Genomic DNA, 288,358 nt, shown 5'->3' on the forward strand with positions numbered 1-288,358 from the left:
CAATATTGCATTAAAAAAAAAAATTATGGAGCTTTGGAGAGTTTGGCTATAATTTGAGCTTCCCAGAAGGGAGATATTATCAAGTGGCATCTGGATTGTTAACTACTCTGTCGAGATGGGAGTATTCAAAAGTTTCATCAATTGCTATTTTTGCAGCAACTCATGGAGTTTTATCCTGTATAACCTGTATTTCCTTTAAGACATATTTCTAAGTTACCTCTATGTAGAATTTTTTGTTTCCTCATCCTTGATTTTGGAAAATTAGGTCAAACTTGATTTTTAGGTCATACTAGTAAAGCACAAAAATCAGCAACTGCTTCATACTGTGCCTTATAACCACCCTTCATTTATCCATGATCCTGATCTTTCATCAAGAAGTCACAAGCTTTATACTCACTACTTATAAGAAAAGTAATACCATTTAAAATGACAAATAACACATCTTATCAACATAGGATAATCTGAAGACTTCAGTGATGAAACAAAAAACAAATTTTTGAGCTAAGTTCAAAAACTGAACATTTCAAAGCTAGAATAATTTTTGGATGAGAAATCTTTCAAGTAGTTTACAATCAGCTAACACTCCTATAAAATGCTATAGTATCATTGCAGTGTCTTCTGAACACCTTCTGAAAGAGTCCTTCGGGCACAATTTTGTAGTTGCACCCTGCAGAGGTGGGGCCCGCGAACCAACGGATGAAGTAAAGACGTCATTGCAAACCCCTTATTCTCTGAAATGCTCTGACATCTTGACTGGAGTTGATGGAAACCAGAAAATGAATCAGGTAAGCTCGTTTCAAGCTACAGTTAATAAATGACAGTGATGATGGAGATGCAAAGCAGAGACGGCTTATATACATTCAGTACCTTGCAGAACGCAGTTGACCGATGGCTCCTGGGTGCTGCCACTATACAAGTATTAATGCCAGAACCCGGGGGACGGAGTACAAAAAAAACAAACAAAAAAACCCCTCCCAAACCATAGTCCAAGCTTACTTCTATTTCACCTTGAAATAGGGTGTTAAAATGCCAAATTACAGGCACTTCAAACTGTCCTTTTAATTTCTCTGTTCACTTTATATATTTTCACTAGATTCTTGTGAAAGAGAAGAATGGCAAAGCAGAGCTTAACTGTGGCTGGAAGACTAGCAGAAGAGGGATGAGGAAAGCACAGTCCCTCTTTCTTTGTAGCACCTCTTTGCTATAGAAAGCCCTTACGGCTTCTTTTGCAATCTTGAGAGAGGTCAGAAGAGAAGAACAAATGTGACCCCTGGAAAATAATCTCTTTCATCTCCCTCGCTCCACCAAGGATACACTTCTTGTCTTGCAAATGGAGCCGTTCGACAATCATTGCTCTCGGTGCCTGGTTAAGCTTCATCTTTGGTGCTAACTAGTGCACTTTTGACCTCCCTATGCTGCCGTAGACATAGAGTGCCAAGAAAGGTCAAGGAACAACTTTTCCACAAAGATTATAGTCTGACAAACCTTTTCCTCTGGGCAACCCCAGAACTTGGATATTGGCCTTATTGGACTTGATTTTAAGATAATTCAAGGTTGCTCCAGTGAGAGCAAAAACAGTCGTTCTTCTGCAGCTGCTGCGGAGCCCTCCTGCTAGTCCCTCCTTTGAGGCACGCTGTTCTTTGTGCTTTCTCTTGTGTGTTTACATCCAGCTTTCTGTGCCTTTAAGAAGGGATGGGGTGGGACTTTTCCTGAAAAATTATGAGCTTTTCAAGCAAAGAGCCAATACTATTTGAAAAGGAAAGTAAGTGCACAGTTTTTGGAATCACTAAAATATGCAGCTGCTCAGCTGCATTAGAGATATACAAAAAAAAAGCTAAATATTAAAGCTTTTGTTTTCACACAGATAAAAGATAAGTCTTTTAACAGTCTTCTGTAAATACTCTTAATTCATAGACTGTGAAATAAATTAATAGTGCAATCAATATCAATTCCCCCTTTCTAATTAAGAAAAGAAATATTAAAAGCTTAGCCTCACAGAAGTGGCCAAACATTTGGGCACCATTCCATCCTCTAAGCTAGGAGCTGATCCGAGTGACACATTTAAAGATCTCTTCCTGCTAGTACTTTCTTTTCTCATGTTTATATTCCAGGACACATAGTACACCCATATCAGGTCAAATGCAGTATGCTTGGCCCATACAAAGACTGGAAAACTGGGCTTATCATAGGCAAGTTAGTTGATCTATTATTTAACTGGCATAATTTTGTTAGAATACAGACATATAACAAAAGCCTAAAAATCCAGTCGAACTTGTGGGTCTCCGTACTGGCAAAGTAAGTCAATAACCATTTCTTTAAAAATATTGTGTGGTTCAATATTCAAATTCCAAACAGCTATTATTTAATGTTTCCAAAGATACTCATAACATTAAAAAAAGTTTAGTTATGAAGTAAATTCAGTTTAAACTTTCTATTTATAATTGAGCTTTCATTTTATATCTAGAATGAAACTGAAAAAAGAGAAGTCTGTTACAAAACCAGTAAGCAGTATGTAGCCACCATAGTATGCTTATCATGTTTAAAATGCCAGATTGTTAAATAATCAAGAGTGTTGACATGATGAGGTACAGCATGGGAAAGCTGCTATAGCACCAAAAATAAACAAATAAATAAAAAAACCCAAACCCAATCAGTAGGCATATTTTAAAGAATATAGTACATAAACACATTTAAGAATTTGGGCTAAGTAGAGGTGCTGTGAATTTTTTTCAGCTGTTTGTCACACCTGATACAGGCACCGGCCCTGGGGTACTACAGGCCAGGTTCATCTCGCAATATCAGCACTCGACTGAGTTCAGTTTAGCTGATTCTAGTTTTAGTCTGTATAGTGGAAAAAAGTATTAGAAGAACACTGATTATTTATGGTAGTTCCTTGGTATTATAAGAATTCTGCCTTTTAAAGTGACAATTTTCTAATCATGTCATCCAGTTTCCTGTAGCTGTATGTTGTATCACCACTTGCTTGTTTACTTACAAGTTGTTTTGCACTAGTGACTACACAACCTCACTAGCTGTAGTTCCACTTTCCAGCTTGGCAAAGGGAGAAGTACTCAGGCATCTTTCCTCCCTTTCTGTATTGAAAATTGAATCTCCTGATAAGTAAAACAGCCAAAAAGAGTCTCTAGGCTGCTTTGTGCCACAGCATTGCTAGTAAAGGGAACAGCAAGAGCTCTCTTATCAGAGCCAGTATTTATGGATCATTACGCTGGAAAATACTTGGCTTTCACTCACTAACATTGTCACAATGAAATTACATTTAAGGACTTAAGACCTGGTTTAAAATGCAGATAAGCACAAATGGAATAACTGTACACTATGTAATTTTGCTTCTTCTAGATTTTGTAACTTGGCTGATGGGAAATATTTCAGGTGCTTATTTGGGAATAGGAATAGAGAGGAAGTGCTGATAGGTTTCTCCTTTCTTTTCTCTTTTTAAGAGCAAGCAGACACTTGTCCAAAACCCAGTCTCTTCTTTCTTTTGTAAAAGGCAAAAATAACATAATCATAAAAAAAAAAAAAAATGAGGAAAATAACTTGGAAATGGGGTATTTGCTTGAATATTTTGCTGTGCAGTCCCATTGGTAATAAAGCATAAGTCAATGACATTTTTATCCAAATTGATACTTTAGCAAATAACACTGTAATAACAATACACTTCTCAACCCACTACAGTTTAGATACAAGAATATAGCCCACACCTACCTTGGAAAAGGGTCCTCTTGGTGTGCTCAGAAGCCTCCACCAAAACCTCTCTGCTCATATACATCTCTTATCAGTTCTACTTCCTAGCACCTGAGCTGTCGTTTCATTCCTTCCTTTTAAAGATTGTCAGCTGTGGTTCACAGGAGTGGCTGGATAATTTATCCATGCTCTTAAGCCTTTGTTTTCTAGCTCAGCAAACATATTCAGTGCCGAAAGTCAAGCTTTTCCCCAGGGGTCTATTTTTCTACAGCACCAGATCTATATGTGTTTGTTGCAGATACTAAATAACTGCAGTTCTAGTACCTCTAAAAATGTCACATGTCAAACCTTCTTTTTAGGAGAGCTGGATGAAATCTCAGTCGCTTTTCACAGATGCTAGGGTTTAACTGCAGATCTTTTCTGATGAAACCTCAGCCCCTGCTCAGAGATGCCAGTGCGCCAGAGTCTGGATTTAAAACTGTTCATAGCAGGTAAGACAGCACAAGCTACGAACACTGTTCTGGTAGTGGCAAGAGCAATTGGGAGGATGTTTCTGAAACTACTTTCTTTTTTATCCTTCAACAGGCCTCCTCATGATAAAATGCATAGATTTCCACGATTAACACAGCCTTTCTTCACATCATCTTTTCAATTTGACTGAGCTTAAGAAATACATGCAGAGATATTTCATTAGCGTGTTACTCTGGTGATAGGGATCAGGAAAGATAAATACTATCAATCATCATTGAAAACCCATTAGAAAACCATTACAATGTATACTGTATTCTAAAAGGACCACCTGAATCTTTGGGTGAGGATATAGAAGTTGGGCTTGCAATGGTCTCTTCTAAGAAAATCTTAAAATTAAAGTTGTACGTAAATGTGGTTTGCATACACCCTTGTTTTAAAGACTCATAAAGGAAAGGTCCTGGCATAAAATTTTCTAGAGGAAAAAAAAAAAAAGAAAAAAGAACATATGATTGCACAAAACTTTCAAAGTACAATGGAAGTCTAAGAGAAATATAATTATTATTGTTGGTTTATCACCTCAAACATGTTGTTGTAAATGTCATTATATCAGATGAGTTTGGAAACAGCTTTTCCATTTTGCACTTTATTTGACAAGGTGATTCATTGTTTAGAGCAGTTTAAGATGTCAGTTCCTTGTGGAAAGAATTGAGTTGTGCTGATGTGCATATGAGCATTCTTCCATCAAAGTATATGATTAAAGAAGGGTTATTCTTCTGAAATATTGTTACCCAACTTGCCTGAAATGTGTTTTCTTTATTGAAATATAATTTATCACAGTTAGCTCTTCCTAGGTAACCATATATATACGTTACATATGGCATATGGAAAGCTGGTTACAATTATGCACAAAATCATATTTGAGATAATTTCTTATACTGCAGCACAATAGCTTGTCAAGTAATTGGAATAATTTGTTTCTGACAGGTCACATCTTTACTCTCAACAGGGAATGAAAAGGAGAAAAAAAGAAATCCAGGCATCTTGTAAGCACCTTGCGTCTGTCAGTGGCCCACTTTGAATTGCTGCAGAATGGCAGAAATCTTCCGTCTTGCTTTGGCCATTTCTGCATAGGATTGGGGAAATTTTCCCCATTCGTTCAATGGACAGCAGCTTTCATCATGAAGAATGAAGTTTGCTCTCCACTGTCATTAGTCTGAACTAACCTGCTATCTTAGCACAGCTGCCTCTTCTATATTTAGGCTCCTTTACAATCCCACTGAGCTATTTGACTCAGTAATTTCTTGCAGAAATGAAATTCCACAGATTAATTATATACCATGTAAAGAAGTACAGTATCTCCTGCCTGAAATCACTACCAATCCATTTCTGTGATTGACTCGGTATTATGCGGCTTGAAGAAGAAGACAGATTTGTCTTAATCAAACCATTCATTATTTTGAATACTATCATGTCCGTTGTGTTACAAAATGCTATCAAATAGTTATAGATATATACTCTATGCATAACTCAACCTTTTTTTCCTTTTTCTTCTTCTGTCCTTTCTTTCTTTTATTTCTCTCTCTCTCTCTCTCTCTGTCTGTCTCCACATATTACTTCTCCAGTTTTCTCATCTGGCAACTCCTACATTTCCATATGCTGCCCTGTATATGAAAATCCAGTATACAGGGCTGAGGAAAGCAAAGTCCTGACCTTTGTCTTCCCCCTTCAGTGTGCCCGTAAGAGTGGTGCGTGGCACAGAAATACGTGCACCCAGATTACAGATCGACTTTGCTCACGCTTGAGCATAATTATTAAGACCACATCCCTCTCTCCTCCAAAGAACCCACACATAGGTACCCCCCCTCCAAGAAGGAACCTCCTCTTCAACACCCTATATTTAATGCAATCAAACATTAATTAACTGACAATGGTACAACTGATTGATATGCTTGGCATACTGAACAGCAGATTCAGAAAAAATGAGTATTCATGAATAGCATCACTTTACAGTTTGCAATAACAAGTCTAGCAATAGAGATAAATCTGTTTCAACACAATGTATGCTCCTAGCACTCTACAAATATTTTTATCAGAGCCAGTTCCCACCAACCATCCTTGCAGCTCCTCCTCCTTCTCTGCTTGCCTCTTCTCTTTCAGTCACCAGCCAGCGTGACACTTGCAGATCCAAGTCCTCCCTCCAGCGTAGCTGGCGCAGCTGCAGGCGTTACACGTGTAGCAGCCACCTTCCCTCCGCTCCAGCCCGCCGTTGTTCCGCCTGCCACTTGCCCACCTTTCCAAAATGTTCCCCGGTAATCGCCTGCCGCTTTCGGAGCCTACCAGTCGCAAATGTGAGTTGCAAACCCCTTCCTGTGATCACTGAACTGTGCAAAGAGAAAAGGCGCAAGCAGAGAACTGTTCAGCCCAGAGGTGCAGCCAAAGTAAAAGATGCAGGAAAAAGTAAAACGAGCAGCAACAGGTTTGACAAGCGTTTCTATTCTAATTTATGGCAATGCTCCCTCTCCCTCCCCAAAGAAGGTAATTTCTGTATCAGAAATTACCATACCACTTCACTTTAGGGCATATTATTTCTAGCAGCATTTATGTCCCTGTCCCAGGAAAGGGATTGATGTGGGGTAGATGGTTGCTGCTCAATCTGATTTTAATCATTCCGTAAATGAGGGGCATGAAGAATGGTTTCTACTTTTCCACAACTGCTTGAAATCCTGTTAAATACATTTCCCTTTTCCTGCCTGTCCCACAATGCTCTTTTGGAAAATGCCATAACGATCCCTGGCAACATTCAAAACATCCTCGCACTAATTACAAGAAAGAAAAAAAAATCTTTAAAAAATTGAATGTGTTTTTTAAAAAATAATTTAACTTAAGTTCACAATCCTAAAATGCCATAGAGACATGAGCTCTGTTGAGGCAGAAGTAGTCATTTGCCTGTTCCACTGTTCTTTCCATACCATATCATTTCCTTTTAATGTAATTCTGTATTTCTTGTATTTTTAATTATTATTTTGGGAATAACTATAATATCCTAGTAATATTTATACACTTAAATTGCTGATTGAGACTCAATTCTAACTCCATTTTTAACTCCCCCACCTGCAGAAATAAAGTAATAATACTTACTACTGCCTAGGAAATTTCTTTTTTAAAGCACTGAAGCTCTTAGAACTCATCCAGCGCACAGTCCTGTGCAATGCCAAGTTCATTCATGGTCTAGTCCTTAAAAATTTGTTACAGCCAGGGAGGAGCATGCATATACTGAGCAAACAGTTAGTGGTCACGTGGAAAACGCACGCAGCTCAGGCTGACAGAGAAGGTATGTAAGAGAGGGTGAGCTTGAGAAGTGAGAGGCACAGCACTGAAGGCAATAGATCTGATGTCACTTCTTGGCCAAAGTCCCTCTCAAAGCGATGCTATTATTAGGAATAAGTTTGCAGAAACTTGTCAGTGGAGGAGATTGACTTGGCTAAGAATTTGACATCCCCTTTAATCCCCTCGGGCCAAGTTTGAGTACCGTCTGGTCTGAGCATCAATAACCCCCTTTCCGTGCACCGCAGCACAGAAGCCCTTACGACGTTACTCTTGATGTCTTCAACTCAAAAAGAATGCCCTTCTGCAGGATCCATTTTGGTCAAACTGCGTTGCTTTGCTCAACCCAGGGGGATTTTAGAAGGTGGGACAGAGGACAGAGGCTCCGTGCTGTGCCGTGCCTTCATCCCTCCGGAGGGGGAAGGGGGAAGATGCTCTCCAGCTGATGGCACCCGCTGGAGTTTATCGCGAAGCAAACAGCAGCAGCAATACCAGTGTCTTTGCTGGTGAGCGTGCGGTGTGTTTGTATGTTTAGGTACACGCGTGTGTAAGACAAAAAGCACAATTCACAATACAGACAGAGAGATGCCAGCTGAATTTCTCCTGCAAAGACGCGGAGTCCGTAAAAAACCCTTCGACTTACCTTGGGGAAAAAGCAGAGCACTAGGTGAGAAAGAGCCTGGCGACGTGGTTCACATGCCTATCCCTACATAAAACCACCGTGACTGCAAAACACCTTTTAAATCATAGTCCCAGGCATGTGCTTTACCGGCAGCGTTAGCGCGCATTCCCTTTGCTCGGAGCCCGAGAGGTCTGGCTCTCCGTGGAAGGAATGTGAAGCAGGCAGGAAAGGGAGATCCACGTGTCAGGGCCGTTGCTGTCAAATGGGCTCCTCACACATTGCAGATGTTGTTCAAGCGTAAGCCAGAGTGTGTGTGGAATAAAAAGCAGCCTATGGAGCGCTGGGTGGGGATAAATGCTGCAGAAAGCTTGTAGCATGCTTCTACACCACAGGAGAATTTCTCCAGAAGGGAACGGGGTCTGTAAAGGAATCTACGTACGGGCTGACCTTAGAGGTAATATTGGTACATCAACTTTATTTTTACACTATACCGATATTTTTCTTTAGGGAGTTAGCACTAGAACTTCTTGCAGGTGCTCAGCACAGTTTGGCCATAAGCGTATGACCTTACTAAGATGTGAACAAATCCTGTAGCAAATGTGTCAGAGATGTCTTTCAGAAATCCATTTTTATTGACATCGATATCCAACAGGTTCTAAGTGAGAATAAAAAAGGAAAAAGCTTATAAGCATGCCAGAAAAAGAATGGTTGATAATGTCGGGCCTTGCATCCCAGTCATAAAACTTATCACTTTATCTCCTGAGACCAAATAACATAGACCTGGGAATGCCACTTAAATTAAAATGTTCAGCATCTCAGAAAGGAACCCCTAGAGCCACAGAAATTTGAGTTGTGACCATACAATATTCCAGATATTGTATGATGAATATGTGGTTTATTGATTTGACAAGTACTGCTATTTTCCCTAGGAAAAAAAGTGGATTTGTGGCAAACAGCCTAATAGAACAGTACAAGTAATTGATGGAGTTCTGCACAGTCTGTTGGGTGAAGTGACAGATCTGAAAAGCCTCTGACTTATTAGCTTTCCTGTCATCATAGTGTAAGATATGACTATAGTCAAAGTAAGTTCAAAAAAATAAAACATAAACCAAAAAATGCAAGGGAGACAAAAGAAATGATTCAGAACTCAATTCCCATGTCAAAACCATTTTACAAACCATGCCTGAAATAACTGATAAAGTAACATAATTGGCACTATAAATATTTTACTAAAATTAGGGTTATATTCAGAATTACTTTTTGTATAATTTAAAAAAATAGTTGAAATATGTTACAGTGATCTTTAGCCAGATAGCTACACATTTTAGGTAGCTGTAAGTTTAGGCTAACAGATTTGTACATGACAGAAAGACATGCAAGAGCAGAAAACTCTACAGATCCAAAAGGCTCTCAAAAATTGATACATATTATCAACATTTTTCTTCAAGCTAAGAGTTGTTTCTGCTGCCCTACCCATGTTAAGCTCTGTTGCGGAAATCTAAATTGAGAGATAAATAATTCACTCATAGCAGTAATAGGAAGTGTTAACCATTTGAAAAACACAAGTTCTTTTTTTTTTTTTTTTTTTTTTTTTTTTAATATCTGTTCCTTCAATATTGTACAAATACATCAAGTGGTCAGTACAGTTCCTCTTCTGGGTACTAGCTAAGCTTATGAACCAGATGGTCCTTTTTTAAAGGAAGAAGAAGGCTGGAGCATTTTATAAAAATACATACGTACATGGAAAAAATAATGATAAGGAGCTGGTGTGGGAGAGCATTCCCTGCCATTTAACTTTCCTGACACCCCTTCACAATAGTGCTTTTAGGAGGTGAATGCCTTGTTTTCAGAGACAGCTTATAAAACTCTCTATCTGCCTTGTTTTAGACACTCAATATAATTTTAGCACAAGAAAAGAAAACCTTAAAACGTACAGTAGTTCAAGTCATTGAAACAGCCAACTGTAAAAGTTGTTATATAAAGATATATAAAGCTTATCTGATGTAGTTATGCAAATGAATGAATTTTTAAGAGTCAGAAAACGTCCTAAAACACAAGATCGAAGTATTAATGATAAAGAGATCAAGGTGCGATACAAAAGTGTATCCTCGCCCACTAATAACTGCCGCTGGCAGTGCGCTAGTTAATGCACCAAATATTTGTGTCTCCCTGTTTGACCTAAAAGACCTGCAGAGCGTTTAATGAAAAGGATCTTTACCTCTGAGTCAGGTAACACAAACCTTCACCTGGAATTCAATCCCAGGTCTCTAGGAAGTATTTGCAAACAAAACAGGGATCCTTCGGGACTTGGATGCAGTGCTCTCTTCTTGGAACGCAGGTAAAACAGATCACCAGTTCCGCTTTTTTTCCCCAATAAACTATGTTTATTATGCCAATTCTAATTACCATGCAATCTAATGATTTTAAGGCTTATATTTTCCACATCACTGGACATCACAAACATGAAAGCATTTTATACTGTCATTATACATCAATGTTTGCACTTGGTTATACATATATACAGAAATTATTCACACATCTTAACCTTGCTATTTCCTCCTTTCAAACCAACATAATTTTACTGTGAAAGCAGCTTTTTAATAAATGGTATAAGAAAAACAGCAAGGCACACATTTTTTAAAAATTTTTTCTCATTACCACCTCAAGAAGCATAAAAAACCAAAATGTTGTACTTAATTCAGTAGAATGTCAACAGTTCCTAGTATACAACACCATGTAGTTGTTTCTTGAAGTGTTGCATAGATTAAATTTTAAAATAAAATAAATAAAATGACATTTACTTTAATTGCTTAATTTTTAGATGTACTGAATCAGGAGAGCTAATGACTTCTTTTTGCTGCAATCCAACAAAATTGTCATTTTAAACATAAAATAGTTTCAGTAAACATATGCATTATACACATAAATTTAAATTTGATACAGAAAATAGAACAGTACTGACAGGTACAGTTCTGAAAAGATGAGCCAGACTGATCATGACTTCTGTGGAACTACAAAACTTTAAAGAATATAACCGGTGATAAGTAGTACAGGAGCATCCAATTTAGGAAGGGGAGGTCATTAGAGGTAGCTTGGGAGAGGAATCCATATGAAAGCAAATGGCTTTGCTACAATACAAAATGATCACTGAAACAGGACTAGCATATGCAGCCTGATGACAAAGCCAACATGGACAAATCACATTTGGAAAGAAAATTTATCTTGGGAGTCAGTATAATGAAAGGCAGTGATACAATGGAATTGGAGGTCATCCCAGGGCTTACAGGATGAACCTGCACCTGAATTGCAGCCAAGTTTCTAAAAGGAAACAAAAAAGTAATAGTAGGTTACAGAAAATGCAGTTTTATTTGCAAAACATAGCTCTTCCAGAACAATCACAGATAGTCATTAAATGATCACATGCCAAAGCCTTTAATGCAGAAGCATACAGTAGGCAAACAATGATTTTTAACAGCCTGAGGTACAAGTTAGTGTAAAAAAATTGTATTGATGTAGAAAACTCATTGATTTTTGTAAAGACTTTGTTTCTAACGAAACAAGGGAAGTCATCAAATCTGACCTTTTCCCTGGATCCTGTCCTCATCCTTACCTGCGAACTTACCTTCAGCGCACTCAGAGGTGCACCGATCAATGAAAATGTATGAATTTGCAAATGCCAAACAACACAACGGGCTACCCAGCACTTAGTTTAATACTTATGTAAACATATACAACGAGATTTCAACGTGGAGGAGGAAAGGGTTGTCGCAGAAGTGGTCCACGAATAGAACTGTCAATGTCATCGCTATATTTTAAACCGTAAATTGCTACTTAGACACTTCTGGTACCACCAATGAGTTAAATTTTCCTACTATAGAATTATCCAGCTTGGAGTTTAGGGTTGGACTCTTCATCAAAAAGCAGAGGCTTATGAGGAGGATTATGAAGAAATAACTGTCGGAATACAGCTCAAAGATTAGTGCAAAGTACATCTCGTAGGCATTTCCTCGGAGGCGCTCCAGACATGCATTATATGTCTTCCAAATTAAGCAGGACTATCTGCATCTAGCCAGTTACCTTCTCCTTTGATGTTATTTGCTGTAACTGACCCCCTCTATTTACGGAAGAAATATACTTACATGCAAATAGTAACGGTTTATAAATGAGTGCAGAATAGATGCAAATAAAAGGGAAGATGGAATCAAAATGTTTCTAAACCTCTGGCATGAGTTTCTTTATATCTATAGTAAGAAAAGTCTCACTGATGGACTATTTCGTTTTTTTTCCCCAAGGATTATATAATTCACAGACAACATAAGATTATCTGTTTATTCTATTTACATTTTTTGAAGTCAGCTGCTGTAATGAGCTAAAAGGTCAGGACTGTGTTTTAAGCTCAGTGAAGAAACATTACTGCATCCAGTTGCCTATAAAAACTCCAAGAAGAAAAAACAGCAAGGAAAGATTTAGACTACTTGTGTAGTTCCACTTCCTAAAAGTAAGTTATCACATACTAGCTATTGTGTAAACCTCCATTTTTGCCCTATAATGAATAATCAACTAACAGTATTTTGCATTTATGTATCGTATTTTATCTGTGGATCTCAAAAAACTTGAATCACGCTTCACAGGTCCCATCAATCATTACTCTTCACTATAGAGTCACTAAAGAAACTGAGGCAGGGAGGAAATAAGTCATACAAAATATCTACTGCTGAGCAGGAAATAACAGTCGGACCTTCTGAGCCGCAGTCCTGGGTAAGTGACAGGATAGTCTGGCTAACATTGCAGTGTCGTCAGACAAAACCAATCTATTCTTAAGCCCACGTAATGTATATATTTCCAAATTAAGTTAAAACTTCAGTTTAAGTTACACATTCCCTACAAAAGGAAGGAAATGGCTTTTGTGGCTTACTTGTAAGCACTAACAGATAACGCACAAAAGCCTAAGGTATTTTCTAGAAAAGGCTGTGGACACTTCCCATAAACATCCTTAATGTATCGGTCTCTGCACACACCGAACACGTGACTAAGGATTCCCATCCCGCTGGTGAGTCCCAGGTCACAGTGCCAGCAGAAGATTGCATGATCTAGTATCCAAAAGGATCGTTCCTGCAAGCTGTCCACTACTTGAGAAACAAAAGCAGCATAGCTTTATGAGCACCTCCGCTGAAGAACTCTACGTTGGCTCAAACAAGAGACTAATCAGTGCCGATAAGATATTTCTGAGCCCGCTTATAGAATCGCTATTACCTTCCCACTACAGTCATTTTCGTAGCACACTCCTAAATAACAAGATTGCCACTTACATACATTTGGCAGAAATATTTTCTTCACTATTGCTTTTATCCTCCTGTACAGCCAAGGCAAATAGTATAAAATCAGACTACATTTGAAACTATGCCTTTTTTTACCTTTGAATTCTGAGTACGCTTTTAAGGTACACATACACTATAGATTATTTTTCTCTAGGCATTGCAGCTACACATGGAATCACACATTTAAATGAGCTTACAGCACAGGTGCTTCAGGAAAAATAATGGTGTTTGCCATTTATCTTTCAAATTAAATAATGTGTTTTTAAATAGTAACTTTTTTCATAATACACTTATGGGAACAACATTTATCTGTCACATTTTAAAAGATGTATTAGTAATAAATGTAAATTACCTTTGGAAAATCAGTAATTAGCCTCATCAAAAAATAAACAATCTGCCACCAAAAAGATAATCTTTAGCATAGTTAAGTATAATAACTGTTATTTGAATAAGTTAACAAATTAGGATAGATTGCTTCTGTAATTCATTCCCCATAGCATGAGAGATGAAGTTAAAGCACCAAGCTTGAGAGTGGGGGAAGGGAACTCAGACTTTAGTGAAACCATATCTAGCAGCTCCTATTTTCAGTTTTTGATGTGCCTGAGATACACTATATGTATCCTAGGGCTTTGCAACTGGGAATAATACAGTACATATAATTTGCATGGAAACAATGATATATATCACTTAACAAACAATGAATTTCTCCTTAAAAGCAAAGACCGGGATGTAGTGTGATGGGCTTTGCTATCTTAAAAAGTTTTGCCAAGCCTAGGCAAAAATTAAAACGCTAATACAACTCTATCAAACTGTCATAGTCAGTCTTTGCATAACATTTCATTGCATTGCAGGGCATGTGCAAGTGTCTCCATCCTCTATGTCCAATCTTAGTCCTTGTGCCTTGTTAACTGCATATTGTCATATCCCAGGGTAATGAAAACACAGCTGGGCCACCATGTAAAGTAACTATGGAGTTCTGAAGAGTGAGGGGAAGTTTATACAGTATTTTGAGATCCTCAGATGAAAAGTACTAATGAAGTGCAAAGTTATGTTATTATTTTCATCAGTGAAAGAAAAAGAAGAATATCACACTCATGATAGTAACTATTCTTCCTCAAATTAGCATTAGAAAATGAGCAAAAAAATTTAAGAAACTAATAAAACATTGATTTAGGAAAACCTTATGCAGTATAATCACTTATCGACTGCAGACTCTTGTCATCATCTCAGTTTCCAGACAGAGACTTCCATATACACATTAACCTTTTAACGCAGTCCTAAACACATAGTATCATCTTTAGGTTTTGTAATTACCAGTTGATTTCTGTTGTTTCTCCAGTTATTTGGATGTGTTTAATTATTAACCTAAGTGGCAATCAACAGGTCATGAAAGCCCATTTCAAAGCCATTCAGGAAATATCCTTTCTCTTCTATCACTGTTCAAAGATAATGCATTATTCAAATAGATATGTGTCTGAAAGAGATAGTGGCAAGGTGTAGACTATTACTGTCATAACCCTAAAGACTCTACTAGACACATTCATACATATGTAAATGTGTGAACGGTCAGTGAGCCACCAATATGTGCAAAATAAAATCCAAAACATAAAAAAACCCATAACAAAGTAGGAAATGTAGAAGATAAATATCCAATAGCAGCAATCTGTTTTGTATAAATAGGACCAGGACCTCTGCTACAGCTACGCAGTTTGCAATAGAAGTGTACTAGTAGTTTTTACGGGCAGTGATAAATAACATCCTGTTCTCCTAGAAACATCATAGAATCGTAGAATAACTTTGGTTGGAAGGGACATCTGAAAGGGACATCCAGTCCAACCTCCTGCATAAAGCAAGGCTATCTTGCTTTAGTTAGATCAGGTTGTTCAGGGTGTTGTCCTCTTGAATATTGAAACTCTCCAAAGATGGAGATTCCACAGCCTCCCTGGGCAACCTGTTCCAGTGCTTAACTTCGTGTCTTATTGTGATTTCCCTTGCTACTGCTTGTGACAAGCAGCAGCTTTTGGAACTGGAGTGGCATTTGGAGTTGTCATGCTGGATCTGGTGTGCTGGAGGAGCATTTTCAGGCTAACGGTGATTCTCACATGCTGGCTCCTGGGCTGCTGAATAAATAATAAGAAACAAAGCAGCACAGTTACATGTCAGAATCTGGCCCAGAAGTTGCTTTGTAGATTTTTTGTTTTGTTGTTGTTAAATGTGCAACTTATTCTTAGACATGTATGTGAGGCCAGAAACTACAGATCTGAACCACTTTAAAACTTTGGCAGACATTGGAGCCACTTTTTCACCTTAGGTTCGAACCTTTCGTTTATATGTCAAAATGCATATCACAAAATAGAACAGAAGAATTCAGCACTGCTCTTGTGGCTACCAGTTTCCATCTGCTTTGGTGTTTGGGTCTGTACATTACTCTCATATTACACTCTTCATTGATGTTGCAAAGATTTCTTATTTTGGTAACCTCAACTTTTGGCCTGACATTGTGTCTTAGTAATTGTGTTCTTAATAACGTCTTAGTGAGCTTAAATCATGGTAAACTGACATCAAGAGATGACTTATTATCTTTCTATTTATTCTCCAGTCTGCTTAGCCATTCTTCATGGCTTGTCTGTAAATATTGTAGAGCTCCAACTCACTGGTCACCCGAAATCCTTGTAAAACCAGAAGTTCAGCTTCATTGAGTGCTTTTGAATACCTCATAAGGCCAGCAGATTGTGCAGAAGGGGATCAGTGAGTAGAGCTGGTTTCTCATAGATTCCACAGCTCAGTTGATAAGGGAAGAGGAGGCTGATATAGAAATACCACAAGTTCTGCAAGATAGTAGATATGAAGTATTCCAGAAGACAGCAGCTCCAGCCAGTGCAAAGCCAAAGGGCAAGAAACAGTTAGTGTTCACTAACCTCATTGACCAGTGGCATGTAAATTGGGATTATAGTGTCATCAAATCAAATGATATAGCACTTTCATAAAACAAAAACCCTGGATGGTGATTCATCACCTTTCACTGTACAAAAATGTTCAAAAAAAAAAAAAAAAAAAAAAAAAAAAAAAAAAAAAAGAAAGAAAAAAGTAATGTGCAACTTGTATATTGTATAGTACATACCTGTTCTTAGGATAATGTACGTGCCTGGAGAGGTTACATTCTATCTGTGCATATTTATGTGCCTTTCCTTACGAAGATTCAGGAGGTTTTCTTCACAAGTAAGAGTTTTAGTGTTTTGGTACAAAACCTCCTTATCTTGTGAATGGCCAGGCTTTAACTGAAAGTCTGCAGCTGAAGCCTCTTCAGAAGCAGCAGCACATCCTTTGGCCTCTTCAGTTCCAGGTGATTTTCCTGCACTACACTTTTCATGTCCAAAACCTTCACACAGGCTGTCTGAAATCAGAAAATCAGTAGCAGCATTTTTCAAATTGTTTAATGATTTCTTTTTGTTAGGACTGGCGACATCTATATCAACATTGTCATCATGTAAGAAAGATAAATCCCTGCCTTCTATTGAAGTTTTAACTTCTCCTAATGACTCTAAGTCTTTGCATGACTCCAGAGATACTTCAGCAGTACTGTTAGAAACAGCTTGCTGCTGCTCAACCCGTTCTTCCTCAGGACAAGCTTGAAAGAAGCATTCAATGCTCTCTCTCTCATCTGTGAAGTCCAGCGGTATGGGAGTGCTGCTCTTTTCCTCTATATATTTGGTTACCTCTCCACAGTCACTATCATGAGAAGAAAGTGAAAGGTAAGAATAGAAGTCACCTTTTCTTAGCTGGATGGGTCTGTGGGAATGTTCTAACACTTTTTCCTTGATCTGTGCTAATGAAGACGGAGCAGATGACTCACTTTCAGGTTGCGACTTACTCTTCAAAGCTGTTGATGCCATGTCAATTATCTCCATCACAAAGTTGTGTACAGAGCCATCTTCCACATTTCTTTTATCAAAAGCATCAGATTCACAGCATGAATCATGACCACTGGCTGAGAAATTATCTTCTGCTTCATTAGATTTCAGGGCAGCACAGCAATCAGAAGACTTTTCAGTAATGCTTGTTCTGAGTTGTTGACCATTAGGTAGGGATGCTAGTAAAGCAGTATCTTGTGCCTCCACACAACTCATTTCTGAGGCAGAATCAAGACAAGGCTTTTTGGCAGGAGAGTAAGCAGCACTATGACAGTCAGACCGAAGATGACTTTGACATTCTTTTGGAGGATTTCTGGATCCATCTGATGGCAGAACAGTCTCCTTGCTATCCATATGTGAATCATCCGAACTATCTGTAAGTCCTTCACAGACACAATATTCATTTTCAGCTTCCCTAGCATCAAGTGACCCATGAGTTCTGGGAGCTGCTGATGTTCTAACAAGCTCTTCCTTTTGACTGCAGAGAGTATTTTCAACATTGCCATTCTCCACATCATCCACAAGCTGATCCTTAGCAATCTGAGCGCTATCTTTCATCACGTGACCCCTTGTGCCCTTTTCATGATCACCTGATACATTCTTACTGTTGCCATTATTTTCTGATATTTTCTGAACTGAACCATTCAAAAGTGTTTCAATGCTGAATGTATCTGTGGCTTTTGATGTCTCATTACTAACTTTACTGCGCTGAATTTCATCACTGAGGTTACTTTTTCTCTTCTCCCTTGTCAAAGAAAATTTTGGTCTAATCCAAGTTTGGAGTTCATTTTTTATATAATCAAGCCCTGAAATTAAATTGCATTCTTCATAAATATCCTCATCAGTTGCTATACTGGAGTCATCATCTTCATCTTTGATACCCAGCTCTTCCTCAGTTAAGGTAAGGGTGGAACTTGAAAGCAAATCACTGTCATCTTCATCATCAGTACAAGCAGAAGTGCAGGAGACATTAACAATCATGCTGACATTGACATCGCTCTCATCAGCTACAGATCTATTAAGATGTTTTCTAAATGATGCATTTGAATCTGGTACTTTATTTCTGTGCAGTACAATGTCTTCAGAGCAGATAGAAAGATCCTCACTGCTGCTGAGTTCAGTGAGAGAAGCCACCGAGTCTTCATTGATTGAGGACGCAATATCTAAAGACGGCTGTCCAGTAAAAGACATTTTTTGAGAGCTACTTTGGAGTGTTATATCAGAGATGCTGCGCTTTATCTTTTGATCTAAAGGACTCTGGATATTCTCTAGACGATTCAGAAGATCTAGTGTCCTTTTGCTGAGCTCTCCAACAGAATCACTGCTTGCACTTATGTCTCCTGAGCCCTGATGACTAAAAAGATCTTCATTGCTTTTGTATGAAGTCAGCCAGCTCTCTAAAGAGGTGCTTCGCTGAAGACCGTCACCACTTTTAAAAATACTTGAGCTGAACAAATCACCCACTACAGAAAGCGATTCTAATGAAGAACTATGAGATAAAGTTGAAGGTTTTCTTGTATTCTGTGTATCAGTTAATTTTCTTACAGTTTCTGCAGATTTACAGGAACTAGGATCTGATTCTCCGGAGATATCTGTCAAAATATGGTCCTGAATAAACCCATCTGGTTGTGACTCTCCAGACTGATGTTCAGATTTACCAGGTATTTTATCAAAACAAAATCCATGAAGAAAAGTGCCCTCTGTATGTGTTTTTTCAGCTTGCGACTGTTTCATTATCACTGGTAATTTGAATTTGGAGCCTTGAAGATATGAGTAATCATAGAATGTAAACACGTCATGTTTTCCTTGCAATTCTTCTAGACAGGCAGAGTTACCCTTGGTAATACTGTTCAAATCTCCATCAGTTTCACTTGCACAACATACAGAAGGTGCCACCTGGAAATTCTCTGAGAGACTAAGGTGGTCATCTTCATCTTGTTTTATTTTTTGTTTTATTACGTCAACTATGTCATTCATTTGAATTTCTGCAGGCCCAATTTCAGGATTACTCTGAGTGCTTTCAATACTGTTTAGCAAAAAAATTTCTGAATTATTCGTAGTTTCTGTATCACATTCACTCACTATTCCACTTTCACTCTCAGAATGCCTGCTTGTGTTTCCACTGTGGTACATATAGCTATACGGTTTTGCCAGGGTGGTCGCCTCTATTAGGTCTGGCAGGGATTTGGTAGATGAAAATGAGGAGTCTTTACTAAGACTTTTATTTAAAATGTTAGACTCTGTGACACTGGGGAGTTTGGATGTTTTTTTCAAGAAAGCCATGTGTTTTTTTTCTGATAATTCAACGTTATGAAGACTATAGACTTGATAGATGTGAGGGTTTGGAGGGGAAGTAATGCTGGGACAATAAAGAGGACTTCCTTGATTACTGATACTTTCATCTTCATTCAAATCATTATCACCACAGTCTCCTGAAGTGGACTTCTGGCTTAGATCATCCTTCCTGAGCTCCTGATCAGGATCGTTCAACTCTTCGTGAATACTGATCAGCTTATTACTTATGTCCATTTCGTCCCATTCTAGCGCATCTTCACTTGGACCATTTAGGTCCATCAAACTGGGATCAATAACGTTCAGAGACGCCTGTAAAAAAATTCAGAGATTAAAAATATTTACAACTCTACTTTAGGGGTGCTTTCATTGAAATCGTATCAATAAATCAGTGGAGTAAAGTGCATCGTTGGAACAATGATCACTGAGAGGCTCTTAAATTTACTACATACTGTGTACCATTAAAATGGTCAACTAAAATGAGCCATTAGTTTTACCTGATTTCTTGGTTCTCTTATTTTTTCTTTTTATTCTATCAAAATATAATTCAGAAATTTGATTTTTCTTCAACAGAAAATTAAATTGGTTAGTCATTTTACTAAAATATGAGCTTTAGCCACAGAATCTCATAGAAATGTATTAGTAAATAAAAAACATGGTATTCGCATTTTATTACAATGGATATACGAAATTATCCGTCAGCCTGCTTAAGTTTAAAAGACTGAGATGTGAAGGATTTATTAAAGGATTTTTAAAATGTTTCTAACAGAAACTTTTGTGGTGTCAGTCTTAAAACAACTATTCTAAGGCAGTGGCAATCACAAGACTGGAATAAATTCACCATGATGAATTTCTGTTAGAATTTCTTTTTATTCTTTATTTGCTAATAAAGGCAGTACTAATGACCAGTTAGTAAGACTAATGAATGTTAAAATCTTCAGCTGTAAGAACAATCAATCAGTCTAATCAAATATTACATGAATTTCAAATATTGTCCATGCTGACACTATTCTCTGGGAAAGTGCTAATAAATAATTGAGCTAAGCTTAGTTTGTTTTTCTTTTTTCCCAAGACTTTTTTGTAACCTTCCAGTAATATTTGCTATTACGGGTTCAGAACACCTAATCTCAAAATTCGTTCCTTCTAGAAACACTTGTAGGAGAGAAAGAGCACCCTGGCAACTTCTCTCAGTCCTTCAATCTGGGTGATGTGCCAAACGGCCGCAGTAAAGGTTCACTTGACAATCCTCCAAACGGGACAGAAATGGTCCCTGATTTAGGGGCTGGCTCTCTGGGCACAAATTAATTTCACTTTCTGCTTATTCTCCATTTTAAGGAAGACTCAGCTCATACAGTAAATCTTGTAAAAGGACCCTTACCTAATGCAGAACTGTTTAGTTTAAATAATCTTAACAGAACAGTGATAACTATATCCGGAAAAGCAAACATTTTTCTTCCAAAAAAGCTTTCAATAAGATGTCTTTCTATGTCTAGAGCTTTCTTGGAGCATGGTTTGTTTTTCAAATACAGCATTGATCACAAGCCAAACAGTGTTCTAAACCACAAATAACTTACAAAGTTATTGAAGTACAAGCAGATATAACTTGGGTACTAACTTTGATTCGTAAAGACTCAACCAAGGCTGACTGTACAGAGGAAGGCACTAATCTCTCTGAGTGGGATTCTCACCTGTGAACTCCCTCTTTAAAGCGGAAACTAAGCCTGTTCAGCCCCTTCCTGAGAAATCATGAGATATTCTCCAACAGCCCAATAGTGCGGCCCCCATTTTGGGCGTGGGAGATTTTGTTAAACTGGGCTCAAGAGACATGAACCAGGTTCCCGATCTCTCAGAAGTCCTAGCTACAAGCTGTTCTGAAAAGAAGCCTGCAGATGCTGTTTCATTTTGCATAAAACAATTGCATATTAATTAAGTCATCGAGATATGAGAATTTTATCCTACAGTGCAGTGTTCGCATTTGACTGGCATGAGGGCTAGATAGGTCCAAATCCCTGCCCCAGTGTCTATTTAATTATGGATACAGGGTGGCACTGCTTCTGTGGGAGACACCAAGGGCATCCCATCCCAATACGTCCTGTAGACCAATGGCTAAGATGCACAACTGACATAAAGAATGATTTTCTCCAAACTAGGCAGAGTAGCTATCCACCACTCAGCAGAGTGATATGATGACTGGTACATTTGATAAATCAGACAGCTGCCATGTGAGATATATCTGTGTCCTCAGAGTCCCTTGGGCTTAGCTGTAACGCAAGCCTCTGAGCAGTGCAGCTATACTAAGATATTGCAAATAATCACAGAAGTTTGGGTGCCAAAGAATTTTGCATCCAGACACGTCAGGAGGCTTTGGGGGTTTTGACAATCCTTCGTATCTAATGTTGAAGGCAAGTGTCTCTTTGTGGACCCATCCTAAAACTTTTATGAAGTAAATTCATTACAGAGTTCTTTTCTTTTGTGAGACATTGGCAAATGGTAGCTTACATATTAAACTCCTGTGAAAACACCCATTTGCCAGACAACTAAGGCTATCAGGGAAGTTCTGTAGGTTGTGGAGTTTAGTACTCCATTTGGATTTGCCAGTTAAGTTTTCATAAAGGCTGGTTGGTACTTAGTTGGGCCCAGTTTCCCTCTTGTAGCTAAGGAGAGGCATATCAATTTATCAATCCTCGAGTAAAAACCATTGCAAGAGAATGACAAGATTTAAATTAAGTTCGTTTGAAAGGCTGCTAAATTAAACACAAAAATCAGCTAAATGTACTCATTTTCTTTGTGGCATGTTTTACTACTCTGTCACACTTTGCATTAGGAAGACATTGCTATGCAAAGCATCCAAAACTGCACAATTTATTGTTTTAAGCTTCTGCCAGCTGCTAAAAGAAATTCCTGAAGGCAGGAAATCAGCAGCAGGTTCCAAGGATTTTATGTTCCACAGAATCTGATTTTGTTTCTTCAAAACAAAACATTTGGTCCTTCTTGGTCAGGAAGATAACCTTCCCCCTGTAAATCAGCACTTGGCTGCCTTGTTTGTCCTGCAAGTCAGATGGACTAAAACAATAAAACATGTAGAATACTGACCTCAGCCCATTCATCTTCACCGAGTGCTCCCTACTTCAAAGCCTATTTTTTATCCTTCAAAGGCAGATGCTCTTCTGAGGCCTGGTATATACTTGGAAGTTTTACAGGCACAACTATGATGGTAAGGGATTTGATTTTCTTCCTGACTGTCCCAGCCATATTGCCAAAGGCTCTTGTGTATGCAGGCATGCTCCTTTTGCCAGCATAGCTTTCTCTGTCCAACAGACTGATTGAAACTGTATTGGCCAATTACTACTTTTCTTATAAGCATCATGTCCCCTAAGGAGATATTGCAATATAACTTCAGTGGTTACCAGCTACACTGGTGGTCCTTACCAAGTGCAGACCAAGTTTTAACTTTGCCTGAAACAAATCATCCAGCTTGAGTCACAAACATTTGGGAAGTCATTTGGCATTTTTAATGGTGGTATATAGTTTCCATTTCTTTAAACAAAATTCAGCAAGCTACTCATTCAAGAAAGAGAGTTTAGACAGTGCGGTAGTTGTTGGAGAGAGGAGCAACAGGTAAACTCTCCAGCAAAGCTCTGGCATGAAGAACAGAAGGTGGTGTCGCTCCAGCTCATGTTTGCACTGACAGCAGTAGCAAGATGAGAATGAGGACTCTCTGAGGATTAATTACTCTTACAGTGCCAGATGTCTCCTTATCAGGCTGCTCAGTGCTTAAGTAGGGTGCCATAGTACTTGAACTATTGTGATCTTAATAGCTCCGATCTTCTCATCAGAACATCTTGCAGACAGACGTGTTGATCTCCATGTGTAAGATAGACTACAATTAAAGAAAACTTTTGGGTGTGCTACAGAGCCTCAGATATCAGTGGTGTGAGATCTTACAATCATCATTAAGTCCTGGTCTTGTTGGAGACCATGACAGAACATGGAGACCAAATTCCACCAAAGCAAAATGAGCAAATGAACTGTCTTTGGATTGCATGAGTACTTAAATTTCCTGGAAGTTATAAACTTGTTTCATATATACGTGTGTCTGTGTGTGTGCACACACATACATTTATATGCATGTGTGTGTATGTATTTTTTATATATACATATATCTCAATCATCTAGCTCAGAGCTTCATACTGTTCATTACAAAGCCACCAAACACAACTAGTTTAGAGTAGATCCCAATGGCCATGTGGTACGCAGTAAGAAAAGGTAAATAATTTTGACCAAGCAAATAAAAAATAACAATATAATAACAATAAAAGAACGTAAATAGTATGCATATTCCTATTTTTAAAATACTACTGCTAGGCAAACAATACTTAGAAGGCTTTTACTCTCTCTTGAAAAGTTTTCAATACAGCTAAACTAGAAATCAATTAAATTACACTTTTGGAAGAGTTAAAGGTTGAAATACTTCTACTGCTATTTGAATGTGTTGCTTTAAGGAGTTTGGCTATTCTCAATTTGAACCCTGAACTCTGAACGACTTTACTCAGGAGACTAGTCCCATTTCAGCCGGATAACTCACGTGAGCAGAGTTAAGGGTGTACTTAAATGCTCTAAACCACTAATCTAGCAAAAATGTTAATGGGAAAAGCAAGATTTATAAAGCCACATAAAGTTGTTTCCTCAACCCTAGTGCTCTTAAAAAAAAAAAGACTGCATTTCTTTCTGTTTGTATCCTTTACTAAAACACAGATAGTTTTGCTTTTTCGCCAGCAAATTTTATTAAACAATGATTCTCTGTTTCAGCCTCATTTGCATGTGCTACTCCAGTACAGATACTTTGTGTTGGTGAAACAGGCCTGTAATGTAACCCCTACGTACCATTATATTTTTTTAAAGGAATTAACATGAAAAAAAGAGCTTTTACAATAATAAATACAAACTCTGTTCCTCCCTCCCCCTCCAACATATCCTTCAGTTGCTGTGGACAAATTATCCAAACTCAACTGCACTTAGAGGCCAGGGGAAAAAAAGAAAAAGAAAGAAAGAAAACCATCCCCCATCTCCAGGAATGCGTGCACATTCAAGGAAGACAAACATGATTTTGTCTTTTGAAAAATGCGAGCATGCCAAGTACTTCTGCCGAGGGAAACAGTCATGTGTACAGTACCCATTTCACCTCTGTTTCTCTTATGCTCACTTTCTAAATGGAGTTCCCTATATCACGGCCAGTAACAGAACTGCCCTCATTTCCCAACAGCAATATTTTAATAGGAACAAGCATACGCACAATATTGCATGTGCCTGCTACTGAAATGACCTAGGCATTACGATATGGTCTCAAAAGACACAGAAGCAGTACACTTCACCACCAGTCATCAGAGAACTCCATTCTGAACACACCTATTCGTTATAATTACAGTTAAAATAAGAAGGTGCGTGTTTATACCCTAAGAAAGTAGAAGTCCAAAACTGTGGTTCATATTCTCTCTTGCTTCATTTTACAAACATTATTTTGTCCCTTGGTGAGACAACGTGCTCAGCCCTGCACATGCAGAACTTCCTTACATTTTTCTGTTAAGCAATACGGATGCCTATAGGTATTGCCAGTGTCCCATATGGAAGATTGTACGTACCAATTCTTGTCCCACAGGGGACACTGACTTTGTCTGTGCTCTCTGCGGGCGCAGACGTCACCTACAAGGGTCTCAGCTGGGCCACATGGAACAACTGAGATTTGACTGTTGCTCTGTTTCCTCTCTTTAGGACAATGTTTGGAGTTCCTTTTAATGCTCAGAAACAGAAGCCTAGAGGGTATCATTGTCACAGCCAGGTTTTAAAAATGATAATTTTCTTTATCATGATAGTTGTTTTGTGGGCTCACCTTCTAAGTAACAGATGTAACAACTGCAGTGGCATTTTAACGGGATGCCAATGTGAAAAAACTCTCCCTGTGAGCAGTAGAAGCTCAAGAAGCCAGAGAAACCAGCCATTCCACCGCTCTTAAATGTTGCTTAAGCACGGTCAGCAATGCCTGCACACGAGAGCTGTGGGGTGCTATGGGGGTCCCCCAACTTTCCTGATAAGCTGCCTATGGTATCAGACGGCCAAAAGAAAAAGTGAGCTGTGTCAGAAGAAGGCCTGCGGGAACTTACTCGTAGCACAGACCAACATATTTCGTCTCCACACCGCGCCTGGAGCCGCGCTGCTAACACACCACCGCTGCCCAGGCTCTGCGGGAGCAGCGGGCTCCAGTTCCGCCACCGCATCCTCGCGCAGGTTCCTAACGTCCTGGCCTCTCATCTGCTGAAGGAGCCCTTTAAACGTTACTAGAGAGCAGAAAATCATCTATAGCATTTTTATGTCGAATCATATTGTCATCTGAATAGGTTTACAATCCCATACCTATATTCTGAGCTGTATATGTGGGTTTTCTTGGGTTTTTTTGTTTTTTGTTTTTTGGGGTTTTTTTTTGCTTTTTTATGATGAGAAAACTTGGCTACATGGCATATTTTACTGACTTGTTTTTGCTGCTTTGTAGTTTTCTTTTCATCTGTCAAGAGGTTACATGACAGAGTTTTTCGCCCTTGAATGTCATTTTGGTCTCACCTTCACTTCTGAGGAATATACGATTTTCTTTGTGCAAGAATTCAACACAAGCTTTTTATGAAACTCTTAGAGAGAACATTCCTAGCTTCATCCAAAATCAAAATATTGCCATGCACACCTAGTTCAGTAGAGAGAAAATCCTGGCACTTCACCTCAGATGCACTCTCATGCAAGTTGGTGGGAGTTCACCCACGTCAAGTCTCAGAATGTGGGCCAAATCACAAACCAAAGATCAGTCTTAATGGTCAAATAAAGAAACCAAACCCAGGAAATTTGCGGAACCGACCATGCTTAAACAGATTTAACTACTACTTGTCTACGCTGCAGAACTTCAACACAATTTTATACTGCTACACCCATATTGACAGCAAATCAGTTATATTCTGGAATCAAATGCTCCTTGAACAAAGTTACAGTGGCAAAATTACACAGAGGCATAGTAAAATCACTAATGTTTTGTTAGTCAACGGGCAGACCTTAAAGTGTCTTTTAAAATCACTTTAGTAAAACCAGAGTGATTTTACAGAGATCTTCATCCTAATTCAACAACATTTTCAATTTAGTATCATTTACATTGGAATTAGTACACCTTTAATGGTGTAATCGTGGTAATGGTGTAAACCGGAACAACTCCGGGGACACAATGATTAGACTCAGCAGACACAACAGCCATCCCCAGCCTACTAGAGGCACATCAGAACACCTGGAATCACAGGGCTTTTAAAAATACTGTTTCAGTAAAAATGTACGTTTGTACAAAGAAACACCAAAGATTGAGAATCACCATAGAAACAGATAGATATAAGGTACAAAAGGACAGGGCGTAAGCCTTGGGGAGCTTGACCTTAGAGAAACCTGGAGAGAAAGTTTTCTCACACAGCGCTGGGGGAGAGAGGCTTGAATTTCTAAATAAAAATTCTTCCCGTATACAGGAGAGGGAGAGTCTATATATTATTTATGAATAACAGGACTACATCAAGACTATCTTGCTCTATCATCAGCTTCTCCTCCTCATGAAGCAGCCTGGAGACTACCAAATTTAGCCTAACTGATCTCATCAGAAAAGATGAGAAAAGTGACTATTTTTTCCCTCCAGGATTTTTTGACAGAATTTCTTTGTCATCTCAGTCCAGACACTACCTGATGTCACTGATTCACCACCTATAAATCTGGGCATTGACAAGTAAGGTAGAGAGGAATCAATGACAACGTAGCATGAAGTTGGAGGCTAGAAGAATGCTGCACATTGTATTTTCACAGTCTGCCTACCTATGGATTTCCAAGCATTAAGTTAAACACCACTGCTGTCAATGCCAGCAGAGAGTTCTCCTGGCGATGAATCAAAATGTCAACGCTAAGCACCTCGAGGCTACAACAACACTACGGCTCCTTGCCATTACATAGCCTGTATCTAGGAAGGGCTGCTTTTCAAATGTCACAAAACAGAAAGACCAGCCCTGTCTCCAGGTGTAAGAGGTCCCTAGGAAGAACTTTTTCACTAAAATCATCTTAACCTCGAGCTTCCAGAATTTTATCCTTCTCTCCGTCACTTATAAAGCACTCACAGTTGCTGCTCATAGTTGTTACTGTACTTCACAGACACCAAGGTAGCCTGGAGCTGGCGGGAAAAAAAAAAAAGGATTGGAATCTTTAATCTAATCTAGATTAATCTCATCTCTGCACAATGTGTGAAGTATAGTTTTACATACACTTTTTGTCTGGACCAAACTGAGAAATGACTTAGTATAAGCATATTGCACAGAAATTCACTTAGAAGAAGACAAAGTAATGGACAACTGCGTTTGTCAGGTGAGAGGTTTCTATCCGCCTGTTGTAGTGGCTGAACGCAGAGTTGCAATGGGAGTACGTCAGCATTACAACAGCACTATTACCTTTTGCCGTTGCACAACTTTCTTCTATTACAGGCAGGTAATTATAGAGAGTATTAAAATACAGAGAGTAAAATAGAGAGAGTATTAATTGATGTTGTTAATATGCCCATTTAAAGCAGAGAGCTCGAAGGTTTTATCCGACTGTGGAGCAACTCGTGTTTGCGCTGAAACTGGGCGTTTGCTACGCACTTTTGAGTAATGCTTAGATGTTCTGCAGCCGTTTGTGCTACTTGGTTCCACACTGGAGCAATATCCCTCCCCCCCTTTTAAAAATAATAAAAAAAAAGCATTTTTAGACGAAAGAATCTTCTCGCATTGTTGAGTAAACCCACCGGATGAGCTGTGACTCCGTAAAGTTTCGGAGCTCATTTGTTATGTTGCTAGATCAGCCACTGCGTTTGCTCTCGCGGTGCCCCGCTGGAACCTCGCGGGGAGGCCCAGGCTTCCCCCCTCGCCCGGGAAGGTGAAGCGCAAGGAGATAATTAACCATGAAACAACGAGGAGGCTTGCTGGGCAAGCACTGGTGTGAAAACAGTTACTCCTCACAAAAGAGGGGAAATTAGCTGGCTGGAAAAAAAAAAAAGGAAGTGTCAGACTGGAAGACTGAAAGGACTGCCAGCGTAACTAGATAGCTCTATGCATCATTAATGTAATTTTTTTAACACTTAAACTTCACTGCTTTCTAAATTTACATGCATTTAAATGTTATGTGTTAGGGGAGATTAATATGCCGTTTTAAAATAATTTCTCTCAAACCTTCCCATTTTCACGTTTCACCAGTTTTAGTCACCCACATATAAAAAATCACCAGCCTCTTAGTATTGTAGCCTTGTTTACAAAGCCAGTGTAAACAGAGCGTTTGAAAAAGATTCAGCTTGCCCTTTGTACTTTACAAGCGCGTTATTTTACATTAATACAGATATTTTTATGAAGAAAAGTTTGTTTTGATTTTACTGTTTCACCGAGTAAAGACTTCGGATGTGCGTTTCCTTTCAGAACTTCCTTCTACTTGAACAGTGTTCCCTGAAGCAGCCGCGTTTTTGGCAGAAATTCAGTTATATGCTATGCCAAAAGAAATAGAATAAACAAACACTGCTTAATGCAGCTGGCTAGGTAATTTACATATTACTGCACACCAAACACGAAGAACTGAATATGGATTAGAGCTACAGTGATGACACAAATGTCTTACATGTAATGAGAAATAAAATTCAGATCATCACTGCTAATGATTTACATGTTATTACTTAATGTATATTATATTACCTCTGATATAGAAGTAATATAGTCTGTTCATATTTATATAGATGCATGTATTAAATTTTCTGTGAATTTCACAGAAAAATATATTAGAAATATATTTAAAAACTGACATGGGTACACTTTTAGAAGTTTTCCTCTAGTGAAAATTGCATACCTAAACAGCTATATTCCAGTCTTTGCAAATGGTGAAAAAAACCCAACAACAATGAAAACCCTCTAGGCATTCCTTCAAATTGTTTTGTTATAAGTAAAAAAATGTTCATAGGTAGGCCTCCAAACCTGCAAGCTCACATACTTGCAAAAAGCATCTACCATTTTGGGTCAGATCAACAGTCCAGTCAGCCGTGTCCCTCATCTCCTGTAGCAGTCAGTAGTGAATGCTTTCAGAAAAGTTAAAAAAAAAAAAAAAATCGAACTCTATAAAACAGTATGGAGCTTGCCACCCCGGATGTCAGAAGCCAGCCTTTCACAGTTGAAATTTAGTGCGTTTTAATTGACCTCTCCTCCATTATTTTGTCTAAGCACATAGTGAATCCATTTGTACTTGTTACAAACGTTGTGCTCTCCACAACATCCTGTAGCAACGAGTTCCGCAACTTAATTATGCACTGCGTGAAAACACAATTCCCTTTTGATTGTTTTAAATCTCCTCCCTGCAAATTTCACTGGGTACCTTCTACTTTTTATGTACAGAGAAAGAGTGAATAATTATACCCTATTCATTTTCATACTTTTAATTAATTTTTATTGTATCTCTCTCTTCTTACAGCTGATGCAGCTCCTAGAACATCCTAAAATACTGAAAAATGAAACTCTTACTATGCATATACTTACTGAAGATCCCGCCAAACATTTCCATAATGGTTGGAGGATTGCGTTCCTACCACCCAAAACTGAAGGCCCTCCTAGGGTGAGAATAACCGCTGTACAACCTGTTGGAAAATCAGACTTCTTCCCTTCTTTCTAAAAATTGTTTTGCTTTAGGACTCTTGAAACAATGTATCAGCAAATTAGCTTTAATCATACGCACACAGTGTTCCTTGCAGAACTGGGGCTATTACAGCTGCAGTGCAACAAGTCGTTAAATGCATTCAGTAGTCACTATTTTGTGATTTTCTCTTTTAACTCTCATTTTTCAAACATTGCTGGCCTGAGGCATGATCTTATGACTAGTGTATGTTAAGTATCTGCACAAAACACCAACTTCATCCTTAATCTGTACACAATGCACTGCAAGGGGAGTTGCCAACTGCTGAGCACTTTTGAATACCTGACCTATAGGTAAGTACCTAAACGGGAACTGAATTCTTCTGAAATATGTCCTCTGTCTTTGAAAACAAAAACCTAATCTTATTTTCTCTTTCATTTTTAATGAGCTATTTTTGACATTTAAAGAGTGACTGACACTTCTTTCAGTATCTACATACACTGGAAATGCCAGATATCCCATTTCTGAATTGTACATACTTTGCTATTAAAACACATAACTCCTGAGTATTCAACGGAAGATTTTACACATCCTGCAGTTCTAATGCCCAGGTTTCCAGCACAGGGAACGCGTTGTTCTCAAAGCTGTGGAAAGAGCTTCACCCACACGGCTTCAGCCATTATTTAATTTGTTGCTCAGAAAAAAAAAAAAGAAAGAAAGAAAAAAAGAACAGACTGACAGCTAGTTGGTGAAATCTATGCTACTATGCATTATAAAGACCTAAATCTGCTGCTGTGTTGCTGACTTTTTCCATCATAAAGTATAACACTCACATTTCTAAATTTTATAGGATTGAATACTGCTGTCCAAAACCTGATTTTTTTGTAGTTATTTGATGAAAAATTGCTTTTAAAATACTACAGTAAGTCAATTCACTAATACAGCAGTGATCTGAAAACACTCAGAAGCTCATAAAATTAGATACAGCACCAGTGAGGGTCAGATGCCACTACCCATGAGAGATAAGCTACAGTGTTTTCATGATCATATGCCAAATTAAAGGGCCATGTGATAAACTGGTGCTTTTGATGGCCCTACAAATCTTTGAGGGTCTGTAAAGACCAATCACTTAAAAAAAAAAATCAGATTGGTAGAGAAATATTTCCAGCTTTCTACCAGCTATGAAATTCCCTCACCCAACCCTGAAATGGCACCAGTCACAGAGTAGTCAACAGTCAGATGAGAAACAGGACAAGTATCTTCCAGCTCTGCAGGGGTGAACATAGAAGCTTTGTACACGCAGAAAAGAGAAGATTCCCAGCTTCTCACTGGGTATTGTGGTACCACTGCCTGGGCTTGAAAGTTCCTGAGACAGTTCAGTTTGAATTGCTTAAGCAACTTCAAAATATGTTAGTTTTCCCTCTTTCTGAATCGACGTATTGAACAAATTAAGATTGCCTTAACCAGAAAAGGAATAGAAAAGAAATCCAAAGAAGCAATTCCTTCTAAAAACATATATTTATATATATCATATAAATAGACTCCAAACTTTGTGGTAGTATGCCAGCAAGTTCACATAATACTTCCTCTAATATAATAGAGAAATATTTAGAAAAAATACAAAGCATCTATGATTTAAAGACAACTTTTGTCAGTCACTGAAGCAGATTGTTCACATAGTACTAGTAAAACCCACGAATACAGATGCACCATTTTATACCCACTTCAGACACACTACGATTTGAGCTAATTATAACAAAACACCATGAACCTAATCCTGTAATGCTGTGATCATGATATTTGCTGCCTTGAATACCTGAAGTCAGTTTTTCCCTGTAGTATGAGCTGTACATAGTAGTTGTACGAGATTAAGTAACCATGTGCTGTTTAAAAATAATACTGGGAATACTTTATTCATTTTGCATCTGTAGCCTTTTTGGTTTAAAATCGCAATCAGCCGTTATGAATCATTCCTAGTCTCGTAAGAAAACCTGTCTTCTGCTGCACCATAACTGGCTGTTCCCTGAGAAAATCATGAGAAATACAGGATTATTGCAAGAATATGGGGAATATCACCTATGTGCAATTAAAGTCCAAGAAAGATTTAAGCCCGAGTTCATCAGTTAAGCAGCCTTGTTTTAGATCCTACAGGTAATTTGTCCAGGTTTGAAATCAGGCGTGCAAGGCCACTTAGAAGCTGAAAAAGACACAGCACCCATCAGGATGGCCCAGCCTGGTGCTTCTCATCACCAGGGCAGCTGAGCCTTGTATCTTCTGTCCGAGAAGGGGACACGTTTCTTGGCCAGGTCTCTTTCAAGATGACGCAGAGCTTAGAGAGAGTGATATATATCGCAGGCTCTACAGTCATATACCCACCCACTTAAAGAATAATGTATTTGAAGCAAGCACCAAAGCCAGTAGTTTTCAGTGTTGAAATACAGTGATCAGACTAAGGTGAGTGTGACAGAAACAAATACAATATTGTACTGTCGCACGCTTTGCTACAAAGAGGCCCAATATCAACACAAAAGTGATTTGTGATAGATAATGAAAAAACAATTTGTAACAGATTAAATGTAAGTCAGTAAATAATTACTTGTGAGAGCTAGACCATGTAAGAGGTGTTCATCACTTTACAACGTTCAGTGTGCTCTCCTCAGCCAAGCAAGTGAATCTGTTCCAGGCACTTTGGTGTATCAGGCACTTTTGCTGAACTTCTAAACTCTTGTGCAAGGTTTCTAGCTAGATCCAGCCTGACAAAATAATGGCTCATGATAAAACTAGAATCATTCAGAAACTAAGTTTTTCTTTAGTGGAGCTTCCCAATGAAATAAGTGAACAATAATTAATACATTCGTCATCTCTGTAGGTGGCATTTTTTGGTTTTCATTTTTTTTAAGCTTAGATCAAATATCAGTTCATGGCTTGAAAAAAATATTGCACCAGTGAATTAAACAGAGAGAAGTTGGGGGGGAGGCTTCAGTTAGCATCATTCCCATCAATATTAAAAACAGTTCTCTTTTCCAGAAGGCATCATAGAAACAATTGAGTAGAGAAAAGGGAGAAAGAGACCAGAGGAGAAGCAATATAGCGTTTTTAAACAACTTGTTTTTCAAAGTGCATTATAAAGAAAGAAGCCAAGAGGAAGCTGGGAAAAATCCTAAACTCTGCTTTAAGTAGGTTCTTTCCCTTCTAAGAAACAAGCACCCAAGAAACAAGCCTGTGGTAAAGAGAGGTGCTTTTTCTTTTTTCTTTTTTTTTTTTTTTAAGTGAGCTGTCTCACCATTGCAGATTTTCCCAAGTCCTTACAACTCTAATTAAAATGTGGTAATTGGTTATGTTACCTCAATTACCATGATGCATGGACATTGATGCAAAGCGACACCAATTGAATCCCTTGGGTGTTATACCCCAAGGCCATCGCATTTATTGTGGCCTTATTATTTTCAATTATGTGGCTGGATGTACAGCATACTTTCAAGCCAATACACATGGGGGTTTTGCTGGACATACAGTGTAGTGTACACATAGGATGACTCAAGAGAAAAAGAAAAATGAGAAAAAATTTGCATGAAGTGAACTTAAAGGATCAAAGGCATGAATATTTCAGACATTTTCAGGACCATGCGAGAACTACAGCACCCTAACTCAGATTATCTTAGCTCGGAATACCCATTTTAAAAGCATTATTAATACTGTCCTTCCAATAATTAGCTCTCTCTGTTAAACAAGAAAAGAGATCAGCTGCTCCATAACACAGATCACCTTTCTCATTCAGTGCAGTCTGGAGAACAAGCAATTTCTCCAGTCAGCAGTGAGGTAGGAATACGGGATTGCAACCTGGGAAATAAAATCCCTTAGAAAACATTGCTTTGGCTCCCTGCCACCGACAGCAGTACAGTAGCTTTGTGTACCCCAATATTGCTAGAACAGCCCCAGTGACAAGAGCATTGGCTGGTGGGGGATTCTCCCACACTGAAAATCCCCTACTCAGTGCTCCCTATGTGGGACATACCCGGCATGGGCAGCGCATCCCCAGACTCTCAGCAGCTGCGGCTGCTGGAATAAGCCACTGAGGTTAAAGGCATAAATTAGATTGGGTATATCATTAGCTAAGCATAAGATTCAGAAAACCTACATAAAACAAATCACCCGTTCCCACTTCAAGTTCGCTGTGGTAAACTTGTGGACACAACCATGACTCAGTCTGTCCCAAATCTTTCTTTAGCTATCCAAAGTGCTCTAGATCCTCTAAAGGAAAGTGCCTCATCAGCTAAAGCTTCTCTAGCTGCTGCAGCTTCGGGTTCAGTTAACTGAAGATTGCTGCTCTTGCTGTTGCTTTTGCCACACAGACTTCTTTTTCTTTAAAGATGATTGCCAACAAGGTCTTGTTAGGCAAACTGTAAGGCATCTGTGCAATTCTGAAGCTAAAATTTAGGTGACAGATAACATTGTATCAGCCAACTATGGAATGATAAATTAGGGGTAAAGGATTTACCACAAAAAAAGCAGATGGGGGGAGATAAAAACCTCTTTTGCTAGAAGAGATTAAAACAACTTCCAGTAACATCTGTTACTTGAATAAGTAAGTGTCCTACATAAGACTGGAGATAAGTATCCTACAGTTTTTTAAATGTAATTCTTGTTTTTATCATTGTGAGAATATCACATTCTTTATAGCTAGATTGACTAACTGAATCTAGTTACATTTCATCCTTTTGAGGTGATTCTTGAGAATTTAAGCTTCTAAACATAACTTCTAGTTCATGGAAAAGCATCTTCTGCCAGACTTCGGGTGTTTGTAGTACATTTTAACCTCTTGTTATTTGTAAATTTATGGTGCCTGCTATTGCAAAGGTTGAAAAGAATTAAATACTCCTGAAAAACATCAAGAAAAAACAATTTGAAGGAAATGTAAAAGCTTTCTGTGGTCAGCTTTAGCACAACTTTGCAACGCTGTAAGTGTTCCAAATAAATGACTGAATGTAACAAGGGGGAGAAACGGGACAAAGGAAGAACCCGGCGCACAAACTAAGAAGAGAGCAGAGGTGCAAGTGACCCCTGTACTTCTCTAAGGCAATGTAATCATTTGGGCTATCTTCTTTACTGTCAGCAAGTCAGTTGCCATGATTGAGTCAGATGCCATCATGGTATTAAAACATCTCATTTGTTTTCATAAGTTACAGTATTTTGTGGGCAACCACACATAAAGACTTGTTACCAAGGGATACTGTTTGCGTGCCAAGACTGGCACACCATCAATTGTAGAGAGATAGGGAAGCAGAAGAAACAATCCTGGTACCTACCCAAGAAATGACTACACAGGAACTGAGTGAAAAGGCAGGCTAGGACCTGCCAGCCCAGCCCGGGAGGACAAAGAAATTCTCCCTGAATTCTGCAGTGGCTGGGGCATCTTTCAGATGCTGCGAATACAAATAGTTTCATCAACACGAGAAACTTGAAGATACCGACATACTTCAAAGAATCATGTTATTATAAAACAAGCCTAAAATGAGAGGTTCTGAAACAAAACAGCCCGCAATGAAAATTCAATGAGCACCATCATAGCTCTTAGTGGCTGCCATTTCTCAGCAGAGAAATGCCACCCTGTGAACGCCAGCTCCGGCCGGCAAATAACTCCAGGCTCCCCCAGGCAAAGTGGGAAGAAAGCCGGAGGCAGCTCGCGAAGCTCCGCGGCCTCCCGACGTCGCGCGACGCACCGCGCTCGTCCCCTCGCTCTGCCTCGACTCCCCATCCGCTGCGGTCCCAAAGCGGAGGCTCGCTCCACTCCGGCAGCCCGAGCAGCGCCGAGCTCCAACTAGCACGTTAAGAGTTTATTTAGAGCAGCTGCAGCTACGAACAGCAAACTGCTTCCGCGTGGCAGCTGCTCTCAGGCGAAAGGGGAGAACATGCTCTCACCGCGGTACCTCGGACTTCTGGGCTGTCTCACAGTTGCAACTGTTTCTCCTCCAGGCCTAGAAGAACAGCTGTACCACAGCAACCATAAGTTTTGTAGGTGAAAAAGGCAGCTCAGCTACTCTGTGGTACCTCCAGTAAAGGACAAATGTAGTAGAAACCCTATCCGATCTCGCTAGGGGAGTTCGAGACCCAGGAGAGACTCAACCTCTAGCAACCAAAAATCAGGATTCTGAGAAATGCTTTTTGGTATAGGCTGTTGCATAGTACTGCATACACCTCTTCTTGCAGCTCCAAAATTCAACTATTTTTTCTACTGCAGGTCACCTCAGTAAACCTTTTGAGTTCCAGAGCACTAACCAACAGTTTACTATTGATATAATATATTAGAAATATGAATAAAAATAGTCAGATAAAAAGATGGAACTATTACAAAAACATAACAAGTATTTCTCAAGAGGGTTAAAAAGATTTACTACGATATTTTCTCTTTAACTATCTTTTCTACTCCTCAGTCTTACCTTCAACTTCTAATCCATTCACGCCAGTCTCTTTCTCTGCTGACTTCCCTTGCTTCTGTTCCCATTTCTTGCTCTCCCAGATTCATTACCCAGAACGCAAGAATGTTGTCTCTCTGCCACTGGTGCGATGGTATTTGTCTTCTTTTATTTCTTCACCTTCTTCTCATTTAAATGTGTATATACTGTTTAAGCAGCAGTTTCTCTTCAGCTTCATTCTGGATCCTCCCTAACTCTGTTTCCTCCTTTCATTCATTCACAATTTCTTTTTTCTCATAACCTTAATTTTACCACTTTCGCTTTTATTTTTGACACTGCTTGATCATCTTCTCAACAAATTACTGCCTTGGACTTCTCTGCTCTCTGGTTCTGTGTTTGACCTCTTCTGGATCTTTTGCTAACACTTCCTCCTGCTCCTGAGAGGACTTTCCAACAAGCCTTTTTCCTTATCAGTTTCACTTTCTTCTTTTTAGATGATTATATATGTTCAGATTCCTGCAGCCATCTGTGAACTGATGGCTCCTGTGCATCTAACCCCACTCTTCTGCCTGTTAAGTATCTCCTTTCTCATGCCCATAAACTAATCACAGTCAAAATTGAATTCTTTCCTCCCCCTAAATCTCCTCTTTTCCTTAAGTACGGTCAACATCACCGCTATCCCTCTTACTCAGGCTGGCCATCTACATCAGCTGCGATACTTACACCTCTCTCTTACTAGCCCTATGAGAAGAATCTTCCTCTCAGCATTTCTATCTCTTGCCTAAAGCAAATAAGCACCTAAATCACCCAAACAGTTAACCGACCAGGCAGAGTAGGCAGAGTAGCGCTCTTGTTTTCTAATATTTGCTAAAGGTAGGCAGACAACAGATCATTATTACCCTCAACACCTCACTTCTCCACAGCATCCTCCTCATTAACTCACCATCGCTTGGTCTGTTTAGAGCGGTAGCATTTTCAGTCAGGGATTGCCAGTGTTTCTGAACAGTCTTGTATATCTTAATGCTACACACTAACATAAACAAACAACTCCAAGAGAAATACAGCTTCTGTTCTTTTTTACAGGAATCTTACCAAAAGAAGTAAAAAAGCAGTATTTCACTGTTAGTTGTATAGCTGTTGGGAAGCATGTGTGTCAAGTATTCTTTTCTTTTATTTGCAAGATATAAACCTAAAAATTATGTAAGCTAAATATATGTCACTTGTTCCCATATCTCATCAAGGCTCTTCTGTATATGCATTACATAGGGTTATCGTTGCTGCCAGCGTAGCTGCAGTATATACACACTTCAGCAGTATGATAGTGACACAAACCATGCTGAGCCAATTCATCCATTACAGTCAATGGTGTTACAGTAGGGATTATTTTTTCCCCCCTATGGTTTATTGTTTAAATGTAGATACTGAATTGTAATACGGTTTTATGCTGACGAAACCTGTCTAATTTATGCCACTTAGTGGATGGTTTAAGCAGAATGCTATTTTGCCTCCTAGGAATATTTTCCTTGAGATAAAAGCAAATTAATGCATTTTCTTTATATTCAAATAACACAGAACTGTATATTCATCACACACCCATGGTATTTTATGTGAAATACACACCTACTGCTGGGATGGTAATTAAAATCAGTCTTACTTATAAAGATTTCTTCAGAAACATATTTACAATTGATGAAAGACGACTCTGGCCCACTTCTGTTAGATGCTGAGCAACTTGGCTTACACTGATCTCAACAGGAGAAGATTGTTCTCATTACAGGATCAGATATGACAAAACTAAAAATCCAGCAACAGGACATGGATACTGTGAGTTTATCTTCTCAATCGGCTGTGTCCACAGGACACATTTCTTGGGAAGAATACAGCACTGAGAAAACGTTTCCCATGCGGAGAGTGAAATGACCTAAGATTTTTTTAAAGCAAGCATCACTTACCGAGTCTTTTTCCAGTCTCTTCTGTAGCCTTGTCTGCCACTGGACAGCTTGCATGACGATGGCTTCCCACCTTCTCTCAAGGTTTACGATTATCAGCTGCATGGACTGGTGATCCGCGTTGAGGTTGCAGGTCTCCTGGTCGTCCAGGAGGTGCTGGCACAATCGCAGCACAGAGGCTACCCCGCGACGTCTCTGTTTGATCTCACAGCAAAGGGACTGCCGGACAGACAGATGACAGATGTCAGTATGGAATACTTGGCAAATGAAAACATTAATTATTATTTTACATTTACTGATCTCTGTCTTTCAAAAGTTTTTTCCAGCTCTTCCATAAATTCCCATGCTAAGTGTCAAAGCTTAGTGTTTTATTTTCAGATAACCACAATCTTAATAGCGCAGAAGGAGCGGAGCTACTTTCAGTCTTCTTCAAACAGATGCCACACATAACCAACTGTCTCAATAATGTGGAAAGTTTTATGGTTTAGACTGGTTTATTCTTCCTTTTTCCATTCAAAAGGGACACATCTGAAATAAGTTACCCTGACAGTAATCAACTTCAGAAATTGTTCAGGAAAAATCAGAAAAAAAAATTCATATAGTCTGAATATATATATACATATGTATAGAAGAATCAATAGAAATTATGTTTCATATGCACCTTGTCAGAGGAGAAACCTTTAGGAATAAGAGTAGAGATATTGGTATAAAATTCTTTATAGATGTTCTTAATTATCATGAAATACCTCCAGGATAGTTCTATATCCAAGTGAAAGTTGTAGGAATACTATGATAAATGCATGCTTCTTAAAGATGTGCTATTCATTGCATTTATTTCATCACAGAGATTTGAGGGCCACAAAGATGCAGCTGACATGAACTCACGGGAGACAATGTGATGCCCTAACGTTGCTGAGTATTGGTGGGAGTCGGGACCTGCTATTCATACTCCAGAAACCTAAACGACTGCACTGAGAATCTCATTCAATAGCAATATAAATAATGCCACAACTAAAGAGAGATCTACCACCCAGAAGCAGTTACTGGCATGGAGCGCTCATGAGCATGGCTTTATCTACAAACACAATCACACACTACAGTCATTTTACACCAAATCAAGATTCTTATTAATTCATAACATCTTTTTTTACAATCATATCTATGAAGCTGGGTTACACCAGGTGAAAATGCTTATGATGATCACTGCTTCAGCTCGGCTTCTAAGAGTTGAAACTTCAGAGCATTGCAGGTTCACGTATGCAGCTACTATCCCGGGCCTGTGCTACCTCCAGCTTTAACCAGGACTGTGCTCCACACATGGGAGCTTTCCAGATAATTTAAATTGTAACTTGCCAACATCTGTTTCCCTCTGTGGGATGCTGCAGATGAAAGTGCATGACCCCGTGAGAAAATTTCTGTGATTATCTTTTTGAAGACAGGCTACTTGCCTTTTAACTTCCAGCTAATCACAACAGGCAAAAAAAAAAAAAAAAAAAAAGAGGCCACTCTCTCTCTCTCAAATCTGGTCACAAGTGTTAACTGATAAACAAACAGGACGTGCCCTCCTGAATTTGGTTAGCAAAAGAATAACATTTTATAAACAGTGAATTCAAGTTCTAGATTTTTACATTGGTTTTGCTTTAAAAATGGGAAGTTTTACTTAGAAGTGTTATATGTCAAAGCAGTATTTTGCTGCTGGAAGTATCTGCTTCATCAATAACCCTGAGCTGAAAGTGTAAAGGAAAACAGTGGTACACACATCTAAAAATATATATCTTTTCTTTGCCTACAGATAGAGTGCAAGTGATTTTTTTTAATTCAAAGTCTTCAAGAAAAATGACAATTAAACCCACAAACGTTGCTGAATTACTAATCTACTTTCACTGGCACAATTGGACCGTTCTAACAGTTAACAGATTGCTTATTAATCAACAAGGGTAAACAAGACAATGCAATCTCATTTAGAGCAGAAGTTTTAATGCCTAGAAGTATTTGTGTTCAAAATGTTAATCCCGATAAGGCTTCATTAGAAGGCGTCTTAAAATGATTAAGTGCATTTCATTGTAAAGTACACTGAGTAGTATATCAGCAGGTGGACATTTCATACAGATGTTCCCCTTATTGATATAATGCATTCTATAACTATTTAAATTACCCTAACTCTGTAATAGCTGGAATTCTATTATTTCTATAATGAGAGAACCCTGTACCTTTAATATTTCTGAATTTTAAATAAGGTGAATGACAAATTCCCAAACCACTATTTATGGCAAAATATGACCAGGAATTTTATTATTCAATTTATGGCAGAGCTGCATTTTCACTTATGTTTCCTGAACTTGCCCTTATTTATTTTCCGAGGGTTCATTACTAGTTTCCTACACAGTTCTTGATGGAACCACCATGTCTTGACACATTTCCTTTCTGATGCTGTTCATTAGGCTAACATCACATCAGAAGAAAAACCTACCTAAGGATAAAGTCAGGGTTCTTATTTAACCCCATACAGCAGTTAAGCAATTCAGTTTTTTGAAAGCCATGGTAAGTTATATGCTGGTGTCAATTAAATCTATGTAGATCTGCATTAACTTCATGGAAGTCAACAGAGCTCAAAATCTGGCCCCATAACATTAACTTATCTTCTCACCTCGATATGACTATGTCATCTCTTATAAATACTGTTCATTTTTGATACAACACCATAAATATGATGAGGTAAGGAGTATTTCATTCATAAGCCGTTACATGGGAGTTTAAGTGAGGCCTTTTCACTGTATTATCTGAAAGCAGAGCTACAGGACCCAAGTCATCTCTAATTTACATCAATTTTACACCAGCATAATAACACTAGCTTTACTGAAGCTATTCCTGATTTACATGGCCATGACAGTACAATTAGGCCTATGGCACTTTTGTTTCAATTTTATTACGTGATATTATGGTTAATATTAAACAGGGGAAGAATGAAGTGCTTGTACCTAACCGTGTGTTGAAAGGGTTGACTACAGCAATACTTTAAAAGTCAGAGAACTTAATCACCTAAAGACGTCTTTAAATCCTGTGTAGCAATACAGGCAACAGTGAATCTAAGCAGTACCACGGTCTCTTATACAGTCTCCTAAAGGGACGCAGTAATTGCCTGTACCCTACGACATGACATCTCACAGTGCTGTACGTCCATCCATGTTTTGCAGCAGTTAAAATGCCGTGCTTGGATAAAACCCTGTCAATATGCAGACTGTACATGCAAAGCAAGCTTGCGGGCCTACCGCAGTTATTTCTGCAAGGTGCATTCTACACCGGGAATTAACAGCTATAATTCATGATTAATTAAAAATGAAAGGGGATAAGAAAGCAAGGGAAGACAAGATTTTTCTGATAGAGGGTACAGCTGATGAATATCTCTGCTGAGGCCTGGGCCTGATATTCTACAGCTGCTACAGTAAGCTGCTGGGTACTTGACAGATGCGGAGACGAGGAGCTGGTCTAAGAGCAGACTGAGGAGCCTCACTTAGGCTCCTGTGTGTGAAAGTCTTGCTGAAGTATAAATTAAGAGATCAGACGCATTTGATCATGGCTCCTCACATTATCCTGTGTCAACTGAGCTGCCGTAACTGTAAATATGGTCCAAACCTTTGCAAATGTGGAAGAAACGCACTTAAATCGTTTGCAGTGAGACTTAAACTAACGTGTTTGACTTTGTTTGCTGCAGGCTAAGAGCATACACTGTAACTGCAGCTGCCATGTATGAACTTGACCTTGTGTCTGAATCCTTTGCTTTCTAACAGACACCCTGATAACACTGAGGTGTTATTCATTATAATGTTATTATGAGTCATGTTTTCCCATACTGTGGATTCCTGTCCATGCTGTCAGAATCTTGGAAGATTTTCCTTCCCTCTGCTTACTCCTATTTTCAGTGCTTTGAAGCTATCACCCACATAGCTAAAAAGGGCTAGCTGCAACTACTTTCACAGCGTGTTAATATCATGCCTTAAATCATCTGGAAAAGCTCCTGCTAAGTGGAATGACATCAAACACTCTTTGCAAGCCATGGGCTGATGGCACTATCTATGGGGATGGACGTAGCCGTGATCAGAACAGAAGGTCTTCTGCACAGCTGCGTGACATGGATGGCATATGACCAGAAACACGTGTGTGGCTTGAGGCGGTGCAGGGAGTGAGGGAGGCATAGGAAGGGGATATCAGAGCCCCTCGAGCCCCGGTCCTCCCCATGCCTCTGCCTTTGTGCAGCCTGAGGTCTGCAGCACTGCCTGCTCTGCGAGACTGAAGCACGACGAGGTGAAGCATGCTTTCTCCTACAACGTGCTAAATGAGTTGGCCACACTTACATCAAGGTTCTTGAGGAGGTGCTTAATATTAATCACTCAATATTACTAAGATTCTCAGTGAGTTCACACGACTACTTGCACTTAGCATTAGTTTAGAAATCACCTTAATTTAGCTTAAATCCACATAACCCACATGTAACCACTACATAAAATGTTTAGATACAATTTTTGTAGCACCATTTATGGCTTATAATTGTTTAATTCATTTGTATGAAGCCTAAGTTGTTTCAACCATTTCCATCTTTCTCGCTTTCACTTTACAATCAGGAATATTAAAGGTCCGTGTAGAGGTGTCCAGAGCTTTGAAAAGTGGTTGGAAGAAGACAAATGTTAACTTACACAGATGCATTTCCTTTGTGCTTACAGGTTCAGAAGAACCGCCAAGCTATTTTGAGGCAAATGCTACTTCCAGGCTTATGTTGTGTTTCTGTCTACGAGCAACACTAGACGCTTTTAGGAAAGCACAAGCATCTCCACTGCAGATAAATCTGGAATTTCAGGCTCTAAAAGGAAGTTCCTGCCTAAGCTTGTTCTGTTAAAAGTTTCGCTCTTTCTCCCTGATGCAAGATGCATGGAGGGAAGGGATTATGTCCTTCCTGTCGCACCAGCTGTCGCCCGCAGCCCACGATGGGCCTGCTGTTACTGAGTACAACCATACACAGACGTTCAGGCAAAATCTGAGAGTGGAAGTGGCGCTTCTCACGACAATGATCAAACCACAACTCTTTAAAAGACCTAATTTACCCTTTTACACAAGCTTTTTGGCTAGTGCACCACTTCAGTTTTCAACATAGCTGTTGCAAAAGCTGAAGAGCCATTGCTAATGTCTCTACTACAAGAGTAAGGGGAAAACAGGAAACAATATGTCTACAAAGTTTTGGTGAAACTTAGTTTTCAGCATCTTCTGTGAAATGGCAATGCACATTGGAACTCCTTTTGTCTGGGGTGATGCTTCCCTGTATTTCAAATTCCTTTCTTATGGGACATGTGGTGAAAACACCAATTTCTATTAGCGAGTAAAAAAGAAGATCAGTAATTCCTCAAAAATATTAGTAAGAAAGTAATTCCTCAAAATAAAAAAGCCAAATGACAAAGATAGGAAATGAATGATGACTTGTCATCTCTTAGAAAAATACTGGCAAACCCAGGTGCTTTTGTTGATTTCAAGGTTAAAAGAAAATGTCAGCTAATACAGGAACTCTACTCAGTTGCAAACTGTGGGACTTAATCTATACTGAAGCTAAATATTCTATAAGTATGCAGTGAAGTGCAAAATACAGCAATTGAAAAATGACATGATTAAATGGCACAACATGCAATCATTTGCTCTCAATTATATCAATGTATCTTCTTCATTTCAAGGAGTCAGGCAGAAATATTGTTTTTTAAATGCCTCTATTAAATTGGGCACCAATAATAAAATAGATGAGAGTCCTAATAAGCTCATTTACGTAACATACATCACACACCACAGAACTATTCTCTCCAAAAGGGTTTGCTCATAGATTTGTCTCCTGGTTGTCACCAGTCTTGGCTATATTAAAAGATTTTAAAAGCACAAGACTGTGTGGACCATTCAGTGGAAAACCTTTCTACAACTTTTCTGCTTAACCCTTGAGAGATCTTTAATGCTAATTATGGAAAAAGTACTGATATAATATCTTTGCTGTCACATTTTATTACAATGATGGTCACAACAGAATCTCAGACTGACATTTTAGAAATACCATCTAATTGCAAGTCAGAAACAGAGAATGACAGTTTAAAGTAGAATATGACTTCTTTCAAAACAGTGAACTGGTTCTCTTTATTTAAAAGCCCTACTTTTAATAGCATTAGAGCCATTAAATTGCTACACTGAGGATCTCTCCCTGTAGCTCACTGCATAGCAAAAAGTGTTGCAATATTTTTCTGACAAGTCTGAACACAGTGTACTACATTTCTTGGAAGAATATCCAGATTTCTAGTGATAAACTTCTCCTTTACATACACATTAAAAAAGGACAAAGAACTAATAGAAAAAAAAAACAAAAACAAAAACATTTTTTTCTTCCTGTAGCTTCAGGAGTTTATACAGAAGCTTATACTTTACATATCAAGTGCCTAACACCATTTGGTTAAACATTAATTCACTCAGCTCACTAGGTATAAAAAAGCAAGAAGAAATTTGTGTTTATTTTTTTTCAATCAATAATACAATTAAATTTATTAATTAGGTAAACATATTTATTTAAAATATTTATTTTAAATTTGTATTTTAATTGTACCTGTGTTCTTTCTCACTTTACCCCAGAAGCACAATATATGGATTAAGAAACAGTAACTATCCAGAATTGATGCTTCTGGGCTCGGTCCATGGAACCTCCTATTATGACTCTATGACATTTTTAATTTCTTCATTTCATTCCTTATGCTGGTTTAAGTATTTTAAATTATTTGTTTGTAAGAGCACAGTCCAGTGGTCTGATACTTAGTTCATATTCACATGTAACTACTCATATGTAACATACTTTTCTCCATAAATTAAAAACACTATTAAAATTCTAGACATATAAAACAATATGAAGATTAAGTTACTATAAAAGAAACTATAATAGCTTACAGATTGCTTGTATCATTACTAAAGTGCTAGTATCTATTACAGTGTCTCCCTGGAATAAAGAATGCACTTTTGGCAATAATCTGTTAAAAAGTGCCCATTACTGTTAAGATGCTCCTATCTTAACTCTAAGCTAGTATGCAATTACAGGAAGGTAACTTTCAAAAATAAGAGAAGAAACAGTGCAGGATGTAAATGCATCTTCCCTACTGAACTACAAAGTACCTTTTCTCAAGCATTTTTTTGGTGTTTCATTTAAGCATTAATTAAATTCATTTTCACCCTGCAAAGTTGGGGTTAACCTCCGGGGGATAAGCCAGGTCATTTGGATGGGGGGTAAAGGCGATGGAAGGAGGATCCATTTTTATGGTCTGGCTCTCTTTTCATTTCAAAATGCCTTGAGTTCACATCCTCTTTCCATTCAGTCTGAAAAGAATCTCTTTCCAGAGAAACGTAAGAAAAATACTGCAAGTTGCACAATTAGTTAGAGTCAGCTCCCCTATCTCTCCCTAAATGCTAAAAAAAAAGCAGAGAAAGCATCAGACAGGTATGACAAATATCAGTGCTGTGTTTCCCTTATAATGAATCCTGAAGCATGTTACCCCAAAATTTCATTTGTCTGTAGTGGACAAATTTGAAATTTTTGCCAGGATTAGTCATTAAATAAAAACATTATTTTCATTCTTTTGCTGTATCTTAATCATACGTACACCCCCCCACACACACACGCGCACACACCCCTTTTGATTTCAGCATAAGAAAAATCTAAAAGTCCTCAGCAAGGGCAGTTACTTGTAGCAGAATCAACCACAGCCTGGCAGCATTGCACTGAAGTAGATTCTCCCATATCCAAAGGAGAACAGGCAGTATCTTACTTGCATGGGTAAGTTTCATGCAAATGTTTGCACAAATATGTTAAGTTTTAAATTAGCATTATCTTGCTTCTTGTACAAATTAGGAAGACATGATTGGGACAGCCAAGGCCGGAATTAGAGGTGAGGACAGAAGCAGGTGACGTGGACAAGATGAACTGTGATTAGGAGTCAGAAAGTTACGGGTTGCCAAAACCCACAGGTCTGGATGAGATGGCCCTTAATGTATGACGCTCTTAAAGGCTCCTCAGTACTCAAATTATCGAACTTTCCACTGACCAGACAGATAGGTTGCTGTAAGGAGACCAGACAGGATGAAGGAGAAGAGGGCAAAAAATATGCTTTCTTTCCTTCAGTGAAGCTTAAAATAGAGAACACATTGAGGTTGCTTTTTTGTGCTCTGAACACGAAAATAAGCATCACTGACAAGCGGAAAGTTGGTACGCTACAAATGACAGCACATTGCCACCAGCTGATGAAAAGCACAAAAAACCTCCACCCGATTAGAGGCCAAGCCTTCAGTTTTAGTCTGAGATGAGGCAATGCAGCACTTCCCTCGCAGAGCAGTAAGGGAATCACTCTGCGAAGGAATCCACACACGTTTATTTTTTCCCACTGACTTTGTGTGGCAGGTGTAATCCACGCTGTTCTGCTGTCTCTAGTAACGTGTTGCTAGTCTGCAAATCCCATTGCTGACTGACATCTCACACTTGTGATACACAACATACCTGATCAGGACTGCAATAATGCTTCAAAACGTATACTGAAGGCCTGTTCTTTTTACTCTCCCTATTCCCACTCATTCTGAATTACATCGTGCCCTTCAAATAATTCTGCTGAAATCAGTGGGCTCCCTGGCAGTACGCAGTAATTTTTGGTGTGAATACCAGGGACTAATAGGGTCTATAATACTATTCCCTGTTGGGAAGATGATCTATTATCTTACATGTAAAGGTGGAACTTGGGAAACCTGTCCACTACCGAGGCCAAACTTAGGAAATGGCCAGCTATGTGGGTGATCCACTAATTAAAGAAAAAACTCCTTAGTAGGATTTAATGGCTCCATGGAACACTATTAAATCAAGAATCCACTAATACTAGAGAGATTAGCACCTGAGAATGCAATGCTATGGCCCCAGAGGGGCAGTTACAGACAATCAAATAAATTGTGTAATCACAGGCAGTAGTTACAAAGCAGACCTCTATGGAGATAGCACAGTGAATTTTTGTTAGCCATCTTGTACTTCCAGTCCAGGCTGTACATACTTTTCTATAGTCTATTCACTAACAAAGGAAAAAGTAAAGCTGAGAGACCAATGGTAGGACAATAAGCAGTAGCATTTCCTAGGAGTCATTTGGATGGGTCAAAAGAAAAACAATTACATCTTCAAAGATGTAGACAATAACAAGTGATGGAGCTAAGTTGTCTCAAAAGAAACCAGGTTATCTATTCTCTCTTCCACATATCTGACTCTTCAAGAGACCATGCCTGAGATGTGAAATACAGCTGAAAATCTGCAGATGTCCATGATAAGAAAGGCTAGAAAAGGAACTGTAAGCCATTTGCCATAGCAAAGTTACAGGTTTTATTTTGCAGTGGGCAGTTCTCTGTAAGCCAAGATGTCCTCTGTGTTACTCAGCATGAGTTGGACTTTGATTCTCATGCCCACTCATGTCATGAGAATTAAATGCAGACCATCCCTGTACAGCAAGGAAGACAGGGACGAGCGCGTCTCAGCCTCATTGCTTCCTTCGGACCAGCTGTAGCTAACAAGGCCAGTGGTCCAGACAAGCATCCTATTGCATTTTCAGGAGGGCTGAGAGGGAAACTGGGGCTCAACTCTTCTTGGAAAGAAATAAGCCTGTGGTTAGTGTGGGAGAACCTCACAATCTTTCTGAGTAGGGATTGCAGTTGTCTTGGCACCTTCCAGATGCTCAAGTCTTAAAGATGTTCCTGCCGACTCCTTGAGCGGGATCTAATGGAGAAGTCTGCATCCGAGCCGGTCATTTAGAAGCAGGCATTCTGAGATCCATATCCTTTATAGGCAGACGTCTAAAACAGCGGAGATAAATTGCATGCTAGAAATACTTATTTCATTCCAATTACTATAAAAGAAACTCAGAGAGAGATCTCAACACTGTAGGTGTCTAAAGTTTGCCTGTTTTATCCTGTCTCTACCATATGGCTATGCTGACTGCATGGCAATCACCTTGATAAATCAAGAAATAAGGGGATCGTTCATAAAAAAGGAGATAAGAAGGAAGTGAAATGTGAACTAGTAGTTTAAAAATAGCCACCAGGCCATTCTCCCTTATCAAAGGATTCAGTGCATTGCCATATCTGAGCTCAGCTGAATTCAGGCCTCAAAGCAAAAATAAAAACAAGATCTTACTACAACATAATAGTTTCTAACCTGCCCCACACACCAGTCTTTGTCCAGAAGCCTGCTGCCTCCACTGAATTCAAAGTGGATGCAGATGTTTTACGATATTTCTGTAAAAACCCCCAGCCTACCAGATCTAACCATCTCTTGTGGCTAGATCTTTTGTATCCCATCTTTCCTCCCAGAGACAGCCAGTAAAGGCAGCCCTAAGCCAGAAATGATTCGTGTGGAAAAGGGGGTTTTAGATAACCAGATAGGACTTATAATTAATTTTGAGATTGTCACTGCTTAAAAACTAAGTAGCAAGGAATAAAACTCAAAAATTCACAGTTCAGGGCTCAGTCAAAATAGGATGATGGAATGAAAGCTGCTATCTCAGATAGGATATTTAGTTCTAAATGGGAGTTATAATTCATATTATTGTTCCCTTGAATGGGGAGGTCTTATTGAATACTTCCTAGAAAGTAATGAGTATACTAAACTGAAATTTGAGATATAAGGCATTTCCACATCTTGGGGTTAGGGCCAAAATACCACATTTTTGACAAAAAATACATATGTACAGCAGCCTTATTGTAAAGAAGTATAGCACCAAAAGGTTGTATTCTCATGTAAGTGCTCTACAGAAGTGCTGCTTTGGGATGATGGACCCTGTAAATTCAGCGCACAGGTTCACTTCAATCCTTTGTAAATGGCACCAAGCTATATTTGACCTTGGAAACCTATTTTTTTTCATAAGGTATATTACTGTATGACTTCCAGTTTGTTAAACAGAATTTGGGTAAATGTTGCTTCATCTATGAAGATTAAGGGTTCTGAAGCCACAGTCTCTTTTTGAAAAATTCATTAAATTATTACAATAGGGTTTTTTAAATCATCTTAGGTGTATAAAGAAGATTAAATGCTGCTTCACTTATTTTGGACTTTCTGTTGGAAAATGTTTTGCATCTTTTGGTATACGTACATTGAATTTCTGTAATTCTTTGACTGCAGCTCTGCCAGCAGCACCATTCCAAATATTGCAATGGATCCAAAATGCAGTAGTGAAAGTGAGTCCTGGCACCTGCAGGAACTGTTAACACATTCGTCCAATCTCTAAATCTCTGAGTCTTCAAACCTTTAGTCAAAGTTAAAATTTGTCTTTGATATATGGCTATAATGTTATATGCGCTGAAGCTCTGCTTTATTACACAGAATTCTGTTTAACTGAACTGTTTTTAAGATGGGTAATGCTGACTATCATGCAAAGTTTTCAGTTACAAAGAAAAGCATCATACAAAGGTATTGATTGACCGACTCACTGTTAATTACCAATGCCATCTATATTTTTTCATCAGAAAGCTCAGTTGCTTTCGGCATCAGAAAAATAAGAGATGATTCTGAGAAATACTTTTTTTTTAAAACGACATTGCATCATCTGCTATGAGCAATCACAGATTTAGTGGAAAGCACACACATTTCTGAGTGAGTCTAGTCATTAGCAGTACACTTACAAGCATTTGCTATTTTATAGTATTTAGAAGGTAAACAGAAATGGCTACGAATGCTGCTAGCTATGGAATTCAATACACCATTGACTTTTAGAAATACTAAACGAGAAAATATTTCAAACATTTTTTGGTACAAATAAACAGTCTGGTTTCTGGAATGAATACACTGACAGAAGTCAATGGGAACCGCCGGCTTTCCGAACTGCTGAAAACTGGGTCACTCTTTTTTTAAAGGCTCAAATACTGATTTTGGGGACAGGTATGACAATATAGCAAGTCGCTTATTGGTTCATACAAAACCAGATCAGGGAACTACAAGAAATACATCATGGTTGCCAAAGAACACCACGCCAGAAAACCTCTGCTGATGTCCTGTTCTGATGCTTTAACCAAGGCTGGAGGGGAAAGAGAACAGAGTCTTTTACAAATTTAACTAGCAACAAGCAACAAAAGCTTTTCCACTTCCACACGTTTGAGAATGGATTTTGAGATGGACAGAGCCTTGCAAGTCTGAGCTTGTTCTTCAGTAGCTGGTCTGGGAGCCAAAGCCGTAACAACTACCTTTCCGATGGTGGTGGATCATTTCTCTGTATCGAACCCTTAGAGTTGTGAGTTTTTTGAGAAGTAACAACAGGAACGTATGACCAGCTATTTAGACTCCCTTGCTCTCTTTTGGAGGGTATTTTGTACAGAAAACAGCATGGTTTTTGAAGTCCCGGACACATAAAAACAAATGTGGCAGAACACTCTTACTTACAAGCCAACAAGCATACAAATTTCTGGCTAGATCTTACTCAAATAATGAGATTTACTAAAACTTTCATGAAAGAATGTGAATTTCTTTTTATTATTGCTCCTCATCTTTTCCTGCTCCAGGTCTCTCCTGACCCACAAAATTGCCACACATCATTAGGGTAGGAAATCAGCTTTGCCAATTATTAGTCTCGTGACATTTGGTCTTTCAGCTGCTAGAATTATGTGTTTACCTGAGAATCTTGTATTTCATTTAGAAAGTATGTTTCTCATTCTAGTCCTTGTAGTTTCAGTGAAAAGCTGACAAATATGAACTCTAAGGACTCAAAAGGCAGAAGAGAAATAAAAAAGATGAGTAAATAAAATAAATATATATGGTCGTAGTCACAGAGATATCTTGAATATTAAGTCAATCGCTTGATTTTCTTAGTGTTTTTCGTGTATTTTTCAAGTTGGAACAGAAGAAAACAGATCAGGAGAAAGAAATCCCTATTCCTTCCTTTACAGCAACAAACTTCCATGCCATACAACGTCTCTTCACTTTCCTTTTTTTTTTTGAAAAAAGAATAGCCTGGGTTAGGCATGGTTTGAAATCTCACTTAATGTTGCTGTGAAATGGCCAGCAAGTGTCACTACAGACTGAAGTAAAGCTCGTCCTTTTCCTCTGGAATCAAACGTGAAAATGTGTGCGGCAGCCAGTGGCAATGAAAGGTGGTGGAACACGAGATCAAATGGCTCTGTGGACCAGCTGCACACTGTGCTGATAGAGATCACGGGGCTGACCAAAGTGCACCACTGAGTTTCCATAAAACCCCAAAAAACCCACAAGTTAGGCAATGGCTACAATTAATAAAATTCTAATAATTCTAATATCTAACTACTCTAATAAGAAATATCTAACTACTCTAATAAGAATAGAAGAAACCAATCAAACATATCCAGCAGGAATTGAACTTTAAGTATAAACAAGCAACTGTGGTTAGCAAAAGGAAGCAGTCTGATTTTGTCACATATGGAAATGGAATATATTGAGAGGTAACCTAGAGGAAGGAAGGAAGGAAAGCTTGTGGTTAGAGCAGAAGATCAGGGTCACAGTATCTGGGCTCTACTGTAACACAGCCATTGACTTGCTGTAAAAGCCTGGAGAAGTCACTTAATCTCCTTGCATTTTATTTCCCTAATTTCTGAAAAGCGTATAATACCTACCTTAAAGGTTTTTTGAGACTTAATTCACTAATATTTGTACTGCATGTACAGGTCCTTCATCGGATGGTACTACAGAAATACTAAGCATTATTATTGCACAGCAATATCCCCCCAAAAAATTAATGCAGCAATACATTCTTTAATAAAAAGGACGTTCCAGTTAATATGACATGAATTTTTATAAAAGAAAACAAAGAAATCAAAATAACTACGTACTAGTAAATTTAACAACCTCTCCTTCCAAACACAGTTTCTCATCTAGGGTCCTAACCGCATATGAACTATACATTCAATTCCTCCTCCAATTGCAAAATGAAAGGAGAACACCCTGAAAAATGAAATAACTGTTTTTCCTAAGGCATAAGTGTAATTTGAAATATAATGTGATAGAATGAAAATCAACAGCATTGTTGAGTTTATTTTATTAAAAAATGTTTCTCTGTGTACAGTGGCTATGTGTATAATCAGGATGGTGCAGTACAATAAATTTCCATTAGGAAACAATGATTCACTTACCACAGTGAAAGCAGTAATAAGGTTAAACTCTTAAGTTAAGTGGAAAGTAAGTCAAACTAAACCCCAGCAGGTTTCCTACTAGTGGCATAGCTAATGTTTTTGAAAATGTTCTAAATGTTCTTTCTCAAATATATGTATTATACATCGCAGTATTGTTAATTATATCCATTTTCTCTTTTATACACTTCCCCAGGAGATCAGTGAAGAATGGAAAACTTACTTATAGTGGATTTCAGATTTAATGAGACAAAGATGGTTTTAATATATATGACAAAGTGATGTGCTCTTACCATATTTGATAGGTAATTATTTTTTATACTCGAATGGCTACCATTTTGAAAATAATTAATGTATTATTTATGTAATTAATAGATAATCAACCAAGTAATGAAATACTCTGGTTGCAACATGGTGGGTGGTACTATCCTGTTTAACACCTCTGGAGTTTTTGGCATGACATCATTTCTTATACATTTTAAAACACTTCATTTGAAAGATTTATGCACATTCCAAATATGTAAGAAACACTGCTACAGTATTTCTGTTCATGTATATATACCTGGCTAAGACTTTAAAAATATGGGGATTTTTTTCTGAAGTTAGACTGTTAAATCTACAGTTAGGTGCTTAAATAACTGCCATAATTTTCCACAGAAATAACAAGCATTCAGCACTTCCTACTGAAAATATGGATCTGTTGCTGTAGGATTCTGCAGATCTATCAACAGTCCTGCATTAGGATTTAAGTTAGCCTTCAAATCCACTCATAGAACAAACAGAATCAGCATGAATATTTGTTTTTTTCCCCTCATTAGCAGAAGACTGCCAACTAGAAAAACCAAACCAATAGGGATGTCACAGCCAAACTTAGACTTGCCTGCAGAGGGACATGGTCAGAAACTTGAAAAGAGAAAAACTTTATCTACTTTGACACAACCTTCTTACTAACCCTCATAAACAGAGGAAGACTTGGAGAATATCTAATTGGGAAGACCGTTGCTTTTCCCGCAGTTATTTTCTTGAACACCTGTGTAAAGATTGTTTGTTTAAAGTGTTTGCTACCTGCCTTCTGAGGCGAATACTCAATAAACTCTCCGTGCCCTGAAGAGCGCCGTTGCCCTAGACACCCTGATGTGCTAGTGGAAGAGAAAAACCTCTTTACCTCTCAACAAGCTCAACAATTACTCATGATTTCTTTCTTATTTCTTTGGTCAAAGATCACCTGCAGAGTAAAGTGACCTGTGATGATGACACAGGTGAGTGACTGTTTAAAAGTGATAGCTATGAACAGAAGAAAATCACATGGTTCAATCGGGTTTGTTTGCTGACTTAATAGCACTCTTTCCTAAATTGTCTCACTGCTTTGGGGGAATGGAACAAAAGACAGACCTCCACAAAGTCACGGGCAAACCTGAATCCTGGCCTTCAGCTGAAGGAGCTTATCGGTCAAAATATAGCATAATGACTACAATTCTTTTCCTTCTTTTCCGTAACTCTCCAGGCTTAGGCTCAAGAGGTGGCCTAGACTGCCGCAAATCTCACAGCGTACGTGTCTTCTTCCACATACCTGTTCATACCGAAGGCATGCTAAATTTACACCTCTGCAAATGTGATTTCAGATGGGCTATTCTCAATTCAGATGTGCAGAGAAATAGACTATTAAACTGAACATCACACAATACATTAATTAAAATATACTGGTGTGGGAAGTGAAATAAATAGTGAGGCTTTTCACGGCAAAACCCAAGTTCATAGTCGGGTAGAATGGAAGACCCACATCACTTTTCAAATTTTGGTGTTATTAGCCATCTAAATAGTCTGTGAAGCAGATGTCATTGTTAACAATCAATAAAATCCAAAATGAATCAACATATGGTACAAAAAAGTAGGTGAAAATATGAATGTATGATCACATATGTACATGCATTCAATTATTTTATGTATCAGACAAATATTTTATCCTACTGTAAAGAGAAGTCTCTCTATGAAAACTATGATTGTTTTTTATTACCTTAAAATATTGCAGTTGTTTCTCAGCGTTCATTGTTCCTTCATTTTCTTGCCTCAGACAGGAATTGAAGATGAAAAGCTCCGTATCTCTCAGCCACCCTTTCAGCTCTTTGATCCTGACCTCCAGCTGCCTCACCAGGCTGCCGCTTTCAGGCGAGAGCAGGTCACGTGGACCTAACCCACTGTGCCCTACCATTGTGTCTTGGATCTTCTCTCCTAGGGTTTTCTAATGCATCAGATAAAGAAAACACAGATTAGTCTTAAGAACCAAAACATATATATGCAAGTTAGTGCGAAACAACAAGCATCTGTAAGATGACTAGAGGTTTTTTTTTTTTTTAATTTCTACTAATATCAATGAATTTCATTCTATATATCCTTGTTTCAATCAGTTTCGTTCTTTGTACCCTTATGCCCCAGTGCTGCTCTCTCTGCAGGCAATGGACAAGCCCATTGACTTTGCTGGAAGCATGATAAATCCATGTTTACTAAGAACCACTATGGACAAAGAAGACAAAATGGTATGTAACTTTGCAGAGTAGTGACCCCACAAAATTTTTCGGTTGCCTTCTACATCTATGACCGTAAGACATACTGGTTCCTAGGCACTGAATTCGCCAAACTTTTATGCAAGGTACAGTCTACATTTTTAAGGAAACACTGAAATACTAAAATGTTTTTCTGAGCTATGAGCTGTCAGGTTATGGTTTCCAAACTTAGATCACAAAAAAGCTTGTTTGCTTTGAAAAGTGGACGAGCTCACTCGGACACCGATGGACTAGATCCTAGCAGACTGGAAGCTGCAGCGCCCCAGTGTTCCTGAACATCAAGCCTGTTATCTAGGCAACTACATTTGGATTTAAGTTCTCTGTGTTAAGCATCCACTTGAAAAATAACGGACCAGAATAAACATTCACGTCTGATCTAATGAAATTAGCTTCCTACAGCTTTTCAGGGTAGTATTTCTAACAAAAGAACCGCCGAACAACGCTTTGGCAGTGGACACTGTGAGCACGATGAATGTTCTGATGGGGCCAAGGATAGAAGTTACCTTCCTTTTCAGTATTTTGAAAGGCAATCCTTTAACATCACGAGGGAGATATACTGTCGCCTGCTTCTTCTATGCCAAGCCGTATTTCACCTGACCTATAAGCGGCTGTCAGTCTGACACTTATTATAAGCGCTAGATCTGTGTTGCTGATTGTCGAATATTGAATATACACTGACAATCACAGCCAATAACCTTTTAAACTGATAATTAGCAGCGGTTAATTGTCGCAACATGAAGATACGGTTTTAGTTGACCCAGTATGGCTGTCTGTTGAAAATACATGCTTTAGAAAGCCACTGGAATATAATTTATAATGATGAAATTAGCCTCCAAAAATAAGCTTTAAAACACAAATAAAATTAGATCAACAGACATTAATCTACTATGAAGCATTCTGTAAATAACATCTTTAGGAGATCATAACTGAAAAACATGCTTTCTTGGCAACACCCTTCTATTTTCGTGGTGCAAATATTGATAATTTGAAGACCCTCAGTGGAATCCAGCACTAGCTATTGTTTTTATGCTGTAACAAAAGTAGCAGCAGGAGGTGAAATCAATGCCCTTGGAGGGTAGGGTCACAAAAAAGAATTTATTGCCACTTTTTTGTTCTGGAACAGTTTGCAATCATAAATTCTTCATAAACAGAATACTTCAGAGAATGGTCCGTCTTCATAAATATACGACAGAGGACATCAATTTCATTTAATTCACAATTTGTGTCAGCACAGCAGATGCCAATGCCTGCCTTGATAGGGTTGTTTAATATGCAATTGAGACAGAGTAATATTCAGCACAGGGGACAAAATTTCACAGATTAAACTGTACGCACCACTGACATTTCATTCTAATGTATTTCCATTCCACACTGTTCACCTTAGATGAAAGTAATATTAAAAACCATATCCCTCTATTTTACCATTGTTAGAAGTTAAAATCCTTGTCTTTAATTTTTTTCATGCCAATTAAAACGTAATCATGCCAATTAAAACAGTATGCCTAGTGCTGTTAGTTTCTGCAGAGGTTTTTATTAAATTATACAAAACTCTATCAAACTCTGCTTATTATTCATGAAATTGCATTTAGCAGGAAAACAGAAATACTATTTATTTCTATTTTTCTGTAAATGCTGAAATTAATGGTAAAATTTAATCTAAAGGTATATTTTGATTTTAACACACTGAGAAATGATTTTTTTCAAGAAAGAGTATCTCTAGACTTTTAGAATTATTGATCGGTTACTTATCTCAAAGTTTTATAACCTATCAGCTATAATCAGTGCCACTGAAACAAACTGAATAAATACATCAAAAGTCATAAATGTAAGGCTCAGAATAAAAATGAAAAAAAAAGCTATCATGCTTCCATTTTAAAAAATGGGTTAGTAAGACCTGATTTTTATTAGTAGTAAATTTACTCATGTCCCAATACTGTGAAAATGTATCTGGTGATGCTACATATTACTTTTTACAAGTAATGAGCTAACTAAGTGTAAGACAACATTGCTCATTTTCTGAAAATGTCCACATTTAAAGAATCAAGTAATTAGAAACAGCCATGATCAATTAGAAAAAGCCCCACCCTCTGTAAAATGGATATTGCATTACCAAATAAGCTAAAGTGACACAAGTCAGTATTTAAAATGTTGGCAGGTTGTACACACAGCTTACTTGTAATATATTAGAAATGTTTTTCAAGCTAAGCTAATAGCATGCAAAATTATGCAATATAACCGTATTGCTAATATCACACATCTATAATTAATCATTCAAAGTAATTTATAAATTTATCTTACCCTTGATTTGAAGTGAAGGCAATTAGGGAGAGAAGTGGATGGAAAAATATATAGTTTGACCTCTCTCTCTCTCTCTCAGCTGTTTTACAACAACAGGACAATAGTGTCTCCTGCACGGTGCCATCACTGGTCTCTGGGTAACAGAATCACTATATTGCTTTTTTTGCCAGATTCTTGTATCTCACTCTTTGGCTGAGACCCAGCCCATCATAGCGTGAAATGAATTACATGAAACTTTTTTTGGCTTTTGTCAAAAGTGAGCTGAATACAGCAGCATGAAACACATCCCTGGCTGTATTCTTAGCTCCAGGTATTCAGATTTGTACTGAATTTGCATATTTGTTTTTGAGCCATCAGTGTGACCTGAAATACGCAGTGACAACCCCACTTTTCATCTTAAGGGTATAGTAAATAGTTAAACAGTAGATGTCTCTAACATGTACCTTCAGAATAAATTCTATTAACATTCACTCAAGCATGACAGTCAGTGTATATCAGATATACTGCATTATAGTTGACTTGGTGCATACCCATAATACACGGCATATTTTACTTACATTTTTTATGTATTAAAGAACTAAAATTATTAAAGTCAGACAGGAGACAAGCATGGAATAAAAAAAATCAACAGAAGAGGAAAATACTATGGAGTTTCTATAATAGCATAAGTAGCTTGTTTGAAACGTACGTGGCGAATTGAAAGAGAGAGATATTTGTGCCTCAAATTAGAAATCAGACAGACAGCGTACTTCACCACACAAAAATGTACACATAACCCACAAACAGTAATAAAAATGCAAATACCCCAAGCAGTTCCCATTTTTCATTAATTGAATCCACTTTTTCAAGGAGATCATTTGGTAGTAAAACACCACTTTTCTTCAGAGCTTCAACCTTACTAAGCAGTTCCATCTTTTTCGGGAGCCTGATTGACATTTCTACACTGTATCTCTAAAATGAAAAAAAGAAAGAAAAAGAAGAGAATATTAGCTATATTTCTCTATAAAAATTTACACATTAGTTCTATATGCCCAGTTATGATCATGCTCACAGTGCAGTCCTCCTCCTTTTCCTTTCTTTCTTTTAGCACAATTTTTCTGATGACACATCCGATGGGATTTAGGTGCCAAACAGGCTGTCTTCCGGGTGATGTGTATATGAAGGCAGTTGACTGCATATAGTAATGCTGGACAGATCTAACACTGCCTCATCTGAAGCTCGATCTGCCTTTGCCTCACTCAAATCAGCTGCTATCTTAACTGTGCTATTTCAGTGAGAAATACTGATGTTTGCCATTGGAAGAAAAAAAAAAGAAAATAATTTCATAATTAAACTTCCTGTATAGTTTATTTCTTCTCTCTCTCATTCTGGATTCTCGAAAACTAAGGCACATGAAAACAGGAGCACTTCACCTTCGAAACGCGATTAGACATAACTTCATTGCCACACAAGAGTAACTTGATTTTTATTGCATTGGCCAACAGGAACAGTGAAACGGCACAGAAACTAACAGCCACAGTGCTCACACAGCCCAATACTTTCCTCAACCTGCAACCCCCCTTTATTTCCTGCATGGCTATTTATCACCTAAAAAAGGGACAGAGGAAACAGAACTTAAAACAGAAGCCTTTTCCAAAATTACTTTAATACGGCACTCTAAATACTCAGCTGTTTATTACTTTCATACTTTAAAAAAATGCACTGTTGTACTCTTAAGAAACGAACTGTTTTCTGCATGATACATTGGCAAATGAATCTCTTTAAAACCCTTATTCTCTGAAAGCCTATATTGAGTATTATGTATGATAGTTCTATAGTGATTAATTATGTTTTAGTAGCTGGCAAATTAGAAAATAAAACTTAACTCACAGGCATATAGTCATATACATACACTACATACAGTTAAGCTAATTCCCTCTTGCTCGTGCACAAAGCATACTTATAGAAATAGGCCTGATATGGCCAAAACCGTACCTTTTACTCAAGGAAGAAAATCCAGCACCTCTCCTTACAAAGGTGTTTACAAGACATATGTAAATTATGCCTAGCTATTAGCAAACTGCATCCTAAACATTAAGCTTGCCTTGCTTTAAAGCCAACCAAGAAAAATGCTATAGTAGTTCATATTGAAAATATTAATAACAGGGCTAAGTATAAAAAATTAAAGTAGAATAAGGAATGTTTAAAACATGGGTGCCTTTTGCAGACTCAAGACCATGCTCTGCAGGAAAACAAAACAAAAATACAATTGGAGACAGCTTAAAGGAAATAAGAAAGGTGTGAAATCACTGTTTCAGCTAACAGGTCCTCAGCATTTCCATGCATATGTTTGCATATTGTTAGTTTCATATTTTAATCTTTCATTTACACAACACATGCACATCATTTGTATTATGTAAACTTCAGCAAATATTAGTCGCTTGTGGATCATAGAGCAAATGTTTTAAATGAGGTGATTTAAACCATTTCTCATTATTAATGAACACTGATCAGGTGCCTGTGTATCCAAAATTACATGAATATGCATAGTAAAAAACAAGGAATTGTTTACACAGAACTTGCCTTTTGATACACGGCATACTGAGGGTACGGTTTGAAAAAAGGACAATGTTAGGAACAATCAGATTTGGCACTAAGGAACTGGAGCAGCCAAGAGATAACACCGCTTTGTTGGACTGAAACGTTCAACAAGTGTTCTTCTTGGGCCTGTGTCTTGGCCTTTTCAGCCAGAATGCTTACTGGAGGAGATTACAATCTTCTTTATGTAATCTGATTTCTATTTAAAGATGATATAGCTGAAAAGGATTTGCATAATTATTTCCATAAGTGCATGTGATATCAAGGGGAATCCAGAGTCCAACTCGCTAGGCGCAGAAATCCAGTTCGTGCTACTCTCTTCCCTTCGTCAAGCGAATTAATAGACTGAGGGAGTCCTCTAGCTGCGCCACGCTGCTGCAGACCCGGCTAGTTAATACTGATCACCTGCTATCGCCCGGCGGCCGTGAACCGGGGTTCGTTACGCTCCCGGGCAGCGCCGGACTGGCAAAGAAACGAAATAATGTTGCACATGCTTCTTAACTGCAATGTTCTTGTTAACGTAAAATGTTTCATTTAATTTTGGACGAGATAAAACAATCCTGCAGCGCGGCGTAATGCAAACAGTGTGACAGATGTTATAAAAGGTTATTACATTAAAAAATAAATAAGCTAGATTTTATGTACGCTCCCTGTCTTTGTCACCGTGTACCCTACTGTACAAACAAGCACGATGAAAGCGCTGATTGACAGAAAATGCATTACACTGCAACAGTAAACGACGCGAAAATTCAGCTCCTTATTAGATGTATGGGTATGTGGCTAAGCGTCACTACTGTTTCACTTATGGAAATTAGCGTGCAGCATGTATTTTAATTTAAGGGAAGAGCTTAATGTACAGGAGGAACAGTTTAAGAACTGATAGCACTAGATGCTATGGCTTTTTTTTTTTTTTTTTAATCCATTAAACACCTACGCTCTAAGCAGTTGCATGACAAAATTAGCTACTGGCTCTATCAATGCTGCACAACCCCAGTCTAGTAGGACTACTTTATCCTGTGGTGAGAAGATAATTTAATCTTCAGATTCATTCTTTCCTCCGCTTTAAGTGAGCAAGGGCTGCTCTGTTGTGGCAGTCTGTGGATGCTACGATATAGATTACTCTTTAATAGCCAAAAACGAGATTAAGAAAGTTCAAGTCACAAGATTTCTCGCAGTGGTCGTAATAACAAATTAATGAGTCTATATTTAATTTCCCACAACACCTGTCGCACCAAAAACTGACAAAAACATACTGGAAAAACTGCAAAATATTTACAGCATGATTAGCTGTCTGCATGCATGGCTGATTTTGTGTTTCTGAAGCAAAACAAACCACTGATATCTAAGTTAAAGAATTCTGACTTTTTATTCCCCCTGACTCCACATGATCTATATTTCTCAGAAGAAAAATAGTGGAGTTCAAAAAAAAAAGGCAGTAACATTTATCCATGAATAAGTTTGGCAAGACTATTTAAACCACAAGAAGTTGAATTCCAAAACAAAGGAAGTTAAAACCTTATTTCCCCCGAAAAAAAGCATTCTGAGAAATCTTAGCAGGCTTGATTGAGACACATTTTTTTGACACTTTATACTAAAGCTATGCTTTTTTTTTTTCCTTTTGAGTTAAAAATTATAGAAAACATTTTTTGTGTGTGAAAAATCACACCCGAAAATTCTGCCCAAATGGGGACTGGAACAATGCCTTGTAACAGTGTTAATTGTCACCATGGAAACCAGAAGAATAAGCCATTTTGAAACTGGTATAGAAGGCACACATTGAGCAACTCAAGCATTTTTCAGCCTCCCTCAGTGTTAAGGAACAAGATGCCTAGTCACTGAGAGGTCACAGAAAGAAATCATCACGAAAGGGTCGTAGATGTGCACTGTCTGGTAAATAATAATAATAATAATAATTATTATTATTATTATAAACCCCTCGGTACACAGTTAACAACTCTGCAAGGCTCCGCGCTGCAGCTTTCAGAGAGAGAAACCTCACAAAAAGCTGGTCGGGGCTGGGGTAGACATTCCACCCCTCGAGCAAAACTTTCGGGCAATATTATGCGGCCTTTGCCCCTAAAGCTCCCTGGGAATTCTGCTGTTGTAATAAAACTTCAGAAAACGACAGGGAAAAAAAAAAAAAAAAAAAAAAAAAAAAAAGCCTGCATGATGGAATTCAAAATAATGCTCTAAAAGCACACAGAGAGATTAAGACATCCATTGTAAGACTTTTGTATGGTGCTTCTGTTGGTTATAGTGAAAGGAGACTAGACACACTGAACACACAGTGGAGCTATGGCTACGAGGTACAGAAGAATTAAGCCGGTGAACTTGCTCCATTATTGCAGGAAGGGTGTGCTGCTTGTGGATGTTCTGCTTTCTACCGTTCACCTACCAAAAATGCATCTTCAATCAAATGACACTGTGTAATACACAGCTCTCGTCAGGACTGCAACTTTATTTTTCCCTGGATTACGTCTTTACATTTTCAAAAACGTGCCTGTTTTAGAACGGTTCAACTGCTGCAGGCAGAAGCACACACACACGTGTGCAGCGTATACATGTGCACATACAGTCACTGCTGGCACACGTTCACAAAATACGCACAACCGGCATAAATTTGAGTAATAAATACTTCACAAGCATACTCACCTGAAATATAAATACATATAAACATACAGCAATGCATATGTAACAATATTTGTCCATCATCTCCTCACGCACATTCCCACTTTGCTTTCTGGATAATGTTTGCACTCTTCATGCTAGGCTTCGTGGTGGCCCCTTAGGAAGCCCATGCCTAATGCCATTCAGTGACGAACAAAGAGTCTTTTTATTCCAAAGTCCAGGGTCCAAAGCTCAGCTGTATACAAGCAAAGTGAAGGAATCTGCTAGAGGCCAGCCTCCCCTTCACAATAGCTCCTAAAGCTTCCACCTTTTTGGTACTATCAGTGTGAAACATTTTAGAAACCGTCCAGAAGCCTGGTTATATTTCTTAGGCTGTCAATACCGCTAGAACCTCTGGACAACATTCAAGATCTCCGTCGAGTGATCTGTCTAGATAAATAGCAGTTGCTGTTTCTTGCAAACTTCATGTATTTCACTACTAGCGATTTATGGCAAATAATTGCACAGGGAAATTATAAAGACTCCTACAATTGTCCTTGTAAATTAATAATAGGCTTTCTTGATTGGGATAAATTTGCTGCTGAGCCTTCGGAAAAATTAAAAAGTGCAATGTCATTTAAAATTGCCAGAACTCACACAGTAAATTACATCTGAGGTTAAGAATCAGTTTTTCCTCTTCTAGCTTATTCCATTTGCATGATCTGGAAATCATATTACATTGGCTATGTATTGTTAATTGGACATAGATTGCATTATCTTTAATATAAATCAAACTACAAATATTAAAATGAATTGCAAATTCTCTAATAGAAGATCATAAAACAATCTTTTTTTAAGTATCTCCCATTAATAATTTAATTCCAATTATATCACTCAGAAAGCTCAAGAAGGAGAGCGCTAACTTATTTCCATTTGCTTCCCCCCCCCCCCCCCCACAAATAGGCACAGTAGTAAAATACGTGTTTATGTGGGTGTGCATGGGTGTTTGTGTGCACGTGCAGGTAAAAGAAAACAAATCTTAGCACTTTTGTCATAAGCCCCCACAGACACCTTGCTTTTTCATTTCAGAAAGTAGCAAACGTGGATTATTCTTCTGCTACAGATTCCTTTCTCCAGCAGCCAGTGAAATAAATACATTGAAAGAAAGATTAAGTAACTTCATGAACTAAATTTTGCCTACATTAAAAAATTATGCAGTCGGTGCCCGTTGTTCTGCCTTTTTTTAAAGAAGGTGATCCCAACTCTTTGAATTTTACTATAAATGTAATATCTTTTTTGAAGACTTTGTATGCCCTTTAATGAATTTATATTAAATATTTAATACTGTTTAGGGCATATCCACTACTACCAAAAACAGTTATATTCCCAGCAGTCCCACTGTTTCAGGCAGAGGGCTTGATTGATCCTCCTAGCCTGAATTGAGTAGAATGAAAAGAAGCAGTTGGAAAATAGCTGCAATCATTTAATGCAGATGACCTCTGACAGGCTCACAGCTCTTCTATCTGAACAGAAATTTGCATGGGGTCTCTGTGCAGAGGAACAATGTAACCTAAATGGTAGACAATCTTTATTCTAATGAAGTGGGTGTCAAGGTCAATGTAAAACTGCAATGATAAATGGTGCACCACTAGGCAAGAGAAGTTGCATAGGCATTGTAGTGCTTTCACATTAATTGAAGGCTGAAATGCAGCGAGTGAAAGCACAAGACTCTCTTTTCACCATAATGTGTTAATGCACAAATGTTTAAATGTTTTATTCAAGCCTCTAGCCTGTTGGTACAAATCTTATTGCAAACAAAAATACAATAGTTGGCCAATAACCAGAAAAACAGAACTTTTTATTAGCTTGCCTTATTTCTCGAATCCCTAACAACTTCCACAATCTACTCAGAGTACCAAAAGAATAACAAGTCTCCAGACACCTAATGTAATTCCCATGATCCTTTTTCTATTTAGGATATCTGTCTTTAATTAGTTCCAAACAAGCAACCCTTTAGACAACTCTTCATTAGATACCATTCCCAATGAACTAAATGCAAGAAGAAAAGTCATGCTTCAATATTATTATTTCCTAGATTTCAAGTTTTCTTTTAGCATATAGTTAACATCTCCAGGTGCCTTTTGTTCTCGGCAAGAATTAGACCAGTAAAACTGGGTTTTGTAATGCAAAGAGTTGTGTGCCTGGAGTGGGGACTAAACTACAATCTGTTATTGTGGCTTTGTCAAAACTGCAATACAACTATAATTATAGTACTTCATCAGTCGATCAAGCAATTTGGAGAAGGCAGTACATTTTGTCTTATAAAAATGAGGAGGACAGTAAGCTGCTTTTTAAAATCCTGAGCTGCTTAAGCTTGTTAAGGGTATATTGTTTGCTAATACACTCATTAGCAGCCAAGCATTTTAACTTCATCAATTAAACGGGAAATGGTGTTGCACCATTAGTTTCACAAAATGCTAAAATGCAGATAGCATTTCACAGCGAAGAATTTCAGAAAATCTATTTTCACCTGCAAGCTGCAATAGACACTCCAAACTGTTTTCCGCGCGCTGACATATACATGGAGGGGGGAGTGTTTGTGCATGCACGTAGGTGGTGAAAGCCTCATATATAGTTGTGAAGCTAATTATATATGTACACATACACACCCACTCAGAATTTCTCAAGTCCCATAAGGATTGCTGTTGAAGCCCAGACTCATTTCTTGACACCGATGAACACTTACTCATCGGAGTAGTCCCAAAGATGACAGAAAGTTTGTTCCTGTGAGTAGCTAACAGCTCTCCTGTACAGCTAACGCGTTCCCAGTATGGATGATAAATTCTGCATATTTATCAGCCTTTATAGTTTTAGGCTCTTCTGTGCAAATAGCTGTTAACAATACAGTTACAGTTATTAGCCGAGGCGCTGCGGTGTTACTCATTAGGAGTATCTGCAGCGCTTTCGGTTTCTGGAAGACTCTGAGCGGCACGTACTGTACAGCGCCGCTTCTCGTTTACAACTCGGCTGCGAAAGGGAATTTTCCATACGGAAACCGGTCTTCAGGATATTGCGATTCAGAGAATAAACTCCGGTGGAAAAAAAAAAAAAAAAAGTATAGTGTAAAGAAAAAAAAAAAACCGTTACTGATGAAACTGTTTAAAAAACTGTACAGCTTCATCTGTGTGTGATTTGTCAGGTCTGAAGCTTTGACGTGCCCAAGGGGCAGACCCCAGCGGGGAGTAGGCTGCAGAGCTAAATAGCTGTGAAAGAAGTCTTAATGTAGGATGGAATTCAAACTAACCTTGACATGACCTCAGGAAAAATATGCAAAAAGTAAAATGAATGCACTCTGCAAGATACATCCTAATTTTGTGGCCAAGCTGGTTAGTTTCACAAACATAACTGGGACTTTAAAAGCAAAATAAAATACAAGGAAAAGGGGAAACTTAGGAATTCAGAGTAAAAACTTGAGCAGGCATGGTGTGTTACTTTGGAGGGATATGAACCATTTGGAAACAATCCAAATAAAAACCAACACTGAACAATATTGTTGTCAGCCTGTCTATTCAGGAAAATTGTTTTTTTAGGTTGAATATAAATGACACAAAGCCAAGATTACATCACTGCATTACAAAGTCTGTTGTGGCTTTTAGCCGAACAAGCCCCATGGATCTACTGGCTGATGGCCGTAATTCAGTAAGAAGTTTTAAGGGCTTCTCTCTCTCTCTCTCTTTTTTTTTTTTTTAACTTCATTACTATAAATACAGAGGAACTTCATTTAAATACTGATTATTTTAATTTTTTCCAACCACATCCCACATCCCGAGTTTGTTCTGCAAGCTTACTACTTGATGCCAACAATAAAAATTAGAGTGGGTATATTAAGTCTTGATTTGGCTTTATTATGCACTTTGCCTGTCTTGCTCAGTGTTCAGTTAAGCAGGGAGACATCCACCCTAATATAGCAGCCAAGAACTGGCTAATTCACTAGATATATGGAAATTTTAATTGAGTGTCAACTTGTGTTGAAATTCAATCCTATTATCTTCAGAATGCAATTTTGTAGCAATACCATTTATTTACTACACTATTAACCAGATTTTAAATATAATTAAATTGCTAAGAACATATAGCCAAAAATATAGCAGTTTGAATTCCTATAGCAAGGGTAATCAAATATCAGGTGCATAAGATTCCACTAGATGTATAACCGGCGGCCCATCTGCAAGCGAAGAGAAACCCTGGCAGATGGTATTCGACCACCGTCCCACAATACAGGTTATCATGAAGTTCAGGGAAGACTACACAGTTGGTCTACTTCAGGCTATAACAGCATCTGATCTGGTAGACTGTGTATTAACCGGGATCTTTGGCCGATGGTGTGCTAAGGAATTTCTGAGATTCATCCTGCATTGCTTGCAACAATGCTGTTACAGCTCTGATTATTATGTTTATTTTTTTCCACACCTTGCGCCAGAGGTTTCAAGCTGTACTAACACTGATGCAATCTAAAGACATGCTTAAACACCAAATCTAGATTTAGCTTAATTTACATTTATTTAGTTGCCTGGAAAAGTATTGATGTAAGATAAAAATAGTGTTCTTCAGGACTTAATATCTACTGTATTTTGGGATCATTGCACATGTATATTTACATCAGAAAAAACACAGAGTAAGGAGGATTCTAAAATATTGGTGCAGACAGTAGTCTATTACTGACTACTATCTATTACTGACTAGAAAATACACTTGATGAAACTACTTGGTCTGAAAAAAAAAAAAAAAAAGAAAAAAAAAAGAAAAGAAAAGGTGAAGGTGAAGTTGCACATCCCCCTGGTATAATATTCTGAAATGTTGACCCTACATGTACCAAAACCAATAGAGCTACATTTTTACAAAATAAAATATATTACAATATTATGGAGATTTTTAAGAAAGTAACCAAAGAAACTAATTTATAACGTGAAGATTTCAACTCATCTTCCCTTCTGCTAAGCTGTGCCTAGTTTTGCAGTATGCATGAAGCAAAATGGGAACTGAGTATTACAGGCATCATTTTATTTTGAAATGGATGCTCCTTTGCATTTATCTTTCTCAGAGCGACTCTTTTAAAGTCGTCCCTCCATTATTACTCAGCCAGAATGCTAACGGTGGTCAATAACAGCCTCTTGTGAGTGACATCTGACAGAAAAGTGACAAATAAATTATCCTTTCTTCTAGCAATACCTACTGGGACATGCTTGATGGTAGAAAATCCTGAGGTCCTTCGTCTCTCCTATTTCCTATATTGTTTCATGGGAGAAGAAATTCCCCACTGCAAGAAGAGCCAGAGTGAAATCAGAACTCCTCAGGTGGACACGGATAGAAGGCAAAGTCTCTGCTGAAGGCCAGGAGAATCCACAAAGGAGTTCTCGGTTCCTGACAGCTCCAGCATCCCTCCACTGAAGGCACACTGACTCCTTCCTGTAATGCCATGCCTTGTCAGCTATGGAAAAAGAAAAAATAGCACCGGCCTGTGCTGACAGCTCTGGAATCTCTGCAGGCTGGTGAACGGCCGCGTCCCTACCCAAGTCAAGACCAGACACACTACACATCCAGCTTGCTCAGTCTCTAACCTCCCAATAGGTGGATCCCCGTTCTCTTTACCTGCAGGATCTGGGGTAACAACAAGAGGTTTGAAGTATGAGAAAATTTATACGTGGGAGAACTTGCACCCACCTGTCAGAGGCTCCATCTAGGTACTGATCAGAAAGGCACAATCTGATGCTGACAGCAGATTTCTAAATTCGCCCCAAAGTTAGAATGAAAAATATCAGTTTTTATTTTACATGCACATGCTGTACTGTATTAAGTAAAGCGGAAGCTAATAGTTTCTATAATGTGCTCTTTGTTTTGTTTCTTATAATTTCCCTTGAGTTATGTCAAAGTTGGCACACTCAGCAGGTCCACAAGGAGTGCTAAAACATCTTCATTGACTATCTAAAACACTGGCAACCACCATAATTTCTCTTATAGCAATGCAATTATAATGTACTGCATCAAAATTACTTTTAAAGCATGTTGAAAAGAAATTTATGTAGTTCATTACTCAGTAGCATCTCCAGACGGACATATACTCTTGAAGAGACATAACAGTGAATAGCTATTCACTTTCCTAGTACGAATGAGTCTCTTATTAAAACAAAATGCAAAAGTTACCATCCCAATGCTGTTATCTGTGCTAAAAGTGGGCTAATCAAATTTTAAGCTGAATTTTGAAAACTGTTAAGAATTCTACGTCTGGTTTGCAATACCATTCTAGGAAAAAAATAGTATTTTTATAGTAAAAGAAAAATTACCCTCAAGTTGAAAAATTATTTTTATGATCAACTACAAGCCTCGTTCAAGAGCAACTTTATAATGGAGATGCTGACATAGCATAAACTATGGCTGTATGAATGACACAGAAACAGCTATTTCAAAAATATTTTTAGCATTAGGAGAAGTCTAACTTTGTTTAAAACTGGACTTTTTTTTTTTACAATAGCAAGTAATGTTAACAGCATGCTGAAAATGTTAATGCTAAGTGTACAGTGTCAAAATAGATTGAATCTCTCTGAAAACTGGAAATTCAAGCTTTTTAAACATAATCCAGATGTTTGGCTTTTAATCACATTTCAAGAAAGAGGAAACTTATGCGATACAAAATTCATACATACATATTTCATTAGTGCCTTTCCTATCACTGAATTAAAAATTTCTAACATATGTTTTCCTCAAACAGATAATGTTTTAAATTAGAAACGTTGGCAAGAAGTTGTACACCTCACAAATGTCATTGAATTATTTTCACATGGAAGAAAACACTTCATTTTTGTAGGGTATTTACAGTTTTAATAGCAAATGCTGCTGCAGTGATCATTTTTCCCGTATTGATCAGAAGTTCAGGAGTCTCTGAAACAAACGAAGTATGTGAAGATGACTGGACAGTAAGAACTACCACCTAGTATTCTTCAGAATATTTGAGACTGATAATGCCCTAAAGGACCCATGGACATTTAACACAGATGCTTTTCTCTTCCTCACTGTTGTGCAACACAGGATAATGCTACGTCCAAGAAGCTTTTCTAGTAAGAGTCAGACTACCTTGCAGATCGAAAAATTGCTTCCAAGATGCATTTCAATTCTAGAACAGATACTAGCATCCTTATATTTGCTGAATAATATGTAAAGGATATTAGCGTGGCCTTCGTTCCAAAAAAAAAATGACACGTGACAAATTATGATTATTTTAACTTTCAGTGCCTTAGAAAATTAGACTTTGAATTCATTTCTAAAAGTGGACTTTCAGAAGGTAGTCATATTTAGTTTTTTAATATAATTTAAGATAGACAAAACCTAAGCAATAAAATTATTTGGGAGAACGTATCACACCCATAATGGCCAAAGAAAAGGGAGAAAGACAAACAAACCCTGCTTCTGATTGCCTGCGTGTTGCCTTGGGCTTGCTCTTTAAAACCTTCAGGACTTGCTGGCGATGTATGAACAGTCAGGAACAGAAACATGCACTCTGTTATTTTGTGATGTGATGGAATCAGACAGTTTGGAACAGAATTATGAACTTCACTTCTGCCCGGAAATGTTGGGAACTAAACAATCCTGGACATGCTCTAGGTGACCCGGCTGAGTGGGGAGGTTGGACTAGATGATCTCCAGAGGTCCCTCCCAACCTTACTGATTCTATGATTCTATGACATGCTCAAAGCCAATCTCTCAGTATCTCAAACAGCTGCTCTGCCCAGGAGAGGTGCTGAACTTCTGCAGAAGGGCCATCAGTAGGGGTATGTCTAATGCTGACTTTTTGCTCTTCCTATGCTCCAAATACTTGCAGGCTTTCAACAGTCCTGTGAGGTGGAGAAATGTTATTCTCCATTTAAAATGGGAAACTGAGATACAGAAGGACTAAATGTCCAGTGTCACAAGGACCTCTGATGTGGGAACACAAAACTTTTCAGATCCACTCCAGTGCTCTGTCCAACTGAACACAGTCTAGCGTGGCCAAGCTCAAAACTAGCTACTGCTGTTCATAAATGACTGAAAAAAAATCATATGAATTATTGTACTTGTGATGCATTTTAGTCATCTCATCTTTAAACTCTATAAATTTTTAGTACTGCAAGATATTTTAAAAAATAATATTAATAGTTACCTTTAAAATGTGCATGAATGCAGTGACATTGAATTCATTTTCTCTACTGAACAACAACTTGTGAGACAGAAACAAGAGAAACGCTTCCTCTGTTTCTTTCTGTGCCTCTGATTTCAGGTAACTTTTCAAGGATTTATGCTGCTACTAAATGTGAACTCTCTGATTTGCTGGCAAGGTGAAAGCTGAAAGCTTCTTCTCATTTCAAATGGCACTGTGCCAAAATATTCTCTAACAAAACTTGGGTTGATTCACAGGTCTGCAGTCCAAGAAATTATGACAAATCTAAGCTAACCTGTATAAAATGAGCCTTAGAGTCTCATCTTCTCACCCATACCAAGCTCCCAACTTTCTGGGTTAGAAGAGATCTTTCAGGATTGCATTTAGCCCTGATTTAAAGATTCAAAAGATGGGAAATTCATAACATTCCTTGGTAAGATGATAACTAGCTAGCTTCCTTCACTGTTAGAAATTGTAGGGCTTGCTTCTACTTTGAATTTGTTCAGTTTTAACTTCCAGCTGTTTTATCTTCTTATACTTTTGCCAATAGCTTAAATTTCTATGCAAAGCATGACGTTACCACAAGAATCAAATGTGAAACCAGATGACTTGCACTGATCTCCGATTAATTCTTTTTGGTGTTTCTGGGATTGCAACATACAGAATCAAAATACAGAATTGCAGAACAATTTTGCAGAGACTTATAAACTCAAGTACACATATTTTTGACATTCCTATGGCTCGACTTTTCACAGGGCTATCAGAAAGCCAATTTTCAACAATCTGGACCTGATATAAAGGAAGAATAATGGATTTGGATTTAACTTGCACTTATAGACAATTCTGCCTAAACTAACTTTTTGGCTTTTATTTGTTTGGCTCTCGTGCTTCAATTTATGATTTTTTCCTGCTCCTGTTTATGCTGAGAACAAGGATCGTGAGGACAAGAAAAAGGTCATAACAGCAAGTGAGGTGGATAGCAATGAAAATTTCAGCCACAAGAATATTTTTTACTGCTGACTGCTCTAGATTCACTTTGGAAATTATAAAGTTGAACATGAAGCGATCTTGACAGACCAAGAATCCACCCCTTTGAGTTTAGCATTTTGTAATGAGCCCCTCTGAAACCCATGCACAGCCTAAACTGTACATTTAAATAACCTGTCCTTCAGTAATTAAAAAACCCCAAACCTTCTGTAAAGATACTACAATGAAATTGTACAGATGGATTTTAGAAAATAAAACACAGGTTCATCTTGACTTACGTAGCCTCCGTTGTTGAAGTGCTAATCGCCGTGCCCTAAGCAGCCTGAAAAACTGGTGACGGTAGCATCAATACGCAACACGACATAAGAATTTCAACATCAGTGCCTTTAGGGACTGGCAAATTATTGGTATTTTAATGCCTAAATTTAAGTAAAGAAACGTAAAGAGCATGTCTTAAAAAAAATGGACCACATATGCATGTATTTGAGAAAGAAAATGCTTGAAAGGACCACAGCAGTAGGAAATATCAGCACACAAAATCAGTAGTGAAGTAATATGAAGCAAATTCAGGATATTTTGAATCTACTTCAGCTGTAGATAACCCTAGTGAAGACATATGATTTTTTTTTTCTTTTTGGCATTCTCTCAAGGCATTCAGGTCTCTCTTGTGGGCAGCTAATCCTGGTAACCATGCATGCCATGATAGCCGTGTGGCAGTTCAAATACTAATTGGAAAGATCTGTAACCATCAAGGCAAGCTAAATGCTTAAAGTAACCTTACTGATGTCTTCAACTTTAACTGTTGCCTGCCTAGTTAACAGATGTTTATTAGACTTGAATGTATATTTAGAGAATTTAGCAATTCCTAATCAAGACGGAAAAATGAAAGGAAAAGAAAAAAGAAAAAGGTGAGGAGGGGAGAAGCAGATCCTATTGCTTATCCAGTGTTTTTGAGATTTTTTTTAAAGACGATACTCTGTGAGAATATCAGGAAAAATAATTGACTAATCCTTATGGTGGCAGAACCTCGTAAGTGAGGTTCTCTCTGCAATTCAGTGACACATAAAGTGTTTTTACTTAATCTAGAATTTCATAATTTAACAATCATTTTATAATTAGTGATAATTCTAAAAGAGAAAAAGGGTACTTTGCTGAATTCTTCATGTTTTTAACAGTACTAGATTATTTTCATCAACTCTATATCCAAATATATTTTAAGTTATTCCTTTTGCTGTTATGCTAGAGGTAGTACATGTTGCTGCAGAACTGAAGTTTAAAAAAATTTAATCTATGAACGCATATTTCAGAACGGGCCATAGAGCTTTTGTACATTAAGAGACTACACTAGCACTACATTAACCCCATTAAAGGTAATTTTTCCAGCTCACTGGTGATTGGCATTAGGTACTGACGTTTGAAGAATTGCCATTGCATTGATTTTATTCTTTGCCACTTTAATAAAGTGTTGAAGAAATAGCAGAGGCAGAAGTTAACTATCCTTTGGTAAAGCCAGCAAGCACTTAAGAAAAAGGTTTGAATATTTAAATCATGCAAAAATCTTTAAGGACATAATAGATCTTTTTAATTTTGCAACCTTCCATAGTTAGGCCTGAAAAAGTCCCGTTAGTAGGAATACATCTACATTTGAGTGGTACAACAGAAAGAGCCGACTTAACGGTGCAAGCGCTGCACTGTCGCACGCAGAGAACAACGCCACCTGACAACAGACGTTTTAATAAATGCTATTGTCCACCCTTCCCAAGACCCGAGTTAGGGCGTACGATGAACAATACAGTGTAGTAGGCCACCTGGTGGTCAAATAAGCTAATTATCCATCTTAAACTAAGAAAATTAGAAGACCATAGGAAGAAAAGATAAACATGGAAGAAAAGCATAAAAATAATCAATTAAACCCAATGAAGGTACAGTAAAGATACAGGCAAGAGAGGCTTGCTTTGGCTTATCCCAGGACTTCAGGGACTGGTTGCTGCTTAAGGCAGGATACCAAGGTTGATTGAGTTATGGTTTGCCGTGCTAAAAACAAACTGTAGCTAATTTCCTTGGCTTTCCCCATACCATTTTGTAAAATAAGGTTTAATAACAGGTCAGCTTGTCACAACATACCCTTCAATTCCCTATATAACATATGGACTGGATCAAAAAAAAAAAAAAAAAAAAATCCATAACTCTTTTCCAGGAACTACCCAGGGAAGCCTGAACACAAACTATTCAGAAATGAGTTCACCAACGCGCTGCTTTAAAGGACCTTAGGAACTGAGACAACTCTGCTTCTAAATCAGACAACTTTGCCTCTAAATCTGTGCCCCGATATCTTATAGCCACACCAAACAATCACAACAGGTATCAGTGCAAGCTGTGGTTGGCACTGCACATTCAGACTGGGGAAAGAAGTGGATATGAAATACTAGGTAACTGGGGACTAGTGACAAGCAGCTGAGAAGTCTGAACAGATGAGTTAAGGCCACAACTTTGGAAGGATCATCAACCATTGGATGTCTGACAACAGAGGATCAAAAAACAGGAGACTGACTTGAAAAACAGCACAATAAATGAGGTTTTGAGGCTTATCAAGTCAGAATCTGCCAGTGGTAAAATCTTTAGCACTAGGGTAGTAAATTCTGGCCTCAGCCAGATGAAGTGAGCAAACTAAAAGGTACAGCTACAAAAAGAATTAAAATGAAAGATGCAGCAGTCTCCGAGGAACCTGGGAAGGGGAGCATATGCTCCAGGAAGGGAGAATTTAGAAAGCACATGCAAACAAAACACCATGCACCTGACCAAAAATGTGAGGTATTCCATGCTCTTTTAGCCGTATAAAATCATAAATATCAGTATGAAGGTCTTTTCTCGTAAGACCTCCATATCAAATTTATAAACAAATCATATGTATGATCTAAAGATTCTCTGATGATTTTAACCAAAGTGAGTGCCTAAATCATGGGAAGATCTCCCGTCACCCTAGGTTTCCACATTTGGAGGGTACTCAGATAGCGAAGAGATATGCAGAAGAAATATACAGGCACTCATGAGCACAGTAGCTTTTAAATGAGGTGTAAGTTATTATAATAATATATTTCCACTGACTGGCCTGAGGGGAGGGAAACAGGAAATTGGTAGAAGAGAGATTCTCCGGCATGAATTCACCTGGGTGAAGAGCAGGGAATTTGTTTTCGCACTGCTTAAACACGCAGGGGCAAAGCAGGAAATGTTAGCCATCATTTGAGCATGCCTCAGCACCAAGGTCAGGATTTCCACCCGCGGGCTTACCGTGGCCCTAGAGAGGACTGCCTATGGATTTAGTTCATCCACTGAGAACACCCTGCAGCTGAGTCAAGAAATAGCTGTGGGACACATTCCTTTTGAAAGAGATGCAAACAGCTCTTCACATGTATCATCTCACCTATTTCCTCGGTAAGCTTGCTGCTGCCTTGACCAGCTCTATTCTGCCTGGCTTGTAATCTGGCTGCTAACGAGAAGAGTTGAATTTTAATTAACGTGTGCCAAATGGAGACATTTTCCCTAAAATGCCCGTTTAGTTTAATGCTCTGAGTAGCTTTGACATGGATCAGGAATAACAAGGCTCACTTATTTAGCATATGTACTGTTAGAAAAGAAATAAATACATAGATGCAGCTTACAAAAAGTGGACTAAATGGACAAAACTGTCTTTAAATAACTGTAACAGTCTCTTTACTTTGCATCTATAGTAAGTTCCTAAATATATTAATCTATTTTTATGGAGGACTTAGTACCGTCCATTAATTTGTAAAGACATATCCAGCACTTGAATTGAGATGGGGAAAAAAAAAAAAAAAAAAAAAAAAAAAAAAAAGCTGGGGGACGGGTACGTTTGTGGCTAGCAGCAGTAGTTGGCATCGTAACGGTCAGATACTGCCCGTCAGTGGTATATTACCTCTTCAGGAAGAACAGCATCCCACATTGTGCACATGGTGGGAGCAAGCTGTGTTGTCACTTCTGTCCAAGGTAGAAATTTCTGGGTTCCTACAAGTTCAGAGAGCAGGGCCAGAAGCCACTGCTTTGCAAAAGTAAGATACCACTGATGAGCTGGTGCACAGCATTTTGCCTCTGCAGAGCACTGATTCCCACCTGCAGCTGGGATCCAGGAGCCCCTGCTCCTCAGAGAGGCAGCCAATGTGCACACGTCAACTGAGCCTCAGTTGTGTGTAGAAGGTCCAGTGTGGGACTCTCATGACCTACCATTTTCACATCTACAGGAAAGGGAAGGAAAGACAGTTTTAATTTACTACCTATAATGTTTCTCTCACCTTAAGATTAAGCCAACAATAAAATCACAATTGGGTCACATAAATCCGTTTTCAGCTTTCTCTACTGTGAGCCAAGTGACAGTTGTCACTGGGAGCCTTTGGGGGATCTCTGTTGGAAGGAATGCCATTTTCATTCTTACCTCCCCTGCTTACATCTGCTATTTCTGCTGTGATGAGAGGAAAAGCGATATAGGAGCTGCTACAAGGAGCTCTATATCACTAGGAGACTCTCCTAAAGCTCTGAAAATCTGTAGTGGGGATCCCCTGCTTTTCTGAAGTGGAAGACCGTAGCTCTAATTAATTGCTTGAAATAACTGTACTATTAAAGGATTGATGTGTTGCTTCCAATTTTCTTTGCTCTTTTATTTATTCTTTGTTCCTTTACTGTTTCTAAATCACTCTATCTATGACTATCTCAAGGTGCTTCTGTGAGCAAAAAATCTGTAAAAATTGTTGTTCGTCATTGTGAATGACTAGACTCTCCTTCTGTCAAGTGCTCTGCCTGCTTCCTGAAGGGTTCCTGGCTTCTCAGGGCCAGCAGCAAAGTCCCTCAAAAATCAACAGATGCCACCCACGGGAGACTCAGATTCTTTCAAGTTTTCTGCATTTAGATTCCTACTCCTCTCCAGGTATCTGTTGAGGAGGTGCTGATGGATTGCCTCTTCCTTGACATTTCTGTTTCCTATGTTTAGCTTGCCATCAGCTACCCGCTTGAGGCATCGCAGTTTCTTTAGTGCCTGGTTCATACTATACCAGAATACCTCTAGGAGCTGGCTGAGACTGGCGAGCATAAAGGCCCATGGGTATCTGACAAAGCACGTGGCAAAACAGTTGCTGTTGCTATTCATTCTGATCAATATGCCAAAACACATTTTTGACACCACAGTGAACACTTTTGCCCTGAAACAGTCTGGGAATATGCCCCCGGCTTTCAGTATTTTGCTCAGTGATTTTGTAGTTCACTGTAGGATTTCCTGACCATAAGCAGATCATCCATCCACTCTGCATTAGTGTCTGTGAGTACATCGCTACTTTGCCACCTTACCTTTTTTCAACATTTTTACTAGACCTAAGAGAATTCTGTGTTTTGGTGGACTCTAGGGTGGTAATGTGCGGTTTTGTCACAACTTCAACTTAACATCTAGGTGCTCATCTTCTTCAGATATGACATAGAGTTAGCTAGAAAGCTAGGGAGGGATCACAGTGACTGTCCTTCCCTTTCTTTCAAATACTGCTTTGAATGCTGCCTTGCAATTGAAACCAGAGCGCGCACAGGCCTGCGGCCCACTTGTGTACAGAATTCTTGAAAAACAACTACTGTAAACTTTAAGCGATGACATTTCTTATTTCAGGGTTCCTTCTTGACTGACTGCATTTATCCACTGGCCTCATAATGATTTCATTGCACATCTGCAGTGCTTGGTTGCATCTCTCCAGTCTAATTTTGCTCCTTATCAGTGTTGCGGTGCAGCTGGCTCCACAATCCAGCTGGTATCAAATTAGTCATTGATCTAATAGCATAGTTGCAAATATAGCAATTGAATGCCTGGCAGCCTTCTGTATTGCCAGAGCACTGAGAATCTTCAGATCTGCTTAAGTCACATTACAGATATTTCATTCTTCATTAAAACTTTAAGTTCTCAGTGGTTTCAGACACAGTATTTTAATTTCAAAGGTAACTGCAATATTTAGTCTGTCTGCCTGGCTCCTTTCTTCAAAAACATTTTTCTTTCTACCTTTCATGTTGCCTGTTACACTACATATGTTGCACTAAAATACCTACGTATTCCATCAATCTGCATCTACCCTGCTTCGTGGGTTCTTTTGATTTACATCTGTGTGTGTGTTATCCTGTTTCTGTTTTAGCACTTTTCTGGCGAGTTCAGCCACCGTAACTAAGCATATATTACTTCAGCTTCACTCTACTGTCTTCCCTGTGAATCAAAATTCTGTATTTCACAAGAGATCCTGGAAAAGACATACGATTCAGAAATGTTTTATGTCTCCAGTTACACACGGGTGCTCTAGTTCCTGGCTCCATACCATATTCCCTTTCCTGCTTCTGGTTACGAAAACCTTCTTATAGCTTTTCATTATATAGAAATATCTGTATCATCCTGATCAATTCCTTTTACATGCTAAAACACTTTTTCTATTGCCTCAAAGCAAAGCCTTTTTGTCTAGAGTTCCAGTTTCTCTGGAGCTCAGAGTCACCGTTATCTATCTTCAATTATTTTTGGTGTGTTTTTTTATCTGAGTAATCACAGACCCTTCCTTCCTTTGGATCTCTTTAATGTGACTTTTGTCCTATATGAAAATATGCTACATTCATGGAAATAACGTGAGAGGACTTGATATTTCTAAAATTAAATTGGCTCTTTATTTACCCCCTTGATTGATCCTGAGCTCTGGTGGACCCAGACAGATAATCATCACCTGCAATGCAACCTGCTCCCCTGTCTCTAATTGTCTGGACTTTATAAGTTAATCATCAATCTACTGTGTATATTCATGCATTTTTACAATCAATTGTTATGTTTTAAATTAGTAACTCTACTTAGTAACTTTTATATTAGTAACTTCAGAAGTATCGAAGAACTGTTATTTGGCTATTAAAAAAAAGCAACCCTGTACGTATATTGAAAGTGAATCAAATATTTATCATCACATCCATTCTAATTTTTAGCAGGCATCTTGTGAACTAAGGACATAGGAGACTATAAGTCCATACAATAGCTGTAGAATTTAATCGTGAATGTTGGAAGGAGAAGAAATGGACAGAAACAGCTCAGCATACAAGGCAAAGGTAGAAAAGCTTTATAGGATTTTTTTCTTTTTTCTATTATGTTTCACCCTCTGCTGTTAATGGCTTATAGATTCTACTGGATAGCTAACAAAAACTAGACACCTAAAAGTCATAATTTAACATTAAATCATATAGAAGTTCTGAAATTGGAATTTTTCTTTGACCTCAGCCAAAGCAATATGGGAACTACTTCTTTTCAGAAAGAATACTTTTCTATCATTTTTTTTTGCTAGGACCTTGAGTTAAATAAGCATTTACTTCAGAAAACAAAATAGCTGAAGTGGAGCTCTTCAAATACCCTTCCTGAATTAGTTATTCAAGTTTAGGCTCCTGCCTTTTGCAACACCTAAAACATTGGAATTCTGCAATTATTCACATGTTCTTCTAAGAAGGTAGCAGGAAGGCACATCCACAAATTTGAAAACTTTTTTTGGAGGCAGGGGCAGAATCTCACTGCTAACTATTCTCATATTTCCTTATATAGTGGGGAAAAAAAAAGCTAACATCTTCCATACTCATACTATGAGGAATTCAACTGTTTTGACTATTTAATTTGACTATTGAATTTCTGGAGACAAATGATGCCTGTCTTTAAATTAGGTAAGCTGATGAAAAAAATCAAAACAAAATAGTACAGATGTACTTTTGAGATAGAAAAGTGTTCAGGACCACATGACTCCTCTCTTCTGATGGTGTTCATAACATCTTTTCACACATGACAACAACCTAAGAGATCTTGGAAATTATTGTTCCTCAATATCCATAGCAAACACATAGTCCTTCTTGATGAAGGGCAGCAAAAAAACACGTGTGTCAGTACCAATACTTCATTCAAAAATATGAATGCTCATCTTCAGAAAGTCACCACCTGAAAAACTCTAGCAGCTATTCTGTATCCATCATCTCCCATTTCTAAATAAAATCAATCAGTAAAGCAGAGATCAAACCGTTCAAACCATAACCTCTCCAGAGCCCTCCCCGCGGTCTGCGGCAGCCTGCTGCTGGCTGCCTCCTCTGCAGCGCAGCTGGAATGTGTTGTGCAAAACTGTAGTGGCACTTACTCATGGTGCAACGGAGAGGCGAGGGGTACAACTGCTGTCTTCCCCCAAAAGCAGTTATCTGAGGAGCCAACTTTACAGTTCATGGTCACTGGAATACTATAACAACCGTGTTTTCTGTAAGGCTAAGATAACAGCGCCCGCAAAAAGCTAAGAACAACCACCGGGGTTTCTCATGCTGGCCACAGGATCCCATTGGGCCAGCTGCATGCAATCCCAACTGCAACAAATATAATGCAATTAAAATGATCACTCATTTTACCTTGTTAGATGGAGGAGTTAGCACAAAATACTGTGGCTATTTTCAGTACCGTGTATTAAAAATGTAGGTATACAATGTAAAACCATCCCTGATCTTAGCATGAGTAAAGAGCTTTTCAGAGCATTACACACAACAAATTACAACTACTCTAAAATGCACTTCACATGCAACTTGCTTATAAATATTTCTATAGGTGTGCATTGAATGTATTGGGGCTGCAAGTTTATCAGGAACTAGTGAATTTGGGTTTCATCAAAAAAAATCTGTTTAAAGAGGTTTTCTGTGATCATTTGGGTTTTTTTTTTTTTTTAGATTCATAATCTCAATTATTTATGAGGAACACTGATGAAGGTTAATTGAGACGGAAAAGAGTATTTCCTGTATTATATTTATGAAACCAAATATCATGGATAGAGCACATAATTCCTAGGGTAATCTAGGGTAATATATTAAATACTAGTTTCATAGAGTGGGCAGCTCTCGTGACTCCATGGATTTGCACTGTTTACATCCAGTCTACATCCAATCCAGGGGGTCAGGAAATAAGAAAATGCAGGTAACCTAAGTCTTTCAGACCAAAGGGTAGATTTTTGAAAGGTTGTGCTAAGAACAATATACATCAGAACATGCGCATGTTTTAGAGCATCATACAGCCTCTTTACTCTGCTCAGGGGACAAAAGAACGTTGTAGGGTGGTTATTCCCATCCTTCTGCCTGACTGCAGGTACATAACAGCACTACGGACACCTTTTCCGTACATTGGTCCAATGATTAGGCCATAGTGCTGCTATACTTCAGCTGTTTTAATCTGCTCTGTAGAGAACATGAATAATTCAGAATATTTGAGACTAACCTTGAGCCCCTTCCACTTTGCTTGGACACTAAGCAGGCCCAGAATATCGAAAGTAATGAGGGTGGTAATTTTCAGCTTCCTTTGGGTGAATTAAGGGCCTGTTTTCTTTCTTTCTTTCTTTCTTTCTTTCTTTCTTTCTTCTTAAGCAATAAAAATGCTCAATGAACAGAAAATGGCTTTGGGCAATTTACTGTTGGGCGTCTGCACTCAAGCCAGCACAACTGAGTGTGTAAGACCATCGCTTCAGTGCCGAATAACTGACACTGCTCTAAGGCCTCAAAGCTGGGGACCTTATCCCACCACTTTATACCCGCAAGGGCACAAGCCGGAGCACGTGGAGTCGACTAAGACGCTTGATGGTGGAGTTGACTAAGATGCTTGATGTGATGACTGCAAATTGCCCATGCTTTGCAGCTGCAGTCAGGAACGGCGATGCCAGTTATGTGGTACGCATTTACTTGTGTTTGAAGTCGAATGCCTCTTTCATTCTGGACACACTGCTTTAATCTCCCTAAAGCTGTGCTAGCTTTTGCTACAAGCTCAGTAAATGCTGCTTTTCTGCAATGTGCAGTTCATCTTCAACGTCATGCTGGGCAGGAATGGGAGAAGCCCACTTACTCTTGTGAAATGCATAAAGCTGCTTCTTCCAGAAATACAGGGAGCCTGCCTCACAGAAATTAAAACATTGCCTTAGATATGCATGTATACATTTGAAACATATTATGCAAGCAACCAAGAAAATGTACAAATATTTTTCATATTCTTCTTTCTTCCTCTGTTCTCTAGACTTACTTTGTAATTCTGTAGACATGGTAATCAGTGTTTTCCTGTTGTAATTATATGGGAGTTTAAAACCTAACATTTATCTGCTTTAAATAAGACTTTTTGCCAACAATAATTTTCTTTGCTGCTGCTTAAAATAGAAAATTTGCTAGAGGTAGCAAGAAATTTAATCATATTACAATGTCAAACACATGGACCACTGAAAAATGAGCTAGTTGTTACAGCAGGTGTCATAAAGGAGTTTTTACTCTGTTCTCCAGTGCAACTGAAGGGAAAACACTTATGTAGAAAAAGTTAAGCAATTTCATCACTCTTGCTGTAAGAGACTAGAGAACTTTGCTGTGTCAGGTCCTGAACTCGTTCAGTTGATGCTGTAATAGCAGTCAGACAATTATTTTCACTGCTGCTTGGGGTATCAGACATTTTGGAGACCTCTCATACAAAATAGTTCATTTTCCTAAAAACAAAACAAAAGAAAAAAAAAAAAGTCTAGCACACAGAAATTACCAGACTTAGTCGAGAACAAAAACTGAGTTTAGAGTTTTCTGCAAAACTAAGCTCAGTCATTGTACTGTACATTACGACAGTTAAAAAGATACTACCATTACAACGCCAAAGAGTAATTTCTATCAGGGCATGTATCAATCCATATGTGTAGACATAAATAAGTGCTGTAATTTACTATTGCTAAGGAATGTCTTCACCAATACTATCTAGCAAAGTAAGATTTCTGTGGTTTTTTATATGCAAGAAAGAACTACATATGCTTCATCAGATAAGCTTGCACACTGGGACATCATTTGGGACATAATTCGCTAGTGGTATTACAGTCATATTTCCAAATGGTGGCCATTTTTGCAAGCTAGCCTAAAAGTTTATTAGCAAGCTATAATGACTAGTCTGATTGCAATTAAAAAAAACTCCCAAACGAGTCAACACACCTAAGTGCTATCTGCAATCATTTAGATTTTAGCATCATGGTTATTACTTATTATCAGGCTGCACAATGAGATATTGATTACTTTTAACCTTTAGATCTAAGAATTCAGGAAAAGTCAAGGCAGTAGAACACTCCGCTCTTCCTGTCTGGTAAACTTATGGCCTTTAGTGGAATTCTAATGATTGCTATTGGCAGGGCAAATCTGAAACGAGTTTATTCTCTTGGCTCACACAGAAATGATGACATATTTAAAAAAAATACTGTGTGCGTAGCACATTTGTAGTTACTACCTACAAGAGGCTCAGTCCTGCAGGGTGCCGAGAGCTTCCTCGGCAGCGACGACCACCATCTTCTCCCACCTGCAGGCAGGAGGCACTCCGGACCCTGCAGAATATGCATCGGGGGAGCAAAAAGCTTCACGTTCTGCAGACTGCAACCGAGCCTCTCAGCCTATTGTCCAAATATATCACTTTTCAGGCTGTTAATCTTTTAATAAGTTTTCTCTATAAGGAAAATCTGCTTGAAACACAATGTCGCTTCAGTAGGTATGCAAGACTTGTTTTAGATGGAACAAAGTAATCCAATTAAACTAATCTGTTTTACGAGTTAAAATGATACGAAGCACATTAATTGATCCTCGTAGGCTCCTGCAGTTTGAGCCTTCTTTCCGTTTTAGCGGCGTTTGGCACGGCTTCGCACATTTGCATCCCCTGACTGCAGAGAGCTCGGTCCTCCGGTTCGGGAGAATTACGGGCAAGAGCAACATAACTGTTATGTGTTAGATTAATTTGCAGAACACTTGGCATTATTATTGCCAAGCAGTCAAATTGTTCCAAGTTCTTCCGGAAGGTTGTTATTAATAGTATGTTTTCTGAGGAAAGTTCTGTCTACTTTTGGAAGTGCATTTCTGTTGCCAAGGAAACTCCGTCAAGCGCGCCGTTCTCGGAGCACACTGCTGCTTTTGTTTGCCGCTGTCCTATTCACATCATCTAAGCAAGCACTTTACGTACTTCAGCCTCCAGTTTCAAATGTTTAAGTTTTTATGCATTGATATTACTGCTTTAAACGCTCCTCTTTTTAAACCCAGGGACTTGCCTCATCTTATTTTAGCAGTCGCATTAAAGGCCGTTTTTTTTCCCCCCCCCACAAGTTTTCGATAAATTAGTTTTAATTTGAATAATCGCTCCATAGGTTAGAGCATTAGTCCTTAAGTGTTAATTATCTTTTCACGCTGAAATTAATGCAGTCATTTCCTAGTGACTCCTCCACGCCATTACTGAAGTGCGGAGGAAAACATGTCACTGGGTTCTGAGCCAGGGCTGTTGCTGTGATTAATCCTGGTCACATGGCCAATCCCTGCCAAAAGGAGATCACTGAGAAAAGGTGACAAAGACAGTGATTTCCTGTCAGCAAAGAGTGCGCCAGGGCTGTCTAGAAGTGATGCAAATGAGGGAAACTTTCACCCCGGTTTGTTTGATGCGCCGGGGGCCGCGGGGCGCCGAGGGGCAGCGCGCCCGCGGGAGGGTCGGCGCGGCACCTTCCCGTGGGGAACGGCGCGCGCCTCCCCCCTCCCGCCACCTTTATTTATTTTAGTTATCTTATTTTATTCTTTTTTTTTTTTTTTTTTTTGAAAGGTAGCCTCGGCTTCTGCTTCTGCGCTTCCCTACGGCGAGCTGCTCCCCTCTGACGAAGGGGCTGCGCGGTTAACCTGTTCAAAAGCCACGTCAGCTAATTTTTCAAAATCTTTCCAGTACTACCCAAGTTCCCCTGCCACCCACTATCAAGTCCATCTTTGCCGAACACTTAGTATCGCAAGATGTGGCTTACGCAGTTTGTATTACAAACAGAATACATTACTTAAAATCAAATAGAAAAATATAATTTCTTGTATTTGGTTTTTTAAAGAAAAGTGTTTGGTTAATTTTATTCTGACTATACTAACAGTTTTAACAATCATACCGTACTTATTTAAATGGGAGTTTAATCTAACACAATTAAGTTTTGCAATTAATCTTCTGAGGAAAATGGAATTATCATTAACTTTTCAGACTAGTCTACTCATTTCTAATCTCCACAGCTCCAGTAAATACTGATGTGCTTCATTTCTGAACATTCAAGGTAGAGAATTACTCAAGTTCCCGCTAAAGGACTAATTAGCGGAGTTTAAATTCTTTGGGTTTGATCCTCCAGTAATGGCACAAGAATCTTGCTGAAGTCAATGCAAGTTCTATGTACTTAGAGCTTATGAGATCAGGCTCACATGCAGTAGATTAAAATGAAGTAAACACGATACATTTGGCATTAAACTGAGCTGTTAGGGCAGTACAAAGACATGTGGGTCCAAAAACAATAGAGATGCTCTTCTAATTTTTTCTTCTTAGTTAGCAGATAAAGCATTATAGGACTAATAAGCTGTCAGCTATTCATCCCGTGACTCTCTGCCATTTCAACAAACACTAGCTGATTTTCTAAATCATTAGTTAGTTTAACAGCATAAAGCCGAAATCACGTAGGGCTACGGGGCAGCGTAAGGAGGGAAATCAAGACTAGATTTCTCTTTTTATAAGTCTGCCTCTGAATCTAGGGAATTTTAAAATGAGAGCCAACAATACTAGCCACTTCTGTGTTAAAGAAAGTCAGAGCATATATTTAGAGTTAAAAAGAAAAATATGGCTGTGCTATACACTCCTGGTACGTTTATGGGCAAAATAAAACCTAGTTAAAGAGAGATAATAGAAATCCTAATAAAAACTAAGAAGCTCCTGGAATATTACAAAACAAAATTAAGCTGAGAGTTGACTTAAATCTCTACCAAATCTGAAAACAGCGTATTGGGAAAACAGTCCAACCATGAAAATACATTCTATTTTCCCATATGCAATTTTAGCGTTTATACATTATGTTCTGCTGCTTTAACGTATGCTTTTCCCTTCCGATTTACCTGTTTTATCATAGCTCCTTCCCATTCACAGACTCCTTAGGGGCAATGATTACTGTTGGCAATCGTGACACCACAGCAGGGTCCCTGGCAGAGGCAGCTTGCTGAGCTGGCTCAGAGGTGCAATTACTTGTCAGCTCAGTAACTGGGAAGAGGCATCTGTGGGTGCAGGAGACTCCACCGAAAAGCAGAGTGTGCAATTAGCAGGTTCGTATTTGAAGCTGTAACTGATAAAGAATGACTAAAGCAAGACCTGTGTTTTCATACCACCCCACACCATTGAGGAATTCCGATTGCAACGGGTGCCCGAGCGTCTCCGTATAGATTTTTTCCCTACAGAGTAGAATGACTTCTCCGTGCACGGTGAAGTGTAGGCAGTGCCGAAGCCACATAGCTGCTCGCACCAGGCGGACCAGCTAAGACCTCCTGAATAAATAGGGTGTCACTATGGAGTAGAAGAAAGGTTGACTAGGCTAGTTTTCTAAAACTATTAGTACTGTTTTAAGAACATGATTCAGTTTTATACTTGAATGTCTGAAATTAAGGATGATAAAGAACTAGTGATTTATCTAATCTTTCCTTTGCCAGTGCAGAACTGTTACCTCTGTTACATTTACTAATGTTTCCTTTTGTCTACTTTTAAATATCTAAAATTATGGGGCTTTCAACACTACTTTTTTTTTTTTTTTTTTTTTAAGCTAAAGCTCTTAATGCCATTCACTTAAGCTTTTTACATTACCTGCAAATACTCATCCTACTTAAGCAAACTCCACACTTCCAGTTGTTCAAAATATTTGGGCTGACCACCTAAGTTTTAATCTTGTGCATATTGGTGGGTGGATTATTCTCTTAACATTTGATTTACATTTGTTGATGCTTTTAGTATAGGACTGAAAGTAGTAGTTAGACTAGGCATGGTACGAACTGGTCTCATGTAGACAAACGCTACCAAACACCATATTCTGGACTCAAAATAAACTTTTTATGCATTTCTGACACTGCTTATGCTGAGCCTAGCTGGGGCCAGGACAGTTAACCTGTGATTAAGTATGATACGTATTTAGTGAGTTACAAAAAAAAGATGTTATTACCTTTAAGAAATGACTGACAAAGAAGAAATGGAGGCCACTGAGTGAAACTCGCTTGCAGCCTACAATAGGCTGGATATGGAACACATTTTCTATTAAAAAAATATTTTAACTCCTTCAACAACCTCCTCACTAGGTATTTTAAATAAAAGGACTAAAATTAGAGAGAATAAAATGTAGGAAGAGCATCAAGAAATTAGGTTGCCAAACCAAGAAAAAAATAAATTATATTTAATAAATTACCAAATCATGCAACCGCAGAAGAAAGAAACAACTTCTATTTGACCTTGAATGTACCATTTATTCGATAAGAAATAAAAAAAAAGCTAGAGGGTAGTTGTTTCTTGTCATTATACTGTTGCTGATTCTGTGGTTAGTTATTAATTTTATTTTTTATGATTCACAATCTGCTCTTTGAAATATGCCATATGCTCAAAGCAATTCAAGGATGACAACTGTCAGAATTACTCCAATAAAAATTGCCTAAATGAGGAAGATTTACTGCAGCCTGATATTTCTGCGGAAAGCCCCTCCTTTCTTCCCCCCCCCACCCCCTTATACGCGTAGACTACAGCTTCTCTGGCACACAGCGAAGCCTGGAACAGATCTAAGATCAAATCACGCATTTTGTGGAACTTCTTAAAAGTATTCACTAGCTGAAAGAAGTGATAAAGCTCCTGGGCTAAGCCTGCTATGACAGATCAGGGGAACAGTGCAGCTATACGTTAGATGAAGACCCTACAATCAATACGCGAGTTCAGAATGATTTTGCTGAAATCACAAGCAAGTGTATTGACTTAACATGACAATGTCTGCTTTATGTATAACTAATAAAAATTAAATTGGAAGAGTCCTGTATCCTGGCAGCGGCAGACCCAAAATCAAAGCAAATTTCTTTCTTCCCAGAAGAGGTCTGAAAGGTGGATAAAAATCCAGCTGAAAGCTCCAATCAAAACACATTTTGTTAAATGCAACCATTTCATTCCCCCCCCCCTTCATTTTGTTTCAGTCTATTTATTAATGCAGTTTCATTTATTTCTATTCATCTCGAAGACAAATCTTTGTCCTTCTATAGAATTACACCAAATAGAATGTGATAAAGGGAACTTTCTTGCAATTATGATGTCGGTGCAGGCTGTCAGCGCACGGGGGATGGAAATGAGGTTGGGGACAGGGAAGGGAATTCTAATAGACACCATGATACATACAATGAACGCAGAGATATCCTGTGAGAGAAAGACTTGTCAAGCTAATCAGATCTTCTATAGCTAGGTAAAGGCAGGAACGGTAGCGCTAACCTTGTAAAGATGCTGCTGCTGCTCCTCTGACATCATCAGGTCATGGCTGTCCATCACGATGGATTCCATGTCAATCAGCCAATCCCAGAGCTCCTGGTATTCGGAATCAAAGTCCAAAAGGCTGTAGATAAGGAACAAAATGTATTATGCATAAATACAGTGTAGTTGTTAAAATCTTGTATTAGAATAATATATTCTTGAAAACTCATGATGTTCCTAGTTCTATTTCTAAGGAGACGTTCTGTATTTATACAGAGTGGATGAAAATGAAAACTGAAATCCAATTTAAGCCAGTGCCATGACCTAAATTCAGCGGCTGATGCTAAATCCTGACAACTGTTGGCATGCTGCATTTGCTTCAAAAATTTTGAAATAGAAATCCCCCATAGATAATGTTGTTTAATGGGTTTTAAAGTGCTGACTTTATATTGAGCAAACTCTGCAACAATCATCTTGATATAATTCAGATAAAAATATTACTCTCATAGAAAACGACTCAATCCATTCAGCCATCCCTCTGCTGTCTATCTGCCTATCTCTGTAAATATCCTACATTTATTTTCATGGATGAGTAGCTAGCATTTCAACTTAACGCCTTAAGATAGGCTTGAGTGAATATGGTAAGCCAGTGAGAACTAAGGCCAGATACAGTATTAGACAGGTGTTCCCTACAGACATGTAAGAAACAAAGGTAAGGACAGGAAGTCAAAACAATGAATCCTTGAATAGCCAGCAATCATTAAAATTCAAAGGAGGATCACTACGGTTTTCAGCAAAATAAATCATTAGAATAAGGAGCTTAAAGGGATTAATGTGATTCTCTATTGAAAGCCTAGTGAATAAGTAAAGCATAGATTCTTCTAAAACACCGTGATACAAGACAGAAGGTACATGCTGAAAAACTGCACATTCGTCAAAAAGATACCCCTTGAAAAGGAATCTTTAAACTTGCAGAATTGGAACCAACAAAAGCCTTGTCATAGCACCAACAGCCCCCGTAATAATCAAACAATAGTGCCCGTTCCACCAAAGCTCATTTCTCCAGTGCTTAAAAACTTCCTTAATCTTCCACGTCTTTAGCAATGCCCTTACAAAAATTAGCAGAGAAACAAAAACCTCCCATGTTGTTATATGTTATTAATACCCTAGCAGTTTCAGTTGTTATTGACTACAGTATCATAGGCATGATGGTAGTTTTGAAAGCTTACAGATAAAGTTGTGACAAGGAGAACTGTCTTTCTGGAAGAAAGCAAGCAAGACAGAGGAAAGCGCTGGCCTTCTAGGACATTATTTTCAATGAGATGACAACAAAGAAGCCTTGTACAACGCACAGGCGTCGATTCCCGCTTCTGAAGTAACTCTCTAGGTTAATGCACTGTATTTAGTATACTTTTACTCAACAGTTTATGAGAAGTGTACTTGCTTATGATTGTTCAGTGACCTGAGGAGATGAGCAATGTTGTGATTATAAAGAAAAGCTAGCAAAAAAAGGCCAAGTTACTATTGTTGAAAGAGTCTCATTTGGTGTTTAGGCACTTCTCCAGTTTCAGGAGGTATTTGGCTCAGATCTCATTTCTTTTTTTTTTTTTTTTTTCTCCCATTCTCCCATTATGTCTTATCCAAACATCATTATCCTAAGTCATAAAACTGATAGCTAGTTACTGATTCCTAACTATCCGGCTAAACAGCACCTCAACCCAAAACGACGAGTGAGGGAAACAGGATGCATTGCAAAAAGCCCAAGAAGGGATGCAAGGCTTACAGGGATTCTCTTCCTAGTTTACATACTTTTCTCTTTCTTGTTTTCTGTTGTAAAATAAAGTCAACTGGAAACACTTTTAAGCAAACTGACTGTAGCAGCCATTTGCCTGAGCCTGAAGATAGTGAGGTCAGCCTGCGCGCATCATCAATATATTTTCTTGAATATGACTGCAATATTTTTAATAGTTCTGAAATAATTCTGATTTTTTTTTCAAAAAAACCACTTTCTTTTTAAAATTAATGCCTTACATCTAAATTGAAATACAGATTACTATCAATTTGGAAAAGGATGTAAAGTACTAAGCCCCTAAAAAGATATTAATGAAAACCAGCAAAGGTAGGATCAGTGACTGGTTAAGATTAAAACGTAATTGTCAATATTTCTGTGGTATATTGAAAATTCCTTTCATATTGAGAATCAACTTTTTTTTCCTGCTTAGCAGGTCATTTTCATATTGCCCCAGGCAGAATCAAGGAAAGCATAACTTCTGAAATACTGTATCTGTGTTACAGATGCAGGAACTACAGAAATGAACTAATTTTAGCAGATAATCCAGATCTACCAAGTGCAAAAAAAAGGTTATCTTTTTATTTTATTTTATGCAAAAAATATTCCTGTATTAAAAGTACCCAAACATTGCCAATAAGAATGGTATAAGAGTAGTTAAAGAGCAGGTAACCACAGCTTTCTTAGTAAAGGTTTATGGTTAATAAACTAAAATCATTAGCTACATAATAATTAAAATGACATTAAGAAGTGTATTTTATCTCAGTAAACAGGGAATCAGATATGCAGAGTTGCATGTCTAATCCCTTGAACCCTAAACATATTTCTTAAAATGTGGACATCAATTTATTATTTTGAATGAAAATTCATGAGCGCCCTTCTCATGAGAAAACCAGCTCGTCTGTGGCATTAATAAATAAAAAGGAATGTCGAGCTATTTCCATCAGCTTTTTTCCCCATGTTTAACACACACTCCCAGTTTGTATTATTTCTTTGATGGCATAACTCAGATGGCATTTAGAAATACTGTAAGCATACTGGTATGTCTTCCAAAAAAATTCAGCCAGACAAAAAATTCTTTCGTGCTTCTGGGTCATCACTTGTTGACACTCCTTTCCATACATGTGTTTTTATAGAGGTTATAGAAGAAATCAAATTTCTGACCTTAAACTTCAACATTGCCTTGTATTCTGTGCATATTTGGAGCCTTCTGTGATGCATTTATCTCAGAGCCTCACCCATGAAGCCCCAGTACTAGCTGATGAAAAGGTCCCAGAACCTGGCTTTCATGCTGTGGAACGGCGCCATAGCATAACTCCCCGTGATACAAATTCCTCACTGGTTTTGATGGGGTGGAAGATCTCCAGCCATGTCTACCATAACCTTTTGTAGCTGCTCTCAGCTTTTCTTGGTTACTCCCTGTTGCCTGGATAGACACTGTTCTCATCAGTGGATACCCTTCTCTTCTCCTTCACTGCCCCTTTAGCCATTTTCATGCAGATATGCACGAACCCTTTCCACTCTCATTGCAATATTCAATCTTCTACACTAGATCCTTGGTTCTTCACTGTGGTCTGCATACACTACCTTACCTATCTCAGTTTAGCTATGTCCTACACAAAATCTCCCAATCTTTTACCCAACTATATGCACAATTTTCCATCTACAGTAATGCTGGCTTGCCCTGTGAGCACTCTTTTACCTCGCTCAAACTTCCACAACGAATGGAATGATACCTTAATTTTCCCAGTTATCTAAACTGGCCCCTTTTTTGCAGAGATCTCAAACTCTCTAAGTGATCATCCTGCTACAGAAATCCTGTCCACAGCTTTCATGCTGTAGGGAACTGCAGTATAAACCTTATTTTCAAAGAGTCACATGTTTGCAATTGGAAGACAATTCCATAGTGCTCAATACAATACTTTAGACTTGTTCAACTAGAAGTTTTCCACCTGAATTCAGCCCAACATACACTCTACACTGGCTGAAAATGTGGTACTGTATCCATCTTTCTCCAGTCCTTTAGCTCCAGAAGACACAGTTGAGCCTACTAGGCCTGGCATGGCCGTGAAGGCCCAGGGGGTTGAACCTAGCCTTAAGTCTAGGTCACAGCATAAGAAAGGTAGGGAATCGTATTAGATTAGCATTATCAGTAACAGGCATAAAAATACAGGTGCAAACGAGTGCGTTCAAGTCTTACACTATTTTTTTTACTTGCAAAATCGGGTATGTAGAGGTATAAGTTGGATTTTTCCATGAGTTTAAAGCTTTGGAATCCCTGTCCTCAATAAAATCAAAGCCTGTTAACGTCTGTCAAGATGTTCCTATGTCCCATGCAAAACTCCAATCTTAAGTCTTGCTCACATTCAACTGTGGCTGCAAAATTAGAAGCTGGTTTTGAACATTTAGCTTCCAGTGCACATTTATATACATATACACACCAATTCTGAACAAATTATTTTTACGGTTGGCACTAGCTACACTAGCACGCTTGAGAATCTGACAGATTTCTGCATATGTAATCAAGATCTCAGTAATCCTACATAATTAGCCCACATCAACTTTTCTAAAACAGTCATCTTTCCGTATAATAGGAGGGGATGTTTACAAGGCTCATTTATCTTTAGAGTCGGTAATTTAATAAAACTGTTTCCAAGACCTCAACACTGAGTTAACAATTGCAAAAAGAAGTTCTGGAGATAAAGAACTTGAGAGCACCTCAGTAAATGATTTTCCTTACAGAGGAAAAAGAAAGGAAAAGTTCTAGTGTATTTACTTATTAGCAGAAAACTTGCATCAGGAGGAGGAAGCACCCAGTCAGTAAGCACTAGTCAGCTCCTTTGGACTATCTTTGCCCAACAGGATCATGACTAACAGGTATGTTTCTGTGTACGTTTGGGGGAGCTAGCAGTTGGAACCTATGGTTTTTAAAAGGCCTTTAGGAAAGTCTTAAACCAAGCAATTAAAGCAATTCTTTCTTCTTTGTGAAAAAGGGAGGGGCAGCCATTCTAGAAAGACTTCTTTTTTAGCGCGTTTCAGTGATTAAATTGTCCATGACTCTTTGCTCACATTGCCAAATAACATTCACACATACAAAAATCTATACACATTCATGCATGTGTGTGTGTGTGTGTGTGTTAAAAAACATGGAGATGACCAACTCATGCAAAAAAAAAAACCAAAAAAAAAACCAAAAAAAACCACTTAAAACTGCAGCTTTCTAAGAGTACAAGCCTGGGTCATATTTGAACTGTTAATCTGTAAGTGACTGGCTTCACATTCACATTTTTCCTCTTCACTAGTGGAATTATGATTACAGAGAATTGGCTTTCAGAGATACTAACATGTTAAGAAAATACTTCACTGAAACATACTAAAAAAATCAAAAGAAATGAAGAAATTGGAGGAGAAAAGCCTGAAGCCTAAGGACATGTAACTTTTTTTAAATGGAAACAATGGATTGCTATTAGACAAAATTAGATAGTCCTATGAACAAACCATAATTTAGGTAAATTATCCAGAGCTCATTAATTTTTGCATTAATATATGGGGGAAAAAAAGTATAGAGATTCTTCCCTGGCCTCTTGGCCTAGGAAGAAAAATCCTGGTTAACTTAGAAGTAAGCAAAAGTATATCATGTAAAAAAAAAATACAGATCAGTGAGAATAAAACAACAAAAAGAATAGTTCCCTACCCATTACTTCCCACTGTGTGAACTTTTGACATATCAGCAAACTCTTCCTTTCGCTTGCTACTACTGTTGTACTGCTCACTGTACAGCTTTAAGGACATCTGTTCAACAGCATCTCTTTGTGCTTCCAGATAGCATAGCTGAACCTCAGCCTAGAGAAAGAAAACAAAGAGAGAAAAAAAATAGAACTTTTTTTTTTTTTTAATTCAGAAAGAATGCATTTAAAACAACTACTTTTGGACTGCAACAAACAATTCAAGCAGGAGGAACATTCACACTACATTTTCTCTCTTTGCATGGTGCTCAAAAAGGCTGAATCAATAAATCAGATAAAAGTACAATGTATTCCCAATTGTTAGAAGTGAACTATTTAGGCTTCGATCGGAGCATGTGCTACATATTCCATGAGATGTACATCCAATCAAATGCTGCATAAACATGTCTGGACGTGACTGAAAAAAATATTAGAAATCATATACGATGACAGAAAAAGCAGGTACATAAAATAACATTTCCGGAAGGCTTCAAGGTTCACCTTGTTAACACGTTGACTGTGCACCACAGTTAAAGCCATATTGCTGTAGGTATTTTTGTTTTAAATAGCAAGTGTAAGCAAAAACAAGCAAATTGGTATTATTCACATTCTGCTTTCTCCTGTCTGGTTTCCACAGATTACTCAGCAATTTTGATCGCAAGGAAAAGGCAGTAAGTTAGATGTGCTGTTTTCCATCAGACTCTGCAACTTGCCAAAAGAATGTTGAGTAATATTTAGCATCGTAACTTATTGAATAGACACGTTATTTATTGCAGCTGTGGTGATCAGTTTGATTCTGGGGCTCAGAGCACCAGATGATATGAAGATGAAATCTGCTGTTTGCCACGCTTGCCCCTAGGAACAGGGAGAAGAACAGAGGGTAGAAGAAGTTCAAAAGTACTTCGGGACCAATATGCTATTGTTTTCTTTTAATATGCTTTACCCCAAAAAAGCTCCCCCCTCCTCACCCCACCCATTACAAATTCCGATAATGCTCCAAAACCTGCTACTTCTGGGTAACCACCCGCCTTCCTCCCATTAGGAGGACGCCCGCCTGCCCCCGTGGAATAAGCGCAGCAGCATGGGGGGAGCGTGGTCCGGGCGCTCCGCCGCGGGGGGCCGGGGAGGGAGGGGGCCGCGCCGGGCGAGCGCGGGCCCAAGGGCTGCGAAGGGCACGGGCAACGGGCAGAGTCCGGACGAAGGAAAAACGCAGGCGAGCGAAGGGAAACGGGCGGTGGAGAGCGTCAGCGGAGCAAGCCCGAAAGCAAGCCGGAGCGCCTGTACGAGCTCGCGGTGACCGCCGTTAGGAGTACGTGCCTATGCCTTGCTTTAGCACTGACACCGTTTGGGCTGAATAACGGTATAACTGACGTGGAAATGCCGTTTCCACTTTAAACTTCTCTTTCAAACGTTTACAGCTTTCTCTCCCAGTAGCTTCTTACTCTGAAATTCGTTACATTTGGCCATAAATCCCAATGCGTTTTTGAGAAATAATAATAAAGAAAAAAAATCTAGCAATTTTCCGAGGAGGTAGGAGATAAAAATCTTAATTAAACCATTCAGGTCTTTTCGTGCGTATTAATGAAATACTAGGCTTTCATACCTAACCCAAAACAACACGAAATGAACCCACACAAGGTGACCAGTGCAGAGGCAACACACAACACCAACCAGCGGGGACTAGCAGGGACTGTGCAGCTAGCAAGAGTAGGCACTTCGGCTAAATACAGCTCTAAAACATACTGTTTTCAGAAACTAACTAAAATTGATGTTTCCAGAACTCAGAAACTACCAAAAGAAGCAAATAAATACATATCATCTCATTCTGGCTCCCCCAGCACATACATTTCCCTTTACGCTGGTGAACAATCTCTTCCCACAGGCTAGAGGGGTTCCTGGCTGAATTTCTTTTTCAGGCGATTTTTTTGCCAGTAAAGATAAGCTTTTAGCTGAGCTGCACTAATTTTGATGCCTTTCTGCATTCTTTGCTGTCCATATAAACATCTGCATTTGCTTTTATTTTATTTTTACGAGAAAGCACTTATTCCTTAACTGTTTTCATTTTAGTTAAGATTGAGGTGGCACTTTCAGCCTAAACTGCTATAGTGAGTGACTTTCCCAAACAACTACCTTAAAGAAAAAAAGACTTCTGTGATTACTTTAAGCCTATTTTTTCGGAATATTTAAAGCAAACAATTTCACCGGTTTTTAGGATGAAACTGGAAATGAAGATGAGCAGAGCAATAATTCTCCTTGCTTTTTTTCCTATTTCATTTGTTTTAATTTAAATTATGTACAAGCCCCCTCAGCTAAGTACTCCAAAGCATGGAATTCCAAAGATTAGGCTTTCACATGTAATCTAAACTCTAGAACACTCTGCATATATGAATTAAAATTCAGGCCTAAATGATATGAACACATGCTATTGCTCAAATAGCACAACTATGCCAGTACTTAAGATTCACATTTTTGGTATTTTCTAATTTCCCTTCCATATTTATTTTATATTTCAAAAGGGGAAAAAAAAGGAAGAAATAGGAAAGTCAAGGCAGCTGAGTCTTGTAGGCAGCTTTCTCAGACTTTCAGTCTCTGCTGACTTGCAAAAATGCTTGCAAGCAGGTAAAAACTTTAATGGACACAAAAAATGGGAGAAGAAAAAGGGGAATGAAATAGAGTAGTGGGGAAATGTAAAGACGGGATGAAAAAAGTAAATACACGGGGAGGGGTGGATGAGCACCCCTACTTCTTCCTCACCGTCCCCGCGGCCACCAGGCCCTCTTGTCATCTCCATTCACGCCATGTGCTGTGACTCCTGCTCCTCTACAAGCAATGGTGCCCCAGACGCTCTGCCTCAGAGACCTGGTCCCTCTATAAATCAACCACTTTCATTTTTAAACCCAACTGCTCTCTTCAACTACCATGAACATTTACAGCAACTCAAACTCAGGCAGCATAGATTTTCAGATGGATCTCTCTGATTTCTTTTGTGTATGAATTCATCTATCACACTGTTGTACTTAATGGGGTTTTTTCATCCCTCTTCCACTGATATCAGCTGCAAATCCAGAGAGGCTTTGAAGACCTTGAGGGGGTACTGATCAGCCTAAGTTTCAGAAAGTTCCATTCTGCAGAAGCTGAACTAACAGGCACAGCCTAGGAAGTGTTTGGTATAGCACAGACATACAGTAAATCCACCGCAGTTTATTCTCAACTTAAGATCTGTAGTGGTAATGAAGGACAAGCTTTGCCGTCCTCTGGCAGAATACAGCAGCTTCTTCATTAATTGTTAATCAAAGATAGAAAAGTTACTTGTTTTACCTTCTATCTTATTTTGAGAGTGCCATGGAACAGTGTTTGCATTTTCAAACGGATCTAGCTGCACTTTCCTGTTACAGAAACAGAGCTGTAAGAACTTAACTACCACGAGCACACCACTACGAACATGGATGTCTAGCAAATCCTGAGAAAGGCTACAGAGAGAGGCATCATACCAAATATATATAATGGAAATTGGGTGGGAGACAGCAGTTCATCCCAATGCCCCAGTGCAAAAGCGGAATTTAACTCCTACTTCTGGGGAAAGCAGCTAGTTAAAGCATGCGAAAAATTGACTACTTTAAAAAGAAAAAAAAAAGGGAAAGAAAAGAAAAGAGAAGCGAGGAAAGGCAATCTGCAGTATTGATGATGGAGTGGTCACCAGCTACAAAACAAAAATTAACTTTGTGCTTTCTGCCTCGTGGTGCTTTCATAAGCAATCGTTCTTCCAATAAAGACACAGCTGAACAGATGCTGGTGAGGGTAAGGTTAAACACACGTACAGATTCTGTAACAGTCACTGCCCTACCAGGACGGAGTGAGTTTACAATATTCATTTGTAAATTAAACAGGGATATTTCCAGTAATCCAAGGACAGACACAACACTGATTTTTCTGAGTGTGGAAGACTCTGTCTCTGAGTAAGACTGAAGAAAGTTTCCTGCGGGGGAAAACTACACTAGAGCCAAACATTTTGTTCCAGTAATCGGTTAATAACGGTAAATATTTTCAAGGCTGTCTTCGGAAAGCTCATTTTTCAAAAAGCAAGTGTTTATAAATAAACCGAGGGACCCCGGGTGCAGATTCTCTTCCTTGCGACTGGCTCTGCATGTCAACATAAAATGTCCTTTACTACACAGGACACTATAAAACACGAGGGGGTAATCAGTGACAATAACAAATCAATGAGAATACATTGTATTTCTTGTTAGACCTACATGTTGGAATGACCTTATTCTGGAGCGGAGAAAGACCAGACACTGGATAATGGCTGTTACTGCGCGAGGAAGGAAGGAGACGGAGAGGTTATACCATACACTGAGCGTCAGCTGAGACGCTCAGCACTTACACCAGCGTAAATTGGAGATGAGGACTTGCTGCTAACAGTGCTCTGCTGTCAAAAATTTTTATATTGGAATACCCTGAAACGAATACCACTGAATTGCTGAGGAAAGGAAAATATTTTCAAACACTCTTTCTGAGGGAGCATTAGTCTTTTGTTATGAACTACGTTCCTGTAAGCAAACTATTCTGTTTCTTAAATATACAAATTGCAATACACTTGGTTGAATTTGAATTATGCAAGTATCATTTCTCGCATTATCCCTTCTCTACAGTGCTGTAGGAAAGCTATATTACTACCTTAGACTGTAATTACTATAGAATTATATATGAAAGGCACACAGAGTTTAGCTCCTCAGCCATTAGTTGAACTTAAGCTGGATAAAAATATAATTTCTTAAATTAAAGCACATGTACCAGTGTCTGCCAGATTGTGAGTGGTCAGATGGTATTTTGCCGCACGTATGCTTCGAAGGCTCACCTATACGTGTATTTTATAGCAATGCAAACTGAGTTGCATCATTCTAAAAGGACGCACATCCAAAAACCTTGGCACGTGTAGTATCCTTGTAACTGGTGAGTGTCCTGACAAATTTGATCCCTGATAGAATTGGGAGTAATTCCTTACCAGAATTAAGTTGCATTACAGCAGCATTAATGTGGTCATATCTGTGCCTTGAAGCATTTTTCTTGTTTTCCATCACAGTGTTGTGACTACTTATCCACATTATAAAGCTGTGGAGAAGGTTTTACTGCACAATGTAAATAGACCCTGGCTCCATCTCAGGTGCAGCCACTGAATAAGATGATGTTGAGGAGCACAGGGCTCATGGTATCTTCCACGGAGATGGAGCTTAGTGGATTTGTTCTTTGGCAGGCAAGAGTTTGAAGAAAGACCCTATGTGGAGGTGATCACCCACCACACCATCCCCACTGCCAGCCAACAGGTCTTTGGTGCCTGAAATTTTAACTGTCATTGTATAACTGGCATTTGTTTTTGTTCCCAAAGTAGGACTCCTGAAGCAGTAACTCTTCTTTTTTGTCTTTTTTTTTTCCTTCTCTTTCTCTATAATCTAACCAGGGACCTTGCTGCAGCTGATTTCTTTTTCAGTCTGTCACCCTTCCTGGTTTTGGCTCCCCCATCTCTTCCATCTTTCACCCTGTGTGCTCTCTTCAGGACTGAATCAGATTAAGAAATAATCCTATATCATAAAATGTGTTTACTGAGAGCTGAACATTTGATAGTCCTGTTACAAAGGACACGCCGTGTTTTGATCATGCAGGAAATTAATGCCTGTTAATCAGGGCATGCTTGTTACCAGTTAAAATCTTAGCAAAGTGTTTTTATCATCGTAAATCTCAAGAATGCTTTTATATCAGTAATAACTTTATCGCTTTGTTTTTCAGTGTACTAAAAGCTTCGCAACAACATGAAACTTCCACACAGAGGACTGTTACTGGTCAAGGTACCTAAACTCACTGCAGACCCACCCAGGTTCCCAAGCAGAGGCATAGAACTAATTTAAAAAAAAAAAAAAAAAAAAAAGTCAGTAAATAAGAGCAATATATTTTTGCAGGTTTTCCTTTGGCTTTTAGAAACTGAACAGTGGGCGGTAACTTTTGCTACCTCTCTCATCTTGCTGGTCTGCACCTCCAGCCTGCAGAGCAGAAGAGGACACAAAAGGAGGGTTGGTAGTAATCAAAGAACAGGCGGAGAAGAGGCTTGTTTTGACAAGGAAGGGCTGCAAAATCCAGGCACAGTAGACAAACCAACAAAGATGCAGATCTAGCAGAGCATATCAACATATTTGTTAGAGTGCATTTCATCAAATCTGCCTTCCAGCTTCTTCAGTGGCACCTCTCTGCATGCCACAACAGCGGCAAGCCTGAACAGCCCCGTTCCTACAGACCCCGAAGAACTTGTCCTATTGAAGTAGCACTTCACCAATATAACCTTCTGGCTTGCTTTTTTTTTTCCAGTCTGACAGAGTAAACAATTCATCATAGGAGGTCAGAACATAAATACGTTGTACCTAAACACAAGGTTAAATACCTTTCCAGGCCAGCCTCAACATCCCCAAGTAGTCTGGAAGAGGAAAGACTAGTCACAGAGACAGCAAGTCTTTCCTCAATGTGCTAAAATTGTAAACTTGATCTTAATTAAGCCCTCCACTATTTGCACAGTTCTGATTGTTCCTACCATTCCCTCTGTTTGCACTTTTAGAACAATGAAGTGGATTTAAGTCTCTTAAAAAGAGACTGTAAAGAGTTTGCCTATCAGCCCAAACACTGCTATTTCTAGACGTCATGCTTCTCTAAAAGGTTTGTGTACCAAACCACACACACAGGCAATGCCCCTCCCTAGATCTGCAGGTCTGGGCATTCAAAATGGCCATGCACTTAGGGCAGAAGATCCCCGCGTTCAGAATTCAGGGCCGCACACGCACGTGGAAGAGAAATTCCACCGAGCGATGATGCACCTCGCTCTGCCCCCATCCCCGCAGCAGACTGACACGTACGTCCCTAAAAGGTCCTGCCTAAGGGAAGGCAGGTCATGCAGAACCAACGCCTCCTGGGGAAGACTACCCAGCACATCCCTGGGAGGCAGGACTCCGCTAATATCAAAGACATTATGCCAGTTCCTTGGAAATTTTGCTCAGAACTCGTCACTCACGGTTGTTATTTAAGGCAGCGCATCACACGGACTGCACAAAGCAGTCTAAAAGTTATTGAGCAAACTCTCCGTGCCAGTCTGGCTCCTGCTGTACAGGCCACATCTCAGGGCTCAGTATTTTCAGTCAAATACATTGAGAGGCTCAATAGTCTCTCTCAGATATTTTCAAGTCCAGACGCCTATATTGATTGTATCTCAAAGATTCTCGCTGAATGTTTACTTGACTTGTCCTGAAACTGAAGGAACTTCTGTATATGCCTAGATAGCGTGCTCAGTGCCACATTATCCTTACAGTTGGGAATGTTTTCTTATCATGCAATATATTTTTTTTTCAAACTAAGATCACTTTTTGTTCTTCATTCTTACCAGAATGAGTAGCAAATGATTTTCTTTTTTTTCTCCCAATAACTATTTACATATTTAACTGCTAATGATATCAAAAATATACTAATAAAGGCATAAAAATTATTGTAAAGCAAAGCTGACTTCACTGCAGCAGCAAAACATATAGCTTAATATGTGGATTCATACAATTATTTTGCCTTGTCTAAAGAGCAGGCACAGACTGCTGCTGCTCTGAGTCTGTTTATGATACTGAGATGAGGAGCCTCTTGAAGTATCTGACACCTACTGAGGTGGAGGGAACTGTAAAAAGATAACTGTTTTAAGCATAGAATATTTGTATTGCTGAGAGGTCAGCTTTGCCACTGCTGACTTCATTGCAATTTGCATACTATTAAAGCATTACCCATAATGTTTGTAAAATTTAATTTTAAAGCTATGCTGTTAAAGATGTTTGCTGAATTGCAAGCACGTAGGACATCTGGGAAATTTGTTAACACTTTGGTAGTTACTGGGTTTCTGCCTCACCTTGATTTTATTTAACACCCCTCCCACCCCACCCCCACCCACTTTCTATTCTCTTCTTCCAATTCACAACAATGAATCTCATTTTCAGGCAAGCTGAGATACTTAAAAAACCAAGTATATCGCATCAGTATAATATTGGAGATAACTTCTCTTTCTATTTTCAATGCATTTAAGTTTGTTAAAAATGCCACTAACTTATTTATTTACTTTTTGCTGGGGGGGTGGGGGGGCTGAGATCCTTTACACTCCCACAGACTAGAGGTGATGGTCATGATTTTCTACATCACTCTGATTCAGGCTTTCTCATTAAATCTCACCGCTCCATCATCGCGGTCATCACGTTTGTGTTACAGTCCTGCGCTGGCGCTTGCTTTCTCCTTCTCTGAAGTCCCACCTCACCCCCCAGCCTCGAGACCTTCCCTTACTCGCTGGCAGAAACCGCAGAATTAGGCACAACACGAAGGTACGGCCTCTGCTTCCCCTGCTCCGCCAGACGAGCTCCCCGCTCTGAAACGCGCTGGCTGGTGTTAACGCAGCCGCGACAGCCCGTGCGCCGCAGTCCCTTTGAAGTTCTGCGAAGAAAGGTTGTCCGCAGATGATAACGGAAGGGAAAGAGTAAAGCAGAAAAACCAAGAATTACTTTACATACCAATAACAACAATTTAGTTATCAAAACAGCACAGAACAAGCATGCCTTTATGCCATTCTTTAAAAAATTTAGCTTCCTAGGGTTCTAATAGTCTTTTCCTACGGTTCAGGAATGCACAGTAGCACTCAACCCAGCGCCTACATCCTTACTTCAAAGAGAATCATTCAAACCGACATCCACCCTGTCACGAATCTTGACTTTGAGCTGCTAATGCAGAATAAAAATCAATATAAATTTTGATCATTTGATGAATATTTACTTCTTTCTTTGGAGCTTAGGGATTTAGAATGGAAAACTGCTGAATCAAGTCATTTTATTTTTTTGTGTTTGTGCCAACACCAATTTACTACCCTCCTGAAAGTTCCCGAACACGATGTCTCATGTGGCATACATGTTGTTTTTTCCTGTCAATCATAACTGTGTGCCAGTAGGGAACCATAAACATTTTCCTTTCATACTCTTAGTTCTCCAAAAAGGAGTATTTTGATTACTTTCCTGGAAAAGGTAAACTTGTCTTATTTATACATACCATGGAACTCCTATGTCTATTTTTCTAGGACTGCTGCTGTGCCTGAATTGATACCATCTATTAAACGCTTTATTTTTTCTATGAATTGCTTCACACAAGAAGCAGTTTACAAAAAAGAAATCACTGCAAACAAAGCTCAGCAATGTAAAACAGATAAAGATCTATATTGACATTATCACTTCCCCTACGTATTTATTTTCCTAAAAAACTGCATGAAAATTCTGACCGAATTGTACCAAATGTTTGCGAAAATGAAGATAGCAGGAGATAAATAGATCTCAAAAGCTGAGCAATTAAGATCCGACTCTAGTTTGCATTTCATCTTAAAAAGAAAGGTACCTTCCGTCTTAATAAAATGAGCTTCTAAAAGAACGTATATGCAAAGCTCCTATGTTTCCATAGTGATTTGGGGGAGGGAGGGGGGAAAAGAGGAGAAAGGATGCTTCTAAATTTGAAAAAGACCTAGATTAGTTTAACAAGAACTGTAAATGCAAGCAATTTTCATCTTGTAAATTTTTTTTATATATGACTCAGTGGTAGACTGGCTTTATCTTAAGGAGCAATTTTGTTGGTCTCTTATAAATTAAATAAAAGTGGCAGCAGCTGTCTTTCAGAAGGCTGATATAGGCTTGTATAGTCATATGATATTATGTAGACAGATGTTTTAAATAAAATAAAATATTTAGATTGCTAGATACCTTGCTAGATACAAAGGCAATTATAGGATGTCTTTGTTAAATTAAATTTCTCATTCTTTTGAGAAGAAAAAAAGGGAATTGTTCTGGAAACTGTACCAACAGGAAATGATCCTATATCTAAAACAGCTGGAGACTGCAACTAATATAAATTTACTTGAAAATAAAAATGCTATATGCCCCTAGAGACATGCAGTAACATGCAGTAAAAACAGATGCGATAAAATTATTTTTAAAAACCTCAGTTTACATCTACGTATTGTATTAAGATATGATCCGCTCATGTAGAGAGATTATTCAGGGCTAAGACAAAGTGCCAGAACAATTAAAGCCCTAAAATATAAGAAAAGTGATCTCTCTTTTATAAATAACACAAACACTTTTTCTGACAAATACTCTGTTACAAAAACATGTTAGATACCTTACTTTGACAAGGATTCTAATATGATTCCACTTGATTGCATTACCTAGACAAAATTTAGTGGAAATCTTCTATCATAGCACTTGAAGGTAGATTTTGATTTACATCCTCCTTATGAATGCCAAAGTTCCAAAAATAACTTTAAAAGATTGTTCCAAAAATCCAATATCCAGCATCCAAATTCCTTCTTAGTTTTAATCCTTTACATATTGTATTTAGGAAAACTTTCCATGGTGTAAAATGGAATTTTGCCAGAGTAAAGATCACACAGTTGGATCTTACGGGAACCCTTTAGAAAGCATACCACACATTCTAGCCTAGGAATATCTACCAGGATGCGATCAATTTTCTCCTCCCATTTTTGTTGAAAATGTCAGAGCATAGCAGATTTCATCAAAGTTTCTATGTTATTACAGTTATTTTTCTTTCCTCAACATCTCAGTTAGAAACTTGTTGTGACTCTTGGCCTAATACTGAACATAAAATTTGGATAAAGCACCTAAGGTCCTGACTTACTCACAAACCAAATGTTAGGGGAGGAGTCCATAAGCCAAAACATATGAATGAGCCCTTCACAGGCGCCTTTGAAATCACCATTGATAATAATCCACTGAAATTTGCAGGAAATACGGAAAACGAAGATCCTGATACAACGATACTGTAGAATCACATTTTCAGGCTGCGTAAATACAATTTCACGTAACACTCTATTTTGTAATTTTAACAAACAATGGATTAAACATCTTTCTCTCTTTTTTTCTCTCTCATACATAACAAAAACACCCTTGTTAAATAAAACCAAGACCAAGTACCCAAGATACTTAAACTGCTACATTATAGTCTCCATACAACAAGAGTGGTAAATGCTTTTAAAGATTCCTTTCTGAAAAGATTCTACTTGGAGTGCTTTCCCTTTTTCCAATACCCTTAATTGGCTAAGTGCCTTTGGGCAGCTAATACTCAGAGAGACCTGAACTCAGTAATCTCGTAAATACAATGATTTCAACAGATTTTCATCAAAGACATCATCATTACTCAAGATACTGCCAGGTAGAGCTGTGTATTTTCTGATTTAAAAAGCAGTTAATATTACCAAATTATTGCTACAGTGTTCTGCTCTATCATGAGCTCAAAAAGCACATGATATTTGGCTGCTTTTGCTTAAGTTTAGGCAGTGAATGAATGTTTTCACTTAACAGGGGAAAAGAGCCTGGGCCCGAAGCTTTGGGCGTTGTACAGAACACAGAGAACGGCAAAATCGCTGCTCTCGGGACCTTAGTGCGTGTAACAAATGTACGCGTGACCGTACAATTGCACAATTTAGGCTTTTTCCTTCAAACAATATGTAAAGAAGTCTAACTGAGCCGACAATAACAAATCAACGTATGCCACGCATACCTGCTCCGTCTTGTTGGGTCAGCCCCTCACCCCGAAAAGCCTACGCAAACGTGGTATTTTCTGCAGCTAAGCTAATATACATACTGACCCTGTTAGAGAAGTTGATGATCACTATTGAAACCACAGAGACTCCGGGCACGCAGGTTATGACGGACCTTGATCTGTTTCCGGAGACGGAAAACTGAGTTCCAAAACATCTAACATGACTTGGGATACAAGCTTATTAAAAGCGAAAACCGTAATAAAATTCATTACACTATGATTAATCCATACGCAAGGGAGGTAACATCGTGATAACTCTTTTATGCGTGAAAAATCATTACAATATTTTAAAACAAATATTTTACATGTAGTTTGATACTAGGGTTTCATTCTAGTCTCACAAGCTCTTTAAATAGATTGACATGAGGAAGATTTTTTTTGCCCTTGTCATAGCATTAATTAAAACAGTGGCATTAAGCCTGAGTACTACGATAAATTGCCACAACTTTTGTTAATAAGCACGATCAATCCATCATATGGATAGTCAGCCCCAGTGCAACGGGACGGCCTAAGGACTACAGCGTGTTTCCAGAAGGAACGTAGAGAGCGGCAGGCGCGGGGTCTTGCTAACACAGCCGAAGGCTAAGCTTGTGCTCCGGCTGGTCTCCCTCTTTACCGAGCACATTTGAAAACTAACTTTACAGTGTCCAGTTTCCGCGCAGTGCACCCAGGAACGATGCCTGCTTTTGTGGGAAACGAGACCGGTGAACAAGACTGGGAGCCTGCTCTTGAGCCCCACATCCACTCCTCAGCTATGTGTCCGAACAAGCAAAACTCAGCGTGGCTTTGATCTTGGCTTCATTATAACCGAGTCGTCCCCGTCCTACTGGAGTAGGCGCCGATCAAAACCGCAAGTTCTGGACCAACAGTACTAATCACCACAGAGAGTTGTATGGTAGCAGGACATCACGGTCTTGTTTATGGAGCCTCGGCAGAATTTCCAATCAGCATGATTGCATCTATTTCTAGCGCTTTGTTAATCGCTTCCTGAAGCTGCTCATTAAAAGCTCCCATGTCAACACATAATGCTGTGGCGGCTGAAACCGAGACTGGGAATACAATCACACCTCTTGGCTTGGCTGAGAAGCAAACTGTAACGCTGTTCACTTTATCACAAATGCTGCTTTCCCATTTGATAAAACGACTTACCATCGCGTGGACACCGGTCATTTATTTCAGAGGAACGAGCTGGATCTTCACCATTAAATGCTGGATGTGAGCAAACATCATTCTATCTTTTTCTTCCCCCCTTAACAATGGAATTGCAGTGAGACCCAAGTACAGCAATTTAACATCTCTCTTGCAACAGCCACAGAAGCGATGACAGCCCTAGACAATAATCACTTGCCAATACCATAGCGCTTACCTACCGACTGTGAAAGCTCTCACAGCAGTAGTCAATAACTGAACCGACCAATTCCACTGTGCTGCATGTGATTGGTGATATTATCCCTTTAAGTGTGTTATTTAAGTTTGCAATGCAGTTAATTGAAACCCTACTAGATGCAAATCAAAAGTTTCAGCCTTAATTGAGATATTTTGAAAATTGAACCCATTGCTTCAGGCAGGTGCTACATGAGATTCCATTAATACAGGTAATTAACATTAGCCTCTGCTTTAATTAACATGCACACTTTAATTAGTAAAGCATTAACCAACATTAAAAAATCTGATCTTCATGCATCACAAAAACTGCAAAGTTATGACTATGTTATTTTTTTCCAAGACTGTAAATCATACAACATATCAATGCTTTTTTTAATATACCACATTATTTTAAAAATGAGATATACATATAAAGTGTATCTACTTGTTTAACTGAATTTTTGATACAGTGGGAAAGATATCTTAAGAGAATATGGAAAAATGAAGAAGGCTCACACAATATTTCAAATTTTCTGTCTAAAATTAATAAACATGCATCTATGTGAATATCTAAACAGTTGCACCATAAACAAAAATAATTCAGTTGTAATCAGATCCATTGGCTGCTGTTAATTCTACAGCAGGGTCCATAGCAATATTTTCCAGAACTGACATTTTAAAAATAAGTACCCCTGTCAAGAGTAAAAGCTGTCTTTCCCACTGTGTTTGTTTTAACACCTAACTTTTTAACATCATGCTGTTCCCCAGGGTAGGTAAGCCTATGGCTGCAGATACAGATGCAGATACAGATGCAGATTTGAAAACATGATCTGAATGTCTTGAGTTTGCATGAGCCTTAAAAAAACAGGCTCAAAACCTATGGCTTTTTGCACCACTACGTAGCAAAGCCCACTGTGGGACATCATCAGCACTGGGAGCTGGAGTCACCAGGCAGCTGTGGTGACTCAACTGGGCTGACTGAGGATCAGCTCTTCTGTAGCCCAAGTCCCATTTACAGGTGTACAAGCTACATACGCAGAGGAAATCAAACGAGTGCAGATGCCCTCTTGTTTTCAAACCAAATAGGGGAATACTTCACTAATACAGTCGAGGTCTTTATGACTCTGGGCAGCTTTACTATTGATTTGAAGTTAAAATTCTTCTTCAGCAACAGCGGAGGTTCCCAGACACGTACGTAACGTGAGGAACTCTATCCAAGTCTGCAAAATTAAGTGATGCAGAGCTCCAGTATAAAAATCCTTCTTCAAATAAAGGTTAACTTCAATATCTTTTGAAATACATTTCCTAAACACTGCAGAGATACTTTCATCTTTCTAATCTTTCCCTTCTGTTATAAATTTACCCATCCGATACTGACAGCTGTGCTTAAAATACAGTAAATTCCATTTCTCTAATTTTATTATTACCACAAAAAAGATTTCCCATCCACTCACTTTTAGATTCCTTCTGTTTCCTTTTGCAATACATAGAGGTGGAACACGTACTAATTATTGTTATAAAATTCTCCTAATAAGATGCTGGATGTGATGGCTTGAATAATACAGTCAGTTGAAACATAGACCTATTTCTATAATTACCACACATTCAGAATGTCCACTGCATTTGGCAGCGAAAGCAATGGAGGATCTTAAAGGACGATCTACTCTATTCAGATTGCATCCAGGTATCTGCAGATCTCAAAGACAGCATGCACATGTGCAGAGAAAAGAGTCTATCCTTCGATTAGAGTTTCTGAAGCTCCCAGAAGTACCACATCAATGACACATCAGGGTTTTTTGTTTGTTCCATTTTGTTAAATAGGAAAGAACTTTTGTGAAAGAAACATGAATAAAAGAAGAAATGCTTTAAAACCAAAAAGATTTTGAAAATAAAAAGCTTTCCTTCCCTTAGTTAAATTTAAGCACATTTTTTCCCTTGAGAATAAATCCTGCGTTGTGCTTCTTATTCAACTACACACGTGCACACAAACTTCTACTCAAATACAAGATTTTCCAGACATGCTAGAAAATGCTGCCCGCTAAAAATGTTTGATCCCTTTGGTGCAAGCTGCCAGATTTTGTGGGATTCTGCAGGACATTCTGTGGAGCTTTGAGAGTTCTCTATCAAATTAAAGAGCATTACAACTAAAAGAATACTTTGCCGAGTGCTTTTCCTGTCATACAGTTGAATTCACCACATTTTTAATCTTGCAAAACTGCAGTTGGACTGAAAACAACATAAATAAAGTCAAAATCTATCCTGACTTGCATCTGAGAGACCAGGGAACCATTGCTCTACCTTCAAAACAGTGATTTTATCCATACCGACTTCTTTGAATTCTGGATTTACACGTAGTAGTGAATGAACTCACAAAAGTATTTTTTTGTTGTCTTACTTGGTTGAATTTAACTACATATTTTCTTCCCATAAGAAGTAAGGAAGAAACAAGATTGAAATAGGTAAGGAAAATCTTTAAAAAGTTCTAAACAGCATCTTGAGAATTAAACTAGCCTCATCTGGGGTGGAAACCAACGGTGTATTGAACGCACAAAGATCAAGGAGCCACAGAAAGCCCTGTCTGCCACCCTGTAGAACACGCAGCAGGTCTGCAAAAGGCCAGCTCCTCTGCAGCCCCATCAGAAAATCATCCTCAACTCATCACAGCAACATACCAAAATAAGTGGCTCTCCCTACCATTCTTTGACTGTTTTGGAGGAATCCTTCCTCTTCTCAGACAATAGGGACAACAGAAGGATACAAGGAGAAACACTAAATTTGAGTGCCAAAATCTTCCACAAATGATGCTGGCTTTAGGGCTGCAAAGATTTTTTGATTGCGGTTGATATTTTGATGTTTTTTCACAGCTGGTTGTGCTACCTACATGAGCTTGACATTAGGATGAAGGATATTACACACACACTATCTTCATCAATGCTAATATCACATAGGTAATGTAATAATAATAACATGCTTCCCTTTTAATACAACCCAAAAGTTGGGAATAACTAGCCCAGAAATTTTACTGTATTAAAATTGGTTTTTCGTTCATCTGTGACACAGTTTCTGACTTCACTTATATAAATATGTTCAGACTCTATTAATATGCCTGGCTCAAAACATTCCTAACATATTAAAAAACATACAGGGCATACGGTCATATAAATAAACAAATTCTAAGTGTACTAAAACCATCAACTCTTTTTAAATACAAAAATCAACCTCCCAAGCTGGCCAGTAAAGTAGGCATGATGTGCCTCTTCAGTAAAGAGCTACCCCTGTGTGAAAGAAGTTTCAGGTCTTCAAGAGAGACAAGAATTATAGCCATACAGAAAACAAAGCTCATCAGATTCCTGTTTTTTAAATGTAGGGGGATAGGGGAGATGTTTCAGAGAAGTCTTTGAAGTGCTTCCCTTCAAAACTTCTAGAATCTCTAAAAGAATAGGTTAAATGTAGAAAATTACAGCTGGATTCTATTCTGTCAAAGTCAGTGACAACGTTATTTATTCCACGCGAGCAAAATATGTTCTTACAAATCATGTGACAAAAACATGTATTAACTCATAATTTCAAGGATATAGATTCTTGACATCAACATTCTGCGTTTAAAGCTAGAAAATGCACACCATAACCACAGTGGTCTAGGGGTATAAGCAAAGCAAAGTTTGAAGGAAAGGGCAGAGGAGCCTTGCTGTTTTCCTGCAGTTCCAGGAAAAATTGAGTTCTGCTGCTCTAAGAATAAATTACCAGGGCTAGCCTACTTTTATCTTGAGGAAAAGGGAGGGAAAAGCAGGGTTTGGTTTAACAAGCCGGGTTACAACTCGAAGCGTCAGCCTTGCCTCTCCTGTATCGACGCAGGAAGCCAAGGCTGCAGAGAGCAAACCTCCTCCGCTCGCCGCGTTTCTGAAACGCTACCTTAAACACTCCCGGAACAACTCTGTAACTACCAGAAGGAAAACGTATGTGTAACGCACAGCGTCTGACACTCTATTGATGAGACCAATTACTTTTCTTATGACATGAAAATACATAGCTAGCATCACGTATGAACTGAAATTTGTTATTTGTTTCATGTGGAGGTTTATAAAAAAATTGGCAAAATATGGCTTAAAAATTCTAAAAGCCACAATGCATACAAGAATGTGACTTTTAAGTCAACTCACTAAATTTGTTTTGAAAAGCTACATGTTATTTTTCTACATGTTATTTTTCTACATTTAAATTGCCATGGAACTAGAACATTGTAAACAATCAGCTAAAAGGCAATATATATATTACACAATTTATTATTTGCAGAGTCACTCTTTTTTAAAAAAAAAAAAAAAAAAAAAGATTGCAAAACAGTGCACCTTAGAATATTCTCAAATGACATAATATACACTTCCAGTATGAGCTTATAGTTCCAAGCAGTGCCAACAATTTCAATACGATACAACTCTTTCTTATTAAATCAAATCAACCCAAAACTTAACAGTCCTACCACAACGTGGGAACACTCTATTTGTACGTTGACTTTTCTCTTTTGCTTCTGTGGTTGTCCCAGAGCCCTGCAAGGAGCATTTCTTTCTGTGCCGATCTGGCCACTGGCAAATAATGGCATTCACCGTTTGCGTCTCTGGCAGAACTTCTGTTCATCACTTGTTGATTTGATGTTTTATCAAGGCATTACCAGGAGCATCTATGGAAAGTCTGCTGCAATACTTGCAGAGTACTTTTTCTGTTTCTGCTTCCTTTTGTATGTGCCTAATGAGAACATCAGCTTTCAACATCCTCTTTAGTAGTTATGTATGTTTTTCCACTATATATTAAAAAATACAGAAACTAAATACTTATCATTAGCTAATCCATTTGCCTGCTACATTACTGTTGAAAACTAGTTTGTTTAATTGTCAATAATCCTACCAAAGTTTAAGCAGAGCATGCTGACTTCATTCAGGGAGGAGGCTTTCTGCAATAAGTGGAAAAACGCCAGAATTAATTTGGCACGGTGTACTTTATTTGCATTTTGCATCTTTTTAAATGAAAGATGGAAAAGAAATTATAGAAACTTAGTGGAAACTTTGGAGAAAAATTGAAGGTAGGTAAGTTTTGATCAAGTATTTCTCCTTGCCAATTGGCATACATAATAGAAAAATGGTAGAGAATAGGTTAAACAGTCTAAAAGGATTTTAACCTTAAATTTGACAGAAGCTAAATGGCTGTGACATTGGGTTCTTCTACTTTATTCCAGCTAGTAATCCACCTTCAAAGTTCCTGTCAGGTAAATGACCTTGTATTTCATTAACTGATAATTAAATGGATTTATTCCACTAACGGTTTTAATTAAAATGCTAGAAATATTGATTACCCCTCTCATCCTTATTCCCCCAGATGAAAAAAAGGTTTTAGGAATGTTTATTTAGAGAAGACAGAGAATTAAATTAGATTGAATCTCTATGAGACCTGAAGACTGGTTCTTTCATTTCTGCTGCTCAAGCAGAAAAAGGTTTCAATTTTTTGATGTTTGATTAATTATTTTGAAATCCATTTATGCTTACCTTGGTGTTTAATTAAAAATGTCATTTTTAGCATAATTTAATTGGCTATCTGTGGAAGACTAACTTCGAACTTATATTTTAAATTTTTTTTTAATTTGGGGTAAAAGAAACTTTTTACTTATTTGCTTTTTCTGTAAAGGTATCATCTCATGAATGAAGAAATAAGAAGGGCTAGAGCTTAACTGGATTTTCTACATTTGAATATGAGGATACATGTGCTTATGACTAAAGCAGCTTTATTTGGCTATATACTTGAATCCTTTACCAGTCGTTCAGGAATTCTAATCTAACAACTATGTATCTCAAACATGTTGGATCTATTTTTATCTATATTAACAAAATTATCTGCAGCATGTCCAGGTGTGCTTTTACTATGGGTTGGGATCCTCTTGCAAATGGTTTAATTTACGGTGTATATTACTGAAAGAAAGCATTCAGTTGCATTTATAACTAGTTGCTCTCAAGAAACATTAGAGAGAACACTTTGAATATTAATTGAAAATTTATCTACTTACCTTTACTAATATAAACTTACATATTTCTCTGTTTCTATAAACTATTTTCTTGCCTAAAACTGCTTTCTGTATGAGCCAATAATCCCCTGAAAAAGCCACTGTATTTCTTAAGTATACCAAAGCAGATTTAACTCAAATTGTAATGTCTCTTTTCAATACCGAGTGAAAATATGTTGTGGTCTTACAAAGAACACATAGCTTGGTGCCACTTGTTGGCACTAAAACATTAGGTCTAGGATATGTGTGGCAAGTGACAATACTTTGTCGACAAAACAAAAAAAAAGGCAATACCTAAACACCTAATTCTGCAAAACACATGCTTAACTTTAAGCACAGAAGTTGTACCATTCAAGGTCAATAGCACTAGTCCCATAGTTAAAGCTCTGAACTTGCTTAAAGACTCAAGATCTTTCTAGTTCTTTTGTTTTATTTACTTCTGAACCGAATATGTGGTCTTCAGCCCAAGAAGAAACTTCTTATTATGGAAAAACTGATTGCCGTTAGCTCCTTCTACTCTAGCGTGAAGTAGAGTTAAGCTCTGCTCTGTAGACAGACATGACCCTGGACTCTCCGGCTTAACGCAAACACATGAATGATCTATTTTATGCAGATAGCATAATTTATATTCCTCCTCTCTTTCTTCAGGTGTTTAATGAAGGAAAATTGTACAGCCTGATTCAAACCCCAATGAATCAATGGAAATGTCCTTAGTCGATATATGTCTCAAGACCTCCAATCCTTTACCGTTATTTTAAAATGCCATAGGAGCTTGGTGTCTGAGATGCAGGCAGGTAACAGCGGTTTGCCTACAGCCGTGAGTCATTTAAGAACAGACTGGTTTACATGTCTTAACAGTTCTTACAGTTTCATTGCGTGCAAAGTAGTCTTTGCCTTTCAATAAGAACGGCAAAAAGCAGGCAAGCAAAAGGAAACAACCTATATGTTTGCGAGTTGCAGAAGATTTAAGAAATTGAGGGGTTTGAGAAGACGCGTACACGCACTGCTGCTGCTCGTGGACGCCCCACGTCCCTGACGTGCTCGCTGCTAAGTTCCCAAGCGCCGCACGTGGTTTTGCTCCTGCAGCTCTCCACGACCTCGGCGCGAGCCCGGCAGCCAGCGCTCCAAGTCAGACTTACTCCCACAAACGTGCGCTCGTAGAGGAGCTTCTGAATTCAGTGCAGCTCCTGCAGCGCGTACTTCGCGGGGCTGGGCTCTTAAGGCCTCGTTACTGTAAGCCTAGCTGCGCAAGGGGATGCTAAAGTCGGCCCTACGGTCCAGAGGCCACTGCGAACTAGGGGAGACGGCAAGGCCTGTCGGATCTTCTGGTTTGCCAGGGCCCTGCTTCTTCGACACACCTGATGCCACAACACATCTCTGCCGGCTTTCAGCTACAGAGCTTGGTAGCAACGTTTTATTTCTGAGTTACTTTTCTATAGCTGCCTTCATTTTCATGACTGTGACTGTAGGGAAGTGGTGTTAAAATGTTCTTTTCATTTAATTTTCTGCTATTGATCTGCTCACTATTTAACTGAATGGTTTTGCATTATTTGGTTACATTTTCTATTTTATTGTGCAAATTTATTAAGTTACAGAACAATCTTTGAGCATGTGGTGCCTACGAATTAAAATTCTGACAGCAAGGAGCTACTGGGTGTTTTCCATGTCTATTTTCAATGATGATTTCTATTATTGCTGAAGTGAGCAAGGAAAATGCAAAATAAAAAGAGTCACTGTACGTTAGTGATTCGGAGGTCCATGGACAAAGGAGAACTGAAAAGACATGGAAGCTGTTCAAAGAGCAATCATCATTCAGAACTAGAGAAATTACACAAGCACATCCATCTAAAAATGCTGCCTTTACTATTACTACCATTGGGAGCTATCGAATTGGTTTGTTTTCAGAGGCATGAGAAATAATTTTTAAAGATACACATTGCATAGGTTTTACTGCCTTTTTTCTGATCTTTGAGAAAATAGCCAAGATGAATAACTTTATTTTTAGCACTGATATATGACACATTTTAACCTGTCTACATACAAAAGTAGTGCTGTTAACAACTGCAACTTTCTTCAAGTATGCTATGAATCACTGTATTCCTTTTCCCTTTTTTCATGCACCATTGCCACTATCTTACCTTCAGCGGTTTTGCTAGATTTCAATGAAGATGGAACCAGAGGGCACACATTAGAATTTTATATCAGTTCAAGAAGGGGAGAGAAGAAAGACATATGAAGCTAGAATGACATTCATTGAAGGTTCCCTAGGGAAGATAACACATGTTTTTGTCTTTCACCTGCTAGGCATGCTAAATCAGTGCAATGATAAGCTAATTTATGAAATGTATTTTTTCACTGAAACCTGGACATCTTTACTGTTGCTAGTTCAGCTATTAGATTTTCAGAAATAAAAGATGCCTAATTTAAAAAAGTGTTAAAAAATTGGTTTTCTTAGGTAATGCTTACAATATATGTTTGCTAGGACTCCGGGTTTCAGTCTACAAAGAACCATTTCAAAAGCAGTTAGGATTAGCTGAAAGGTAAAAATTTGCACACACTCCTTCAGAAAAGGAATAGCTTCATTTCAAAATTAACAAAGGTCTTTTACCCTATTTTTAAAAATGCACCAAAACAAAAATGCAGTATCTGTAAGAACGGTGAAATTGTAGCTACCAAAACTGCAGCTCAGCCTCCTTCCGTAAAAGATATACAGCAATCCAACACCGAGTTGTTCATCTCTTATCAAGGCGGTATTGAGCTGCCTTTTTCTTCCCTAGAGAGCCCAACACGTAGAAGCTGAGTCTTCAAGACTCTTCAGGATAGCTCGGTTCAGGAACTGCATGCTAAAGGCTTTCCAGAGTTTCGTATCAATTGTGAGAAAATGCACTACCTTGCTGTTGATGGAACGTGTCACTACGGCAAACCTGTGCAATTTACCTAACCTTCAAAAAGAATACCAGAAAACACTGGGATACTTCTGTTCCTGTAGTGAGCAAGAACACCTCAACACTTCATAATCCATGCTGAACACACACTCACAAGAAACGCAGAGATAGTCCATCATGCAGATGTGGAGACACACGATCCAAAAAGCATGTACTAATGAGGTTAAATTTTATAAAGTAACCTAGCTGTCTTGCAGATAATTGTGTTTAATTTTAACAGTTTCATGATCAGACACAGATGTGAGCATAATATCAAAGAGGATTTAATGCTCACATCAGTTATACCTCATAATTTATTCTATTTATCATTTTTGGTGGCGTATAAACAATTATCTTTCTTTTTTTCATTTAATGTTCCAGGCAATAGTTTTAAAGAAAAAAACATATCCAGAAGTACTAGGCAAATACTCGTCCAACTGCGCTCCTGGGACTAAAATATTCCATGTTCAGAAAAAAAACAGGTTTGTAGAAATTGGAACACCCAGAAGCTGAACCATCGCTGATAAATATAGTTATCTTCACTACAGCTAGAGCTGAAGATCTCACTTCCCAAAACTTTGTCTTTTATCTGCATTTCAGCTGACTGTGATTGCTGGCCCCAGCCAAGAGAGGAACTTAAGACTCATGAGCGGCGTCAGCAAAGTCACTGGGGCAACATACATGCTTAACTTTTTAATTATGGTTAAGAATTTTGGTGAATTGGCACCATGGTCCTTTTCTGAGCATTTATGCAAGAGGCAGGAGAAAATGTGCCAGCTAAAATTATCTGTTTGTTATAGGAGATAAATAAAATCTCTTTTGCCAAGTTTCCCTGGGCATTTCCATGTCTTTTCTGATGTGCTCTCTACGCTCCAACGTTTTTCTATTTAGTTAGAATTCCTTTCAAGTGTTGAAGACTTGCTTAGTTACACGTACAGTAACTTTTAGAAACCTTGCAAGAGCATAATTCTCACCAAGTTTTTGTTACTATTATTACTCCATATTGGGCTAATATCCTTTAAAATGGTTGAATTAAATCAGCCCATTTTTTTTCTCTCTTAAATTCAGTTTCCTTTGTGAGAATTTTCCAAAGACTGAATGTCTCTAAATGATATCTTCATTTCATGCCATCTACTGCATACTGACAGACCCTTGGAGACCCCAGTGCAGAAAGCTCCACAGGAATCAGTAGACATCTGCCTTAGCATCAAGAGTTGCAAGATGAAGGCAATTAGACAGAGAGAGTGCTCAAACTGACAAATTTTCAAAGATGTTTGCAGTATTTAGGAATTCAGCTAGGTAGTTAATGGCATTTCAAAAGCATGTATGTATGCATCCAAATTCCCATTATTTCCTGGAGTATGCTAATGCATAACTTGTATACAAACTAGGTGTCTATAGACTCCTAGGAAGTTTGAGCACCAAAGTATCTCAATAAATCTGTCTTTAAATGACTGCAGAAGTAAAATATTCCATTAAAACATGAAAATAACATACTTTCCAAGTATTTAAATTCCTCTCCTATACTTAGTAGTTACCAAAACACATATTTGCAAATATCACAGGAAAACTGTTCTTTTAAGGACTCATCTACATCTGCCAGATTTTTTTGTTACGTTACAGCACATGTTGTTTCATAACAACACAATTCATCTTCCCCAAAATGACTGAAATGCCAAATATATAGGATTATGGCATTACATCACAAGTTGCCAATCGTGAGACAGTAATTAAGAAGAAATATAATTTTAAAAATGTATACAAGTAACAAAAACGTGCTGTTTGTACGTTGCGATCACTTGCACTCTTTTATAGAAGTGAGACAAGGCTGAACTGCAGAAATGAATCCAGCTCCAAAAACACACCAGCATTTAGGATTGCCTGGATTCAGACTGGGAGCGTAGCCTTTGCACTGTTGCAAAAGGATAAATAGACAATATTCTTGATTGCTTCCTGGGATTTTAATAATACTTTTTCACAGTTAATACGACTTTGTTGCTTTAGCCAGTAGTACTTTTTAAAATGTGCCCCTTTATGCACAGAAATTCATAACACCTTTTTATGATCTATTTTCTCTGTGAACAAGGTCAGAATAGTAGCGAGTCCTTTTGACCTTTAGAAAGACCAAAAGCAGATTACTCTTCTTTTACAGAGGGACTCTGTAAACATAAATAATATGCCTATGAACATTTTATGGCTAAGATAATAACAAAGGATTTAGGATATGTATTCACCACAGAAAATAAATCTTTAATAGAGATGACTGTTTTGTACCTTCTCCAGCTGAATAAGCTGGTGGTTATACTAACTATCCCTTCAGTGCGGGCAACATTACGAGAACGCTCAGAAATCCTTTCTTGTCATTAAACATTCTCAGCTGGTCTCCAAGCGAAGGAGTATCCAGCCCCTTGTCAAAGAAAATGTCATCACTAGATTACGAGAAAGAGGGGAGTGAAGGTAAAATTAAGTAAATCAGGGGAAATGGAATTCTGAGGATGTGGAAAGTATATTTAAAAAGAAGTGAAGATCAGCCTCTTGCTTAGTACACACTTGAATATTCCTACGGGAAAGGAGAATATAAAATTGAACTACGGATCTCTTGAGGACCAGACCTTTGTAGGGAGGATATTCTCTTTTTCTAAATGGGCAGGTAGTATGTAGCTGACAACAGAAAGTAATTCCTACTTACTATCAGGAAAAGGTACGGATATGCAACGACCATTACCTTGAAAGCAGGCACTATAGCTTATACATACTAAATTTTTCAACCTAGTGGGGGAACAGGAGTGGAATTTAAAATTCTCATCTATAAATTAGGATATGAAAGGCTAGAACCAAGAGCATTTTCCTACCATCACCCCCAGGACAGCCTACAGGAAAATGGATAAACTTTTAAGGCTATATAACCTTTCCCCCTGGGTTTTTCATGCAGTGGCTGACAGGAAAAGCCTGTGCTAGTAACACAGTTAAGAATGCTGCAGACAATATGCACACACAGAGCTGATACGTAGTTGGCCCTTACGTTGTGTGAATCCCTGAGATTTATATTCTTTAATTGCTTTCCCTCTTTTAATGAGGCGAAAGGAGACTTTAAACCAACAAATAATGAAAAGATCTGGAGAAAATCATTCTTTCAGGAGACGATCTGGTAACAGATATTAAGACAAAAACATCATGCTTACAATTACATATATAAATTATTACCTAGACATTAAAACAAATAGTCTGCTTGTCAGAAGTGGTGCCTCATAGCCCTAGTCATCGCTATGAAAACCTAAGCCATTCGGGCATCTAAGTGTTGATTTAAGTATCCAGTCTCAAGCACTCCGGTTTGAGCATTTTCACTTATGTGATCTTCCCAACATAAGGAACAATTTTATGCATAATCTTCTATTGACTTATATCTAATCAGTTCAACACGCTAACACGGGGCTCTCTGCTCTTCATCTATCTTTCACAATATGAAAGTCATAACTAAACCCCCAAATTTGTCATGCCTTACACACATGCTGAATAGTGTGCACCTAAACGGCGTGTAAAGTTAAAAACACACCTGAGACCCAGTGCCACAGAGACATACACACGGCATGGAAGGTATAAACTGAATTCAGAGTCCGAGTGCAGTGACCCACTTCTCCTTGCCAGGCATGGAGATGGCTTGGTGGTAAGACTGGGATATCTGACATTCAGCGCACTAAGCAGGGTGTTGTCTAAGGAACCAACAGCAAATGATGAAGAAAGGCCTGATTTTACAATTTCACATATAAGCCTGAACTAGACATCATGGAAATTTGGAATCAGACCCTAAAAATGCCTCGTGGACATAGGAAATGCACATAAGTTATCCCTATAGGTATGGAAAACTAGATCATCGTTTTCTTAAAAATCTGGAGATCTGTGCTGCTACAATTAATCTGTTTCTTGATAGCTTGGTAATTTAGAGCATTCTCTTGGGAAGCTGTAAATATAGATTTGGTTTCTCACAGCATCTGCTCAGACAGCTAGACAGCACGCGAGGTGCTGGCTGCTCTTCCTGCGGAAGCCGGGCAAGGACGAGGAGCAAGGCAGGACTCTGACGCCAGAGAACCGGCAAGAGGGATCCGGCCGTCCCCCTGGGAGGACGACAATAAAAACTTCTGAATCCAGAACATATTCCTATGTTTACAGATTTATTCGGGATCATTTAATGTTTTTTTTTTAGCAATTCACTTGAGTGTAACCAATGACATAGCTTTTGCTATATCATAACATAACAGTAACTTATATGATTTTATAAATGGACTTTGTTCCAATTTGCTGCTAGTCACATCACCCATTCAAAAGCAAGATATTTAATTTCAAGAATTTTCTGCCTGCATTTTATTAAATAAAATATAGACACCACAAGAGAAATAGATGGCTGACAAGGAAGTAACTGTGTAAAATCCTTCTATTGCCTGAAACAGGGAGGCAAGAAATTACATTAAAATTTTGAATGGGAACAGAAGTTTTCTACCAATATAGATAAAAATCTTTTAGAAAAAAAACTGTTTTGACAAAGCTGTGCAAATACAATGCTCCTGACTGCAAGTCTGTTATTGAATGCAATTGGAAAATAACTGTAAGACTCCAAGAGGGGCAATACTAGTTACACAACATAGACACAACTACTGCAGTATAATTTTTCATGTTAATTATGTTCTCTTATCATCAATGTATAACTGAGTGTAACAACATGAACAAGATAGCAATGAAGTTATTTTGCAAACATGAAAAAAGCAAATAAAATAATACTGGATATCTAATTAATTAGCTTAACAGCCCTTTTATCTTGTGGAATAGTTTCCCTCACTGAAAAAGACTAACCATTTCTGTTCTTCTCTGTAAAGGATACTGCATTTTCAGAAAACCATGTTAACTGCTTTTTGCTTAATGGCAGAGCTAGGTTCTTCAATAGTCAGAGAGTTAGAACCCATTTTTCAGCATAAATACCTTAACAATACTGCTGTGTCTCTTCCTATAAGTAAATCTACTATCTTAGATTAAGTCAAGGTTCCCTAGTCTTTCCCAAGAGCGTCTCTCTCCTTTCCTTCTCAAGAAATTGGTATACAGGCCCCATCTCTATCAAGTAAAACACAGGATCGATATTTTATTACTGTTTTATTCTTTCAGACTCACGATACCACAGTCACACATATACAGAACTACAGCTGGCAGCTGGATAAACAAGTAATGACATAAATTGCAATATTATTACTGTAATCCTTTCAAAAAAATTCTTAAATTCTTGGCAATTCTTGAAGTGTATTTTTAGCCTTGAATGCAAACTTTCCTTAAAGGTGACGTGTCCTGCGGCTACTCAAGAGATGAACAGCAGAAAAACAGACGTCACAGTTTCTCAGCCCAGCTCGTGTTCAAGCATCTCTCATCGTTCACCACCTCCCGCTCTCTGCTCACCTGCAGATCCAGAACCAGCCTGGGATCAGCCAGCATAGCACACTCTGATGTGGACTCTGCAGTGCTCTTAACCACTGTGCAGAGAGCCAATTTGCTTGAGTGAGACTAATTATTTCTAAAACAATTTGAATTTCTTCTTTGAATTTTTTGTTAATATGTTTTGCTCTGGCAGAATCCTACAAGTGATAGAGGCCTGTGCTTCTAATATTTGCAACATATGAGAGCTGCACTGGCTATTTTGGCAATTTCCTACATCACTTGTTTGAAGAGAGTTCAAAACGCGATTTAATCATGTAATAAATAACTGAATGTACAAAACACTGAACATACCCGAAAGTATAATACAAAAGTATAACTGTAAAAACCTCTCCAAGAGAACACACACTTCTATGAATAAGTAACCTTCTCTGAGGATTGATTAGAACAGATGTTTATGTTTGTATTTATGTAGCAGTTTATAGATAGTTACAAATGAAAATGGGTATTTTAAGTTTCTTTTCAAGCATACAATAGGCTGGAGAAAAATGATGACAAGTATCTTGGGCAAGCCCTTTAGGTCTGAGATAGAAAAAGGAGGGACTATTCTTTCCCAAGGCCCCATAATCATTTAAAATGATGAGGGCTTTTTTAATGATTTAATATAGTGAGTTGAGCTACATTCCATTAAATATAATTAGACCTAGACAGGAAAGGTAGATCTGAAAAGCTAATGAAATATTATTCAGATTGAATCTAAGATTGTTGATTAGGATAAAGCTAACCCTGATTAGTATAAACAAGATAGGTGTTAGAGACCTTATTTTTCTTTTTCTTTTAATTTCATTTTTATGTTAGTCTGACGAGAGTCATAATTTACCATTTACTTAAAGGAGGTACATCTGGAAATATTATTTTCTTGATATTTCCTAATAACTTTTCCTTCAAACCTACTATACTTTCAAAGCCTTCATCGTTTGACCTTTTCTATACCTGTACTCTCATTTCATTATATATATTCCATATGGCTCCTAAGACTTACCACAGTCGTCCTCCATATGGCAAGTGCTCATTTTGCAATGAGTTGGCACAAGATCAGGGCTCTGCCTAAGTCCCACTTAAGCCCTATCGCAATTTTCTCAAATAGTTCATAGCTATATAAATCCCTATGTTGAGGGATTAAGCAAGAGCTAAGTGATGTATAGATTTTGTGCTGGTCTTCTGCATTATCCTTTATCTGGTCCCACTCTCAGCTTTATACTTTCTTCATACTATTTCTTTCGCTTTCATCAGCTTCCCAAATCCTACATGTTAAGCAGCCTCTGCATCCTCCTACAAATCTCCCTTTAAACCCGTTTCTTTCATAAAATCATCCTTGGTTCCAGTGCCTAAATACATGACGCTTTGGGGACTTGGAAGCGCTCAGTCTAAAACAGCTTTTTACTGAAACAGTGAAAAAGTGTGCTGCTAGACTTTGTACGCGTCCCCAAGTAAACCTCTGGTGTCGGTGTTCAAATAGTGAATTAATGATGCTGCTTTTAGCCTACCACTTTCACTCCGGCCTTTCAAAACAGGCTTTGAAATGTTGCAAATGGAATTTGACAAGTCCAAAACAATGCTAATTTGTAATAGGTCCTTCAGAAGTTTGGCACATACAATTTGAATGATGTTACCGTTCTTTCCTGCCTTTATAGAAATTTCCACCTTAATTTAGAAGGTACTATTAAATTCCTTAATTTAGAAGGAAATTTCTGGAACGTAACAGCTTGAGATATATGCTAATATTTCCTTAGATTTATTTTATTCTACAAGAACATTTATAAAATCATTGTCATGCATTATTTCTCACACGGTAACTAATCCAGGAAATATCCTGCAGATAATAGCCAACACTAGTAACTTTTAAGGGCGTCACCTCATGGCCTCCGGGCAGATCTAAAACCTGAAAAAAACAGAGCTATTTTTTAATATATTACATGGGGTGAACTTTCTCACCAGATGAGAAGTAAATTGTCACAGTGATAAATTAAATGATATCAACCCTTTAGATACTGACATACATACATGTACATGTACATATAACTTTAGCTTAATTTCTACCCTGGATATAAATAGACAAGAAGAGGGCAATAGATTGGACAGGATCCAGTGACAGACTCAATTCAGTGATAAGCGACCGTTATTTGTGCTTTTCATTACTCCTGCCTAGGAATTTTTTGAAGAAAATGGACTGCCTAGAGCACAGCTGATTTTTGTAGACTGTGCTGCTCTAGGAGCGTACAACGGTATAACGGCTTGGTATTTGCAGTCAAGGATAGAAGCTACCTGGATTTATCAGATATAAGTTCTATCAATGTTCTTTCAGATTACATTTTAGTTCATTCCTCTAATCCATCTACAGAAGACTAATAGTCACAACTAATTTACTAATACAGCTCTATTATAGGAAGTGCTTTCTGAAGCAACTCTGATTTTAATCAATCTCTATTGTGCGCTCCAGATTTTGGAGTGACAGATATACAAATAAAAATAGACAAGGAAATACACAAATCCTCTGTCTTTCGCGTGGTACCTATCATACTTACATGTTTATATGCCAAAATAAAGAACTAGTATCTTACATATTAACACTGCTGTAAGTCTTTTTATTCACAGTCACATAGCTTTGCAATACATACCCCATTTCTTCCTTCCTAAAATGAGCTCCTCACAGCAGAGATTTCTGGCAAAGGCTATGGAATTTAAGCTGTAAGCGTAATAGAAGGATGAAATTCATGTTTGTCTTAAAGTTATAGTTGTGGTGTAACTAGGAATCGGGGGTATCTATGGTACTGGGTGTGCCCATGTAGACTTCCAAGTGTCCTTAGGCATTTATTCCCCGGGTGGCCCCAGCCAGCCTCTGTACAGACGAGATAACGGGCTGACTGGAGGCAATGGACCAAACTGAGAAAAGGTGATTGCCTGAGCACCTAGCCACCTTCACAACAAAGGACTTCACCAATATCAAGAGCTATCCAGGTGGGACTTTTGGACAGTCCTGGACACCCTTCTGTACATAATTAGGACAGTTTAAAGGATGTCTCATATTCCATTTAAGATATTCAATAGCAAAGGATCCTACATGTGCTGAACTGATCACATAGGACAACGGGCCAGACGAAAGTAAGGGTCTATTCAGATAGAAAATTCAAAGTGAACGTAAAGGTAGCAGCCTCCCCGGCAAGCCACAACCCGAGTATCAACGCTAAATGCCTAAGCTAGACCGTGTTCAACCGAGTCTTCCTTTCATCGCTTCCTTTCCCACGGCATCTGTAGGAGCTAGCACGAGTCCTCGCCTCACCAGCGTCTCTGAGTTCATAAGTACATTACAAACATTTTTCACGTGGAATTTTTCGTATGTGGACACTTTCTGTACATGAAAAAAAATCTTATTGCTAACAACAAAATCTGCTACATTACTTCTGGTAAATAAATAACTTTTAATAGCAGGACTTACTTCATCTTAAATTAAACTCCAAACTTAACTCCAAAATTTTGTCTTTTTAAGTAGAGCAGATTCAAAATTTCTCATCAGTAATATTTTTCGATGGAAAACTGAGGGTTTGATTAACAATATTTTCCATTGTTTTGCAAAAAAGTATTTTATAAAAAATTTTTTACAAGTTCTTTTTCTTTTTTTGAGTTGAGATTATGGTCTAAAATATCTTAGATATCATTCTAAAAACAGTGCTCTGTTTTTTTTTTTTTTTCAGTTAAAGTATTTCATGGCAAGAGCAAGAAGATGGGACCTTTTCCAACCAGCAATAGTTGTGAGCCATTAGGATCCCTCTAGACTTTTTTTTTCCTCTGCTATGATAACAAGAATATAAAAAACTAAAAACTTAATTAACTTAAATTTTTAATTATAGGTATGCTTTAATGAACTGACAACTCTGCATGCATGATGAATAAAGCATTATCTTTTTCACTCTCAGAACTTTCTTTGGTTTTGTTTTGGATTTTTTGGGGGTTGCACAACTCCACAATCTGATTATACAAAGTATAGCAGAGGATAAATGAATATCTTTTTAAAAATATAAATAGGCTTTTTGAGTACTGTTTGGGACACGTCTTGGCCTGGGATGGTAGAAACCAGGCATATCCCCATTAGGCAATGGGGAAATGACCAGAGAGCTTGCCATGTTCCCTATTTAGAGCTAGATAACTTCCTATTCAAGCAGCTGTAGTCAAGATGAGCATTTAGGAAAAATGATGGCAGATAAATGAAGTCAGACGAGTAACTGCTGTCATCCGTTTCATCTTTAAGTACCTCCATTTAAATCAATTTCCATTTGGCTGTTTTTCAACATCCAACTTCTGAGCGGCTTTAGAGGAATTACTTTTATTTTCGGCAAAAATAATACCTACCACTATTCATTCTCTATTTCCAATACTACTTTTCTTTTCTAAATCTAAGATATGACTTGTGCAGTATCTTTTAATAAGTCTGTTTCAAAATTTGCAAAAAAAATGCTCTGGAAAATATATATATATATATATTTTAATCAAATTCAATCGTGTTGACAGTTTTACATGACGTTGCATGGATATTTCCCCACACTGCTTTGCTCTTCATTGACAGAGCCCAGCTTGGCAAATACAACTGAAATGGCTTGTATATTTATCTAAAACTATAGTACGGTGTGGAAGACATATCTAAGCAAGATATACAGCTAAGCTTGTGTTTATTTGTACGTGATTTTTCCCCTTTTAAAGATGATTGTGTGTTTACTGAAATGAAGCAAGTTGTCTTCTGACACCGTTATGATATCAAGAGATAGTGTCTATTGGAAATGGTGTTTTCAGAATTTAAATGAGCCAAAGAACGGAATTGCTACATGCTTATGAATTATGTGCTTAAATTTTGAACTTTAAACATTTAAAAATATGTTCCTTCAGAAACTGTCATATTTGGAGAGATGCAAAAAGAACCAATCCAGCTAGCATTTTGGGAATGAGCATCTCTGGAAGATCTCTATAGGCTTGTCTGCATGGGGACAAGACTTGTAGTATTAATTAACTAATATTTCAAAGCTAATGTGCATAAGTTAAAGTGCATTAATCCCCCATGTGGACATTCATTCAGGAGTAAAGTGGCCTTAATTTGCTGTAGTTTAATCCTTCTCAAAGGATCTAGAGCAAGCTAAGGCCTCTTCTGAGTAAGAACTTCCACATGGGAATTCAACGCTCCAACTTATGCACAGTAACTTCACAGATTTAGTTAGGTTTCCTAGGTGATTACCATGCTTTTACCAAGCTTTTAGATGGAAAGGAAATAAGATCACTGCTGATCACTCAATGTGTGATTCCTTCTACCAATGCTAATTAGGGGTGTTACTGCATTACTTTCTTCTGTCTTGTTTAAGTAGCATGAAATGGAGCTAAAAATGAAGCAGGTTAGACTGAGAGAGTCTTCACAGAGAGGAACCAAGCGTCAGGACACACGGATTACGATGCCCTTGCTTCTGATCCACTTGTTTCTGGTATGCATACTAATACAGGTTTCCCACACCATAAATTTTCTCACAGCATATATATATATGTGTCCTGAGTAGAGACTAGAAAAGATGAAATCCAGGCACAGGTGCAAGCCTGCAGTGCAGCTGTAATTTTCTGCATATGTCTGATCAGCACAATTTAAAACTTCAGTTTACAAATGTAACATGCAATGGCAAGATTAGTTCACAATCCCTACAAATCAAAGTCACAAATTGAAACCAGATACCATGTGACACTAAGTTATTTCAATTACAGTTAAAAATCAATACATGTGGTCATTTGATTTTCCTGACAAAATGTTGTTCACATAGCACGTACGAACAGAATGGTGCAATTCATATGGGAACGGTCAAAAGATGATTCATGTTTATTCACATAGTCAGCAATTTTTACTGTGTTTTTTTCCATTGTTACGGAGATAATATTATTAGTGCTCTTATAGGAACTATACTCGCACAAAGTTCCCACAATAAACAGCAGAGCACGAAAACTGGCCTTACTTCATTTTGTAGTACACTTTCAAACGAGACTGTGATTCCTGAGAAGCAGGAAACACACCATGCCCTTCTACTAATACGAGCTGGGTATAACACTCATTCCTGGCTGCAGAGCCTTCTGCATACAGAGCCTCTTTCTCTATCATCCCTCCATGAGAAGTTCACCAGAACAGCTCAGCTTTTCCAGCGGAGCTCTGAACTCACCATCAACTTGCAGTAAATGCAGAGGGAAAAAGTTTTAGGGCTGCCTACCATGTTCACCCCCCTTTTCATAAACATAACTCCTCCTTATACACTTGCAACATCATCCAGAACTGCTGAACTCTTACTCGTCCACGAGAGACTGTGCAACTAATTTGATAGTTTGTCTGGTGTTGTCATTCCTGTTCCCCGTTGTTCTACCGCTTCTGAAGAACAGGAATATCCATGCATGACATGTCATGCACAGCAGCTCTGACCTCAACCAGCAAATCCCTTGCTTAGATAAAATAGCCAGCAGCCCGGAAGACAGTACACTTATTTCTTGTCCCATTTTAGTTTTTTGTATTGCTTCAATTCGTTTTATTTTCCATTCAATTTTTCATCACATTCACTCTTCCTTACATACCTCTCTTCTCCACAGCTTTTTCACTTCAGCTTACACAGTTCCAACAGACAAATGTGCGAGGACTATAACAATCCAAATAAACATGACTTTGACTCCTTAATTTTAGCTACTGTGATGCATATGTGACAAGCCTACTCCTTACTGTTATTGATGGGTTTTTCCGTTTCTCCAAACACCCACTACCACCACTGCTTGTTACCATTTATCATGGTATTTTCTTACACATGCTTCAACTCCAGCAACCCTTAAGAATATGCTTAACTTTACTCATGCTAGTAGTTCCTTGGTCTTTAATGAGACTGTCACATGGGTAAGGCTAAATATAGGCATATATATTTAAATGAACATGACTTTAAAGTCAGGAATAATATCTTACCTTTAGCTGGAGAGGGCTATACCTCCTCAACTACTCATCTATTTGTACAGTTTTAAGTTCTCCTTAAAAAGGAAGAGGTTGGAGATCAAACACCCCAAAGTGGCTAATTGCTACTGTCATTAGGCTCAATTAAGAGACAGTAATAAGCTAAGAACAATCACCTTATTTAATGTTTGTAGACTGCATCTTTTTAATGTACAGGCTAATACCGAGCATAAAGTCCAGTAAAAGATACATTCCCCACCAAGGAATACCAAGTAGCAGCCAAAGGAAGACGCTGGAGTTACACATCTCCTTGAATTAACAGCTGTTTACTCACCAGTTAAGTGCAGGAGAAAATTCCTAGTACAACAAATAGGCACTTATACGTATTTACCAAAGGGAACCAAACACTGTTCTAATAAAGAGGATGACCAGAATGTGCCCCTACTTAAGGAGAAAAGGGAAGAAATTTTGAAGGATGAAGGATAAAAACAGTCTGGACCCTCCAGAAGATCCTGAATGGGAGCTGCAGAGCATGCACACGGCCTGAACTCCCATCTTCTACCATGTCAGGAGGCAAGCAGCAACCAAGCTGAATGGGAGAGAGAGATCCTTTTGGATATAATTTTAAAGAAAGTATATGAGGTGAAGAACTTCTTTATCACTTATTTCCTCATCTACCACTGTGTCTAAGGGACTACAAAATTGGTCTCCCCATGAATAACAAACTATGCAAAGAGCTGGCACCAAAGGACCAGGGGAGGTGGAAACATCTTCCAGTGACTGTTACAGGGAAGGTCCTCTGGCATGCAGCAGAACGTTGGGATAATGTTGAAACCTCAAGGGTTTCAACCTTTTCTTACAGTGAAAGCAAACCATTTATTTTTTATTCCATTTATTATCATTTTTACACTGAGTTTATAAGTTGACAGAACAAGCCTGTGCAATGTGAAATAGAATAGCAAATTGATGATGCTCTTCAAATACACAGAACAAAGTAACGGTTCTCTGTGTCTGGTGGGGTCTACTGGGACAAGAACTATGCATAAACTACTGTGAGGTAAATTTAGGTAAGACAGTAGGAAAAAGCTTTCAAATTTGCTAAGCATTGAAATAAATTGTTTTGGATGCTACAGAATACAGACCACTGGATTTTTTAAAAAATAATATTTTTGGACAAATATACAGTAGAAATGGTTCAGACGTAAGTGTGCATTGGGCAGGGCAGAGGGCTAGATGAGCTCCTGAAATCCCTTTAGTTCTCTGTTCTGTGATTTTATGAAAATGTCATATGCCTGTGAAGTAGAACTACAAAGACTTGCTCATCACTTACTAGAACCGATCTTCTCCCAATCAAAAGGCTATTATATATTAGACACTGGACCAGGCAGCCCCAGGAAAATGTCCTAAAATGCTCAAGTAATTCTTTACATGGCAATATGCACACACCACTTTACAATTTTTCAAGAGGAGTCAGCATCTCAGCAAATCACGTTGTTATGTTGTGTTATGATGCATGATGTTTTCATAACGACATGTCTAAATGACAAAAACCTGGCTTCATACCAAAAATGTAAAGCAGTCTACACTTTTTTCTTCCACAGAAAAAAAAGCCATTATCAGTTCATATAGCAAATTTGCCTGCAAGAAAATGGCAGCAGACCAATTTAACACAAAGTATTCCCCAAGTCTGTGATTACAAGAAAACAAAGAAGTTCACAGAATTTTAGAAGCAGAATATGTTTTCATAGAATTGTGCCTCACTCCATGCAAAGAAACTACAGAAGCACATAACAAACAACAGAACTGCAACTTGAACATCACCCTGGAAACTCTAGAAACACCTTGAATATTTCCAAGACCCAGAAAATCTTTTTGGTAGTCAGGTAAACTGGCGCGACTAGTAGTAGTAACTGGGTTTTGCCTACTCTGTGATCAGACTGCAGAATACTCAGACAATAACACAATCATTACTATTATTTGACCTTATTTGTTTTATTTCCTGCATTAATATAAAAGCAGCAAAGACATCAGAGCAGGAGGGCTGCAGATGTATTTACTCAATACTTCCACCTAGTAGTGCAAACATCATGTTTTTGGGAGCCCCAGCCAAACCCTGACCCCAGTCTTCGTAGTGGAAGGAAGAGAGGTAGCTATACCATCCCTACTCTGAGCATGAGGATCTTTATACCACCAGTACTAAACTTAGTACCAAACTATCACCTAAATTCAAAATGAATTTAGTGTTGCTGCCTCCATGTATCAGGCTTCATGTTTATAAGACAGATCACTTTAGGAATCAAAGCATCTTTGCTTTAGCTGAGTGAGCTTTTTGAGATTGCATGCAACTATATTCATAAAAAGAAGTTCTTTTTGACTCAGAAAATACACCATCTGCATTTGCTATGGGTCAAGCTGGGATTTGTTCCCAAATCAGTCACCCAACCCTAATTCTAATAGAATACCTCTGAATAGTTTTATACTAATAACTGCTCTGTAGAGACTCTTGAAATTATAATATATTAAAGACCCATCAGCCTATCAGAAGAACATGTAATTTTATGTTCATTACTTCTTGGTTCCTGACTATAGAATTTGGATGGTTGCACCTCAATTAAAAGTTGAATCAAAGTTAATATAATTTAAATAAAAACTTCAATAAAAAGTTAAAGTTCTGTTCTCTAATAGCATTAATACCCTCTAATGACCGCTACGGTCATTACCACTAGATAACTGACCTTCTTGAACCTCTCTTCACATAGAAACCTTTCTCTCAACACAGTCAATTATTTAGCAGTAATGAGTGCTCTGTTAGAGATTATTGTTTAACCAAGTACCTTGACACACTGCTTTTTCTCTGTTATCTCTATTCTTCAACAAATGTTACATTTTTTTCCATTATAGGCTTTTCAGTTCTGAGGATAGAAAGCTGTGGTCTTATTCTTTCCACTGCAGAAGTTCACCATGTAATTGGCAAACTTTAAATATAATTAAAATCTTGAAAATTAGGGTGCTACGAAACACTGCCTTCAACTGTGTTGCGGGGCAACTGTGGCAGTTCTGAGGGCAGGTCTGAGATACCTAGGGGAAATGAGAAAGAAAGAAAGAAATACTGTTAGGGTTGAAAAGATGCAGTACTGCCTGACAGGATATGGAGAGGAGCAGGAAAAAAGAAAAATGAATGAAAAATAAAAGAAAGATTGAGAAGCATAAAAGATACAAAAAAAGTGAATGAGAATCAAGGAAAGCAGGGGTAACAAATTAAATTTGGGTGGACAGAATTCATTTTCATCATGAAAGAAATCGTTTTGGCAGCGTCACGGGAGCATTAAATGTTAATAGATCTTTGTTACTCTAGAAATGTGAGAATTGTTGGTTGAGTGAGCTCAACTCAAGGCCAGGGGACACAACTCCTCCAAGCCCAGCTCGCCTAATGACTCTCTCTGTAACTGCGAGGATGGCTCTTCCCCTCTCTGCCTCAATTTTTGTCTGTAAAATATAAAAAAATACCTTTTTTCCAAAAGGCACTGTAAGCCTAAGCATGCAGTTCTTCAAAAACATCAAGCATTAATAACACCGAGTGAAACTCTTGTTCTCTTCCTCACGTCTTTCTTAAAGATGTCAGGAGGGTTGTTTGGATTCCAAGTTTTTAAATAAGACTCAAGAAGCACTTCCCAATTCAAAAAAGGTTGAAGCATCTTAAGCGTTTTGCACAAATGCAAATGTTAGAAATGTTAGAAATAACATTTTTTCCCTAAAAGAAACTTAATTAATTTAAAAGAGTGAGCATATTATAAACCAGTTCATTTTGAATGTTCAGTTTGCTGTTGCAACCTCTAGCTCCTCGATACAGCAGAGGGGCTTAGTCAGAATATGGAACAAAACTTGATCAATCTAGTAGAAATACCAGCATGCTATAGTTAGAAATACATAATAAAGGTAAGATATTTTAAATTTGCATGACATAACTTGCTTTTCACAAAATACAAGAGAAAAGCTCCATATAATGCCTTATCCAATATATGGAAAAGAATGTTCCACAATGAGTGATTTACTCATTTAAAGGCAGTAAATATCTTCTAACTTCTTGAAAGAATTCCCTTCTGCTCTTCTTCCTTAAAAGAGTCTTTGAAAACTAGAAGGAGGGAAAATACATTTTCCTACTGCCAGCACTGCTGCTATTTAGAAGACAACATAGGGGACATTTCTCCGAATGTTTTTTCTAAACTAGTATCACACTACCTCCTAGAAATTCAATTTTTTTATCCGGTATCTGGTAGACATAAGAGGCTTAAATATAGAGAATTTTTCTGTAAATAGAGCAACTCTACTAAGGGGATAACAGAACAACAAGCAGGGGCCTTCAAATCAAACTGCTTGTGATACATTTCCCATCTTAAATTGGTTAAGCTAGATTTTTTCTTAACGAGAAGACTGAAGAAGAGTATAATACACTATTTGGTGCCGGAAAATACTGCAGGTAGGATTGCTGTACATAGAACTCTGTCAAGTAAACAGTTTACTACACTGGAAGAAAATGGAGCAAGAAGGGGTTTTTTTATTATTTGTATAAAATATATTGTTCTTCCAGGCTGTATTGAAATAGTTTCTATTTAATTGCACAGAAATCCTAAGAAGGTTACAGCAGTGAAACATTAAAATTCTAAGGGCAACTAATAACATTAAAACTTTATAGCCCCAGATAGAATAATTTAGACAAAAACAACATGAACATATGTTTTGTGTAATAATAACAAACATTTATAGCTGTCAAGAGAGAAAAACACAGGTTTATGCACACCTTAATGGCGTGCATGGGTGAGCATGAGTATATTTAAAACATAATATATTACAAAATTGACAGCAGGCATGACTCTTCTGGGTACTATGTTAAATCAATGAATAAATTACCAAAAGTGTGCTGTGGCTGTTTGGATGTGTAATTGAGCTTAACGTATGTAGTGTTATTTCAAAAGAAACTGTTCAAGGAGTTTCTAGACCAATCCACTATGCATCTTTACTAAGCTGTTTACAAATAACAATAAATGAAACTGTCGCACAGTAGGAAGGAAGTTTAGTTATACACATTACATAAATGGAAGAAAAGTTAATTTTAATATGTTTTTCAAGAATTAAAAACAAACTTATAATAATATTGCTAGTATTCATTGAGTTGGAAATCAACATTTTTCATGTTCAGTTTTAGATTTATGTTAATTAGCTAATACTTTGCAAACAAAAGTTTTTGCAGCAATATAAGCCAGGAGCAGCTCCACTGAAATAAATGTGGATGCTCACATGACATCTATCCTAAAGAGTAAGAATTGAACTGACTAGCTAAAATAGGAACTTAAATAGATTCCCTTTATTTTCTTAACGTATTTCTTGTCAAATAGATAAACATCATTAGATTTGAAACCTATGAAAGTAACTTTTAAATCTTATTGTTGTTGACTAGTTAATAACAACAAATAATAGCAGTGCTGCATTAATGTGATATTTAGAATAAAATAGCTAGGTATACACTTCCACTTCTTGTTTCAGAGCTATTTCATCTTATTACATCCAGAGTTATAAAATCGAAAATTGATTCTATTTTATTGCATTTCTGTCTATAGTCTTCTGTTCTAGCAGTACGCAGCTAGTGTACTTTAAGTGGTGGCCCTCAAAGGTAGGCAATCAAGCAGGTACCATGCTGGACTTCTGTTGCAAATCATATCTTTAAGTCAGAATTTCAGATCACATGGTGCCAAACTCTTCAAAGCCTATTTCGTCCGTACTGTTCTCCGCTTTCTCACTGTTTCTTTCTGCTCCATAAGGGATGACCTGGTCTGTCAGCATCAGCCATACTTCTGAAGCTCTTCGGCCTCATAAACTCAAGGATTAGCTTTTCCTTCATTTTTTCATGCTAAATGCATGGATCCTTTCTATAATGCCATTGTAAAGAAGAAAAAGAGGATGAAGAAATGAAGTGTCCCTGCCCAGATGAGCTGCTCTTTACTCTGTGCCCTGAGGATGGTTCACAAAGCATGCTATGGGGCTGTTATAAAAGAATACAGCAACCCCCCCGCCTGCCGGTCAGAAATCCCTCTCTAAACGGAAAGCCGTTGTAGGTTAACTGACGTTAACAAACATTAATGAGTACAGCTTCTCATGGGATGGGGCTAAATATCAAACTACCACATTATTTGTCTGCAGTTACTTTCAAGTGTTTAAGGAACAAGTCTGGATTTCTAATGCCCACTGTATCTCTCACATTCGTTGCGCTCTCCTACGTAACTCTACATAATTGTCAATAATAATGTAGAAACTATTGAGATATTATAGCAAGGTTTAAATCAAAAACTCAGGGAAAATATTAAAAAAATACAATAAAAATAATTAGCCACAAGTCACTAGAGCTTGTATACAAACTAGTTTATGCTCTTAAAAGCATTTTGGAGCCTTTTGCTATGCAAGTCTTTGCTTCACAAAGCACTCCCATAAAATGGTTATTTTTTAAAAATTCAGATACATATAACAGAAGGGTCAGTTCACATACAATGATCAGCATCACATCTTGTTACCTTCTAAGAGATTAGCTTAGAAAACTAGCAAAATCTGTAACACCACTCTCAGCCCAAAGTGCAAAGTCAAGCGTGCAGTGCCACAAGATACTTAATAACAAGTCAGATGTGAAACGCAGGATGGCCAAGTAGATTTTTCCTTCAAACACTATTTTACCTGATTTCCCTTTTGTGACCACCCCAGTGAAGAATAGCTGTTTTATGTATACAGCTGAGACCAGAACTGAAAGATTCTACAGATAAACATTGCTAGAAGATGTTGTTCTTGAAAACTATAATAGGAACTGAATTGGAAAAAAAAAATGCTACTCAATCACACTGAATATAAAAGTAATTAAAAAGTTTAAAAAGAATGAAAACATGCAGAACATAAAATTTACCTTTATCTAATAGTATCTTTGTCCAAATCAATGTTCCTTTTGTTCTGTACTACACAGTTAATCACTCTTGGACATCAACCATAACAGCAAAAGCTCAAATACTGAACCATTAATTAAACACAGTAATATTTATAAGATGTTAGTTTATTCTGTAGATATGAACACGTAATTTCATGCACAAATAAAATGAAAGTAAAATTTCTTTCTAAAGATCAGAAGAGCGCCATGCCAGTCACTCCTCAATTGAACATATTTTTTTTTTCAGTGCAATAATAAAATTTTAATAAAGTGACAAAGATAGAATGCTAGTAACGGAGGAAACAATCCTGAGCAATGACAGTTGGCAGCAGCATCCGCGCTAAGCTGCCATTGTACAGGTGCATGGTTCCTGGGAGACAGAAAAAAAGCACAGAGGAACAGCCTGGGACCAGGAAAAAAAGCATCTCAGCAGAGGAAGCAAGCTGAGCTCACCACCTCTACCAGGGCGGTCAGGATGAGAAGCACGAGGCAACTCTGCATCGCTAATCCCGGAGCTGCTGGGGAAAGTAAACCAAACTCCTGACAGCCCCGCTCGCGGCGCTCCCGCCGCATTACCGCCGCAATCCAAAATGTTTATCCGTCTTGATGACAGGTAAACCCCGCACGGTTAGCACAGGCTTTCAAAGCTCCTAGCTTATCTGAACCTCGCCGGCTCGATTTGGTGTGGGAGAACCAGCTCCCAAACCGGGCTGCGGTGGCCTCGGGCTCTGCGCGGCGCGAGCCCGCGGGAAGGGACTGCCCACACTCGGCTCTGTTCCGGTCCACCCACGATCCCCGTGAAATCACGAAGGATTTGGAGGAGAACAGGTGGCACGGGGACAAGGGAGAAAGGAGGTTTAACTGAAAGGATCTGAAGTTTCAAATCATTTACTTCACGTTAGTAATTGCTACCTATAAACACAACCACAAAATTGTTCAGCCAAGACATTTTTAGCCCTCTAAGCTTTCTTCTTTCCATTTGCTCATTATGCATTTATCTTAGAGTGCTCCATAAATTTCTGAATTCAAACACACACACACACACACAAAGAAGGAGAAGATAAAATAGGGGGGGGTGGAACCCACCTTTTTCTCTCCTGTGGCTTTGAATGGGCACACCAGCAGGATGCTGAGCTTGCACAGGAAAGGAGAAAAGCAATACCTCTGATAGAGTAGCCTGCCTCTACTGGTGAAGCAGAGTTTAAATTTCTGCTTTAAAGTGGGCTCTGCTCAATTTTCAGTAAAACCAAAGTATGTACTTGTGTTACTAATAACTTATTAAAACACGCATTTTTCTCGAAATCTGAACAGGCAGACACAAGAGAAGCACCATTTCCACCAATGTTACTGGTGAAAACACATTCTATTAAAATTGAAATACATTTTATTAAAAATAACAGAATAAAAATACTTCAATATGGTTGTATACAGAAAGCAGGAGGAACAGATGCTGGCAAAATAAAATATAAAGGGCCTTTGGGTGGTTAGCACATTCTTAGTTTCAGTCACTAAGATAAATGTGTTTATGTGAATACATGCACAAACACACTCATGCTTTTATATTTTTAAACACAGGTCAAACCCAGCTGGGAATTTTGGCTATATAAAACTTGTTAGAGTTGGTGCAGTTATGCCTGCGAAGTTGCAATAGCCTAATATACTTTCAGAGTTTCAGATAACAGTTTTCAGAGATTCAAATAGCATTATGATAAAATTTGCCCCTTGGGCATTCGTCATTTTAAATATCTGTTCTCATCAGGTCCTCAGTCTTTACTTGCTCTCAGTGGAGTGATTTAGACTTAAAACATCTTTCAAACTCAACTTGATCTACGCTTTAATGGAAACTAGGCCTCCTTATTCTTAAAAGTAAAAATTTTAAGTTCTTTGCTACTAACTCTTTAAGGATAACTTTTTTTCATCAACAGAGATGCTGCTAAGGAGTTACTTGTGGAAAATAATCAAAATGCAAAACCTAGAATTGCCACTGCACTGTGTGAAAATTACAGAAGCATAGTATAAAGACGACAGATATCTGGAATCCTTGATAGTGTCCTCAGTTAGAACAGGATTTTTGTGTGCAACTTCAGGTATTTTCCAAATAAATATTAGAAAATACAAAAATACAACTTTTCAACTGTGGCGCTCTAAATGGTATACCTGTTAGTAAGCTTAATACGCCAGAGAGGAGGTTTCTTTTAGAGTAAATGGAAAAACTTGAGGACTGTTGATACAATTTCAGAGATTTGGCTTGTTAAAAATTAATAAAATTATTTCAAACACCAGGATAACAGTACTGTCCAAGGGTTTGACGGATACATAAATATCTATCCAAGGAGAATGAGGAATATACAGGAAAAAGGTGAGCTGAAACTAGGGCCAGGTTAGCTTAGCTGAGACTTCAAAGACACAATATTATGAAAAACTGACAAAAGACAATTTACTTAACTAGTGGAATAGGCAGGTTTTGACAGGGCTCGTGTAACACGGAAGAAGAGGTTTAGATGGAGCTGCTGTCTCCTTGCCTTCTCCTCTCCCAGTCCAAGGAGTGACCACTTAGCTTCACTCCGTCCTCCTTGCACGGAGGCTCCGAGTTAAACACGGAGTTAAACGTCGTCCCTGCTGCCCCCTAAAAGCCACACAACTAACAATTTGGAGAAACAGTTTCCAGTAAATAGCAGCAAATCTACTGCGTAGAAGCTGACTGTACAACGGCCCTAAAACTATTGTTGGGCAATCCAATTTTTTTGCTTTCTAACATTCAAAAAAAAAAAATCTGCAACCATTTAAACAAAAGAAATATTGTCAAAATACAGCTCTCGCAGATGCATTTTTACTCTTTCATCAACTGAAAAAGACTTCTAAAAGCATTGATAAAGAGTTACTAACCAATTTACAAGCACATCTGCACAGGCGTACAACCTACATCTCAGCCAATTTAAAATATAGTTACTATTTCCCCGTACCACCCCGGAAACGACGGGCCACATTCCTCCCCGGGGAGGAAGGCAGCGGGCAAGGACCGCACGCGTCCTTCCCCTGCGAGCAGCCCGCCGGCAGCGCTGCACCGGCCCGTCGCGGGGGCAGAGCCAGAGGAGGCCGCCGAGGAGGCGACCGCCCGATCTGCAGCCTTTCCTGGAGAATCTCCGTGGTATAAATCTGTACGATATGTAAAATTTGCGGCTCGGGTAAAGCATTTTAACTAAGCAAAATGAAGCTCAGTGATATGCTTCCAATACGCTAGCGCTGTAGGACAGATACAAAATAAAAGAGAGAAGAATCTTTGCAGTTTTACGATGAAGAGGAAGTTTTCTGCTATTATTATTCTGTATGCTATATAACATTTTGAGATTGCAATAATTTAGAAATTTAAAGGAAACATTCTGTATGCACAAGACCCCACGGCTACCTGGGCTACGTATGTGTTTTTGAACGCTGCTTATCTGAAGGCAATTTCCCTGCGAAGTATGATAAGAGATGCACTTTCTTGGCAAGGAACAGGTTTTGTCAATAAAAGCCCTGTACCACATAGGTATTTACAGGAGGATATTAAAACAGATCATGCAGCCTCTTTTTCAGCAACTGCATTAAAAACCTGTCTTTCTTTCTATCAATACATCTGTAAAATTTTCCAGCTAATTCCCAGGGCCAGGCACAGTACTTTAAACAGTCCTTTCCTGCTCAGTTTTCCTGACCACATCTTTGACACCCCTCACCAGATCTCTTTTCTCAGCTCTGTGATTAAGACTCGCTGTAATTCACTTTCCGCCCGTCCTGCTACCGATGTCAGCTTCTGCTTCTATACCTGTCCCAGCACTTACTCCGTTTCCTTTTCTTTATCCGTTTCTAAAATGGTCTACCAAATCAGGCGTTCACCTTCTCAGCACCTCCCGGAGATCTCCTTCGGCTGTCCACATTCAAGCTGATGCAAGGTTAAAAATACATAGCTTATAAAGCAGGGTACTCCAAACTAGCAAACAGAGCGCTGAGGTGCACAGCGGCTCTAAAAGGCACAAAAACATTCCTTCTCAGAGCGGCTTTCCCGGGTTCTTGTGACTGTCACAGCAGCACAGCTTGCTTTGATTAGCTTGGAAACACTGAAAGGATGTTTTCAGTCCTATATTCGGTAACAACTGATGCAACAAGAACTCAGTGGTATTTGACACGCTAAAAGACAGGCTTATTCCAAGCAAAATCAAACAGTTTTCTGCTGATTTACAGGACCACTGCATAAATATCACTACACTCCCTGCCCATTTGACCACCTCATCCCTGGTTCAAACCACTACCAGGGAGGTCAATAGAATAAGGGTAGTAATGTCACATCCTAAAATATCTAAAATCAACAAAAGAAAAACCTGCAGATGCATTCTCTCCTAATATTCTTTCCTAACTGACAGAACTGTTTGCATTTAAAAGCCAGATCACAGTTTAGATCTTCAATCTAGGCTTCCAAAGTTTCAAAATATTCAGAATTAAAACGTCACATGAATGATTTTAAACTGTTCAGCTGTTAAACACAACAATACCCTATTTATGTGCAGACAACATTTTAAATATTCAAAACTTTAAAGAGTATGCCTTGAATTACATGAAATAATTTTTCTTATTACCATCTTTTGGAGTAATGACTGTTGAGCTACCGACCTGTAAAACCTTTCAGCCCAGAAATACTTTTTAAGGTATTACAGGGATGTTTTTATCCACCAGTGAAAAGCAGTAACTGTGCACAACAGTAAGCAGTTGTTCCGAAAGGAAGAGACTACTGCATTCAGCTGAAACTGCAGAGAATTAGGGGGGCAGAAGGCAATTGCTGATGCTGGGAGTAGGCCTGGATAAAGGCGGTTAGGACTCAGTTTTAACGTCTGATCTACAAGGTGTTACATCCACTACGTAAAACTCATCACCAGACAAAATTCCCTTGCCATCTACACACTGCCAGAGATGGAAACCTGATCTCCATTTCATTGCCTTTCAAGTTGTTATTGACAAAATGACGGCTATTTATTTGACACTGTATTAATAACACGAGCTATAGGATCGAACGCATATATCTGATCCTGAGCTGTGTATGTGTTTGTGTGCACACGCGTATACACAGAGAAAGAAGAGACATGGCAAGTGAAATAACTAAACTCAGTTTGGTGTGTGAACTTCTAAAATGTCCTGTGTGATTTAACCCCGCCTCAGCACAGTAAAATGATCCCTCTAGCAAATGCTCCTCTTGCCTTTTTGCTAGACACGAGTAACTCTGGGACAAGAGAAGGAAGGCCAATGACACGTATCATTTGACAGCTCAGAAATACTGACCATGCTAATACTACCTGCAATACTCCAACCTACAATGCATTAGAAACGCAGTTTTGGAAGTGGTTATGTAAGTAAAAATACTAGATTCTGAATGCATGCTACCTGTCACCTGCCGCCAATATGCAAGAAAGCTATCCCAATAACGGACCCTCCTCCTTTTAACAACAGGAGTCACCAGAAAAAAACCCTGGTGTGTTGGCTTTGACAGAATAGTGCATGCATACTACGTGTGTTTGCAAAATAGGAATCCAGAGCTGATAAAGCACACTGAGAAAAATCAAAATCTGTTCACATACACGTTCTTTCTCTGCACTGATCACAAAGATGCCAAGATATTTCACGTGCACATTTCTTTTGTATCAAAGTATTAATCTAAATGTTGTAGCTATTGCAGCATAATTGGATAGCCTGGACAGGTTGCAAGTCTGAAGCAATAACGAACGGACTGTCACCGGTCCCTAACCTTTTTTCTGTTTTGTTGTCCCTTTTGCAAATTCATCCGCATATTAAAAAGCTGAGCAGGATGCAGTTGTTATGGATTACCATGTTTATTCCACCCACTAGGTTTGAGGACCAGCATTACTGTAAAACTGCCTCTCAGCAAGAGTTCCCAAAAACATAAACTTTGGTAGACACTAAACAGTTTCAGGTTTTCATTTTTTCCATGAAAATCGCTGTAGTTACTTTTCTGTATAGCTGTTTGGAATGGCTGTAGAAACTAAAACTGTGAGTAGAGGTTTGTCTAAGCACTTCAAACTATGCTTCTGACTAGGAGAGCTATTTACTTTTTTAAATACATTTTTACCTCTTCTAATGGTCTTCAAACCCTTACTGATTCATGTGCTGACAGACATGTTCGTTACACAGTTAAGTCTATCTCCTTGAGTCTGCTCTTTGCCTGTTAAAACTAAGTCCGATTTCCACGTTCTAAGCATTCGGCCCAGTATCTGAAGGGGTTCCACGCTTATTTCTCTGGAGTTGGAAAGCAAAGTAAAAATAATTTTCAGTAGTTTAGCAATTATTCTGCAAAAAAACCACATCCAGAAGTAGATACTACGTATATATTTTGAGAGTACGCCCTGATTCTGTGAACCTACCAGCCTCTTGATTCCAATCTTACGCTCTGAATCGTTACACCAAGCAGTACTGTGAATCCAAACGCCTACTAGCAGAACAAAAACATACAGCTCTAGAAATTACAGTCATGGGCTAACTGTCCAAATGCATACCGGTAACAGAACTCACAACTGGTCCTAAGAATACTGTTTTACACAGTCTTGAATGAAGGAGACTGTCCATTATGGGGAAATACTATTAGGATTCTTATACCTTTTCGATGACACTAATTATGCAATTAACTCACAAGCTCTTCAGAAAGCAATGAAATATTCCATCAAACCATGAATTAAATAGATCAGCATGATATCCAGGCAGTAACACTCTTAGCCACTAGGCAAGAACATATACATCATGTTATTTTTCAATACCAGTTGCTGTTCATTGAAAGCAATATTGTTCCAGTAGACTTCTCCTGCTGGAGAGGTGGTGGCCCCATTCCAGAGACCAGGTACAAAACAAGGGACCTCAGACATCTCTATAAGGTGGGAAAACATAGATAGGCACACGTACACAGACATTCCTCCTAACTGCCAAATATTTTAGAATATTACTAATTTCCATTAGGAGAAAACCTCTATCTAAGTGTCTAAGGCTCTGAAAGAGAGATGTGCTACATGACATGTTTACCATTAGCACTGTCCGATCAAGTACTTTGCTGAAAGGTAGCATGTGGCAAGTCTGAGATTTACTTCTAAATGTACTTCTGAATGAGCAAAAAAAAAAAAGCCTTTACATATTCCAATTTAAGTTGAACACAGTAGTCACTTGTTTATTTATAAAAATCATAAACCAGCAACTTACGCAAATACTTGTTGAAAGAAGAGATTTCACTGCATTTCTAGAAGGATTTCACTGCATGCAGAGGATGTAGTGCATTAGAAGAGTTTAGGTGTTAGAAATATTTCAAATCCTGTAAGTCTTCCGTAAGAGCTGTATAAACTCGCATGAAATTTACACACAATAAAAGGAATAATCTCGTAAGAAAAACTCAAATTTCTGAATACAAATGTTGATGATATATTTCCAGAACTGCAGAATCTCCCTCTCTCCCTTCCACTCTTCACTGCTTCTATAAAAGATGCCATAGTACTATGAAAAGACGTTTTAAAAGTCCTAAGGGAAAAGTTTCCTAGGGTCTTTGAAATTCCTTCTCTTCCTATTTCTTTACTGATTTCTAACACCAACACTGTTCCTGTAGTTTCTCAGACAAGGCAAGAAAGAAAAATACCCTCTAGATATAATCTTTAGATTTCCCATTATACTTCTCAGGTTCCTTCTGGCTTTTGAAACAAACACAAACTGAAGGCTACACAAACTGAAATCTGCAGTTATATTACCAATGGTATTTTAATTTTAGTTACTCTTTCAGCATAAAAAAGTAGATACCTATTACTACTTTTGCCCGCTATTACTTAAAAGAATCATGCTGAGGTGTAGCTTAATGAAGAAAATTACCTAAAAATCCTTTCTGTTTGGTCATTTGTTTGTTGCTAGTGTTTTTATTTAACAGTAGGCACAAAAAAGCTTTGCTTCAAGTCGCCGCCTGTGTAATAAAAAGCATAGGGAAAGGAGCAGTATCAAAATTTGCAATATCCTAAACTATGCCTTCATTTACAAGAAAATATATAAATATAATCCTTCTAAGCTAGGACTTCCATAATTTTCACAGCTGGATTTTAGAACACCTTTTGTGTTCTTATTTTGGTTAAGCAGTTAGACTTTTAGCCACGGGTGAGTCAAGCTCTTCAGAGATTTTGTGCTGAAATGAATATTGGTACATAATGCAATACAGGGTCACATTATTGGAGGGGCAAAAATTTTAACTTTGAGCCAATCTTTTATTTTAATGGACCTAACCATGAAAACGTGTTGCTCCACTGCCTACTTCCTGGGTTAAAAGATACATGATGTAGGAGCATTTCTAGGAACATTCGGTGAAATTACATCTCCTGCTTATAGGGTTTTTTTTTTTCCTCTATTTTTTTTTCCCTTTTATCCTTGGCTCTTCCTCCATCACCTATAAGATCATTGGTGCTATGTAGAATTATGGCAAGAAAACATCAGAACATTTAATGCAAGCCCAGCCAAGAGTCACTTGTTTGCCTCCAGAAAGCACTGAACACCAATATGAAGAATTCTCTGGCATCAGAATCTGAAAATCTGCTTAGCATCACTGTCTCTTATTTCCAGAAACAGGAACCTTGAACTTTTCCATAGATTTGAGCCTGCTGCATGCCTAGATGTTAACAGTTACTAAACTGCTCTGTTGCACATTCATCACGTAAAATGCAATGGAAAAATCAACACTTTCCAACGCTCCTCTCCTCATCTTTTCTTACTCCTGATGGTAATAAGAGGTTACTGACCCTAAGTCACAAGTTTGTATGTATGCGGTATCAGTTTGAACAAGCATGCCTTTTATTTAAAATGCTCCTACAAGTACCAAGTTTGGCAACTAGTAAGTACCATAGCCCTCTTTGATAACTAATACCCACAAAATGATTAGAGATGTTGATACTTTATTCTTAAAGTACTTGTATTCAACACATGCACTATTATGGAGGACTTAAACTCAGAGCAAAAAGATTTGTGGCAAAGCATATGACCTTCTTCCCACTACAATGGCCATCCCCTAATTAAGCAATGCATCTGATAGTCATTAACAGGAATGAGATAATGAATCACTTTCTCTCTTCTTTGTTAATTTGCTGTAACCAAGCGGCTAATGGATGTCAGAGCTGAGTGATTGCACTGATTATAGTGATTTATAGTTGCAACAAAACAATTTAAAACCATTCTGATTATTCATGTTAAAGATGCTTTATGTTTTGTTTACTAAATGTTTTATGTTCCCCCCCATGCCCCTCTACACACAATGAGAGAGGTCTTCCTGGAAAACTTGAAAGTGCTAAGTTTTTTTATTGTTTCAGAATAAGGCATTTCATTTTGTTTATATAAAAAAAAAAAAAAAGAAAGAAAGAAAGAAAGAAAGAAAAGAAAAAGTTTACCCAGTAGAAATGAAAAGCCTTAGGGTGGAAAGAAAACTTCAGTGGTGCCTAGTTCAAAAGACGACGGAAATAAGAGGAAATAAGGCAAACTTCAAGCCACTTACCTTAGGGCTCCCAGTCCCTTCCTCATTCTCTGCAGACACATCAGTAGCCAGTATCTCTGCTTTGATGATATCCAGAGCCCTAAGAATCCAGCTGTGCTGCCGTTTGATTTGCCTCTGTAGCTCCTTCCATTGACTTGCAATCATCTGCAGCATGTCCTTCAGTCCTTCTCCAAAACGAAGGGAAAAAAAGTAAAAGTTGTAAACTCAACTACATTTTCAAATATTATTATTTATTCAGAGGGTTAGCAGGATATTTAAAAGAATAAACACAACAAGAATTTTAATGGTGTTTCTCAGAAATAAGCCAAAGCATAGCTGCTGTTCATATTGCAAACAATAAATACAGGGTCAAAACATTTCTTTTAGCCATCATGTTAAATTTTAATTATGCCTCAGCTGGCAATTTCACAAAAGTAAAATCCCACACAAACTCTGATTCCTACATGGTGGGAAAGCTGCAGTAATCCTACCCTCTTTATTTCTTTACATGGCATTAACTTCCACATACGTGTTTCTTCTCTCCAACTCCTGCACGTATTATTTACATCACTATTTTCTAAATACAAGATGCCATGCACTACTCTTCCCTGCCAAAGCTTCTCTACCCTTTTGGAACTATACAAATAAGTCACTGATTTCCCATAGCTTTCACATCACTGAAGTGTGTCTGACATGGTGAAACAACAGATGCAAAATGTATAACATGATCATAAAAATGTAAACCAAAGGACAACTTCAACCTGGATGAAAAGCATGCTAAGCAGGCCAAAATTAAGATGGCTTTCTGTAGCAGTACAGTAGGCTGATTAGAATCCTATTATCATACAAGTCACGCTAACGTCTAAAAATATGGGGGTGGGGGAAAAGAGAGAGGGAAATCAGTATCTCGCTCTCCCTCCCCTCGATTTAAGGCCACTGCAGAAAAAGACAAGCCAAACCAAAGGAAAAATGTATTTTTAATTTTAATCTGTTCCTCATAAATACATTAAAATTGAGGTAGGAATTAGTTTAAGTGGCAAAATAAAGCTTTATCAATACAATTACCCATGTAGGGTATGTAAAAATATATATGTATATATTTGAAATCCTAATTCATTATCTTAATGTTATTTCCATAACACCTACATCAAAGAATATGTCAGTGTGAAGTTTTCAGTGATGTGATTTCAATTGAAACTCAGCTGAGGAGCAAGACCAAAATAAAATGAACAGACTATTTGCAGGCAGTATTTCATTTTATAAGTATCACTGCATTGTATGCAGTATATGAAACATTTATAAATCTTGAAGGTCAATCTGATAATGTAAATATTAATAATACATAAGGAAGTGAATATATGCAGTAATTTACAGCAATGCTTCTTCATTCTTTAATAGTCTGCAGACATAAGGTCTTGCAATATTTCAGAAGGATTTACCTGATTTGTGAGATACAATAAGCTCAAGAAGTTGACGTCCTTCTTCCACCACAGCTTCTTTTAAAGCACAGTGGCTATCTACGTTCAGCTTAAAACTCTGCAGAAAAAGAGAAAAAGAAAAAAGAAAAAAAAAAAAGGAAAAAAGAAATCTCAGCATCAGACACCGGAGAGGCAGTTAAACATAAAACGCATGTATAAAATTACTTGCTGCTTTTTATCAACAACCATGTCCCCATTTACCCAATAGCCAAACTAATTTGCGATACTAAAAGCTATTGATATTTTGGATCTGGGCTCAAAATGTTTCCATTAGATCAGCAAAGTGCATCTGTGTTGAAACAGCTGACAAATCTAGAAATTCATTAGGTTTTATGAAAAGTCACAACCCGTAGGCTATATCTAGAGTAACAGTGTTCTATAAAATACACTAAATTTATGCCATCACATATGAGCTCTGCTTTTTTCAAATTTCTTTGAAATGTTGGTGATAGCACTATTTATGAAAGCATAAAAAAATTACAGCATTGAATATATTGGCCTTATGTGCACCCATACAAATCTATTAATATAGTGTTTCTGAGTTAACTCCCATATCTGTTTTCAAAGAACAAATCAAGCTACTTTACATCTCTGCATTCTCCCTCTGTAAAGTATTCCTCATCATTTTTGCACCAACATTTTTACAAGTTTATACGGGCTCTCCGCTTTAAAGGTGATTAAATGTTCGTTCCAAATAAATTATATATGTATATTTTTTTTACAAATTACATTAAAAGTTAATAATAGAGAAACTGGAAACCTGTTCTACCATAACTTATGCCATCGCATACCCCACTGTTAATTTAGTTGGAGAAATTTGAGAATTGTTTACCAGAAATTCTCTCTTGCACATAAGGAAGAGAAGCAAAACACAGCAGAGGAAGAAGTACTTGCTATACCTAATCATAAATCACGCGCAGCCTGAACCCTCGTTCTCTTTCAAGTGCCTGCGGAAGGAACGAAAACAATATCCAGCCCCGTGGAGGGAAGGGGTTTCGCCTCCTCCTGGCAACGAATTAACTGGCGGAGATTCAAGGAGACTTTGCTAGCGCTCATTTGTAGCTTCTGGTTTTTACAGAAGTCACTTGAACTTCTCCAGATACTACCGACTGCTCCGGTGCTTAAGCAGCAGACACTGCAAGATACTTGAAAGCCCTCCTTTCTCGGGGAAGCCCCCATTTCCTCCCCTTCGTAGCTCCCGCACTCCGACCAAACGACATAAAAGAAAACGGCGCTGCCAGAGCCGCACTAGAAGGATTTTCTTTCACTGGTTTTGTGGTCGCTGAAAGAGGCACGTTGCTCAGACAGGCTCCTGCAGTCTTTCAGGCAGCCCTGGCCCCGACGTTCAGCGACAGAACGGTTTCGGGAATTCTGCAGACAAATAAAGAGTAATAAACAGGAATTTTGCTGCCTGCGGCGTGTTGTCTAGCCCAATTTTCTACATCTGGGGATCTGAATACAACGTTCTTCATCAGCTGTTGAACAAGCAAAGGTTTAGCAGAACGGAAAGGAAAAACACCTCGAAAGTCTAACCACATCAGCCAGGAGAAGCTAAACCGGAAAAAAAATATATCCAAAAAAAAAAAAAAAAAAAATCTCAGTCTAAGCCAGGCCATTTCTTAAATCTAGAGCTCTATGGACCCAATTCCAGAAGTTCCTTTTCCTTCATAACAGCATGTCTGAACAAGCACTGACAATATTTAATTTACTGTTTACTTAAAACAGGCTTGTGCTGAATAGTTTGTAATCATGCACTTCACAGGAAACGCACCACGCGTGTGCCTCGCGCAGCGAAAGACAACCTGAAGGACCTGGGAGTAGGTTGTGTAATTTCATGTAATTGAAGTCGAGTATAGATGCAGCTGGATGTGGCACTGTCTCAAGATGATCTGGATGTATTTGATAGGAAAATTGGAAAAGATGAGGTATTCTTTTTCATTAGGAGGGGAAAAAAAAAAAAAAGAGACTTGCTGTCCTAGAAAAGATTCATTTAACATAACGCACCACATACTACAATACAGCCTGATTTTCAGGTGCACCTATTAACCAGTAATAATGTCAACTGAAGAAGCAAAATATGATGAATAAAGATGGGGCCAAACTTTGGGGTTTTGACTAGCAATATTCTACTTGGGCAAAATTCTGATTTTATGGTTAAGTTATGCATGGCACAAATGCTGTGAACATGCATGAAATTTAGCACAAATACATTCATATCAACACATGGGTAGCAAAAGGAAGGAACCATCCATGCAAGTATAAATACAAACAGAAGCGAAGGAAATTGTCAGATGTGTAATGAAGTACCAGTTTGGGTATTAGGGCTATATATATAATTTTCAAATAGGTGATAATTTCCTAAGAACAAGGAATAACTGGACAGAGAACACTGGAAAGTGCAATACAAGGCCGACGGTTCCTCATATCTGTGTGACTGAAAATGAGACATACGAAAAAGGCAGATACAGTTGAAAATACACAAAAAGTATTACACGCGTGTGCAATGTAGAGATGCAAATTTGCATGGATAAGACAAAATTAGAGCACACATTTGGAACGGAGGAGGACCTCCAAGCACAGAGATGCTCCGTCACCTTGGACATTCCCCACTACCTACCGCTTACTTCTGGCATTTGGAAAATCGTAACTTTAAAAGCGTGTGACCCAGAAGCTCTGCTTCCCTGATGGAGTCAGGGATGGAGCATTTGCATCTGAAGAGAGGGAAGGAGAAGAGGAAGGAAGTCAATCAAAGCCATTTTTCCAGACACATTTGCAGCTATGGAGTGGGCTAAATATCACACGTGAGCACATATATATTACAGAAAATGTATGTGCATTGGCCTGACAGCAGGTTTTAAACAATACATTAATGTCATCCTCGCGCTACAGTCTATACAATACAATCTACCTCTACTTTTTCCCAATCATCATGCACGTGTAAACAAATAACAACTGTTCTTGTTTAGCAAGAAGGGAAAAGAGAGGCAGGGATCAGGCAGTTTTATTAAGGCTATGGAGCCCTGGAGGCGAGAACCTGGGAGACGGGCTCCAAAAGCGGGTAAGTGCTAAGCCCTGGGGGCACCGACTCCTGGGCCAGGCTGGGTAAAGGGAGGGCAGCCTTCTCCCGGCGAAGCCACCTCTCCTCTCGTCTCTCCTGACTTTTAGGAAGCTAATGAATCCATTAGACCACACTACTCCAAGAATCTCCACAGGAGAAATAGCGGCACCTACTTATCTATATCGGGCTCTGAACACGCTGCAACTTGTTTTCTGTTCCACCAATGGTATACGAAATGTCATCGTTTTCAAAAAAAGAAGGAAAAAAAAAAAAAAAAAAGAAAAGAAAAATTTCCCAGCATATCCAAACTTCTGCCTCACAGCTTAGTCATCTGTACAATGGGCAAAAGAAAAAATTACTTGATATAAGTTCCCCTGAGGATTTTATAGCTGTAGACGGTTACATTTAGAAGACCTGTATTGCACAGGTATTTTAAAGTATGTACATGTTACTCTCTGAAATGAAGTCTCTCTCTCTTACAACCCTCTGTTCTTAGTAAATCCTCATAATTTTGTAAAAACAAAACCTAGGTCTTGATTTATTCATATCTTCAGCAAGGACAGTCAACAATTAAATATTCTTGTTTCTGTAGGTATACAGACTTTTATATAAGACTTTTTTTTTTAATTCAAGAGGTGTCTAAACAAATATTTCCAGTGTACTATGTATCTCTGAAAGACAAATAAACAACTAGGAATCACATAAATCTACAACATCTATACAGATACAGACTAGTTGAAATGACACAGCAGTTTACAGCTATTGCCAGGTACTGTACTAAAAAAAGCATTTGAACTTTTAATTTTCCCAGCCAGTCATACTATTAGCATGCGTGACTTTCTGGGGTACTCTTAAGGTCTCATTTTCCTGATTTGAGTTAATTTTTGATGTACTTAAATATTTCTGAGAAAAGTATCACTGTTTCTAAGGCAAATATTTTTAGAGTAATGATATGGCAATTAAAATTATTTGAGTCACCTATGATATTTAGAATTTGAAATGGAAAACCTAATTTAAAATTTCCTAATAGCCACTTGCACTTTTGGATAAAATCACAATAGTACTAAAATAGAGATTTAAGTAAAGTTTAATGTATATTTTGGCTAAGAATGTAGCCTTTTTAATTATAAAATAGTTAGACACTGTGGCAATGGTCACGCAGCGCAAACTGTCACACTGACACTGATTTTGGAGAACGAACTAATGTATGTGGGTGCATAATCTTTGTAAGAGACGTTTGCAGATAATTTGGCACTGCTTATTGGAAAAATGATTCCTGCACTACACATTTCTCCAGGCTCTTAAGAGATTTCAGTATTATTACAGGACTTCTGCTCATATTTGGGCTGTAAGCTGTGAAGCAAACCTGAGCTGTTCTGTCTGACGTGAACTGTGACTATGAAGCTACCTGAATACATCTCCAACGCCTTATGCAGCCTCACAGCCAAGGTTGATTTTTACCCTAAGAGCAGGGTTCTACTTTGGCTGTTTAAGGAAAGCATGGTGAACCCTCCTCTGAAGCTGTAGCACCCACTAAGGGTCTTTTTCTTCTTTCCATGAGATTAAGGGCATATAGTGTTGATAGCAATGATGGCCAAGGGGCCTATTATCACCAATTCCTAAGGATATTTCTAACGTCTAGCACAGTAAGGCCATCACTTAGAGGACCACACAGTATTTCCTTCCCCAATCGATAGCAGTCAGTAGACACTTAAAAAGATTGACTAGTTAATGAAAAGAAGCTGTGATCTTCCACCCACTGAAACAGTGAGAAGAGTTTTAAGGTAAATTATTGTGTTTCTCTGGGGATCATTTCTTGTCTTGCTATCTGTGGGCAGAAAAAAGGGGGGAAATAGCAATATCACTGTGTATGTTGATTCAGTCATGTAATAATGCCAGATTGTAATCTAAAGATGTTTCTAAAGTTGATATCTAATCTAGGAATCTCAGTACTGAAATCCCCTCATCATCATCTCATGCTGGCATTGTGCCACTGTAGATCAGAGGTAAGATGGTCTGAATGCTCAAACTATTAATTTCTTGGTGTCACTATGTTTAGCATTCTTTTAAACATGATATTAAGTGAACAATCTGTGTTTAAAATGTTTGGTAATGAGATAATTATACCGATCCCTGGAATGATTTTTATGTTCTGGTCACTGATAAGTACTCTTCATCGTTCACTTGACCAGGGTGTATTTTTTGCCTGGAAGTACTAAGTACGTTTACAAAGAGATAAACTGGTGGGAGCTTAGTGAAAAGCAAACACAGTATGTTAAATGACAGAACGAGCAGATGGAAGATTTATAAGAACAAAGAAAAAAAAAGATTGATTAAATGATGATTAAGAGGAAGAAGGGACATTACTGTCTACCAGCGTTTCAAGGATCTGAACTCCAAGGAGAAAGACGGCTTATTAACAGAGTACAGTATAAGAGGATATAATAGATGGGACTAAAGGAATTAAATTAAAAAAAAAAGAAAGAAATTTTAAGATCACTATCAGGGAAATTTCCCCCGACAGTGAAATCTCTTAGACTGTGGAATAATCTAAGCAAAACAGTGAAAGCGCTGATCCCTGGAGACCAAGGCTTTCGAATAGACTGGACAAAACCCCCGGTTAAAGACCGCAGCGCGGCGGGCTGACGAGCACCAGCCTGGGTCTTCCACGGGCCGCAGAGCGTGGGCTGCCCGGGCGGCTCCATCCCTAGCGCTCCTGCAAAAACCATCCCACCCATTTCCTCTCTGTCCTCGCTCCTGTCATTCTGGAGACTGGGTAAGAAGTGTTTTTCTCCTTTGTTACTTAACTTTGGGCAGAACAATTTTCCTCATGTGTTAAACATTCTCTGACCCCCAATTTCTGTTTCTCATCTCTCCACTTGGTTAGCTCTTAAGCAATTTAGCCAAGTTTTGAATGCGTAATTTCAGGAGTGGAGAAAAAGGATAGTTGCCTCCCTCCCAGCTCTCCAGAGGGTGTGTTTTGCACACTTAGTTTAGAAATCATAGTGCTTCTTTTTGCAGATATTTCACCTTGTTAGCTTATGCAAAAACTCTCTTGTGTTTTATTACATTTTTTTCTCCTATTGACTCTGCATTTTACATTGCTTTACACTGTTAACAAAAAATGTTAGCTCGGGGCTTCCTAAATTGAGCCTCAGTGTATTTATTATCAAGAGACAAGAGGGGGCAGGAGCCCCTCGGCAGGGAGGCACACGGACAGCACGGCTCGTGCAATGAGGCAGCCGTAAGCGTGGCCAGCCCACACCCCATCCACCGCGACCAGCTGTCCTTGGTCATTTCTCGTCTTCTTGAGATACTCAGGAAACACTCTGGAAAAGGAACAGTGTTGGGACTCCTTTTTCCTTTCGGCACCTTCAGGAGTTAGCGCGGATATTGTCCCAGACTGTGAAGTCTGTCTGCGCTCTGCCTGCCCCTGTTGCACTTTGTCCTCCTTCGATGCCAACCGTTGGCAGAACCCTTGTCCCATCTGCAGCTGAGGTGCATACCTAATTCCTCCCCCGCTCCCATGGGGAAAAGACATCAGGATTTATACACACGTTGCTTCCACTAGGGATTAGCCTGCCTCTGTTGGGACTCATTATCCTTTGTTATATTTTAAGTGAGATTCTACACAAATTGCATCTTACAGGTGAAATCCGGCCTTCAGTTCTGCTAAGAAAGGTGAGATGGCACAAGTGAAGACTTGCCTGCTGACACTATGTTTTTCTAGGTGTGCCTTGTGCCACATGGACACCTACGACCCCAAAAAGCTATTTCACCAAAGCATGCCTACTATACGCAAAAAAAGCCAGTCAACAGAAAAGAGTTTTCCAACCAAAAAATAAATTCATGGGGCATAGCAGCCTTGGTAATATGGACTCGGTTAGGTAGGAAAAGACCCCCAGAGATACTACTTAAATATAAATTTACTAACTTAAAGACCAAAAAAGCACAGATTTACTAACTTAAAGACCAAAAAAACACACTATATTAGAATAATTCTTTTAAAATTTTAGTTATATTAAAACTTCAGAAGAAGCTAAGGTAGATGTAATCTTCCTTCTATATGTCTGCAGAAATAGTTTTATGCAATTTAAAGGAGAATTAAAATAACTCCTTAAGAAAATAAATCAGAGATCCAAAACGACTATCACAATACATCTGTAGAATTAGAAATCAAAATAAAATTACTGAGAGAAGAGAAGAGAAAAAATTACCAACCAAGACCTCCATTCACACCCTGAAGTTTTTATATTTCTAAGGAAAGCTTTGGCATTGTGAATACCAAAACAAAGACAGACAGCAATTGTTTTATTTCTAGTACTTAAGGTGTGAATGATATTATGCATCTGAGAGACACAGTACAGAACCCATGGGAACTGACCATGGCTCTTGGAAGGCAAGTGGAAGCAAATATACTCTAAGTGTTTTTTAAAATGTGCTTGTTTGTCGTTTGAGATCCTAGCCTTATATTATTCTAATGATTTCCAATCTCCGAATTTCTTTTGAAGTAAATTTCATTTCACATTCAAAAACAAATTTTAGACTGTATCTATGTAGATCATACTAGTATACTAAAATTTCAAGCAACAGCACACTTCTTAATAGAAACATAAATTACAATTAAAAGTTTTTACATAAGCAATGTATAATATATAATTATTATTTTCTAAACAAGTTTTTTAAAGTTGTGTCCAGTGTTGCTACACTGATAAATTATAGAGTATTACCAAGTTCCCACTCCAAGAGCGATTTTCTACAATTGCTATAAAGCTTCTAATTCAGAATAATCTTTACTAAAATATTTTTTTATTGAAATTTTGCTTATCAGGTTAATCCAAAACATTTTATAATAACAGTTTGATTTCACTGTATTATCACTGAATCCCCCTGAACGCAAACAATTTCTGTTGCAGTCCAGGGACACCACAGACCCAGTGGAATCTCTGGAATTTTTATAGTGCTCAAATTAGAGTGTAGCCTGTTGGGGATAGTTTTACAGTTTTGGGTGGTGAGTTGGAGGTGGTGGTGGTCACACTGCCAAATGAAGTTACCTGCCTTGCCCAGCTTCACCCACAACGCGCCCAGTGACAGCTGCAGCTGCACATCTGGGCCAGGCTGTCAGCTACAGCAGTTGCTTTCCTACAGCAGCAGAAGAACTGCTCAGCGCCAGGCCATCTTTCAAGATTTGCTCTTGCATCCTACACTTGGAGCATCCAAGCTTTTAGAATGAAGAAAGTTGGGATTGTCTACTGTGGAGCACATCCTCTGGTCCACAAATACACAATTCAGATATAAACAAACAAGAACACCAACATTTTCGTTTCATGAAACAAAACCTCTCCTGTAAACAAGGCACTTTGGGTGCTCCGCATGGGCAAATTACAAGAACAACTAATATACATAAGTCCAACAGTGTTAACTTTTGCTATCGGATCCTATCCCCTTCCTACGCGTGGCTACGTAAATTTGGGGTGATAGCAAAGAAAAGGAAAGGATGCCTGGGGAAATGAAATTCAACACATCTGGAAAGCAGGTTTAGAAAAAGGTGATACTCTTAACAGTACTGAGGCTCTTCGGTCTGCGGGAAAACTATTGAGGAAGCATTGCTGATGCTACAGGCTTACAAAAAATAAACCCTCTCAGAGAGATTTTGTAGCAATAGCTTGTAGCCTCCTTTGTAAAGGATACACATATTAATAATAGATCTCCAGCCTAACAAATCTCCTCTTTCGGTGGTGCTGGCGGGAGAAGCGTGACTGCTTCCTCCCCCTTAAACACACACAAAAGGCAGGTGCTACTGGTGCCTATTCCTCTACGGTGCGTGAACGTCTGGGAAACAATTTGTGTGCCTTTAAAATCTTTCAAGGGCAGCATGTCTGTTTTGGCCAACACAACAAACAGTACTGTTAATGACAGGATAGATACCTGGATTTTCTCAGCATATATTTTTCTCTTATTTAGTCATCACAAGAGGATTACGAGAATGTGAAGTTCAAAAGACAGTCCTAGCAGTTTAGCAACCTGCACTTTTCCCACTGCCAGCAACCGTACACGCTCTGGCTCCAGCCTATAACTATAATACAGGTACAGCCTAATGCGTTAAATGACAGCAATATCCCTTTTTGATGTTCTCAGCCACTTTAACTCAAGAAATGGAAACACTTACATAGAGGTTATTTAGTTTACAGGTTTTGTAAGCTACAGAATAGTCACGGCCAAAAATATACATGCATTCCTTTTGTTTAATGTTGATTTCTTACTTCCTACTAAATCCTGCTATTTGCTTGTGCTATTTGAAATCTGCATTTGTAGCTTACACTTCTGATTAATCTATTCTGTAGACTGCTTCCGATATAAAATGACATCCATATAAGAACCCATGCATATATAAAATGATCTTTCAAGATAATAGCATAAAATTCAGAAAGTCGAACAGGCTACACAGATTTAAAGTAAAGCCCCTAGAGAAGCAAGAGATGAGTCCACTTGTGGTGCCCGGACTCCTGAGCAGCAGCATCCTGCAGATACACTGTATATTTTGAGGAAAAAATTTAACCTGGCTGCCACAGAGATTGAAAACAACCATATGGCAAAAGCGTAGTAAATAACTTAGCTATTTCAGAGGCTCTAACACCTTTAGGAAAGTCACTGTTATGACCACTACCACAAAAACAGTTAGTAGATTAGCCCAAGACCTATGTATTTAAGCTTATTTTCAAAGAAAAAAAATTATATTGTATTTAATTCTTCCCTAAACTGACATGAGAGATAAGATTTTTTTTTTGGACATAGCAAGACTAGTTACAAACCGATGACCAATTATCACGAGAAATCACAGCACCATCATTACTGTGCCAATACAATTTCTCTTAAAGGTGAAAATACAACTTATTTTCTGTATGAAAGCATTTGCTGTTCACAACTAAGAAAGTGCTGAGCCATGAAGTGCCCAGAAATATTTATTCTGAACACGGGAAAATCCTTCCTCCGTTTCTCTTTAGATAATGACGCTCCCAGACTCCTGTATCTGAAGAACAATTGGGTTTTATAACGAAAAGAGAGCACATCTAAATCTCCTGCTCGGAAGAAAAGTAAAGGCTGGATCATCTTATGCAGTTTGTTTTGACATACAAGGGATACTTTCTTGTTGCCATCTTTTTTAAGGATAGCCTATGTCCGCAGTTGCAACAAGAATTGAAACATTTGCCCTCCTCCAGATTGCAGACTTAAACACAGGCAAGTTACGGCCCCAGTTTTCTTCAGAACAGCAAGAAGCAGCAGCCCGTTTCAAAGAAAGTACATCATGGAAATCTGACCATTCCTCTGTTTTTGAAAAAGAAAAAAAAAAAAAAGAAAAAAAGAGAAAAATCTACCATTTCTCAAAAAAGAAAAAGCCAAATCCTCCCGATATTCCCTGTAATCAAAATTTCAGAATTTTAATCTTATAGAAATTTTCAGGTGTCTCTTATATGTTAAAATGAAAATGCCTGACTACTGATTCTAAATTTCTAAGGTGGCCTTATTTTAATTCATTTTTAACTCCACTGCAAATACTATTCACGAACGCCTACTAATGATGCAGGAAGGATTTAAGAAGTTGTAACAAGTAAGTTTAAAAGAGGAGATTTTTCATTTTAGGTTTCCCTTAAAAAAAATATCATATTACCTAGCTCTAAGTATGACGCTAAACACACAAATGGTTTTAGCCAAAGGACCTAACAGCGCTCCAGAGGAAGCTGCATAATTAGGAAGCATAACAAGCAAACACAATTCTGTTCTAACAGCAAAAAGAAAAGTTAAAACAACGGAATTAAAAGTCTGAGGCCTCAATGAATATAACTGCTTTACAATGCCATTTATCTAAAGTTTTCCCAATAGCGGATCTTCCCATTTCTGCAGTTGCTTTCTCTTTCCTCTGCTAAAATAATGAGGAGTAAAGATGAATAAAATGTCCATTTCAGTAAACTAAAATAGCAAAGAGCAACAGGGTGGATTCTTATTTGCTGAACTGGCAAGAAAGTCTATTTTGTTTCAGCAGTCTTATCTAACAGATGCTTTCAGTTCCTAAGCTGGCTTCACGATGCTGTTTTTGATTAAAACTGATTTGCATACCACCAAGACCATGCTTAGAGTCTGCTAATAGCTGATCCTGATTAGGGTGCCGATGGGCAGAAATCAGCGTAACAGAGAAAGAGCTACAACAGGTAAAGCAAATCAGAAATCGTTTTTCAGAAGCTCCTTCCTGGTAAGATCAGTGAAGGTATCTTTTCATTAGGAGGGGATCTGCGCCAAACTCTGCATCCATCTCATCACCAGCCTCACTTTTATCACTGGCAGGACTGATTGAAGACATCCTGACAAAGCAGGTTTTTGCTGAACAATACCAATATTTTGTTGAAATATTTTAGTGCTGTCAACACCTGCCAGCTTGTCTGGCTGGCTGCAGGGGTGCCAGAAGTCCCAGAGCTGGCAGCCCCGTGTCAGCCCTCCCATACAGACCACCAGAACGGGAATCCCACAGCTCCCAAATCCGTTGCACTGGTGTTACACAGCACTGAAGACCAGTAAAATTAAAGAATAATTTTGTCCACTGTTAGCAGCTACCAAGGTCCTCTGAAAACCTATTTTCATTGGAAGCATCAAGCTTTAGCGTGTCTAAAATGAAGCACGTTTCAGTTCTGCAAAAAATCAAGGGGCTAGGTTTTAAAATCTGCAGTGAAAACTGCCCTCCAGGCTGAAGACTATTTGTTTTGGCACATCTTACCCTAGTTGTAGACTATGTACCTGCCTGTGGAAAATTTTATATTCTTTATCAAATTGTACGGTTACCCACTGTGGCAAAATCTCTGGAATTCGTGCTGTAGCTGCGATGTAAGAATGAAATGTAAATTTGTCTTAGAATTACTACTACCGACTCCCCATGCAAGCATTACTACTCCATGCGAAGATGCTAATAAATTTAAGCTTGCTTGTTTTTTAAATAAATGTGCTGTCCACTGTGTGTCCACAGTGCCTGTACAACACCATTTCTCACCAAGCTCAGAATCACAGAACGGCTGAGGCTGGAGGAGACTGCTGGGGATGGCTAGTCCAACCGCTCGCTCAGTGCACAGTGAGCCAGAACAGGCTGCTCGGGACATCGTCCAGCAGGATTGTGAATAGCTCCGAAGATGGAAATACTACGACCTCTCTAGCCCCGGTCCCACGCTTCACCACCTCCACGGTAAAATGTTTTTTGCTATCTGCATTCTGGAAAAATAAGGCTGAGCATCTATTTTTGAAAGAACAGATTTTAGGATTCAATCTTTTATTTTACATTTGTAAAATGCCCCTATAATGATAGCCAAGGATTTTAAATATTGGAAAATTTGGGGGATGTTCATAAAGTTGTCGTTATCTCTTCCACAAGGCTTTTCTCAGTTAATAACACAAAAGGGAGTAAGTACATCCTTTCTGTTTTTCTGCTTGCTTATTTTCTCCTCGGAGATTGTTACAGCAGAGATTTAATTCATGAATGCAAAATACTCTCTCTTTACGGCACTAATTTTGTTATTGCAACAAGCATCTTTCCAACAAAACAATATCACAGGTGGTGAAAAATAATTTGTGCCAAAGGCTAAGGCCTTGTCTCTACTAATAAAAATAAAAATACTAATCTACACTGAGTCTTCACTCCTTCTATGAACAGAAAACATATACCAGTGAGGAATCACAGTTATGAAGTTAGCTAAAGCAGATGCTGTTTATAGAGAAGAACCAACACATTTTTCTTCTTTATTTTGCAGGTTAGTTTGCAACTGGTGTCTGTAGTATGAACCCATAAATCTGGAACTTAACCTTATAAAGTACTAAACAACCATTTACTTCAACGGATCTCAGGAGAGTCTGATAGCATGTAAAGTCTGACTTGCAAAAGAAGAAAACAAGCAGTATAAGCACCTTCACAAAGCCCTTGATCAGCATTGACTCAGAACGCTCAATCAAGGGAAATTTTAACATTGAGCTTAATGTGAATTGAAGTTCATAGATTTCTGTTTAAACACAGATTAGAATTTTTGTCAGACAAATACCAGTGAAAAGTTGACAATCTAATTAATACAAATAACGCTATCTTCCCATTATAAAAATGCTCTGTATTTTAATAATTCAATTCTGCTGTGTAGAAAGGAACAGAGCATACGTTTTCTGAAAACCAAGAAGAAATGAGGCAGTAGAGTCACAACTGTACTTTTTTTTTCCATGTTGTGCAATGATTGTTTACTGACCATATAGCCGATAAAAATAATCACATTATCATCAAACTGAAACTGCAGTGTGCTTTGGCCATTTTACCTCTTCACAGTAGGAAAGTGGAAATAGAATACCCACCTTGCCTCATAAAATAGTCATCCTGAAACATGCAACATCTCAGGTATGTTCCCATAATCAGAAGAATAGAAAAATTTTCTTACCAAAAATGAAAATAATTATCAGGAGAAATAGAGCGTGCAGCTGGGAGCCTCAGTACTTAGAAGGGAAAGAGAAGTTGTGCAGGTGTCCACATGTTCCTTTATTCAGACTACCTCTAGCACCAAATTGCTTCTGGGCTACTACTCCCCTTTCCACTCTGACAGATGGCTTTAGCCTCAACTCCTGTAGAGCCACAAGGCAAAGTTGGGGGTAGTTTGCCTGCAAAAGTTAATGCTTTTCCCTGCGGAGGACAGGGAAAACAGATCTGACTGTGGCTGAGACTCACCAGCCTAGATGTTGCCTTGTTCCTGGGATGGCACAGGTATATATTTGCTTCTTTTTACTCGGTCAAGATTGAAAAAAATCACAGCTACTCATAAAAACTCATCTCTCCAAAAGTTTCATGTCGCAGAGTAAGAGGACAACGAATCGAAATGACCAATGGCTTTTCCGCGGGCCAATCTCGCAAAGCACTCTGCATCCTTTAATTTCATACGTGGTTAATGTATATTTAAATGATTAATTTAATAATGGTCACTTCAGTATTACGGTAGGGATTGGGATGATTTTTGTTTTCATCAAATCATTTTTCACTATCTGTGTATCAGGGTCTGGAAACGAGACTGAGCTTTGGGGGCTGACGGGGCTCAGCCAAGGCTTTGCCGTATCCAGCTGCTGCGCATGGCTCAGTGGCTCACAGTAACGCTGATCACCAGGTTTTCTTCCAGCTTATACTGTCGAGAACCTAAGATCTGGGCAAGGGGAGAAGGAATTTCTTAGCTTTTTAATCCCCTCCTCCTTCTGCCAGATATAGCTTGCCTGTTAAGTTACCTCCCCACTGCACTGCACGCGTTGATCTCTGCTCTTTACCTATGGCATAAAATTTTGGTTTTGAGGACTGAGTCTTTGGTTTAAGTCGTACCTTATGTTTCACCTCCTTATAACCAGAAATTGCTCTTGGAAGAATTCACTTAAAGTCTCAGGAGGTTTATCAAATGTTTCTCAATATATAATTCTAGCCTGCAATATATTCAGAAGATTATTCAGCCAAGTATTTTCTACTTCCACCCAATGTTTTGGCTTTTTGCACAAGAACAAGGCTAGTGACAGTTGTATTAATTACATGACAGAAATGCATATTGGATGAAATGATTGAAATAATTATTTCAAATATTTTATTTAAATGACTCAGTGTTATGGCTAAAACTGTGGCAGAGAGAAAAAGAATTCATTGCTAATAAGAGCTTTTTAAATATTACAAGTGCAGAAAAAATCCCAGAATGGTCAGCAGAATGACCATCATTCTGTCTCCTTTATCATCATTTTCTTTCATTTTCACAGATAATTTCTGAATTGCAATGTAATTTCAGATTTTAATTTCATTTTTTAAAAAAGTTATCGCTACATACTTCAAATACAGTAAATAATTTGTTAGTATTTTCATTAAAACCGCAATGCTACAAATCTTCTATTAAAATATAGATGCACACTAGTAATTAAAAAATGATAATCAAATAAAAAGCACAGCAGAACACTTCAATTACTGATAGTAATCATAATATAATCTTGTCCTACCAAGTGTGTCTCCAGGTACAGTTTAAGGCTGTCTGTCTCTGCTTTAGGAGGAGTCCAATTCTCTGTTGTTTCCATGGCTTCATTTAACCAGTGAATAAATTCATCCAGCTTGCTTACAAACCCCTTACCAGATAAGAAAAAAGAAAGAACAAGAAAAGCACATTTGTTAGTGAAATGGCAATCTGAAAAATGTATGCTCTATTTTTTTTTAAGCCAGGAGAGTATTGTACAGTAAAATTTTGCCTTTTGCAAGTGTACAAGGAACAACAGCAATTAGCAAATGGTCTTCTAATAAATGACGAGCGGAACTATGTTTCTGGGGATAATCTAATGGGACATTTTTGATACAGGACAACATGAAAAATCCACACAAACTCAATGCAATGGAAAAACCGCAACGTTTTAGAATATATGAGATATGTATGAAAAGCTGCATATAGATTACAATGAAAATTGAGCTGAAGATCTTGCATTGGAGAGATTAAGTGCAGCACAACCGCTCCTGGCTGAGGAAAGTGCTGAACAAGATAGATGGTGGTAGACTGAGGAAAGAACTACTTGTCAGAACTCGGGTCTTGTGATTCCCGTTTTGGTTCCTAAGGTGAGACCTGGAAAGAAGAAATCCAACCGTATGTGAGGTGGAACACGCAAGCGTTGAACAGAAGTATTTCTGACTTCATTTGAGGTACACAAATGGTGCTCCTGTCTTCCCAAGGGCAACGTTTACTGCAAGATTCATATCAATTACACTGTTTGATTAAAAACAGTGTCCCTGAATTTACATGATTGGATGATACCAGAGGCACATACTGAGCACAGATAATTTTACCAAAGTCTGTTATTCACTACAAAACAAGAGAGTTAATGAAATAAACTGACCACGATGTTCATAGCCAGCCTGAAAATGAGCTTTGAAGAGGAGCGTCCATCTATTACAAGACTGGGTTAACATATCTCTAACACTGATTATATTATTAGTTATTAACTATGATTCCACAGCCCTATGAGAATTTTAATTTCTATTTGGATAACAACTCAGCATACATGCTCAGTATCTCATTTTCACCATGGTATTTATGGAATGGGTTTCAGGTAGTTATTGCTCCATTCAGATAGCTGAAAGCAAGCAAAGGATAAAATTTCCAGTCCAAGCCCCTTTCTCAAAAGTGCCATAAGCAACTGGAATTCTAAACAATGCAGAATTAGGACTTCGCACTGTTGGGACACAGCTGGGTTGTGCAAAGTGCTGTGGCAACAATCCAGAGCTTGCAGAAGCCACGTTTCCTTCGAAATTCACGGTGGTAGAGCCATGCTGGCCCAGACTGTTTGCTGGGGTAGTTCAGAAAGGGAGGGGGGGGAGATGGGAAACAGCCCACCGGATCTGGTGACTGAGATGGTGCGTCTCCAGCCGGGGTAAGCAATGTAGGTGGCTGTATCTCTCATGCAGCAGGCGGTGCAGCAAGGGCTACCATGGTCCCCACGTCAAGCCCCTCTATGACAGAGGGCAACAAATAAGGGAGATGATGTTCCCCTGGCTCCTGCAAAGCACTGCTTTTTTTTCCTTTTTTTTTTTAATCCATCTTAGAGCAGAAAAAGTTACAAGAGCTGTGCAAGAGCTAGAGAGCACAGGAGACGCCAAACTTGCAGAGGAGCAGGAGATGTGAGCTGATGGGGAGAGGAGCAGGAGGAGCAGAGTCCTTCTAGTCCCTCCAATAAATCTCTGCCTGTGTTTTAGCAACGTGCTGTCCTTGAGAGACAAGGTGATGTGGTAAGCGCACAAAATGAAGAAAGGTGCTCGCTCGTATACGCGTCACGTATTTAACAAAGACAGACGCGTATAACACCTGCCTACAGCATTCAATGCCTGCGCGCCTCCAAAGCCGTGCTCGGAAACGCTGCGGGGTTGCACTAGTGTATCGGCAACGGTTATTTCTACCTGCTCACAAAACGCTTCTGCGTTTCGATATTTGTTCCTTCATGTTGATCTTTGGAAACTCTCCAGCACCAGGCTTTTAGAAATCCGAAACGTCTCCTCTCTGCTAAGGAACACGCAGCATCTGACTGATACCTGTCTGCCGCACCAGGACACAGTGCCCGGAACGGGTAGGCGACCTGAATTATCTGCGGCACAGCAACGGCTGAGGGGTCACTCGGGGCGCCCGGAAAACCGGAGATACGGGATCGCGCAAAACTATCGCGAGCCAATTTTCTTTGAGGAAAAATAGTATAAATTTTCAAATACTAGTTTCCCTTGGCACGTTAAAATCGCTCCTAAAAAGAAGCCCGCCCGTGGGAGCTCCTGGAGGAGGGGAGGTACGGGGAGAGCTAACCCCGGCTACCTCCCCGCTGCACAGAATTATTTTCTGCTAGACAGCACAAATCACGATAATCCTGCTATTTTTCAAATGATGGCTATAAAATTTTATTGAAACCATTCAAAAGAGCACATCTGTAGAAACTGAAAAATAACTCGGGCAGCGGCGGCGGCGCGGGGCGCGGGGCGCGGTGCGCGGGCGCGCAGCGCCACCTGCCGCCCGCCGCCGCCTCCGCGCCGCGCCGCGCCCCGCGCCCGGCCCGCGGCGGCCGCGCTCGGGCGGGCGGAGCGGCTGCCCCGAGCCTAGCGAGGGCCGCTGGAAGAGCTGCAAAACAGAAAGCGATCTTCATCTCAGATCAATGCAAGACCGAGGTGCAGCGGGGCAATTCCTGCTGCACGCGCCGCAATTTAGTGATCAAAACAAAAAAAATTTTTTTATAGTAGCGTCTATGTTTCCTCCTTCTTTATTCCAATACCCCAACACCAGCGAGCAGAGAGCCGCCGTTATCACAGGACTGCCAACTTCAGGCCTCGTTCTCTGCCCGCAAAGCAGTTCCAGTGCAAACGGAAACCTATGCAAATAAAATCAACTGCAACAGGTCTGGAGCTATGGACTAGCCTGCAGTTTGCTCCTGATGCTTGCTTCTCTTCTTATTTTTTTTATCTACAGGCTTTGAGATCAAAACCAGTCCTCACCATCCCTTAAAGCCTACACCTGAAACGAATAATACTGCCCTAATTATCCGTCACTGAGAGCCCATAGCTTGATAGACTAATACAGGATCCCTTATGCACAGGCAAAGCAGCCTGGTTAGTTGGCGCAGTATAATGAATGCTGTAGGTGCCCTGATGGAAAATTGCATGACAATAGTGCCTTTTCTCGCTGTTTAGGATGTTTCCCAGAATATACATATTTAAAGAAAAGCTTTAGATAAAATAAGTCTTAAAAAATAATGGGGAGAAAACACTTGTCTTCTAATACAAAAAAAACCCCTGTATACTGAGGCTCTGAAAGAGCATAAAACTATGCTCCGAAAAAAACAGACTGCAGCACCAACTGTATTCAAAAAAGGATGGGACTTAATATTCAATCCTGAATCCAAATCCAGGACTACTCAGTGAAACAAAGAAATTCACAGGATGACAAATTTTAACCAATGTAGAATATTTTTCAGTTTTTCTTCATTGTATACAGTTGCACATGAAACTACTTTACATCCCTTGTTATACTGTTCTTGCTCTTCTGCATTTTCTGTCTGAACTTGTTTTTCATCCTCTAGATTTTCTTCTTAGTCATTCTCCAGATAGAAAAGATTTTCAACATGTATAAAATTCAGTGGAGCTATGCTGACTTGCACTAGCTAAGGGTCTGATCCAGATGCTCTCATGCTTATAATGAAAATACTGTAACATCTATCCAACCCATGCTTTAGCAATGGAAAATTAAACTATTATATATTCCACTACAACTTGTTGGAATCTGAAAGCTCACAGGTAGCTAAAAATTACTCTGCAAGATTTCCCAAGAGAGAAAACAGAGGAACAGAACAGGAAAAAGAGGAGTACCAGTATTATCCAGTCTCTGTCTTTTGACCAGCTGGTTCAGTTTTGCAAATGCAATAGTTTCATATGGTGCTAGCAAGCTAGATGTTACGAAAAAGCTCGAGCCCATGGCATGGTGTAAGACTATTTTTATTCTAGGTTGTTCAATGCAGAAACAAATGTTGCATTATTGGATGATTTGTAGCAACTTCTACAGTAAAATTTGCAAATCATGGTAAAGCTCTTCCCACTCCCCACGGAGAAAATGTTTAAACGTTCACCTGTTCAGCTTTTCATTTTGTTTTATGACAATTCTGCAGATTTTTCTAGGGAGAGGAAAAATGTTCTCATCAAGCATCTCTGAACAAAACTAGAGCAAAACTGGCCTAATTTGAAATTTGGCCTGTATGAAGTTAATTTTTGTGGTCTAATCTATTTGCTCTGGATGGATAAGAATGAAAAAGACAGACAATTGTAAGTACTGGGAAAAATGAGTTATAACTCAGTGTGTCTGTTTCGGTGCTGGCAGTCTTAAAGGATTAAAATATGCTTAATTCAATTGTTCTATAAAATTAAAGAATTAATTAATTAACCAAAGAATTAAAAATAAATTTGACAGGATTAAACTAAACGTCCTGAGACTCTCCTTTCTCCTTTTTTTTTTTTTTTTTTTTTTTTGAGCACAAAACATGAGCTTTGACATGTTGAGTCGTGCATGTGGCTGATTTATCTGCCGGCCAAAGGACGGATGCGGCTGGGTGCGGGCCTCCCACCCAGGTCCTGCTGGACACAAGGCCCAGGGTAGGGAGACCCTCCCCAGCTGCTGCGCAGGGCTGCACGTCCCTACACCAAGTGCAGCTGCTCAAAGTCCCTCTCAACATCGCTTCTTGCACTAGAACTTTTGAAATTCCCTAGCTTTACTTCAACGGTTAATTTTTACTTTTACATTACAATCTCTCTTTTTTGGGGTCAGATAGGAGAGTAAACAGGACTGGTGTTCAATAATTTTAGCACTTCAAATGATCTCGTTTAGGCTTTGAAGTTCACCTTTCATTAATTGAACGCAATGGGAAAGGAGCAGGTTTCTACCTCGGCTGCAGCTATCACTACAGATCCAGCTTTTATAGATCATATTTAGAAAGAAAACAGACTAAACCTTAGAGTTTGATCTAAAATTTTGAGCTGTAGTCTAAGAAATAGCAAGAATGTGAAAACATGGATATTTTTTTCTTTTACAACATCGAAAAATGCAACTTTATTTTTGGGTACACTAAAAGCAGCATGATCTCAGATGTTTTTAATGTATTTCGGATGTAAGATTCCTTTAGATGGGGAATCTGGATGTATGCGCTTAAGAAAGCTAGTATTAACATTGTCAAAATTATGCCATAAAACACAGAGGACACAACTGCATCTAGTTAGTGCCATTATGCAAAATTTTATATATGCTTTCTTCCTAAGCCACATTTTGCTTTCACTCTTTATGGACAAAAATTTCCCAGAATTTACTGGGGCTACATAGCACAGGTAGGAACATTATTTCAACACCTTTTCGCTTGTAATTCTAAGCCGTGCAGTCTTACTACCTCTCAGTTCATTAAGCTAACATTTTCATTTAGTGTGCGTGCTGGCTTCTTGCACTATGGCATACTTAAGGAACTTTCGGTCATTTCATTTTTTTAAAGGCAAAAACGCTTCTAATGACTTGAACTAAGATTAAAATCAAAAATAAAAACAGCAGCTCCAAACTATTAAACACAAACATGCCCAAACCCTCTGTTACGGTAGTTAAAAGTGACTGTAGAACAGGCGCTGTATTCTGCAAACCTCAGTACGGAAGCGCCAAAACACAGTGCTTGTTAAATCACTACCCTAGATCTTTTTCCTCTCCACCTTACCTTTTATTACACAAAGGGAGTTCGGCTCTTAAAAGAATTGGTTACGAGGCCGTGTGCTTAAAAATGAATGTCCAATTTTGTTGCAAGCAGAGTGCGTTGTAAAGTTTGTTCCCAATTTACAAAAAGACTGGGCTCACCGAGGGGCTGCGTACCGGGATGAGCCGGCTCTAAGGGCACTTCTATCACAGAATGCATTAAGAAAACCCTTTGTCTAACCACAAAAGGACTTGCATATTAGTCTCAGGAGAACCTCATTCGTGCCCGTGGACTTTATTTTCAAAAGGATAAAAGTGCGCTTTCTTCACAGGCAAAGGTAAGTCAAAGAAACCCAGGTACTCAAGAGGATGAGGCTGTACTAACTGCCACGGTCAATTTAATTGGAGCCGGACCCAGAGGCAACCAGAGCAAAACCATTAGCAGCACCGATGCTAGGGATCCTCAAGGAACCACCACACCACAGAACGGGAAACAGCCGGTGGGCGATACCGCCGGGGTTCTGCGGCTGGCAGAAACACGGGGCTGCCCGGGCACGGCAGCAGCGGACGCCTGGTCTAGCCGGACAGAATTTACCCGGTTACGGAATAGAAAGTAGCCCAGCGCGTCCAGCGGCTCACGGCTGCTGTGAGTTTAAGGTCTCCAGTACGCGTCCCGATGCCGGGAAACGAGGAGGATTAATGTATAAATCCAGAGCTGTATCAAGCACAGCCGGTCAGACCTTATCTGGCCACATGTCACCTTTCCAGGGAGACTTCCCAGTCGAGCTGAGAGTACTTCCAGCCTTGAAAGAGTGAGGGTGATGAAGCGCGGTCGATACAGGCCTACGAAAAAACTACAAATTAATTCAGTTCTAGCTTTGGTCTGAAAGTCAAGATCAGGTGAATCCTAACATTAATTTTTAGCAGGTCCTATGATCTGTTATTAAACCAGGAGATTTTGCTACGATTTACAAGCCATTTTTTCATGCTATAGTCTGACTAGGGCAGGAAGGGCAAACCTGATTTTATTTATTTATTTATTTTTAAGAAGTTCTCAGTTTCTTGAAGCCTTTTAGGTAAAGGTGCTACACCTTGAAGGCAGGATAAGCTTAAAAAGCACAATACACAAAAAAACACGCAAAGTGCTACTTTTTAATCTGTTAAAAAACAACTACATTTGATGAGTAATCAGAAAGTAATGGGCAAATCTAATTCTGTAATAAAAAATTTCACAGCCCCAGGGGATTGTTGTCTGGTAGCAAAAATAAAGTCAAAGACACCAATCTGAATATTAAGTCATTCCTAAATATATCTCTGCAGATTCCTTAAAACATTCCATGATGCCAGAAACAATCCTTTCTTTAGCCTCTGCCTTACCTTTGCTCAAGGTAAAGATCTACTTTTCATTTGAAAGAACTATTACAAGGCCTCTACTACTATTTGAAACTTCTAAAATTAGGGACATATTAGGGACTTATAAGCAAAGCGTCTCTACAAGGATCAGACTGACAAGAAAAGAGACATTCACAGGAGCAGCAGGGCAACTGTGGAGCAAAACCGAAGATGGACACAAGAAAAGGCAAGGCAAACTCTTCCTACGCCCTGTTCCCAAGGGGTGCCTTCTTGGATAGCAGATAGGCTTCCAACCCCTTGGATAACATTTCCCCCAGCCTTCTGAAGGATCTGCGAACACCTAGAACCTTAGAAGCAAGGTCTGTAGGCTGGGAGGACACCCTTAGGGAGAAGATATCCTTGTGGCCTGCAGGCAAAGACGTATTCAAACGTAGAGAGGACTAGTGGAGAGAAGGGAGGGAATGGGAAAGGGAAGAATCTCCGATTCATCTATCACTTAAAGAATCATCTGGGGTGAACTTAGCAGCCATACGGGTTGGTCGTAAACCTCCAGAGAGGCCATCTGCTCTGCTGGCAGTAATGCCAGGCATACAAAACGGCTGCTGAGCCCTTCTCGCCGCAACGTGACCAACCTTCCGAAACAAGGCACAACAGCCGCAGAGCCAGAGAAGGCCCTGGACGTCCCGCGCTCACTCCGGTGAGTACCGCCTTCACGCTGGGAAAGCACGGGGGCCAGCGCTGTACCTCGAAAGTGGTGTAAGAATCAAAGAAATAAGTATATTAGCAGGTCTTTCTTTGCACAGAACAAAGCTTACCTACTCACAGTTTGGGTAACAGATTATTCTCCTTTTGCTTATCTGCCTGAAAAATTATCATGCATAAATACCTTGACTCTCTGCGATTTTTTTTTTAAGGCAATATTTCAAACTGTTGAAGTTTCACATCAGGCCACGGCGCTGGGTCGCAGCTGCAAAGTCGGAGCTGCAGTCAAGCATCTGACAACACTACTTTGCTAGAACGCAGCCTTCGAAAGCCCCCTCGTGGAGACACTTCGTACCACCCGAAAACCATCATCTTGCAAGCAGGTTTTTAGGGTTGGATCAGAGAAAGATCCAGTCAGTGAATTTCTTTGTGTCGTGGAGAATAAAATACCCATAAAGAAGCTCACAGAGTCAAAGGTGGCACAGTTAGATGACTATGATAGTGTGAAGGAGCCCTGGATAACACACAAACTTTTGGATGATCATCCAAATCTGGTCTTTGAAGTTCATCACGCTACTGGAATTTATCATACTGTTTCTGAAAACAGTATTTATTCACAAATAGCCATGCCTCTAAGTGGTCTCGCCTGCTAATCACTCATTATTCTTAATATAAATATATATTTTAACTGAGCTATTTATTCTCTACAGAAAATCCAAGAGGCCTAAGCAGAAGCTAGGTGTCCAAAACATGCTCCAGCATAGGATAAGTTTAAATTTCTCTTATATTTCACAGTACCAGATATATTGAGCTAAGGCCTTTTTAGATTATACTCTCGTACGGTCCTGTCTCAGTCAAAGGCCTGCAAAATCTGGAGAACAGCTAAGAGACGCAGATGTTTTTAGGTCACATGCTGGTGTCTCGCTCCAGCCAAGGAGCCAAGTATGACAACAGAGTCACCCGAGCTTGGTATCCGGAGATGTGTCCAGGGAAGGACAAGGGCAGTAAATATGCCCGAGCCAAGAAGGATGATGCTGGGAACACCCACAAAAAGGGGGTCTGAGCTCTGCAGCAGGAAGGGGGCACGGAGGGTGCAGAGGTGCCTGCCTTGGGAGGAACTGGAGAAGCGGCGGGAACCAAGATGAGTCGCTGTGTCCTGTTTACCAGATAGGGGCACAACGCTGTGACATGGAGCCATCCATTACAATGTTCCCAAATCTTTTTTTGTCCACTTTGGGCAATTCTAAACTATCGTAGAAAATATAGATGTTAGACTCCTATTGTTCCTAAGTGCAAATTTATTATTAATTCTACAGACAAGCCTAAAAATCAGCTCTCCTGAACTATGCCTTTTCTTTCACTATGAAACATCTGTTCTGCAGCAACCTTGATCCAAACTCTGTGGTTAGTGCAGGTCTAAAATCAGCATCTTCATTTTTAGTGAAGCTAGTTGTCTGATACCCTTCTTCTGAAAACATTGCCAATACAATTGTTAATGTTAAAGCAATTCATGGTGTAAGGGTATTTGACAGCACTGCATTGCCTCTTCAAATAATTACTTTAAAAACTGCAACTGCAACTTACCTTATTTTCAGATTGCTTTACAGCCAACACATGTTATTGTTTATGAACTCAACTGCATCCAAAAGATAAACTAATCTTCATTTGCAGCTTCTTTATATAATGCATATAATACTAGTGTATAGCTTTATTCTGCTCCGAAAAATATAGCTGTGGATGACCATCATTCCTTGCTTTGCATACCCCGAGCACTTGGGCTTCAGAGAGGGAACTGGGGGTGGAACACCCCTGTGCAGCTGCTATTTCTGCCCCACGGTCAGCTGCCGCCTTGCACGCGCGCCGGGCAGAGCCGGGGACCCCGCAGCCGAGCCACGCCGGCACCTCCTCCAAGCGGTCCAACGTCTCCGATCGCGCGGCGGCTGGAGACGAGCCCCGTCCCCCCGCCGTTTATTCCTTTAAAAGCGCACACGATGCCTGTGCACCACGAAACTTGGCTTCTTAAGTAAAAACTAAATTCATTATTTTTTACATGACATTTTCAGCAAGCTAGCCAGTAAGCAACAGCCACTATATTCTTGTCCTGATGGTCACAAAGTAGTATTAAACACTGCTTAGTTAAGTAAAGCAACTATATTTCTCTAAATAATAATCAAAATGGCAGTTACATTAGCAGCGAGACATGTTTATAAACTTGCAGTGGGTAGAGGGTTTTTCCGCAATATATTTCACAAAATCTGTAGAAGTGCAGGTTCTGTTTTTTCTTTTAACAACAGCAACATATTCATGCCTTTACTTTTAAAGATCAGAATGATATTTCAGTGTTAAATTTGGTGGAATAAAATAAATAGCAAACAAACTATATTGGAACCTACATTAAATAAAAAATATCTTATTAAGTGAAGAATGTAAAACAGAATATTTTATATAAGATTAAATAAATTTTAAATTAGAATATTTTAATTTATTTAATCACTGAATTTCTAACAACTACGATTGTAAAGTTATGTAAATCTTGTTCATAAGAGAAAATAAAATTTCTGTAAAATGGGTGCAGTAACAAGCTCCGGCCTCAAGAGGGTGATATATTACAATTTCTAAAAGTTTCCCAAAATGAAGTGGAAAAAAACCACTTTTTACTGAAATAGAACACATACTGTTTGCTTCTGGGTAACTGCTGAATATATTTGACCTCTGCTATACCCTTGACGTGAATGAAGTTACAATGACCATGATTCCATCCCATCATGGCTCTTAATTCAGTATTTCCTATTGAATAAGGCTAATTGGTTAAAAAGAGGGTAAGTCGGTCACCTCACAGGAAGGTATTTAAGTTCTTTGACCCATGAACTTGTTTTAAAGTTAATATTTCTACGTTTGAAACTAAAAACAGGCAAAACGGTGATTGCCACCGTTCTCCAAATACAGAAGCATCAAGGAGAGATCAAGACTCACCACCTCTCTTCTTTACTCCTTTTTATTCACCTGGTTTATATTCACCTGGTTCCCCGATCTAGTGTCCTGTCCTGCACTCAGCTCTCCTTCATTGGCAGCCTCCAGGGAAATCCTGCAATTACTTTACTAATTGCTTTTCTTTTGTCTCCTGATTTATCTGCCTTTCCTTTCTGATAGCTTCTTTCTCCAGTGGTCTCTAGTGGGCAGTCTTTTAGATCCTCTTCAGACCCTTACTCTTGACTTACCTTTTTTGCCCAGAATTTTGCAAATATTTACAAAATTAAACAAACAAAAAAAAAAAAAAAGAAAGTCTGGTTTTTTTTGTGCTTCTGTCTTATTCTTTATTTCTACCCTGAAAAACTTGCTGCTTATGGCAAATTTAGTATTTTTCCTTGTTTTCTATACTCAGCAGAGGTGTAGGTGATTTGCACTGCGATGCATAGTTGGGTTGACCCTCAGTGTGCACTTACTGAGCTAGTTTTATCCGAGCTGCTAGTTTAGCTACTGCTAACAGCGCAGCAGGAGCAGGACAGAGCTCAGGACAGGCTAACTACCCACGGGCATCCAAACCGTGCTGAAAATTGCAGCTGAACCGTTATCTCTGTTTTAAACTACCCTGTTTGCTTTTAGTCTTGAACAGTGCGGAGAAGAAACAGTCGCATAGCCAGATGCTGGCTTCAGCAGGGAAAAAGCAAGGAAAAGCCAGTTTCCCTGGCTCAGGCAACCACACAGTCTGCAGCTAAAAATGTGTGTGTGTCTTGGCTCTCCCGACAGCCGGCTCTGGCGAGCTTCCAAACATCGTCCAAGGGAAACCAGCAGCAAATCCAGCTCTCACTCTGGCAACCTTGTTTGAATCAGGGTTCAGAATAACTCTCGACTAACAATAAAGGAATATTCAGGTAAGACTCTAGCTTGATCGGCTAAGCATAGCTCAGCTGTTTGAGAGGATTATCGTCTCCTAAAGCCAGGCCAAAACTCCCCATTTTTTGCCCTTCCAGTTGCTTTCAAGATAATTTTCAAATATTTGTCCAAGTCCTACAGACTGAAAGAAGCCTCTAGGAGACAGTTTCCTGTCCCTATTTGCCACAAATTATATTCACTCTGATGCCTAATGGTGACAACTATGATTTAAAAGTCAGCATGCTTTAACGTTTCACTCCTGATCATAGCAAACTGGAAAAGGATGGAGGAACAAAGACCAGTTGCTGTCAAAACACATAAAGACACACAAGAAGAAAGGGATATGAACATATTTCGAAAAGTTATGCAACCATCTTACATAAGTGGACTTGATCTTTCCTCTCAAGTTGATCCTCTCTAGACCCTTGAACATTTCTCTTGCTCTGACTCATCTCCAGCATGTACACATTTTAAGGCAATGGTGCATTAACAGTAGAGAGACTGGAATTTAATTTAGTTGGAAGTTAGTAGCACTGTATTATTTAAATAATTAAATATTTAGAACAGAGCATGACTATTTCATTATACTGTATCTTTCTGGAATATCCTGTACTTCTTGCAGAATATGCATAAAACATAAGTATTCAACAGCTTAAGTATATTATGTAACAGAACAACTAGACCTTAAAACATTGGGTATGGCATATCACAGTGTAGATATAAAGAAATGAGCATTCTTTCTCACCCTGCAGTATTTACTATATTTAAAGAAATACTAGAAAACAGCTTTCACTTCAACTGCTTTGGGTTTTTTTTTTTTAGCTTTGGCACTTCCGAAGGAGCACAAAAATCGATATAATAACCGGTTAACAGGGTTGTTCCAAAGTTATCCCAACTCTTAAAAAACAACAACAAAAAAACCCCAAACCAACCCTCACCGAGTGCTAGCCCCTTATCAGAGGGTGTTTGTGGAGGATTCAGTCCTGAACAACACAAGAAGGTTCCTCTTACACCAGCGCCCCACACCCTGCATCCTCAATAGCAATTTGACTATTTCCCCCCGTTTTGGAAGCTAGTGTCATCACCCAGAGCTTCTGAGCCTATTTCAGTGGTGCCTCCACGAGCAAAGGACTGAAAGCACTGAATAACCCCAGGCAACACCACCTCTGAGCTGACAGAAACGAGTCCATCGCAGGATCCAGCTCCAGCTCTGCTGCACTCTGCAGAGGCCAGAAGGTAAGAAATAATCCTAGACCAATTTCTAGGAAGCTTCCATTTCACAGATAAATAATGCGGACAGTTCTGGTGCAGAGCCATCATGGCAGCTACGACGCGGATCGTTAAGACGTATCTCAGAGTCGTAAAGCCGATGGTTGCTTAAAGCTGACCCGCGTGCCTGCGTCAGAGCAGAGGGCTTGCAGAGCCTGCACCCCTCTGCAGCTGGGGACGGACGGCCCCAGCACGGGGAGTATCGGCAGACTCACGACAGCAAAGCGCGAGCCTGACTCTCAGCACAAAACGTGAAGTGGCGTTCTCAATTACGCTGCGCAAACCAGCAAGACTGGTTACAATATTGCAGAGTTGTCAAGGAATTTCTGTATCTGAGACCTCTTCTGCTCACCGGTTTTTCTAAATTTGTCACCAGCCAAGATCAGTATTCCAATATAAGCAGCATAAAGCCGCATGGTAAGATCAGAGATGAACTAATTTTGGCAATCATTTTTGTCTCTTATGAAAAACATGAAATTTATTTTAAGGGGAGCAGTATAAAAAGCACTGCTCCAGAATCAGCACTGATTCTGTCCCCCTTTAACCCAAACAGTACAAACTCTTCCCCCTTCTAGTCAGTTCTGATCAGGTCCCTGATCAGGCTCTGGAAGTCAGCAAAGCCCCTTGTCCAGCTCTCCCGTGCAGGGTCCCTGGGAGGTGCACTAACCCGCAGCAGAAGAACAAGGAGAGCAGCATCACCCCTCAGCGCGACACGACGGTGGGCTCCCCGGGCAGGACACCGAGCCGGCAAAACTGACCGTAAACGCATGAAAAGCGGTGAGCTGGAAAGACGGGATCGACAGACATCCAGTTGCTACTTTCAGAGGAAATTCAGCTGCCCCTTGCAGAAATGCAGCCTGTGATAGATCAACCTGCAAGTCTGTATAACTGGAAAAAGGCAACAATTTGCACCATTCAGTAAGCCTAGAGGCCTGCAAAGCAAGCATATCTTAATTTAAGTGGAGTGTCTAGCAAACAGCTACCTTCCCACTCTTTGAAATACTGCTCTCAAAAATAAAAGAGAACAGGATTATCAGCGACCACAGATGACAGCATCAGGATATCAGCATAGTCTGGCTAATACTGCTAGAGAAGGAGATAAAGCTGGCCAAACAAGGTTTCTTCTCCTCATTATTTTATTCGTGTGAGATGATCAAAAATGCATGATCATCAGATCAGCTCAAGATCACCTTCCCCTTCTAATATTTCAGTTTGCATACAAAACTGAAAAAAACTTTAAAGAAAGCTTATTTTTCTCACACAAAGTAAACTTTTAAAATCCTGAAAATCCTACCTTAGAGTCCTAATTTTAAATGTGAGAAGCGGCAATCAGTCATCTTACTGCAAAGGACTGTGTTAATTTTGCTCGTGAGAATGATGTCATATCTTTTTCCTTCCAGTTAGGAAAGCAGAAAATTCAGTGCTTAATCTGTGCTCTAAAATTCATTTGGGGCAGTTCCCACCAGCTCACTGATGCCGTTTCCAGAGCAGAACCATCCTTCAACAACATAAGGAACATTCAGAACCTCGTGTCACTCATTCTCACAGCTAATTCAAAAATCTCATTTCTGAAATGCACCCGCAACTGCCACGGAAATTGTAACGTGCCACGGAACGGAGGGACCCAGCGCTGCAGGCGCAAGCGTGCACCACTGAACTACGCGCAGCGCAGCACGAGAGCGACAGGAATACGGAGCGGTCACCAAGAGCAAGAAAATGTTCCACTTCAACAGCAACCTGGCCCAGTCAAGCTAAGCAGAATTCTCTTTGGGGACAGACAGATACATTTGTAGTACAACAGTATTTGTGCAAGTGCATCTGCGTAATTGGGAAGTACGAAGAAATAAGTTTTTATCCGTTCCTGTGCATGACTGTTCTCAGTATACTTGAGAAGGCTTCAAAAAGTTGCCTTAGCAGAGATTCAGCTAATTGCTTATTATCAAGATATTACCAGATTTATATTTATTCAAAATTTTTCCTAACACAATAAAATATTGAAGTTTCCCTGTTCACACTGTTATTTAGCTAAAATACAACTTCCAGTGATTTTCAAGCTGCCAGTCGTTTCTAAGCTGCTTTTCTTCCAAAACAAAAGGCTGATATATTTTAGCTTTGCTTTACAGCCTCAGTAAAGAAAATATATTGAGCTAGACATTTGCAACAGTGTAACTGGATTACTAATGTTCATGAGCATGCTTCTTCTGTCCTTAAGTTCTCATTTCAAACCTGACTTCTTCAACACAAAACTGCCACTAACAAAAGAAGTATTGAATTATTGCTAAGACATGTACTCGTACAATTAGGAAACTCCTTTTGGGGGTTGGAGACTTCTTATTAAATAACGGCATGAATGTAAATGCAAAATGATGATAATTAAAAAAGAATACTTGGCACACTTGATGTTCTGCTTAGTGAATTATGAAGCAAGAGATCAGGTAAAAGAAAGAATTCAACTGTGACACAAGTATGGGACGTTTGAGGTGGATTTTGTCGCAATAGTTCATAACATCACATATTTTCCATTTTCCTGACAAACAGTGTAGCTTAGCAAGGCGTCATAGCGTTACCGATATCAAAATTATCTCAGCAAGATTACTAGTAAGCATAGTCTTATAAACAAAGGTATAATTGCTAGAAACAATGGGAAAACAGGCAAATAAGTAGCTCATGAAAATCAGATTTCTTCAAAATATTCTAATTCCTTTGCAAAAACATTTCAAAATTTTTCCTTTGCTAATTTTCATTCACGGTTCAGGAAGTACATTTTCAAGATATACCAGTGTAGCTAGTACATATCTTTCTGCATTAAATAAATATGATACTTCCTTGTATGCTGCTTTTAAGGACAATGATCACTGAGCAATTTTCCCGGCAACGATCTTTGCATCAGGCCTTCTCTCTGTCTAAAGCCTTTCTCCTGCTCTGAGCCCTTTCCCACAACAGCCTTTGCAAGGATATTTTCAAACACCTTTCTCAATGTTTCTCAAATATGGATCACAAGCAGAAGCACTGAGAAGTTGTAGGAAAAGCCGTGTTAACAGTAGCTAAGTTCCTCAAGGACAAGAGATGAAGCAGTAACGACTGGCTAGAAGGGTTGACTCTGGCCAGAGGATGGCTAACTACCTTTGATTGCTGCCAGGAGCTCAATCTGTTCTCCACAGGAGGTGCAGGGAAGAAGGGTATGAGGAGAAAGCAGGGTGTTTACAGCCAGCAATTACAGCTGGTTCGTATTCCTCAGTCCTGGCAGAACTGACCTGCAGCTGCAGGGAAATGCACAATGATAGAAGACCCCCCCAAAAGGGGCTTAACCCATTCAAAAAGTTTGAGAAAAGTAGGTATGATGATTTGAGAAGGTGTTGTAAGAAGTTTCTCTGCCACCTGCTTCTTGTCTGCCCCTAGAGAACATCTTACTTATTCACAAGTGGCTTTGATGAGATTTGTGGCTTGCACAGACTGAAGGGCTATGTATCTGTCAGCTTCATCTCAACTGATTTTAACACTGTACAATTTTAAGCATAAAGATGGCTTGCAGTTACGAAGACAATTCTTTCATTACAGTCCAGAAGGTGATCCCCAGCCAACAGGAGGGGGAGAATGACTTCAATCATTGAGTGCAACCCTTTGGGGCCAACTGTTTCAGGGCTGACAGCTGCTGCTCCCTCCTTTAAGGAGAAATCTCCCTCTGTTTTGTACCCTGACTTTATATTCAAACATCTCTAGCTCAAATACCTTTTTACTGGTCACAATATTTTCAATATCTTCAAAGTTTTTTGAAAACATTTCATAAGAAGTTATAAAACCAAGTCCTTGTTTTTTCCTTAGCTTTTACAGAGCTTGACAATACAGAAGGTAATGAAGATACCAGATTTGGCATTCAGGTACACAGATCATCCTTTATCCCATCTTCTGTCAACATTAAAAGTTTTTGGCATCGTAGTAGAGATGAAGATTTTTCTTTTTTTTCCCGAACAGCCATTTTACAAAACTCTACTGAAGATGCACAAGAAATGTTCTGAATAGAAGAGCTCCTCCACAATGAGTTTGTATTTCTGGCCATTAGGAAATCAAAAGAAATTGCTGAGAATATAAGGTAATGACTACATTACTGAGATGGGTAGGTCTTTATTTGAAGATTTCATACTCTCCTCCCTTTCCAAAGCTCACTACCTCCCCTTTCGCCTTTCCAAAGAGCTACTTCTCAAGGAGTGATGCAGTAGCCAAGGATAAAATCCCATCATCTGTAAAGCTGAATGGGACTGTAGAACTAGTATATAGCCACTATATAGGAGGGTTTACTTAAGAAGGAAAAAAAAATCCAAAGATTGACCTTATTCTTAGTTCCACCAGCCCTGGGGGTAGGGAGAAGAGGGAACATAAAATCACTGCTAGGGAAGTGAACTGATTAAGGAAAAATGTTGTTACTCTTCATGATATGACAGGAATCAAGAAAATGATTCCTTATCTTTGGGCTAAAGCAGTTTTCTTTAAAACAAGCAGATGATCTGAAGTGTCACTTCATTCAAATATAACAAAGATCCTTGATTTTCTAATGTTTGCTTATCTTTCACTTCATCCAAAAATAGCATATAATTTACCTGATTCTTTGCAAAGAGAAACTCTAGTAATAAAATAATGTTTTGCCAAGCTTAAAGGCACTGGCATAGGTAAAACAATGCAGGCAGATTCTGTACAGTTAAACTACAATCTACTATAATTACAATATTCAGTGCTATTTTCTACTTCAAAGTAGTCACACTAGATGAGAATATTTTCATCATTTAAAGCAAACAAGAAAGCCACCCCCTTCATATATAGGCTTACAAAGAAAACTGCATAATAATAGGGGATTACTGCCTTACCTCAATTTTTTCCCATATGGTTTCATAATTCTCTTGATGTTGTATATCTTGCATCAGTTGATGAATTAAACCTGATTTACTTGAAGCAGAAATCTCATTCTCAGTGGGCTGAGAGACAGCAGTCCTCTCTGACTTTTCTTCGATGTATTTTTTGATGCAGGACATGGGCATACAAAGCTCTTCATCGGAGAGGATATCACTGAGAGGCCCAGATTCAATGCTGTCACCCAAAGAGGATACTATATCACTTGAAGAGCTTGGTGAAACCCTACCCAATTTCTTGTGCTTTTTTATCTGATATGTTGGATACATTTCTGAATCTGAATTCATTTCTGACAGCTCCCAGTCATCAATGTTTTGAACTGTTTCTCTTCTGGGCTTTTGTGGCAGCAACTTTGTCAATTTTTCTAGCTTCAAAGCCAATATTTCAGTCTGTTTGAGATGTGAAGGAAGTGCTAAATATTCATCAGAGCCGTACCAGACCTCATCACTATCTTTACCATTTGTATTAACAGAACCTGGTGATGAGGAGTAGCTTTTATTATTCTTTCTTATTGGTAGAAGAGGTGATGAGTTGATAAGCTCAGAACCAACTGAGGAAGCACACTTTTGGCTACGTGTTGGTGAACTAAACGGCTCAGTTTCACCTTGAGTTTGTTCATTTGGTTCTCTCTGGTTACAAGAATCTGATGATGTAGAAGTAGAATCTGTTTCTGTTCCATCCAGAGACTGAGAGTTACAAGAAACAACTCCATTTTGTAGACCTGAACGTCCCCTTTTTTTGACTTGTATTGGTGGAGCAATTTTACATACACCACCAGATGTTCTTCCAGATTTCACTTTCTCTGGAGTGTCATGAAACTTCTTGTGCTTTGATTTTTCTTTGCAGATATAGTAAGGAGACTTACCTAGACTTATGGGATTGTCCTTAAAGTGATTATTTATTGTGTACTCAAGATTTCTATCACCTATTTTATTCAAGCAGTCATATGACTGACTAACTGCAGATGGACTATTAATGTAGGTTGACTGTAAAGCTAGGCAAAGCTTGGACCTGTCTGGTGGGTCTAACAATGAGGGTGTACTTCTACTCATTTCATTCTTTACTATCTGAGAGATTTGCCTTTTTAAATCATTGACTTCCGTATAATCGTTAAATGCATCATCTTTCAGAAATAAACCTCTTTTTGGCAATGTTGGCTGTGTAGGGGAATCTTCATTATAGTTAAAGCAGTCTCTTATGGACCTCTTAGGAGTTGAGTTTTCACAGTGAGGATGTTTGATTTTTTCAGTGTGCTGTGGAAGGTTGTGTTCCTGTTTCTCTAATGTGGAAACTGTTTTGCTGTCAGTTGACAAGACACCATCTTCAGAACATGGTCCTTTAGATAGTGAGGAATTCTCAGAAGAAGATAATAGTGAAAGCTCTTGCGGTGCTTTCTTGTCTTTGCTTCCTTCCTCATCTTCTGCTGAAAGAGGTAAATGTGTTTCTTTCTCATTTAAAGCTTCGTTACGCTGGGGAGCAATGGAATCAGTTGCTACTGCAAGTAATCCCACACTTCTAATAAGTCCTGGAAAGTCCTTATCCATCTCGCTGTAGTTCCAAGATTCAAATGATTTTGCTTTACCTTGACTGGAGGTCATATCATCTAGAGCACCAAGCAAATCCTCACTAGGACTATAGTCGGATAGTTCAAATGCGGTAATACCACAATCCAACGACAAGTAATTTTGAGAACATTTGATAGTTAACTGTCCAGAATCATCAATTTCAGTTAAAGAATCAAGACGATCCTGAAACAGACAAAGAATAGGTACCACTTAGAAGAGTAAAACTCATATGCAGCACACAAAGTAATGATCAGCTACAACATTTGGAGGATATGCTGGATATTTGGAGCAGAAATGTAGAACAGCTCAAGGAACAGAAATGATAGCTGGGAATCCTACACCTTCGTCCTGCCTTGGTCCCTAGTCAGAATCTTCTCGATGATTCTTCAATCACACACATAACCAGAGACCACCACCACAGCCGGCAAATGAGTAAGATCAGAGCCAAATTAATGTTTAATAAATATTCAGGTGATTTACTTGGAAATTAAAAAATCTAAATACTTTAAGATCTAGAAGTAGTTTGATATATAGCAATAACAGTAAAATCATTGATTTAATGTTCTAGCATCTCGACAGGCCTCAGCTATTTCCTGATCCCAGCACATAATTTAAACCTGAATATATGACTATATAATTCTGAAATCATAGAAACAATTTATGTTCTCCTTTAGAATGGTGTACATTTTAAGTAACTCCATAAATAAAACTATTGGAACACAAGGAATTAGTAGAGAATGCTAATTTGACAAAAGAAACTGAAAAGTAGACCTAAATATAAAAAAAGCCATTAACCCATACTTAGAATATACACTTTTAACCCATACTTAGAATATACACTTACAATAACTGTTTAAAAACAATCATAAAGGGCAGAACTCACACTGTATGTTTTAGGATTTTAACACTACGTACCCAAATCAGTATACTGGACTTTCTTCCTTTGTTCGAATCTTTGAAGGCAAATTCTGAGTATCCGAAATAGGTTCCTGTACTAATTATTCTCTGGAGGAGCTTGTCTCACTCCACGGACTAAACCCATAGCTTAAGGATCTTAGGCAATATGCCTAAAGAAGATGCAATTACCCCACTTCTTCCTCTTCTAGCAATGAATCGCTTTGACTATGGTCTGAACAAGAATAGTCTCAGCAGAGGAGCCTATCGTTTTCCACCTTTTATGAGCACATTTAGCTTTTGAGCCCTTTGTCTACCACACTCGTACCAATCAAAATATAAATATAAAAAACCTCCAGGTAAAAATATTGTTTATTAAAAAGTTGGTTTAGAAAGTTATTCATTAATCAAAATCTTGGACTTTGAAAAATATCTTTTATTTAGTGCATTCTATCCAGATGAAGAGCTTATGCCATAAATTGTCCTTCATCAATAGCCCAGAATTAAAGGGGGAAGTTTCTATAAATCTGTCAGATTTATATTTTGTAGCTGCAATTATTAAGGAAAATAATGACTAAACAATGATCTGTATTACAGCTGCATTTTCCCTCTAATCTTGGGAAAAGATTAGAAACTGTAAAGCCATATATAAATCAAAAACCTTTCCAAAGCCCTAAGGGCCTTCATTTCTCCTGAGTAATGAGCTCCATTCCTTCGTCTCTTAAAAATGTGTTTATTAACATTAATAAACTTTACAATCACATGCATTAAGCCGTCTTGCTTCGTCATTTCTCGGGCAGCCTCTTAAACGTGTGCTTCAGAGGAGCATGATTCAATGCCTGTATTACCACCATTTTTATTTCAGGAAAACGCTAAATTTAATTATTTGCTTGGCCGCCAATAGGAGCAACTTCTTTCAAAAGAACTGGCCCTTTTTGTGCATTAATGTTTCCTGTAAAGCTCTGTTGGCTGTATTTCCAACACCTTCCTTGCATTTATATCTAAACCAATACCATTCTGCATTTGACTATTTCAGATGAGCCAGTTTAACTTATATTTCTTTTGTGAATTTACATTCACAGCTTATCTGCTATACAGAGCTATAAGCACATCAGGATTCAGCTTATTTTAACACAGGCCTGTACTGCTCCTTTCCATATTTCCTGTCCTTATCGACTGTGAAGTAAAACTGACAGGTTGGGTCCTAGAAGTTAACTCTGATTTTCATTTGAATTTGAAAATTCAAAGCCTGGAGCAAGTTTTGGAAAACTATTTTGAGTATTTCCTGCCTCCTTTTGATCCAAAATACAATTCCCCTCAGAGGCTGCACACAGCTCATTCTTTCCCTTCTCATCTATCTTCGGATAACCCCAGAAGCAGAAAAACGGCCTTCAAAATGTTACTTCCCCCATTTTTTTTTTTTTTTAAGATGGTCACAGGCCGAGTCACTGGCTGCCCCCAGGGACCACCCAGGCTCCTGACCCCGCCAGTACAGCCTGTGCTGTACCTCCTCCCGCTCCTCTAGCCGCCCCACCAGGACAACCCCAGCTCCTCACGTCGCAGCTAGCGCCGCTTCATCCACGGAGCTCCTCCGTCACCACGGGCAGCCACAGCCGCTCTTCACCGCTAGGTAGAGGACGGCTGCCTTAAGGAGTGACCCAGGAGCCTGCTTACCCCCCATTTGGGGACATTAATTCACGGACTATGGAAAAGCGTAATATTTGCTCTATTGGTTCACATCAAATGTCCATCTAGCCCAGTGTCCTGTGTCTACAATGTTTCTAAAGATCTTCTGCTAACTAAGCTAAAAAAAAAGTATATGTAAAGTGGCCCTTCCTTTCCACCTCTGCCCTCAGCTCCTGCCAATGCTCACCATGGGGAATTCCTCATCCAGAGGTTGTAATTGCCCCTAACTTTCCTTACTTTGTCACATTTCTTTTCTCTTTCCACTTCTAAGCATTCTAAGGTAGTGAATTTTGTTACGTAACTCTTCACGGTGTGTAAAAATTTCCTTCTGTTCACTTGAAACCTAATGACTTCTACATCTTGCTAGGAGAAAAACTGAACCGTCATTCCCACTCGTATCCCCCAGGAACTACTGGAAATCAGGAGAATGATCCCCCATGGAAGGGTTATCTGTACGGATGAAGGTTTCTAGGTTTGCTCAAGCAGTCCCACTATTCACATATGCATTAAAACTTCTAATAGATAATACTTCTATCATGAAGCACGTATTAGTCCTACACAATGTAGTACTTGCTGGGAAAGGATATGGGGGAAATATCAAAGAGGGGTTCAAAGATAAGAGTGCAGACCATTGTTTCTACTTTATATATAATTTCTTATAGTCAAATAAAGCACCTACCATTATATCTGAGAAAAATTTAAACAAATAACTATATGTTTAAATCTACAAAGTAATTTCTGGAAACTTATTCTAACATTAGAACAAAAACCTGATACTAATATTGCATCTCCACTATTGCCATTTACTAATTTTTATAAAAAATTATTTATGTTTTAGTCTGGGGAAAAAAAAGCCATTATGCTGGGACATTTTGTCTTTTTTAAAAAAATGTGCATTTTCTTCCAGTTTTAAAAATTTTGGGTTGTTAGTGTCCTTCTAATTAAGCTAATTTAGTAACAACGCCTACCAAGGAAAAGGTAATACAGTCAAATGAATCTAGATTTACATAGCATTTACATGTGTGTGAACTCCACACTCCTTATGAGCGAAAAACATACGACGAAGGCATACTTGCTTCCCAGGCAATATATACAACTGTTTAGAGGCACACTGCAGAATCGCCACTAAAACAAATTTAAATGCATGTTCTACACTTTAAAGCAACATTGATCCAGTCCAGGAAGTTGTGGACAACATTATGTAAGCTTAAGGTTTGTGTATGCAAAAAGAGAAATGCTAAAGCTTTAGAGTAAAGAATTCTTTGCACACAAAAATTAAGTTTTGAATTGGATATGAACCTTAAATTCAAGGGTGATGAGATCCGGAATTTTGGCCCAGATGTACCTCTGTAAACATACCTAGTCCTTTATGAAAAATATTCAGACTCAAAAAAACCATTGCTTGACACATGAGACACTTCTAAAATTCGGCCTTATGGACTGGTATTTCCTCTAATTTGGTTCAACAAGGATAAATATCAATTGAAGACACTTTAGACAGTTTCTTACAAAATTAACCTCAAATATCCAGATGGTAAGTCACCCTTAGATTCATCATCCTAGCAGTTTTAAATATCCAACATGGATGAGCTGCTTCAAATGCAAACAAAATTCTCAAAACTGCTGAATTTAGTTACTATACCTCCTTTGTCTCCTCAGAAAATGCCTGCAGAATATCAGTCTGCCTGGTGTAGTTTCCATTGGCGTCTTGTAGTCCCTGGAGAATACGCTCGCGCAGAACCAGAACAGAAACACGTAGCTGGTGCCAGAGCAGTTGCACTGTATGGATATCAACTATCACATTGACAGAGTAAGACAGAAGCTTCAGGGAAAACTCAGTCTCTAGTAGAGCATGAATTTGTTCAACATGATCAGATATATCTTCGCAAATATCCTGTAATGAAAAAAGAAAGTAGGTGTTTAACTACAGGCACAGTCCTTCCGTGGATCAGCTCTTCTTGCTTTTAATTTTTATTAAATGCAGAATAGATTATTTATAGATTAGTACAGTGAAGGTAATGTAATTAATATATGTCTATATATCTCTATTTTTTCATTTATGGCAATGCTACAACAACTGAACCAGCAGCTGTCCTGTTTGGCACGAGCGCTCCCTAAGTGCAGAGCTAGCCTACAATGAGGAAGGATGGCACAACGAGACCACATCAATCAGAAATAGAATGCTACCGCTGTAAAGTGACGTCCTAGAGTGCAGCAATAAGAAAGAAAATGGTAAGATTGCTGCAACCTAGTCTTTCGGTTTTTCTTTTTTGTCCCCCCCCCACCCCACCCACTTAAAACATGATGAATTGGATCTGTGCCATCAAAACTCTTTTGGACAGAATTATCTTTTCAGTCAGTCTCTACAGCCAAATAGGGCAAATGTCTGGAACAGACTCAACGTGGGCAAGCTATTTCTGAGATCCACTGCTGACTGCTGTGACATGAGGTCTGCTAACTTCTGCTCAGTCTTGTTTTGGAGTCAGCAACAAACAGATGATGATGGTGGTGGAGGAAGAGAAAGGGGGAGAGGAGAGAGGCTGTGAACAGTTGCATCCAGAAAGCACAATGTAAATGATCACTTTGTAAAATAAAGATTCGGACAGAATAACATTCTCCAAATTTCATGGTTAATGCTCCAGAACTCTAACCTGTGCTGCATACAGTGCAACATCCTTACAGGCTGGTCTTAATTCTGGTTGTGAAAGGACAGGGGAATACCCTAGGCATACTCTACTGAACAGCACTGCTTCCTAATAACTCTGCTTGAAAACTATGTATAAAAAGCATAAATGTGTAAGGAAATGTGATTAAAATACTGAAAACCAAATTAGCCCTAGAGCCTGGAGTATTATTTCCTTCCTCTGTAGCATATACTTAAAAACAGCTTACAAGCATATTTTAGATACAACGCTTATTTCCTTAAAAAAACTTACAGAAATTTTAAGTTAAACCTTAAAAGATGGGGCTTTAAAGTAAACAGTAGTATATACATAATACCATCAAAAACCGGGCACAACTTCATTTTGATTCTTTTCAACTTTGCGTATTATTCAAACAAGTGCCACAAAGCCTTATGTCTCTGCTGACCCTCTTCACGGTGTTGTACAGCAGAATAACGAAAGCAGAATAACAAGACACCTAGTAAAGTCGATTCTTTCCAAATTTCAAAGTTAGCTATACAGTGCAGTGTTTTTTCTCAGCTTCGGTTTGATATTTTCAGTTTGAAAGTAAAACCAAATTAATCAATATGTGATTGGCAGCAGCATTTACAAGTTAAACCAAAATCAAATCCCTGGTTAATATTTAAAAAAAACATCTTAGTACAACATAGAGCACAATATTAGTCCTTGAGCAACTACTATGCTTGAGTACTGTCAGCAGTGACTTGTTTTAATAAAACAGCAAAGGCTAAACAGAGTTCCCTGCAGGAGCAGTGCACAGCAAGGCCAGAGATGAGCGCAAAATCCTCGGGGTTTCAAAGAGCAGCGACGTGGGGCTGCCTCGAGACACGGGCCACATCGCGTCCCCTCTGTCTTCGAGACCTGGTTACGACAACCAGCATCTACTCGCCTGCGCACTTCCAGGCAGGCAACTCTGCTAACAAAATCAGTGCACTAGTCAAACTGCAGACGTGAGGACTAATTAAAGCTACACCTCTCGGCAAGTTCTTTTCTAAGCTTTGGAAAAGGCTATTATTCATTCATTTATCCATTTCTCAGTCTACCAAAACTTTAGCACAGCTGTGTTTCTACTCCTGTAGATGAACTTAAGTATGTTTCAATTTACACTATCAGTTTTCATTATTTTCTATCATGCACCTTGTTACATTCCAAATTCAACTCCCAAAAGAATTGTCAGACAGCTTGTAAAATTCCCAGCTGTAAGAAAAGATTATTATCAAGGAGCAAAAATCTCCTGGCAAGCATCAGATAATGTACTGAAAATATTGGCTAATGAATCTAGATTATACCGTGAATTTTTGCACCTATACTGCAAAAAAAAAGGAGCTTTCAAGACCTACTACTATTCTAGCTACCAACTCATGGCAAGTTTCTGAAGCGGACAAATTTTCCACAGTAATGCAGAAAATTTTGTCCTGAAAGGCAAATCCCAACGCCCTTGAAGCTTTAGAAGAAGCACAAATTAAGCAAAAGCCAGGAGTATCTGTTAATTTTTTACATGACTTGTTATAAATTGCTCACTTTCCTCAAAAATCAAAGTCTTTGAAATACTTCAGAGACAACTGGGAGCAGAGCAGCAGCAAAATGCTTTATGTACTAAAAAGATAATAAACCATTCCTGACCATTGCGGTAACGCGGAGAGATCTGAAGGTCAACCTGGTCTACGTGCAAGTAAAGGAGCCTATTGGACACCTCCCGTAACACGGGGATGGTCTTAAAATATAAGATTACTTTTATTTACTTTTTCTCTCTGAGAGAAACAAAGCACCAGCTCTTTAAAGGAGTTAGGTTTTAGAAAGGCTGGCTGACCAAAAACCGGGAGGACACTTGGCGAGAGGCCAAACAAGCCAAGAAAGGGATGAAGTAGGCAAGTCCCTACACACCTTTTCATGATGCATAAATTCTGAGCTCCCTTTTGGGACTGGATCAACAGCTCGCTCTCTTCCAGGCCTAGAATTACAGGGCACTGGATTTCTGTCACTGTGGTCTTTACCTTCGTGAGAGAATAGGAAGGAAATTTTCCTTGGCTAGTAAGTCAGTAGAAACGAAGTGCTTTTTAGATTTTTTCTTTTTTTTCACCTTCTCTTGACATTAGGTGAAAATCTGATTGAACAGGTCAGGAAGTTTGATTTAATCGCAACAGGGCCAGGCACAGATTTAAAGGGATTTAGCTCTTCTATTAATAGCTCAACGTTCAGAAGTCCTCGACAGCTGGCTCTGGAGCATGCACACGTGCAACATGCCCAGGTAGCATTGTGCCACGGCAGATGCTCTGCTGTCCACCTGCACGCATGGTGAAGGGTGGAGCACACTGAATTTACTATGCACTTACAGCTGTTAGCTCTCTACACACATACTGTGTGGACATGTACCGGTCTTTTGGGTACTTCTTGAGAAGGAAAACAGACATGGGAATAGATGTGTAAAGGCTAAAAGCCAGGCTGCCATCAAGGGGAAATGATTAAGAAGAAATTATGACTTTCTCTATATGAGTTAATGTTACTTAGTCCTCAGCAGCAGAGCATCAATAAAGCTGCAGCCTGTTTAAGCCGTATCACTTGCATCTTGTCTTTACGCTTGCCTGGCACAAGATAGCATCTTGATTGCAAATAACACAATCCCAAATCCAAAATTATCTCACCAGCTACATCATTTTCTTACTGTTGCCCTGATATCTACGTTCAAATATAATTCAACAAAAGAGTTATATCTAGCACAGATGTGAATTTAAAAGTTTATAAATTTCTGTAACAGTTAATGCAGTTCAAACACAGCACCAAACCATCACCAGCGATTCTATTAAAGGTAGAAATACGTCATTCACTTCTGAGGGAATTCAAGGGCAGGGTCTCTTCTGCTAAGCCTGCAGGAGGCAAGCTGACTATTTCCAGAGTTTATTGAAGTCCTGTCCCAAAAGTGGTACTTTTGAACAGTGGAAATACTGATGGCAAGAATTTTTTTTAGGACGAGTAAGAACTCCATCTGTCAAACATTTTCAGTGCAACTTAGAAAGACTGCAGAGGAAAGAAACTTCTGACTGGGGCAAGGAAACCCTGGCAAAAAGACAGAAAAAGTAACAGCAAAAAACAGGACTTAAAAAAAAAAATTCTTTGCCTCAAGCACCTGGTATACATCTATTGCAGACCATACTCTTCACCACTTCTTGCCTTAGAATATCCTTTTCACACACAGTTACTTGAGTTTTACTGCAAGAATATTCCACTACAGTATTTTGCATAGTAAAATGCGCTTTGATCCCTCCCCATCTTGCACCAAATCATTTGCACAAGCCTCATTCGAACAGAGCCATGGCCCCGTCTTGCCATGGCCCCACAGCTGTAAATCAGTGAGAGCTCACTGAACACCTGGTGCAGCCTAACGTGGTCTCTGTCACCCTCATTTCTCCTACCTCTCTGTAGCATAACAAAGTAGCAAGCAAGAAAAACACTGTGTTGTCACTTGTCCTTATTACAGTTTGTATTTGTAAATAAAGGAAAGCAATATCACAGGACGGTACCTAAATGCTGCAATAAGAACTAGTTGCCATTACCAAAAATGGTATGTTAAAATAAATGTAGCTTTAAGTAATGATTAAAAAACACTTATCTGATGGCATCTATCACTAAACATACGTAGTTCTGTGGCAGTTGCAGTAGCACACAGCCGACAAATAAAAGCATGGAAATTCTTTCCCGTTTTATCAGTACACAGTTTCACGCCCAGCACCTTTATAGCAGAAATTGTAGAAAGCACCATTTCTGAAACAGCCTTTTGTAACCATTGATCTCAAACGTCTACCGGGCGCTTCTGTTCACGCGCTTGCCCAGCGGTGTTAAGGCAAAGGTTCTGCCCTCCTCTCGCAGCCTCTCTGCTAGTTCCGACTATGGAATTTCTTAGGCTATGGGGCTTGTATCCATTTGACTGCCAACTGCCCCCTTCACTCACTCTTCCCGACAGCTGGTCCCGTACCCGCAGCTGCCGCGTCCATCAGCCAGCTCCCAGCCCTGCGTGTCAGCTGAAATAGCCCGAGCTGCAAGCCTGCCTGCAGACAAAGAACTCGCGCCTAAACAAACCCCAGGATGTCAAAAAGCCTCTTCGGGAAAGTCGGCGAGGACATGTATGAGATTCCAGAAAGATGAAAGGTGGCAATACGCTGCTTCGGCTAACATCGGTGACGGAGGAACCAAACTGCAAGACTTGTGCTCTTTGATCTCGCGCTAAAACCTCGGCAGAAAGCACATTGCCATTTATTCTTATGACTGCTATACGTGCAAAACAAATCCATGATTTAAGAAAATGTCTATTTGATCTTTCTGTTTAAGTGCATTTTAATTCCATAGGAGACAAAAATTCCAATGGGAACATACAAATCCTTTTTTCTTCTCCAGAAAAAAACTTGACAACTTCAGATTTTTTTCAGACCCATTTTTTCCATGGATTTGAAAATTATGAATTACACTCACTCCCTGCACTCCTCTTTTCCTAGCTATATAGAAAAGTAACACAAAAGAGAGCACTGGCACTGCTAAACAAGTATCTGCCACTACTAGTAGAGTAAAAAAATTATTAGCAAATGATTTTTCCTTTAAAACATGTATTTCTCAAAGAGAAATAGTTTGTCACTTCTCTCTACATCTAGTAACTATTTGCAGAAAGCAGATGCACCAAACAGTATTATAATGAGGATAAAATTCATTTTCTTCTGTTTTATTTTCTCCTGTTTTGGAGTAGCGGTTAGTAGAGCCTTAAGTGAAAACGCTATTCAGACTGTTTTGCAAATGTTTTTAAGTATACAGCTGAAGTCAAAGGAAATAACCATGCATAAGCAATCCAGAATCTGACTAAAGAGGAACAACCGCCATGGATGGCTCTGGACTCACCGCGAGTCGTAAATCAGTCAGAAAGTGAGCTGAAGTTCGCTGGTGCTGCAGCTTGCACTGATGCAGCATTGAGTGACTAGGGAAAATGAATGCAACTTACTGGTGAAGAAGGTGAAGAGTAGCAAGAAAACTGCTAGCAGTAAAGATCCTTGATCCTGCTCTTCCGCTGAAGACACCGACAGCTTGGAGCCACACTGGTCTTCTAAGTGAGCTTCTGCCCTCTTCTCTCGTCATCATTTACACACTATCTGCACCGTTCTTTTCTGCACATTATTCTCTTCTCCTTCTTGCCTTTTATTTTGTTTTGATCGACTTTGATTTGGGATGAACTCCCACTAGGTGTTTTGACTGTATTCTGTCATCTCAGGATTCGATGAGTTACGTTCTTATGTCATAGAATCACAGAATCAGTGAGGTTGGAAGGGACCTCTGGAGATCATCTAGTCCACTCAGCAGGGTCACCTAGAACACGTTAGACAGGGTTGCATCCAGGTGGGCCTTGAAGATCTCCAGAGAAGGAGACGCCACGACATACTTCAAACCAGGATGAAATAGGTGTCAAATTATCAGTGTTGATTGTACGAGCTTGGGTTTTTTCTTTTCATAACAAAATTGCTAAAATATGGTCATAAGTTGTATATGGTCATAACAGACGTGCACTAGATTATAACAGACGTGGAGATATTTGTTAACAGTTTATGTGACCTGTTTTATTAGGATGTTTGTTATACAAGTGTATTGGTTGAGCCTCAGTCAATCAGGAAAACAAGCAGGAAGGAAGGAAGGAAGATGTGCAATCACTCACCGAACGCTTCTGCCTGTCAAGTAACAACGCCCAAAATGTTAGTTGTGAAGCTCCGGGCACGGGATGCCAGCAAACTTGCATTTGTTTTACCATATGGGTCACTGCTGCGGCCAAAGGCTCAAGCCTACTGTGAAAAAGCAAGAGGATCCTTTTGTCCAGAAGACAGGCGGTTGCTGCGGGAAGCTGTTCCAGCTAACTCGCAGGACCAGCTGCATTGCAATAAAAACCAGACCAGTCTGTACCTTTACGGTGGGAAAGGAGAGCTGCAGAGAAGGCAGATTGCTTTCAAGTGCTTATTTCCTCTGATAAGCTTAGCAGTACTTTGGTTTAAAAAGACTTTATAGTCATAACATTCACCATAGGCCAGGCTCTTAAATGCAAGGAATTACTTAGTGCACCTGCCAAGCTTCACAGAGCTGGCATACAAAAGCACTTTACTGTAAAGCCTGGTACGGATAGGATGGAAGAGCCACAGGAGAGGGTATGGCAGGAAAATGAGACACCTCTGAGAGCTGTACTGAAACAGCAGGACGCAAACAAAACCAGAACCAGTCATTTCAGGGCTATTCCTGACATTTGTATGATTGGCGCATCATTTTCACTCGTGTAAGAAACCACTTATCTGAACTGAATATGGCAAGGAACTAGAGCAGATTTTCAGCTGCGAAGATAGGTGCTATTGACCCGTACAATACTTCTAGCAGGTTTTGATTCTAGCAACAGCTGGCACTGCTGGCAGAAGGGAATAAAAACTGTATGAAAACCTGGTCAAGCAAACAGCAGTAGAGGCAAAGTTTAAAAACAATACGCATTTCTAAAATATAGTTTGGACTTTGATAGTTGGCTGGGTTTGGGTTTTTTTTTGTCTAATATTGATCATTTAAAGTGGTCGAGAAATAATAGACGATAATGCAGCTTTATACTAAGTACTTTCATCATACTTTATATATTCACACTCACTGAAATGGAAAAGTGAAGACTTGTCAAAACATCCTTCAAATACTTTATAGATCTCTTCACGCAACACTGTACTTTTCCTGCAGAAATGGAAGCACTGTAGCACGTCTCTCACAAGATAACTGCAATTCCATTTTATGTTTTACTTTCTTTTTAGTCAGCTTTTTCTTGCACTTTGCACCCCATACATACTCAATGGCAGTAAATGACATTCCCCAACAAGTTCAAAGTACTACACGCACACAAAATTTGAGGATGCAAGTGGAAGGGCATTGGACTTGTGCTAGACACACACACTGTGCTGTAGCTAGAACAACTGTCTGTTAGTAGCCCGGCCAGGACTGGGCTGTGTTTGACCTTGGTCTATAGAGTAGTTGGTTGAACTGAAAGAACCCCCAACTGCCATTTCACTTAAGATAACAAAAGCTAAATATATTAAATAATCATGTCAACTATATGAAGAAAGAGAAAACCACTCCTATCTTCATCAGATTTGATCAGAACTTTCACCATTTGATAATTCATATAAAATAATTAGCAGAATTCAGAGCTAATGCACCAATTGTTCAGCAATCTCCCGATGAAGCAATTATTCTTTTGAAAAAGGTGATTTCTCAACGCTTTCTACAGCTAACCTATTATTCTGACAACTCGGCTGTGAATGTGTCCAACTCTTCTCTCCCTGTTATAATTTGAAGAAAATTTGGCATTAGTCTTGACATGGAACAAGAAAATTATTGAATATTTTTGTGGGGCCACACAATCTTTTTAATTTCAGCTCTGTTTACTGATGAGCAGATCTCCTTTTACTATTTATACAAGAGAAATGTGCATTTATCTTAAAAGATTTTTCCATCTATAGACTTCAGAAAGACTCTTTTTTTTTCTTAATAAAGTCAATAGAATTAATTAGGGCCTTGAATGGAGATCAGCTGCTCCTAAAGAGAAATTGCCGGTTTAGAAGAAAGAAATTTCTCAGAGAAAAGACCAGCTTCATTCTTGAAATAATTAGGTTTCAAATAACAAATGTAAAGTCTAACCCCACTTGTGTTTGAAGTTATTTCCCACCAGTCGTTGCTGAAGACAGCAAGAAGGACACAGGTCTCATTCTTGCGTAGACTTTGCTTTATTAGCCCTGCCGCTCCCTTTCGGGTCGATCCACGAGCACTTACGGAGATCACAGAGAATTTTTCGCTAGCTCAGAACTATTCACAGGATGTCCTTACTATATAGGCTGCATTGCATCCTACGTGCTCTGTTAGTGACCTTCCTGTCCTCCCTCTAAAACTAGAGGTATTCAAGCCAGCTGCCACGCTCTCCTAGGTCATCTTGTGGGTTAGGGATGGTTACAAAGCGTTCCAGCCATACGCGTGTGCTTCCCGTAGCCTGGAACGGACATGTCTCCACCTACCCGGCACCCCGGGCGGCGTTTCACAGTGCATGGCCCCCGCTCTTACTGGGAAGAGTCAGGGTCAGCACGTACATCACCTCTAGAGAGTCCAGCAAGCGAGCAACGCTCCCAAGGTTCATCGAGGAAGAACAGCTGGAAAGATTGGCCGAAAGTTTAAATTACTATTATACAGATTAAAAGTGACTCTTAAGTGAATGAAGAAATAAAAGAGCACATTTTAGAAACACAGAAACCAGTTAAGAGGTAAATCTTGAAATCTAAAATGTACAAGGTACCAATATTTTTATTCTGATTTCATTCATGAATGTGTAGATAGAATTTGATTCACTCATGAAAAATTTCTTCTAATAAGCAACTCTACCTCCATATTTTGATTTCCCATTAGATAGTATGTCACAAATCATCTGTAACTAGTGTGCAATAGGTAGCACGTGGCTTCGGTCGGCTTTTGGCACATATCAAAATGCTTACAAGAGATTTTGCATATAAAAACAATACACATTATAGCATACATATACTATAAGATTTAGTTGGTCATTTCCAAATCTGTTATCCCACAGGTGACTTAGTTAATATAGATGGACATTTAAAGGGGTGGGGAGGGGTACCTCTTTTTCAAACAAAATCATGTCCACAGTATTCTTGATTTTTGACAGAGATCTAAATGGTGGGACATAGTATAAATAGCCAGTGACCAAATTTCAGATTTTATACCAATTTTGTAGTACTTACGAATTTTAATCACAAATATTTCTAATGTAATGCAACCAAAACTGGCATATTTAATTGACAAAATGAAGCATGTATTCCCAATTAAATTGGTTTTAAGGAAATATCTATTAAAATTCAGTAACATCAAATAGATGCTTGTTTGGGCTTCTTATAAGATAGAGAGTGCTTAGTTAGTATTTTAATATTTAATTAAATTTAATTGAATTAAATTAAATTTAAATTTAATAAAGTAATTTAATACTATATTTAGAAGTAAATATTTTCTTTTAAAATTAGACTTAATGTTACTGATAGAAATACTTAAATACACTGTCATTGTAATTTCATAAAATGTTACTAGATATCAGCAATGATACGTAGCACATTCCAAAGCAACAATTTTGAGAGGTCAACTTCTGCTCCATCAGGACAGTTCTCTTAACAGGGCCAGTTTTAGCTTTAGGAGAGAATTTCCTAACGTAAAACACTGACAGGCCTTTTGGCTTGTAAGATATTAATGCTGCTCAAGAAAGTACTCTTGTGCTCCGCACAGTTGAGTTGAAGTGTCTTGAAAGAAGCAGGAAATCAGCAGCGCTTATTTAAATAATTACTTATTTGTACACACACACACACATATATAGGCAAATATTTCCTGTTGCTAACTGGAATAAGATTTATAGCACACTTCAGAGTCAGTGCCATTTGCATCTTAAACAAAGCAAGCCACCGTGATCTGCGGTTTTTGTTGAGAGTGAAGTTGTTTTTTCTACAGTGACAAATAGAAGAGAAGCGCTAGCTCTCAGAAGCCTCGCACATCTCTTTTTTTATATGTATATATTTTTTTCCCTAGCTATACAGAGATGAGTTATGAGTTATCCTTTTATAGCTCAGAGCTTTCGGGGAGGGGGGTGACTTACCTCTGTACAAGAGCAGTGAGAAGAAGCAAAGCTGTTGACATGCCTGCGCTTGTCAACTCACGCTCTGAAATTCAATCGCTGAACTTGACTGTGAGGAAGTTACTGAAACTAAGTGATTTCAAGCTTCAGATGAATATCTGTGCATTTTAGCACTTGTATATACTTGAACGTCCTGCAAAAACAGTCATAACCAATTTAGCCTTACTGTATCCTAAATTTATACTAAGTCAAATCTTTCAGCTCTCTCAGGTAATAGGAATCACAAGAGGTGGCACGGGATCCAAAGATCATCGTAGTCTGAAGTACGGACAGCGCAGAAGGTAAGGTAAGAAGACTGTCAAATTGTTTCTGACAAGGAGGAGGAAAATCCTACAGGAAACTTCTCTGTACTGTTTTCGTTCATCATTTACAAAATGGAATATTTAAGTTCTGTTGCACCCAGAAATGAAATAAGGAAATCAGAATATGATACCTTTAAAAAACTATACAAATTTTCTGTTTTAGGGATTAGACATGTTTCTTTCTCTAAATTACCTTTAGTTTCAAATAAATTAGTTTATGTATGGGACATATCCATTATCTGTCCAACCAAACCAGAAAACTAGACATAGATACTAAATCCTAGTTTACATTCATACCCTATCCTTGCTAAAATTACTAGCGGCCTTGCCTGCAGCTATCTGTCAACTTCTCACTTTCTAGAATCAGGAGAATCAGAACAAAAAGAGATAATAGAAAAATCCAGATATAGCATTACAGTTTGGGGGCTTTTAGAGTCTGGCTTTCTATCCACGGATCCACTGTACATGAGAATATCGCAGCGAAATGGTATCACTTCTGGCACATCTTTCCCAGCTCACAACAGATGGGGCAAGCATGACCCGGGGCCCTCTGCCAAACAAGCTCATGCTGATCCTGGAGCACCGCTCTCGCATTGAGGTAACGCTAATACAGATGAAACAAGCTCTGCAGGAGTGGCCTACGTTGCTCTTTTAAGATCACCATTTACTTAAGAAAGAAACTCCCATAATTTGCTGGATGTCCTGAAGTCACCGTTAACCCTAGCCAGGCCCTTAAGAAATTAATGATTATATTTAATTGTAGATCCTGAAATCCACCTATGTATTTATTTTCGTTCCCCAAACATTCACAACATTTTGGAAGCCACCCTTTACACAGTATATAGAGTATCTGTACATGGAGTGCATTAAAGGACTTGTTAATGCAACATCATCAAAACAGGCTTGGAGATAGTAACGCATTAGGGCCAAGCCTGAGCTGCGATGAGCTGCAGTCTGCAGTGGGGCCAGACGCCTGGCATGGCCCAGCACCATCCCAGGTCCCTCCCCAAGCAGCCGTGTGTCCCCACAATGTTCTCCAAAGCTCCAGCTGTGGGAGAGCTTGTGCCAGACCTTCCACTTCCTGGGCATATTTGCTAAGTGAGAAAGTATTTCTAATCAGAAAAGGCTCCAAAATCCTGGATATACAGAGAGCACCTTGCAGAAACTGAGTGAATGACATCTCTCTTCACCAGCTCCAGCTCAGTCAGACCTAGACAGCGTCATAGGGAGCCATCCCGAACCCTTCCGCAGTATAGCACTTCAGCACTTTGGTTTTGCAAAAGCAAGGCAGTGTTGCATTACCACGGAGAACCAGCTCCAGCCTGCTGTTGTGCAAAAGCCTCGCCAACTCCAGAGCTTTGGTGGACATCATATAGCCCTCCCAAAAGTGAGATGCAGCAAGCGACCTCCTCCTGCTTCTTGCTAGACCCTGTGGAGCCAACGGCATGGTCATACTTCCCCCTAATAACAGGGATGACCTTGGAAAACAAGTCAGTGGACACTCACATGAGCTGATATCCCTGCCAACGCCTAACACACGCTGCCTAGCAGAGGCAGCTGAAAGCAGTTTTCATCTCTTGTATAGTCAATATAAAGTACACGTGGATGACGAGGAGCTGGCTATATCCGGTATGTTAAAGACAGGGTTGCTCTACAACACTCTCGGAAGGAAAAGCATCTGTAGCAGCTCTGAACATATAACCACGAAATCTGGGCTGGAACTGATAAAAACAATCCCTACATTTTTAGGGGCTCTGTCACTTTTGTATTTCCAACACATTTCAACTTTGAAATATATTTCTATGCAGGTCATTTTCTACCAAAACAGCAATACCGTAAGTCTGTAGAAAAAGCAAGAACTGCAACTGCTCTCTCTTCCTTGACAAGCCACAGCTTGAATATTTGCTGATCCTGGCCTAACTCTTGGCTAGTTTGAGGAAAGTGAAAGTAATGCTGGTATTTTTAAATAATCTTTTTATTACACTCTATGAATGTTAAATATTCAAATATTTTCACAGAGATCTTTTTCAACACTTTATCAAGAGTTTCATAGGAAACTGAGTCACACTGAGCCAATAGGAAACCTGGAGAGCTGAGAAATGCTTGAGGTACCACAGGTAACAGCAAATCTGTCAGACCTAATATATACATACATATATTTTCCTCCTGTCCGTTCTCCCAAAATTCCAGCACTGCCTATTCAGTATCTTGCCCATCAAAAATACGTTAAACAAACACTAACATGTTGAACAGAACATCACGACTACTCTTACCCACTGCTATGAATTAACTCCCAGCAAGAAGACATCCTAAAGCCCGAACGAACGGCTTAGCCCTCTTAATTAAGGGCTGAGGGAGGCCCTAATCCTTAATGAATAGACCAATCTTCCACTCCAAAATCTGAAGCGTGAACACAAAGGATAACAAAATTGCTCAAAATATTACCTAATACCTTTCCCAAAACATTAACAATACTTTCTTGAAGCTCAAAGAACCAAAAATTTCTGTAATCTACCATTACTGTTTAGTTTTCAATATGGTTATTACAAGTTCCAGTGAGATTAGGAGTATCAAAAGAATTCAGAATCTCTCCTTATTGTATTTTAACATGATTTTGTAGAAAATTTCATATGAAAATTCTGTTTTGCAGACAAAGTTCATGTAATAAAAAAACTGATGTGACTAACATTTTCTCATTTTGTTTCTGAGACAAGCATACCACAAAACCAAAGCCAAACCTCTAAAAATAGTAATTTCTGAGGAAGTACCTTGACTTATCTGTATGGGCAACAGATGATAGGGAAAGTGTACCAACCAAGTGCATCTCTAACTCATTCTAGAGTTACTGCACATAAAATGAGAAGGCTTTTGCACAGGAAACTCTCACCTCAGAAGAAATGCAAACGAAAACGTCACTGCGGATATGACAATAAATCAAGCACGAAGAGAAATAGATTAATTACATGAATTATTGAACATACTTTTAGATTTTAGATGGAGGAAGTGAAAAAGGAAAGGAAAGTAGCCCCTAGGCAAAGATTATAAACAATAACCAAGCAGTTCACACAAATTGAGGCTGCTCTTCAGCATGAGCCAGAGAGTTAAGTGGGGATAACCTGCAGATTCACTTCAAAGTCACACTCTTAATCCAAACTAAAATGGTAATGCAGACCTACCCATGGAAGAGCGAGGAGAGCTCTCTAGCTCTTTTGTTTGTACAATGAAGAAGGAATTCAAACTCCAATTTTACAATACATTTCAACATCTCAAATAGCATTCATAAACAAGAAACTGGGGCAATAATATTTATTTAATAGGTACCTAGTGTACCTGTAGTGGTAAGCAGAGATAGCTGTAGCAGAAAATCCCATTGTTTGATGCTTTTGAGCTTTTAATGAAACTTGAGAATGGCATTTTGGAGACGATAATGGCATTGGACTGCCATTATAGAAAATGTCATAGCTAGCTTAGCCAGCAACGTTTAAACAAGAGCACTTGGCAGCTCATGGTAGTTGACCGCCAAAATTAAAAATCTTCTAAAAGTCAATGTCGAATTCCTACCCAAAGAGCAGATATAACTGCTACAATATTGCAAGGCTGATTTCCCATTCTGCTGGCACCTTATATAACCTATACACCAGCCAACAATTTTCCCATCTAGAGCCAACTTCTGCTCGAAGGAAGTCAGAAGGTGTTATTATCTTAATCCAATGCAAATCTGTGAAGAAATCCTCCATGCCTTACCAAGAATTCCTGAACTTTTCCTCTAGATACAATTTCAAAAGAATGAATAACTTTGCAGAGGGAACAGACGCTTCTGAACAGTCTGAGCATGTTCTTCAGGACGCGGCACACAGGCAACTCTGTGAGCCGAGAACAAAAATAAAACAAAGGGCCTTTGGAAGGTGACCAGCTCTCAGAATAGTTTGGAAATGGTCACCTAAATTAATGCAACGGTGGTGAGAGCCAGTGCTCCTCACTGGCCACTGCTCCTCTGTCAAATTTAGTCTCCCTAGGAAGAGCTACATAATTTAATGAGTTGCTAATAAAGGTAGTAAAATCCAGGTATAATGATAAAGTTATATTTTCCATTACTTATTTTTAGCCTGTTGGTTTCCTGAGCCTTAACTGAACACATCTCTTCACAATATAGGTCAAAGTTTTAGCCAAAGTAATGTAATTATAATACTACAGTGTCTATTTCTAATTATACTCTGACCTATAAAAAGTTAGCTGAGGGCATAGAGGAGTCTGAGCACTAGGTTTCACCTACGCCAAAAAAAAAAAAAAAAAGAAAAAGAAAAAAAAAAGAAAAAAGAAAAAGAGATAAAATCTCCCAATAGAAATGTGGGACTAAGCTTTAAAGATAACAAACATTTCAAACTATTTCAGTTGCTTAAACATAAGATTGTGATGGCAGAAACTTTATATTATGTAGAACATGGAATGACAGAGACTGAACAAGCCTTTCTCAATATTCAGAAATCTACATCCACAGGGAAAAAAGATATGTCAATTTTGCAAGTTAGACTTGCAGTGCACAGGAAATGAAATGCATCTTTTCAAATCAAACACATTTAGGTCACCCACTACTTCTTTAGAATACCAAAATCAGCTGATTCAAAAGAGCATTCGCCCTTACAGATAATTAAAAAAAAAAAAAAAAAAAAAAAAAAAAAACTTACTTACTGATAACTTACTGCTTTAGACATTACCAACATTTTGAAAAATATTTCACTTTAACAGCATCTTACCTCATTTACACTGGAAGAAGAGTTTTCAGGTATCAGCTTTGCAAAAAAATCGACTGTCCCATTTCCTTTCCTCAACTAAAGCCGTTACATGCAACCAGTAATTCAGAAAATAAATGCCTATTTAAAAGACAGAAGCAAGCCACGGGTGACATGCAACGCAATCCATCTTCAGCGTCGAGTCAACGGCTTTTGTTTTGCATGAAATACAGCAAATAATCTGCTGCCTCTCTCTGTGTTACGGTGCGGATCAAGTTTGGGCCTGCCTGCGCTTTCCTTGCACGCTCTGAACTACAGCAGCGATTTCTCAGCATTCAGTTCTGCTCTCAGGCGGCTAACTGAAATTTCAGTCGACACTTGTAGACTTGCAATTAGCAAGGTTATTTTAAGCACTGACCTAAGTTCCAGCAGCATGTTTATGGCATTGTAACAGGAAGGAATCTAGTATAATATCGGTCACTTGGTAACCCTGTAAAGCTGATCTCAGAGAGGAGTGCCTCTGATTTGCAGTATAAAAGTAAGTATCTGACTCCTGATTTATTTTGATTCAGGTTTTTCAGCTTGCACGGGAATGGAAAGATTTGCTGGGTTAATATTAGGAAGTTTAAAATTTATTTTAGGACATGCTAGATCATATGCCTGGAACAACTGCTTTAATAGAAGAAGTTACGAGTTCCCCGACGGAATGATTCATCAGTTGCAGAACAGCGATGGTTACGTTTATAATAGCCACATTTTAATAATTATCTACTGCATTCTGAACGGGAGGAGAGAATTACTTAGGAAGCTGAACTTCTTACAGCTGGACTCCAGCAGTATCTTCTGGTTTCTCCCCCATTATCTTGGAAAGGGCTCCCTCTTCTGTACAGGGCCTCCAGGAAGCCTATATTTACCCTAAATTCCTTTTGAATTCTCCGGCTGTCTAACTATTTCAAAGTCATGTCGAAAGGCTCAGTCATACCTCCACACCCTCACTCGTTCGGTCTCATTCCTCCCCCTCCTTTCTTTTTTTCTGTTCGTGGATCAGCTTTCTTGTTCCCACCCATTCCCATACTTCCAATAGCAGCAGATCCAACCTCACAGATGAGACCAGGATAGACAAACAGCTCCTCCGACTGTCCCAGAGCAATAGTAGTCAACTGTCCCTTTGACCAAATTCTGTATTGTTAACCAGATTCTGAATAAAAAAATCACTAAATTCTACAAAAAAAAAAATCCAACTCCATAAATGTTATTCTTTTACAGTCCAAGCATACAGATATTCAAGTTTATAATCACAAATCTCCAAAGACAAGTCAATCTCCTTCCTCTTTCAAAACCATCTCCATCAAATTTCAGAAGTGAATAAAGGTGTATTTTAATTTTCCATTTGACAGAATTAATACACATATAACTGCAAATGGACATTCTGACAACAAATAGTTTTGGGAAGCTAAGCAGTACAAACGTGCTGGGATGGAAAGTGATGTTTTTGGTTTTTTGTTTTTCTTCTTCAGTGAATGCCTACTTTATATTCATGAACCTCCTCCAGAGTGCTCAGACCTGAAGCGTTCTTATTCCTTGCCGGTGGGCTATTGAGCTCTATAATTCCTAGCATTCCTGCAAACACAGCAGAAAAATCCCATTTAATTTTGTACTTTTGGCACCATTTTTTGCCATCTGCATAGAAGCCAAGGATGAACTGGCAACAGTAAATGCACTTCCCTCATTTCTTTTCACGTGGTTTCTCCGAGGTTCGTGTTGAAAGCATTCACGTACTGTGCCAGGACTAGAAAGATGAGAATGATTAATCACTAACTGCAGATCATAATTTCCTTAAGACACAGCAATATGTAATCTTCATACCTACGGTAAATGCCTTCTGGAGAGAAATAACTGAAATGAAAGTTCACAGGAATGGCAAGATACACCCTGCCTACTCCTCATCCAGTATTCGATAAAAACTTTCAAGGCAGAAATGCATTACAACTCTAAACCTGTTATTAAATCTCATTGTGGCTCAATACGGCAACATAAAGACTTTTTGAGGGGGTTTTGTTCTTTGGAGGTTTGTTTTTTCCCTGCCTTACTGGTAACAAAATTCTCTGTGTTGGAGGAGCACTTCACTAAGCTGAAATCAGACTCATCAGATACAATTTGGAAACATCATCATTTCTGTCACAGGCTCACATACTGTGAGAGAACAACGGACTAAGAGTTCACATGCTTCATGGATGAAGAAAACCTCCATTTATGCTATTTCAAATTTAGAGAAAGATGAATAAATTTAGCACTTTTAATTCTACTTATTTTCTAGGCTGCTGCTTTCATTTCATCACTATTTGGTCAACCTCATATCCTCCAAATAACACTAGATCGGGCACCAACACTGTTGGCTCTCTCAACTCCCCTTACTTCTAAGCCAAAGGTTTCAAGTGTCTTTTACAGTTAGACCACCAGTCGCCCACAGGAACGTCATACCAAACAAATCCAGCAAAGTTGTTTGGAAAAGCTGCCGTACAAGCCTCTGATCGACCTAGGTTTCTCTAATCCACTTCTCACAGGAGTATCTGAGATAATTGAGCAGATAAGTCTGCCAGGCGTTCACCCTCATCCCAGCGAGGAGCAAAAGTGTCAAATTTTCAGTTTAGCCGTATTTTATGGAAACACAGTTTCCATAATGACAATATCTTGTCATTATGTCAACAATTTTATTGCTTCTATATCCAGTTGTGTTTCCATAACTGACAATAGTTTATGTCAATATAACTTCTGAGACCTGTAATCAAACACGCGTAACTGCAAAACTAAGCAAGAGCAGAACTGCATCTAGACATGGTTTAGATTTTCCTGATTACGTTACAGAAGCTCGTTCTGGACTCTGTCAACGCCCTTTGTAGTATTGTGAGGAACAGAAAACCAAGGGAAAGCGCAAGAAGCTCCTGAAAATATGAAGAAACTGGCTGTGTACACCAGCTACGTGCAGCAAACACACACGTGCGCACACACAAACACAGAATAAGCACTTCTGAAAACACAGCAACACCACCATTTACATACAAGTATTTCTTTTGAAGGAGACAGTAAATGCAAAAATCCTTCAGAAAGTGTCATGCTGTTTCAAATCTTTTAGTAACTTTCCTACGCATCACTAAAGCGCAACCGAACTGCTCCCTTGATATTATGGCCAAATTTACTTGAGGCAAAAGTACTTTTGAAAGCAAAGAATATCGAAATACATAGACGAAAACAATGTAAAAGCATCTTGTCCTATCTAAAAGTGCATCGCATCACCTACAAGCTTGAGAGGGCGTTCGGTTTCCTGCAGTAAGTCAGTAGATCAATGAGCAACAAGCCGACCGCCGGAGGTATGCCAAGGAGCAGAACTGAAAGTGCAAGGAGCAGGCACTCCCCAAACAGACCGCAAGTTGCAGTTTTGCACGAAAGGACCGTTCGTATACCTTGGGGATGGTTTACAGTCATGCCTCGTCACCACACACATCTCTCCTATCTGAGCTTCCGGACGGGAATGCTGCCATCACGGATACAGAATCACCTGCTTTGGGGAGACTATAAGAGATTTCTTATATAACATCATAAGCAGAATTATTTGAAAGCGTCATGAAAACACGGGTTCCTAATGCCAAATAGTCCCACAGCCCTCAACAACTGTAAAAAAAGTTAATCAAAAAGATATTTCTCCTTCAGAGAGCCTCCTTTTTAACCTTGGGAATCACAAAATTTGCATTAAAATAGATCTCTGTTTTTCATGGTAGGTAAATTCCTAGAATATATAAGCCCATTAGCATCTATAGAAATAAGATGCAACTTTTTAAAAAGAGGAGAAGAGTATTTTGTTCAAAAATGGCAGGTAGAAAGCCAGTAAGGCAAGTGCTTTACTTCAGGGTTTAGCACAAGACGAGTAGGGCTAGTGATTTCGGAGAAAGAGAAAGAAACCTTGGACTGAAGCAGCATTTGGCTTGGCCAAAGCTGCCAGGTGTGGGCTCCAAGATTATATCCTGCACCATATTACCTAGTTCTACTTAAGCCATTTAGAAAAATCTTATATGAAATGCTCTTTCCAAATTAAAAAAAAATATATAGTTGAAAATTATGCAAGCATTATTAAAATCCAAAATTACTTTGAGATATTTCAGTTCGGTTTCAAACTATTTCTGCTTAATTCATAATATTGTATCTTTCATAGGAAACTACTACTGCTATTATTTAAAAGTATATGTATATGATATAAACAGGGTTATATCCTTCTCACAAAATAAAATAAAATTTTTAATTCATCTTGAAAAAAATCTAATTCGTATGCAACAGTAGCATAACACCAGGAAATGCTATGAATCAGCAAGAGCTTCCTGCATCTTTGGGCTCAGCTTGAAAACTGCTGAGAAAGTATAACCAAGGATCAGTGGCTCAGCGCTGCCTTTGAAACTTAATCCATATCTGTCTAAGAGCAGGAAGTCCATTCCCTGTTGAGCATCAGAGAACTCCAAGAAGCTCGTCTCCGCCTGTTGCTTGCGTTACTATCTAGTATTTTACTCCTGGACGGTGCTACCCGTTCCAGGAGGCAGCTACAGCCGAGAAGGGAGCAGCAGAGCTGGACGAGGAAGGCAGGTAGTCTACTGGAGAGCAGCTGACCAAGGTGGACAACCAGCTTGATCAGTAAAGCTATAAAGCGCATACGAAAATCCACAGCAAAGCAGCTGTAAGCAGAACAGCAGCCATCAGCTGGCGTTTTTGCAAACAAATATTACGCGGCAGGAGGACTAGGTGATTCAACAGAGCTGGACGATTTCATCGCAAGTGTTTTGAAAGATCTGTGTTCCTAGGAGCTCACCGCAACGGGACGTGGTCTGAGCAGGACGGTCTGAAGGCCTGAGAGAGAAGACGCTAGGGAAAACGGTTCAGAGGTGGAACTAATGAGCGAGCCACACGCTTTCCCTGAAATACGAGCACTCTTAGAAGGCTGGGAAACGTGCAAAAATTCAGTAGTGATACCCACAGCTAATTTCATCGCTCGTGGGTTGACCTATAGACACTAAATAGATCGGTTTGATTTTTTTAAAAAATAATGAGTTCTTTGCTTTTTTAGACACAAGTTTCAGAAATCAGATAAAGAAGGCTTCTCATTTCAAACTTGTAATGTCATTTTAACTGCTTCCAGTGGTGTACTTTTGTTTAGGGTTTAATGCCTGCATTTTTCCCCTCGTGCTATGGATTGCCAATTGAGGAAAACATACATAAAATTAAAAAAATATATTTAATCTCTCTCTATATATAGAGAGAGAGCATAAACTAATAATGCAACTCTCATGTAAAACATATCTGACCTTTTCCTATTTTAGCAAGCTCTGGGTATCATGCAAGTTATACTAGTTTCAAGTTTTCCAGTTATGTAGTTTTTCCACTAGAAAAAATAGATTAACAAATTTTTGCAAATAAATTTGTGTACACCACTTGACAGGAAAAGTCTCTCAAAGCCAGAATGGGCTTTCTCTCAGTGAAATCAGAGGTGGTTATAAGCCACTGCGGGGCTTGTGTAAGTGACATCAACATCCATCATAAAAAAATCTCCCTGTTTTATAGCCTGTTATGCACCCATGGTTCTTAGGTGGGATGCAGGAGTTTGAACCAAAGTTCAGCTCTTTTGTCTCTGTGATATTCAGTGATTCACTCAAGTGCAGCTGCGCATGGATGGACATCACAGACTTCTGCGCTGGACTTTAATAATATCAAATATCAAGATAAGTGGCTGATATTACATTGCTCTGGGTTTTCAGAGGAAAAAATACTTTGGGTTTTGAAGGTATCAGAATAAATGGTTTTATTCTACTTCAGTGGTATAATCAGGTCTAAATATCAGAGCAGACAAGCAATCAAACTTCATGAAGTTTAAGTCAATTGATAACAGAATTTAACAGACTCATAGCAGAGACTGCTCATATTTTCCCCTAAATTTTCATTATGCAATTGCTCATAATTTCCTCTAAATTTTACCTAAACCACCCCATATCACTGTTGACAAAGAAGGAAAATACATGAGTTAGAATCAGATAGATCAAAACCAAAATAGATAAATTATAACCTAATGGTTTTTGCAGCCTGGGTATCACTATAGTTTAATCTAAAAATCAAGTTTAACAGCAAACCCTTCCCTAGTGCTGGTCCTATTGTATGTATTTGCTTTAAATTTATTGGGAAAAAACATGTGAAGAAATACACCTGAGGCGCAGAGGAATTGTATAGACATTAACATCTCCTTTTCATAAGTGAAATACCAGCAAAAACTGCCTTTGGCATTTTCATTACTGGCATTTAAACTGAGAGTCATTGAGAAACTAAATCACTTTTTCTCCTCTCTATCTATCATTCGTCCCTTTGTCGCAGCATATCTTCCTCTCGCAGGCAGCAGAGGCTGCAAGTTTAGTCTGTTCCTCCCTGTATTTTCAGATACTTTCTTTCAGAAAATAAGGAATTAAATGGGACTGTTTGGAATGCACACGTGTTGGCTTCCTATTTATTCTAATAAAGGAGTGCACAGAAAATAGGTGAAGATACAGATTTCATCCACACTTTGCATGCTTGGTATCCCATTAAAAGTCCTCAATGCGTTATCATTACAAAATACGAGCCAACACATTCAGAGAGATATATATTGTAATTGAAAGTTTCTAAGTAGAGTCAGACTTCTCTGCTGTACCATTTCATCATGCTTTTGAAAAAGCAAAAGCTGAGTAAAGCTACTGCAGGGAAATTCCTTTTCTAAACTGTATTTCTAATATTTCATAGAGATTAAATAGCTAGACAAATGACATTTTTAGCTTTTGCCCTTAAGGATTCAATCATGCAAAACTCTAAATATGGTCTTTCCTAGGAAATGAAAGGCTGGTTAAAACTGGTTTTCCTTCCCTTATACCAAGAGACTGTCACATTCCAGACATTTCTAGGCAATGGGATTACATCATTCGATTTTTTTTTAATAGAAACAGCTGTTACATCCAATATTCATGACCTTTAAGTTTTCAATATCAAGTTATTCAGCTGTTCTTCCAGGCCATCTGAGTTATGATGAAATGGAACTGCGCAAAAGACCAAACAGCTTTATTTCATAGATAAATGAACGCACATATCATCTCAAGGTAACAGAAAGGAAACGGAGCTCTGGAGAAACACGGCATACAGAAATCCTGCTTCTCTCATTGCTTCAATAGACTGTCATCCCACTCGAGAATTCAGTACATTATTTTGTTGCATATCTCACATTGCTTCTTACTAGGATTTGATGTGCACAGCTGTTTGTTGTGTGAATAAATTTTATAAGGCTCTATATGAGAAAAAGAGCACATAGATTTTTGAGGATATGAGCCAGCTCTTATAATTAACTTTTTTTGAGCTCTAGATTCAGCCTGTGTGTTTTTCATTGCTTTTTGTAGTGAAGAAAAGCATGAGTAGCTCTGGAAGAAAAGAGTTTATCCTGTTTCTATGTTTAGAGAGCCATTAACTTCAAGGAACTTAACAAAATCCATTAAGATCTACTTGATGCATAATGGTACGCCTGATGCTAAAATTTTATCCTGCTAGATGCACTGTGTTATACATTGATAGCGCCACGCTCCCAGAAAACTTACTTCCTCTAAAATATAAAATCGTATTTGGATTAAATCAAACTGTGAAAGGTAAACAAAGCAGTAACAGACCTGTGGTCTTGCACAGCGAGAGATTAGCCTGGGAGGGTGAGGCGATAACAGCGGTGGTTTAGTGACCGACAGAGCTCATTCTTATTCCCAGTCTGACCACCAATTTATTGTTGGCTTTGGTAAAAGTGTCCCTCAGTTCTGCAATTACACCACGTATACGCTGGGCATGATGTTGCTAATTCACACTGTGTAAATAACTTACAACCAGTGGGTAAAACCCGTGAAAAGATTAGTTTATGCAGTGACTCGTGCAGAACGGCTGGAGCTGTAACTCTGTCATCTCGAGAGAAGAGAAACTTTGGGGGATATAGCTGTACCCCTCTTCAGGGCTGCCCGCAGGTTAAACACCGTCTCCCATCAGCAGGACGGCCAGGCTGCTCCTCCTTCCTCATATAAAGCACTGCAGAAATGGAACGCTTCAAGGCAATACCGGCATAAATATTTATAAATACAAATATATACATAAATGCACACACCCTTCCCTGGCAGCTGTTAGCTTAACCGTTTCGAGTATTTTACTTTGTAAGCCTTATTATGTCAAACTTGACCTTTACTATTTGTCTTTTCAGGCGAGCGTTCAAAGCGACCCCGCGGATCAGCAGCGGTTCCCGGCGAGGGGCAGGAGCCGGGCGATGCCTCCCGCGCCCGGGAGCTCTAGGTGGTGCTGCGGCCCGGCGGCGCTCAGCTCCGCGGAGGAAACCCCACCCCGAACGTCGCGTCGCTCCTCCAAAGAGCTGAGTCGCTCAATATTATTATTAAACGCTACTACACGGAGGCTCTGGGTTTTCACGTTTGGCTTCCTGTTTTACAGAAATTCTAGACTCCTAGGAGACTTTATATAGTCAGCGTGGCTTTTTCACAAATGCCATATGAATAGAAATAAGGAACAAACAGAAAATGAATGTGTATAATAAATGAAATTAGTTACACACAGATGCAATACTTTTGAAACTTATAATTTACCTCTTAAAAAAAACAGTCTTTTAGAGTGAAGCAAGAGGATAAATTACAAAGGTTTTCCTACAATTCAAAAAGACATAAAACTTATACTTTGCAAAAGGAATTTCTCTAATGGGATTACAATGCAATAGAGATATTTTATTCCTTCATAAAAATAATTTAATAAAGAAAAACATGTACTAATATGACAAACACTCCCATTTGCTTTTTTAAACTCCAAACTATATGGGACCACTCAGATGTACAACAGGGCTATTTATGAGCATGAAGCTACTGACACATGTGTTTGCAAAACTAAGTCCTAAATGCGTATAGTTTTCTGGTTTAGTTTATATTACTGAGAACAGAAGAAGTTTTGACTTTATGTAGCTATTTTATTTTTGCTCGTTTTGGCCCAGGCAAGTAGATCTCACTGCCCTGGGTAGCTTCCCATCTGCAGCTGGGTTCTGCAAGATGGTCTGCTTGCACAGGGCAGCTTGACGAAGTGAGGCCTCACCAAGCAGACGCAAAGCATTCAATAATTTCAGTTTAATGGAGAATGTTGGGAGATACTCACAGATTTCTAATGTATATTTGCTTCTGAGTTTCCATTTTTCATTACCAAAATGAAATTGCCTTGTTGCCTCTATAAATATTAACAATTGTATTTCTTATTGAAGGCCAGATTTTTCCAGCAGTAAGGAAACAAAAATGGTATCTGTTCAATTTTAACAAGTGAATCTTGGTCTCCAATAAGAAAACATTCAAGACAGAGCACAAAATCTCCATTAAAGTCAACAAGATTGGATTCTAGTAACACAGGGCTGTCCAAACATGCACAGCCGGCCAAACGCACCGCTGATCGCGGACTATCTGACTTGCTGCAGGAGCATGCCACGGTCGCACTAGAAACGGAGGTGGCTGCAAGCCCTACACCCTAAAATACATGCTTTTTTTTTTTTTTTTTTTTTTTTTTTGAACATAGTAGAGAACACATACAAGATTTTAAATCAAACGAAGTATTTAGTCTTCTACCGTCACAGAAGATGCACAAAACCAGGATAAGTAACCCCAGCAGAAGGAAGTCTGGCCCACGCGCAGGGAACGTCGTCGTTCCCTGCTTCCCCCCCTTCATTTCCAGTGTTTCTCAAACACGTGCTCTGGCAGGCTCCTGCCCTCTCCCTACATCGTGGCTTTGGTCCAGACGAAGAAAGAAAGAAAGAAGGGCTGTTTAAAGTGGCAGTTCGAGATGACTCGGCAACGCGCTTTGGAGAAGAACAAACAGGAAGAAAGCGAGAAGGGAGAAGAATCAGGTGGAAGCTTTGAAAGACAGAAATGAGAAGAAAAAAAAATGAAAAAGGTACAGCAGGAGGGACAGGAAAACAGAGCTGAGGCTAGAAAATAAAGCTAGCAATATAAAGAAACTTATTTTTGAGTTTAACCAATACAGCCCCTCAGCTATTCTTTTACATGGCAACAAAGCTCTTTCCTAGCAGTTCTGAGATACCTATATAATCTGAGTTTTGCCTTAATACATTTTCAAGTAACCTCTACAACAAACAAGCGCTATTTGTTGTTCTGTCATTCTGATTTAATACCTTTGTCAGATCCCCTATATGAGGCAACATATTAGCAAGGAAAAATCAGCTGACAAGAATTGAGCCAAAGTCACACACAAAGCCCAGATACAGTAACTACAAAACTGGAGACAGAGGTTTGAAGGGCAGTGGAGCTCATTATGAAATCTTTGTCATTCAAACTGCTTGATACTCTAACTATTTATTCCTTAGCATTAAAAACTAGAAATAGAAAATAGGAATAGATATACAGAAAGAGATTTTATAGTTCATTTAAATTCATAGTTAGGTCCAAGAAAGATTCTGGAGGAGAGATTTGAGTCATGGAAGCCATTCTTTCAGATCTCGGACAAAGATCAAAACCATTTAAACTGCAATGCAGTAAAAAACAGGTTTAAGCTTTCCTTATTTATTCTACTTTAAGTGTGAAAGAAATACCGGTTGACAATATTTTGTGTTTCTTTGAAAACAATGCTATTCATAACCCAAGGTGCAATGTTTCTGTTGAGAAAAGAAAATCAGCTCCCTTCCCATGTATACTTTTCCTATTTAACTCTGCATTAGTCCCTTGTGCTGAACTGCTGGATGAGATTCACAGTGTGGATACATAAACGACTCTTTGAAGAGAAGATTATATACGTGTGCATCATTACAAGAACTCAGAAGAATTTACACACTAAGAATTGCTAATTTAATGAATGTATCAACATTATCCATTGAAAGGGAAGATGCTAGCCCAGGTGAAAAATAGGTAAAGGTGAAGTCCCTGCAGCTGGTGATGGAGATGGAAATCAATGTGCGTAACAAACTATGCTGTCTGGACAGTTACGCTGGGTACTTGAACTTTCAGAAAGTCCCCATAAACACCGTATGAAGAATTTCCAGTGACTTCACCAAATGTTTTCTCTTGAGTTTTCCTTCCGTTTCTAAGCATACAAACATTACACAAGCACACGCAGCTCTTGACCTTCCTCACTGGGGCAACCATCTACGCAGTCCATGCTCCTTGGCTCTACGCATTTCCCCGTCCCTGTGCACATCGCACTGACAAGTGTCTTGCTTCTCCAGTCCCCGACATGCGAACCTTACACCTGCTCTGGTGTACTTCTGAGCTACTCATGTTCTCTCTACCCATCCACCAGATCAACTGCTACTTTCAAATCCCCTATTTTCCTAAGTTCTCCTTGCCTAGCATTCAGGACATCTCATCTTCAGCCTTTTGTTTGTAAAAAGTAAAACTTTCAAAGCACAAAGGACTTTCAAAGCATAGTAAATGGTGCCATATTTGTACAAAACCTATTACATTGTCTATAAAAAGATTCCTCCTGTCTTTATTTTATCATGAGTTTCATGATAATTAATGTTTGTTCTTAAACATCCAGATTGTGAAATTCATGCATTACCAAAAATCCCAGAGTGAATTAAAAGGTTTGTAGTCCTGCTTGCTTCTTAAAAATGCACCTTCAAATAATCACTGAAGAGCAAATAAGAAAAACATTCAGTTTAGTGTCTCAGACCCAGCTTTAGGGTACAGCAGGCTATCGCTTTCACAAACTTGCATTTGATGACTCTTGTCTTCTAGCTGCTGCACAGTACTGGGATATAGAGACAAATTCCAGTCATGCAAGGGGAAGGAATGGTGTACGAACGACTTCGCTCATCCTACGCAAGTTAATAGGCTAATTCAGTTCCATCTCTACTGTTCTGGGAGTCACTGGGATACTTTAAAGATGGTACCATTTACAATATGACATTTTTCCTTGAGGGTACTTCTTGTTACCTGGTGTCAAAGGGACTATATTTCTACGTCAGCCGGTAAACATGAGGTGCTACACAAAGTAACCAGTTTGGGGGGCAGAAAGCATTTTTTTTATTTATTTAAATTTTTAATTTAATTTTCTTTGAGGCTAGCTAAATTTCTTCTTCCATTTCAGCTCCCCACAAATCTGCAGCCTTGGCTCTCCACCTTCTCCTTCTGGCTGATTTAACACACTTCACATTTACCCTCCATCTTTCCTCTTAATTATTCAGTCTTTCCTGGCTCCTCCAGAAACCCAACCAAACCATTCATACCCCAAAATACAGGTTTAGCTGCCTGAGAAACCAGCCTGAGGACAAGAACTGGTTCCGAATTCCTGCATTTGTTTAGCTCTTTGCACAGGATGTGGTCACTTTTCTGGTATTACCTCTTTTAACACTATAAAGACACCAAAAAACGGTGACAACAACTCTGCTTTATGCACCCAGTGGTTAAACTGATTCAATAATAAACACACAAGCAATTAGCTTCAGTGGAACTACTCATTTAAAGAGTACATTCAGTATTCTGTCATGTCATATAATGTTTTTATTTCGCCTCTGTACTAAATAGATACATAGACTAGCCATCAATACCTATGTAGAATAAGAGACTAATTACTGAATTATAGCTCAGCTTGAGGCTAACTGCCAGCACAGAGATCTTGCACACAAATACAAACAGATTAAACAACCTACTACAGTGACCTGCTGCATTCAGTCATTTTAGGAGAGATCAATCAGAAGAACCAGAGAAAAAGCAGACGTGGATGAGGAATAAATGGATATAAAAATACTATCGTAATCGTGGCACTGAATTTATTTTATGTTATTGCAAGCATGTATATGTCCACAAATACACATGCCAATGCTTTCTTACAAACAAATCAGGGAATTACGAGACAAGAAAAAAATATCCTTTTCTGAAAAAGCTACATTTCAATTAACAGTATAAACAGATACACAGACACCTCATCTGTCTTCTCCAAGGGAAAATACACAGAACCCTTTTGCTGTGCTTAATTGCTTGTTGACTATGAGCTTTTAATTGGTTTACAAAAATCACATCAACTCACAGAAGGCTCTTTAACAGTTAACCATACAGAGAGGAATTTTATTCTGAGGAAAAGTTAACACAATTCAAGAGGCAAATACCCAAGTTGTTTAAAAATAAGAACTCGTGGAACTTGCTTACGCTTCTCCCTGAAGCACAGGAGTTCCTGAAACAACCTTGCGGCATTTTTGGCCTTCAGACAGTCATCTTACAACTTGAAGCTTCTTCTGTCAGCGCTCTCGAAATAAAAACCCTGCAGGCATTTTTAATAATAATGAGGCCAGCTAGAAAATACCTTACATTATGTGCAGTTTTCCGTACCTGGTCTTTGACTGCCCCTTTATGCCATATTATGGTTTTCAGATACCTCTAAAACATACGTAAAGTGAAAAAGCAACAAACTCTGCCAGTGTAATGACTGATAAGAAATACCTCCACAAAGAAATATCTTCATTCTGAAATATGTAAAGCAAGAAAACATCTGTAAATACAATAATGCACACAGTGAACTAGAACTAGATGCATGTTATAAAACATAATGTCCTTCTTTCAAAGGTCTATTTAATCTCAAACAATCTTCAAGAAACAAAAAGCCCAGGAGTCTATTTGGCACTGATGTGCATGTATATCTATATAAATGTGTTTAAATAATTCAGCAAAATCACAGCTACCATAATAAAAATTCCCTTTGGAATCCTCACCTTCAAATAAAAATAGGATACAACAGCAATGGCTTTTAATTGAAAGTGTTGACGTTACTAGACCTTACTCATACCATCAATCTAGCATTAATTTAGGTTTTGTCAGCAAATTTTGACATCAGTAGGTGCTATTATCACATACATGTATTCCAAACAAAACATACTCCCTAGCAAATGTTTTGGTTAATGAATATGCACAATAATTTGAGATACAACATTTTTCATCAAACTGAAAAGCTCATTATATCCAGTAAGCATTTGTGTGTTTGAATCAGATTATGATAGAGCCTAAGAAAGGTCCTAATAGCTAACATCTGTGCAGAATTTAATAGTTACTCTAATCTTTCTTCAGAGGCCATTAGTAGAGTGCAGGGGCTCATTTTTCTGAAGCTTGTATTAGCATATCATAATGTAGGAGCAATATGAATCGAGAAGAGAGGCAGAAGGGGTTCCTGGCACTGGTATCTTCTAACCCTTCCAGAATTATTCCAGTCTTTTGTCACAAGAACAGTCACTCCAGTCATTTTTGCTGGGGTCTGTTCCCTGCTCTTCTGGAAAGAAAACCCAAACTAACAGAAGTTCAGCACACACTACAGGGTTTCTTATTTATTCATTTATCCTGACACAGTATGCAAGCCAGTTCCTCCACAACCACTCAGGTCCTGGTTGAAGGGGTTACCAGTTATGCCCTTCCCAGCTCTTAGCTGCTTTCATTCTCTTGACGCATACGTATCAGCAGACAAGCCGAGGAATTCTTCCTTTTCTATGCAGGAATGATAAAATACCAGATAGGAGTTTCTGATTGTTTCTGTTTTTTTTTTTCTACCCCCTCACAATTCCTTTGTCCTCATTATATTCCAACCAACAGCCTTCAACTTCATTTGATCCCCCAAATCATGACCAGTTATAGCCAACAGAACAAGCCAACAGAATCTTCAGTAAAATATGTATGCTCCTTTTTTTATTCATTTTGTGCCTCCCGTAGCATCCATGCAGACCAAGGGCCATGGCTTTGCATAGATAAGAGCTATATCAATACATTTGCTTACTAAACTCTAAAAGTATAAAGAAAATTGGTTTAACTTAATAGTATCTATAGAAACTGTACAATATTGGTGGAAGAGGGTAAAAGATATTTTAGGATAGCCTGGAGAGTTGCAGGGTTTAAATTCATCTTTTTTTAAAAAAAGGTGATGCATTAACATGCCATTGTTTTTAAAAATTTTTGTTTAAAAAGTGTCAATATTCACTAGCAAAACATTGCAGATGTATAAAATTCTATTTGAAAGCTGCAATAATAATTACAACTACACTAGACCACAATTTGCAATTAAATTATTAACGCTACTGTTTGTTTTTAAGGTTACTGAAGAGAAATAGATTATCTGTGTTTATAGAAACTAATCTAGTCAGTAGCAATACACAGGTGCCTGAAGTTAAAAACATCTAAGAGCCTGCAGAAGCCTGAGCCCTCACAGAAAGTCAATTAGAACCAAGGTAAATTACCCGTTCGAGGAGTTTTAGCCAAGCTCAGATTAGATAAATGTCGCTATTTTGGTTGTCAAAGTTAGTTTATCCAGGTCCAACCTTTTCAAAAGATTAAGTAATCTATATATTTTACAGCAATAAGCTAAGAAAATAAATAGACATTGCACACAACATCTGAGACCTCTGTTCCTATGGAACTATCGAGAGAAGGAACAGTTTGAATTAAAGCCAGAATTGCTATTATTAGCTGTGTTACTGAAACCACTCTTCATTACTGCAGCTGAAGTACACTGCCAATAAATCAGAGCTATCAACTTCATAGAGGTCAAAGAAGTACGACGGTACCACTAGCCGTGTGCTGTCTTTATGCTGCTGTAAAAGCATGTTAGAATGCGGTAAACAAATCACATCTTTCCATTAAAAAAGTCAGTCTGAGCAAGACTGATGCTGTGAAAGCAAGCAAGAAATGCCATGAAAGTCGGAAGAGTTTGACGATCTGAGGAACAAGAAGAACACAAGAAATATAGAACTTACAAACAGTTTACACAATCTCAAGTGGATCTATTTTTACCCAGATAAATCCTATAAGCAATTATTTAGATAGTAAGTAAGTGAATAGATTTAGGCATGTGGAGTTGGCCCAGTGAGGATGTTGGGACACCTGCACAACAAAGTTTAGCATTTAACTAAGGATTCAGCTAAAACGTGCTCCTTCCTCCCCCAAAAAACTATATATATCTTTCACTGATACCAGTGGAATATAAACCTACTTTACATGTTTATGTAAATATATTCCATGAAAAATGTGCTGCGTAGGTAAATTTCCAGTCTTTCACCATACTTCCATAAGCAGACATTTTTGATTTGCAGTCAATTAGGTAGCATATTTCCAGCTAAGACGTACTTATGTTAAGCTGTCAGATTATAAAAAAAACCCAACCATCACATCAGTAGTTAGCTAGATGTAATCCATGAAGACTATATCAGGTCCTTGTGACCTCTATACACAAAATGTGATGCAATCTATGATAGGCTTACAGTTATATCACTATTTATTTGGTGTTTAAGTTCTTTACAAACACATGACCTGGCATCAGGTTTGATTTCAGGTTGGATTTTGAAAATTATCCAAAATCTGGGGTACAAGAGCAAAATAATTTTTATATATTTCCATCTAAATATTTAATCTAACACAGAAATATCATATACATTATACAGAGAACAAAGATCAAGTGTTACTAGCAAACTCATGAAAAAAAGTCCCCTAGAAAACTTTCAAGTATGTATCTTTTGTATATCGGAAGTTCATAAGGAGTTTAAAGACTTTTGAACAATTTTTAAGTGCTTCAAATCTCAATGGACACTGAAAATTTCAAGAAAATGGTCTTTAAACAGTTCTTCAACAAATTTGGTTTTATTTATACCTGTTGATATTATGGAGAACATTTCCCCCTCAGGGAACACAAACGTTCAAGCTCTTTCAAACTTAAACTTCTGAGATGAATTTGCTCAGAGAAGCTTATAGGTTTTATAGGATTAGAGAGCCTAAAACTTACAAAGTGCCATTAAAAGAGAGTCCTTGGAAATAATAAACCCCAAATGTGAAAGACTAGCTAGTTGGTTCAGTACAGAAGTAGTTACATTTTTCCCTGCAGTTACCATCTACTTTCATTTTAGGAGCTTTTGCTGTGTATTTTCCATCCTCTCAAGCTACAGACAGCCTAAGAAAGTTCTTAAAAAACGATTTTTTTTTGGGGGGGGGGGCAGGAAGAGATATCACATTGCACATATGAGCTTTAAAGGATCTGTAATTTTTAAACTAAGTTTATTTCATATGCAACTTCAGGTGACCTCTTGGTATATGAATGTTAATAATGCCAAAAATCAAAGAATTCCTATCCTACTGCCTCTAGGTAGTTTCATGAGTCTTTTCTCAATTTATTCACAAGACTGGAGACTCTCCACAAATAACAGCACTTCTACAGACTCTCACAAGCAGCTGCTGATCCTCAGATGATCTCTGCTGAAGTACAGGTGATACCTTATAATCAAATGTATACTTTTATAGGCACTCATACTAGCACTCACACATGGAAGATATAAAACTATCTTTTTGATTAGAGAAATCTGTCTTACGAACCATAGATGTAAAATAAATCCAGAAAACTTCTCAGAAACAGCTCTGTGAATTTAAGTCGCTATTACCCATCAGCTCCTTGTGAATAATTAGTCTCATAAATCTGCACAGCAACACTTCATTTGAAATATCAGCATCATATCCTGGCAGCAAGCAAAACAGCTGAACAAAGTTTCAGTCCACCTGTCCAATCAAAGTTTTATCTTCACTTTAGGCATCTCTTAAGATGCTTAAATCTTCAGCATCTCTTGTGGCAAGCCACAAGTGCAAGAGAAAGCACTCCACATTTCTGTTAGGAGCTTCACGCAAACTTCCCTCTGTAAAGACTGTCACTACATCTTCTGTGCTCATTTGAAAAATACCAGTTTCGTTATGGTAACATGAAGACCCTCACTGCCTCTCCAGTTTGTGCTCTGATACCATACGATATAGAAATTCGGACTCTAGAAAAACTTTGTGCGCTTAGTTAATGGGTGGCTTGGGCTGCCCTGTGAAGAGCTATAGAAGTGCCGAAGCAAGCTTCTGGGTCGTAGAGCCTTTGAGAACCACCAAGCCAACGCTGAGAAGAAAAAAAGGCCCTGTTATAGGAAGACTTGTGGTAGATGAGATACTTCAGCAATGCTACTGGCATAAAGGAAACGGCATTGGTTTCCCTTCAGAGCTTGTGATAAGGACAGGTCAGAGTTCCAAATGATGAGAAACTGAACAATTTGCTGACATTATCCTCACAACTCAGCTAGAGTTTGAGTGATTTATTTTAGCATCTTGCAAATCTGGCACTGACATTAAAAAAGTAAGTTGAAACGGATTTAGAGAAGGCATTCTGCCCAGCCCTCCGCCCTTACTCAGTAAAAGCAGTAGGCACCCACTGAACCGAAGAGGAGGGGACAGGGACACCTATACAACTCTGGTACTTTGGAAGTTTTAGCTCATTTCTTTAACATAATCATTTCATTTTTGTAAAACATCTGTAACTGAATGAAAAAAGTAGAAGAATTTAAACCTTGCTGCAGATATATTAAAAATCAATGCCATTTAATGTTTTGCTCTGATAATGCCTTAGAATCTTCTCTTATCCAGGATTTAAGTATGGAAAGAAAGGCAACTAATAATTCTGTGGCCCCATAGAAGTGGAAACAGAAGTAGCAAAAGAATAACAGCGCATTGGAATTTGAGCTCTATCCAGCATTCGTGAAAAATAGTTGTGAGTAGTCAGGAGGAAAGACAAAAGTTCAGTCAGGAGATGTTTGAGGCTGACAAAGATAATCTGGAAAAAGATGACAGAAGTCTCCATACATGAAAAGAGAGAAAAGATAAACGGCTGCAATGACCTAGAGAGTTGTCCTCCCGTAGTCCTAACGGAGTATAGGACGTGCTTGTCAGTTTGTATGTCAGTTCAGACATGTTAGTCAAAGTGGTAGAAGAGAGCTTTGCTCCACGATGAGTTAGAAGATAACTGCCGTGTCAAATACTGAGGACTACACCAGATCATCCAAAATGACTGTTTTTCCCAAGTAAGAGACAGAAAGCAGTAATCAGTGAGAATAAAGACTAGAACCTTCCTGAGAGGGTTAAGAAATATAAAACAAAGCAGAGGAGCAAGATATGAACTCAAATCAAACCTCAAGACGATTCCAAGAAAGAAATTGGCTATAAAAGCCAGCATAGTTAATCCAGGTTAGAAATTCTAAACGGATCATGAAAGCATCTCAGCAGGTTAGCACAATACAAGTTCAGAGAGAAATGCTTTTATATTAAATCCTTCTTCTACTACAAGCAAAATCTCTTAAACTAGTATTTGCAATTGGTATTATCTACACCTAACGTGTCAGAGATGTGAATGTACCTTAGCACAGCTGGAGTTAAGACCAATGACCAGATAACTGACTAATATCAAGGCATTCCACACCGTGGGGAGTTACAATTCATGCATCTAGTGTACCAAAGTACCCCTGTGAAGCTGAGCTTTCCAGCAAATTTTCCGTGGGACAGCACAGGACTGGCCTCCCACGCAAGCTGCTTGGCTAGTACTGAGAGACAGCATCACAAGAAGCAAGAAAACCAAGTATCTCCAAAGATCGGGGTGGCTAGCAAAGCTCTTTATCAAGCAGCAAGAAAAGAGAGTGGCAGCAAACACCCAGGTCCCAAGGGAACAAATCACAAAAGGAAACAGCACGCCTGATGAAAGGAGAAGCGGCAAAGACAGATGTCACCCAGCAATACAGAGTAGGTCTTCAAAAAAAAAAAAAAAAAAAAAAAAGGAGAGAGAGAGATAATTTGTTTAATAATAATTTGGGAACTATCAAAGATTATCAGAGCATAAAAGAAAAACCAAAGAAAGAGGATCTTCACGAGGTTATGTATATTTTTCATATTCTTTTAGCCCTAGGCATAGGCCAAAATCCCAGTATTTTAGTGGATTTGCTGTGCAAGCACAGAATAAGCCTGTCCTTCATCGTAAAGAGCAAATAGGAAATCTACACAAGAATGCTAGAGGGAATGTATTAGTGATTATAGATGTTTTGTAGACTTTGTAGGAGGCTTTGATATGCTTTATGTATTATGTTTTTAAAGGAAGGTTTTGAGGTTAACTTAGACAAAAGAGACAGCAAGAGATTTAAAAACAAAAAAAAAACACACAAAAAACACCCATCTAAAATAAGAGTCTACTGAAAAAAAAATTCCACCTCAGCAGCTAAAACTGACCACAGAACAAGATGAGACTGGCTTTTATAATCACAGTATGGAAATCAGACTGGGTTGAGGTCCCATTTGTGCCCAGGTTTCCGTGTGGTAGGTGTTAGGGTAGGTGGATGTGACCTCACTACTTTGCAACTCAGTCTGAAGAATTAAGGTCTGTGGTCATCTGGCTCATCATCTAATAATGTTTCTTGACATTTTAAATGCTCATAATAGCATTATTTTATTTCTATTAAATTTATAAGTATTATATTGCAGGTATATTCTTTCATACAGTGCTTGCATTATATTATTTTTATTTACTAAAAATATTATAAAAAACAGCTAAGTTTTTTTTAAATCATATTTAGAGTGCTTTGTTTCTCTCATCCTAGTTTCCAGTGCACAAAAAAAAAAAAAAAAAAAAAAAAAAAAACTTAAAGATAGCTCTTTTCATGATGTATTTAAAACTATTAATGCCAATTAGCTTCAGATGCAATTAGTTCGTTATATTCACGATGAACTCATTTTCCTTTTCTCTGAATATGTCAATTGCCTTGACCATAGCAGGAATTACCCTGTTCTTAGCTTAGCTGATTTTCATCAAGTGACAGAATGGAAGTGGATACAAGAATAAACAATTTTAAATGAATTTAAACTCTTAAATAAAGAAATACAGCATCTGCAGCATTTGCTTTGTCAGAATCCTATTTCTTTCTTGTCTATGTGGAGCTTTAAAGGCAAACAGGCTACAGGAGATCTGCGTTCATAGTGTATTTGTGAACACTTTTCTGGTCTTTTTGCCGCTACTTAAGATTTTCTTTAAAGTTTTTTTTTTTTGGTTTTGCTTTTTGGAAAACATAAATATTTCATAATTATATCTTCAAATGCAAGTCATGATCGTGTACAGACACACACACATGTATAAATATACAAAAAGACAGCACTTCCCTGTGAGTCCAGGATCTGTATATAGAATATTTGACAGCCTCAGTGACAAGCCCTCCCCGGCTGACAGGCCAGATAACTGAGATTCTTTCATGTTACTCTTCCGCCCGCTTTTACAATTGCATTAACCAGATCCCTTCCTCGTTGCAAACAATCCCTAGGCAATACAGCAATTGCTCGCATGGGAAAAACATTAGGGAAGTATTTTATGAATTACTGACGACTTTTCCTACTTCACAAATAAACTTCAAAAAGAAAAAAACTGTAAGGAGCGCTATTCATTCACTGACCCCATTTGGAAATAAAACACTTTGGTGGCTGAACGAAGGTGAGCTGGACAGACAGAATAGCCTCCTTTTGCAGGCGGGCACAGATCGGTTCTGCCTGTGCTCCGGGGTGGCCAAACCCGGGAGCCCCGGCGGCTCCGCAGCGGGAAACCGCTGTGGCCACAAACCCCTCTCCGCCGGCACAGCGGCCGGCAAGGTTTGTTTATGTCTGCCTGGGCAAGCATTTTTTTAGACATGGTTTCTACGAGGGTATTGCATGTTCTGGACATGGCCTTATCAAAGGCTAGCAATGTTTACCCTGGATTTTTCCAAAAAATGGCTGGAGCGTAAGCATCTCCAGATCAGCTCTCTATTCGGTTACTGTACAATTGCTCGACGGTTAGTGTGAGTACAGAGAATTATATTTTAAGATAGCCTAAAGCCCCAGTCCTAAAATAAACACAAAAAATACCATAGCGCTGAGTATGAAGCAAAACTATGTTTGCATAAACAGGCCTCAGAATGCAGAACCCTGAAGACAGCTCAGCCTGAGAGATAACATTTGCTTGCTATTTTTGGAGGTTGTTTGCTGCCTTCAAAAGCATGTTTAATCTGCTGCAGCAGACCAAGCCATGCACACACACACACAGTTCCACAGAATACTTATTTGAGTTTTATCTTGAATTTCCTTAAAATTTTTAAAGATTTAACACTGAAATTTAAATCTGAGACCAAGAGAGTAGTACTGATTTAAGAGACTTGTTTTCACTTGCTGGGTTGAGGTAAGGCGGATTTTTGATATTTCTCCTTAAAAAAAATTTTTTTTTGAAAAATCCAGGTTTTACAGTCCAGTATTTTATTGTATTCATTGTCAAAAAAATGTTGCTTCAATAGCAGTGACCGCTCAAATCTGATTACTTCATATATCTTTTGAAATCTCTGACCTAAAAAACTCTACACGTTTTACCACTTTGTCTGTAGTCCCATCTGAGTTCAATCTTGAATGTAACCTTTTCACGACGGAAAGGCAAGACATTAGCCCTTCCTTTTCTCCCACTGTCCCTGAAACCACCTTCGTTTTCAAGTGAGCTGCCACGCTCCCTGGAACTTGGGAATTTGGGAGTTTTTGGAACCAAAGTCCATGAAAATCAAGGGGAACATTTGTGGGCACTTCTGCAGACTTCCAGGTAGACATCTGCAAGTTAGTGCTCATGGAGCATGAACGCGAACTAAGTGATGAGTAAATAATGTTGCAAGCAATGTGAGAATGATGCACTTGCAGTTATCCCCATAAAAGAGATTTATTTACTTTTCACACAGAGGCTGTCAGACATGCTACAGCCATTACACGAAAAGGCCTTTTGTTTGCTTTGCCAGTAGCAGAGGAAACCACCTTCACTTAAAGTCTGCAATACAAATGTTGTCCTACCTTTAGCTGTACTAGATGCACATCCACATGCTTGCTCTCTGAGTCCTGCTGGACGGAGTAAGTCAGATCCCTGACTCTTTCAGATGTCATCCGAAGCCACGTCTCAATTTCTGGCAAATGGAGAACAATCTTCCAGTCTGCCCCAGTATGGAGAGGAGGAGGTTTTTCATACTGCTGGCCAGAATCAAGCTCCTTCATTACATCCTCTTCCCCATCCCGTTCCACTGTAGGAGTCATGTGTATAAGCATGGGAGATGCATCAGAAGGCATGGGATCGAGTTCTTGCGTTCTCATTGGAGAAAGTGCTACGTCCATTGCTAACATGAGCAAGTCTAAACCATAATTCTTTCCAAAATATCTGCAAATATAAAAAGAAAAAAGAATTTTGCAATAAAAAACATTCACAAGACAGTGAGATAATCCCAACATTTGAGAGGTATCATACTTTTAAAATGGTTTTCACCTTGAAAATCTACAGCAGAAGTTTAAACATAAATAGATCTTTAAATTAGTTTTCCTGTTTGAGGAAAAAAAAAAAAAAAAAAAAAGTATCACATTTTTAATATTGCAGAAAGTCCTCACCTTGGAAATACCAGTTTTTATTGCTGCAAAACACATGCTGATTTTCTACAAGTATTAAGAAAGTAAACATTCAGCATTGACAAAGCTGACAGAGCTTATACTCCACTAACTCCAAAGCTAATATAGATCTGCATTTGTAAACTAGCATGTATTAAAACACATTTGGTATGTAATAAAATTCACTACATACCAAAAAAAAAAAAAAAAAAAAAAAAGTTTTATTGAAACTTCACTTTTCCCAACTGCTCATTTGACCTTTGGTCACACACAAGAAAAATTTTGAAGCAGATCTGGGGCAACTATTGAGGACATATGGTTGATTTATTGTAGGCAGGCTTTAGTTTTGAAATTTAAATTCTCATAGTTTTGTTAGATTAAGAACTGTTGCAATGAGCAACAATTTTGTATCAAAGTTTATCAGATAAGAATCCATAATTAAGTGTCAAAACATGTACCTAACACTAAAATATCTTTTTACAAGGTCAGCTTTATTAAAATCCAAAACATCTGCGTCCTCGGTACACACACGTAAGGAATGTTTCGCAACTTTTATTTTTACAAAAGTGCATAGAAACTGTTAGAGTACCATTTCTGAAGCTTACTTACGGTCAAGCGAGAAGGTTTTCCATAAAGATATGGCAGATTGGTCTCAGTTCAGTTATGCAAATGATGAGAACATATGCTGGTAGTTACCAAACACAAATTACTTTGTGAGCATCTACCATGAAAATCAAGTGCAAAGCATGCATTACAGGCACTGTTTATTCATTTGTTCTCCAATTAAACATACTTTGCTAGGGTAAAATAAAGCACATTTTTCCTGATTTAAAAGATACATGTTTCTATAAGGATACATTCCTCAAAAATGCAAGGTTCACATTAACTCAAAGCTTTCACTGAAATAAACTGAAGCTGGACACATCAGATGACAATCTCATTCAGTAGCACTAATTATCAAATTAGGAATTGGTTTTTAGGAAGAGGTTTTGACTTCTCAACTTCTTAACTAATTAGAAAATTAACACTATGACATTGTCTTGGACATAAATTTTTGAGTCATATGGAGGAGTAAAAACTTCTATAACAGAAATGAAGATAGATCACGAGGGACCAGGTCAATTATGAAAATCACAGCTAGTTTCAGAAAGATACAGAAAATAACTGGAAAATACTTAGAGATTCGTATAACTTCCCATTAACCAAATAGGATAGTCCTTAAAACCAGCAAGCAAAAAAAATCTGTAATCCTGTTACAAATTTTCTTATAGGCAGATTATGAAAGAACTTCCCTCTGGGTGTCCTGTGTATCAATTTCTATCAGAAACAAAAATCAAGGTTCACTAGAAAACGTAAGTAAAATATTTCTTCCTCTGTACACTCTAGCTGTAGGTAGCACTGCAGGCTGCAGTAAGCCGTAAGCCCGAGAAAAAGATACTCTGCTTAACAGCAGCGAGCCTGATTTAGAGTTATGTGCCCAAAGCATTATGAAAGCCTTCATCTGCTACAAAATGTAATTGGCCCTAATTCTGGAAAGACTCAAATTTGCCGTGTGCCCATCTTGGACACAGTTTCACCAAGCCTTCTGCCAGAACTAAGTTGCTTCTTCAGTGCTTTGCAACCCTGAACAATATTCAATATGTCCATAATAATAGGATTAAAATGACTGGATCCTTTTAAAACCTTGTTTTAGCTGGTACATATTAGAACTATGTTAACAATTTTTTTTCCATTTATTTTTCATAACTAAGACAGCAATGTTATACAACTCAGTTTTACCGTATTACTTTGGGCATCATTCCAAGTTTTTATTAATTCTCCTTTCATAAAGATTGTAGTTTAGCATAACAGCTGTAAGATTAAAGGAAAATAGAGCTTTCCACTATTAAATTTGATAAACACTGATTACTGAGTTATATTCCCAAATACTACAAGTGAATTCTCTGCAGGGGTCTCCTGCATGCAGTCACAGCACCATAGAAGTATCTAAAAATTACTTGACTTCTCATAGGTAGCCAGACAGGAGAGAGGAGGAAAAAGAAAAGGAAAAAAAGATATTTAGTATTCATTTGATTTTATTTCCTATGCTGCCACTATTTAGTAAATTGTCTTTTGTGCTTCCATCATCCATTCAAAAGAAGATTTGGAACTGATATTAACCTAGCAAATATTAATTTGGCAGACTTCAGAACAAAAATTTTGATTGGTGCAATTAAGGAAAGGGAATGAAAGAAGATTCCAACATTTAGAACTTAAATTGTGTCAAACATAACAGTTATGCAAGAAGATTGAACAGAAGTAACATTTGCAGATACTCAGTATTTTTCAAATCCATCTCTTCCCACTGCATATTTTTCAACTTAAAACACTGTTGCCATAAGTGCTCTAAAAACATTTTGTTAGACAAACCAATTTGAAAACATTTCATCTTGCTACTCATTGCTACTCATAGCCCGAGTTTTACAGCATATAAATCAACTGTTGTAACAGGCAAAGCTGTAATACTTTAAGCATATTCTTTACGTTATTTCCTCCTAAAAATGAAATTTTGGTGAAGCAAAGTCCTCCTTCCCCTATGTGTACCATTAACCAGTTAAACGTGCCTGCCTGCAAAAGAGTTGCTCCTGACTCGCTGCTTGACGTAGAAGCACAGGGAGCGCAGCACTTGCTTAGGAGCTTTTCCCCCCTCCGCGCACACGCAGCCTGCACTTTGCAAGAGTTTTTCAACATGACTCAAGCGCAGTAAGGAGTCAGCAAACAAGCCAAGCAGTTAGCAAGCAAATATTCTAATGCGCTCCTGCAGAAGCGAGCAGGAGGCAGCCCGTGCCGCATGCAGAGTACAGCTCCGGCTCTGATGCACCGAGTCTGCAAGCAGCAACTGCTAGGAACCTGCTGACCTGGTTTTTGTCACCATGTGCTCAGCTCTATATACTGCCTCGCAAGTATTACAGCTAATACCTCCTTAATCCTCGTTGCTGTTAAAGGCAAGCCCTTTGAATCCTTTTTTTTTTTTTTTCCTGCCAGATCACAACAAGTTGCAACACTTCAAGTAAGAATATGTGAAGAAGCTTTAAAATAGATCATGCTTTTCACATTCTTTAAAATCCACGGGAAGGTAATAAAACATACTGTGGATGCTTACTGACAAGGTCTGCGAAAGCTTTAAAGAGAGCACAAGCGCTTGAACAGAGAAGCTGTTGCAGCTAGAAATGACCGAACGTGAACACTAGCACACAGGTTCATTATAGTGTTTCCTGGCAGAGCGAAAAGGCGTCATATTCCCGCTGCGCTGCCACGAGCCAAGCTGAAAGGTTCCCCTGCGCTCTCCGAGGAATCTAGCCCTCAAGGAACACGCTCCCAGGAGCGTCCTTCAAGGCAGCCGGGGCACAGCCGTCCCTCCGGGGCCGGGCAAAGCCCGTAACGCCTGCTCCAGCCCACAAGATGAGACCAGGCGCCTTGGCCAGCGACCAGTTTAATTCCCTTCGCGTCACGTGCATGGACGGGAAAGACTAAAACACCCCGTGACCGCGGTGCTTTCACAAAGCTCTCGGGTTGACGTTCTGAAGAGCAAACGACAGGGTGCAGCAGCGACAGTAACAGACCTCGCAGAGGAGTCTACCTCCAGCGGCTGAAGGAGCTGGAAGGCTTGCCAAGATACTTTAGATCAGCGGTAGGTTCTGCCTTTTGGATTGCTGAGCACGTGCAGCGAAGCCTCCCTCTTTCTAACCTGCTCAGCAGCTTCGTAAGGAAATGCATTCATTCCTAAGTTTCTGGTAAGCCACCAACCTGTGAACATGCCCAAATGAGCTGATGTCCTCACCATTCCCGCATAGCTGCTCTCCGCTCTTGTCCTCTAGTTCCTTCTAGGATATTACTTTTCCCCTGCAGCGAGGAAGCTGAAAACAGCCAGATGGGATACAGAGGTCCAGCTGCAACCGTTCCAGTACTTAGTGAGATACTATCAGTGATGTATTTGAAATCTCAGCAAAAACAATTTTTATTGGAAAATGCCTGTTTAAGAACAATGTTACATTAAGCTGTGGTATGAATCTCATATATATCTAGTGGATTAAAACACTTGGGGGGCAGGAATAAGAATTCACAATCAAGTTAACACCTTTGGATCACATTTTGTGGCACTTGATGTTCTAAGTGACAAGTCTTTTGATGGCAACTTCACAGATACCAAGGCTCCAAAAGGCTGATCTCTTCCCCTCTACATTCAGTCCTTTGACTTAAAACTCTCTTGAAGGTAAAACTTCAACTACCAAAAGACAGTATTGTTCATATCCAAAATTGTATTACCTTAAAGAACCTTCAAGGAGATGAATTGCAAGTACAATTGGTTTTAGGTTTTAAATATGTTTTAAACAGGATTCTGAAGTATAAACAACCACTTTCTCAATCTGACCATACTACCTCCAAAATTTAGTTTTGGAAACACAGGCCAAACCAAGTGCCAGAGGTAAACTGCTGCAATAAGCTGCGTGATGTACAGTGCTCGGCACCTCACTGCCTGAATTTAAAATTTGGCCTTAGAATTTATTATATTTCAGGGCTATTTTATTTTTTCAAAATTTTGAGGTGCACAGATAATGAATTGTAAGTATTGCAACATCTAGTAAAACAGTGATTAAAACTGCATATATTTTTTGAGTTGTGTTACTATGCAAAATTTATTTTTGAAAAAGGTAAAAACAAAAAAAAAAAAGAAAAAGAAAAGATACACTGCCTTCTAAGCAAAGCCATTATCCTTGGGAACAGCTCAAATTATTTGTTCCTGTCACTTCTGAAGGTATTGTTTCAGTCTGCTGAAAGGCTACAATAATTAAACTATATAACATAGCTATAAGCCTGTACTCTTTCTGGTATAAGAAAAGAAATATTACAGAGATAAATTGAGAGAGTGTTTTTCCACTGTCTTGGTTCTTCATATGCAATTCTGTGCTTTCATAGATGCTTGTGTAAAAGGTGAGAAATAGTATGTATGCACACGCAAGCTTGTCTATCCTCATGTGTAGTAAGCACGTTAAGCCTGACAGATGGCTGATTACCTTCTACTAATCACACAGGCAATCTCACTTTCCTCCCGTTTTCTGCTCAATCAGATGCTAACGCTTTTATGCAAAACGCAGGACGCGTGCACCAGCCACACGGCAGTTCATCAGCCATCACGAGCCTCGAAAGTCCTCTCTCACTCATCCTGCTCCCCAGTCATTCCCTTTTTCTGTGTGTGTAAAGCACAGCCCATCTTCGCTCACCCAGCTATCAGATCATCCATGTTTTCCTGCAACAGCAGTTGGCTCCTGTCAAACAAAGATTCATTAAGCATTTTAAGCCACACAGTAGCCCAAGCATTGATCAGTGGGGCAGACGCTGGCTCGAATGAATGTTAATGAGCTCTAATTTTTCTCACTGTCACATATTGTTAAAAGCAACCACCAGGCATTTTACAGCCACCTGTCTGTCAAGAGAACGATTCGCTTTATTCTCCAAAACGTCCATCCAAGAAAAGCAGGACAAACCACACCAAATAATTATGTCTGCTTGCTGATTTTGAAACCTAACGATGCAGATTTTTGCATCAGATTTAATGAGCTCATCGATGCTGCATTTTCAATAGATACTGTCAAAACGAGTATCTTACAAAGCCGACTTATATCTCCATTTCAATAGTCCCAGGAATTCTCTACCAACTGATAAGGCTTATATCTTTCCCTGACAAATTCTACTGTAAAGATGCACTGAATTGGTACACCAAAAAACTTAAATATGTCATAAAAATAACTCCATAGAGAATAACTTGAATTTAATATCACGTTAACACAATCCATGCTACACTGGTTCTATTATTGATTTCATACCTGATTTAAGAAATGTGACAATTTCAAAAAGCTTTCACAGAATTCAATTCCAAGAGAGCCAATTATTTGGTTTATTCTTGTCATATTAGTCTGTACAAACACATTTCAGAAATACTTCCTTTACCATCAACCTTCTACCTAAGTATCAGAATAAATTGGGCAAGGAGGACAATTTTTTTTTCATTTACAATTTCTGTTAATTGATATGTGTAGACTCCTTAAAAGCTACATCTGATAGGGAATTACAGTGGTGAATATTGGCATATCGTTATGCCAATATTAAGCCTGAAAAATAACGTGAATCATGACTAAAATGCTTTCATGAGACTGGCTTAACTTCCATTAAGAAGGCTATCCCTAAGACTTCAGTGGTAGGCAAGCCAGGCCTCTGAAGATTAACTGCAAAAATCCCACCATGGATGTTTAAGTTTCTAGTTATGTGTATAAATCAGGAATTAAGACACTGTAATGACCCCGCATGCTCTTTAGCATCTTTTCTTTCGTTTCTCTTTCTATTATGAGGTGGAGGAAAATGTAAACCATGCACAGCAAGTTTTTATCTAGAAATTGGAAACTACTGGGGCAAATTAGGGCAGGTAGAAATTCTAGTGGAGAACTGAGTAAAGGATCTGTCTGAAATCAAATGGGACAGTAGGAGAGGCTGCGGGACAAACTGCCCGACCACTGGCACTAGGTTTGCTATATCCAGGAAATCTGAGAGAAGCCAAGGGCAAAACAGCCACATTAAGGGTGGTTTGCATGAGCTTTCACTTAAAACTTTCTGCTTCTTAAGGCAGCAAACACAACACCAATTTTTAAAGAAAAGTTGTGGAGGACCTTTCCACCTGACTTTTATACCAGACAAATTAGTAGAAACTGTAGTGGAGTTAGATGACACTTGAAGAGCTACAATCTTCTAGGAAGAACCAACACTGCTTTTACAGAGTTGGGCTCTTGGAGTTTGGACAGTTCACAAACATGTTGGGACGGAGATAAAACATCTGGTTTGTATCTAGTTGAATTCTCTACATGCTTTTGACAAGACCCAGTACCAAAGGCTTAAGGAATATAAATAGCCATGAAATAAAAAGAAAGGTCTTTGAGTGGATAAATAACTGATTAAAAGATTGGAAACAGTAGGAATAAATGGAGAGTTCTTGCTATGGATGGAGATCACCAGAGTCTCCCAGGAAGTTGTGCTAGACTTTGTACTTTTCAGCATACCAACAAATAAAATGAAATAAGTTTGCAGAAAGTTTGAAGTTACTTTGAACACTTTGGAGAAATTCAAACTCTGAGTAATTGCAAGACCTGAACTGAATAATTGAACAACAAAATAGCAGATGAAACTCACTATAGGCAAATGTAAAGTAACATGTATGACAAAAGACAATTCTAATTGCACATCTAGAAGGGATTCCAAGATGAATATTGCTACTCAGGAGCAAGATCTTGGAAAGAAAACTATCAAAATCCCATTAAAACATCAGCTTAATACTCAATAGCAGTACAAAAAAAGGAAAGCAAACATTACAAACGTTTACTAAAGGAATGAAGCAGAAAATGTGATTACACCACTGTGTAAATCTATGGTACACATCTGGAATGTTATGTCCCCTCATCAGAAAGAGGATACAGCAGAAGTGGAAAAGGGCCCCAAAAAGCCATCCTGAAGGACAAATAGGAGCACGGAACTAGTTCTGTTCCAAGGACAGCTGGGAAGGCTAGGGCTCACAGCCTGGGAAAAAACGGCTTGGGAGGATAGAATGGAGCTGGTCATAAGTGATATCCAGAAACATTAAATGTTCCTGGTTTTCACCATCTGGGCCGCTTCAGTCTTCAGGAACCCCCACCCCCCCAACCTGCTTTGAACTAGTCAGTGCATTTCTTACGTGTGTGCTCTTAACGTACAAAGGTCTCTGAAGTGGCAGACCATGATGCCCGTCCGGGTCGTCTGCCAGCTGCCTTACACACCTCCTCTCTTCAGAGAGCTTCAGCTCTCTGTCTCTGTGGTCTTTACACATTATTCTCCAAAGAAAGACCTGAAGGAGCCACGCAGAAACCTAGTCCCTTTTCAGGAACAACATGGCAAAGGACCTTATTAACCTGCAGTTTCCTTTTAATGAAAGTCTTGAAATTTTCAAAAAGCCAACAGCCCTGAACTCATCTCTCTTACACTGTCAGTTTATTCAGTGTCTCCAGGTGCTTCAAAAAAACTCCAACTCCCTGATCCAAATTCATTTTACATTAGTGCAGATATAAAGCCACAACTCTGAGGTCTATATGAATAAAAGCTTTGGATATAAAGCCAGTATACTTGTCATAAGAACAATTTGCACTCTTATTGTCAAGGGCAAAGTCCAGGAATTTTATGAGTTTTGGAATGCAGACTGCAATATACTCCCTAAAATTTGTCATTGGATTAATGCTGGGAACAAAGTGGAGGTTTTTTCCCAGAGAGAAATCTCAAGGGGTACCAATTGCAAGTATTCACACAAGCACCAAGTTCACTTAAAAATATATCCTAACTCTTCTAGCCCACATTAACTACAATGACTCTTGAAAAGAACAACTGAGCACCTTCCCTCCTCCCTCCAAAAAAATGCACTGTATTTAATTTTTCCTCTGAAATTAGGAGTACTGATACTGTCACAATGAGCCTAGAAAGCCACCATGCAGAAAAAGAAATACTTGGCTCCTTTCAAGCTTCTCTAATACAGGAAATATCCCACATATGCTCATGTAAAAACCTAAATACTGCAATGTATAGTGAAGTCGTGCATGAAATAGTACATAAAATTTATATACTCCAGGCTTACATCATTTTACATTTCCGCTTAGGAAAAAAGCAAGGAAACTAGCTGGAAATGATCCCATTAGACAATTCTTATGAGGTCCATTAGGAAAAAAAAAAATCTACTCTATATAACATGCACATTACAAAACACTGCAAAAAATTCACACAGATGGAGTGTACTCGGGGAGTCAAATCTATTGGGATGAGGAGTAACGTTTGCAACCCATTTCTCATTCAGTGCAGGCTGCCACTGCAGGTTAGCCCTGAAGAAAGGAAGGGTGACTGGGAGAAGCTGTGGAGCTGAGAGGTTGGCATTAAAATGGGCAAAGACAAATTAGCTGTTTCATGGTAATTCAGCAATGCATCAGGATTCTTTACTAGCTAACTGCACCCAACTGCCTCCAGGCCCTTGTTGTCCTAATCTTCACTCCAGAACATCAGCAGTAAATAAAAGCATTGTGGCAGCTTTCACATGCTGATTCTTCAGCATGTGTGTAGAGGGACAGGTTCTGGAGGTGGGTTTTTTTTCCCTCCTCCACATAAAGCCATGCTTGTCATGCTAGTGGCCAGCAGTGAGCAACGCATTTGTGGTCACACAACTTTTTTTACCCCCTTCAACAGCAAATAGATTTAGATGGTGAAGGATGCAGAATAAATATTCCGGCAGAAGACGATTATTGGTTCCACAATTTTCTCCAAAGGGATAATGTGAAAGGTCTCAATTTTGAAGACAGCAAAATCAAGTTTAGACTTGGCTAAGTATTAATCTGAATTTAAAATGGTCTTTAGTATGCACAGAGATTTTTTTAACACATACTCTTACGTTCTAAAAGAAGGTTTTAAAATCAAGCTGTATAAATTTAATGGTAACTTCTTCCATTGCTGCCATAAATGTAACTGCCAAAGACCTAAAAAAGAGACAAATGTCTAGCAAGGATGTATGGAAACATTTTCATCTTCTACACTCACCTCTTCATGCAAGGTCACCATCACCCTTGATGTAAGATTTTCTAGATGTTTTGGAGTAACAAAATTTGATTACCTCCCTATTTTACCATTCACGTCCTGGGTCAAACTAAGCAAGTTATAACTTTTATGGTTCTGTTTTTCTGTCTCTGAAAAGGGAACACTAAGTACCTGTGTTACATAGCATGATGAAATTTAAATAAACAAGCGTACAAAATAACGTTACTACAGTGGGCACTCCATTATACAGGGTAACTGAGAACTTGAGCATATCCCAAATAAATGGAAAAGCCTTAATAATGCTACTGCTTCCAGGGCTAAACTGGAACCAGCTGATAGGACTCAACTCTACCATCCATGATTGCTTATTAATTTCAAAGCAATGAATACAGAGAGCAACTTTAGTTCATAAGCAGTAACCTCATTCACACAGCACGAGCAAGTCCCCTAAGTACCATGAGGGCTGGAGAGCCTGGGGTTGAGTTGCTTTGTGTCTTGGAAAATTAATACTGACCCAGAGCTGCAGAGCCAGCAATGTGTCTGCAAGCTGCTGAAGGCAGCTGATTCCAGCAGGTGACTTAAGTACTTAACTTTATTTGCAATGAGGTTCCCTAATTAGCAGTTATTAATTGCTCTTTGGAAGCACTTATCTATTCTGCTGGTTTAGAGGGACCTAGACTCTTACCTTAAAGATATCTAAAATTAAGTAAATACTCTTCCCACGTCCTTCCCAAGTGAGACACAGGTCAAAATATCGACAGAGCTGTTTCACAGAGTATATGATTACCAGCATGTGTAAGATGGCATACCACCGCAGGTACCTGACTGCCTGCCAGATCTGACCCGTGTCCGGCCAGGTAAGAGCCCAGAGAGAGAATCCACTGGTGTTTGTACGCTTCTGCGTGAGCACGATCCTCAGCTCTTAAGCTGTTGAGATACTTTTTGAAAATGTATCCAGCATCAAAATACAAATTAAAGTTTCCACTCCCTAAAACAAAATGATTTACAGAGATTTCATTAATGATGCATAAAATTTGTGCGCGCTGCTCGGTTGAACTGCTCTTCCGCCAACGGGTGCAAGGAGGCTCATCACCAAAAGAGTGACGGAAAACGTTGGTATCAACCCCTTTGTGCTCCAAGCAAGATTACTGTTAATACACTCTGAACACAGCTACCTGCAAGCTACCAACTTTGAAGCTACCTAAGAGCTGCTGCTGCTGAAATACATAGAAGTCACAGCATAATGTCACTTTGCAACATTAAATTTCATTCCAATTGAGCTTTAAAGGCAAATTCCCTCATTTCAACTTCAGGATGCAACTCAACATCTATTAATAAGAAGGGAAAAAGGAGAGAGGGGAAAAAGGAGAGAGGGGAAAAAGGAGAGAGGGGAAAAAGGAGAGAGGGGAAAAAGGAGAGAGGGGAAAAAGGAGAGAGGGGAAAAAGGAGAGAGGGGAAAAAGGAGAGAGGGGAAAAAGGAGAGAGGGGAAAAAGGAGAGAGGGGAAAAAGGAGAGAGGGGAAAAAGGAGAGAGGGGAAAAAGGAGAGAGGGGAAAAAGGAGAGAGGGGAAAAAGGAGAGAGGGGAAAAAGGAGAGAGGGGAAAAAGGAGAGAGGGGAAAAAGGAGAGAGGGGAAAAAGGAGAGAGGGGAAAAAGGAGAGAGGGGAAAAAGGAGAGAGGGGAAAAAGGAGAGAGGGGAAAAAGGAGAGAGGGGAAAAAGGAGAGAGGGGAAAAAGGAGAGAGGGGAAAAAGGAGAGAGGGGAAAAAGGAGAGAGGGGAAAAAGGAGAGAGGGGAAAAAGGAGAGAGGAAAGAGCAAAAAAGAGAAAAGAAAAGACACACCAAAAAATACACACACACACCTAAAAACAGGCTTCCCCCCCTCATTTAAATTCAAGTGCTTCACAAAACATCTTATCACATCACTTACAGAATGCTAGTTCAAGTTTCCTTCTTTAATTATATGTTTACCTAATGGCTGAGAATAGAACATTTTTAAATGAAGGTCTTTGACTCTATAATTTGCTCTACAATTCTGAACTGTAATCATTAATCTGAGACAGCAAAAACAAAAAATACTTCCTCCTATAAAAATTTTTCATGGTAACTAACCTCTTTAAATTATTTGATCAATTAAATAAAGTGCTCTTTACATTTTTTCATCGAGAAAAAAAAAAAGCAAGGGCTTTGTTCAAAATTTCATTTTACCTAGATTTCAAATGCTATTTTAATTTACCTTTTTCATATCACTTAGAAAAAAGGAGGTTCTTCTACAAAAGAGAAGCAATCAAAGAAATACTATTTCTCCACAAATACTGACACTTTAAAAAAAAATCCCAAACCCTATGTTTTGATACAGATAGATGTCACTGAAAAATTTCATCCAGTCCTGCTGTTTTCTCCAGGACTTTCGTTAAACCAGCACTCTCAAGATTTGTCCTGTGATAGAAGCATGAAGACTCTGTTACAAATCTTAGCTCCAAGTTAGAGAAATTAAAATCACATTTCCCTTTATTTTCACACTCCAGTTTTCTAATAAATACATGTTAATAACTTCAGATAAATCTTAGCATTATTTTAGAGAAAGTAAAGCTATCAGAAGCAAAATAAATTTATTCCTTTTTATCATAGAAGACTGAGTAATTAATTTCCTATATCATACAGCACAACCTCGAATGGACTAGACAGGTAGGACTGGACAAGGTTACATGAGCCTATTTTCAAGCTCTCGTTTCTTTTCCTCCTATATATGCCACACAAAGTATAACAGTCATAGTCAACCTCTAGCTATACCGCAAGTCTTGCAACCTTCTTTAGCTGTTGTTCAAGGTGATCATTTGGGCTTCTTCCCTAAGATAAGGCAGCATGAGATACATTGTAGATAGCCAAATACTTAAGTTTCTCTATAGATACTAAAATAATATCTGTATTATACATAGATACACACACGCACACACGAATATATTTATATACTTATATATATATATAAAAAAATAAAATAAAATCAATAACTCATCTGAAGAATTCCTCGGGAAAAGGATATCAGTGGATCAGGACCAAGAATGCACTGTCTGCATTTCTAAGCAGCGCCAGCTCCCATCACAGTGACAAAATAGATGAAGCCAGCCCCAAAACATACAGTGATTTCTGAAACAAGCTTTGTTACACTAAATATTAATTTTGTCGTAACTTGAAAAACATTTCTGAAGCAATACTTTTTGGTAAGATGTGCGGTGCAGCTACGGAGACCAGACAGCCTGATACATTTTGAAAATCAGGACTCTCTATTGTGCAAGCCTGGCCAGACTGGGCCCAGTTGAACCAGTAAGTTCACACCATGCTATAAAAATTTTAACTGTAAATAATTTAGCTGTTAAATACAAACTTTTCAGGATTTAACTAGATAATCACCCCAGCCATTGCTTTTCATCCCAGTTTGGGTTTTCAAAGAACTAATCTTTCTAGAGTAAAATCACTTTTTAGTAGTTGAATCTTACTCTTGGGCTCTGCTCTCTGATTTTGGTTCCTGGTACTATTTAATACTAATGATAATTTTTAAAAAATACATCGATCCAATTGTTCCAGGTTTTCAGTTATCACAGTAATAGGACACTGTAAAACATTTTCTGCATTTGAAGATTAATTTTTAATATACAGGAAAATAAGACTTCTTGTACTACAAAGGTGTGTGACTATCTTGCAAAACGTTTCTTCCAATCACTACCTAGATAAAATTCTGACCTTTTTAGGTGACCCAGTAAGACAGTATCAATTAGATATCAAGTTGTGCTGTGTTGTCAGTTGAATTACACCATCACCCAAGATGACACATACTTTTGATATCTCCCATGCCTTTCCACTGTGCAATTTTACGAGGTGATTTGCAATTGATCCAGCAGCATCAAGGCAGTTTCCCTAGTCTCTGGGCAGAATTATAATTTCTCGATTACCCCAAGTGACAGAGACAAGTTCATTTCCTCCACATACAGCTGACTTTTGTTCTCAGTTTCCTAGCTTCATCCTCATCCCCTCTCTCAATACAATCCAGAAAGTTACTTTCCTGTAATTGCATCTCATGAATATTGGAAGAAAAACTATGTGATAAATAATACCCATAGCATCTCTAAAGGATTTAAGCATTTTTCCAACTTAATGTTGCACTTGAACTTCAGTCAAAGCTAAGAATATTGGCAATTGCAGAACTCTTAAATTCAAAATCAATTTCAACCACAGACAGTAGCAAGGACATTTTTCAGTATCAGTGCTCTTAAAATTTTCATCTCGTGCTCTTTACTGAGCACACAAGCACATAATATGCACCAAGACTATTTATCTGTGCTGCCATGGGCTGCCTTCTCCTGAGATAAAAAAAAACTCCAGTTCTGATCTCTTTTTGCTTAGTGTTTACTAGAACTGACTTTATGGAATTTAATAAAATGAAAGAAATAAGAAAGCGAGCTTTCAATGCCTCTTACAGCTGGAGAGTGAAAAATAAGATACAATTTTTTTTTTAATGTTTATAAGTCATTCTTGCCTAACACTACTTTCTCTTACTATAAACATAACTGGATATCCTAAAGTTAAACTAAGGTAGAAAAATGCAGCTTTTGATGGTCCTAACATTAAGATACAAAATTATTTCTAAAATTTTACCTAGTAATAAAATATGAACATTGTATTTGTGATATTAGTAGGTTAGCATTGACACCAATGCTTTGGGTAGCTCTTTACAAATGTAAGATGTGATATGCACCAAGAGAGAGGTGGCAACTCAAACACGCGTTGGTCAGTGTACAATCCCAGAAAAGCTCAATCGTTGAAGAACACGTGCAGCTTGGGAGAACAAGGGAACCATCATTTAAAAATGCAAACAGGAGTAAAAGGGATATTTTTCTGTTTTGTGATTTAAAAAGAACTCTTACAAGGTTGAGAATTAAGACCACTGTTTAGCATCACTACACTGTACCCCCCCCAAAAAAAATTATCTATATCAACTTTAGAATTTACCAGGTTTAACTCTATGCCATATTAACTGTATGCGAGGCAAAAAGAAGCATACAGCATTAGAAACTAGCAGAAATAAACTGAGGACCCTCAAAATGCTCACTTTCAGGTGTTGATAAACTGTTAGAATAGCTAATAATTAAATCTCCTCTTCAGATATCACACATCCTATTTTTATTTAACTATTACGGGGATAATTTCTGAGCGCCCTCACAGCTGAAGAAGCTGAGCTTATCTGAGAATGCAGACAACAGCAGAAAGACTAAACGGAGCAGCTGTGGCACAATGTTTGTATCAGAAAAAAAATAGCAAGAGCGTAATACAAGACTGAAGGTTTCATAAAACAAATATTCAATTTCCTGCCTGACAGTCTTATTTAATCAGCATCCACACCATAAAAAAAAAAAAAAACTAGATTTCAAAGTTTATTACTACAAAGAACTGAACATTATCAAACAATAAATGAATAGGCTGAAATTTCTACCCACATAGCTCAAGCTGTTTCTGTCAGAAACAGTTCGTCCTTATTGCAGCAAGGGGAAGCTATCAGTCAGTGTTCATGAAAAGTAATATATTCATGCTTATATCAATGATTAAGTTCATTACAAGAAAGTAAAGAAAAATATTCCTGTTTTAATCTTGCAAGGCATACTTTTCAAAGTCCAACGCAATAATGCAGTATGAAAGATATTCACTTAAGAAATCTCCACAAATTGCAAATAGGTATTGGTTAAACTTTTGTTGCAAAGTTGAATTATAGCTGTAATTACAAGACTTAAGAGGGACAAAACTCTATTTCTAAAGATAAACAGAGGGGAAACCACTACTACTCAGCAGTACTTTTGAAAATCTGTAAGCATGTTTTCCTTATTTTGTATTTGGTGCACTGTTATCATAGGATGCACCAGCCCATACCTAAGGCTGTATAAGCAGGACTAGATATTGTTGGAAAGAGCATATATTAAAAACTGGGAGTTCCACTGTATCGAAGAGGGACTCTAAACACAAGTCCTCCTTATTCTGGATACCTCTCTATCTCTCCTTCTCCCTCCCCACATGATTTTGACTTCTGTGTAAGTGATTCTATGAGAATAGACCAAAAGGTCACTAGAAAGTACCGATCTTTGCAGTGACACCCAACAGACAGTGACAGCACAGAAGTGACCTTACAGTACCACCCAAAGACCATCTCAAAGCTGCCCTTGCATAGTGCGTCCTGACTAGTGTATGGAGGAGAAACAGGATCACAAAGCTGTATGAGTTGTACAGTAGACTGCGTAGGAGAGAAGAAAGATGGCAAACTCCAGCCACTAAAACCACTTGCACACGGGAAGAAACAGTTTTGGGTATTTCTCCGTTAAGATCCCTGGACGCCAACAAGACTGACACCATTGTCTTTGTGAACTTCCATGTCTTTGTCATCTGCCCTATTATGTCCGAGCTGCGTTTACTTTGTGTATGAGACACACGGGCAGTTATGATGTTCATTTTCTCCTCCAATAAAACATACATGCATTATATTCCAAGATCTCTCTGTATGCTTTCAAGCACAGGGATTTCTCCTAGAAACATAACCAGGGAGTTGTATTTTAATTTTCCAGAGTCTAAAAGATTTGTACTGTCCCAAATAAGACATAATTTGTTTTGTTTCAGTAACTTGAAAGCAACAGCTCTTGACCCTGTCTGCTCCCACCAAGAGGTGGCGAGAGCAAGACACTAAACATTTTATGAGCAAATGACCTGGTGCACACTCCTCGTTCACTGCAAGTCTGTGGAGTCCAGCTCTGGTAAATCTGCTCAATACTCTCATCATCATCTTGTCTCTCTCTCTCCCCCTCTTATTTTTAATTTTTATACTAAACAAATCATTAATATGAATCAACACTTGTGTCAATGGCTCTTTTGTTAGCTACTGAAAAACCTATTAATCATTTCGTACAAGACAGTCTATTTAATATCACGTAACTGTAATAAATTAGAAACTCATGAAAGTGATATTGATAGGGATGCCATAAAACAGTCCACAGGAGGTACATTCAATTTGCTACGCAATTTAAATTTTAGATCAAGCGATTATAGCAACAGTGGCATCTTGATACATTCTGAGGATTTGCGTCAATTCCCATTTGGACTTTTTTGTCCTGTTAATTTCAAGTCAACATGTATGATGACATGTAGCTCCAGTTCAGAACCATTTTTATCCTACTCCTGAAAAAGTCTGCAATATATGAACAACGAAGAGTGTAACTGAAGAAATATCCAGTTATCCAGAAGACAGAGCAATTATTTCCAGTGCTATTCTTCAAAGTTTTATTCTAAATTTTCGTATCTTCTGTGATCTCTAAATTTGGTATAAAAATAAAATAATTACTAGGATGGAATAGTACCTACTTCAAAAAGACACTTCCGAGCCTACTTTTACAAAATGATCACATTACTTCAATTTATGTTTATTCCTCATTCAAAATCACTTGTACTCAGCAAAAGTAAATTACAAAGGCAGAATTTGTTTAGGAAACCCAGGTAAACATCCAGCTAGGAATTATACGCACACAGGAATGTGTTTGCAAAAGGTATTTCATGTATCATGTGAACAACCCTACCGACTTTGTATAAAGTCATCTACTTCTACAGATGCTTTCCTGGCCTTCAAAGGCAAATTCTGTATTTAAAATACTGTGCATTTAAGTATTTAGTCTGGGAATTGGGCTCTCGTCAGATGTCATCGCTTTCTAGGCTTGTAATGCGCATGAAATGGAAATTGTTACAAATGATACTTTGCTTCTCAGCTAAACCAAAAATTTCAGAGGAACATAAAGGCTTAAACAAAAATTAAAGCTATTTTCTGACAGCCATAGTAAAAAGCTGAATAAGTACAAGCCTTTAATATCTTTGCTCCTAACAAACATTACCAAAAACAAAACTAGAAAGTCATTTAAAATATTTGCTTTTAGATTATTATCTAGGGCTTCTTTCTGAGAAGGTCTGACAATCTTTCACGTCCCTTAAGGTACAGAGGGGCTGGTCATGATTAACCCTTCAATAATTCCATTTGTCAACATATTGATTAAATTTACTAATGATTTTATGGTTTTATTCTGAAGCAGTGCCTTAGAGAGTTTCACTTTAGTTACCTGGTGCTGCCAGCTTCCTATGGCACAGTGACCGCACAACTGCCATGTGTATACAAATGCAGTATTTCAGAAAAAATAGATGTGTGCAACATAAAATAGAATGTTTTTTTGACTCAGAACTCAAACTAGTCCAGAAAAATAGAAAATAAACATGATTTTACAAGCTTATAAAAAGCAGAATTAAACAAGAGCAAACAAACTTCACCCAAAGTGCCTCATAATATTTGGCCTAAGGTCCGTTCCTTGACAGCAGGTATCATTTCCAAGCACGAGCAGGGAATAGACCTCTCGCCTGGCGTACAATTCCTGCAGCCACTGAGCGACGGACGAAATACCACTGCCATCACCTTGACGCAAGGCAGCGATCCTGTCCCACGAGTGTGGCAAGAGATTTAGCGTGCGTTTGATTTATTCACGCATGCCCACTAGGCAAGGCTTTGGAAAAGTGATCAGCTGGACTGAGCACATCAGAAAACCCATACTCTGCGTGCTTTCCATACAGGTTATGGGACCAGAAGGAGAAAAACGTACATGAAATACTGAATTGCATGATGTATGTGGCTAATTTAATTAGGACAAAATGCAAGGTACACTCTTCTTCCCGGACCTTTCACTGGCTTAACCCCATCTCCACTGAGGTTGCTATGAATCACAGTTTAAGTAACTCTTGCCTCACATGCTGCAGCGTTGCAGTCTTAACCCTCGCTGCCAATCCGTTCCACCAAAACGTAGGTGCTAGAAGCATTCGGCACTGTGAGGTCCCGTCCTTCTCAGGGAGCTGGCTTTCCAGGTAGAGATACAATGTCTGTCCAACTTACGGAAAAAAAAAAAAAAAAAAAAAAAAAAAAGCCTTGAAAAGCAACTATCAATTTTTGAAAGAATGTGAATACTTCAAAAACTTAAGGACAAGCTGCCAGCACTGTTTACTCAACTATAAAATTCCATTTTATAGGTTCGATTCTAACCTCCGTGACGCGCATTGATGTAATCCTGCTGAATTAAAGTTAGCTCTGACTTGTCATTAGCATGTATGAAACAGCACTGGACCCAAACTGCTTTTTCAAAACTAAAGGCCACAGCTGATCTCTTTTCCTGTTGAAACTCCACTGTTTCTTCAACAGCTGCAGCACAGATTTGCACTTTCACTTAGACATACATAGTTCATAAATGGTTAGGCCAGCATCTGTTTCAATATCCTTTCCTCTTTCACATCACGGGATTGCTTCAGTGATACCTGCAGGAAACCAAAGCAGTATGGAACAAGATGCAATCAAACACCAGAAGTTTTGCACAGTCTGCTCCATCGTGTAACTGATCTATGGAGAGTGGAAATTGGGGAGCTCTTTCATTTTTTCCTTCTTCTGGGCATTTAACAGTTTTAAGAACTAGGGACAAGGCTTTGAAGAAATAGCAATGTGACTTAAATACAGACCATAACTACAGTTTAGCAAGTTTATGCAAGAGCCTACCATAAGTGGTTACAACAGAGATATAATTTAGATAATGTCTTCTTTAAAGTAACGGCAGTATTAGATACATGTGCATCAGGGCCCTAGGAAGTTTCTAAATTCATGAAGGTCAAGACCACACCAAGCCAAGTCTTTAAGGAGTTTTACATTACTCAACTACTGCACAGTAGCAGCACAGTAATGCCCATTACTATTATTGGCATGTTGTAATATGACAGTGTAATGATCAAAATCCATGATTGTTTCATTAGAGACAGCTACTATTTAATACCAATTGAAATGTGTTATTTCAACACTAGGGAGTCTCCTCCTGGGTTGTAGGGAAGCAGCCTGACAGTTTAAACAAGAAAAAGATCATGCAAAAATATGAAAAGATATTTGTGGCTAATTAGGTCTGTTTTGATAAAAAAATTACAACTCTATAATTTCAATTTTATGACTAGGTACCTCCCTGCCTGAGCAAAGAAGCAATAGGGAAATAATCTGTAGTAAATAAGTTATTGGAGAGTTCCCAGACATCAGGTCAGATGCCACAGCCTCTGGACAAAAATAAATACATAAATAAATGGAAAGAGGCCACCACGATCTACTTTAGTTTTACAAAAGGCTGTGGTGAACTTCAAACATTCTAGCATCTAGTAGTAGACATGAACTAATGTAGATGCTCTAGCAGAAAACTACCAGCTAAAACAGTGGAAAACACTGGGAATCTGTGCTCCAAACAGCTGCAAAATGAAATGCTTTTTATAGCACCTACCACAAATATATGTACTTTATATATATATATATACATATATATATATATATATATATATACACACACACACAAATAAAAGTTTTTTCCCTCCAGAAAAGACTTTAAAGCAGTGAAGCTAAGAGGGAGAGAGAGATGAAGAAGCTGTTAGGAGATAATCATCTTTGCATCTTATCACTCTTTTCGTAATTGGTAAATACATTCCTTGATGGTATTTTTAAAAGGAGCAGATACTTCTGTTTTAAATTTATGTTGCAAACCAAAAGGCAAACTATATCATGGAATAATGTGTCTCTTTGTCCATTATGTTGAGAAAATCAGTTTTACAAGGATTATGGATGCTTTTCTGTGCAATGAAACTATGCTATTTTTGACAACTTAAAAATATCCTCTAAGCTTAGAGTAATCATTTGACCAACAGGGTAATAAGATAATTGCCTTTCCCGGCTTGTTCTTTCCTTCACTGATCAACATTTTCAGGAGGAATGAAACCACCCTATGACACAGAATGTGTCAGATAAGGTCTTCAGTAACATATAAAATACTTTCCCGCTCGCTGCCAGTGTCATCCACATTCTTTACTGGGTAGATGAAGAAATGATGCCAGACACCTTCGTTCCAATCCTTGTTCTGCATTTGTTAAATAAACCGATTTGCACCTCTCTGCACCTCCCTTTCCCTGCTTTGCTGAGCAAGTTCCTCGGGCCAGTAACTCTTCTCAGTCCGTCCCAGAGTGAATGCAACAGAACCCCATTAGATCTGGGAATTTTTGGCACTGTGGGTGGTCAATGATAGCTTGTTGTGAAAAAGGAAAAAGCTGCTCTGAACATACAGAACTTGCCATCTCCTCTCCAGGCACTGCAAATTCTTCTCTAGCAACAACGAGACACAGTAGTAGTCTTGAAACAGGGATGTAGGGACACCTTATTTATGAAGGGTAAAACAGTTATACTCTCCTCAAATAATCAAAAGAGATGACATACTTTGCTAAAGGGCAATGGTTTCCAGGGTTCTTTTCTGGGAGAAAAAATATTGTTATTTCTTTAGTGACATAAAGCTATGAAAGAAGCTGAAGTGAACATGAAGACCTAGGACAGCTGTAGCAGCCTTAACTCCACCCTTTCTTCCCTAAAGATTTTTTTTTTTTTTAATAATAACTGTAATGTGTTTAGCAATCAATTTGAACTAAACTGGGAATAGGAATGCTCTTGTGCACTAGTCATAAATTACATCTAGCTTACTAACTGGACTTCTTATTCACATTTTTTCCTGGAAGTCATCTTATCCTTGCCAAGTCTTAAAACTAATTTTTCTTAACATACTCTAGTATTTATCATTGTGATATTATTATCCCTTCTTTTTCAGTTAATAGAGGAGTATCCATAGTGGCTATTCAATCACAACAATTTTGGATATGCTAAAACATGGCAATATTATGAATGTCATGTAAAGTCTCTGTGGAGATTTAAAACAAATCTTTCAATTGCAAGTTTACTGCCTGTGGTTCTTCAGAGATTACAGGCGGGAAGGAAGAAGTGTTTTGTTTCTCAATTACCTATTTTCAGCTAAATCAAGCTCAGACAGTCCATATTATGACTGGCCAACCTCCTCTTCCCAGCTTCACAAACAGTATATTTTCTCCAGCTCATTGGTCTTTAGCCTTTAATTTTATTCAAAGCATATACCCTAATTGAATCACGCTGTAATACGCCACAACCTTCTGCCAAGTTTTATCCTGAGCTTTCCTTCTCAGGAGAGAATTTGAGTTGTGTGTCCAGCTGGAAGCCTTCTTCACCAGAACTTAAGAACTATTTTTTCAGGAGTCATGGAAACGCACATATTATTCTGAAATAATACATGCTATCTCTTCAATAATCAGATATTCTTCAATGATCAGATATGCTCTGCCAATGTACAGCTTCAGAGAAATTTGATCATCTCCTTTCAGTTGTCTTATTTTATACCATTGTTTTCCCTTTCTGTTGAGGGATTTACTGCATCTTCAAAACAGATGCGTTATTCTTTTCATACCCTCACATATCTGATCGCACATGCAGTATTAAAGACAACCAGAACAAACACACAGAAAAGCTCTTTTCAATTAAATTTGATTTGAAATATTATTCATTAAGATGAAGAGAACAGTGAAGTACGTTGGAAACTCAGTATTATCTTTGAACATAAACTGGAGAGATGCACTTTGTGTTACAAGGCTGTTGAATGTACTGTCAAGATCATTTTTATGATGACTTTAATACCTCTTCCTTGAAGAGCAAGAGTTTCCAGATTAGTTGCATACTGATCCTGGGGGAAAAGTGAGTTGTCAGCGGAAAGAATGAACGTCAGAGAGAAATGAAAGAAACTATTCCACTGACAAAGCAAGGCAAGAAAGAGAGTAAAAATATTTGACAATAGAATTCTCCAATCGATTAAGTAAAATAATTTAATCCCACTCCTGTAACTTCCAATATTTTATGGTTATCAAACTTTTTGTATTAGTTATATTTTTGTATTAGAAATCCTATGCATTTCTTAATTGAGTAACAGCAACTGAACGTAGTTGAATAGTTACCCTGCAAAATTGCCCCAAGTTCCAGCTCATTTAATCAGTACAAAACGGTCATACAACGCTATGAAGTTTCATCTCATTTAGCAAAAAGAAATCACAGTATACCAAGATACACAATAATTTTTGAGATTCACCAACATCAAAACATATCGAATATTCTGAAATCTGAGGCAATTCAGACATGTACACCATGCACCATTATGTGAGAGAAATGCATACATGTCTACAAAGATGTAATGAACTGGTAAAAGTTGTTTAGTGCTTAGTGATGCCTGGATGAACAGCACTATACTATCAGCTAACTTCTATTCTTTAAATATAAACCCACATTAGACAATCAGGAGGCTGTAAGTAAGGGCAAAGAGGGGCACTTATGTTAGCACGTTATTTTTGTGCTTGCTAATTATTTGCTGCTGTCGCTCCCTGTCGAAGCTTTAACATGTATCTTGTTTCGAGCATCTTTGGCTGTTTGTGAAAGCATCCTTTTGCATTAACACAGCGTGATAGCAATTCCTACTCTCTTCTGTCACACTAATGATCCTTTTTATCATGATGTTACCAAATAGCGTTAGTCAGCATAGAAACCTGCTTTTGCCTCCCGGAGAACAGAGGTAACATTTCGAGTTCCAGTCCTCTCCTTTGCCTGGAACAGTAGCTCCTTGGAGTGCAGCGCAGTGACGCTCTTGCCCACCCCTCTGCTGCCCTGAGCTTCCTTCCGGTTGAGCAGATTTTGCGATTTTTAAGAGATACAAGACAGACAAGGCTTGAAGATGGGACATGTATTCCTCCAGCGAGGAAAGAAGCAGCAAGCTGAAGCAACGCAAGCTTTCCCCTAACAGCCTACCCGCACGCCTCGCTGTGCCTGGTGACCCCTGCTCAGGCACGTAGGCAGGTCTCCTGCCCGGCAGCCTGCGCTGGGCTGGGGGGCGCTGCAGAAACCCCACAGCAAAGACAACACTCACCTGCCTGCACAAAAGCCCTTCCCACGGGGGCCAAAACAGACTGAGGAATTAATCTCCCCAGCGTGAGCACTGGCCTCGCCACTTCAAGGGCGAGGCACGCGTGCTCTCGGATGTGAAGTTGTCGCCGTGCTTGTCTTTTGGTGTTGCTTCTTAAGCAAAAAATTAGGTTCTTCCACTACCTTGGCCTTTCTTAATGGAGGGAAGATCAGAAAACATACTAGATGTTACAAATAAGCATTCACGCTAGTTAACATTACTGAAAAAAAACACCCAGCGATGTCAACTATGTCATCAGCACCTTAAAGTGCAAAGCAGACTGCACAACGAACAGGGCTGCTTGCTACGGTATCAGTTCTGCTCAGAAAATGTTCCCAGCCTACTGAAAAGCCGGACGAGTTAACTCATTCATACTAGGTCTTTTTGAATAAATTGATTCCTTCTTTGTTGACACAAGGCAACTAGTGAGCCGGCAACTCCTGAGTGTCAGGAATAACATACTTTAACTTTGATAAGGTGCTTGATTAAGCATCATGCAAAATTCTGATAAAGCATGCAGCACTTAATGGAAATAAAGTGCACGTTAGAAAGAATTCAGCAGCAGCTCACTAGCTGGCAGATCTTGGAAGCAAGTATTTGGTGGAGAATCAAACACGGCTGTTTTGAGTGAGATTCCACAGGGATTAGTGCAAGGCACAATGCTATTCAACACTTTCATCAGTAATTGGGGGGAAAAAGTGCAAAAACACTACTGATGTTTGCAGATAAACTAGAGTGGTGGCAACCTGAAAATGATGAGCCTAGCTCTGCTACAGCAAGCAGCCTCCCCTCCTCTTCCACACTTACATAACTACAAAGTGAAATAAAAGATCTCACCCTTCTGATGACTACTCACACCTTTTATAAACTGTTCTTGCCAAACAAATTGTGTTTTAGTCTAAGCAAACGTAAAGTTTCATAGCAAAGAACAAGGAATATAGTCAATTAACATGATGGGGGAAAACACAATGCAGGAAGGAAATTAATGCTTGTTAGAAGCAAACTGAAAATGAGCACCGTGTGTGATCCTCAGGCAACGTGGGCTAATGCGACTTTTGGAACACCAACAGGGCTCGGTAGGAGAAACTAACGCTACCTCTGAGTATAGCAGTAGTGAGACTTACGGTGGAATACTGTGTACAGGTCTGGCCACCGCTTGAGAGGCTGAGAAGTCAGAGGGGATATGGAAAAAAAGCCATTAAAGGTATTAGAGTAGGAGGAAAAAAAATACTTAAAAAATGGAAGACGTGAAAATCTTAATCTGTTTAATGTAACGACAAGAAATCTGAGATTTTGCATGGAGAACACCTGAAGTCCCAGAACAACATGCTTCTAAGTATGAGAAACATGCTACTAAAAAACAGAGGGAAAGAAAATAAGTTCTAAAGTTTAAGCTAAACAAGCTCAAATTATAAGAGAAGTCTTCAACAATGAAGACAATTAATCACAATAATCACATTACCAAGAAAAAAAAAAAAAGTGGGTTCTCTGCCAAGTGAAAGTTACTGGGCCTGAAAGTCGGTAGGGGGTGGGAGGAAAAGAAAAGAAAAACAGCATCAAAACCCAGGAGCCATTTCGGAAACAGAATAGGCAGAAGAGACCAACTTTTGCAGTGAAATTGCTAAATTGCTTTTAGCTGCTAAAGTTTCTGTGCTTAACGTTCAGACCCTAGGCCAGGTTTTACAGCAGTTTATAGCACAGAGTGCTGCAGCAATGGGAAAATAAGCATTTGGGTCGTTCTGATCATGCCATACCAAAATCTTATTTTACTGCCATTAGAATTCTGAACATCTGACACCATTTTATTTCTGTCTGTTTTTTTTTTTCCTAGGTATAATCCCTCTCCCCAAAAGGTGAACAGATTCACTGGGAAACAGAGCTGTGCAAATAACCGATTTTGCCATTTCCTCAGATATCCGAAATATCTTTTTATAGAAAGAAAACTGTTTCAAAACATTCTTAAACAGAAAAAGAGCTTGGACCAAAAATGTTTTACATTGAAAATATTTTCAATGTATAGATTTTATTCTCTGTATTTCCATATTTTTCTATATTTCTACAGTGGTAAAATTCAGTGTTGCCAAATCCATTGTTTTCCAATGGAAAAAAAAAAGTGGATTAAGAATTTTCCTTAGCTCCAGCAGGTAAACACCTACATATATCAAAATTTCCAGAAGCAATGGTTGATTTGGGCACATCAGGGAATTTACAGGAATTTTCCTAGTATCGGGGGGGGGGGGGGAAGTTACGTACACTATTCCACACAAAAATAAAAGAAAATAGTCCAATAAATCTTCTAGCTACTATTTTCCTAGAACTTTATAAAATAAACAATTAATCTATCATCTACAGAATAGCTTTTAAACACTCTTTCCAGAATTACAGCTGAAGTAACATCACTGATAGCTGAGCGGGTCCATTCTGATAAGGCAGCGAGCGTATCTGGTTGCCTTCATTTAGGCTACAGCATTCAATGATATCGTTCTGGTTTAATTGAATCTATTGATACTATAAATTTATGACATTGAAAATTATTTTCAAAAAGAGATGTGTATTAAAAGTTACTGAGAATAGCTCTGCTTCGAGAAACGCCGAGTCAGAGGGACAGCAGAGAGAGTCTGCGCGTTGCAATCCGTGCAAACACCCGGTCTGGCGGAAGGGGGGAAATGGCTTACTCACTCCCTTTTCTACCTCTTTCTTTTCTTCAGGAGTGAAGAAACAACAGGTTTGTAAGCGTAGAGGAAAATAACGTGAATTTAACATCACAGAACATAACCTCAACAAGGACTCCATGAATAAGAAACTGTCATTATACTTAATATTTATAATTAATGCACGCATAGGATATAATCATGGAACATTTCTGGTTTTGTTTAATTCAGAACATTTCTGAAAGGGCTCGGAAAGCTCGATACTTGCACTCACGATCCTTTCAAAGACGCTGCAGCATGTTGTGTAATTACGGCAGTCTGTCGCAGATGGCTGCAGTCTGTATGACTCAGGGTTTTTCTACTAGACCTTTTTTTCATTTGACAGAGGCAACTGAAAATTCACCGTCTCGCAGAGCTGCTCCATCTTGGAAGAGCTGCAGACTTGTTTATATAAATGTGATTCTAGGAACGGCAAGCCTGCATGCAGTGCCCGTAAGAGCTGAAGCACCCGCGAGGTGACCCCGCGCACAGCCCACGCTGCTCTCCCTTGATGCTGCATGCCAGCGGCAGCCTCCGCTGCCAAAAAGCCCTAGATTTACCACCAATCCACGTTACTTTGAAAAGTCCTAACAGATTTGCCATTGCCATTTTTTTTCCTACAGCATTACTATTTTTTCCCCCTTTGAAAGTCTTGTACCCACCCGTTGTCAGCTGTTTAGCTATCATTTTATCCCATCTTTATGTTATGCGCCATTAACGCAAGTTATCTTTATCACCGCTTTTGCGCATCTTAAAGTCCGTGATGTATTACACTTCTTTAGCGCAATGCAATCATTTTTACTGCGTTCAGCTGAAAACTACACTTAAAAAACCATAAAATTAATCACTGTTTTCTTACACAATGTTTTGTTTAACCATGATGTTATTCCTACATACTTTGTCTAAAAAGGAAATCATGGAGGCACTGCTTCAGATTTTGGTAATTCACATATTTAGCATAAATCTGTCACTCTAGGTACTGCATATACTGAAAAATAACTGTCCTCCAAAATGGTCTGTACGAGCCGCATTTTTTATTATATAACATACTATTTTATCCATCTTCTAAAATTAGATTTAGAATTCAATGTACATATCAAAATAATTTTGCAAAATCAGATTATAAAGAGATGTTTCAAAATGGAAATTTGTAGATCATAATTTCAAATAAATTAGCTAGAGTGTATCTGAAGATGAAACTGATAGGAAAAAATCATATGATCATGCTAAGCAAACTTCTCCACATTCTATACTAACAGCATGAATTACTGTCTCCTTTTCATGTGCTTATACGCTCATATATATTTTTATATATATGAATATACATCCCTCATCACATATAGATAGATAGATAGATATGAATATATGTCACTGATACTTTTGTTCTTGAGTTCAGGTCACTGTTCCCCTTTACTCTTGCTGCCTTGGACATGGGTTCTTGTTTTTCCATGTATAATATCTTGATCTGCAGTAAAAGTCTCTCATACTTCCTCCAGATTTCAAATAATTTTTGTTGTTATGAATACTGTTTGTCCTCCTCTTCTGTATAATACTAGCTATAGGTGATCACAAATAAATAGGAAGAACATTACCTTAAGGGTACAATCCAAATAAAGCAAATAAGGGCAGTAATAAGAGAATTTAATTTCTGTTTAAAATTTCTTTGGCACACTGTGCAGTTGCAGAGAAGTGCAAAGCAAACTGAAAGTAAATACATTTCTTCAGCAGTTACTTTCATGTATTAGTTATTCTAGTAGAAAATCAGAGTTCAAACTGAACTCATACCCACGGCTGGGTTCCGTCAGCTACTCCCAGCTCAGTCACAGCTTGTTCTTGCTGCTTATCAAATCACCCACATCATTTCATGGAATTAAAGTTTACATTGTAATAAAGTCACAGGGTTTTTCCCCTCCCCACACCCTCTTCAGACTGAGGTTTGTATTCTCACCTGCAAGCCACTGCTTTAGTAGTTCTTTGATGAACTGCTGCAGCAAAATCAGATCTAAATTTCTTTATATAATAATGTTCTTTCTCACTTTGTATTTTAACCTTCTGCTGTTTCAGAGTCTCCTTTTAACTTTTTATTATCATATTACTTCTGCTCTACACTAAAAGTCTCCTGATCAATGTCCTAATAAATATTTGAATAGCCATTCGTGGAAGCCATTTGGTGTTAGATGCACATGCAAAAATAAAGCAGAGGCATCTGTAAATTTGGAGAATTTAATACAATCCAACTTGTCAGTACTGCTAGACAGAGCATCAATGCAATCTTATTTTTATGCTGAGAGAACATAATAATTATTATTTCCCTGAAACCGTTTGCACCCCTGGCCAGAAATGAAGATATAAAATATCACCCACATAGACAAAAAAAAAAAGAAAAAAAAAAAAAGGTATATCAATACCCTTGTATTTCCAAAGTACTCCAAATCCCTTGCAAGTTTATATGAGATTCAGAGCAGTGCACTTTGCATACATCGGTTTAAGCAAGATTCACAAGAGAAATGCTTATTCAGGTGTCAGATTCCAAAACCAAGCTGCTAACTAGCATCAAACTGACACAGCTCTGGAAGAGTCCAAAATCCTGAGCATCCAGTAAAAATCTCTGAGGCAGCAAAATTCCTGTTGCTGAGTGTGTATACAGCCACCTAAATCTGTACAGTGCTCAGCTGCCCAGGATTATCATCTCATATGCAGACCCAGCAGGATGCACAAATTCCCTAGTGTTCTCCAGAGGGCACCTGCTCCAGCAGAGGTGGTCAGAGAACATCTCAACTTCCAGATGCTGCACTGGGAGGCATCTTAATCGACAGCTTGAATTTTAAAAGTAGATCAAAGTTGCTTTCTTGGGAAAGATGACACAGATTTAAATCCCTGTAGAGCAAGGATTTGAAGCCAGATCTGCCACTTCCCCAGAGATAGTTACTGCTGAATGGCTCAAGTGCCAACTCAACTCCTCTTCTCGAGCTGCTCCACCTGGCTGTAATAAATACACACTCCGCCACATGAAGCATGAGAACAGCTCTCTAGTTTAAACAGTTCAGAGAGAAGACTTGTGCTTCATTCCCAAAGTCTAGTTTATATTTTACATTAAAAAAAACAAGCAGATCCAATCACAAACTCCTTCGGCCTGCTCCTCGCAGCTTCACGCTTCAGACTTTTTCCCAGTGGACGGATTCAAACCGTTCCTCTGCTCTGAGTGTCTGCACATTGTGTGAAGAAGTCATCAACTCCTCTTCCAAGATAGGAAAATAATTTAATTTAAATGCAAAGTCATGAGTCTCTGAAGACACTTAACGCTGAGGTGGAGTGGAGAGTCTGCAGCCAAATTTAAATTACAGCTTTCTGTCATGTTTTCTTTTGGAGTTTAAAATTTTAAGCAGCTCCTTATTCAATATGCTGGACTTTCTCAAAAATATTTTTGTACTGCTATGTGCCTGGAATTGAATTATTAACTCTACATGGTGAAAAGGCCTTAGAAATTACATAGTGCAGGGTTCAACTTGAGCAATACTGCTCTGCTCCTTCCTAAATTCCCATACCTCTGCCACTCTAGAAAATGTATAGGTCAAGATAAACATTAGAATTAACTAACCGAAGTTTTGAACATTTCTCTGCTTCTCCCCATACATACCAAAAGGAGTTCTGGCAACCTAACATCCCCGTTATCCTGCTTCTATCCACCTCCACAGCTTCGTATCTGTAGTGGGGAGCGCACACATTCTTATGGCAATAAAAGCTATCATTCCTCATACCAGGCTTCTCTTCACCACCCCAATTTTAAGATTTTAATCTGATTTATTTGTTTCATCTTTTGCAAAATGATTTCCATAAATGACTCTTCATAGAATCATAGACTCAGTAAGGTTGGAAGGGACCCCTGGAGATCATCTAGTCCAACCTCCCCGCTCAGCAGGGTCACCTAGAGCATGGTAGACAGGGTTGCATCCAGGCGGGCCTGGAAGATCTCCAGAGAGGGAGACTCCACAACCTCTCTGGGCAACCTGGTCCAGGGCTCCGTCACTCTCACAGGGAAGAAATTCCTCCTCACGGTCAGGCAGAACTTCCTGTGCTTCAATTTCTGCCCACTGCCTCTTGTCCTGTCACACGGGACAGCTGAAAAGAGTTTGTCCCCATCCCCTTGACACCCTCCCTTCAGGTACTTGTTCACATTGATCGGATCCCCCCTCAGTCTTCTCTTCCCCAGGCTGAAGAGGCCCAGCTCTCGCAGCCGTTCCTCAGAGGGCAGGTGCTCCAGCCCTCGGATCATCTTTGTAGCCCTATGCTGGACTCTCTGCAGTAGCTCCATGTCTCTCTTGTACTGGGGAGTCCAGAACTGGATGCAGTACTCGAGATGAGGCCTCCCCAGGGCTGAGGAGAGGGGCAGGATCACCCCCCTTGACCTGCTGGCAACACTCTTCCTCATGCACCCCAGGAGACCATTGGCCTTCTTGGCTGCAAGGGCACACTGCTGGCTCATGGTCAACCTGTCATCCACCAGCACTGCCAGGTCCTTCTCTGCAGAGCTGCTCTCCAGCAGGTCAGCCCCCAGTTTGTACTGGTGCCTAGCGTTATTCCTCCCTAGGTGCAGGACTCTGCACTTGCCCTTGTTGAACCTCAGGAGGTTCCTCTCCGCCCAGCTCTCCAGCCTCTCCAGGTCTCTCTGAATGGCAGCACAGCCCTCAGGTGTGTCAGCCACTCCTCCCAGCTTGGGATCATCTCCAAACTTGCTGAGGAGGCACTCTGTCCCCTCATCCAGGTCACTGATGAAGAAGTTGAACAGGATGGGGCCCAGTACTGAGCCCTGGGGGACGCCACTAGCCACAGGCCTCCAACTAGACTTGATGATGAACTAGACTAGATGACGACCCTCAGGGCTCTGCCTTTCAGCCAGGTCTCAATCCACCTCACTGTCCACTCATCTAACCCACACTTCCTGAGCTTCTCTAGGAGGATGTTATGGGAGACAGTGTCAAAAGCCTTGCTGAAGTCAAGGTACACAACGTCCACTGCTCTGCCCTCATCTACCCAGCCAGTCATTCCATCACAGAAGGCCCTCAGATTGGTTAAGCAGGATCTCCCCTTGGTGAATCCATGCTGGCTACTCCTGATCACCTTCTTTTCTTCCACATGTCTGGAGATGACATCCAGAATGAGCTGTTCCACCACCTTTCCAGGGATGGAGGTGAGGCTGACCAGCCTACAGTTGCCTGGGTCCTCCTCCTTGCCCTTCTTGAAGACTGCAGTGACACTGGCTTTCTTCCAGTCCTCAGGCACCTCTTCAGTTCTCCAGGACCTTTCAAAGATGATGGAGAGCGGCCTGGCAACAACATCCGCCAGCTCCCTCAGTCCCCGTGGGTGCATCCCATCCGGGCCCATGGGTTTGTGGATGTCTAGCCTGCCCAGAAGGTCTCTAATCCTTTCCTCCTCAACCAAAGGAAAGCCTTCCCTTCTCCAGACTTTTTCCCTCACATCCAGGTTCATCCCAAACTGGACCATATAAACTGTACATTGCAAATTCTATAATTAAATAGAAACTAAATCTCTCTAAGTTATAAAGGTCAACGCCACATAAATGTGAAAAAGCTAAGCAAAGCATTATATTTAATTCAGTATGACATGAAGAAAACTGTATTGTAGAAGGCAGCATGTTTTACTACCACCCTTTTCAGGAAAGTACATATATTTTCACTTTTCCAAAACCCATCTATGCCACACACTCATTTACCAGATCTATGTGCCTTGTTTATAATGCCTTTCTATCCACACTTCTGAGTTAACTTTATGAGGCAGAAAGTTTATCACTCTTTTATGGGAGAACACTACTATGTTTCAAATAAATCCTGAACATAAACTATAAACTTTATCAAGCCTCACCTGAACTGTAATACTTTGAGTGTAAAAAAATACATAATTAAACAATATTTTTAAGGTCAGAATCTATCATTAATCAGAAGCTTCTAAGAAGTTGACTCTAAGAAAGTTCTCGTTATAGTTTCAGGTTATAAGTGCAGACTAAGGGAATAATTTGTCTGTACTACTGTTTTGTACAAGGAAAAACAAAAAAAACCACTATTTTATATGAAAACAGGCAAAATGCAAGAGTGAGTTTTAAACATTGACACACAAGGACATATATCAGAAGAATCTTTTAATAACTCAAGATAGGCATGAATATGACTGAGAATAATCAGATGATTTGGAGAGTGTAGCTAAGGCAACAATTGCACATTTCACAAGATCTTGAGAAAACGATATTTACTGGTCCCCAGCAAGGAAAAATTAAAAAAATCCTGAATGCAAGATCTTTTCAGAAGCAAGAAGTATTGCCTATCACTCCAAAAATATGTGCCTTGAAAGCATCTCTTACTTCTTCAAAGGATTTCACTGACCTGGCCTTGTTTTCAAGTAGTTAAGTGCAGACGTTTTCCCCAGCTCGTTCAGAGTAAAAAGCAATCAAGAACTTCTCAACAGAGACACTGTCTGGTGAAAAATCCATTCTCAGTTTGTGATAATTTACTTCTGCTCTTCACAATCAACATTCGCTATACACTTAAAAAAAGTTACTTTGCAGCAGGGGTGAAGAGAAGTTGCTTTTAAGTAAATTAAGATTGAAAATTAATAGAAATTCAATGACAAATGAGCCAGCTCTGCAAGAATGCACTTCACGTGCATCTGAACAAATACAGTAACACTGACCAGAACAGGTTTTTGTCTACCTTCATATCTCTTTAGGGTGAAGTTACCTACCATCTCTCTCCAAACAGAAGCGCAAGATCTCACATCTCAGGAGGAGTCGGGGTAAAAACAACTTTAAATCACCTTTGCATTTCCAGGTTTTTCCCTGTGCTAGAGGCAGCAGGTGCCTTCCAGTGTAACCAGCCAACATCTGGAGACCTGCTGCCTCCTTGAGCTGAAGCACTGTCTTCTCTGGCCTTTCTCTGACTCCGTATCTACCAGTATAGCTGCCTGATAATAGTTTCTCTGATGATGTTTATTTTGATATATGCTGCTTTCTTCCTTTTATAAAAGGCCAGTAGAAATGCAATTACTGAAAGGATAAAGAAAACCATAGCATAGAGTACAGAAATTGATCTATGGAAGGAACAGATCTTTCTGCAAAAAAAAAAAAAAAAAAAAAACCCAAAAAATCGTATGTCTGCATAAATACAATAGAGTAACCAAAAAAAAAAAGGGGGGGGGGGGGCAGGTACTCTTACAAGCAATGAAGTTTCTAGATGTCTCCAGGCAAAAAAAAGTGCAGCTCCTTTACCTCTAAAACTAACAAGCTAGGTCAACCAGCTTGCTGCCTCTCCCAACGGCCCTGCAGCTCCCCGGCGCGGGCAGCTCCTAGACCTAGCGGAAGCTGCCGCCTTTGGGAGCTGGCATGTGCAAGGCACTCTGCAGGGCTACAGCAACCCTCACTTGTGGAGGAAAGTCTGCAAAGGCCACAGCAATAGCAGACAGTCTGGGAAAGGGGCCAGGCGCTATTCAGAAAGCTCCCTCCTGGATAAGCATAAAAACCCAGCTGTCAGCTGTCTCTGCCTGCAGGTAAAGCACCACGGAGCTGCTCTCTGGGAGAGATCAGGCTTGCGTAAGCAGAAGGAAAGGAGAGATCATAATCACACAGGAAAACAGCTTTACCTGCTTCTGCCCTGACCCTCACTAGCTCAGGAGCAGACTGCCTGTGGGTAGAGGTCTGCAGGGAGCAAGGAGGAAACAGCTGGAAGGTGGGATGCAGAAAGCAACCAGGCAACATGTCTTGGAAGCAATAAAAACAAGTACCCGACACTGTGGACTGTAATCCAGCTGTGGAGGCTAGGTAGGAATTTCTGTTCTTTGTGAACTCCAGAAAGCTCATTTCTGGGTTTAGGAATGCGTTCCTGAATACATATTTCCTGAATTAATGGAAGAAACCAAACTATGGACTATGCACAAGGCCACTGCGTGCCACAAGGGAGCATTCTCTGCAACCCATCTTGATGCTGGGTAGCAGGATTTACATAACAAGTGAAAGGAACAACAGCGTATATACAAAAAAGTCATCTATGTGGACAGTTTGCAAGTGTCAACTTCATGCTTGTTTGTACAAATCAGATGTAAAAGATGCCAAATTATTTCTTTCCGTGCAAAAATGGAAAGGCAAGTCTATATAGATTAACAGAAGATCAGCTACAATACTTTTGACAAAATTTCACATATGCATTCAGACACACACAAACAGCATCACGTTGGTTTATGCTTAAAGTGCTGTGGAAAAGACACATCAGACATTATTTAGCCGGCAAAGTTTCTTCACACTATGTTCTCCAAAACCAAGTGATTCAACTTAAGTTTCAGCTTTCTTCCTCTGAAGTGTACTCCTATCAGACGAACGATAAAATATATAATGCACAGCGAACAGACCAAAGAGGGTAAGAAAGCAGAACTGGCAATATTTGGCTTTACTTAGGCAATAAGCTATGCCACAATAGAATTGCACCTTAATCTCTGTATTTTATGCCCAGGTACTTAACAACAATCAAAATAAAACCAAAGACAAGACGATCGCCTATATCCGACTTAAAAATCAAATGCATAATAAGGATGACTGACATTCACAATAAGCAGTAACAAAACAGCCAAGACTGACAAGCAAATTGGTGTGGGGTTCTTGGGGAAAGGCTTCTGTCATGCGTACTGCAACCCGAACTCTGCATTGCAATGCTAATTGCATAAATAACAGCTGATAGGCTGAGAAATTATTCAATATGGTTTTTGCATTGCAAAGAGGAGGAGATCCTCCTGGTTCTCTTAAGCACAATATAATTCGAAGAAGTAGGACCTTTTCTGCAAGTGAAACTCAATCATACTGAAGTATTTCTTTTTTACTTTGTTATTCAGCATTTCAATAATACTTACTCCATTGCACTTAATTAGTATTGACTATTAAGATGTGCATTAGTATCCTGAAATTAATTACTCTTGTAATCTAATTACACAATAAGATTTTATAACTCACAGAAGTCAGAGGGTCACATTTTATATCCCTTCAATTTTAATTCAAAAATAATTGAATTTATGGGAATCTTTAATTATGGAAAGAATAAATGAAATTAATTTCAAAAAACAGAGCAGAAAGTAGATGTTTATAATAAGTAACATTAGAAGATGACTATAAGAATGGTACACACGTGTCTTTGTACAATTCCAGTGAGGTTTTTATCTGCTTTAAATAGACTCAAATCTACAGAAAGAGCATGCAGCATGAACTCAGTTACAGAACTAAAATTTAAATGTGAGCAATTAACTTATAGTTAACTTTTGTTTAAATCAATTTCTCATGTATAAAAGACAGAGCGTGCTTTACTAAATAAAATAAATGGTCAAAGTTCTCTTAACACGTGAAAAACCATAGTTAATTAGCCCACTGAGGTTAATACGAACATCGTCAGCCTTAGCAAGTTATGAATCTCCCTCTAGTACGGAGACCAGCAGCATAGCAAAAAATAGGCAGGAAAAAAACGCATTCAAGTTTTTACTGGAAACCCACAAAATTAAAAGACTCTTTGGTTGTTTACAGGATAAACGTGCGTTCATTCTTAGCCCGCTATCCGAGCGGGAGGGCGCCGAGCCGCCGTCTCGGAAGCAGGGAGGGCAGCGCAGCGCGCAAGAGGCTCTAGCTTGGTTGCAAATCCCTGTTCTTACCCAAGAGTTCTCCCCAAACCCTTATGGAAGGGCAGAACTGACCCTGAAGTCAGAGCCAGAAATCCAACTACTGGAATAACAATCGAATATGCTTATTCACATCAAACCTTCAGCAGAAAACTTTCCTCAAACCTGAGATTGTAGGCATTGTACCAGTGACAGTTTACCTCTATTAATTGCTATTCATGATAGCTCCTTTTCGCATGGATTTTCACACTAATCTCTTATTTCCGAGAGCAAGGAGGGCTTTGGAAAAAGGTCTGTATTTCTGAAAGGGGAAAGGAGATATATTCTCGGAGAGTGATGAACAAAACCCTTTGTGTACCAATTTTTGTTTTCAAAAGAATTGCATCTTAATCTCTGTATTTGATGTCCAAGTACTTCACAACAATCAAAGTAAAACCCAAGACAATTGCCTATATCCAACTTAAAAATCAAATGCATAATAAGGATGACTCACATTCACAATAAGCAGTAACAAAACAGCCAAGACTTTATATTTTGTTCAATATAAAAAGTGTTTTTTTTTGTAATAAAGGTTTGATAGCTAACACATTTCCATTTTGAAGAGACTTAAATCATATAGAGGTGTTTGACCAAGGAATAAAATGCATTATGCATATGACAAACCTATGCTTCCAGTTTTGATAAACAGCCGAAAAACCAGCAGAGGCTCAAGAGAATTTTAAAGCTAGGAAAAGAAAAGACAGCACTGTGATAACTGGAGCATATAGTGTCTGACTGACAGTACCGTCACCCACTGGACATTTATGTCTGGATTTCTCAGCTGCAACCCCATTTAACAAAATTAATGTAAATTAAAACTACTCAGCAGTATCCCAGAGGCAGAAATTTCTATAATCCTTTGCAATCTCTTTGAATCCTGCTTTTAATCTATTCCAAAGCTGTACCCTTAGACTCAGCATGTAACTTCTGCTAACTCAAAAGAGAAACCTCAAGCAGCAATGGTGTGCTGGAGTGATGCACACAAATCTGTAACAAATGCTGGGATGAAAGCATCTAATTTTAATCATACTTCTAAACACAAAGCTCCAGCTTTCATTAAAGTAGCCATAGCAGATTTTCTATTTTTCCACTACCATGCTTCTTGGACAGTATCTTGAACAAGTAGACTAAAGTTTTGCAGGCATTTTAAATTTCAAAATGTATTCATATTTCAGTTATTAGCTTTATATAAATTAAAAATGCAACATTTTCAAGGCCTCCTCCCACTCTCAGACCTTGCCTTAGAAGATTTTTCAAGATTCTGTATGTATGTACCTCTAAAACATCTACAGGCTGTAATCTATAGGCTGTATCATCCTTAATATAAAAGCTGTGGAATATCATCTACCCTAGACTCACAGGGTAGGGTAGCACCAGAAAATTCTTTCTTGTTTCTGTGGCTCAAATATCTTTGTTTAATGCCAAACTTAGAAGAGGCAAGACATATCAAGTGTAATAGGTCAACTGTCACCAGCTACAGTTTTGGAAGATTTCTAGAGAAAAATGGAATTTGTATATCATGTTACTAGCTTGAAATAAAGGCAAAGGTATATAGTTAAGGTTCCTTATATAAAGTTAGCCCAAACTTCTGGAGCTTAGTAAAACATGAGTAACTGCTCTCCTCCTCAGAACAACTCCAGTAACCCCAATTATATAATCAGCTTTATTGCAACACTGATACCAGTTCTTATGCTACAGGAGAGCTCATGGGACATCTGCACACATCATGTTTTATTAATATCCAGTGAATCTCAGTTTTGGAAGTCTGGTATATGTAGAGAATGAAATACAGCTGAAATCATTTTCCAGGGCTGTATCTACTATTTAAGGCCATTTCTGGGAAAAGAATCAGAGTAAATATAAAAGGATTTTTACTCTAACTACAATAGACATATAATGTTGAACTTGTTAAATATTGGAAAAGTCAAGAGGAACTTTTTTGGGAATTACATGCTGTCAAGATGCACACAGTCTGAGAACAGACATTGGTCTGTGATATGGGAAATATTGCACTTTTTGCTCAGCTGTAGTTGGTATAATAAATGACTTGATTTCTCTTCATTTTTATGTGGTTTCACTTCCTTATCAGAAAATTAGGATAGTGACACCATCTTTGGAAGTAACTGAATATCTACTGGAAATGCAGCTACCTAAGAGCTATGTATCCACCTACATGAGTTTGCACCTCAAATTAGTGGGGAAACTATATCTAAGGGCTGAATTGAACCAGAGCTCTTCTGTATTTCTTTTCTAATTACAATGACAGTGAGAAATAGTAAGTCATAGTCTAACTGCTTATCCAGTTCAGGTATTCTGAATTTTACTTTGTGCATTTTCTCTGTAAACAGGGAAATTCCATACACTATATACAATACTTAGGCCCCATATGTTGAACAACATTTCTGTCCTTTTCCCACCCTAATGTATTACTTCAAATATTTTCTTTTTTAAATCTAATCCTTTCCCTAGCTACTTCTGCATGAAAAGTGACTGTCAGTCCATTTCCAGCATCTCGTCCTTTTCACCTTATTTCTTTTCCTACTAAGTTTCAAACTTTTCCACTCTGAACTCTTGCTCCAAACTACCTCAGTTTCTGAATACCTGTCCCAGTTTGGTGGACTATGCAACTTCCACTAAACTTGCCCATCCCATTCCCCGTCCCCAACCTTACTCCATCTCTTCTACCAGTACCCAAAACTATCAATGCCTACAAGATTTTTCACCTAATCATTTTCTTCCCAGTAACTTCCAGTTTCAACACACCTGAAAATCCTTGTCTTTCAGTATATCGCACTACTACTACCTCTTGGCTGGACCTAGCTCATATCTCCAGGGAACTGAAGTCAGACAACCTCTTCCTCTTTATTGCTTGCACAACTGCAAAAGAATTATTAAAAAGGCAGAGAAAACTATGTTCCCACTTTCTTTTTTAGTGCTCAATGCAAGTATTACCCTCAGAAATTTCAAAGGGCAATGCATAAGCCCCAACCAACCCTTAATAGTCACCCCCAAGGGATGTTGGCCTGTTGTGGAAGCCAAAAAAGCACCCATGACAATAATAAACCTCCTACCAATAGTAAGTTCTTACTTTAAAATATGATTTTAAAATATGGTTTTAAAGCATTTTAAAGATGCCAAAGTATCTTAAAGAGATTCTGACCGTTTGCTTGCCCTCTAGCTCAATATGAGGGCATCTATGTTTTCTCTCACAGCAATTGCTTCTCCCCACTCAAAAAGGCTATCTCCTGCTTTCTCTCCCACCCAAAAATAAATAAAACTCAGCCTAAGGCATATATCCATCTGGAAAACTATCTCAAATGGTTAACACTTGAGAAAATTTTACCTATAACACACAGAAACCATTTTACAACAGATACCCAGAAAAAAAAAAAGTCTACATTTATAATATAAATAGGTTTCTATAGTTTTGTGTGACCATTCAGGCACAAATAAATAGGTCTTGTACAAGTCAGCACCTTAACTTGTCTAGTGCATGGGCCATATTTTTGTCCAAATGGGAACAATTTACGTCTGTCTTATCTTCAACATTTTAAATACCTTCCTCTGACCTTCCTGTTCTTACTCTCTGCACCTATAAAAGTCATTAAATGAAGGAAAGTTAAAAGCAAGTCTTGCATCAAGCTCTGCAAAAGCACAACTTAATGTATCTAAAAAATAAAAAAAAATAAAAATAAAAAAAAAAGGAGACTTAAGAATGGGAGAAAAGAAATCAGCTCTGTGCAAAGAAAAAGCTGCATAAGCCCCCTGAGCTTTGATCCTGAGATAACCAACTAGGTTAGAGCTGCCCTGATTTGCTCCACTTGTTCACCTGGTTCAAGTCTGTGTGCTTAAAGATGCAAACATTTTAAAAATTGTACCTTGTTCCTAGCAACATTTATACTGGGGAAAACGCACCATCCTCCTGTCACAAGAGCACTTCTGGATATTTCTTCTGCTACAGAGGAGAATTCCTCTGATCTCATTTCTTAGTCATGGTGATCTTTTAAGTCTTTCAATCTCATCATAATAGTCGCATACACTTGCTTCTTTATTCTGCCTCACAGCTTTAGCTGCAGATCTAGCCTGCACACACAGTCTTCTTCAGTGGTTTCTCAGCCCTTAGCAATTCTGATGAGTCAGAGACCACTGCTCTGGGTGGTATCCAGCCCGCAGCTCGAACACGGTGGGATTCCAGAAGAGCTTAAACATAGGAGAAGCACCGTGGGATTGCCGTCATGGTGCACGCAACTAGAACCACATGCAACTAGAAACGTGCATGCTGTCAGGTTCTCTCTTTCTCCACAAGTGATACATAGGTATCAGTGATTAAAACGCTAGCAGCTGGTCTACACCAATGCTCCTATAAAGGCTAGTATGACCCCAGCTGCAGTAGTCAGGGAAATAAAAGTGAAATAAAACTTGAGAGAAAGAATATTTTTATTCCCTTTAACAGGACGTTTCATTGTAAGTTAATTTGGGCTTTAACACAGCTGTTGTCCAAATATGCCTTCTGTTGGACACAAACTTCTCTCATTGAAGTATTTTAACTTTGGGTTCTTAGGTACATGCTTTCACCACAAATTTAAGCCAAGTTCTAACTTTATCATCAACTTCCCTGCTAGGCAAGAAAAGCCCTCTCAGCAAACTTCAAGCAGCAGGCAAGTCTGAGGTTTCACCTTAGTTTCACTTCCAGGCGTGTTGATGATTCAGCTCTGAGTATGTAAATCTAGGAGTTGACAGTCCTCCAGTAGGCTCACTCAGGCTTCCCTCCAGCTGGGCTATGTTCTCCTGCTCCCCTTTCCTGCCTTTCCAAATTAAAAATCAAGCCAATGCAAGGGATTTCCAGATCCTGTGTTGTTCAGCCAAATTTCTACATACGTAGTGTTTCAACAGAAAAGCTTGACCTAACAAACCCTCCTTCTGATATTCTGCCCATGGCCAAAAAATGGGCATGAGAGTTCAGGAGAATCTAGTACAGCAGGGCAGGGGGAGGGGGAACAGCAGGACTCTCTAACTTTAGACAATTACCAGAATGCAGCACTTCTACAAAAAAAAAAAAAAAAAAAAAAAAGGGGGGGGGGGGAGAAGAAGAACTCAAAAAGAGATAGAGACTTCTCCTCTCCTCTCAGGCCCGCCAAAAAACAAGATTTTGGAAATTGCACACAAAGCATCCATAGCTTGCAAATCCAAAGAAACATGTGCTTATTAAGATGAGTTTGACCATGTCTCCTTCCCTCTACCCATATTTGAATGGGAATGAAGAGGCAGTGAGAGAATAGCAGCTCCAGGAACAAGTGAAGAAAAAGATGGGGAACCAGTGACCACATCTGCTCCTCTGACAGATTCATGGCTTGATTCTTGACAAATAAAATGACAGGGAGAAAATCATAAGGCATCAATTATTGCAGCAAATTAAGCAGCAAGTACACAGGTTGGCAGTTTATAGCAAAGCAAATCCTGCTCGTTTTATAATCTCATTTTGCTGTTGAAAGTAGACCTTGAAGAATTACGGTTTCCCCCCTGTTGCCTTCCAGAGATTGAAAAAGAGAACCCTAGCTGGGAGCAAAAAATTAGGCGCATAAGCAGCAGTCTCTTCCCCCAGGCAGCACCACGTGAAATAAGTTGTACTCTGTTTAGCTGGTGCTAACACAGGCACGCATACTCAGACACGGTCACCGGGTGCACCTTGTGACACCAACACCACCAGCGCCGAGGGGTGATTTTCAGGGAGTCCCTAGGTATTAAGGCCACCACCATCTATGTCACTATCTAAATGAGGAATTTTGCAAAGCTTCTCAGTTTACAAATCCGAGGAACTAGCGAACGTCCAAAGGACTGGCCAAAAGGCTTCATCTGTGGCTCTCTGCGTTTCTGTTATTCACAAAACTGACAGAGATTTATCCCTATCAGTCACCAGGCAGTGCAGAATACTTCAAACAGAACCTGAAAACCCATTTTCTCTTCCAGTCTGGAGCCTGCAGGACGTGACCAGTCACGTTCAAAAGCCAGTGCTGCCCCAGGAACGGCTAAGACCATTTCCCTCCGCTGCAGGGTCTCTGCCCTGCTCGCAGGTTAGTTGCTTCTGATTGCTGTTTATGACTTCTCATCCTATTATAGGTCAAATTGGTTACAGCAGCTTCTGAGCAAAGAATCTGAGCCTGTATCTCGAGTAAACAAAAGCTAACGTTTCCTCTTTGCTAGGATGCAGCAACACGAAGGGGGAAAGTTTCTCCTCCGCCTCCAGACGGAATGGCGAAGCGCTGCTACACCGCGTTTCACGAAGCTCCGCTCCAGTCCCAGCAAGGCACGTCCACAAAACGCACGTCAGCGAAAGGAAGAACCGCCCCTGAAGAACCGAGAACCAGCCGGAGGCAAGCTGCTGCAGGAGCTGCAGAGAGAGCTGCCAAGGAGCCAGAGCCGCTCCAGGAGCGGAACGGCAGCCGGGGCCGGTCCGCAGCTGAGCGGCGCCGCAGACGAGGGTGGAAAGGGCTTTGCCCGTGCTCTGGGCAAGGGGAGGAGGGAGGCAAAGAGCACCAAGAGCAGCTGGGGAAACGGCGGCCCGGGAAGGCGCCGAAGCAGCTGCGCGGCAAGAGCGGGCGGCAGAAGACGCCCATCCCCGGGAAACGGGAACGTGTCCATGGCAGCAGCTCTTCGCTTCACATTCACTTCCCACCTTAATTTGAATTAATATTTAAGGTCCTAAGAGAAATCCTCGGCCCTCCATGCTGCTGCTCTTGCTAGTAATAGGGATTAAATCAATCCTTTCTTCCTTCAGCTCCCCACTGGGAGCAAACATACGGCTTTTGAGAGGGTTTGACCCGTTTCCCATCTGCCAGTGACCAAACTGCAGGTGGTGAAGTGAGGCATCGTCATCCCTCTTTGAGGGAATAGAAAGAGACCTGAAAATAGGATGGACTGACTCATCAAGCAACGGTCTTTAAAGGAAGGAAAGCTTTTTAGTGCATCAAAACATGTACATGCACGCAATTTTGATTTCATATAAATGTGTCTATCAGTTCATGCTATGATAACCCTGTGCATTGCAAGTGAAACTGGTTTGCGCTAGAACAAACCTGCAGGTTCTTCTACGGTTATTAGTCAGTTTAAGATTCTCTCTCTCGGTTCCTGTAGTTGCGTGCAGACACCAGGCCCGGCCGGGGGCAAGGCAGACCTGTACTCACCCGTGTACAGCCCAGCAGGGTGCAGCCACAGGCTGCAAGCAAATTTTGATTACTCCAAAACGGGAAGCTGAACAGTTGAATTAAGGCAGCCAGACTGCCCTGCTAAGCCCAGCAGCTTTGCCTCAGGCAGCGCGCTCTGCCACCGTGGCCTCGCCGCCCGAGTAGCCCGAGCTTCTGCACGGTACGCGGCAAAGCCACCGGGTCCGTTTACCGTTACCTCAGGGTTTCCACGCTGCATTTAATTATAGGAATACCAGTGCCCTGTGACTCCGGCAAAGGGACTTTATATGCATTCCCCCCCCCCCCTTTTTTTTTAAATCATTCCCTGATACTCACTCACAAGCATTTTTAAAACGTGCTAAGACATATTCTCAGCCTGATTCAGTTTTTCCAAGCTCTAATTCAAGCCAACACTTGAATATGGCCCAATTCTGAGTTGTCAGAGTGTCAGTTTTGCAGAGATAAAGCTGAATATTTGTTCCGCTTAGGAACTAAAGACCCTCTGCTTGTCCCAACCTCCGATTTTCCAGAGGATACCCACTCTGGAGGGCCGCCAAAACCTGCACCAGTCCCCCCGCCAGTAACGCCAGGTGCCCAGCGCAGGGCGGCTTTCAGGTCCAGACTGCTGGCTCCGCTGTCAGCGCTTCCGATCCTAGATGGTAGGTAATTCCGTCCCAGCCTTGATCTGTTTACTGCACAGCCCCCAGCTCTCCTCGCTCCACGGGGTGAGGCCAAGGGCAGGTTTGAATGAAACTTTACAGCCGTGGATGCAAAACCCAAAGCGGCTACGTTTGACAGTAGTAGAACTGAAGTTTGGTCAACACCTGAGCCTCTCATCTAAGGCTCAAGAGTACGTAAAATTAGGAACTATCCTACTTCAGCTTAGTACCCAGCATGTTTCCGAGGGTAACCACGTTCAGTGACTCCAGAAACGTACAACCACGGCGATTCTCGGAGGCAAGAGGCACCTGGGGAAGCAGACCCCAAAAGGGAAACTGCTTCCTAGTATTTCATTTTCTATTTGGGTCAGGTCAGAGATGCCCAAAAAAGAAAAAAAAAAACTTCAAAATTGCAGAAAGATGTAAACTAAGCGCAAAGTAGTACAAAACTCCCCCCAAATTCTTCTCTGATAAATTATTTTGAGGTCCAAGCAAACATTTAGGCTACTCCACATATTATCCACAGGGATTCTTTCCCCTTTCAAAAAGGTTGTTAATTATAAATAATGTATTTTAGTATACCCTGAAGTTGTAGGCTTCAAAGCCATGCCTTTTTAGCTGCCCTCCAATTCTGTTACTACACAGTGATACAAGATGATTGCATAGTTTGCATTTACCTAAATACAATTTGAAATTTGAACACATTTAACATTACTTGAATATATTGAAATGAATAATTATGATAAAACAGAATGCATCACTTTTTTCTCCACCTCTTAGAGACAGTTAAACATATTTCCCATAGATTCCCCCTCCCACCGTATTTCATTATTTTTCTTTACAAAAGTGTCAGTGAAAGACTGGAACGGGTAACTACACTTACCACTTTCTTTAAGCCTCATTTATTTTTATAGTCAGAAGATGTTTTATTCAAAAAAAAATTTATGCTTCTGGAACCCTAGGCAATTCTGAAAGTAATGTGGTTAGGGAGATATTTTTAAGGAGAAAGCAGGTGCGCGTGCATAAATACAGGCCACCGGTACGTAGTATTTGCTGCTTCCAGCATTACATTGCATTGTTGACAGCTCATCTTCTGCTCATCTCTGAATTCTGAATTAAAGACAAATTCTTAGCCTCTTCAGCACTAAAGTTTCTCTCATGGATGTCAGAAAATATCACTTTAATTGAAAATTCTGCCTCATTCTTTAAAGTCTGTTTTAACAGGTTTTAACTGCAAGTCAGCGCTGGGAAGACAACTGTTCAAAAAACATCTTCAATACAAGTTATTAGCTTTGCACCTCCATTTCTCAGGTTAAATTAGATGAGTTTTTCATGGGAATATTACAAAATATTTTGTAATTGGTCAGCTTCTAAAGGTTTAAAGATTTTGAAAGAAGGTAAGGCTTTACAGAAATTGAATATTCAATTTTTGGTTCGTTTTCCTATTAAGCCATCATTGTTATGCTTTACATTATGATCATTCCTTGTGATTTCATATGTATCTATGTATCTACGTATTTTTTAAAACCTCAACCTCATCCAAGCAGGAAATTCAATGAAAACATTTCCAGCAATCTGATGAGAAACACTGCAAGAATTGTGAATCACTTCCATCTCGTATTTCCAAAATCGGAAAATGAAATTATATAAAATACATCGAGATAATTTAGACACGGCATATGTGTTAACACTCGGTTGCAATAACCTCACAGCAAGAAAATTTAAATGATCAACAAGTTTCTGGACTACATTTTCAGTGTTGTTCCAAGCAAGTTTTCTTATCTTAAGAGGCAGAAGCAGCTTTAAAGTGTGGCCCAAGTAAATACATATATTTATATATATTTTTTCTAGTGTATTAGATATATATCTATATTTCCCAGCTCTGAATACAGGCTGGATATCATTTCAACTACTGACTTACAGTATTAGATCAGTACATGTCCTTTTAAGTACTGTAAAATCCAAGAGCAGGCTTCAAGCTGTTGAAGAGTGTATTATTTCCCAGAGAAGAGAAAATCATTTCCTATTGAACTTGTTTACTAAATTTGCTGGAAAAAGTATGCCTTACCTCCATGCTCCAGATACAAACGTACTGCACCCCTTTTAATTTCACATACACAAAATATTATTTTTGTCAGAATTTTAATTTATGTCTCCAGTTACTGTTTTAAAGATCTAGTTTTAGGTAACTTTTACTACATTTGGATTTATTAAGCAGATCAGTCAGTCAGAAGAAGCTCTGTTATAATGGCCTAATAGTCCACAGAAACATTCATAACAAGTGATGCAATGCCAGCATTGATTAAATGGAGCTCCATGCGGGAAGGATTTTGCTTTTTTTCAGAAGATAATACAACAAATTGTATGAATAACTTGTTTTCAGCTAAATAGTATGATGTAATTGTGCAGATACAAATAGCCTATTCTTTACGTTTAGCATGTAAGATATCAGAAAGCCAGAGAAGATACTTACCTCTTCAGTTTTATATTTTAAAATCACAAGCACACATCTTGTAGTGAGATCTCTTTCTATATGATCTGATGCTGGAATAAATATGGCACAAGCCTACTGTTTTACAATATAGACCAATAAACAGGTGACAATTACTTCTAAATGAATACAGAAAGCTTTATAAATAGATTTTAATTATTCCCTATTTATTTCCATTTACTTAATGGAAATTTTCCTATTTACTTAAGCTTTTTAATTATCCATAGCAAAGGCACTGACATACAGACAAAATTAGTGGTGGAGAAAATACAAACAAGAAAGGATTCGTTAATGGACTGAGCAGCACCATAAAATTTAGTGGAGGATCCATCATTGTGATAGGGTTCATGTTACACCTCTAACTGCAAAAAACCTTTCTAAACCAAGAAGAGACACAAGTCTATGCTAAAAATAGAGGACTAATACCAAATGCAGCCATGTTTTCAATACTGTTGAGCTTGTGCACCCAAATCACTGTTCAAATCTAAATTATGTTAAAAACCTGACAAGAGAAAAGGTTGATAAATACTTCCAGTTTTGATATTGCAGAGAGAAGAAAAACTGACATTTTTAAATCTCTGAAAGTCAATGTCTTTCCGGAAGAAATCAGTCTTACAGACTACAGCTGTTATTTTAAAGAGAAAGTTCTTCCGTTTAGCAGACTGCACTACAGCTTTTCTTCTTTTCACCCAGAAAATAGGTTTAGTTTATGGTTTCAGTATGGTCCTTTTTTAACCTCTGCAACACAAAGGGAAACTGCAATATCTTTGTGGGTGGCAATGATACCCCAATTAACTCATTCCTACTTACAGGTGGCCCCATCAATTTATTTTGCCAATAACCGGCTTCAAAGGATCGCAAAGATTATCAAAAACTGGGTGGAACTATTGCTTTTTTTTTTTTCTTTTGACATGTAACTATGTATTAAGGACTTGCTCATTAATTGCAAGCCCACTGCCAAGAGGATATGTATATATGGCTAAAAAGCTTTGTAATAGGATATGCAGCATTTCACTGTTAAGCCGTTCACCCACATCTGGTCTAGCTTAGCAGTGACCCAAAATCATTACCGTATGAAGGCTCCTTACTAAGTTATGTAAAATGAACCTAGTTAGTCCAGTTTTTAACTGAGGAAATATCCACATCACAAAAGAACCATTAAAACATCCTGTAGAGTCCCCAAGGATTTAAAAAATGAGCTTGCTTAGCTGAAGTAAAATGTATTATTGTGCTCTTGAATTGCTTGCTGATTCATTTTCTGGATGCTGTAACCATACTGGATAATGCCATTAGATACATTTTGTTGCATATTACATTTTAAGCTTCTTAGATTTATTCCCGATACAGCTGGAAAGAGTGCATCATACCCATTAGATGGGCACAGAGGAGTTTGCAGTGTTCACGTTATTTTGACGGGAGCCTAATATAAGTGGGAGCCTGTGGAGTCCTTAAGCAGCAGTTAACTTGTGGCCTGGTTGCATTGGCTGTTACCTCATCCTCCCTCAGCTTGTTACAGCCCACACAAATCCCATTCAGCCTGTAGCAATCCAATTTTTCCCTCTCTCTTACTTCAGCTTGCTCATGCCAAATGCTTTTTCCTCCTGCTCTGTGTTCCATTTCTATGGATTTCTCCAAGCTTTAACCCTCAGCATACCACAAAAAACACCACTCCCTACTTATTCTTCCCAGCAGCAAGACACATCAATTTTCTATGTCTTTTGAGTAACCCCTGGAATGGGCAATTCTAAACAGCAGGCTCTCCAAGGCAGAGCCAGTAAAGGACTTTTCTCAGAGGGGAAACATTTCACCCCCTTGTTCCTACATTAATGGGGAAAATTTGAAGTTTTTATCCAGCATTTCAGCCTGGATAGGTACCAAAAATCCCTTCTTCCCACTCACTTAAGCAGTTAGCTTCTATTACTCGGACCCTCTGTAAAGTTTGACCTTTAATCCCATTTCTCATACATAAAATGCAACTTTCTCATGGAGCTTTTGAAATACATGTCAAATCAGATGGACTTGGATTGAAATACCCAGCATCTGTGAAAGGGGGAAAGATCTCTTGCACTCAGGGCACCTACCTTTGCACCAAATTTTGGAAACCAACTTCTTAAAAAAAAAAAATAATAAGTACACTTCTAACTAGTCAATAGTTGATGGAGAAAGCACCTAATAGGGCTATAAAAGGTCATAGAAGAGCTCATGTCACAACCTCGATAGCTTTCTGTACCTACCACCGTGGTACATTTCTTTGTAGACCTGTGCTTAAACACTAAAGTCAGTGTGTTTTAGGGTAGAAGGGGAGATACGTGGGACTTTTATGCCTGTGCACCACTCCATATCCTAAGTCTACCGTCCTAATGAAGTTAACAACTATGACACTATTAACACTAACACCAAAACAGATCATAGTACTGCATTCAGCTTATTTGCTTTCACAGTCTAGCAAAAGTGGAATCTACCGCACCTTTAACTGGTATCTCTAAAATATACTTGACCTGCATTAGCAGAGTTGTGTATCTCGACACTAGTGCTTTTACTACTTATCTCCTTCATCGCTACTGCCTCTTTTTTGTCATTAAATGCTTCACTCCCTAGGGCTAGCATAAATAATCACTGCATTCATTTAAGTTTTATATCACACTTTAATTCAAAGAAACCACTAGCAACCTATGCGAACCTTTCCATTTCATGAACAAGGACCTTTTATTCTGAGATTGTGTTTGAAATTCTTCATGTTTCATATAAAAAGCAAAAAAAAAGGAAAAAAAAAAAGACGACAAAACTCCATAAACCAGAAATCAAGCAGTCTAGCCCACTCCGCACAAAATTAATAAAGTCACTGAAATCTTACATGGCCTTCTAGAAAATAAAGCCACACATGTCTAAAGTTCTTGAAGCACTCTTAAAACTTTTGGCTTCTCTGTGCTTTTAAAACTTGATACTAGATCTCAAAAATTACAGCCAGGATGAAGCGTTTCAAACTTGGTAAGATTTCTATCAACTCTCTGGAAGACAAAGAATTCATGACAAAAAAGAAATTAGACAATAATAATATGCAGATGAGCTTTAAGGCCTTAATAAGCCTTCCAGCACACAGAGAAATACTACGCTGGCACTCCAAAACACTACAACAGCAGCCTGACCTTCACAGGCAACACCGATAGCATTTTCATGGTTCGGTAGGGCTCCAAGGAGCAAGATGCCCAAATCTTTATGGTCACACGACCCTTCTTCAGACATCTGAACTGCAAGTGAAGTGCATTTCTCAACGTTTTGCAGCTTCTAAAGATTCTGCTTGTGCTTTTTTCTCTCTACCCCATGATACTGTCCTTCAGGGGAAAAAAAAACAGAAGAAAAAACCCAAAACAAACAAAACAAAAACTCCACACCATATGGGAAGATACCAGATAGGATGCTTATTAAGGACTCCAGCAAGCCTTGGATCAGACCTGCATGTTCTTACTTCCATTAAAAGTGAAACACGAGAAGCCAGTGGGAGCAGTTAAGCCCGCACCAAGCGCTTTAAGAAACCCCTCCCGAGGCGAGTCTCAGTGGGATGCCTGTATGGGGTGCAGCAGAGAAGCCACTGCAAGAGGAAAAGACAACTGAAGCAGCTCCAGGCTAACCTTGCACTGGCTTTTCCAGGCTGCCTCTAGACAGGTCACAAGCCCTGTGACTGATAACCAGCCCGGCCCCCGCTCCAGGCAGCGGCACAGCCAGTGCTGCGGCCCCAGCCCCTTCCAGCCTCTGCACCCACCACTCGCAAAGGAGCACATCTCACTTCTCAGAAGCCCAAATTTTATTGGTGCCTTTTTTTTTTTTTTTTTTTTTTAACCTCCCCTGCTGTCTTTCAGTATGTTCTGTATTTGTTTCTTGAAGTCAAAGTTAATGTCCCTGGCACACATGCTTGATGAGCTATTCAAGCAAATGCTTAGATATAGATTCCCCTCCCCACCAAAATACTCCTCTGATTGTCAAGATTAGAGAGCAATATTTTTCTTTCCCTTGGAAAAGGCTGCATACAGCAGTTAAAGCAACATGCCAGTGTAATGGCCTAATGAAGACTAAACTGACGGGGACTCTACATGGCATAAGGAGCTTAAGAAGATACAGGCTGATTGTGGGGCTTACTTTTACCCTTTGCATGACACTTGAGATGCCTTTCTTGCTGTGTTCCCTCTTTCTTGACCTATTGACACATGAGTTGGAATTTGACAGCCTTTAGTTCACTTGGCTGTCAGAGCTATTCCAGTTTCTGTAAGTAAATAAATATTTATTGGGACTGAAAAAGAAGAGCCAAGTCCAGTATTCCAGGCTCTGCCTAATTCAGAACAGATACTCAGAACAGATGTGTATCTCACTTCTCAGGTTAATGCATATCCATCAGCCACGATCTATTTTTGAGTCGTTTGTTCTCTGACCAAAAATAACCCAGACTAGAAGAGAGTTTCACAAAGACGATATTTTTAGTGAATCAGCAATTTCTGATTTGTATGTTCTGTACAAAAATTCCTACTCAGCTCTTATTTTGGAAAGAAGTCCTTGAAGAACTGGTGTGTCTCCCCCTTCTTTTCCTAAAGGGGATCTTTTTTTACAAGAGAAAGATACATGCATGTAGCCTTGAACCTTGCAAACCAGGTGTTGGTACCTCTCCATCTATCTAGAAATTACTTAGACTCAGCCACTAGAGATGTCTGCCTGGTCTTTTCAAACTTAATTGTGGAATTAGGCTGATGTTTTCAGTTAAGTAGGCTTGACAGTTTAGCATACAGTACTGAGTAACTCCATGTTGCCAAAAATGCACATTTTCCATACTTTTGGAAAATTTTCTGCTGTACAATCCTTTATCCCAGGAGAAAAATCCAAGAAGTTAATTTCCTTCCTTTAGAGTTTACATTTAATTTTCAGCACCCACACCTGCCTGTTCTTCAGTTTCTGACATGCTTTCTGACATCTGCTACCGTATTATCTCAATATACATAAAATAAAATCACTAGAAGGGTCACCAGATATGTAAGGTGCTTCAAGGGGATAAGTATCATCGTATGTATTTTGCAGAAGAACAGAGGCACAGGTTCAGAAGTGATTTGCAAGGGGCACATTAATATCAGAGCTGAAAGCAGGCTCCAGGTCTCCTAGATTCCAGTATTCCAGCTTGCTGCTCAAGACTGCCTTTTCCCTTGAACCTTATTTTTCTGACCAGCTCACATTATATACATCATTTCAGATTGAGATTCAAATCCTGGTACCAATTTCAGAAGATTTTCATGACAAGTATAGGAGAGAGCACCACCGAGATCTTCACCTAACCCAAATATTAGTTAAGTGCTACATTAACCACCCATTCAGACCCTCAACATGCTGACAAATATCTTTCTCCACATTGCCCGAGGAGAAGAGGGAACAACAGAGATTTTAGAGGGATGCATCCAGCTTGACAAAAGTGACTGATGTTACAAAAAAAGAGAAGGAAACATAGGTGGGACCAGCAACTGAACCTGCACTTCCAGTCTGATTAGAACTAATAATGAAACCAAACACAAGAAATAATTTAAAAGCTTTCAGCAATTAAACCGAGTAATTCGCTGAAAAACAAAAACAGATCTCACAGTTCACTTAAAGGGTCACTTTAAAAAGCTGTTACACTGAAAGCAAGTGTTAAACACTTGGAGGGTTAAAATTGTTTTCTTCTGAAAGCAAAACTATTTTTTTTGCTTATATTTTCTGTTGCTACATCATGCACAAAGCATCTTCAAACTCCACCTTCTCCAGCACCCAGAAAGCTGAAGATCTCCCTATTTGTTCCCCAAATTATCAATGCATAAGGAAAATATAAACCAGGATGTTATCGTTAACAACCTAGTAAAAGATGAAGATGAAATTTTGAGAAGGAACAAGACTAGAAGACACACCAAGGGTCCATAAAAATATAACCTGCCTATTTAAATAATCTGACCCTTAAAACGGCTACTCTCATAACTGCTGCGTCACTGTCATAGCAACACACACCGGACATGCTGAAGTCCAACAGGTGACAGCTTCTTCTGTCTGAAGCTTGACTTTTTATTTCTGTAATGGTCAGAATCTGATTTATTACTCTAAAAAAATCTCAGTCTGTTTTAAGAGATTAGCTGTGCAAGGATGCATACTTGTTAGCACAGAAGCATCTTGGCCAAGGAATTTGCCTGCTAAGCAGGAATAGCTTCTTCTAGACATGATCTAACCTACCTAAAAGTTAGTGTAAGCAGCCATGCAACAGCTTTGAAAAAATGCTGTTATTTGAAAACATTCTCAGTAGACCCAAGTCATTTTGTCAGCAGGACTCAGCTTTGAAGTGCAGTTCTTCGTGACAAAAAAACTTAAGTATTGAGAAGTCTTTCATTAGTTTTGTCATTGCTAACCAGTATTTCATTGATGTTTTTGAAGCCATATCTTGCTATATCAGTTAAACAATCTTACACAGCTCTCTCAAACTGGACTGTAACTGGCACCTTTCTTACTGGTTTGTACTCACTGCACAAACATAAAAAGCAGAAAGTATTGATATTACTATTAACTTTCTCTTTAGGTTACTTTCTTTTTACATAGAAGTCCCATTTATCTAAGTTCTGTCACCCCGTATCAAACACCTGCCCAAGGTCTGATTGCATTCATGGAGCGGACATGAATGCAATACAAGTCACCTGTCCAACATTATTTTTCAACAGGCTCAGTAATAAGCACCCAAGGCTGTACCTTGTAATGCAAACCAGACACTTATCTTTTCCTTCCAGCTTCCTACCTAGTGAGTCTGGTATTCCACTAAGCAGGTATTTTGTTTTAAACTTTTTTTAAAGGTATTTTGCCAATTACTATCAGCTACCTCGGCAGTGAATATTTATCACAGCAATTGTCAAACAAAGGACAAGCACTTTTCTAGGCTACATTTTAAAACTTGTAAGACAAATTTGTTAATTTTCAAAAAACTTAAAAGCACACAGGCCTTTTTCCTTTGTGTTGCAAAGCATTTAAAGTTCCAGCTTCCAAAGCAATGGATTTTTTATTATGTGTTTGATTAAGCAGTACGTTCAAGATTTGCCCACACAGGTTGGCAAGCGGGCCCCCTCCTCTTTTGAAAGACCAGAGAACATCCCTGACCTCATCATGGGGATGGATGGTAACTTACAGAATGTGATAGAACCTTTTTATTTTGCCCTTAAAGCCCTTAGAAATTTTGTGCATCTCCAATGAGCTGTCCTACCCAAGACAAAACCATAAAAGCGCTATCTTTGACTCAAATATTACTATGCTTTTAAGGAGCCTCCAACAAAAGGACTTGTAAAAGGACAAAGAAAAATCAAAAACAGACATAGAGGACAATTCTTTTCTTTGAATTTCTGTACCAGAAATAAGAAAAATAGCTTCTTTGCCCACTTTGTCAAAGGTTTTCCAGGAGACTTGGGCAGGTTACTCATCCCTCAGAGAATAAACTCCTCATCTATAAATTAAGGAAAAGTTTTTCATCTTGACAGTTTAAACTGGAAATTGATGCAGTCTAGTTAGGAAAAACATTATTTGCTATATGAGTATGCAGCCTCTAGGACTGTAAGGGTCCTATCAAAATTCAGCAGAGAAGTCTGAATCATATTATTATTTTATAACATAACTCCAGAATCTCACAAGCTTTCTGTAACTTCTTTAAAAAGCCACCTCTTAGCAACTGCCCAGAAGAAATGCAATTTTTACCTTTTACCCAAGGGATTTAAATGAGAAAAGAATGACAGCTTTGTAAAAGAGAGCAATTACAGGAATAACATTCAGGAACAGAAAGCTGGAAGCAGTGACTAAGACGGGGGAAGTCAATACGTGATGGAACCGAGAAGGAGCTAAGAACAATAAACGCGAGTCTGATGTAGAGGACAAGGTGGAGTTACAGAGGTTAGGCGGGTGGGATGCACTTCAAGCTTAAAGCATAGACTTGGCTACAAGCTCTCAGTCCAGAGAGAAAATGCTGTGGAAATGACACAGCAAAAGAAGAAATACCAAAGAGTCACAGCAGAGAGAAAGAGATATAAACAGAACTCGCTTTGTATTCAGATGCAGGCCTTTTACTCGCACACCAAGCCGGTATACAATCAATATTATTCACTGACAGCTCATCGAGCAACTTCACGTCTGCATCCTAATTCTGAAACTATGACAACATCCCGCTTACAAGATAACCAGGACAGGCAGTGCTTAAAATAAAGAAACCCATTAAAAAAATGGGTTACAGTAAAACTGAGAGCAGGACTAGTTATTTCAGCTCCATGCTTCCTCACCTGAAAGTTAAGACGTCCAGTAGCACAACCTAATGTTAAATAAAGACTGTCTTTAAGTGTGCCAGCTCCCACAAGACACTACCATGGCAGCTGGGAAATCTATTAGAGCTATTTCCTCATAGAAATCACTACGTATCAGGTGAAAGATCTTTGCTAAAGAAAGATAACATTGCTAAGTGATACCTATTTTGGCTCTGCACTTAATGTACTTAGCATCTACAATAGAGTAGTTTGCCTTGATGCGCCTTCAGGATGAGGGGTCAGGCCTATGTGGCTGCTCTGCTTCGCACAAGTCTGGCTGCCGCCGGGAGGGCCCCACACTTCCCCTCACCCTCTGTCCTCTACTGCTTCACCCTATTTAATGGAGCAGTCCTCTGGGGATTCAACCACTTGCCCTGGTTGCTCTCGACAGTTCTAGAAGCTGTTTAGCCAGGAAAGGTAAGAAAACAGCATCATAAGTCTAGGATCCACCCTACTTTGAGGCCAGTACTGTCCAAAGGACACAAGGATAATCTCACCCGCTGGAGGGCACTTAAATTATGTTTAGAGGTCCCTTAGAAGACATGCATTCACCAGCTGAAACGTGGTCACTCCTTGACTGGCAAAGAGACTGAATCCTCTCCAAGAAGCAGGGTGGGGACTGTTTTGGCCAAGCATGCCACAGCAAGCCCCTTCTGACCCATGCCGTGTGAATTTAGAGTTCACACGAAGCAGAGAGAATTCCTGGCTTTAAACATCTAGTCTGAAAGTGTCAGATGCTGTAAACTGCACACAGCTGCATTTTTTGACCTTGGAGGGATGAAAAGCTGAGTCAGCCTTGCTGGGAGTCAAGGTACTGAAGCGTCTAGATATCTGAAACCCATACTTAAGCCACAAAACAGGGATATAATGAAAAACCACACCGTGCCGGTTAAACAGATTTATATTACACACTTGTAGGTCTGACGGGCTAGATTTGAAGGGGGTTTGGATGCTTTCATCTCAAAGGCCACTGAAAAGGTTAAATACAAAACTGGAAATGAGAAAGCAGAAAATATTCCATAGGCATGGTATAAATAACTGATTAAGCAGTATACATGCTGATTCAACAAGCAAATGACAGGGAGCCTTTAAACTGTGATGAAGGAGAAGACGTCCATGGCAAATGCTTGCCAGGATTAGGAACACAGCTGAGGCCTTTCATCCCCTGTGCTATAGCTCAAAGCAACCGAGCCCAGGATGGCTGCTGCCTTTAAGATGAATCTAGATCAAGACAACGATGTCAGATACAATTGCCCGTCCATGCCACTTCCACCCACTGCAAGTCCTGCTCCCTCTCACTGCACAGAGCAGCAGTCCAGACCCTCCCTCAGCTTCTCCTTCCCAGCTCAAGCTTTCCTCCTTTTAGTCTTTCTCCTCCTGTGTCAGGAAAGCCTCAGCTACCCACGATCAGCGTAACACGTTCAGCCTTTCTTTCTCCTTGAAGCTAGTCTGCTTTGCTAGGTAGCTATCTTTTACTGGCTGTCCTGGAGGGTGGAAAGCATTTTAAGATCTGTTATTAAATATAATCTTCACAAAAGGGCAAAACAAAAGGCCCCTTTCCCTCCCCCCCCTCCACACCACAGAAATTTTAATATTCAGACATAAATTAGTTGCCGGATGATCCCTTAAAGTCAGCTTTACATTCATGTATTATTAATTTTATCCCAGTAATACCAATGCAATGTCTCATTAGCATACGTACACTGCATTATATAGCACAGGCCACACTTACAATGCAAATTATAACTGTCATGTCCATTGCAGAAGATAAATAGTACCTTCTGATACACATACCAAATTTTTAAACACAAGTGTGGAGTTTCAAACATTCTGGCCAACTGTACCTCTCCCTGAGCCCAGTAGTACTCAGTATCTAATAAAAAAAAAATAAAGTTTTGTCAATATTTCTTACATGACAGTTTACTCTCAGCTCCTATGAAAATCACTACTAAGATATTGCATAGTTTTGTCTCCCCCTCTTCCCCTCCCTCTCCCCATATTGAGGGGAAAATTTTGCTGGCATTTGGACAGGCTACTGATCATCATCAATGCCCTGAACACTGAGGATGAAAAGGCCTCTTTCAGCTTCACTTTCCAGGGGTGAGTTCCAGGAGACATAACCATTCCAGGACAAAAAAAAAAAAAAAAAAAAAAAAAGAAAAAAAAAAGAAAAACTCCACACTGCTTGTGTGCATATATGTCCTAGAGAAGCTCTAGAGTGCTGCTCCTCTCCAGTCACTTTTAGAGGAAGAAGGCTTCCTTCCACAGAGGATGTGCTCTGAAGCCACTTCAGTAAGTTGCTTTATCACATAATTAAAAAGTCACACAGCACCAATAAACCACACCCATACACCACAGAAAGTGTTAGCAGTGTACCAACGTCCACTGCGGGAGCCAGTTTTTACCACTGTTCTCAAAACAGCGATGGGAGGGAATCAAGCTTCTGCTCCTTCCTGCATTCCGTGCTAAGCTACGCACAAACTACTTAACTGATGGTATGAGAAAACTTTAGCAAAAGAAGGATTAGATAAACAAACTCTTCCAGTTCACTAGTATACCCCCATCTCTACCTACACCTTGGCATGAAACTGCGTGTGTAGAAGACCTTTAGCCTATCTTCATATGAAGGTGCAAGAAACTCAACTTCAGAACAAGTGTCCAGACTGAGCTAGTCTGGGGAGGAATACATGTACTTACCAAACATATTTCCCTCAGAAATGATAAACAGATAATTGAACAAAACTGGGAGAGCCGCATAGCTTTCCTAGCTTCACACACAATTGTTTTGCTTACTTCATTCTCGTCTTAACTAGAACTAAAATTGTATTACATCTGTAGAGTTTCTATATTGAGCTGTGCTTTGATTCAGGCCGCAGGGCTTAATCTCCCTAGTGAGACCCTCTTCATCACTCCATCCTCTTCTGTATTCTGCCATACACACCTCAGTGAAGCACTTGGGCCCACACAAAAACAAATAGAAAGTATTCTCTAATTAAGACATTCAGCCAAGGTCAGGATTAGCTGTGATGTTTCCCAGGAAAACAATAGTGTCATCGCAGCTCCGTTATTCATGGGTGTTTCCCAGGGCAAATAATGCTGTGAAAAAGAGGTGGAAAGGGAGGAGGGGGGGTGGAAAAAAACCAAGATTTTTCTTTTGTTATTAGAAAAGTCAAAAGATCTTCTGCACCAGAGGCTTTGTAGCAGATCATTCATAGATGAGTCCTGACAAAAGTTCCTGCTTTTTTCCAAATCTATTTCTCCTCATTCTGAAGTCTCGTCTGAAAAATTCTAGTGTTAATCAAATCATATGCAAAGTCTAACAAAATACATTAACCTTAATAATGGCATAATTTTTCATCTGAGTATGCCTTACACTTGCTCCTCGTTAACCGCTCTTTGATGGCCCCCAAAGTTGCACATGAAATGCGTTGTTCACCACTTCTCCTTACATCTGCAGTTCTGCTGCCAGGCAGACATCATCCCTCCTCCCTCTTGCTAACTCATACCTTCCGAGTTCGCCCGGCGAGAGCGCAGGAAGTGCTGGAGACCACCACCTCCGTGCTGTAAAACGCATCACGGAAAACACAAATAAAGCAACGCACCATCCTAACGTCCATTTAGTTTCATCTGCTTTGTGCTCAGCAGTGAGCAAAGTGCCCAGACCATGAAGAAAATAGCATATATGATGCAGTACAGGCTGTTTAATTAAAGTACAGGAGCTCCATTCCGGCTTGTGCCAGATGAGACCATTGCACCCATCCCTAGGAAGGGCAATCAGATCTCATTATATTTACTACTTTTATCAAGTGTGAGGGACTAAAAACCACAATAAACAGACACCACAAGCTGAGCAGCTGCTATTTCTTCTTGCTGCACTTTTCAGATCTAAACTACACGGAGAGAACAGAGCCAGAGACCACTCCCTAATTCCTAGTGGACATATTGATCAATTAAAATGACATGTGTCTGGTCTTTTCTTTCCTTCTAACAGCAAGGAACGGGAAGACTGGATCTTTTAAACGTGAAAAGCCAAACCATTAGCATTGTTATATAGCATTCAGCAAGATTAACTTGAAGTTAAGCAAAATCAGCATGGCCTCCAGAAGCAAGACCTTAATACAAAATAAACATCTAATGGACACTACAAAGAGTTGCTTAATATTATAGCCTTGTTTTACCAACTTGTTAAATAGAAAAGGTTTACATATCTTCTTCCTACAATAGAGGGGGACGTCTTTCTAATTATTCATATTCTTATTACATTCAGATATTTTTTAAAAAGAACCAGCCCTCAGGATGCCTGAATCTTTGGCTACACCTTTTACTGCAGTTGCAGCAGGGAAGGGGGGGAAAAGGGAAAAAAGAGAAAACCCACTTGTTCTCTTACCAGTAAAAGATAGATCTGAAATACATTAAATTCACATTACAGACTATTAAAAAACAGATGGAGAGAATGACACACAGTAGAATAGACAAAAGGCTCCAGACTTTCAAAACTACCTTGGAATTGGATGTTTTTTTCATCTGATGGTGTTTTTTTTCTTTCTTTTATATATATATATATATATCTCAACAGAAATAAAATAGTATTAAACCACATTTTAAATCAATACTATGCCAGTTGCTTATTCAGCACTGGTCTGTAAAGTATTTTGTATACTACAACATTCTGGAAGCACACTGGAAGAAAATAACTTACATTCATGCTATCGAGATTTAACAGCTTTAAAGAAGAGCTACACATACTGGCAATACTTAAGTATAAAGAAATAGGAAAAGGAGCAAGATACCTTCGCAGCATTACCATCGAAGATGGCTATTTGACCCTTTTTAAACAAATTTGACTGTAGCAACTTCAACCGGAATGTGAAATTTAAATATCCCCTCTTCAAATCCTCAGGATATTATCAACAAATACAGTTCTAAATGTTCGGGCTCAGTGCGTTCTCTGTAGGCCTTTGTCTTAGCCTGTCTGCCTGAAAAATAATATTTCGGCATGCAGCATCTTTCTCCAAAATGATTTGCACAAGGCAAAACGCACACATTTGGAAAAAAAACTGATATAAATTAGGGAAATACCGGGGCCCTTAAGAAGAGCAGAACATTTAGCACTTACCATGTCCTGTTCAAATCATTCTCTTTTGATGTTTACAGCACATCTGTAGGATGCAATACTAGGAGGTGCCTTGCGTGACCTGCTGCATGATGCTGTGACATCAGTTCAGATGATGCAGCTCATTATGGGAAAGACTGCTGTTGCCACGGCAACCGAGATGTGATACGAATCCTTACTGCATTTCCAGGGGAGCCCGAGACAATGCTGAAGCCCTTTAAAGAAACAGACAAAAATGCAAGCAGGCTTCTAGAGCACGGTGCCCTAAGATTTTTAGCATGCAGGGGCACAAGCACTTACTTTTTATTAAGAAATATTTTAGACAAATTACTCCTGATGCATGATCTGCATCTCATATAATTTTTTTAATATAAAACTTAATATTTACTCTGAAAGCAATTATGACATACAATTTTGTAAGTCAGATTCATGCATCATTTAAAAGAACCTCACTTGGAATAAGCAATCAGTAGAATAGTCATAACAGTAGGGCTGTAATAACACCAGGTGTTGAATGGTATTTACAAAAGAAATGTTTTCACCCTGCCCCACCCTGGTCCAACATCTAACCTGTGGTGTTTTAGAAAAATTCCTATTGCTGGGGAAAACGCTTCAGATTAAAACAGATTTCACACTACTGACTGAAGGACAGTGAGTTTAAAAAAAAAATCTTCATATTCCCAAACAGATAAAGAAGTTTCTAGCCAACCAGGTTAAAAGGAAAAAAAAAAAAAAAAAAGAAGAAGAAGAAGAAGAAGAAAAAGAAGAAGAAAGAAAGAAAAAGAAAAAATTCGGGAAGGTCGGTCAGCGTAGGGGAGAGCCCTGGTTACCTCTGGGCCTGGGAACCCTTCCCAGCCACCGTTAGCCGCAGCCACAGGAGAAGAGAAGGCGATGTGAGCAAGTTCTTAAAAGGAGCTGTCTGGAAATTAAAATTCCTAACCAAAGAAAAACCAGTGCATTTCTGGCTATTTGCCAGTTCTATTTGGATGAGAAAAGGTTCTGGCAAAACCACTTTGCCCAGCCATGAAAATCCCTTTCTACATGGTTTAATAAATAAATAAATAAAATTACACAAAAGGCTGGACCCTATGTACTTGATATGCTCAGACCCACAGGAAAACAGAAGTCCAGTTTGAACTAGGAAGCCCTGAAGCCCTGAAGGTGCCCAATGAGCGTGGGTGCTGCTATCAGAAGCCCTATGCCCCATTGCAACGTATAGGATTCTTCATCTTTGATTTCAGAGGGAATCATAAGAAATAATTATACCCTCTTATCTCCCCAACCTCTGAAAGGAAAGGAAAAAAATAGCACTGGCACCTTATGGTCAATGGACTTAATACAAAGTTTCTCCATAAGTCTAGGAAAGACCATAGCCTTTCCGATCAGCGAGGAGTTGCCCTTGGCCCTGCAACACTCTCGTTTTTGACACTTCTTCTCATCTAACTTTAAATCTATGTCACTCCACACATGAAAATAAACCTCACAAGCAGACTGCACGTCAAATCGAGCTTGGTGACCCATAATGAAGTTTTACTAGCAAAATAACTACATCAGGTTTATTTCTAGATTTTTGAGTATTTAAAGCTTGCTTTCAGGTCTCTGAGGGTGTAATACACCACGTAGCAGGGCATAACATGGTTGAAAGAGGACTGGGGTTGGATCTTTGCACAGGATCAAGTAGGAACACTGCTAGTTCAGAGGCACAGGAGTACTTACCAAGGGGGTAAGAGGAAGGGGCAGGTTTAGCTTAGTTGGTTAGAGTGTGGCGCTGCTAATGCCAAGGTCGCAGGTCCAATCCCCATAGGGACTACGCTGAGGGTTGGACTAGATGACTTCCCGAGGTCCCTTCCAACCTTATGATTCTATTCCCCTGCAAACTTCTTAAGCACTAATTATAAACTGTACAAGTCTGTGCATTCATATATGCAAACAGTAATAAGTAAACAGACACAAGATTAATGATTTTCCTGACTTTTGAGCATCAGGTTGTGTGCAAGATCTGCCCTGGGCAGAGCGCAAAGCAAGGGTGTCTCACATGGAAGTGTTATGGACAGCACTACAAGGCCTTTACGCGGAGGGCAGCAAGCCCCTAGGTCAATGAAAAAAAAAAAAAAATCTTCTGCCACGCCAGCACACCTCCACCCCACCACCATGATCACTTTGAAGAGTCACCAGCACGTTTCCAAGCCAAAGGCAGGGGGCACTTGTAGAAATCACTACTCATAACCTACCCGGTAATATTGACGCCCTGGTTGAAAGGGTATATGGACTTATTTCAAAGAGTTTTTCCCTCCATCTTTTTCAGCTGTGCCTTCTTCTACCAAAAAATAGCAGTAGTTAACCCTGCTTTCAGTCATAACACTGGGACAACTCTAGGCATAACTTCCTTAATATAAATTCTTATTTTTATCATGCCCTTCCTCTCCAGAACAAGACAAAGTGTCTTCCCTTTCCTTCACCCATTCCAGTCAAACCCCTCTAATTATTTTAATAGAAAAAGAACTTTTAAACTTTCATCTGGTAGAAAGAATAGTTTCATCTATATATTGTCACTGTTTTCCCCTACTGTCAGTTTTTGTGCATATCTGTACATGGACTACAGTCCACAAGTTCTGCGAACCTTTGCCACGCTACCTTAACTGGAAAGAGTTGTTTCCCCTCAGTCAGGGCGGCAGTAAGCTGGGACCAAACTGTCCCATTATTTTCTTTCCACTTAACTAGGCTCAAGAAAATCAGTAAAAGCAAACCCACAGACACAGCCAAACAGAAAAAAAATGCCATTGCAAACCTTCTCTCTGAAAAAATGCAGACGTTGCAGTTTGTGTTCCCCGCCTCAAACAAGGGCGAGGGATTTGTTTGCCGGTTACCAGCCACCCTACGCAAACAGCCGAGAGAGGGAGAAAGCACACTGGAGAATTTCGGAAAAAGGAAACGGCACATTCTGAATTACCTCTCAAATAAGCCAGAAGCATATTTTAATTTAAAACAAAAAAAAAAAAAAATACAGAAAAAGTCCTAATTATTGAATGACGACACACAACAGATCTGTAATGTATAACACCCCTAAGCAGAAGTGACAATCCTCGATCAAGAAGAATCTGCAATCCAATTCAAGAATGTATCTTTCAGATTTTGCACAAATGCCTCAAACTCCACAGCTACAAATCAAGATTTCCACGCAGATGTCAGGAGGGCAGGATAGTTCACACACATTTATACGAATTCTATCCCTTCCCTTGAAAAAGGAAGGGAAGTCGCAAGTCATATTGACTCCGTTGACTGAACGTTGCGTGGCAATGAAGGGACCAGATGCAAACAGTCCGCCCTGACTAAACTCGGTAAGTCTTTATATCTAACCACGCTGTGGGGTGGGAGAGGCATTTTCTGCTCTATCGTCAAGGTCATCTGAGCCTCTGTTACTGGATTAAAAGGGATTAGGTGCAAGAACTACTGTCCTAGTGCAAAGCTAAACACCTCACGCCAAATAGGAAGGTTCCTCGAATAGCCACAAACCCGGACTTGCTGGCCAGAACTGTACACCAGCTCCTTCCTCGCGTTTGGAGCCCCTCGCTCCCACTAAATCACTATCCATGGAAGTCTTCGTTTAACGATGAACATGTTCACGCTCATTCCCGCAACGTGAAGGGGAGTGAGGTCACTGATTTTCTCATCTGAGAGAGAGGCCCTGAAATTAAAATACTGAAAACACAGTTTGTTTGCTCTAAGCCGAGCTACCTTGCTTCATCTTTTCAAAGGCTAATAGTAGGGCATTTATTTCCTCCTTACCTGTAACATAAGTGCATCTAGTACAGGCACTCTGTACTCAATCTATTGAAAAATATATACACACATATATTTTTAAATATATATGTAAGTATATGCACACACACTATTTTTATTTTATATATATATATATATATATAAAATAAAAGAATTTCAGTATTCCCTTCTCCTTCTAGCATCCACATAGTAGAAAAGTCTTTTTTTAGTCATGACTCAATGTGCCGTGGCAGAAAGCAAGACAGCATTCCCAACACACTGAAAGAGTATGGCAGGGATGTGAGTAATAGAATACTTCTACTAGCCACTAATGAGCTGATGGCCTTCGTATGGAAAAATGTAAATAAACTCCAGGTGGTTTGGTCTAGCTCTGGACCCAATACTACCATGTTAAAACACTCCAGGGAATACAACATTGTGATATTAGTAATAGCCTTCGGTGTGTTCTGTTTTTCTTTGGTCTCATGTCTTCAACAGCCTAAATAGTATATTATTAATGCAACAAAAATGCCCTGGAAGGTCTTCAACTTATTATAACACTTTATATGAAAAAAATAAAAATAGCTTGAGATTTTTCTCCTTCCTCCTTATGTTATTAAGTGCAACCTAACCACAATACAAAGACCAGCCAACTTCTAGTAATAAATCTTAAGCTTTACCAAATCAAGCTGCAAATCTTTCCTCTGACCTCTTCTTTCTACCCTGTTGTCTACCATGATGGACAGCATCTGAGCTCACAGCTGGTTTTGCCTTTGTTACAGACATATCTGCTGACTCATATAACCCTCCTGTCTTGTGCAT

The 288,358-nt window shown here is 38.9% G+C and overlaps 1 protein-coding gene and 1 long non-coding RNA gene across 2 annotated transcripts; both read right to left on the minus strand.

Annotated features, from left to right (window-relative positions):
• Positions 1–4,800: 4,800 nt before the first annotated feature.
• On the minus strand, positions 4,801–8,546 carry LOC134141094 (uncharacterized). Its single transcript, XR_009958540.1, has 2 exons — positions 8,141–8,546; positions 4,801–6,554 (listed from the first exon to the last, which is right to left on the minus strand). It is a non-coding gene; the product is annotated as an uncharacterized LOC134141094 (long non-coding RNA).
• A 1,934-nt stretch (positions 8,547–10,480) lies between these two features.
• Positions 10,481–223,829, minus strand: AKAP6 (A-kinase anchoring protein 6). The gene is made up of 13 exons (XM_062576321.1): positions 223,494–223,829; positions 184,972–185,223; positions 179,142–180,932; positions 161,357–161,479; positions 146,233–146,329; positions 144,815–144,978; positions 93,880–94,028; positions 88,418–88,538; positions 58,530–58,676; positions 54,881–55,105; positions 38,701–38,916; positions 16,559–19,952; positions 10,481–11,437 (listed from the first exon to the last, which is right to left on the minus strand). The coding sequence occupies exons 1-12, from the start codon at positions 223,815–223,817 to the stop codon at positions 16,599–16,601; spliced, it is 6,963 nt and encodes a 2,320-aa protein (XP_062432305.1). The 5' UTR covers positions 223,818–223,829; the 3' UTR covers positions 10,481–11,437; positions 16,559–16,598.
• Between the last annotated feature and the right edge of the window lie 64,529 nt (positions 223,830–288,358).

This window comes from Rhea pennata, chromosome 5, assembly GCF_028389875.1.
Source record: "Rhea pennata isolate bPtePen1 chromosome 5, bPtePen1.pri, whole genome shotgun sequence".
In the NCBI taxonomy this organism is placed as follows: domain Eukaryota; kingdom Metazoa; phylum Chordata; class Aves; order Rheiformes; family Rheidae; genus Rhea; species Rhea pennata.

Excerpts from the sequence above, each read along its gene's own strand:
- AKAP6 (XM_062576321.1), bottom strand. The coding sequence starts at position 223,817 with ATGTTAGCAATGGACGTAGCACTTTCTCCAATGAGAACGCAAGAACTC. Across the intron at positions 146,330-161,356 it reads TGTACCTGGAGACACACTTG|AGTTTTAAGCTGAACGTAGA; the intron begins GTAGGACAAGAT and ends CTTTTTCTGCAG. Across the intron at positions 94,029-144,814 it reads AAGGGACTGGGAGCCCTAAG|GCTGAGGTTCAGCTATGCTA; the intron begins GTAAGTGGCTTG and ends TTCTTTCTCTAG.